This window comes from Lepeophtheirus salmonis, chromosome 5 (genome assembly GCF_016086655.4).
Source record: "Lepeophtheirus salmonis chromosome 5, UVic_Lsal_1.4, whole genome shotgun sequence".
Taxonomy (NCBI): Eukaryota; Metazoa; Arthropoda; class Copepoda; order Siphonostomatoida; family Caligidae; genus Lepeophtheirus; species Lepeophtheirus salmonis.
In genome coordinates, this window is record NC_052135.2 from 71,279,189 (window position 1) to 71,567,546 (window position 288,358).

Below are 288,358 nucleotides of genomic sequence, written 5' to 3' on the forward strand. Positions count from 1 at the left end.
ATCAAATTCTACTAAGTTGATCATATGTTGATCTAGTGTATAAAAAAAAGTGTGATAGTGTTGTCAAAGAAAATAGAATTGCTTCTTTCCACTTTCGGAAGCCGAAAAATGTGTATGCAAACTAAAGTAAATTAAAGAAATGGTTTTTTTAGTAATTATTCAATTTGTTTATAACAATTAATCGTGTATATAAGCTCAATAAAATTATTTCTTTTGTATCCATTTAATGTTTTCAAGTTCTTTTTAGGGCATTTGATAGCTGTCACAAGGGGGCGCTGAAATATTATAACGTAAATCTTCTGATATGGCTTTGTATTAACCTTGGTATATAAGAGTAGGTATGTTAAACGATTCCAAAAAATTTAGACTTGAGGGCAATAAAAAGCGTTATTTGATATATCCTTTTCTTTTGATTTCAATATTTCCTTTGTTTATACTACAGCAACAAAGTAATTTGAACTTTTCGACAGAAATTATTACTTCATTTTCTCTGCTTCTTTAATTCTATTTCAAGTTAACTCCCTTTAAAAAAAAAAAAAAAGAGTTTATCCACCCAAGTCTTAAGGTGGTAAATGATTACTTAAACTTATTAATTTACATCTCTCGTGATCTGAGATTTAAGAGGCATATACACTACATTACAGGGAAGGCCAATCAAAACTTGGGAATTATTAAAAGAAGCTTCAAAACTCGTGATCCTTTTTTTATGGTAAAACTTTATAAACTCTCTGTCCTCCCGATTTTAATGTAGGGATCTGAGATTTGGAATCCTTACAGAAACTACCTTATTAAGTCCTTAGAAAAAGTGAAAGCTAGGTTTGTTTTGTTTTTTCTTTCATTTGGAGATAACGACGGCTATCAATGCCGAATCAAAAGACTTGGATTCATCCCTTTGTATCATAGACGTGCTATTAAGGATGTTATTACGTTCCATCGAATTTTAAACAAAAAGATATACCTGCCTGTTTCCCACACCCTGGATAATACTAAATAAAGGCTACTTCTTCCACGAAACGAGACTCCATGCTCACAACACCACGTACCTCCCAAAACCAAATATTGACATTGTTAACCATAGTTTTTATTACAGATCGACTAGTCTTTGGAATTATATACCTGTATGCTTTGGCAAGGGAAGTGAGGCTGACCTCAAGCGGTTTTTAGATAATTATTTTTTTGTGTGACGCACGTTTGGGGTTTATTTTATTACGTTAATTTTTTCTTTGCACTGTCGCGTTATTTTAATATTCATATCTTAAATGCATTACTTTTGATCATTCTTATATTATATAAACACTAAATATGAGTCGACCTTTATAGGCCTTGATTATCGCCGCTGGTTGAAGTAAATATATATGTATATATTGTGTACAAATTACTACTTGCATTAGGGGATTCTACATTTTGCAACCTAAAAATAAGATGAATAATTTTAAATGGAGGATTTACAATACTTGGAAGGAGGATCATGCAATAATTGAATATTTCATGGATGATCGATGAATTAATGCTGTAATTTTTTACTATTTTAATATTAGTATTTTGCGGCAAATTATAAAGTTCAAATGCCCACAGTTTTTAATTCATTTTAATGCATGAAAATGAAATGATGGTATTAATTAATAGTTGGTAATTAAAGTTACAAATGTTGTAATTAAATAATGCATTTTTAAGACGGATAAATTGCAACTTGTACAATATGCTTATACAGGTTGCAACTCGTACAGACATTGCAACTTTTATACATAACACTCGTATGTGGCCCACAATGTGAAATGAGTTTGACCCCCCTGCTCTAGAGGAACTATCAATTGTAAAAAGTCTGTAATACGTCATTATTATTATTATTTAATCTATTTTTTAGCGGTTTTTGTTTAATCCCAGCTGACAACACTGCCGTCACCACTTCATTCAACATTAAGGAAGAATAAGATGGTCAATATATAGATTGGTATATGCGAGGAAGGATCAACAAGGGATTCTTGTGTCTTCCTAGCAGCAAGTCTATGACAAATGAATCCATTGCGTTACATCGTCAGTCAAAAAGCTGACTTCCATTGTTATCATCATAGATTCAAAAAATATGAACTGACGGTATGATAAAAAAAAACAATCGAAAATTTGTGTGATAGTACTGACAATTGAAAGAATGTTTTGGAGGAGAGCAGCTGAGCTTCCTAAGTTTTCGGCCTTAAGGTTGGTTCGCTGATATGCACAATTTGCGCCTCTCCCCTTTTTGTTGTGTACAGTTCTTCCTCGCCTGATTTTTGTGTATATTTAAGGGGATCTAAGAAAGCTTGCCATTTGCAAAATTTGTCGCGGTCTTACTCTCTCTGGGAAAATGCACCTTGACTAAAGCTCGTCCGGTGTAGGAATCGTCTTACTTAACTTAATATAAATAAAATAATCGGACTTATGTAATGACGAATGAGTTTAAAGATACAGCCCCTTATTAAATTGATCTTATAAGATCAATTTATTCAATAGTTAAAGAACCATACATATATAACTAGAAAAGAACAAAGAAGGATAAAGTAAAGATGGTAGAACTCAAAAAGTGTCAAGAGTAATTCTTTCTTGAGAGTGAAATCTGGAATCCAGGATGGGTGTTCATCAATGGACGAATCTGCGTATGAAAATTTGACCAATCTTGTACTATGAGAAATGGTATTCCCAAATCAAATTTTGTCTACAAGGATTGGATTGGAGAAGTGGAGGATCTGCTCCGGGGACTCCCACTAAATGTGATTCAGACATATGGACGTACATGTACAAAATGTGATCGTTGGAAACCATATACATTCATTCTTTCTAAAGCTTTAAACCAAGTAGAGAAAGGAGGGCAAAAACAATATACAGGAGAAAAAGGATTCGTCATAACTGATAGTTAAGTTTTTTTGTCCGCCATCTTCAACTCTAGCTACTAGCTATAAAATAGAATATATTCGTGAATTTATACAAAAAAATAGCTAAAGTTGAGTCACAACTCACAAGTGTAGAAATTAGAATATATTATGTTCTACTAATTTTAGTATTAATAAATAACTATTAAATATAGTTTATTTATTTTATAAAGATACGATGAATGTATGGGAGTCGAAGGATATCTACTGTAACATTCCCGTCGCCATGTTTTGGAGGAGTTCCATTCTAAAATTCACCAGAAGGTCCTTGAGGAGGAGGAATTGAGGTTTTTTTAAATCTGGCAAGGCTTCAAACTTCAAGGTCCCATCTTTAAATCCTTCACCCAATAATTTGTTGGTGGCTCTCCGAACGAGGAGAAATTTATGGAAACTCATGAGGTTAAATTGGAATTTGGGACAGCTAATACTGATCTGCTAAGGAAATTCTCATTTCTGTAGACGGATTAGAGAGCAAAGGGAGCCCAGACTATATGTGCCAGATATTGAAAGTACTTTCAATACGAAGCTACAGAAGAGGGCGTTATTGAATTTTGAATATATTAAAATTTTAGAGTATACCTCAACTGAAGGATATATAATACATAATAAATGAAAAGTTTATAAATTATGCTTGAGTTTGAAAAACGCCAAAAACTTAACCACCCTCTGTAAAACTTCCGTCCAGTATTCACATCCACTGTCAAATTGTTTCTTTACTTCAGTGTCAATGCATCCAGCATCAGCACAGCGTGTAACATGGGCTACCATGACCTTTTGTGGCTCTTCCATCCTTCATGCTCAGCGATGCGCGCGGTTGCGTTCTTCCAGTCACTATAGTCAGTCGTGAAAGCTGACTGAAAATTACTGTCACTCAATAATTTGCAAGCGAAACAAAATATAGATCCTTTTTAGGGGAATACAGCAACCATTCTCTTTCCACACTTTCGCTATTTGCTAATTTCCTTGTAAACAAAGTTTTAGATTAGTAACTTTTTTGGTGTTTTTGTTGTCTTTCAGATGCAGCCACATCTGCATCTTTATTCTGACATGTTTCAGGTCCCATTTTAATCCAGTATTTCTTCATATGTTCATCAATTGTCTACCAGCACACAAGATCCGAGCTCCAGTTAACGTTAGCGGGATTGAAGCTGTCTTGTGCACTCTCTGCAGCAACAGGTGAAACACTCACGGAGAGATCTGCGGGGTTAGCCCATCATGGACACCAGAAGCACAACCCACTGTGTCTGCCGGTTCTGTTCTCGATCCCTCGACACACTCCTCATTTGCAAGCAAAGACAAGGACGAGGCACGGTAGGGAGGTCAGTGTCATGCACCTCCACATCTTGACCCTGACAACTACCAGGCTTAAAATACCCTGTTAGCTTTGGAATCTTCATTAATAATTGCTTGTTTCTGTTTGCCGCTGCACGTTTCTACGTTTCTGAGTGCCAAGGATGACAAATATAAAATGGACTGTAATTGATTACTTACGAAATGATGTGAAAACACGTGGTGGTTGTTGATTACAACATTTTACCGTTGTAAAATTGAACATGCAGGTGTTAGTAGATTAAAGTCATTGTGATGGAAGAATGATAAATCAAATCCCAATAAGCATGTTTAGGAATCAGGTTTTTTCACAGGTCCATTTTTTTATTATATTTCTAAAAATAGTCTGACCAATTCAAGGGACCCGTCACACGTGGGGCCCCTAGGATGCAGCCTAGGAAAGCTTGTGCATTAATCCGCGCTTGAACACGGAACAATATTATAGTACAGTATCGAATAAAATACTATGTAGATTTTAATAATATGTAATTTATTTCAAAAATGGTGAAGAAATAATATAACAGTGATGGTCTGCGAGTATATAAGATATAAAAGCGGTTGGTATGATTGACTTGTTTGGCTAACAATAAGATGATTTCTGGCCTTTTTTCTGTTTCTTTTTCGAAGAAAGGTTGCGTGATCCAATACATATAACGACGTGATAATAATACAGTAACTTTATGTATGATGTACATATTAAAGGACTCTAGGCAAAGAGTGGACATTTAAGGTATGGAAGGTAGGATTTAGTAGTTCTCTCGGTTGAACATTATAGGGGTTATATGCCCTTAAGTCATATATTTGTATAAAATGGAATCCAAATTTTAAATTGTACATTGTCTAGCCGCATATTTTAAGGGCCAAACTTATAGAAGTTTGGGAACCACTGCATCATATTGGACGTTCACATTTTTTTAGTCTCTTCTTTTTTTTTTTTAAATAAACTAAATAGACATCAACTTAGTACAAATTACCTTGGGTGAATATTAAATGAGATTAGAAGAGCAATTCATCAATCAAAGAATTGTATCTCACAACATCAGAAGCCCTCCGGCAATCTCTGAATCGGAAACATCATACAAAGAGTCAGAAGAAGTTGCCCCACCAAATACTAAACCTGGCGAAACTGCAACATCAGTAATAACTATACCTTTAATAGAACCATCTCAACCGATGCTTCCATTTGCACTTCCCATAACACTTCCAAAATGTTTTATGGAGGTCACCCCACACTTCTGGCTACATACTTTAATCTATCAGACAAAATTATGGATATGGTTCAAAAAGAACTCCTATAAACGGAAACAAAGCTGAGCTCTTTTGATTTAAAAAAAATTACTAGCAAAAGGTTTTCTTTTAGTAAAAAAAAAACTACAAAAAACTAGCAATCCCGGAAGATTACCCGGATACAGTTAAATATGGAGCAGAAGCCAATTTAACGAACTGGGCGATCCTGCATAAGTCCTGGAGATCGTCCATAAGACCATTCACCTTATGATGGCTTGACAGAACTAAGAACTCAAATATCAGATTTAGTCCAAAAAATTACTTAGCGTCAGATTTAAAGGAAGCTAAGAATCTACTAACCTCATCCCACCCATAACTAGTGGGAAGGTTGAAGAAGGGGACAGAAAAAATGGATAAATTAGTACAATGTCTAAAAAATGCTGGATGGGACCATGGGATTGGATGTAATCTAAAAGGAGGATAGAATCCATGATCCTAAATAACAAGAGAGGGGTCTTGACAGCAAACTTAGATAAATAATGTAATAAAACCGTCGTCTTCTTCAAAAGAGACACTCTGGACAATACTGGGAAATTACTACGCAATCCGCAACACAGATATCGAAAGGAAATTGCGAGGAAAGTTTTAAACCTTGCCCTCAATAGAAACCTCTCTTACCATCAGCGTCGAACAATCCCAATTTTCATCAGAGGAATAAGAAATCTGCAAATTATTCCAGCGTCAATCATTATCACAAAAGAGTTGAGTCATTCTCAGTATTTATCCCCCCATAAAGAATCCAAAATCATTTTTCCTTTACTGAAAGACGATCTTTTCTTCCATCTTCTGCAACAAACTTAGCGTAGTAAACATAAAAGAAGGTATTAACTTATTTAAAAGCTTGGGGTTTTCATGGTGTAAAGAAATTTACTTTTCAAATAAAGCAAGCAAAACCAACAACTGCTTATTTAACTGGAAACTATTAGTAACTTAATGCTAAGATTAGTAAAACAATGCTCCAAAATTACAATTTATTAGTTAGGTACCCAAAAACAACATAGTAATGAGAAATTCATGCCTAGATGAGAATGTAAAACTATTAATTGATAATGAAGTATGTTCCCTCCTTGAAAATGGGGTAATTTCCCTCATTCACGATCTCTCGCCTTTACAGCTGAGAGTATGTTCAAAAAAATTTGTTCTAAACAGTAAAGACAAAAAGAGATGGAAAATAATTATTGCTTTATAGTTAGAACAAAGTTTAAATTCGAAACTCCTGAACAATTAAAACTGTGGGTCAAAGAAAATTTCTTCTTATGTTTAATAGACCTCAAAGATTCTTACCATTCTTTCTTAATTCACGAAGATCACAGGATATTCCTTATCTTTAAATGGGAAGAAATATTAGATTTTTTAAATTTTAACGTGCTATGTTTCGGCCCTAATAGTACACCAAGAATTTTTACTAAACTAATGAAAAGTGTTATTCAAAACTTAAGATCAAATTAAAACATATCCTATAAGATTTACCTAGATGACTTTATCATTTAGGGTGCCTCTAGGGAAATAATAGTCCTGAATGTTGTAGTGTCTTGAGACACTACAAAGGTTCTTCTTTCCTTCCATCTTCCCCTCCTCTTAGTCTTATTTAATATGTGTATATGTAAAGTACTGTTCTATCTTAATAGTAAAAATAGCTGTAACTCTCATGTATTTATCAGAGTAGTGTCGAGTAACAAATATGTCTATAATATACTTATTTATATATAACTCCTTATCGTCTCATTCCTCCAGGCATTCTACTTCTTTCTCTCGGTCGTCCTGGATTCCTGATATTGAATAGCTTGTGTCTTTCAACCTCGTCAAGACACAACAAATGTATGTAGGACAATAGTGCTACATACATTTGTTCCCCTTCATTTCTTCTTTTTTTACATTTATAGTATGGTTCGGTATTACGATTACGATATATTCGAATCTATGCTAATAAAAATCACATCATGATATGTAATTTACATTTGTCTACCTCCAAATTATTAACGGCATGTCTTTAATTAAAGCAATATTACCATAAGTCTCTTTCCACCTTCTCCTTGTGCTCTACAAAAGATTCATGAGTAGAGTTTTAAATCATATGATGTTCAACAAGGACTTACAAATATAACTCCTGAGAAACCCTTCATCGTTACTCTCCGTCGTTCAGGAGCACAGTGCGTTGTTACTTTAGAATTAAATGTTCCCTTCTCAACAACTATACAATAATAAAAGCTTCAGAATATAAAAAATCATGTTCCGGTTGTAACTAAAAATATCACTCCCGGTTTCTAAGATATATTTTCACACCTTAATCTTGTGATTGTAATCTCCCTGATTGTGTATTTATTATTATTGTCTAGTGTTGAGACTCAGTCCAGCACCGAATTATATTTTTCGGTTTGGTCTTAATTGATTTTTTCTAGACCGATTGGGACCGATTTTTCGGTCCAGACCGTTGATCGATTTTTTTGGTCTCACTTTGTAGACCGATTATGATTTGGTGTCAATTTATGGACCGATTTTTTCCGGTCTCATATATAATGAGATATCATTTTTTTTTTAAATGAACTGTCATTTATTTTTTTCAAAAAAATCTCAAAAGTACACGATAAGTTGTAGAACAAATACTGTAAACATATAAAAGACGGTGGGATTAAAATTAATCCGAGCTATTATTCTTTAAAGTACGTATAACGTCATTGTACTTGTAAAATATATGACGTCATGTAAAATCGGTCTAGACAGATTTGTTTGGGAAATTTACAGGGGCGTCTGGAGGATTTTTTTAAATTTATTTCCAAAAGTTTCAAATATTGAATTTGTGGAAAAAAGTTTCAAAATTTCACAGCTATTCACAAAAAAAATAAACTTTTTGGAAAAAAATTTCAAATTTTACAATTTTTGGAACTTTTTCCCTAAATCCACCAATGAGCACAAATTTTTTAATATTTTTTTAAAAAATATTTCAGAAATTAAATTTCAAATATTAATTTTTTTGGAGAAAAATTTCAAAAATCCCCGACTGTTTACAAACAATTACATTTTTAGGAGAAAAAAAAGTTCAAAAATCCTTATCTATTTTCAAAAAATTAATTTTTTCCAAAAAAAAATATCAAAAATTAAATTTCAAATATTAAATTATTTCAGAGAAGACTTGAAAAATCCATAGATATTCTCAAAAAATTAAATTTTGTACAAAAATATTAGAAAAATTTCAAAAATCCATGAATATTCTCAGAAAATTAAATTGTTTGGGAAAAATATTAGCGACACTAATTTAAATTTCAAATATTGAATTTTAAAAAAAAAAATAATTTTCTAGTAAAAAGTAAAGATTCCTTAATTTGGGGGTTGCTATAGGCCCCTCCAGCCCACCTGCTGCGGACACCCCTGCTATAATATCGCTCCATTCTTAGGAATACGGCAAGATTATTTTTTATGTTTATGACTTATCAATCTAAGGGACGAGAACTTTACTACTCTTCCTACAAATTAACTCTTGCTTGAATGGCCGGATACTTAATTTTACTATGGTAAGGGCTTTCCTAGGCTACGTTTTATCTTAAGGTCAAACATTTTTTTGGGGGAATAATTGTTATTACACTACACTTTTTTTAACCTTTTATCCTGAGTATTGGTGATGAAATTGTTGAAATGATTAGTGATGAATAATTTAGATAAATTCAATTTATTTATCTCATATAAAATAAAATATACAAAAAAAAAATGATACTAGGAAAACTTCCTTGGGGAAAATTGCCAGTGGGAGATTCCCCTGGAGGAAAATTGCCAGTTAGGAAAATTGCCCGTATTTTGTTCAAACTTGATGATGAATAATAACACATTATAAATTCGCATAATATAAATTATGACAAATGTCAAAACATATTTGTTTATTCCATCCCCCAGGGAGTATCTTCAAGTGTGAGTAATATTATTGCAATACAATTTCCTTGCAATTTTTTAAATTCAAACCCATCTTCTAAGAAATGGATCGAGAGGATTGGTAAGGAAGGGGGTGGGGGTAAATAGCTTAGGGCCTCTTAAAATACGGTTGAATACCCTTCGTCCTTGGATTGGCCCGGAGGTAGTGTGGGATTGCTAAAAACCATCGCCAATTGATCCAAGGAACACCTCTAATATAAACAAATATTTTCAAGCTCTCGTGTTGTACAGGGTACTTGGATCCTTAAAAACCACTGCCAATACATCCTTGGATGAATTGGCGGTGGTTTTTAACAATCCCACACTACCCCTAGGACACCGGCCAATCCGAGGACGGAGAGTATTCAACAGTGTTTTAAGAGGCCTTGAGCTATTTATCGTTCCCCCTCCCCTTCTATGTTTCAATAATATTACTGACACTTGAAGGTACCCCCTTGGGGGATAAACATTTAAAAATAAATAAAAATACATTCAGAACAGACTAATTTATGTAAAACATTGTTTTAGTGTTGATTCACCGCATAATTAATTTACTTCATTTTCATGTAGGAATCAGAGGGTAGAATATTTTTCTACTTTAAATGACAACACTATGCAACCAAATGAAGGTCTTGGAGCGCCCACAGGTTGAACCCCACATTTATTAATATTATTTAAGCCATAGAACACTAAAATGACCATTAAAAAATTTCAGGGGATATCAGTTTGGCCTTTAAAAAATTTTAAAAATGAATTATTCAATACTTTATCTTGATTACAATTAATAAAAAATGTATACAACCACAAAAAAAATCGAGTAAAATGAAGTATCTTACTTCGAAGCTAAAATTTATTTATTTAATATTCCTGCGCTGTATATCCGAAGTAAAGTTATAGAATAGACCTTACATTTAAATTTTAAAAAATTGCCTTTATAAAAGTCGATTTTGATTGATTTTTGGTCAATTTAGTTTTAATATTTATTAAGAAATATTTAAAAATAATAATGTGTTTCGGTTGCGTTAATATAGATTACAATAATATTCCAAAGAAAAAATTGAATTGTTTATAGGGATTTTTACTAAATTAATCAACAATAATTAGGGAATTAGTAAGGGGATTAAAACAAGTTAATTGATGCTTCATATTCAAAATAATGGATTAATTGAACTCATTTTTTTCCTGAGTATTATTGTAACCTATATTCACACAACCTAACAAGCTTATTATATATAAATTTCTAAATAAATTTAAAAACTAATTTGACCACAAAATCTATCAAAATCGACTTTTTTTAAAGGCATTTTTTTTAAATTGAAATATAAGGTATATTCTATAACTGCAACTCGGATATACAGCACAGGAAAAATAAATGAATAAAATATTAGCTTCTAAGTATGGTCCTTCATTTTACTCGATTTCTTGGTGGTTTCATAAATTTTTTTATAATTTTAATCAAGATAAAGTATTCAATAGTTCATTTTTTAAATGCTGAAATGTTTGTATCAATTTATAATTACTTTGATTTTCATCTATATAGTTCTTTCATCTCGAAATATGGCACTTAATCGTAGTTATACCCTAAAAACTTGAACTTTTTTAAAAGGCCAAACCGATATCCATTGAAAGTTTCAGCCTGCGGGCCTAAATACTGTTGCATGTTGTATTTTTTTGTCTCAAACAAATACTACTCTAGTAAGAGTAATGGATTTGATCATAATATCAACGAATAATACTCTAATAACCAACAAAATATGTATTTTTTCTAACCAAATAAATATTATTTAAAAATACTGTCAAAAGACTTTAATATATATAAATATATATGCAAGTGTATTACAGTTGAAAATTATAAATTAGCACGAAATATTCGATACATACAAACTTTGGCGAATCATACATAACTTAATACATATATATATATATAAAAGGGTGGTTGTTAATATAACTGACGTTCATGACAAATTTCTTTGGTCAATTACTATATTTAAAAGTAATTATATCAACTTTCTTTTTGAGATTAGAAAGAGAGTTTCCGAGTTTTTTATTTTTTAGCACAAAGTTGGTTTCTTCTCCTGGCATTCATCTTCTTCTAACTTATCCTCATCCCCTTCCTTACTACTTGATGCTTTTTGTTTATCCAATTCACTATTATTATCTTGAGCTTCCTCCTTGTCGGAGGTTTTGTCTTCCTTCCCTTTCAACTTTTTCTCGCTCATTTGAACAAGAAGTATCAATGTCCGAAAAAGAACACTTAATGCATCAATCAACTTACAATCCGCACTTTTACGAAGTTCTTCAGCAGAGGAAGTGGTGGTCTCAAGTTTCTTAGAAATGTCACTATCGTCTATGTCAGTACTAATAGAACAAGGATGATTATTTTTAGAGGATGTTGAGGGGGCAGATTCTTCCACATTTTCAGAATCCAAGAATGACTTGCCCTCAACAAATACTTCTGATTTATTCAGTTCGCAAATTTCTTCAGAAGAAGGTCTCCCTTTGCCTTCCAGTTTCTTTTCGACACTGGAGCGGAGTATCTTTAGAGCTTGCAATAATTCATCAGAAAGAAAGTTTGACCTTGAAGAGCTGACTAAAAATAGGGCGCGCAAATCACCGTTGAGATGCCTTACTGGTGTGACTCGATCTAAAACAAATGTTCCCGCCATGTCAATAAAATTACTCACCAACTGTGAAATAATACTTTGAACTTGTTCTGTTAAAACTTGATTAGAGACCTACACACAAAAATAATGAAAAAAATAATTTAATTTATTAAGTATTACACTTTTTTTTTTCTTATTGTATTAGAACTAAATATACCTTAGGAAAAAATAGTAATAGGAAGTTAAATATGTGAGGATTGTTTAAAGATGATCTTTCGTCTAAGAGAACTGCGTCAACGTACTCCAAGAAACCATGCGAAGAAATAAGCATCAGAATGAATTTTCGATCAATAAGCTAAAAAATAAATTACGGAGATTAGTGAATATAGCACAAATGAATAATAACGTTTTTACTTGGGTATTGTGAATATCTGTCCATAACTTAGGGAAAAGTTGCATATGAAGAGAAACTCCGTCAAGTCCAACCATGGCAGATAGGTCAACCAACATTTTTGTCAAGTTATTCTCATTGACAGAAACTCGAACCATCAAATCCACAGTGGCGTGATATTGAGCAAAATACTGTTGCAAGGATCTATCATATTCTGGATCTTGGCCATGATGTGCCAATAGTTGGGATGCTGGAACAGCCATTTGAAACATGGGTCTAGGAGGACGAATTGTTTTGAGAGCTGGAATATTAGGAGATCCTTTCCTAGGAAAGTATGGGCCCAGCCCGACAGAGTCCATATCAGAAGAATTTGTGTGAGCTCTGTGTAGCATTGGCACCAATATGTTAAGCATTTCAGTGGGCCACAGAAGGAGCATTTCTTTGATTCCCGATAAACAAACATTTCTTAAGTCTGGAGGGTTAAAAGAATTACAGAGAGTGAGCATGCGTCCCGTCATTTCCGACATGTCTTTCCATCTTGAAAGAATTTGCCGAATTTCACTATTATTTCGCTGACAACGAACAGCTTTGACTAGTTCAAGAAATATTGTCAATAGCTCTATTAATTCCCCAGTGACATGACAAGCTGTTGCTTCATGAAGCATCATATGCAGCATATTGAGGGCATCAAATATGAGAGCCAAACCATTATTATACACTACAAAGATTTTATCTTCATTAGTATCGATTAAAATCTTCAATGCATTAATTAATGTACTCCATGATGAACGCCCATCGAGTATGGATAAATACAACTGAAGAGTTTGATGACGAAAACTCCGAATTTCATCTTCTTCATCGTCATCGTTATGCACTTCATCCGAGGAACGTTCATGCTGCTCTTCTTCTGGAAACTTTTGGACAAAAAGTGCCATAAGTTTAAAGAGTTCATCACAAGCTACGGTGTACTGTGTGGTGTAAGGTGTTATGTTCTTGAAGGCCCAATGTATGTTTTGATGCTGTGCTAATTGCCTTGTAAAACTACGTGATTGAATACAACATAATCTTAAAAGTCCATAGTAGGTTGGTAGCATGATGCGGTTAAAATTAATAACTTCTGTGTCTTCATGATCAGCTAGAATGTAATTGAATGCAATATTTTTTGTCACGTTAGGATTTGATAAAATCATTCTCACATTTTCAGTACAATCCATACATAAATTGTACCAAAAATTAAGAAGTGCTTGCTTATTATGATGAATCGGAATTGACGGCTCTGACAGTTTTGGATGGAAGAGCTGCCAGAGATTAAGAAAATGAGGCTCAAACATCAGTTTTTCAGTTCTACTCAGTAAAAAATGTGACATGGTCTGAAAGTAAGCCACAAGTTTTGCTGATCCATGTTGTTGTAAATCAGCATAGTGTCTACAGTTAAGTAGGAGCCCAAAAAGGAATTCTATCACTTGATGAAGAATATCTCTTTCTTCTGAATCTAGGATAACTGTGCTTGACCTGGCTGTTCGGAATGCTTGACGAAAATGATTTGAAGGTACTAAACTGACAACGAGGAAAGACGCAGAGTTTCTTACTTTTTGATTCGGATGGGCAATAAGATATTGCTCTACCCAATTTTCAAGAGTGGAAACTAGCCACGTCTGAACATAACGGTTTCGTGTCACTTGAATTGAAAGCCAATCTAATGCAGCTTGTGGACACGTTTTGGCGAGTTCCCATACCTTATGCATGACCAAATTTGTAAAACATGGCATACCAGAAGGTCCTCCTGAAAATTCAGTTAGCAATGTCAAAAGTCTGAAAAAATGCATAGAAAAATCCGCCTGTTTAACACCAGCAAAGACCATTCCGGCTACTTGTTCAGCAAGTTCTGGGTTATTGCGAGTGAGAGAGAAGATCAAGTTACAGGTCTGGCATGTATTGATATTGTCCTTTGTTATATTAAAGAGGAATACTAGGGATTTGCCTCCAGTTAAAGCATTAGTATCTGATTCCGATAAATGTATCAAATTATCGTCACCTCTTGATTTTTCAACCAACAAGGCAATGAGACACACCATTTTATCTAAGGAGGCCATTTTGCTTGATTCAGCAATTGGTGTAAGAGCAATAATATCATCATCATCATCCTCGTCATCAGAAATGACATCAATAGTGATCATGTTATCATGGTTCTGTTTAATTGCTTTCAAATAAAAGTCAGCATAAATCGTAATTGTATTCACTGACAAAAGAAAGTTTGTTTCCTCTTCTCCAAGTTTTGAAAAATCATAAAGAAATCGAAATAGTTCAGTTAAGTGCTTCAAATGTGGTCGAGCAGAACCAGACTCTAACAATCGAAGCAACATACGAATAAATCTTGTGATGGGCGAAGATGCACCTATGAGAGATCGAACTTCCTCGGAAGGATAGCGTTCATCAGATTCTTTAGGCAACCAGGGCTGCATGTAGAGTTCTTTTTCCATGGGCCTTCAAAAGAACAAGAATTAGTGATAAATAAATCAGAACATAGACTTATTAAATACCTTAGTTTCTGAATGACATGAATACAGAGACGATGAAACATTTGCCGAATGGTTTGAACCTGGCATTTAAGGAAAATAGTAACCGGCCAGTGATTGTCTCTTGCCATATGGTTGAGAAACCAACTGCAGGCTGCTGTAGAACTATCAAACTAAACAAAATAATTAGTAGAACGTAAACATATTCATTAATTACCATATGATTATACACACCTGTTTGGTCAATAGTTCGACCCATTGAACGATATTTAACTTTTCCTTGGCATGAATAAAGCTTTCAAGGAAAAATGAGGTTGCTAACTTTCCTGAAAGAAGTGTAATATCTTCATTTGCCTTTTGTCCACTGATTGTCGTCGGTATAGAACCAACCATTTGCCACATAAAACTAAAGAAAGAAATGAAGCCATAAGTTAAAAGTTGGTAATGAGTATTTGAAGAAAATAAAGTAAAAAGTTCCTACTTGAAATAAGTATGATCAAAGATATTATTGTCCTGAATGAAATTCATATTGTCTTGCCAGATCCATTCCTCTAAGTTTTGTGAAAGATCAATATTTTTCACGAGAGGTGTTTCATTTGCTTCACTAGCCAACGAAGTAGAGGGACCAGCTTGAGAGGCTGATGAAGACGGCTCAACCCTTTCATAAAACAGCATGTATGCACTATTGGTTTTTTCTATACTTAAATCCATAAATTTATCAGTAACTTGATCGTATGTTCTACTATTCATCTCCCCACCAAAACATTCAGAGGCTATCTGATTCTGGTCGAAAGGTTTCACCTCAGCATCGTTGAAGGAATACCATTTGTCTTTCTGTGAACTTCTAATAAATGCATAGTAATGACCTCCATCCGCTGTTCCAGTGTGTACAGTCACTCCTATGATTTCGTATTCATAACCCTTAGTACTTTCATTATCTTGATCTTCCTTCTCACTTTTTCCCGGAATTAGATTCTTCTCCATGTAAGGTGACATATCCAAGCAAAATGGAAAAGAGAAATGAGTATTAACCTTTTCCTTTAGCATGGTTATCATATTGAAAGTATAACGCATTGTGTTAAATGCTAAAATTTTGGGTAATTTCTTAAAACATGCTCTTTTCTCAGCTCTGACTTTTTTACCACATTGAGAACAGGTATACATGTTATCTCCCTCTAATGTATCTTTAACTGTCACTTCTTCTAGAGATTGATGCAGATTCCTCAGCTCAGAAACTTGGCACCGAACCGTATAGAACTCCTCTATGGTTTTTGAAACATGATTACAATCAAGGGAAACAACGTTATTAGTTAATGTGCCACAAAAGATGTCCTTGATAACATGTTTTATATCAGGTGTCATTTCCTCTATTTTTGAAAGCAGATCGATAAAGAATTCAGCCATGTCTTTTTGCTCTCCCGTATTTAGAGGTTGGTGGTCCATTTGATAAGTTTTACAGAATGAAAGTGGATTATAAGCCTTTCGCTCAGAATCTCGAAGATATGCAAACATTCTTTGAAGTTCATATAAAGTATTGGAATGCTTGCCATTTGAATTTAAATCTGCCTTTAAAATTGCGGATCTTGCCTCTGGAATCATATAAAGTTGTTGTACACACGTAGCCATATAACATGTAGCACCTAAATTGGTTAGTCCTACATAACCACATTCAGCCCTACCATCATCTCTTGGCCAATACTCCCATTGATAGGGTTTATGAGCGTCAGCTTCATGTTGGGTCATCAGCTTTTCATGAATAATCAAATAATTTTGGAGAGATCCTTTACACATTTCAATTAGAAGATCATAGCAGGCGGTTCGAGAAGCGTTGGATTTGCATTTGGGAAGATTTTTTTCTCTGGGGGAAGGTAGGGCAAAGAGACACTCCCAAAGATGAAGAATAAATTCTTGCCCTTCCGAAGAAATTTTAAAGGATGGCTGATGTTTCATAACTGCGCAGAGTAAATTAAGAGTTCCCACAAGAGCGTCATCAGGGCTTGGATCGCCATGTCTTTTCTCATAAAATTTTCTGGACACAAGACCACAGGCTAATTGTCTGGAAAGTTGGTCTAAATCAACAAGACCAGAAGTATCATTGTCATTTCGTATAATATCTGTTAAACGACACAATATCCAGAAATAGTCACGGCATGCAGGACCATATGGCTCTTTACCTTCTTCAACAACATGGTTTTCTCGTTTGACAGGTTTCATGAGCAAGGCATCATCTAAAAACTCCAATAGAATACTAAGCATTGGACCTGTGACAGACACTCCAGTTTTTCCAGACGTCGTAGATCCCATACACAGTTTATAGAGACCCGTGCACATTTCTCTACGTACAGCTGGGTCATAATCTTCTAAAACAAGATGCCTCAGCCAAGCAGGTAGTCCATTAGAGGAGAGGAGGGCATCCTCAATATCATTCATAGAGTAAATCCAAGCCACGAGTAAGCTTAAACAAAAATGAACGACTTGTGCACGGCCAAACACACCAGTTCGATACTGATTTGGATCCTTCACTCGTGAAACTTCTAAAAGAACTGAAGTAATTTGAGGCATTACCACATCAACATTCATGAGATCTAACATCGTTTGAGATAGTCTTGGTACAAGAAGACGATCAGGACCACTAAATTTCCTTTTCCCTCTTAATTTTTTCTTTGGCGGGGAATCTTCAATGATTTGATCAGCTAGAGCATCATAATCTTCAGAATCAACACCAAATTGAACTAATAGTTTAATAAGAGCGCTTAAACAATCTTGCTTCCATTCACACCACATTCTTGTTTCTTCATTGTACTGCAATACTCCAGAAGTAAATATATCAAATAAATGTCTTAAACCTCCCGATAGGATGAATTTATTAATCCAAATATTTCCTGTAGTTGGACTGAACTCTTCAACTGTCATATTTTCCATAACACCAGACTGCCTTCGAAGTCGAGCAGGCCTGCCTAACCAATCTACTATATAAAATGTATACATCAACTTTTGAGGTGATGAAGGGCTCAATAGGTCCTTTATCTCCTCTTCAGCTCTGTCTTCAATGGTTAACAGTTTTTCTTTGATTTCAGGATTAGTAGGTAGGAGCATTAAAATATCCCAAACACGGCGTGATAATATTTGAGCTTTCGTGTGTGGAATTGCTTCACTCTTTTCATTTTTCAGACGAAGAGTACTCAAATTATTCATAAGCGAAAAAAGCTGTTCAAAATGCTCTGGATTAAGTAACAAATTCATGGGCATTTTATCTTTCCCAGGAAAAGGAGGCAAATCAATGTTACCACTTCTATTTCCCATCGTAGGGGTCCTACTAGAACCATTTGCACCCTGAGACACAAATACCATTTGCAAATCTTTGAAGCCCATTTCTACTAAAGATTTCTCATCCGTATCCGAGGTAATTTCTTGTCCTTGGGTGATAATTCTTAGTGGTCCTTCATTCAGCATAGATCCTAATAGAGGACTTGATGTTTTCTTTTCTCTCGATGTTTTACCCTCCCACCATGCAGAAATTTCAGCTCTCAGATCAGCTACAAGATCCATAGGTTGCATTTCAAAAGTAACTTTATCTTGAAATCCGGCTGCTTGGACTACAACTCGAATAGATCCAATGGAACGCAGTTCCACTAATTCAGCATGAGTTGAAACACCAAGGCCATCGATGGATAATCGTCGAAAGTTATAGGCATACTTTCTTCGAAAAGTTTCCAAGTATGTTTTTAATAATAGTAATGCTCTTTGAATACGAATTAATGTTTCATCTTTTCCGTTCTCAAGATCATTTGACGCATTTTTTAGACTTTTCATACATGTAATTAGAAACTCTTCTCCTTGGCCGAAATAAGCTGTATTTAAAATTTGTATGGCTTTCATAGATACATCCGTGTTTTGAGCACATAATGCAATCTTCCATAGCTGATCCATTTTAACACTATCATCATCTAAACTATTCTGCTTTGTAATACGTGAAAGCTGGCAAAGTTGAGAAAATAAATTTAAGCCTAACATGGAAATAGTTTCTGGCTTAACAAGAGGTATTTTTTCGTTATATATCAACTTAAATCCATCTAAGCCTATTGCATGTTGTTCTTTTGAATGCGCTTGGATGAGAAGCCATTGGAAAAGATCATCCGATGTGATTGGATCAGATGCTAAACATTCCCAGAGAATATGAATCTGATCATTTGAAAGCCTAAAATCAATGGGTGAAACTTGAATAGAAAACAAAACACCAAGAAACTGAAGGCGAACTTGAACTTGAGCTAAATGATTGAAAAATGGTTCTTCAACTTCATTACTCTTTCTAGACTTAAAGTAGTCATGAAGGTTATTGAAGAACAAATTAGTCATACCGAATTTCCTTTCAGCATACATTGAAACCTCGTGGGTATCCATACCACGGAAATGTTGAAACGACTGGAATAATTTTGGTAATAAGCGTAAAGATATGACAACAGATTTATTTTTAGCCACGTTGTTGAGGCACCCTTCCACGAACTTCATGCGAATAAACCGTTCCATATTAAAACACAAAAGGCTTGTCAATGCTTTCTCCGCCTCAGTTGCAAGTCCTTCCGCTAAGTTTTCAATATTGCCATCCTGTAATAGATCCCAAAGGAGTGTATTACCAGGCTCACATGCTGATTCAAGTTTGTAATGAGAAGTAACCCTTTCTGTTTCTTCTTTTTGCCGCCTTGCACTGGAGGATGTAGCGACTGCAGCAGATGCTAGTCTATGATGCTGATGATATAAAGACGCAAGTTGTTGCTGTTGGTGGTGATGAAGAACTGCATTTATATCCTGAGGCTGAGCAACTTGTAACATTTCCTCCTCAACTGAGGTTTCATCTTCAAAATCAGCAAGATTTTTGTCAGACTTGTTAGAGAGACGAGAAGAAACAGAATCATTATCCCCTGAAAATCCTTCCTCCAGAGTAAATACCTCACGCTGATTGGCCCCCATATTTCTTAAAAACGGTCTCATTTCATGCATTTCTGGAGAACGAATGCCAAAAGCGGGGGGACCGGCAGGGTGAGCATTCACGAGATTCGCTAATTCCGTCATTGCTGAGCCAGTAGGCCACCTAATTGGATTATTTGCAGATGCATTATGCCACCAAGGAGCTATTCCTGATTTGACTAAACTAAGAGAAGATTTTTGTTCATCTGACATGCGAAGCTTTTTCTTCACGTCTAATTGTGGAGATTCGCTTTTAGAGTCTTCTCCAACCTCTGAATCACTGGACGAGTGTTCATGCAATGCTCTTTTCACTCCCTTTGATATTGAAAGTACATCTTTGATAATTGGTCTAAGGAAGAAAAAAATAATAATAATATTAAAATGTAATAATAGCCTTTTTAGAGATGAATAATAAAACGATTTTAAAGCGTAAGTCAAAAAATAATATCTAAGTAAATTGCAACAAGTATGGTTCGGTATACCATTAATACAGTGGTACTAACGCACTTAAAGTGGTACTAATATTGAAACTAGTACTTGCAGTGCTATTACCTCATAAAAAATTGTCCCGCTGACAACCTAACCCCCAAATTTATAAGCTATAAATAATAGACATTAACTAAGTCTATTGTATTAATGTCATATTTTATCAAAAGCGTAGGTATACATTTGTAATTGATAAGACAAAGCAAGAATGAAAAATATATTTTATAACGTCATCAAATTTCTGAGCTAACTCCCTCCCCCCATCCCAAACCAGAATCCTGCGATCGTCCTTGCAAGTACAAGCGAGTTGCCCTGAGTAACATTTTTTAACTAAACTATGTTTTTTTTTTACTGGAGAGCATCAAGAAAACACTTTCTGCAAAATTTCAGATCCCGAATGCACATTTATGTTATTGTAATTGGCCACTTTTATATTTTATTCTCAATTCTATAGCTATTTGATAAAAATTGTTTTATAGGTCTTCAAACCATCAAAAAAATAATATATATATAGTGCATAATTAATTAGATATAAAATTTGTTTCCTTACTTTTCTGTTTCTATAAATGACGATGATACATTATTTGGATCTTCTTCTTCCTTCATCGGTACAAGCTTAGGAATATCTTTTACATCTTCTGGAGCAGGAGTACCAGCATTCTCTTCAAGTTTCCTATCAGTTTCCTCATTGGATTGATCGTTCGAATTTTTCTTTTTTGCTTCAATTTCGTCATCCTTGTCAGAAGTTAGTGTAGAAGGAGCTAGAGGCTTTTTCTTTGACACTTTTTGCTTCTTTTGAAAATCCTCATTTTCAGTATCGTCCTCTTCGTCTTCTTCCTCCTCTTCTTCTTCCTCCTCCTCTTCATCATCTTCTTCGTCAGAATACTCATTCAGATCATCCTCGTCAAGATCATCAATTCCAAAATCACACTCAGAACTATTTATGGACTTTTTATCAACGGATTCGGAAGAAATAACGGGTTTCACAACTACTTCCACCATGATAGGCTCGACTTCCTTTTCAATATTCTTACTTTTATCCGATTCATCTTCATCAGAGGAAGAAGAAACTCGAATATCCCTTTTTTGCGGCGTCAGGGGAGTTTTTTTCCCAATGGAAGTAGAGGCTGCCTCTTGAATCAAATGGTTAAAAGTTCCTCCTGAAGTCCAAATGAACTTTTGTAAAACCTGAGCCAAGTGAATGGTTTGTTCTGTATGATCCTTAATGGGCAAATTTTTCAAGAGTTCATATAAATGCAAAACGGGCCCAGCTTCTAAATTCTTAATTAAAGGTAGTAGGAGATCGTGAACTTGTTTAGAGCAGTGCTTTAATTGAGCAGCTTGCCAGACAACTCCAATATGTTGATTGGTTATTTTCCCTTCCACAGCCAGAAAATTTAACAATATATGAGACTGTTTTATAATTTCTACGTGAAGATTAGGACCAAAAATATGTTCAACTATGCCGTTTTGAAGTACCCAAGCCGCTAATTGTAGTCCCACATTTTCTACTTCAACCACACTTTCCGTATTACACATTTCGTTGAATAAATTGACGTGTGAATTAATTTGTGCAATACCAGCGAGGCGCATGGTTAATGTTGATGAAGTAAAATACTTTAAGGCTAGCTCTAACCCATCTTTATCGAAAGAAATGGGAGAGTCTAAATTTTCTTTAACACAGGACCATAGAAAGTCTGACATATGCCTAGCTGAGTTCTGTCTAAGATCAGAATCCTCAAGTTGACACATATAATGGAGTGCATTCGTTCTGACAGGAGTGAAAAGTTGAAGTAAGGCTCTGTAATTGAGCCAAAGTTTGACATTGCAAAGAATAGAGATGAGTGCATGCGCCAGAGGAAGTGTCAAGACTGACGGGGAAAGTTTAAAAGCGTTGGCCATACCTTGAAGACCCCCACTTTTGCAGAAGAGGGACACATTCCGCAATAAACTGAGAGGAAAATCCGAGGAAGCATCATGGTGATCACAGTAGACTGCTAATTGAGTTGCTTCAACTATATAAATAAGAAAGAGGCAATTTAATAAAATGAGAAAATTTTCAATATATATCCTCATTGTCATGACAAACGTGTTACAAAAGTAACAGAGATGAATATGACAAATAAACAAGGAGGAGGGAGGGAGGGGAGCAATACCCGGATTAGCCTGTCATTACTACGAATAAACACTTCATTATTTTCGGGTGTATTTAAATGCTGAAACCCCGTACTACATATAAAGAAATCCGGACTAAACAGAGTATTGCTGTCCCCTTAAAAAGGGGAAAAATTCTCTCATTTGATTAAATCTGTGATCTTTTCCTTGAGACACATCCGGAGGACGTAGACCGGAATGTTTAAACCCGGAATAGAGTGGAAATTGAAGCATAAAGACTTTGGAGAGAAACTGAAGGAGTCTTTCAATCTCTTGCGTGGCCCATGACAGAGATGAGGGAGGAGCTCCAAGATTCTTAATGAGATAGAGTGCAACTCCAATCAAGGACTCCAGAGAAGAAGCAAACTTGTGTGTTAATCCTCCCTCCTTGAAAAGGCAATGACATTGACGATTCGAGACCCAAGCATTCAAATAACGATACAGAGCACCGATTTCCGCTTTGGAAATGAGATCCGGCCCTTCTTTAAGCACAAATTGGACGGCATCCTCATCCTGAGATTCTTCCTCTTGGTTTCGCAGCAAGTGACGCAATTCTCCACAGACTTCACACCAGGAGTCGCCTCCTTCTTCCGCCGTCCCTTCTTCATCGCCTCCCACACCTCCCAACATCACGGAATTATACCAAAGAGAGTGTCCCAATCCACCAAAGATCTCTCCACACTACTCCCGATTACTTCCTTCCTCCCTGCTCTTGTGTATCCTCTCCCTTTAATTAAATCAATATCAGAAATACAGGGCATCCATCCATTCCATCGAGACATCAAATGAGATTCAGATTGGATTTTTTTTGTTTAAACTCTTTCTTTCTTTCTTTCTTTTCTTTCTTTCCTTCTCTCTCTCTCTCCCTCTCTTTCTGTCTTCTCTCTCTCTCTCCCTCTCTCCCCCCTGAGCCAGGGAACACTCAGTGAGTGATGAAATGTATGTAGAAGCCTTCTTTTTTGTGCTTGACGGGAGTGCAAAATAATTGTCTCATATTAACAGAGTAAATGCAGTCAATTGACACTTTAACATCTCATAACTTACGCAATTTGTATTATAATTATTTTTTTAATTAAATTTCAACCATTAAACAATCATCATTTCCATGATGTAGAATATGTATTATATATCTTTAATTTAACACAAGTGAAGCACATATATTATTTGCAATATACGCTATGTCATTACACAATATCTATTCCAGTGAATTTCTCCAAAGGAGTGAGAGCAAATTAATTTCTTATTCAATTAACATGCTTGCTGAAATCGTCAATTAGTAATTATTACCTAGTCATCACTTGTTTTCTTCAATGTCTAAGCTGATTTTTTTGTTTCTGAAGTGAACAACCAACTTCATGCAAATAAAAACAGGAAAAGTGCTTCAAAAATTTATTGAACTGCCATTTTTTTTTACAAAAGTTTGATTAGTTGTTAATTATTTATTATAATTTTTATCTGCAGTGTTAAAAATGCATAGTAATACATGTATTTCATTATGAAATTGGGTTGAATAACAAATTGAATTTATGCCATTGAAATGATAATTCTTTCATCCCTAAACTTTTTAAATAAAAAATAAAAAATTATAGTTAAAATAGTGAAGATATGAGGTTTTAATGCTTTAGTTTAAAGTATTTACTTTATTAATATGAGAAAAATATTTTGTACTTGAGTCAAAATAAGCGCACGCCAAAAGAAGCTCCATATTCATTTCATTTCACTGTTCCCTACTTGAGCACTCTCTCTCTCCCTTTTTCCTTCCTTCTTTCGTTCTCTGTCAAGTCATATACCGTAGTCTGTGTATGTATTTATTATTATTATTACTTACATAAAATATATTATATTAATGTATATATATATATACTGCATTTAAAATACATTATATATAATATTATATACCTACATTTTGTACTCTTTTCTTTCCCTTTCTCCGTTTTATTGTTCAGCTTACGCGATCAAGCAGCTCAACTAACTTGATATCGTTTTCGCTTGCATACACGACCCCTAGCCACAGTTTATTTACAATCTCGCTTAATAAATAATTTATTTTGACACTTGGGTTCGTACGAGCGCTCTCGTACTCCTTACTAACCATTATTTTGAGTGGAAATATTGTAAAAATGATATTAAATCAACGATTTATCATTACTCCACTATGACTACTGATTTGATCCTTTACGTAATGCTTGACATATTTAAATACATAATTTCATATAATCATATCAATTTGAATAAAACAGGGAACAGAAAAATATAGAAGAGACTGATCCATTCTGCATTCACTTCACCAGACTGAAGACCCAATGATGAAAATCCAGTGTAGAATGGGCATGTTAAATAAGAAGAACCCGAAAATCAACATGGTAACCCTGACAATTTGAAGAATATTTTGGAGGAGAGAAAGAATAATGCGGATGACGTTTCATTAGATCAGCTGTGACCAGAGAGGAAGGAGAAAAGGATATAAACAAGGGTATTTAATATAATTACTCCGATGGTCATCCCCAATTCTACTCTGTCTTACAATTATAACTTTAATACTTTTTATAACTTTTAGACATATGTACACATTCCACGTCGGGCAAACGAATTATTAATCATATTTTGACAAAATGTACGATAGGAACAGTGAGATGCTGTTAATTCCATGGACTCCTCCAATGTCTGATTAACGATTATTCCCTCTTTCCCGCATTATAACATCAGCAGAGGATCCCATGGAGTGTCTCCTAGTCCGACATACATGTAAATCCGGTGTGTTTTTTACCTGGCCCGTTAATTTGTAATTGGTAGTATAAAGAACGAATTTAATTTTTCTTAACAGCTATCATTATTATTTAATTCCTGAGTGGTGAACATCTTTTTCTAAATATATTAAAAGCCTGATTGAACGTTCGAGTGTGCTCATAAAAGACGGAGTGTAACGCTAAGGATTTGTTACGAAATTATTATTGTGTGTCTTTGTTGGACTTAGAGTAGAATTGGAGATTAAAATCGGAGTAATTCTAGCAAATGTCCTATTTTATATTCTTTTTTCCTTCCTCTCTCGTCACAGCTGATCTAATGCAACGTCATGAATATGATTCATACTCTCCTCCAAAACATTATTCAAATTGTTAGGATTACCATGTTGATTTTCGATTTCTTTTTTTTTTAACATGTCCATTCCACACCGGATTAACACCTTTGTCAATACATAATCCTAGGACGGATCGTCTGATCAATCTTTTTTCCACGTTACTTTCAGTGGTTTTGTTTTTTATAAGTCATATCTTTTTAACCATTCAGCGGCCCTAAAGACTGATGCATTAATCCTTCAGTTCTAGCTATATTTTTATTTTCGTAACCCATAGCTACGATTAAAGAATATAAGAACTAGGTAAATAATAAATGATAGCTAGAACGTATAATTTCACGTTCTAGTAACACATCTCCTACAGGTATATTGTCTCTTTAAAAGAGGTAATTAACTATTATCTAACTTCAGCGACTCAATTGACGTAGTAACTATAAAATTTTGGATTTTCCACAGAAGATCGATTCGGACTGCAGTCTTTTAAGTCTGACCTACGACTTATCTGCAATTGAAAAAAAAAAATGTAATAATAAGAGAAAGTACTTTCATACTAAGATTGAAGGTGCTAATGTCAGTTTAAAATTTGTATACTTCGCATCGACAAATTGGTTGGATACTATACATACACTAGATCAATAATGTTTTAAAATCCCTTATAACTTTTATTCGATCCATTGCACCAAATCTGTGATTATGAAGGCTATCTTTTTTTTCCGGCGAATGGTGCGAATTAACGAAGAAACTTATTGAAGAAAAAAATTAAAGTTGGTGAAAGATTAAAAATTTATCTACATTATATATAATAACATCAAATTGATTTTCGCCATTCAAACGATCAAAATCCAGCATTTTTATGGGGATCCCTAAACACTTCCGCAAGTTTTTACGTACCGTATATCGGCATTTTGTAACATACCTACAGTTTTCGTCTATCTTAACCTAAGGATAGAAAATATATATGTGGAAAAAAAATAATTTCAATTATTTTTTACCTGGGAAATTTTTAACATAAAAAGTCCCATATTATAAAGAAAAAACCCATCTTCCATCTCGCAAGATTTTTCATATTTGTTTTTCTTCAAAATGTTGCCAAATTCCTCCCCAACGTATTTCTATTTAAATTATCTACTGTACTATCTAGTATTTAAGACAATAAGTTAATGATAGCTGATCTTACAGCTAATAATATATTCTAGAGCTGGTTGTAAGTTCAACCAAGCTGACGTATGTTAACCAGTTACTCATCGAAAAAGTTTAATTTTATTATGTTAACTATATGTTTTAAATTCTCAAATTAATAATAACATTATAAAAAGTACAGAGATTTAGTGTTCAGATTTAAAAAGTTCTAATCTCATATTATCACGTAAGTACACAGTCATAATTAGATACCTGCAGGGTGGTTGTATTCCACTATGGTACTGACGCTTCAAAACGCTTTTTAAATAATTATCCCACCCACATATATGCAAATAAAGTTTGTTCCATAATTTTAATAGCTAAATATACATTTTCATACATCTACAAATAAGATACTTAAAAATAGTATGTCTGCAGTTTGAACCGCAAAAATGACCATATTAATATCCAATTTTGAAAGAGCATTGTGAGCTACGATACGACCCTGATGTGGCTGGGCGACATCAGCAAAAATCGTATCAACCATGAGTACCAACATAAGGTATTTGTGACGATACCTAGCATCTTCGATAAAGGGAACCACGTTTTTCTTTTTTTAGTCATATTTATGACCGATGAGAAAATTGCATTGCATAGACCATAGCTTCCTATCATGATAAATAATAACCAGAATTAGTTAATGTACGTTGTACTCAAGTGATAGCTAAATAAAATTCAAATTAAATTTGTAGGTTGCTATCAAGACCAATGATCATACACATGAAAACTGAGCTGGTTAGCATCCCTTTTAATCTAGCACCGCTGCAAAGCCGGGTAGGAATGAAGTCCGCCCGTCGATTAAACGCTGCACTTAGAATAAGAGACAGGGTTCATCATATATACTTACAAGTCCAACAACATCTGATACGTGAGAAATATATGTTTCAGATGCAGCTCCAAGATATAATACAGATCCAGGAGTTATGTCAATTTTGTCGACAACTCGATCTTTCCTGCATCACCTCTTAGATCTAAATACGATACATTTCGCCATAGACGGCTTCTCTAGGTACTAAATTGTGAGTACCAGTGCATCTTCCTACCCACGTGCAATGAAGACTCCTTCATGCTGATGGGCTTCAACCACTACGTGTTTTTACACCACAAGCATCTCCTCGGCCGCCAACTCCACGAGGAGCACCACGGCCTCTAGGTGAAAAACCTATAGAAATACAATTGGTTAGTGAACGAACGGAATCAGTCTAAATCCATGTCATCTCTCCACATATCCAATGACAACCGAGGGAGAACTATTGGTAAATGGTTCCAATAGTTTGTTTAGTTATTCAATATTACCTGCGACTCCTATCTTTCGATATACCATATGAAATGTACGACCCCTTTTCGGACAGAGGAGAAATATGGACTACTTCAGTTCTTGAACAAATTGTTTATATATCTCTTACCAAAAAACGTGTTTAGAAACAAGAAACCCACGCGCACGCTTATCACCTAGTTAAGCAGCTACAATTATCCTTTTAGCCATTTTTCTGGCTAGTAAGTAACTAGTTAGGCAGCTAGCTAGTAAAGAACATGGAAATTTTCTTGGAACGATATCTTTATTTGGCATACGCTTATATTGACTGAAGTGTAAAAGAATTTTCTCAAAGTTATTACGAAATTGTAACAGGTCATGCATAACTCATTTCAAAATTTTATTTAATTTATTATTTGGGGAAGTTTAACAAATCAACAGTTACCATTTCTAACACGTAGACATGAACTGAGTTTACTGTATCAATGTCATATTTTATTAAAAACGTAGTGATACATTTGTAATTCTGTCATATATATTTCAATTTAACCCAATTTTTATAATAAAACTCATATAGTATGTACAATATACACTTTTTGAATCCATATTGAACCCAAATCTTGTAAAATTAATGGAACTTTATACTGTTTGGGCTCCAATTACTGTAGTGAGAGACTAAATGTTTTCATTATCGATGGTGCAGCTTATTGTATAAAAGCAGTCAAAAATCTTAAGCAGCATTTTTTAATTATGATCTATGTCTCACACATGGTCTGAACAGAATAGCAAAGCTCTATCCTAATTTCTTTGAAAATACCAAGACTCATAACTCTGGTGTAAAATTTTTGTTTCTTAATTCTGATGATCGAAAACGATTGATTACTACGCAGAGCACTTCAATTTAGTCTCAATTGTATGGATGAAAACAGTAATGCAATCAATAAATCAGCAACGATAACGTTACCCATTCATAGCAAATAAAAACTCTGTTATAGGGAAATTTGTACGCTCAACTTAAATGAATGAGGTCGCTACAAATTTTCGTCCATAAATCATCAATAAAATCTACATAATAGAACCAATATAAGAAACAAATATTAAGATATAATATAGCATATACCAAGGTTGTGCTTTTATCGGTCTATTGGTTCTGGTTCTTGAACTGCAACCAAAAAAGTCGGTTCTTGTGCTTTTGTTCCTATATAGAATATATAAATAAATTAGCTTAAATCAATTAGTATTTAATCTGAGGGTTTTTTTTTGTGAAATTGCAGCGTTTTCGAAAAGCTAAGGGTTTCTTATGGCTCTGTAAAAGTGGTTTTAGGCAATAGACAGTGTAAATAAAAGAGCGAAGGGGTGGGGTAAAATATGGATCCAGGTCCACAACTCAGCTTGTATGAACCCTATCATATGATAACTATAATATTTCTTAAGCCAGGGTTTCTCTAACTTTACTATGCTAAAAACCCCTACACTAATTCATTTTTGGCTGAGGCCCCCTTTATACGGAACATGTGTACTATATATAAAGACTAAAAGCAATCATCGATTCTCTATCTCCGGCGTCCCCCTATGCTCCCCATTTTGAAGACCATTGTCTGGAGCATCCATAGTTTTCGGGGTCCCTGCTGGAACTTAGGGCGCTGCGCACTCTACGTATAAGGTAGCTCCATCCCTTTTTTTTATTTTAAATATCCTTTTTTGGACTCAAATTAGCTAGCGACGCAAATTGTTTTAATCCCCTGTTACCGAACTGAGCCCATATAAAAAAGAACAGAGACCGATAAAGCTGAACCGAAACCGTTGAAATGAAAGAATCGAGACAGATAGAACCGGGCACAACCTTGGTATCTACCTATATTCATTATTCTCAATAGTTATTTAGCATCTTCATTATAGATCCTCTTCATATTCCATAAATGATTATTAATTACTCATTCTCAATAGTAAATACTAAATATTTAAGAAAAGAGTATCGATCCATTAGATCAATGGATTCAGTGCTGTATTTGAGTCCACCTTTTCTCTGTTCAGGTAAAGTGGGAGTTTGTTATTATTTGGTTGTTGGAAGATGAACGTTCATTTTTTTGTAAACAAAACATTGTTTATTTTTAATTCAGCTTTCAAATAGAGAGCACGTGGATTGAAACTAAAACTATATTTATTTTACGTATTACTACTAGTAAATATTATAAGTAATAACTAATAAGGAAAAAGTTAAAATAAGTTTGAGTTGGTATAGAAGGATGGTTGTGGAAGAGGGTGGCTATGAATCTGAGGCAGAGTTGGATACACGGGATCTTGTCAAAAAGCACAACCGTAAACAGAAAAAGTCTGGTGGGTTTCAGTCCATGGGATTGAGCCGTGAAGTGTTTCGAGGTATACAAAAGAAGGGCTACAAAGTTCCAACCCCGATTCAAAGAAAAACGATTCCTTTGATACTTGAGGGTCGGGATGTGGTAGGAATGGCTCGTACTGGCTCTGGAAAGACGGGAGCTTTTTTGATTCCGTTGTTGGAAAAACTTTGCTCTGGTAATAGAGGGAAACCCAGAGCCATGATCCTTTCGCCTACCCGAGAACTCTCACTTCAAACTCTGCGATTCTTTAAGGAGTTGGCCAAATTCTCAGGACTAAAAGCCATGTCCATTCTTGGAGGAGAGTCCATGGAAAAGCAGTTTGCGGGGATGCACAACAACCCGGATGTTCTCATTGCCACTCCTGGAAGATTTGTTCATCTCTGTGTAGAAATGAATTTAAGACTAGATGCTATTCAATATGTGGTGTTCGATGAAGCGGATCGCTTGTTTGAACTTGGATTTGGAGAACAGTTAAAGGAAATCTTGGGACGTCTTTCTGATGATCGTCAAACCCTTCTTTTCTCAGCTACTTTGCCCAAGCTCTTAGTTGAGTTCGCTAAAGCCGGCCTTAACGATCCAACGTTGGTTCGTTTAGACGTAGATACTAAAATTCCTGAAACTCTAAGTCTCGCCTTCATATCCTGTCGAGATGAAGGAAAGCCTGCATTGCTAGTCCATATTTTGCAGAAATTAATTGCTAAGGAGGAGCAAACAATTGTATTTTTAGCGACTAGACATCACGTGGAATATATTCATCTTCTACTGGACTCTGCTGAAATTTCAAATACCTACATTTACTCCCAATTAGATCCCTCTGCTAGAAAAATTAACACTGCAAAGTTCACATCCAACCAGTGCTCAGTACTTCTCGTTACTGATCTTGCCGCCAGAGGTATTGATATACCTCTTCTTGATAATGTGATCAATTATCATTTTCCGGCAAAATCAAAGCTATTCATTCATCGAGTTGGTCGAGTTGCTAGAGCAGGAAGAAGTGGTTTAGCCATATCCTTCGTGGCTGGCGATGAATTAGCTTACATGATAGACTTGCAGCTCTTTTTCGGAAATTCGTTCAAACCTCTGGGCAAAGATGACACAGAGTGGCACAATGCCCTAGGCTCTTCACCTCAATCCATTCAAGATGATTATTCAGATCAAATTTGGCGATGGCATGACCTTTCACTTGATTTAACAAACGCTAAAAAAGTATCTGAAAATGGATACATGAAGTATCTCAAATCACGAACTGGAGCAAGTGTTGAAAGTGTGAAAAGAGTTAAGGAAATGAAGGGGAAAACATTTATAGCTCATCCACTTCTAAAAAACTCTTTGGAGTATACGGAGAGTGAACATGTCTCAGATTTTCTTGAAAAGGTGAAAAATTTTCGACCAAAGTCTACAATTTTTGAGATTGGTAATACTAACAAAAATGTGGAAGCTAAATCCGTCATTGCCATGAAGAGACTTAAAGATGAAGAAACAATCAACAAGTTTAAGTTAAAAAGGGAAAGCGATTATTCACTTGGATCTAGAAGAGAGGTTTCGAAAAATAAATTGGAGGAATGCTCTCAGGAGGATATTGCCTCGTCATTTGATAATATAATTGAGTCTAAGAAAGTCAAAGAAATCAAATTGCAGAATCTGAGAAAGAAGAAAAAATTCAGGATTCAAGAACATATTAAAAAAGATCAAGAAAATTACATCGGATATCAGCCTAAAGACCATCAAACAGAGGCTGGATATTCCTTAATGAGTGGATTTGAGGCTCAGGCCTCTAGTGCAGTATTGGATCTAACTGGCGATGATGATGGCACTCTTCGGAAAAAGAAAACACTTATGAAATGGGATAAGAAAGCCAAAAAATATGTCAAGGATCAAGATAATGGCAATATTAAAAAAATTAAGACAGAGAGTGGCGTATGGATTCCAGCATCGTACAAATCAGATCGCTACAAAAACTGGAAACAGCGGAGTAAGACCAATATTTTTAATGAAAATGAGGATGAAGAAGATGGGGATCAGAGTCAGTCTCTTAAGCGTAAGTTTAACACACTTCATCATTTTATGTTGGTTGAGAGTATAGTTTCTTTATATTTTTATCTCTAGGTAAAGGAGGAAGTGGATTGCCTCAATCTCATCCTGCTATGAAAAAGGCTCGTAATGCCGTACCGAAGCATCGTAAAGGTCCTAGAAATGAGATACAGCGCCCAGAACAAATTTTGAAACAACGCAAGGTTACTATGAAGAAGAAATTTAAGAATACAAAACGCAAAGATCGTAAAAAATAATCCAACTCCAGGCTTAGTTATAATATTCTATGTTAACATATTCAAACGCATTTTCGCATTCTACTTGGACTTAATAAATTTATTTTAAAAATATCATTTTATTAAGCTCATTGTTGGCCTTTTTGTATGGTCATTTTGGGAAGGGGGGTTGGAATCAAATAATAAGTTTTATAAATATGACTACACATATTCAGACAAAATTTTTTACTTATTATTTTTTTTTTTTTCAAAAAGAGACATGTAAACTCATTTGACCCCCTCGATTTTGATGCCACTGATTTTAGTAGGCTATGAATGAGTTAAAAGAATATATTTTATTCAAAGAACGAAAAAATTACTAAAGTTGTGATAATGAATCAATCATAATAGCTAATTTTATTAGTACGTAGGAATGACGTCTAATTAATTAAAATAATACAGTATATTATCAACAAATGCAAATAAATAAGATAATACTGAACTCTGGTCGATAAGCTTAAAGGCTAATATCAAACAGTGCTAGACATAAACTCATTCAAAGTTAGCAACAAATGAAATTACCATTCCTTCTTTTGGTCTTAATTTTATTGAGTCAAAGTTAACTTTAGTTACTCCAACATGATCTGTTGACGAGGTATTTGTCCCCAAGAGCACAGATCCCGAGTCTGGCATAAATTTAAACTTAGATATATCAGAGTCTGACTCGGCCTCTCCGAAGTTAACAATCACTAGTATTCCTGGATTTCCTTTTTTGACCACAGAATACGTGAAAACTTCTCCATCAATAACTTTAGAGTTAAACTCTCCTTGAAGTATCGCATCACTTAATCTCAACTTTGCCAATGCTTTATAAAATGAGTAATAAGAATCTGGGTCCTTCACTTGGCACTCAACATTCAAATCTTCATAGCCATCCATAATTCGCATCCAAGGCGTTACAGAAGAGTTATACGTAAATCCAGCTCCTTCTTCTTTTGACCAGATCATCGGAGACTTTCCTACGATATTTGAAGAACCAATCGTTTCAATATCTAACATTCCAAGTTCCTCCCCATAATATGTAATGGGAGTGGCTGGTAAAAGCATGAATATCATATTCAAAGAATTGATGAATTCGGATCCAAACCTAAAGTAGTTCAATTATATTAAAATGAAATTAAAAGTACAAAAGTTTAAGAACAAACCAAGTCCCAGAACGTGAGTGTTTATGATTGTCGAAGATAAAGTTGGGCCAAGCAGTGGGAACTCCTTTCACCTCTTTTAGATACTTATTTATTGTGTTATAAATATTGGTTGCATTAAGCGGATTATCCAATGAAATATAATTCAGTGGAATATGAGCAATTGAGCCATTCATACCATAATATTTTATGGCATTCTTTGATTCGATGTCCGTCATCATAATCCTATAAAAGATTACTTAGTAATATAATTTAATTATACATTATAGAAGCATAAACCTACATATTTTGATTTTCTATTAACAATAACTCTTAACTATAATTACAAAAATTGTGTTTCAATCAAATAATTTCTACTTCAAGCAATTATATTAGGGATGGTTTTAGGGAGGAATGGACCATTGCAGACATGTGCTTGGATCCCGTACTTAAAAGATAACATATCATAAATTGCAAGAATAATAAGGTCCATCATACCTTTACTTGACTGACATAGGTGTAGACGATTATAATTTTTAGGGGGTCAACTAATTTTGCCCAAATATTTGAGACTATGTTTTTTTCCCAATAATTTCTATATGATCTATTTTTACATATAAAAGGCCATATATTGCTAGGTTTGCCTGTGCCAACACCTATGTTGGCCGGTCTCCGGTGTCCACATCTTCTGAAACAGGCACTGATTCATATAACTTATTTTATTTTCTAGGCGAATCTTTTTATGCATATTAAGACTTATGAATAAACTAAATATCATCACACTAGGGGTTTTACTATATTAAAAAAATTATAGAGAGAACAAAACCGGAAGATTTTTAACCTATCCAACACATTGTCGTCAAATTGTGCATGGTAGACATATTTTCACGTGAAATTTTGATCAGTGGTATTGAAAAAATGTCTGACTTGAGAAAATTTTACTAGTTAAGTCGGATTATTAACAGATGGTGGAAAACTTGCATCAGAGGTATGGTAAAAGTATTCTTACATACATACAATTTAAGGAAAATATGATCGGTAATATTTGAATACATGCACATTAAATTTAAAAAAAAAACCCGCAAACCTTCTAATAATTTCTTCACCATTATGACGATTGCAGCTTATTTAGGAAAAAATATTATAAACATACATATCCTTGCTTATTTAAAATTAGTAGTTACCTTGGTTTGGATTCATCCTCTTCAGTTTTTTCATCCAATAGTTTTCTAATATCTAGCAAAAATTGAAGATTATCTTCCAATATATGGGTTTTTGTATGATTTAATGACGAATAATCCAATTCTGATGTAATTTCAGGTTCATCTTCTAGCGACACAGCTATATTTACATATAAAATTAAAAAAAAAAAAAAAACCTTTATTGAATAGTAATTAAGTATTATTTCTCAAAGTTAATATACTATTAATATTTGTCTTATCAAAATAAATAATATTTAAGTTTAATTTTAAAAGATCCTACTTACACTCAAACAAATAGTCGACATATTTAAAACGAAATCCGTCAACTCCTAAATCTAACCAAAACCTCAAAATATCTTTTATTTCCTTAACGACTCTGGGGTTACGGAGATTAAAATCGGGCTGTGTTGTTCCAATTTGGTGAAAATACCATTCTCCTCTCTCCTCATTATAGCTCCATGCAGGATCTCCATTAATCATCAACTAAATATATATATATAAAATACAAGCAATTCATTTGAAATATACATAATTAAGCTGTCATAAAAAGTACCCAATTATTCGGTGGTGCATCCCCATTTTTCCACACATAATAATCGGAGTAATGTCCTTGTTTTTGTATAGATTTTGTAAACCATGGATGTTTATCAGAAGAATGATTGGGTGTAAAATCCAAAATTAATTTCAAGCCATGGTCTTGAAGCCCTGTTACCATATCCTTAAAGTCTTGCATAGATCCATAAATTGAGTTGATTGATTCAAAGTTTTCAACATCATTACCATCGTTTTCAAAAGGAGATTCAAATATTGGACTTAAATTGATTGACTCAACCCCCCAAATCTTTCAAGTATTGTATTTTAGTCGTGATTCCTTAAAAAAAAGTATTATTTAGTATTATCCTTCATTTCAACAAAATTTACGTATTAAGTGTACTTTTTAACGTGTATTATAATTCATTAGGAGAAATATGATATAATTTTGATATAAACCTTTAAGATCGCCAATTCCGTCTCCATCCGAATCTTTGAAAGATTTAACATAAATTTGATAAATCGGAGCTCTTTGCCACCATTCCTTAGGTTTAGGTGTAGGACACTTTGGAGTTACAACGATAATAATTATAGAAATAACGAGTATTGCAACCCATGTAATCCAAAATAATGCAAATAAAATCCATCTGAGTCGAATCCAATAAGGATCCTTTGCAAATTTCATAACTTCATCCTTGCTCAGAGGTAGACAACATTTATTTGGTTCTCTCTGAGGACTGTCCTGAAGTTTATCCCCAAGAGAGTCCATGGAAGCAATCTCTGGTGCAGCAAGTGGGGCCATTTCTTCTTGCTTCAGTGGTATACTTTTTTCAAGTGATTTTGATTCTTCATCTTCTTTTGGGGAGGTCATTCTCGTTCTTGTTAAATATATTCTTTCCCTTTGGAACTATCTCTAAATGTATTAAGAATATATCACGAGTTATTGTAAAGTGTTATAGCCCGAACGATAAAGCTGCTTTCTCAAAATTTCCCCTTTTTGCTCCTATGATTCCAACGTCATTCCAGGGTTTCCTTAATATGCCCTGAATATTTAGCTTTCTTCAACATCATCATTCTATTATAGCACTTTTTCAAATAGATTTGCGTAGATTCAAAGGTCCACAAATTTGGCATAATATACGTAGCTGTTTAGATTCAATAACTAATAAATTTAATTTAACCTAAATTATAATTATGTACTAACTGGTAGGGATTAAACACTTTGAATTAAATATTGAACGAAAGGGATCTTTAAAATACCTTCTTTTAGCTATTGTTATTTTTTAAATCGATAATAATATGTGTATTTCAATTTTTTTCGTCCATACATCGTTGTTTGTGAAATAATATACACATTGTATATATGTTCTATCAATAAATATCTTCATATATAATGGAGTAGTAAACAAGTTATACCTAGGCTTGGCTTGTAATAAGTTAAAAAACTTGTGACTTGAAAATATAGACTGGATTTTGAAATTTAATTTGAATAAAAGTATTTAATAGTAGGGTGACCAGATATCCTCGTTTTTGGAGGTTTTGGAAATAATCCCACTTTCAAGGGCATAGCCAGCCTTATTATTGATCAGTGATCCAAAACAGATCATTGATCAGTTCTTTATGTTAATAATGACGTCATACATTAAACAATTCTTTTTAATAGTGTTTATTAATACTAAATAGCTATTTCCGCTCTAATTATCTTGGTTCCGATGTGACCAAAAGGAGGAAAATAGTAGTATCTGAGGACAGTGTTTCCCAAAGTGGGGGTCGCGATGATGATTTTCTAAAAGAAGAATGTTATTATAATTGCCATTACATTGAGTTGCATCAAAACTTAAATAGCCCCCCCCCCAATTAAGAATTTTCTTTTTTTTTACTAGAAAATTTAATATTTGAAAAAAAATAAAATAATAATAATTTATCTAATTTAATTTAATTTTCTGTTAATATCTAAGAATTTTTGAAATTTTTCTCCAAAAAATTTAATATTGGAAATTTTGTCCCAAAAAATTTAATATTGGAAATTTTGTTCCAAAAAATTTAATATTGGAAATTTTGTTCCAAAAAATTTAATATTGGAAATTTTGTTCCAAAAAACTTAATTTTATGTGTATAGCTATGGATTTTTAAATTTTTTTTCCTAAAAATTTACCTTTCTTTCAATATTTGAATTTTTTTTCTAAAAAATTTACTTTTTCAAATTTTTTTTTCTGAAAAATTTAATTTTTGATTTTTTTTCCAAAAAATGTAAATTTTTAGATTTTTTTTTCAACTCTTCTTGTTTACATCACTAGTATATTCATGATTAAGACGCAATTATCTATTTTTGGAGAATCTAAGATTAACTAGTGGCCACCATACAAAAATTCTCGATTTTTATCTTTGACAATGTAGGAACGATACATTATTATAGTTGGAGACTCCTTATGCGTAGAGGGAATTTTACTTTTTGTTCGTCTCCCCTACGCCACTGACTAGCCTCCATTTTAAATTGGAATCAAATATTGGCCTATGATAAGATATTAATAAATATTTTATTAATATAGAAAAAAATAATTTAAAAAATATTTTTTTAAAGAACCAATCCAAAACTAAAGGTCCAAAATACCTTTTTCAAACAACAAAATCCAAAATATATTTACTAAAAAAACAAGATATATTAAAAAAAAAAAATCGATAATAAAGGACCTAATACCTAATTGAATGCCAATTTCAATTTGAATCTGATTTTATTATGAAATAACAGAATATTAGGCTAAATGCATATAAAAATCACGTATTCTCAGTATTATATCGAGGAAAGAACTTTATTTAATAAAGGATAACGTCAAAAAATTTAAAAAATCAAATTTTGTTGGTATTACTTCTTTCTTTCAATATTTTTTAATGCTCTATATTTATAAAAAATTGTAATCAAAATTTGAAATTTAATTTGATTCAAACATTAGTATTGAAAATCATCGGAGTTAATAAAGCGCTCATTAATGCAGATTGGAGCAATACACGTTAAAATGAATTATATTTTCAATAGGGTATGAGGGAACTATAAAGAATATACTATCTCATATCTGCAAGTTAGTGTGATAGTCTGTAACTTGGGGACGTACCATAAATTTTCTACAGCGCTCTCTATGTGCGTAATATACCGATATTTTATATTAAAGAATATTATCATTCAGGGAGTTGTATTATTTTGCCGCAAGAGGCATTACTCTCTGCCACTTTGTTTACTAGGGTTGCGGAGTAGGTATATAAAATGCCCGACTCCGATTCCAGTATTTTGAATATCACCGACTCCGACTACAACACACATTCTTATTTTTAAATAATGTTTTATAGCCAATATAAGTACTATTTGAGTCTACATATTTCAAACATAGATTTAATTTGTAGCTATAGGTAGTTCGTTATATGTAGTAAATAATTGTGCTTTGTATAAAGAAAATATTTGTAATATAAGATATTTAACTAAATAGATGAACAAGAAATTGTAATGTTCTACGAACACCACCAACGAACGGAAGTAATGGACCGGAGTAAAGCCAATGAGAATACCTTTGGATTGGGGGTACAATCATACACTAAAACATATATACTATAAGGGATTAAACTTAAAAGGATGTACATACATATAACTATTAAAATATATCAACTCGTAAAACAAAAGGTACTTTACTATCTATTTAAAACAAATCCCTACGTCATGAGCTAAAAGTATATAAAAGACAATACATAACAGAAATGAAATGGATCAAAATCTATCTATTGCTAATAATAAATTTTGGAAGATAGTTTATGTATTCGTAACCGAGGAACGACAATACACAAAACATGCCATTGCAATGTTACACTTTCCTCTGATGAAATTGACTATTCACAAGTTTATTTACATAAATTATAAAATATTTTTGTAGCAGGTGTTGGAGTAGGTACAAATTTTCAGAGTCCTTACTCTGCAGCCCTATTGCTTACAAACTAATATTAGTAAATAAAGCTCATACTCCATTAGCAATAACCTACTTTCCTATCATTTTTTAAAGTTTCATTACATCTTATATTTTAAAACTAATGTAATATCTCTCTAATACAATTATTTATCTATCAAGCGAAGGTACAATTAATAATATTTATTTACTAAAACTACAACGACGTCATCTATGTTAAAAATTAATAGAGAGGTGAAAATAGTCGGCGATTCCTCTCTGAAAATTGACGATTTCTCCATTATTATCATACGGTTAGTCTATTTTATGATATTACTTGAAAACGTTCAGGAAAATATTTACAGACTTCTAATGGAATATTTTTTACTCTGAGTAATTTATGTAACTATAGCAATACCCTTGTATTTTGAAAGTGTTCACCAGGACCGTCTTTTGAATTTTTTTTATTATTTGTGTAGAAAACGCACTCATTTTATAATTAAAGATGATTTTTTATTTTCCAAAGCTGTTATCGTTATTCTTTTATTCTTGAAGAGAGAACAATACGTTTTGAGTAATTAGTAGTGTCTGAAATACGAAGAATAACCCTGAGATTTGTTGCGGATTCATAACTCATAAATTAACGTCCTTGTTGGACTCGGAGTAGAGTTGAGGTTTGACATTGGAGTACTTTCTGCAAATATATCATTATTCTTTGCTAGATATCCTCACCAACATTCTTCATCTTGTTAAGTTAACCCAAAGAATAAATATATAGGATTTTATGAAGATCTTTATATATATTTTTTTAGTTAACCAAGTTGATTTTCGGTTTCTTTTTATGCATATCTTCTTATTTTCATCACTATTGATCTCTGACCGTGGATATATCGTTTGTCAAAATTGCCAATATATATTTTTAATTGTGACTTGTGATGTGTGAGTATTTGAAATTAGTTATTAGTTTGAAATAAAAATCTTTAAGTAATACTGGGCAAAATATGGGCGTTCACAGGATTTTTTAACGTTTGATGAAAAACTTTTTGGGAATTTTTTTTTAGTTAGATTTATTTGGAAGATACTAAATACGAATAAACTTATTTTGGAAAGACAAATATATATTTATTTTTTTAATATTAATTTTTAAATTATTCAGACTAGGAAATTTTTATTTCAGTGTATTTTTCCATCTTTTTTTTTGGGGGGGGGCACCTATAGCCCCCCTCCTGCGAAGACCTGCTAAATACTTGAATTAAGAGGAAGGAATAGTTGGGGATAGTCGGATAGGTTGTTATTTATTATTTGTGTTGTTGTAACCAAGATACTTAAGTATTTTGGTTGTAACCTGCTTCGGTCTTGCCTACTACTCGGGAATCTTGTTTTTAAATAAAGTGAGGTAATAATAACAATATTTATATACATATATAAGAAGGGCTCTTTGAAGTCTGACGTCATCGAAGAGAGAAAAAAACTAGAAATATGAGGTCATGAGTTGTCGCGCCAAGATTAAGGTAGAGCTGCAGCAGTAACAGGGAGCAGACTGAATGATTGTCGATAATAACACGCCTTAAAACAGCTCTACGTCAGTTTTTTCCCTGCTATCTATCATTCACTGTAGCTATAACAGATGGCTATGTGTTGTCAATTAATTAGGGAATTAAATTGAGTTTATTAAAGCAACAACTATCCCTTGACTATTAGTATTTATTATGGAAGTGGAAGAAAGAGAAGGATCCTCCTCCAAGTCCATGGATCATCATTGTAATGAGACCATATCTCAGGAAGAACAATGGTCTAACAATGAGGATGATGACGATTTTGGGGATTTTGGTGACTTTGAAGAAGTGAAGGATAATTGGGATTGTGCACCGCCTCCTACGACTTCTGCTCCACTTCCCACATCCTCATCTAATACCACACTATCCGTCCAAGATATTATACATTCCGTACGTTGGGAAATATCAAATATGCAATGTCCTCATTTGTCCATACAAAAGCAAACTAAGAGGATTTCAATCATGAAATAGTAGTTTCAATTATATGTAATAGTGTGATTCAACTCATTATCTCCTAATTCTAATTATATTTATTCTGATCACAATTAAATATATTTGAATATAAAATTATAAATTGAATTGATTAAATTCTTTTTCGTGTCATAAATTAAGGGAAAATGATAGCTAAGATTCCTGCATATTTTAACCCATCCTGGAAATTCAAATATAAAACCCAAATTTAAGTTAAACATGATTGAAACAATGGGATGTTTATACATCATTATCAAGTAAAAAAATTAATTAAGAACTTTTCATTTATTGTTGACTTTTCTTCAAGATTAATTTTATATTGACGCATATCGTATTTAATATTCCTTTTTTATATATGATGTAGATTGAACCCAAAGTTATATCTGTGATAACCTCCATTTTCGAACAACTCCCTGACGATTTGGGAGTCAATAAAGAGTTAGAAAGTGTTTCAACGTGCTTTGACGACCCCATTTGGACGCATTTACAATCCACTAACGAGTCCCCTTCTCTCAATTTTACATGGAATAATTCCAAAGCAAATACAAGTCTGATGTCTTCGTTGCGCATCGATGCTAGAAATATTGTAAATTTGTTGATTAAAATTAGACGTTTTTTAAAATGTAATTTTTTTCAATAGTTGTATGATGGTAAATGGAAGTCAAGAACTTTGCCTAGCTTTATGGACACATCAACTCAGCTCTTAGAACCTACCAAAGTAGAAGCGAATGCTTCAACCAATAATAAAACTTCTTCAGAAGAGGTTCGACCAATTTATTTATTTTCATACAATAAATAATTATATTATCTCCTTGGTGCTACTATTTTTTAGGATCAAACTGTGCTCCCTGTCGAATTTGATTGGAAAGATAGTTGTTTGACTGATCCTCTGGAAAATAATCAAGGTATATATAAGTGTTCCTTTGTGTATATATCAATATATAATTTACCTATATGTTTAATTAATTGTCACAGTTTTATTGTTGCTACACAATCTAGATCTCTTAATTTAAGAGGATTACATAATAATATTCCTCTTGATATATATACAAATATGTGGTGCTAAAACATAAAACTGACCTGTGAAGGTATGCTTTTTAAAATTGAGATTTTCAATTAAAAATGATTAGTTTGACAGTAAGAAAAAACGACAAAATTTACCATTGATTTTTAAGGCTAAATCAAATTATATATACACAACAAAAATTTGTTGAGTTAACACGAAAAAGGAGAAATACTTAATGTATTTTTTACCTTATATACACATACAGTCCAATATTTTATAGACATTCAAATTTCTGCGGTAATTTGAGTTACCCAAGAATGTTAACTATAGTTTATAGCCTTAATTTGATTTATGAGGGTTAATTTGGGCCCGACATAGCCTATCAAATAAAATCTATCAATTTCAACTTTTTTATTGATGAATATTTAGTATATTAGGTATAATTTACATTTACAACAATAATTAGTTGAACAAAGCAAAGTAAACTAGACTTAACTTTGTAAAAAAAATCACTCTAGTTTGCTTTACTGTTGACGAATCACATAAATACAATAAATATGTTAAAATCAAATATGCGATTGATTGATATGAAAATGCTTTACCGAGGGGTAATTGAAATTATTTTTGATATTTTAGATCAAAATCTGTTAAAATTACTTTGTAGAATTAAAATTAATATAAATCAATTTTTCTCCTTTTTTACAGGTCAGTTTTATGTTGTTTTATACACATTATTTTAGAGTAAATTAATCAAAAATAATTTTGATTCTATTCATAATCATATTGCTTATGTTAAGCATATTAGCCAAATGGATAATTATTAGCGTTGGGTTTCCGTTTGAAAATCTTAGACCGGTCTGAGAAATTGTTTTATTTTTTAGTGGACCGAACTAATTCGGTCCTTCAAAAAAGATCGGTCTCATTTAAAATTCGATCTTGACCGATTCTGTAGATGAATTGTTAATGACATGAAGCGTGTTTCAAAATGTTAAACATTGATAGAATAACGTCAATATTTGTACAAGTCATAACTATGGATACGAGGAATAATCGGTACATACATTGTGACCGAAAAATGGTCAACAATTTGAAAGCAATTAAATTTTGGTTTGCAGAAATATTGGTTGAAATTAGTATATAAAAAATCAATTTAGGTCAAACCAAAAAAAAATTAAAAAATAAAGCCTTGGACCAAATCTCAACACTAATAATTATTCTTATTCAAATTTATAAGTAAATCAGATCTTTTGCACTCTTTATAATATTGTGATGTACACATATTGCACAGTTTGATTACAAATTAAATGAGAAATTCACATTAGATACTAATTAATAAATCACTAAGGTAGAAAATAAAGTTGTGATATGTTTAGGGAGGGGCGTCCGCAGGGTTATTTTTTTTGAGGGGCTTGGTTTTTCAAATTTTTTTGAAAAAAACAATCAAACTTTTTTAGGAAAAAATTAAATTTTAAGAAAAAAAAATTGACAAAGTAAATTTTTAGAAAAAAATTTCAAAAATCTACAGCTATTCACAAAAAACCAATTTTTTTATATAAATTTTAAAAATCAAGTTTTTTTATATAAATTTTAAAAAGCAAGTTTTTTTATTTCAAGTTTTTTTATATAAATTTTAAAAATCAAAATATTTCAAAAATTAATTTTTTTTTTTTGGAAAAACATTTCTAAAATTAAGTATCAAATATTTATCATTAATTAGAAAAAAAATTTCAAGTATTAAATTTCAATTTTTTTTATAAAATTTCAAATAATACATTTTTCGTAGAAAAATTTCTAAAATCTATAGATATTTACAAAAAATTAAATTTCTTTTTAAAAAAAATTGAAAAATATAATTAAATTTCAAATATCAAAATTTTGAAACTTTTTTAACATTACATTTTCTAGTAAGTAAAAAAATTCTTTAATTTGGAGGGGGTCTACAGACCCTCCAGCCCTCCCTCTGCATACGCCCCTGTTAGGGCAAGTTAATTGAATGGAATGTGAAAATATTATTTATTTAATTCTTTCGGCCTTAAACTATAAAGAAATTAAGTGGTATTGCTTGTAGGCATTCATTCAGCCTTAGATTTCTTGTTGGCCAAGTATACTATCGACTCTTCCATAAAGGAGCTTCAACTGTATTATAGTAAGTTTTTTCATTTGTGTCTTACTGCATGTTTCTTGTCCTTCTATTTAAAATAAATAAATATATATTTTTAGATGCACGATATTGTTTGTTTAAGTTGAGTTGAGTTTTTTTTTTTTTTTGATAACGATATATTAAATATAAAGCTTTTTACATATTATTTCTTCAATTTTCTATTTTTTTAGATGTTTATTTACCAAGAAAACATGAGTTAATTTCAAAAATGGTAATTGTTTTTACTTATTTGATTTCTATGTCGAAAAGAACCATTTACTACACATCAAGTTTGTATTATGTACAAGTTAGGATTTGTATATATTAAGCTTGTCAAATAGGTTGTACAATGATTACAACAACGGTCATGAGCTTCAATTGATGAATTGATGTAATATTCTGTTAAAAATTGTATTAGAATGTTGGAATTCTGAATAACGTTGTCACAGCATCGAAATTGGGATCAATATTCTGATATTTTTTCAACTAATGTTGAAAAAGTGTACAAGGGTGTTTGTAGGAATTTTAGTGGATCCAAAGTTTGGTGAAGTGTCTATATAAAAGACAATTTACACTCAACAATTTATCATTTATTTTAATTACTCAATCCGCTGCAAATACCGATTTCAATACCAATTTGGTATACTACCGTTTAAAATCAGTAACCCGGTACCCCCATAATACCGAAAAACAATAATAGTTAATCGTGCAACCTCTAACATTACTGATACAATTGTGGTTACATTGTATTTGTTTTAGAATTGATTCTAACCAATGAAGTATAAACACATTTCTTAAATCAGTATTAAAAATTGAAGATAATAAGTTAATTTTCATGATTTTTTTTCTTACTCAAAGGTTTGCTACAATCTATAGAGAGTCTAAAATCATATTTGATACGAAAAAAATTTATTAAAAATTATGGATCAGAACGTAAAGTACTCTTAAACTTAAAATTTTTTCGAAAAATATAACGTTTCTTGACTTGTGCCTTCAATTTTTATGTATTTTAATACACTTAAAAAAATTCAAAGGTCTCACATTTCAACATTTGTAAATACTATTTATTACATACTATGTAATAAATAAGTAATATTAAATAGTCAAAATGAAATGATACTCTTAGTTTTTTATTAATAGCTGCTAATTAAATTGACTTAAGAGAATTTGAGAGGAAAACTCCAAGGCTGGGGTTAAATACTTGTATATATTGCCTTTTAAATGATCAAATACAAATTTTAAAATATTTGCTAATATTTCTCCAATTTTTTTACTCAATTTAAATTCAATATCAGGGTTATTTGCATTTCAAGTACGTATTTGCCCTAGAGACAAATCAATATGAATGCCTCTGATTTCACCCATTCCTGGTCATGTAGTTACATTTTTTGTACATCTTCCAAAAAGAAACAGAAAAAAGTCCCAAAATCAGTTGGTAATTCTTCCCAATTATGGTGTTATTGTGGAGAATTGTTCACTGCACCTTAACTAGAGTTAATTCGAATTCAACCAATCAACGTTCAGAACACTGATAATGTAGGATCTGAGAAATAAGGCACTTGTCTATTTGGAGTTCATATTCAATCTGAATATATTTAGTAATCCTATATAACATTACAACTATATACATGCGTGTTAATTAAAAGACATAAACATCGTAGATGTTATGACCCCAATAAATATGCAATAACATGCTCTTGTTATTTAGATTCGAGTATTATTTTAGGAATATTCCAATTGAAATGAGATGTTGTTTTTAGACGATTTCCAATGCATACATTTTATGCATACGTCTAACTAAAGTACTTAAGTATTAAATATAGCATTTTAATCGTGTGTTACTTATTTCAAATGTAATATAATAATGTCGTAGTTTCGTCCGACAAATAATATGAGGAAAATAAGAAGAAAAATCGACAGCTAATAACAAAGACCAGTGTTAGTGAAGTAACGTCGTGAGGCTGGGCCAAAGAGTAGGACCATTGTTGGATTGGTCATAGGAATGCTTCCATAATCAGTCTTTTTTCTCCCCTTTCAGTCTTTTTTCTAATCGACCCCTTCTTTTTCACCATTCATCAGTCATAAGGACCGATAAGTCGGTCCTTCATATTTTAGTATTATACGTTCTAGCCACACATCATCTACTTAAAACTTCAAGTATTTCGTCTCTTAGAAAGGGTTTGGGATAAAATTTCAACAGCTGAAATGACGTAGTTAAGAACTACGTAGTTTAAACTGTTTGAGTTACCATAATAGATCCGATAAGGACTAATCTTAGGACCCTTAATATTAATCAGGATCGGACTTATAGAACTGCAGTCTTTGAGGGCGATCCAACACTAGGTATAACTAATCGCAACTTGTACATACAAAGTACCAACCTGTACATATACACAATTACATACATACGTTACGTAGATAGAACCGCTTTTTTAATTTGTGCATGAAAAAAGTGATTTAAGATGTGTTTAATTAATTATTATGTGTAATATATGTATCAATAATATATTCTATTTGTATAATGCCTTTAATTGATTGTACCTACTACCTATTTCAGCTTCTTGAATGTTAATTTTAACAATTTTATAGTAATTACTTCTAATGTAGTTTTTGCCTCCTTAAATAAACAAAATAAAGACATTGATTTGGACAGATAATGCATATTATAGAATATAGTGAAATAATTTTTTGTACATATGTATATTGTATTAATTCTCGTACATGTGGAATTTGTTTTCTAACTCATAATTTTTCTATGATTTTCTTTTCAGATCCATCTTCGAAGGTTAATAAAAACGAAAAAACAGTCAGCATAATCGACTCATTTCCCCTATTGAACTTTATGCAATCCTCGACGTTAATTTTTCCTATCAATGGATGTGATTCTAAATTATGATAGCCATTAATAACGTCTAATAATGGATAGACGATGATCTCAAAATCTTTCTGATTAAACGGACCTGTGGAGGTTGTGAGGATTGGAGGACTATATGTACATAGTACATGCATTTATTACATTATATAAAGAACACATTTTCCCGGGCTTATATTCGAATTGACTTCTTGACTAATAACTATTACAATAATATCAACGAGCAATCCTTGTCATATAATTTGAAAAATGACCACATTACTATCAAATATTTCTATTACATAGAAGCGAATAAACAATACTATTACAATTTTTGACCTCTTTAACATTTAGTTGCGATTTCATCTTCCCTACTTTTCCCTTTTAAAATTTTAAGAATTTAGCTTTTAGTAGATTACATAGTTTTTGTTTGTAGATGTATCGATTTTTTTCTCTTTTATTTCATCTTTAGAAAAGTTACGTGCATACGTGTTACCTACTATTAATTATAATTACATTATAGAATTCATTCTTATTACACATATTTATTATTACTAATTAGCAACCAACTGCTTTTATTTAAAAAAAAAACAACCAACAACATGTAGTTGATATTTATTGCGTACCTATTTCATATCACTTTGATAAAATTTTATTTCATAATATGAATAAAAGTATTAAAATATGTACAAAATAATGTTGATTAATTAATTATGTAGGTGTGTAATTATTATGATTTTGGTTCATTCGAATCTTATAATTATTTAATCATACTTTGATAAATCTGACTGCATCGGAAGGTTTAATTAACTAAGCATGAATATTATGTAGATATCTTAAACTGTCCCGTTTTTGGGGGAATATTTTTTACCACTTTGTGTAGTGGCCGGGGAGATTAACCTGAAAACGGGGAAGTCATAGCATAATATTATGTATAAAATTGTTTTATTTGTCATTACATGAATGTTACAAAGAACTGGAGCATGTCTGCAAGTACCTTTCGCAGTCAATCATCTGAAAAATTCCCTCTCCCTCCAATCCCTTTCCCAGCTGCTTTCAGAGAGTTAAAAGAAAAAAACATACTTTTATAGCATTGATTAAATAAATAAGGACTCTGATTCATACAGTCCACTTGTAGGGTATCAATTCTTTCGTTATAATCAACGAGTACATTATTTTCAACTACCTAATATACAATATACAAACTCGTATTTATTTAGAGAGCTAAAAATTGAGGGCTTACTAATTAAAGCAATGTAAGAACTCTGGCTCATTTTTATTAGCAATCTACAAACTATTGAAACTCGAAAGTCTTTAAATAAAAGCCCAGCAAGGCAGTCCCGTGACATAAGCATAATAGGGAGATGTTAAGAAGCTTTCGTCTACAATAATAATTTTCGAAGTGGAATTAGGGTGCTAAATTAGCTATTGGCGGCCAGGATGTGCGGCCATAAATACTCAACGTATGTATTCCATGATAAATAACGATTAGATAGTGTTACCACGCTGTAAAGTATACTACTAGCTCAATGTATTTTTGTTAATTATTTTCAATTACATACTGGACTCAATTGAATAAAGTAAACGCAACATTTGGTCAGTAAACTTCTAGTTATTTTACCCATGGAAATTATAATTGAAAAATATTTAAACCCTGAGCTGACCCAAGAGGACCTTCCGATACTAAAAAGTGGATCCGTTGGTGTAACTCATTTGCAAATTTTCTCTCGAAAGTCGTAGCTGAATAAAAATCTTCTTGAGATATATGATTAAGATGTATTTTTTAAAGAAATAAATATAACTATAATTAAACTAACTAAAACAGATACACTTACAAATATTAAAAAGTCCATAATGTCTAGAAGAAATAAAACTATTATCTATTCATAATTACAAATAAACCATGTTACCTAACGCAACGTTTCTAATTTACAGTCACGCAATCTGGGATATTTCTTCAGTTACTGAAGAATCTTATTCAAGAGACAAACTACTATTACTTAACCACTATGCAAGTCCAACTGACTATGAATATTTTTCGGACTGTACTACTTATGAAGAGGCAAGAAGAATTACCCACTTTGTAATGAATCCTGAACGAGTATTACTGAAACATCACTTAAGACTTAGTAAATATGATTATCTGGTGGACGAGGTAGAATTGATATCTGCAAATCCCAAGTATGTTCAATTCCGTCTACCGAGCAATGTTGAATCCAATGTTTCACTCCAAAGTCTATAAATGTTGGGGATTTTGAAAAGACAGCAGATAATTCTAATGGAGAAAGTTTAGTACCCCTGGAAAGCTAAATTGACTCACGCTTATGCCAGGAATCGAAAGCATGGAAATAAACAAGGACATTAGGAAGAATTATTTCGTTGTCGATTGTCAATTCTACTCTGAGTCCAACGACTTAAAATTATAACTCCGCAACAAATCATCAAGGTTACTCTCAGTCTTTCATGAGTACACACGAATGTTCAAATTTAGGAAAGGAAGTTGACTAATGAGGAATTAAATAATAACTACAACTCTTAAGAAAAAGAAAAAAAACCAGTGCAGCTAAAAAATACTCACGATTTACATCACTGCTTATACATAGAGAGGAACATCGTTAGAATTTCGTTCATATTAAGATAAAATAAACCAAAATAAACATGGTAACGCTAACAATTTGAAAAATGTTTTGAAGGAGAGGAGCTTAACTGTCATGACGATTCATTAGATCAGCTACAAACAGCTGTGACGAGGGGGAGAAGGGAATCAAGAAGGACATTAGCAAGAATTACTCTGATATCGATCCTCAATTTACTCTGAGTCCAACTGTTCTATACTATTAAATAATCAAGACTGAGAAAACATGTGAGTAAGACTCTCAAAGTATCACTGATTTATTTGAATAAATATCTCACTAAATACACAAACATTAGTGATGAAATGTTAATTGTGCACAAATACTACAACCCCCCCTTTGAAGTATTTAAGCCTTAAGATGAGGGAGACTTCTGAGCATTACACTGACTCTCCTCGGTTCATGAGCTTCACGATCCGACGCTTCATCTGATTTATTTTTTAGATTTTGAATACGTTTCTTTAAGAATCTTCGGTTGCTCAAGCTTGTTCCTCCATTCATTCCCTGGATGATGTAGGATCTATCATTTTCCCTCTAGGACTCGATGATGCCCAGTTGTATCCCATTCTCTTGTCAATTGGATTTTGAATTACAACGCATTCACTCGTTTCTAATTGAAGGAGTATTGATCTTTCATCTCTGTTGCCTTTATGTTTCTCATTGAATACTTGTCTTGGGTTTGCTGATGTCTTAAATTAAAATCTGTATACGATTGTGATTAATGAATTAATGTTATCATTTTCCTTCCGAACAACCACTCTCCTGATGAGAATCCATCACTCTGGATGTTGTCCATCTTCAACTTTCCCTTTTTGCGAAAAAATTCACCAGTCTTTCCATAGGTTTAACTGCAGCTTCTGCGTGTCCATTGCTCTGGGGATTATGCATCATGGATAATATTAACATTTTCACAAAATTCATTAAACACCACAGACTTATACTGTGGTCCACCGTCTGTCCTAATTCTATTAGGTATAACAAAAATCTTCTATATTGTGTAAGTGATGGCCAACAATTGCATTTATCAACATATACTGGGTGGTTCATTGAAATATGAACACTCACTAATTCAATAATTAATTCAGTTTGAATGATTGAATTTAATTCATATTTCAATATATTAAGCATAAAACATTAGTTACAAAAAAAACCCAGCTGTCTGGCTTACTTACAGGCGAAAATTATACTTGAACGTGATCGACGAATTTCTTTTTACGCACTCCAAGCCGTTGGGGGTCTCCACCGTCTATTTTGTCAGGAAGTCCGAAACGTTGGAGAAGAGGAAGGGCTCTGTCAAAAAGACTGAATTGGACACGAAGGAGAAAAAAAAAAAAAAAACAGTCCATGCCAATCCCTTCAAGTCCATGAGGCCCATGCAAGATACTTTGGGGTTTCACACCAGGCTGTCCAGAAAGCTATAAATAATGGGTGGAAAGTCCCTTGTGAGGATGGAGAGACCACTTTTAACACCAGCAATGAAGGAAACCCATCTTCTCCCTTGCAAGACTCTTTTGAACTTTTTTTTGCAACTATGAGCTCCCTACAGCTCTGAGCCCTGATGCCAACTCCCTCGTCTTCACCTTCGGGTGCATATCGAGAGGAAGACCTGCATCCAGTATCCTTCATCCAAACTCTGAGGCCCTCAAAGCCACTGTAAGCCAGCACTGAAACGCCATGACAGATGACTACATACGCAGAAGGTTTCAGACCTTCCTGAGCCGCCTGGAAGCCATCATTGCCGCTAAGGGCGGCTACATTAATGATTAAGAGAGCTCAGACACACATCCATTTAGGTATTAATTTTGTGGAAATTGTATTGTTAATTAATAAGTTGTATCTTGTTGAAGTATAAAATTTAAAGTGTTAATGGACCCCTCGGTACATCAAAGAAATTGCCAACATATTCAAGAGATATGCAGAAGTTATTCATATGGACAATGCCACTCATCTGTCTTCATTATTGGTTACTAGGGTTGACTTGCACAGTACTTTTGACATTGTTCACATGTTTAGACTACTTGCTTGATCTCATTTTAGAATCCTGGCCCATTGAAAAGAGATCAAATCCTCTCCACCGTTCTTGTCATTCCTTGATGACTGCTGTGGACACTTTGCATACTTTTGGATCTTGCGTTCTTCGGTATAACCAAACGACTTTTATTGAATAATAAATGATAAGAAAGCAAATTGGCACAACATCAAACTTTTGGACATGGAAAAGAATGAAAGGGGAGGGGGTCGCCGGAGTAAAAGATTATGAGCTCATCAAGGCTACAACAGGATTGAAAAAAATAACTTTTATAATTCCAAATGAAGCCGGGATCACGAACCTGGAGGAAGTAAAGTTGGTGATGGAGTTTTTTGTTGGAGAAGTCGAGGCATACTACCAAACACCGAGATCGAAGATTTTGAAGGAGAATTCGTAAAAAAAATAATAATATTACAATAGCCAGTTAGGTCTTTGAATATTGTCGTAAAAGTGAAGACTTCTATAGACATCCCAATTTCTTATTCAATTTCAAATGTCCCTTAATTCATTCCGATTGGAGAAATATTGTAGTTTTATTGAAAAACAATGTTCTCATTGCTCATAAATCGGTCATTAATTTATGGATATATAGTGAGGAAAAATTGATTTCCCAGGACTTCCCCAAGTAAATATCTGCAATTGATGTACAAAACCAAGGAAGAAAATTGGCACTCAAAACTAGAGGATGGTCAGTTATCAACATCAAACTTTTCTGAAGAAGTAGCTGAAGAAACCGAGGGAGATGTTCAGGAAAATGAAGTCAATCAAAATGACGAGCGGGATGAGACTAATTTAGTTGTAGATGCAGTTTTATTAGAGGAAGAAGTTGTTTCATCACTGAGTTTTGAAACTCAAACTAATTGGGAATCATTTGCTTCAAAGAAAATTTCTGAATCACCTCAAGAAATGGAGGGGAGTTTGCTAAATGATAATCTTGGGAGGTTAGAAGAAGACAACACCGTTAAGGCGTTAGAACAAGGAAGGGAATTGAGAGAAATCTGGAAAATAGTGATAAGAAACGAATCTAACGCTTTCAAAAAACCAAAGAAGATTGATGGTCTGCATACAAGACTTTTAAGGAGTCCTGAGTTTGAGGAAACGAAGAGAAAGAAGGAAAAAAGTAGGTAGTTATACAAAAAAACTTCCCTAACACACCAAACAAAGAAATTATAATTATCAACTGCTTATAGATCAACACTCAACATTGCAAAGCAGGAAACTTAGAACATATCATATAGCTTTAATAACTATAATCTAAGTGGATACATAATTCACAGTAAATTAAGATCAAAACCTAGGTCCTGCATTCAAACTGTTAATCAATTGCATGCATGGTTTGTTCCAGAATTATTTGTCCAGAATATGTCTACAAATGGATTAATCTATAAGATATATTTGTGCAGCCTATTTTGATCAATTTCAATCTGTTTAGAATGAGACTCTGATAAGTCTTACCAAACATTGAGAACCATGTGTAAAAGCCACTATTCTTGTCCATGAACTCTAATGTCCATAATCATCTTTGGTGTAGCACATACATTGATACAAGAGGATAAATTCTTTAGAGCATCATTGATGAACACAATCTTAAAGTAATAAATGAGGGAATGAGCCGTCATTCGTTACACAGCCAGCTAGTTCTACCATTGATATTACAATTATAAAAGTTTGAGATTACAGGATGGAAGGAATGTAAGTCTTCGACTATCAACGTTGGATTATCGATACATAGTTTTTAACTTTATAAAATACCATACAATAGCTGAAAAATCAAGAAATTTGAGGAAAACTCTTTAGGACTCTTTCAGATGCCATACAATAAACGAATCACTACCTGAAATACTTCCCAACGCAAATGTGATAGACCAATGTTCTGAATCACTATTCACTGAAGTCATCAGAAGGGCGATCGATATTGCCTGACTACTGAGAAAAACGACAAAAACAAAATCAGTGCCATGGTGGACAAAATATCTCGCCAGTTTGAGATACAAACTTAGCAAACTGGAACCAAAGCGTAGCCACAACTCACACAGAGAAGAGTACCTAACTACTAAGAAATGCGTATTGTACGGTACTCAGAAAAGAAAAAATAATTATAGAAACATTTCGACAGCGAAGCTGTAATTATTGAAGATTTTGTCAAAGTAATTAGAGTTCAGATTTCAATTGCTGACTCAATTGGTCTCTTCAAAACAGACAGGTAATACTTGCTATCACCTACTGAATCTTTACAAAAGGTTAATTGAAACTCACTTCCCAGACAGGAGAATCAATACTAATTCTGATAGACCGCCGCAAGAAACAAACTCCGATATTTACTTTGTGGATGTAAGTAGGGTAAGATAATCCTTGAACTGATTTGGACCACACAAGAGTTCCGTAACAGATGGACTGAAAACAGTCGTACAAATTGAGCTGGCGAGAGATGAAAGTGACATATTTGCCAAAACCGAGTAAAGGTGATTACAGCTAGGCAAAATCTTTTAGGCTAATCCCCGTCTCAAACTACATCCTAAAAGGTCTCGAAAGAATTGTACAGTGGAAAGTCAAAGATGTAGATACGACACTTCACTCGCAATACGCCCATACAAAGAGAATATCAACCGAGATTTGGCTGTCTATAAGTTGTCAACGCCTAATTACAACGAGCAATGATGGGTAATTCTGCTAGTAGTAGATATACATAATTGGAAATTGAGATAAGGCTGTCAAAAAATTTCAAGGATAAAACCCCTTTTTGAAAGGATTTGATTGTAAAATTCAAATGTTCTTATAATTACCACCCCATAAAAGTGCTTATTTAATTATTTGGAGCTACTTACTTAACGCTGATTGATTGCTATTAAACATGGTTAATATATTATTATTTGATAAGAATACCTTCACAATAATGTGATTGTGGAGAATATTGATTAATTAATTATTCTTTTACAGAAATTCACTGTTTATTTATTAAAAGAATCTTCAACCAATTGATTGACTTTTTTGATTCAGGATATTATGTTAAAAAATCTGATATTTTATAATGTGCTATGCGTTTATTATTCCAGGTCTCTAATACTTCTAATACCTTCTGTTATATCCCTTCAAATCCTAATCTAACTTGTTTGATTGTCTTTTTGATAAAGGAAGTTTTGTTGTCCCACCCTATGTAACAGGAGCGTCCGCACGGGGAGGGCTAAGGGGGCTGTAGCCACCCCAAATTAAGAAAGTTAGAAAGTTTAATATTTGATATTTAATTAAATTTATCAAAAAATTTCACAAAAAATTTACTTGTGTGTGAATAGCTACGAATTTTTCAAGAAAATGTAATAATTGAAATTTATTTCCAAAAAATTTTATATTTGAAATTTATTTCCAAAAAATTTTATATTTGAAATTTAATTTTAGAAATTTTTTTTCCAAAAATTTAATTTTATGAGAATAGATATGGGCTTTTGAAATTGTTTGTGAATAACTGGATTTTTGAAAGTCTTTTTCAAAAATTTAATTTTTTAAGAATAGCTATCTATGGCTTTTTGAATTTTTTTTCTGAAAAATCTAATAATTGAATTTTTTTTCCAAGAAATGTTATATTCGATATTATATTTTAGAAAAAAAATCCTTTTTTCTTTTGCACAACTCTAAATTTTTGAACTTAATTGTGTGTGAAGAGCTTTAAATTCTAGAATTTTTTTTCCAATAAATTAAATTTTTTGAGAATAGCTATGGATTTTTCAATTTAATTTTTGAATTTTTTTACCACGAAAATTCAAAAAGCCCCAAAAAAAAAAAAGAAGAAGATATATATATATATATAATCCTGCGGACGCCCCTGGAATGAATATTTTTTTTCTTTGAATCACTAGTGGGCCTGAGTTGTCCTGATCCGTTGCAAGGCTTTGTAAATATAGTTTACATAGTCTACACATTGACTTAGGGATGATAATATTGTCTAAACTGCGGTAAGCGTAAAACCACACCTGGGAGAATGTCATAAAATTATGGTAACTTTGAGGGACGCTATTTCTGCTGACAATGATCACCTGGCTTTCTGATACCAGTACGTTAGAATTTTCAAAGTAGGAAGGAATAATTAATAAGGCCATTCATGTTTTGCTCTAGCTAACATATACTTTAAAAAAAAAATTGGAGCAAAGTTTAGCCATCCCGAGAAATGCTTCCTCTTCACCTGCAAGAAGCTGTTGTTCTATAATTATTCAAAGATCCCCCTCCCTACAATTATTCTATTAAAAAATTTACTATATATTGCTTATAGCCCCAATTATGAAATGAGTAAAGTTGCAAAATATTTTATGAATATTGGTTAAATTAGGGTGTGGGTAAATTAAAAAAATAAGGACGTCGCTTTGGCAAACATATTGAAAAAAATATGGTAAATACAGAGTGTGATAGGGAAATTTTTCACAATCAAGAAGAAACACCAAAGCCTCAATAACATTTTATTTGAAAAGAATTATAGAAAATGTTAATGAAAAACTTTAGCAATCAATCTTGGCAAGAATTATTCAATATGGCCGCCTCCAGCCTCTATCACAGCCTCTGCACGAGCCCGGAACTTGGTGGAGGTTGCCACAATATAATCGGCAGACATATTGGCCCATTGCTTCTTGATGCTGGCTTTGAGTTCCTGCATATTTATGTGTGATGTCTTCCAGACCTTGCTTTTTAAGACAATCCACACACTGAAGTCGAGGGGATTGAGATTAGGGCTGGAAGAGGCTAGAAGGTCTTGTACCAGAAGTCAGCAAAGTGTTTCCTGCAGAATTTATGTGTCTTCAAAGCCGTGTTACTGGAGTAACTGTCTTGGTCCACACATAGTTCTTTTCAGGATAGTTAGCCTTCAGCTAGGCCAAGATTTTCCACATCAGGACCTTATAGTAGGCCTCAGATCCAATTTTCTCAACAGAGGGACACGAATCCAAAGCACATTGTTTGGGCCGGATGTTTTGTCCTGAAGGTGCCTTGGACTTCCTCAGGTGATGCTGCTATAAATATATCGTTTATGCGGCTCAAAACCTGGTTGACAGATGACTCTTCAAGTAATTAAGGACTTTTTTGCATCTCTCCTTAAGGCCTTCATCCTGTCGGTGAGGAGATGTCTTGGAGTCCTGACAAAGTTCTTAAGGCCGTGTTCATCATGAAATACTCTCCTGATAGTGATCTCATCCGTGTTGAAAATGTCAGCCATGTGGCACATTGATGCTGTTGGATCTTCCTTGATCTTCCCTCCAGGTACTTGAGAAATGTTTCATCTCGCTTCAAACCATTGCCTCTCCTTCCTGCCTTCCCTTTTATCCTTACCCATTCTCTTTGGCCACCCTGATGTTCCCAACTGTCCTCACGGTCACGCCGACAATGTCTGAAATTCTTTTTGAATCAACATCCGCGTTGAGAAGATCCAAAATCAGTCCTCACAAAAACGGATCTCAGATGAGACATACCAATTAATCAACTAAATATTTCTTCATTATTAAAGCTGTTGTGAAGATAGAAATTTCTGCCAGTAGATATATTTTTTCTTCAATATGGCACGAGTTGCATATCCACTGAGGGAATAAACAATATCAAATGCAGCTTGATGGTAGATTTAAAGCCAAAAAACATCTGGAACTTGAATACAAATGGGAGAGGCTTGTTCCAAGACAGAAAGTGAATTCAAAATATATTCAAGACTGTGTAGCCTCCATTTCATAAAATCGGATTATATTACCCATTCGTAGACCAAAGATAGGGTAGAGGTCATCAACTTAATCGGCAACTGGAACTAAGGTAGGGCTCTCATGGACACAAGCTCAAAAACAGGTTCTACCTTTGGGTGAAAGGCTAAGTTACTTTAAAATGAAAATATGGACCTAATCCAAGGATTGACATATGTACTTAATTGAATTACTTAACTTTTCAGGAGATCGAAAAGGATTCTGTGCCTTGAATGTGGTCAAACCTTCTGCTCTACCTCTCTTCTCCTCGACCTCTTTCTAGACCCATTTGAGCATCCACTAGTGGCCTGCGACTCCAGCTTGAAAACAAACTTCATGAAGTCTTGGAGCTCAAAATGTTTGGGGAAGAAGTTACCGAGCTTTATGATAAGTTGTTACTCAAAACATTACCGTGCGATCTATACTAATTAAATCACCCGAAGTGGTCTCTTGTTAAGCTAGAAGCGACTGAAGGTAGGGGCCTTGTTATTAAGGTTAGCCTCGAAATCCAAGAAGACCTTACCTTTCCAATTTTTGATAGGTATCATACGCTAAGCAATATCTCAGTCTCCCACTGTCTTACCACAAAGGCTAATGTCATCAAATCAGTAACTGAAGTAATCAACATTGCTACGTATTTAGGATCAAAATAGTTCTTGAATAATTAACAGACTTATAAAATCATCATGGGCTTATCTTCTTTCTGTTTGTCCTATGTGGCAAAATGTTAGTACGACCCTCTATGATCAAATCTTCAAGTCGAATTGCTTTACAGTTCCATTTCCCAAGTATCTTAGACCTCTGTCTACTGCGGTTACCTTAGAGACTGGACTACCGTTATCTATATTTAAATATCTTGGAACAAGGATCAAACACCTTAACAGCAGAGGGCGTAATGTCAATCTCATAATCGATGAGTTCTACTCCGCAGAAAGAGTCGAGTTTGTTAGAGGTAAGCTCTTGGGCTGCGAGAACAACCAAAAAACTAAAATCGTCCTTACAATTATGATCAAATCCGTTGGAGGAAACTAACTTATACCGATTGCCAAATTAAACGCTTAATTTATTTACAGCAAATATACTCTAATTATAAAAACTCTCTATCAAATTGGATTTATCTTTGTGGTCGTATTAGTTGATAACCACGAAGCCAACAGGAAGTTGTTCACTCATTTTCTTTGTGGTGCTACGCTCCAGACGTCAGTTACTCGCTTACACGACATCAATAGAAAAGTTCATCTCGTCTTTGACCCTGCTTACAATTTAAAAAATATTTATAACTACTTCCAAAGGACAAAACACTTTAGCATTCCTCTGAATCGTCTAGGAGTTAAATCATCATTACACCCTGTCTTTGCTCATATCAAAGAAATCCATTATAAAAAGTAAAGAAAGAGCTCAGAAACTTCAATCGAAGAAATAGTTGATACTGTTTGTGAACTAGGTCACAAATGGGCTAGTATTCTTGGCAAGATTTCACAAATACTCTTTAACGGGATGGGCTAAAATTTGGTTTCTCAACTCAATGACAACATCCGACAAGAAGACAGAAAAAGATCATCTTAAAGGAATCTCAAATCTAGAAAGGTTGGCAAACTTCAATCGGATAATGTTTAAGATATGAACATTAATTTTTCTGGTGTGTGTATATATTTTGAAATAATTAATGTATATTGTATTAGATATTGAGATATTACAGCTTATTTAATTGTATTAATTGTCATATTATAAACAAATATTTATAGATTTTTACTCAAAAAATCTGTATTGAAAAGCCGTATAACATATTTTAATATAAAAATAACATATTTGTTTTCTAAGCCAGCTCTTGGAGAGCGTGTTTTCTAATCTGTTGTCCAGGTGCTCGAGACGTCCATGAAAACATCATTTATATTAGTGAGGCCCCAATTTTGTTGTATCTAATTAGTTAAGTGAGTTTTGACCTCCGGTTCAGATCCACAGTCTGGATCTTATCAATATCAGTATACGGTTTAGATCAAAAAATAGATCTACGGTCTTCACCAAAAATCGATCTAAATCAATGTAAATACTTTAGACCTGACCGAAAAAAAAATCGGTCCAAACCCAAATCAACAATAATAAAAATATTGAATTCTCTTCCTCAGTAAGTTATATTTTCATTAATATGCCCTTTCATTCAACTACGTAGGTTAAAAAAACTATTAAATAGTGATGAATACTACAGTAAGTTATTAAATTGATTTATTATTATTTTTAATAATTCAAGTTTTTTTAAAGTTACGGAATTAAAAAATAAAAGGGCTGTCTGTGTTGTTGCTTTTTGTAATTCACTTCTGACGTTCATGTAAAAATAAAATAAAAGCCTGGTGGATCCAAACATATGACAAAACAACGTTCTGAAAATACCTTATATTTCTATATACCTTAATTAATTAATCAAAGTCCGTTAAAACAAATAAAAACCACGCTAGGAGAAATAAAATATTTGTAAATTTGTAGATTCGAGGTTTCGTCGATTCCGATAAATTAATTACTAAAGTAATTGTATAAATAAACAATATCACAACTTATATAAACACACGCCTCCATGACTCTCAATACTTTCGTTGGCTAGGGAATTCTTTAAAATTAAATTCAACTTTTGCGACTCGGGCCACTTTTCTTGAGATATATATTATCTAGTATTAAAAAATAACAACAATGCTTTTTCCTTGTTTTAAGATTTAATTTCTTAATAAATAAAATTAATAACATGAATGATTATTCATTATTTTGTGATCAACGCATCAAATAACACACAACTGGAATAAGATGTGTAAATTAAAACATTTCTGATTCATGGTGCAATATAATGCAATCATGATTTCCATTAATGTTACTACAATTTTAAAAGATAAAATGTTTAATTATTTGCCAAACTAATATAAGTGATTCATTTCATTATGAGTATGTTTCAATAGTTTGCTTGAACCCCTTTTAAAACCATTGTCACAAAAATCTTGACAACCGCCCAATAAATAAATAAATTAGAAATAGAAAAAATGCTTGAAGAATTTATGAATCATCCCCGGGCATAATAATTTTTTACTTATATTAGTTTGTCAACAAAGAAACAGAAAGTGATGTCGTTTTACGGCAAAATAATACAACTCCTTGAATAATTAAATAATAATATTTAATGTAGTTGTAGGTTAATCACATAGAGTCACTGTGAAAATTCTTCTCAGCCTGCCACATTTTTATTAAAGAACTAGTTTAAAGAAACTGTCACACCACCTTGCGGATCATGTATATATTAATTTAGCTCATCCCTTATTATTAATTAATATTTGTGTGTCACGAACAAAACTCGTAAATTGGTACTCAAGTTTTATGAACTAAATAAAAAACGACAAAAAAACTCGACTGGTAGACATAAAGAACCGAGTGTTGCTCAGAACTCGTCAAAAACTCGTAAGCCGTTAAAACCTCGGTACTTGGGATCCTTTGTTTTTCTTTTTCGAGGCCATTATAACATGTATAACGGCCTCGAATGACTTCCTTTATATGTTACATTTAGAATTTATGTTTTCCCAGAGGTCTATGCAGTTTTCCTATGTTGAATTTTGTGAAATGTGTATTCTTAATCCCAGTCGGCTTGAAATGTATTTTTTGTTTAAATTTTTTAACTAATTAATGAACGCTTAATTTAGGGATGTTACTAAAAATTTCAAATTCAATTTTTTTCCTTTTCCGCTATTTATATAAAGGGTTTATAAAGTTGGCTCACTCTACATTGTATATTAACATATTTAATGTTTGAGAAGGATATTGAAAAGTATTGTCTATAAAGTGTAGATTCAAAGGACTAGGAAGTAATTTCTGAATTCATCAACTCAAATTTTTTGTGTCTTGTCAAAATTACTTCCAGACTCTTCTATTTCCTTCCTTATTCTCAAGACAAAGGACCTTCCCAGGTTTAAGAAGTTTGCAAACTTAACATTGTCTCGTCCGACGTGGATCACAACAAGGACACTCTTCCTTTCCTCGATTGTGGAATAAACCCTTTGTTGATCGATGCCATTTTTTTTAACTGATGCAAAAAACTTGTGTCTAGCCACAGTGTTACCTCACTAACACAAAAATACCCTATGTATTTTGTTGTGAGCCGTCAATTCCCTCTTCTCCCTTGATACGTCATGGCTATTTCATAATTTATTAGTTTTAACAAATACGCAAAGTAATAAGTTATGCTATAATTATGCTCCGTTTCCAAAAGAACATGAATACAATTTCTTGTAAATCCCTCGTCGTTTACATGATATATATATTAGCCATTTTATAATTTCTATGAAGAAAGTTTAGCTATCATACACAATTATTAATGTATAACTTCAGTTTTAATAAAATATTACTAACCAATATTACGATACAGTATCGAATAAACTACTATGTAGATATTAATAATATGTAATTCTGTACTAGGAAAACTACCATGGAGGAAAATTGCCCGTATTTTCAAAAAGAATAATAAACATTATAAAAATATGGTTTAATATTGCAATATAGGATGTAGGGGGGGGTAGTATGGGATTGTTTAAAAACCATTGCCAATACATCCAAGGAACCCCTCTAACATCCAAACTAGTTCAAATACCTGGGATTGGTTGGGTTCCCGGTGGGTAGTGTGGGATTCAACCACCAAAGCATCACATCCAGCCAAGAAAGAGGGATTCCTTAGATGTATTGGATGAATTGGCAGTGGTTTTTAAGGATCCAGTGGTACCCCTAAGTACCATAATCAACTTAAGGGCTTGTAACATTTTTTTTTGGTATTAGAAGGGGTCCTTGGATTTATTGGAGGAATGGATGGTGGTTTTTAGTAATCCCACACTACCCCCAGACCAATCGGAGGGCAGAAGGTATTCAACCATATTTTTAGAGGCTCCAAGCTATTTATTCATCCCCCCTTGAAGGTAATTTATGATGTGTTTTTATTCGTCATGAAGTTGAATTTTCTCCCGGGCAATTGCTCTAACTGGCAATTTTCTTCAGGGCAATCCTCCACGGGCAATTTTCCCCAAGGTAGTTTTCTGTGCACAATGTAATTCATATTAAAATTGATGAAGAAATAAGGTGACAGTGATGGTGTTCGAGTATATAAGAGATAAATGACAGTTGGTATGATTGACTTATTTGGCTAACTACCAGATGATTTCGGGCCTTTTTTCTGTTTCTTTTTGGAAGAAAAGTTGTGTGATACAATAAAGGTAACGACATGTAGCTGGCAAAACAACAAAGAACCTCTTACCTGCGCATGCGCTCTAAATTATTGTATTCAACAGCTGGACGCTGTAGAATACAATAATTTTGTATCATATTGTATTGTTATGAAAACAGGGATATTTTTTGCAAGATATGTAGATTGTAAAATGTTCTTAAAATAACACATATGTCATCGTATTTGCTTTAATACACCAACGATATTTTAAAGAAAAATTCAAGGACCGTCTGTCCTAAGGTTGGACTGGAGCAAATAAAAAGTGACCGACATAACAGTACTCGGGACACCGCAGTGAATACCTTTGGAATGAAGAAAACAATGTATATTGTAGAGTTTGATTATTATATGAAGCAAAGGTATTTTGAATTGGACAACACATGCTTAAACTTGTGATACTGAATTATTATATGTCACACACATAATGGGATAAACTTATACTTACAGTACGATAGGAAATACGATTATATACAGAAATATACATAGAAATCAACGGAAATATTTGAACACTCATAATAAAAATATATAATACATTTCGTCAAATTGTCATATTATTATACATCAAATGCCATACATTGTTCAGTTAATTCATGGTGTGATTGAAGTACTTTTTATAAGAGAGAAAGAGAATACATGAATGTAGTTAACTTATCAATTCTTAATTCTGAAATTGAGGCTCTCCTTTGGGTTCCTTGAGTAGCCATGACCAGTAGAAACCATTGAAACTAATAAATAGTACAGCCATGATGAAACTACAGCTCCGCTCAAATTTGATAAAAGGAGTAATGTTCATGTCTACATTACTATTTATATTATTTGAGTTTGAGCTATTGGGGCTATCTGACATACGGCCTTTTAAGGATGAAACACGTCGTTTTTTGTGGCAAAGACCAGAGAATCCTCGTTTTTTCGTCACGGCCTGAAATATTCAATAAAGAAAATGAGTACATTTCTGTCCTTCTGACAACATATAAGCATAAAAGTACTCTGAAAAGTACATAAGTATTTTCTGAGTTAACACAAAAACAAAATGATTAATTTTTTACATCATATATAAGATATTCAACCACATAGAGCTTTTTCATGTACTCCCCAGAGCACTTTTCATTAAATGTTTAATTAGTGTGCCCTGCGAGATGATCTCTTCGTCTCATTTTGGCGAATACCCAAATACTATTGAGAACCAATGGTGGCATACTCATTCTCTAGCTGGAGTGCTCCCTGTATAGAACGTTTTTATGTGACGTCAGCATTGTTGATGGCGTCCATTTTAGGAGCCTAAACAGCCAAGTTGTAGAACAATAAAAACCCCTTTTTCATTAATATTAAGGATAATAATGAACTGTCGGATGTCAAAATGGGACCTACAAATAAAAAACTTAAGCCTTACTGTCTATCAAAAATATACCTCTCTATTACCTAGTTTTATTATATATCTGATCCAAAAATGTATCTAAAATAGGGATATTACATCGTCATACAATCTTATTTGTATATTATAGATAAAAATTAACTATTACAACGGGAATAGTAAGATATTTTTCTATAATCACCCTCATTTTCTTGTCCCTAATCGATCAAAGAAACAAAAAAGTAAATAACTGCAAAAATTTAGCCATTTCATAGATATTTTATGTACGAATTGCTTGCATTTTATTCCAATGGTACTAGGAAAATTGCTTGTGGAAGTTTGCCCCGGAGAAAATTGCCATGGAGGAAAATTGCCCGTATTTTGTTCAACCTTCATGATGAATAATAGTACATTATAAATTCCCTTAATATTATTTATGATAAATATCTAACCATATTTGTTTGTTCCATCTCCCAAGGGAGTACCTTCAAGTGTGAGCCATATTATTAAAATACTATTTCCTTGCACTTTTTTTTATATTCGATCCAATCTTCTAAGAAATGGATCGAGAGAATTGTTAAGGTGGATAAATAGCTTACGGCCTCTTAAAATATGGTTGAATACCGTCCACCATCGGATTGGCCCTGGGGTAGTGTGAGATTGCTAAAAACCACCGCCAATTCGTCCAATACATCCATGAATCACTTTAATACCAAAAAATAGTTTAAAGCCTCGGTTTGCAAATTGAAAACGGCATTTCTTTGTGTTTTTACGCCATTGAACTCTTTTTTCTTATGGATGTTACGTTACATGAAAATAACATTATTTGTATTTCAATAGTCATATCAACCAATTTTTTTTCTTTCATTTAGAAATGGGGACACTCAATTTTGAATTGCTTTTTTGTTTTTCTTTTTGTAAAGGTGGTTAGAGTATCGAACTGATTTATGTTGGAAATAATTTATCTAATCCTGTGAGTAAATTTTAAATAAAATAAAATTTTAATAATTATAATTTTGTTGAAACGAATATTTATATTTTATATATTCCTACATAAAACAAATCCGTAAAAAAAATAAAAAAATACAAAGTAAGGCAATTTTCCTCCATAGTTATTTCCTCCTGGACAATCTCCCATAGGCAATTTTCTCCGGGGCAGTTTTCCAAACACGAATTAAAATATCACTGTTTATCCTTGGCATCAAGTAGTATTCAATGTAAGAAATTCAATTATAAGAAATGAATCAAGAAGTTTATTAAGGAGGGGGAAGGAATAAGTAGCTTAAGACTTCTTAAAATATGGTTCAATACATTCCAACCTCGGATTGGCGCCAAGATAGTGTGGGATTGCTACAAACCATCGCACATACATCCAAGGAATCAAAGATTTTTTCAGCAAAGCTTGATGTAGCAAAGTTTTTTTATAGAAAAATATTTGGGCGAGCTTCTTTTTTGCTAGGATCATTTCAGTGAGGTTATAATAATTTATATTATAATGGCGAAAAAATTTGCTATGGACTTTTGAAATTTGATTCCATTAAATTAAATAATTTTTCCCAAATATTGTAATTTATGGATTTTTTTCTTCAAAAAAGTCTTAAAACCAAGTCCCCTCCCACCTCCCATCCCCCCAAAATACATATATAATCCCGCGAATGCCCCTGGTGAAGGAGCCTGATTCTGACAATATCTAATGAGAGAAAGGGTACATTTGGCACAAAGTTGACTTTTGAATAGAATTTTTTCACCTCACACCCCAATTTTGATGTCGTACATTTTGAGGGCCTAAACAATCTATTTGTATAACAATGAAAACCTTTTTTCATTAATATTAAGGAAAATAGGGAACTATTTGATGTCAAAATTGGACCAACAATTAGTAGGAATTCAATCTGAATGTCGATCAAAAATGTATCTCTCTTAAAAATATGAAATTATATCGTTATATAATCTTATTTTCGTGATGTAGTTAAAAATTAATGTAAAGAAAAGGATATTTTTCTCCAATTATTATTATTTTTTGTCCCTAATCGATAAAAAAAAAAGTACAAATTTATCAGTTTTCAGTACATATTACTGTGATTTAACTCAAATATCATTGTTTATCATTGACATCAAGTAGTATTCAATTTAAATCTTAAGTCTTTTTTCATTCATAAAGTCATTTGATGGAGTTTTAACAAAGGTTTATTGGAAATTTGTCTTTCTTATGTTGTAAAAATCTACACCCCCAAATGACGTCTCCTTCTATTAAATGCAATTGATGAGTTCAGTGCAAATGCTTTATAATCCCCCCTTGAAAGACAAATTAAATACTTTTGCACCAAATTTTCCATAGCTCTTTTGGCTCTTGTACAATCTTACTTGAATCCTGCAATAAGGATACATATAGTTTTTGTAATAAGTTATAGAGCTATAGTTAGCTTCTAATTTCAAGATGTCTAGATCTCTTCAAATTATTGGAATTACTGAACTGAATGAAGATTAATCAATATCTATCTTTTGTCAATCAATGATGATAAAGATAAAAAAGCATTATTTTTTTAAAAATGTGCTTAAAACACTTTAATTTTCATTGAATACAAACTATTCAAATTTGATATTTCCAGTGCTCATTTTTCAAAATTTGAGCGCTCTTTATTAGCTCATTTTGGCCAAAGAAATTGCTCAGAAATACAAGTCTACTTATAAATTATAGCTCTCCCACAGTCCATTAGAATCCCAATACATAGGTTAAGTTCAAAACAACAATATAAAATAAAATTCACGACAAAAAAATCAATTAAAAAAACCCTCGATGAAATGTATGACAGCCTCTTGCGTCCGATACGGACGCGTCCTTATAATTTAGGAGGAGACCATACCGGACGTCAAAGTTTTGAATCGTTACATCCCTAAAAATTTACAGGCAGTAATTTAAAAGGAGAATGCTTTCATGAATTAAATGATTTAATATCATCTTAAGACAAAAAAGACATTTATTCCCTCTAGTATATGCAGTATATATATTATGTTGAAAAGTTTTGCTTTTATTTAAGATACATCTTTTAATGAATAAGTCTCTTACTTACTTTAGGCTCCTGCTTATTCATTACCAAATGGCAAGGGGATTCCACGGAGTAAAAAACTTTATTTATTCCCTGTGTTGCAGAGGGAGCTTCACATGGGTGAGGTCTTCGTAGAAATGTACTAGATTGATCCTCTTCTTCTTCCTTCTCCTTGCTGGATCTTTTCTTCTTTAACTTTCCACATTTAGTCATGAGGCTAAAATCAAAACAAATTAGGTTTCACTGCTTTGGTAGGGAATAATACCAAAGCTATATTACAAAGTGAGCGTCTATTAGCTTGAAGACGCTACAAAACAACTTTAGGTGCATTGTATAAGTGAAAATAACTTCGTCAGGCAAGTAATATATTATTAGTGAGGGTATAGTAATTTCGATTTTTTCCAGATTTGTAGACAATTAACACTTTGGAGGATCTGTAATGTATATGCAAGGTTTCATTATACGGAGGAGGGGAGGTTGTGAGGTTGTCTCTATGGAGTATGTCGGGTGGGGAGTAGGGGTTCTCGGATTTCCTCTGTGGACTGAGGGATAAGGCCGAAGCAGATTATTATGTAAAGTACTTTTTGTCCTTGTCAAAATGTAAAAATAATTACATTATATTGAGAATTCACTCACTATGTGAGTTCATCGATGTTCATCAAGGGTAAAAATGCCAGAAGAAACTGAGAGATACGGGTTTGCACACTACAACCCCCGTAGAGGATATTCCTGAAAATAATGATACTCTAATGATTCATGTTAGATACAATAAAAAGTAGGTGTTGTCTAATATAATAATCTATCCTGACCTTATCCCTCAGTTTGAAGATCTTTTCCGAGCCAAATATCCCCTCTGACTTACTCCATAAGATAAAAACTCATAGCATTCTCCGTATAATCCGACCTTTCATTTACTTTCTTGATCCTCCAAAGTGCTAATTTGTCCTCCTATTCTAATAATATATTATTTACGTCGCATCGCTTCACGTCGTCTGGTTATTTTCAATCTATTAAAAGGTTGTGACAAATTGAATTTCCACTTTCCACTTACGCAGTCTTCAATTTTAAGATTGAAAGTATGACTTATACAATGTACCCAAACTTTTTCCAACTCAGGAATTCACCTTCTTAATTCAATTTAATTTGTGAATTCATGTAGGTTGCCTAGTTATTTGATTCCAACGAGCTCCTTAAATACAATTATAGTAGCAATAAAAAAAACTGTGCAACCTCATAGGCAGGATGATTAACATTTTAAGAAAAAAAATTTAAGATGCAGACTCTTAGTTGACATTATTGATTTATTTTCTTCCTCAAATCATAACGGTCTCTCCTTTATTTATAAGTCGTATAATGTATAAATCTTAACTAAATCCTGAAAGTTTTTTATACAAAAATCCCTTCTGATGTGTTTATTATAATATCTTGTACACAATATGGCATGCATAGACCCCAACAATAACTCTGGGTGTCTATTGTAATGGAAAAATATTCTTACTTTAGTCTAATATTTTTTAATGATTTGGTGGATAAATATAAATATTATAAATCTATGATTGATGAAGGTACAATAAAAATAAAGTTAATTAAACATATCGACTAAAAATCTGCCACTTTTTTTCTTAAAATATTATTTATTCCACCAATGAGGTTAAACAGCTATAGGCCTCATTGTTAATTCATTGCATCCACGCCCATGACCGACAGAAAAGTATTTTCGTACTCATTTAAATTTGACATTTCGTCACTTCGTCATATAGCTTTGGGTTATAGAGCAAGTGAGTGGTAGAGGGAATAAAAAATTCTTACGATAGCATGATGACGTATTCCAGTAGAGCAAAGAATACAAAGATGATGCAAGTACACATCCAAATGTCCAAGGCTGACACATAGCTCACTCTTGGTGTACTTTGTCTGAAAAAAAACCAAGAGAATATTGATGACTACATGATTGTAAATTATTAACTCGGAGTTATCTTTATTGCATCTCTCCAACATGGAGAAGTCCGAGTAATACTCATACTCGGAACATCAATTAAAAAACTCTTACTTATATTCCAAACAAGGACTCTCCGAGTTTGTTGTAAAATTTAATAAAAACTTGTTATTTGTGATTAAGGCTATATAACCACAAATTAATATTGGATTTGAAAGATAGCCGGGGCAAATACCAGGTTTTAACCAAGTTCGAAGCTCAAATACTCGTTTCTACTAACTCAAACTTCTTTTTTTTCCCTAGCACAATGACCACGACTATCTTTTTGAAGTAGACAAAGATACAATATACATTTCTTTCATGTTGTTTTCATGTGTTAACTCTTCTACTATTTAAAACAGTGTGGAGACTCTACGTGTTATGAACTCAAAAAGGGTATTGCATATGATTTTTTTAATATTAATTTATATAAATCGAGGACTTTTGTTTAGAATTTGTGTAATTTTATACTCAGAGATTGATTCTTAATTTGATAAAATCATACAATCATCAATAATTAATCTCTAAATAATGGATAAGAATTAGTAACAAGGAAAATTGCTACTAGTGCTGAAAGTCTGTGATATTTTACAGACGGAAATAGTTATAGAGTGACTAATTGAAGAAGAATAGAGAAAAAATATATTTTTTAGTCAACTGTTGCAGGGAGGATGTGTATGAGAAAAAGAATTAACACATTAAATATTAACTTGACTTTTAAATATTAAATTCCAACAAAAGTTTTAAAGAAAATAAAACAAAATTAGAAATTGTGTGTGATAACGGGAATATGTTTAGATAAAAAAAAAAGGTATTCCCTGAGCAAATTGTATATATTGTATTTAAAGGTGCCTATAGATTCTCCCTCAGGCAACATAATTGTAGAGATAAACCATCGTAAAATTAAGGAATGGCTGCAAGAACTGGAACGTCGATTGTGTGTACTGGTGGAACGTCTGTCTCCCCCCGGAACAAAATCGACGTAATCCCATATGAAAGGATATCCACTTATCAATGGAGGAATCCTTTCATTGTCTCCCTCAGAAAGTATCCCTCCTGAAAATCCGAGAAAACCCAAACTCAAGGACGAGATAAGGTGTGGCGAAGCCCACTAGTGGGAGATGTATGGAAAAATTGAAGGAAGGAGCTGTTGCCACTCTCAACAATCCCTTAAACTTTGATGTTGGTGTTGTTCCGCGAATGATAGAGACCTGAAGAGAAGGATGAGGATTCGGAATGGTTCGTAACATAAAAAAAGTCAAGAGCAAAGAGATTACCTGACAGATTTAAAGACTTTGTTATTGATATGAATATCATGGGGGAATGTGACTCCGAGAGTAGGCGCTCCCATAGGAATGGAGCTAGAAAAGGAGTGAAGAAAGGGGCGGTGCGTGCATGCAGAGGATATTTTAATAATGTATACATGTGGTCTGTTGAATATAAAGAGTCTGGTAGATAAGTTGTGTCTAGGTTATTTATTGTTTGACAAGAGGAAAGAAAATAAATTAACCAAAGTGTAGAATATAAATTTTTAGTGCTGTTACCTTGGTCAAGTCAGCCAGATAGAACCTCATCTTCCAGATCGAGTTAAAAATAACTGGTTCTATCGCTTGAAACTTTTTTGCGAGAGAGACAGCCCGAGACAGTTTGCCGCCAGCCTGCTAGCATCTGTTACAGATTGATTAGTAATGCCCAAGAAAATCAGTAAATTATCTATAAGCGGACTAACAAAAATTAAACAGTTTTCCACCTTTGCCTTTCTGTGATGGTATTTAGCCACTCGAGAGGAGACCAAATATAATCAATTATTTTGGATACTGGAACCCATTATATTACTAAATCCTAGTCATATTTGAAATCCCAGTGGATGCTTTTCGACCATTATTTTCCCAATCAATTAACTCTTACTGAAGCTACAGCACGTCACTGTGAGATCACTCTCTGCAGCTCCTAACTGAGTTATATATGCTTGCCCGAGAAATTGAAATATGTATAAACCAGTGCTCGACTCCCTACTTGTGTCTGTTTTTAATCGACCCAGGACGGATACTGATGACTCGAACTTGACTCAGAAAATATGGACCCGACTTAAGCTTTATTGCAATCAATATTATTCAACAAACATACAAAAAAAAGAAGAAATATTTAGTGAAAAAGTTACTTAAGGGTGTCTGAGTTAACAACTCAACCCAACTCCTATGTAGATATTTCTAAATTGTTACTTTTAAGTAAATTTTCTGTAGAAACCTCTTTCTATGGACTTTACCCTTACCCTTCATATCTTTTTTTAAATTTTTCTGAACGATTTTGTCTAGTTTAGCTATTTTATTGATTTGTAAACGTAATTTTGTGTCCAAAAATGATCTCAAATAAGTCATATTTTCCATATAAATAATTATATATGTTAGTTATATATGATAAATTCTATCTATAAGTCTTTAGTTCCATCAAATTTGAAGAATTATTAGAGCCGTTTTTTCATAATTTATATTTTTTTAAATACGAATAAATATATGAATTGATATTTAAAGATATTGAATGAATAATATTTAACCTCTGATTTTATATTTTTGTGGAAGTACAAAGCTTTTTTATGATTTAGTATAGACAAATGTATATATTAGATATCCAATCAGGTCTTCTTCAAGAAAGTAAGGAAAAAATTGCAGGATTTTTTCTGCTTTAATTGTATACATAATTTCTTTAAATGACTGGGATTGATATTTCTGTTTTTATGATCATTTAAAGAGGAAAATATAAAGTTATTTTAATGGATATTATTTATAAGATCAAATAACCAACTTGCCAAGTTTCTTTATATTTGCTCAAAATCATTTTCTTTAAATTTATTATGCATTGTATCTACATAAATTAATTTCCTCTTCCTACGAATATCAATGATATCGATACAAAATTCAACAAAAATGTAAATCTTTAACGATTTAGTAGGTCATTAAAATCTAATAGCTAAATCTATGTTTTTCATTCATAATAAAAGTGTTAAGGTGCGTTAACACATCTATCCTGAGTGTATACACAGTTTATTTATAAGAACTTTGCATATTACATATAATCTTCAAACCTCAACAATTCAATAGTGTAAAAAATATATGAAAAAAGTTCAAAAATTAAATATAAATAAGTGGATTAGAGGAGGAAATCTGCCATAAATACTAATAAAATACATTGGATATGAGGCACATATAAATTGAGATTAATCTCCTTGCCTCTAAAGCACTAATTACTTATTACAATTAGTCAAATAATTTTAAGTATTTAATACTTTTTTTCATGCTAAGTCTTTTAGATTCATTTTAAAGCCATTTAATAGAGTTTAATCAAGATTTATTTGAAACATGTCAATTTTATTAATTAAAAATATCAACATTGAGCCCTCAATATGGCATCTTCTTCAATTATTATGCAATTTATAACATCAGTGAAAACAATCTATAGAAATTGATATCACATATCAGGGGTTCCTTCTCCCATGGTGCTTATACAACTCCATATTTATCTTGTGATGAGAACTTTGTGGCAATTTCAGCTGCATATCTCCATACATCTACACCGATCCAAGAAGAAACTTAGAAAATAGATTTATCATTTTACATAGACTCTAAAATTCACTGGTTTGAGTAATACAGCGAATTCATCGTTATTTCAACCTCCTTAGACACAAGATGACTCGTTGCAGACCCGTAGTGAGTGAAGGATTCCAATAGACAGGAAGTCAAGAGAGTCCTTGGAGAAAATCCTCACAAAATACAATCCTCTTGACCAGGGGTAGTTCAGCGAGGATTTCGTTTCCAGGGATTCCTTCTCACACATGCATACCTCTCCATTGATGAACACCGAACTCGAGTTCGGGATCCTACTCTCATGATGGATTTCATTTTACACTTTTTATGTGCTACCACCTCCACTTTTTTTCCTTTTCCTTCACATATCCTCTCTTCCTTGCTATGAAAATATATTGACATTTTTTAATAATAAGATTAATTTAAAAATGAGTTATGTCCTTTAAATATTGTCATGGTCTTATATCAAAATTGACAACGATACACAGTGTTTTTGAAAGGATCTTTTTCAAATTAAAGTTCAGACTTTCAGCTATCAAATGAGATACTGTTAAACTTTCTAAATATATTCTTTTTGGATCATCGAACCTTTGAATAAAAAGCTACTATTCTTAACTTTAAACAAAGATAACTCGAGTAAATATGATACATACATTAATTTAACTGTATCCTTTGAAATATAATTAACATAATTTATTCCTATCTTTAACAACAAGCGCTTATTACCTTTTTCTGAAGGGCATGACCCTAATAGAGACGAAATAAGGGCATATTGGAATCCTGGGATCAAACTCTTTCAAGTTAATCATATCCCATGTTCAGAAATATCGTAATAAATTACTATTTCTTGAATAGATATATATATATATATAGAAAATAAACTTTCTAAGTACTGACAAGCGGCATGAAAAAACTAATCGTCACACCAGGCAAAGTTAGGCACCTTAGGCAATTTTCTAAATACCAGTTACAACTTGTATGAATTAAGGCTGAAATGTAATTTTCACACCCCGAATGTAATTATCAAAATACATGGTGAATTTTGAACTTAAAAAATAATGCCTTTGTTAACATAAGTTCCCTGTTATATAATTTTGGAGAGAGAATAATCAGATTCACTCAAGCCAAGGGCTGTATTTCATATGTGTCTCTAAAATATCAGAGGGGCTTACGTTTTTTGTAATCCATTATAAGTCGCTTTTATCAAAGGATGGCGACTGGACTCATTTAATTACTAATATTTTGCCTGTCTGACAACCTAATAACGCTAAAGCATAAACACTAGATTAATGTTCTTGCAATTGCTATTTAAAAGAATAATGACTTACCTTACGGCCCCAAACATAGCTGCAAGTGTCAAAAGGGTGGTCATTGCCATTGTGATTCTTCCGGGAATGGATTGTGGCGGTAGAAATAGGGATAACCAAGCTACAACGACGAATATTCCACTTGGCAAATATGTCTGTAGTAAATGATAGTTTATATTGCGTTTCAGAATAATTTTCATAATGACTCCTGGATACACTCCTATAAAATTCATAAAAGGGATAAATGTCAAATTATTAGACTGATATTTTTACCTGATGCAATTTCCTCAAAATAATTTTCTTCAAATAAAACTTCGTATTCGAATTGAGCTAAGCTTATAGAGTTATTATCAGTCACTTTGGATTTATCCAATCCCTGTTTCCACACGACTTTCATCTTCTCTATTGTGTGTCCATCTATTTAGGAATGAGAACATGAAACGCTGTTGAATTGATATTGACTATAAATAAGCATACTTACAGCTTTCATATTTAACTTCGCATACTTGTGTGTCATAGGGATATTTAAAAAAGGTCATTGGACAAGCAACGTCGTAATTGACTCTGAAACAAATATATAATACATATTTACTACAACTTTGTAGGGGCGTCCGTAGGATTACATATATATATTTTTTTTTTTTTTTTTTTGGGGGGCTTAGTTTTTGGAATTTTTCCGAAAAAAACTCAGAAAATCAAAATTTTTGAAAAAAAATTCCAAAATCCATATCTATTCACTAAAAATTTCAAAAAGTAAACTATTTGAAAAAAATAAATATAAAATTTTTTGGAATAAAATTTCGAAAATCCATAGCTATTTACAAAAAAGTGTAGTTTTTGGAGAAAAAAAAAAAAAAACATCCACAGATGTTTACAAGAAATTAAATTTTGTGGGATTTTTTTTTTTTCAAATATTTAAATTTTTGGATTTTTTTTTCTTCAAAAATCTCCAACCATTCACAATAAACTAAATTATAAATATGAACTTTCTTTATAAAAGAAATTGAAAAATCAAATTTTTCGGAATTATTTTTTTTTGAAATTATTTTTTTTGAAATTTTGATATGGGGGGCACATCCCCTCGACCCCACCCCCTGCAGACGCCCCTGATATGTACTTATCTTTAATCAGGTCCAAAGGAATTGTTTTTCATATTCTGGGCTTAGATCTATATCAAATCATTACCTTTATACTATTGCATAAACTTTCTTCCGAAAATAAACGAAAAAAGCTCTAAAATCAGTTGGTAATTATTAGTGTTAAGTTTCGGTCAGATATTCTTAAACCAGCCTGAAACTGTTATGATTTTTGTGCGATTGATCTAGTTCGTTTCTTTAAAGTAGTTCGGTCTAAATCGGTCCAAAGAAAAATTTGGTCTTAACTGATTTTATAAATTAATTGTTGATGACGTTAGGTCTGTTTCAAAATTGTGAGTATCGACCTACAATAACGTCACATGAAGCTGCATAAATCGTAGTTGTACAATTCATAAATAAGAATAGGGAGAAAATCCGTCCATAAGTTGAAACCAAAAAAAAGTTGTGTATATATTTTGACAAAAATAATAACAATTCATAAATTGTGACCAAAAATCCGTCCACGTTTTTAAAAAGATTAAATGTCGCTCTACAGTATGATATTGCAGTCTGGATCGAAATATATATGCAAATTGCTCTAGAAAAAATAACATACATAAGATCAGACAAAGAATAAAATTCAGTTTTAGACTGAGTCTCAACTCAAGTAGTTAACCAATTCTTCACGCTTTGTGAAGTTAGTATTGATGATAATTGTTATCAGCTTAACAATAACTAATTGCAATTCCACCAATCAAAGTTACGCTTATTATTAGAAAAAAATTAATGATCGCCAAGTATTTATCATAACTTTTTATGTGCAGCTCAAACAAATTTCATCCGTACTTCACCATCATTTGAGAGCATGTTTTCAAAGCCAGCTATGATTGCCTACAATCAAAAAGAAAATCTCAAGGATCTACTTTGTCGTACTAAAGTCTTTCCAGAGACTCAAAGTAGGTCATCACTTAGTCTCGATGAAGTGGGTTTGAAAAATAAATTAGAAAACGGATGTAGAACCTGTTCATATGTTCAACATGGTTCGGTTATCAAATCATCAGCATCGGATGTTACACATCAATTTGTTATTCTACACTCTAAGGTGAGATATTGCTTACAAAATGCTCGAAGCAATATGTCGGTCAAACCAAAAGAAGATTAAAAGATCGGATAATTGATCACATGAAATATGTTGATAAATGTTTGGAAGCCACAAGAGAACACTTCAATTCGAGAGGATATAAGAAATCCAATATGAAAGTATAGGTGCTAGAACAAGCCAAGCCTATAGCTTGACAAAATAAATTTGCTTTTGGTTCGAGACAAATGGTGGATCAACCAATTTCAGTAAAAAAATGCCCACTGGAATGAATAGACATTGAATTGGATGTTGATTCAATTTACTATAAAACAGTTTTGTATTTTAAAAAAAATAACTGTTTCTAAAATATAAGCATGAATTGATGTAAACACAATTCAAAGCCTTAGGCGATAATCCTTTTCTAACAATTTTCTTAAAATATACTGGCTTTTTGAACTACAAGTTGCATTTTATGTGGATTAAATGACCATAAATCAACATGTAACCACTTATTTGTAAACAACATGAAAAAATTATGTGAACTATTGATTATTTTTATACTCAAAAGTTGATTCATACCTATTAAAAGGGTAAAAATACTCATTAAATTTCAAATCGAAAATTGACAAAAACCAGATTGTACACACAAAAAAAAGCTTATTTCTATGAGGATTATTGATTTTTTCACACTCAAAGTACACTCAAAGATGTTACCCAATTCTTCACACTTTGTGGAGTTAGTATTCAATAATTGATGATAATTGTTATCAGCTTAACAATAACGCAATCAAAACCTTATTAATAGAAAAAATTAATGATCGCGAAGTATTTATCATAACTTTTTATGTGCAAATTTTATCAAGTAAATTTCTATTGATTATTTTTATACTCAAAAGTTGATTCATACCTATTAAAACGGTAAAAATACTCATTAAATTTCAAATCGAAATTGACAAAAACCAGATTGTACACACAAAAAAAAGGTAATTTCTATGAGGATTATTGATTTTTTCACACTCAAAGTAAACACAAACCTACAAAAAACAAAAAAGAATGAACCCTCGGTATCGCGCAAAACCTTCGCCTAAAATATAATTGAGTTATATATATCAATTTGTTCCAAAGTTATGGTATTTATGCATTTTTCACATTATTATTATCTTGTCTTTGACCTCTCAAAATTTAATGGCCTTTTGATGTGACCATATATAATCTTCGTACCAAGTTTGATCAAAATCGATCTGTAACTTTTTTGACTTGAGTTAGCATTATACTCGTAAATAAAAATTAATCATGAGTTATGTTTAAAAAGAAGATTATCATTGTTTATTTCGCGGGATTTAAAGATGCTTATGGCTCTGCACTCTGAAGGGCCCCTATGTCCCAGTGGTTCTTACGGCACTGTTAAAATACAATTATTGATTTACTCACTGTGTTGCATATCTGATGGTAGAGTTACGATAAATTCGAAGTGAAGCAGGGGGAGTCATATAGGTTGGAATTCGCAGATCCTTTGCAAAGTCAATGTAGATATCAGGGAACCAAATGAGTTTTGCAACTTTGGGATGGAGAAGAATGTAGTCCATGGATGAATTTTCTAGCAAATGCTTTACACTGAGTCTTTCATCTACCCAATATAGTCTTAAAGTTGTTTCTATGGTTAACAATTGCTTATGTTCGTCGATTTCCAAGATATTTCTGAGAGAAACGGAAACTTCAACAGTCAGTGGGTCACCTAAAGTGAATGTAGAATCAATAAATATCATTATACATTAATATTATGAGTAATAAAGCATTGTTGAATATGTCAACTTATTATTCGTCAAATTGGAGCAGTAGTCTTAAAGTAGTCATAAGAAAACTACCCTGGGAAAAATTGCCTGAACTTTTTCAAACTTAATGATGAATAATAACACAGTATAATTTTGCTTAATATTAATTATGACAAATATCTCAACATATTTGTTTGTTCCATCGCCCAAGAGAGTCCCTTCAAGTTTGAGCAGCATTATTGTAATACAATTTCATTGTAATTTTTTAAATGCAATCCAATCTTCTAAGAAATGGATTGAGAGAATTATTAAGGAGGATGGGTAGGGGGGGGGGTGCGATAAATAGCTTAGGTCCTCTTAAAATATGGTTGAATACCCTCCACCCTCAGATTGGCCCGAGATTGCTGAAAACCAGAGCCAATTCGTCCAAGGAACGCCTGTAGTACCAAAACATATTTCCAAGCCCTCCGGTTCCTCGGGATACTTGGTGATGCTTTAGAGGTGGTTTTTAACTATCTCACACTATCCCTGGGATCCCGGTCATCCCAAGGTCTTTGAACTACATAGTTTGAGGTGTTAGAAGGGTTCCTTGAATGTATTGGATGAATATATTGCAATAATATTGCTCACACTTGAAGTATATCCCTTGGGGAATGGATTAAAACAAATATGTTTTAGATATTTGTCATAAATAATACTAAACAAAGGTATAATATGTTATTATTCATTATGAAGTACATGTACATATGTATTAAAAGTCCTTAGGGATTTAAAGGTTTCTTGTTTGTAAGAGAGAAAGCTACAAAATCATGTCGTTACCCTTATTGTATCTCACAACCTTTCTTGCAAAAAGAAACAGAAAAGATGGGCCAAAATCAGCTGCTAGTTAGCCAATTCTTCCCACCTAAGAAATAATTATAATTCAACCAATCAACATTTAGAACACTGATTAGAAGAAACGTGGACAGATGTCAACAAAATACAGTGGAAATTTGTATATAAATAAGGTAACTCTGTAAAAGATAGATTTGTAAACATACTGGTAACTGTATTGCTTCCAAAATTTAATTCATCCAGCCATATACAAACAAGAAAAGTTTGTAATAACAAAATCTCTTCCAGGAGAATTATCGAGGTGTGAACATTATTTTATGCACAATTCATAGTAAATAATTTGCCAATGGATCGTTTCAAAATTATACATTTTGTTTTTAGGAATACAATCCATTCAATTTTTTTTTTTTTTTTGGCAAGGCAAATGAGTTAAGTTATAGAATGAATTCTAATTGTTCAAAAAAACATTTGAGAAGAGTTTAAACAGTCTTGGAAAATGTTTAGAGGTATCTCGACGCCCCTAAAGTTATTAAAATTTATATTTTTAAAGAAAAAACTAAGTATTTGTTTGAATACTGTCTATATACTTAAAATGAAAGCTTTTTTGTAAGTATAATAAATAGATTTTAATAAATTTAGAATAAAATATACTTTATAATTAACTCTAAAAAAATTATATTTATTTGTCCAAAATAACGTCAATAGAAATTGATTAAAATTTAGCTCGTGAACCGTCTTTCATTTCCTTAAGATATCGCAACTCGACTATTTGACAGGTAAATATCAAGTTTTTGAACTACGTTTAATTCATATTAAATTCAGAAAAAAAAATATAAATTTTTAATAAGCATGACCTGAGTGACCTTTTTATGACATCCATAGAGCTATTATCATAATAGAGTGACTATTGGCGTTGTTGTAGCAGTATATTGCGGTGAATATTGTCCCTAGCTCAGTGAGAGCAACCTTCTATATTTAACAATAAAAGCTTGTAGTAAATTAGTCATTTATAAAGAAGACTCGCCAATTAAGAATCTATTGAATATCAATTTGGAAGAATGTATTGAAGTTGTAACTCAATTAGTATTACTAGGTAAATTAAGAGCAAACTATAAGAGCTGAATTAGAACATATCCTACGAGTTCCTGAGCATAAGACAAAGGTCAAAATGTTTTGATCTTACTAATTTATGCACAAAATACAATCTAAATCCCCAATTGGAAATGTTATTGCTTTGACTAATATATCTTGTACATTTGTTTGTGAATGTATCAATTGAAAGCAATTCTTTTTTATATTATACCAATTTCAGAATATATGTTTTAAAATTTCAGGCTGTCATTTTCAAGCGAATATGACACATATTTTGATAAACAACTTTATAATATATTCATATTTAGAAAATATTATTTAATAAATTTAAATAGATAATTTTACTATATCTTAACATGAAAAAATACCTAAATGATAATCAAGGGCTGATTATTTATACATTGGAGAATATTCTTAAACAGTGAATATTGTTCCTGGAACGTTTTGAAATGCTTCCAAACTCTTGTAGGAAGCTCTATGACTCAATAGATTATTAAAGTGCGTAGTTTTAAAATAGTTTCTCTTGCCCCAACAAGTCGAGGCAGGTCAACAATTTTTCATATATTGTTCTTTGATAGGGCGGTCAACAGGAGAGTAGTTCCTCTACTTATGTATATTCTCTATGACCCCGTCTAAGGATCCGTACAATTTTTTTCCCATCTGTAGAAAAATCATACGAGTAGATAGCAGCTGTTGAAACTGCCATTGTAAAATGGATTGTGAAATGAGGAAATCTATGGTTCTTGAAGCAACAGTGTTAGTTTATATAATCTTCCTCGTGGATCCAAGTTTATAATACAAAACCTATTGACTTAAAGCTTAGGCGATTATTTAGGGAATTTCTTTTAAAGTTGCGGCGATGGTTTTTAATCTTTCTTGAGGTTCCACACTTATCCTACAAAAATTCTATGTACCTGAGGGGGAAGGGGTTGTATCCTTCCTAGCATTTACAATTAAATTTTGATAGTCCTTCACTCAAACTAAATTTGTTCATAAGGACCAAAAAACTGTAATGTGCGGATGATATTAAAACAAAATCACGTTTTTTAAATTCCACAACTTTAGGGCGCCACTCAATATATATAAAAATGATTAAAACTTTGCTCATCATATTTTTTTTTCTCAAAAGGAACACTTTTAAACCTCAGTACTTTTTCATTCAACCAATTATGTTGCTTTGCATGTATTAATTTGTATAAAAAAACTAGTAAGAACCTGTCCGTTCCACGGACACATCGGCGAGGGGAACGTATTTGGACACAAAAGGCTGATGGTGTATAGTCCATATTTTTGTCTGTCAAATAATTTAAAAAATCAAATAGATAATGTTATTTATAATTTATATTTGTCTATTTAAATTGAATGTAAAACCACCTAATTTATTCTAGAAGAATAATTAAAAACCCAAATATATTCTTGAATAAAATCCAAGTTAAAAATTTTACGTGGTGGCCTCCTGAGTTTGATAAAAAAAAGTTTAAGTTCTTCAAAATTTTCCCTGAACGGGTATTGTGTATGGGGGTATTCCCACAGATACGCCTGCTTTGAGAGAGACCTAGCAAATTTGTACTCACACGTGAACCACTTTCAAAGCCAAAATGGCAAGATACAAATTGCTAATGTTTTGTAAATCAAATAATCAGTAACAGTAAACAATTAACAGATTTCTACGTAACAATCCTCTCAGTATGTAGCTAAGTCAAGTTTATGATTAAGAATTTTTTTGATTTTTTGTTGATGTTTTTCTTAATCACAAATAAAAAGCATATCCTATGTTCCTTTGTAAATGAAACCCTGTTCACCCCCATGTCAATAAACTAACAAAATCTTGACTTGCCTAAAGTGAAGATCGCTTAATATATGCACCAACTACAAAACAACTTTAGTTAACTTCCAAATAATTTAGTAATTTGTGCAAATATCCAATGCTTCAATAGAATGCTTATGGGCCATAGGTACTTCAAAATATTACTAAAGTAATATGTCAAATTATTTATACAATATACAATGCCAATATTGGGTTTTATTGAACAGATTAAATTCTCACAAGTATTCATTTGAATTGCAGCAATCCAAGACGAATTAAGTGGCTCATGCAACCTTTCTTTCCCTTCTTATTTTTAATAGTAGATAGAGCTAGAAGAAAAAAAAACTGTTGCTAGGGAGCAAAAACGGAGGAGGAAGATAGATATGTTTCTTTTTGTAAGTATGAGATTTGCATTGATTCATAATCTTTTTTTAAAGATTTGTTATTGTCTATAACCTTTTTTGATTATATCCTCCTGTAAGGACAATATGGTGCCCTAAATTGGAAAACAGCCCTAGGTATCAACCATTTACAAAAAAAAAAAAAATAAAAAAATAAGTGATATGTAGAAAATATATATTGTCAAGTGGGAAAGGATTTTTTTTTACGATTATATTACATTATTTTGTTTGGCAAAACGCTCTGATTGCAATACACACACAAATATAAATTGCAAGACTGTTATCTGCCAGAGAGAACATTTAAATTGATTGAAAATAGAACACTAATCACATGGACTACCACATATAGTTTTAGTATGTAACCTTTGAGAATTGTGGACTATCTTGTAATTGGTTGACCTTGTCAATTGACAATTTTTGAGGGGGAAGTCAATACGTACAGTTAATCTTAGTGTCATTGTGTTCAAATAAACAACTTTATTTAAATATTTTGCAATAACTATGATTATTAAATAATACAAAACCATATGTTATATTTTGCCAATATGGTTCGTGGACATAGTAAGCCAGCTTTAGGTATCAATGATGATAAAAACTTCCCCAACAATCATCTATGCTAAATGCCATAGGATGTATTCGGAATTTAAATTCGTTTTTATCTCAATATCTCAGCTTTGATAAAATATCAGATAGGCCAGTTTTTCAAGTTAGGGCAATATAATAATAGATAAAATCCTACTAAAACAATGGACCGATTATGTAAATCGATTAAATTATGTGTAAGAGCTATACACTTTAATTTTATCTCTGTTCAATTACTTAAATTGAAAAATAATACCTTTTATTTTTCCTTCTTCATACTATGGGACTTAAGAAAACTAAACTTTAACATCTTCATGATTATTTTATTGAGGGTATTTGTCTTCAAAATATAATTCAATTTAATCATTATATATATATATTGCATAATATAAAGGCGGGTTCCCACATCTATCGAAATTTTGTAAATATACGTGTATAAGTTTGGAACGGACAAATAGACTACTTATTTCTAATGACTTTAAGGCCGTTTGGAAGCCATCATTTGCTGCCAAGGGGGGTACATCGATGATTAAGGAAAAGCCAAGACATCATGCTAGTTATTTTTATTTTATTTACATACTCTATTACAACTAGTTGCTGAAATACATCATGATAAAGTTCTAAATTGAAAGTTTAAAGATTTTTTTGGCGCACCCGGTACATAAAGGAGAATAACATCTTAACTCTTATGTGTTTTTATTCAATTAACTGCATTTATCAATGAGGGGAAGGAAATAAACAGACATCACACCCGAATTTTGTAAGGATTGAAGGCATGAATAACTATGATTGTCAATCCTCAATTCTACTCCGAGTCCAACAAGTACTTAGCCTTTTAGCTGCTCCTACATCAATCCTTTATACAACTTTCCACTATTCATGATATCACTCCCAATATATCACTTCCCTACTGAAGAATAAAAGAATAATTAATGATATCATTTATGCAAAATAAAATACCCTTTTCAGATTGGAACTATCAAATGTTTTGCATTCGTCTAATGTGATACTTTTTACAACTAACTCTAGATATAAGCCTCTATTTTTTTATTTTTGTGTGTGTGTGGTGATATATATTAATAATGGTTTATCCATCAAAATCTCTTTTTTTTCTCATTTATTTCTCTTCGATAATATATCGTAGACCATAAAAAAGGTTTAGAATTAACTTGAAAAACAATACAGACTCCCTCTCCTTTCCATTCATATTAGTTTAATTTTATTATTTTACAGATTTTTTGTTTTTTGATTGACAATATAAATTAGGCAATGTTTTCTACAGAAATACAGGATTCAGAAGCTATCAGTGCCGCAAAAAGGATATTTTTTTCATACTTAACTTTCTCTCCAACCAGTTATCAAATTAAAAAAAAATAAAACCAGATTCTGAAGGCTTGATAGATTCTAATTTATTTTATTGAATAAAATGACCTCCAGCCTCAATTATAGCTTCTATACGAGGCCAAAAGCGTGAGCAGACCTTCGCTTCTTGGTCCCTTGGAAATCCTGGAATTCCTCTTGATGCGACTGATAAGTTCGTCTTTGGTGTTGCAGGGGTTTGGTTGGTTTGTCGTTCGATCAAGCCCCACACAAAAAAACAAAAACAAAAAACAATCGGATTCCGATCCTGCGAGTTTGGAGGCAAAAGTCTGTCGAGATGAAGTCGTCAAAATTGTCTTGGAGGCAAGTTCTGCTGCCACATGTAAGACCTTATTGGTAATTATATCGATGCAGGGCTTCACTTTGGTCTCTAGCACGTCCGAGTAGGCAGAAGTATTGTCTCTGACGCCTTGCCGGAACACATGAGGTAACATTCGGAGCTTTGGACATAAGGCTAACCACCTGTTGTTCTGGTTGTTTACCTTGTGGTCCTCGTCCGAGTATCACCAGAGCATGTCTCGATGAAGTGGGTGGTTGAGGCGGTTGAGGACATTTGGGAGTGCTTTAAGCGCTTTTCCTTGGGCTTTTTTGTCAAGATCTTGTATAAGAGGCAACGAAAGTTTTCGTGATTGAAAAGTCAGATCAGAAACTCTCAGCAGCCTACTTTTCTTGCAATTACCTGATTGACTTCCCTGGGTCCTCATTGACGATTTTCTGGATTCTAGTGACAAATAACGGCGCCTGGACACTGACATTTAGACATTTGACCTCAGACTACATTGTTGTTGACTCAAAGTCACCTTTATATGCCTCAAATTCCCTCCCAGCCTTGCAAACGAAGGTCTCACTGAGTCTCAGAGTTTGGCCAATAGTTATGTTCTCACTCCCGGTGCAGATTCTAAGGAGGGCTCCGTGCCTTTTCAAATATTTAGGACAACGAATTCGTCAATTGATTCCATTTTTGGAGCAGGTTTGAACAATTTATCTAATAAAAAAATATCAACTGCGTATATGCCTACGAAAGCCCAAGAGCGCTTTAAAGTGGCAGCATAGATAGCTTGCGTATCTTGCATATATTTTGTTATTTTTTGGGGTTTCGATGATATGTTTGAGATTCTCAGTGATTCAAACTAGCACGTAAAAGGTAGATATAATCAAAAAAGGTTTTAAATGAATAGATGTCCTTTAGTGAAATTCAAACTAAATAGAGTATTGATGTACAGGCAGTATTTTAGATCTATTTTTACCCATTAATGCAGGACTGCCAATAAAATACCCTCTTTTTTTAATCTCTATGGCTCAAACAATCATAACGTTAAATCCAATTTCCAGTCAAATCCCATCATTAGTGAATGAAAGGTTTAATCATTCATTTTTCGTCCAAAGTCATGATTAATCATATTCACAAAAGGCTTATGACAAAAAGGTAATTAATCACTAAATAAGATTAATCATCAAAAAGATAATTTGTCACTGTCAATTAAACTTAAAATGATCCAAAAAAAATTCTTTTGATAAAAAATATTTTTTCAAAATGTTTATATTATAAAGTTAGTTATGAGCCTAATTAATATATGCTTGCTATTCGGATCATACAAAAAATTTCCTAATAGAAGGCTAACTTCTATTCTTTTTTAATAATATGATTCTAGGAAATAATGACACTCGAAAGGCCGTATAAAAAAGTTTTTGATTATTTATGGGTACAAGTTTTTTAGAGCTAAGTAAAGAAAAGAAGTTCCATTAAAAAAAATCTGGGTTTTACTACTTATTATCAAAACAAGGAGGTTTAATAATACGAAGAACTGAGTGGTGTGACTGATCTTTGCATGACAATAAGTAATTCCTGTTAGTTCTTAGACATATGTTACTGTCCCTTCAAATCTTGATATACCTAAAAACTTTCCTGAGGTTTTTAAAAACCTCATCACAAAAAATCATAATATGACAATCTTTTTTTTAAATATCTAATAAAATGCATTTTTGGACCCTTTGTTACTTTTCTGGGATTTTTCACACCCCACACTAAAAGTTTTATAATAATCATTTTTGAAAGGACATCTTACTATAATATATTCCAAATCAATCGATGTGTATTGATGAATAAAATGAGAGTTTTTCAACTCTGTTTCTCATTTAATTTTAATACCCAAAAATATGAATATCATATTTAAGTTCAATGACCATTTAAAAAAATATATATTTTTCATGAAATAAAAATTAATGAGCCCATGTCAATATTATTTCTACGAATGAAATAGCCCCTTCACTATATATTTAGTGTTGTTAACATCATAATTTGCAAGGCAGAATCTAGAACAAGGGTGAGTAACCTCGGGCTCGTGGGCCAAATCCAGCCTGCACAGGTCTATTTATACGCCAACGATGCAACATATGAATAAAATTTAAATTTGGCCCGCAAGTATCAAACTGCATTTAGTTTTTGAACACTCACTCTTGAATTTGGTCAGCCAGCTAACATACTCTACAACATCAGCAATATCCTACACTTATATTATTCTGACCAGCCAGCCAGCCATTAATGGAAAAATTTATTTACTAAATAGCGAAATAAGTATGAAAGCTAAGATGTGTCGACTCTTGGAACCTGTCAGATATTAATGTTTTGAAGCTGATATTGATTGTTTGAGTAAAAAAATGTTATATCTGATTAATCGATCGAATTGTTAAAATTATCCTTCCATGAAGCAAATGATGTATAAGTCTATAATATGTCAAAACATACAGTAATCCCTGTGTTTTTGTCATTTAAAAAATATATATATCTCTCAAATGCATTGTATGAATTACTCAATTTAGTCTTATATTTTTGAAGCATGTTTTGACACACTTTATAAGTTTATGTGATATTTTATTTGTATCAATGTTTCTGTTCAGTCACAGGCATTAGCATTCTTTTTGCAAGAATTAAGTATTAATCATTTACTTGAAGAGCTGTAAGGTCAAAAAGTCAAAGGGAGGATACATTGTAGTTTTGAAAGGATATACTATTTTCATTTTAGTTTCTTAAAAAAACATACTATCATTATTAATGGTTTTAAATACCGAAACTTTTTTTGACAGAGTGTACAACTCCCCAAACAAATCCTCCATGTACCTCTCATCCATTCATGTGGCAATGCACTTTATACTGCGAGGTTAAATCCTCAAGAATAATGATAACATGTCTACATAATATAAAACATCGTTTATGTCGCCAACAACAAATATATTTGGCCACTTAAATATGTGTAGGATTGACAACCCTTCTATATAAAGAAAATTTTAACTGACAATCCTGATTTACCCTTTGTCAAACACTCTTTTTTTTTTTTCCTTTGAATTGATCTCCTCTTCAAAGTCGTTAAAATAATCTTAAAACAGATCAATAAGTCTCTTAAAGATAAAGAAAATCTTAGCAATTTAACAAATTTCTAAATAACTTTGATCCTGTTTTTATAATTTTTGCACTGATTTCCACAACAAAATTAATTTAAATTCTCACCATTCTCTGTTGGAGGGATTTCGTGGATATTATATCCTCCATTGAATGGTTTATCCTTGAGGTCCATGTTTTGGATTTTCAATTGTCCAAAATCTCTTAGTATAGGATCCCATGCCATAGAATTGGAAGAAGATTGTGAACGTCGTGCATCAGCCATCATGAGATCCTCAATCCCAATTTGACACCAAGAAATGCGAAAACTATATAGGTATAAAAAAAAGTGAGAGTAAACAATTAGTTAAATCATAAATTTGTTAATTGTTCATGTAGCCATATGTTAGAGTTCCAAAAATAAAAAAATCATTTAAATGTTTGTTAAGTTAATGGAGTAATTTTTATATTGTTTTCAGAAATATTGATTTATTGAAATACTTTATAAAATTCAAAGGTCCACTATTATATTTAAGTGAAACGTGGAGGATCTATGCTTGGTATGCCCAAGACTATGCCCATTATCTTGATATGATATAAGGTGTATGTTTAGGGTTGTAAATTATTAGCACTTTTGGTATGTAAAAAAAGAAATTAAATTAGGTACCAGTAGCTGTAAGAGAAAGGTAATAAACTAAACACAAATCCCACCCATATCAAGCAAGGGTATAAAAAAGAATATCTCCGATGTTAATTCTCAATCCTAATCAAAGTCCAACAAGGACTTGCACATATAGGTAAGGCTGTAAATCCTAAGTGTTTTTTAACGTGTGAGGTTTTGTTTTGGCTGATTGAATAATGTTTTTATTTTTTAAAAGCTCTTATCATTATTCAGGAGAGAACCAATAAGTATAAAGTGTAGCCGCGAGTGTGTTTGCTCATGAATGATGGATGCTTTATGCTAAGGATTTATTGGAGGAGTTTTATGGAGAAGTCTTTGTTGGACTCAGAGTAAATTGAGGATCGATATTGGAGTAATTCCACCTTATGTCCATCCTTGATATGGAGTGAACTTGAGGTTATTTTTTTCATTTCAAAACTACTCCCAGCTAATTTAATGAAACATCATGATAACTAAGCTACCATCCTCCTAAAAATTAATCAGATTACCATGTTAATTTTCGTTTTTTTTGTTTTTTTTTACATTCCAAAGATGCTTACGATTTATGACATTTCTCCCCAACAGCTTTTAGTGATAATCTCCGTTTTTTATGAGCACACGTACTTTATTTTTATATGTACTCCCTTCAATAATTAAAGACCAAGGATGGGTTTGGAAATCTTTATTTTTAAGTTTGTCAATTTTAAAATACCTAACACACTAGAAAATGCTTACAATTAGGATTCACAACCATACTAGTTATGTTAAGTTAGGAATTTCCTACGAAAATTGAGAGAGAAAAAATGCAGTGAATAATAAAAAACCACGTGTTTTTTTTTAGAAACTGGGATTTCTCAAGACCCTCAAAAGCAATTTCAGGCCTAAGTGATGATGATAAGGGATGCGACGTTTATAGAATGTGAGGATAAGGCGAGAATGTGGTACTATTGGTTTAAATACCTTTTGTTCATATCAGCTTCCAGTTAAATTATTGTACTTTAATTACTTAAATATATTTATTACAATTTCCTTATGTATTTAAAACAAAAATTTAGCAAAGGTAGACGGGAGTTCTTTCATTCAACTTTCAAAGTGCAATGTTTCTAAACTCGACAATCTAATAAACAATGACCATAATTTGAATAAAAAACAATAGTACCAACCGTCACTCCTTATTTAATAATGAAACTGCATTATTATTCCTCTACAAAACTTGCATCCCTAGTTAGGATATTAGATGTGAAAAGAGTTATTCCGAGTGAGTGTTAGAACCATGCTCGGAAGAACATCATGACATCATGTGAGTTGATATTTAGTCGAGTCTTTCTTAAGGGAGGACATCTATTATTTTGCTGTTTCCTCCAAAAAGTTGCTTTTATTTAATTCCTTTTTCTATAATACCTGTATTTTGACATGAATATATGTGCCCTTGATGATAATTTAAAAAAAAATGTTAGACTCTTTAACAACATTAAATAAATATTACAGTATTACCAACAAACACGACTTTAAGGTATGTGACTCTCACCAGCAAGACCCCCCCCCCTATCTTGCAATAAATATCTTGCGGACTCAAAGTTTTTTATTTGATTAAAATTATCTATTTATATTCTACAATACAAACAGTGTAAATATTTAATAAGCATAAATAGAAAAGTAGATCACATAAAATAAAAATCAACAGGACCACTACCTTTAAAAAGAACCATTATTAATGAGCATTATAGTTCACATTTAATGCCTTGAAGCAAAATAACCTGATATAATATTTAAAAAAGTAGTATAAACATCAACTCAAGTTAATAAAAACGACAATGTCTTGTTATGATTGACTTGATGAGATTACAATATTGCACGGCCCATAAAGGCACAATTTGATGATATTTCCAGCCAATGCCCACGACAAAATAGATGACAGAGGGATTTTGATAGAAAGTGCTGAATATTGAGCATCTTTTAGCTCTTAATTCTTCTTCATATAATTGAGAATCAATAGTTAATTTTTTAGGAGTCAATGATTTAATAAAGCAAACTCCACGCCTTTGTCACCGGGAGAAGTATTTTTATTTATCTTATAAGCTCCAAATAATATATTTGCTTTTATTAAGAAATTGACCATACATTTTTGTGATACAGACTTCATTTCCACCGACAAATTTCGGCAAAAGCTCATTTTTAAAAACTATGGTTTCGAAGGAGTAAAATATTTAAGAGGCCTCTTAAGAGGAAGACGAAATCTCCCTCCGCAAAAGATAGATTCAGAATTGAAGTCATGATAGCTTAAAATTTTATGAAGGAGCCAAGTCTTCTCTAATAAAAACGGATGCCCAAACTGGTTAACAAAAGGCATTTTAGTTCTATTTTCGTGGATTGCATCAATTTATATCTTCCTTTGCATAAAATTATCTAAATAGACGATAGAAGATAGAGAAAAAGCTTCCAAATCCCGATTAGTTAAGGGTGTTCCCATTTGGATCAATTCATAATATTTAGAAGACATGAAATTCACCCTCCAGTCTCTCAACAGGTTATACAAGATAAAAGGGAGAAGCCACCTAATTTATGAGTTGGAAGCTTTAAAGCAGGAATGGAGGTAGCTTTGCATAATACAAGAGGAAAAATTCGTATATTATATAAATCCATACGTTTTTGCAGAGATAAACTACGCTATTTTTAGATCTATTTGTAGACCCTCATATTTAATCAGACCCAATTACCTTTATGCCAATGATAAACATTGATATTTGAATTTAGTCAAAGTAATATGTTCTGAAAATCACTATAAAATGTCTAAATTTGTACATTTTTTTTATGTACAAAAATGTAGGAGATGTAGAGAAAAATATAAAATTCATTCGATTGTAATAATTAATTAATATCTACAATATGGAAATATGTATAACAATATAATACCCCTATTTTAATACAATTTAGGGTCTGATATATAATAAAACTACGCACATTTTGACATCCAATCGTTTACTATTTTCCTTAATATGAATGAAAAAAGGTTTTTATTTTGATAAACTTATGGTTTTTTAAGCTCAACATAATGGTTGACGGGTCTTATACCAAGGGGTTAAACTGAAGTTATTCAAAAAAGACTTATTTTAGGGCTAAAACTTCTGAGAATACTCATCGCCACATTCCTACCCCCAATCATAGTAAATACAAATTAATATTTGGTAATTATGAACAAGCTCAATCAAATCAAATCAACATATATCTATAATTTTTGGGTGAGGGAATTTAACAGTATTTAATTATTAGCACCAGTATTTAGAACTTTAAATCATTACTTCTGGTTTGAATGTGTTAATTTAATTAGGCCAATTCCAACACATACATAAATCCCACTCCCAGCTGTTGTAGGCGAGCAGCAGAGAGAACAATGTTCAGCCATATTGGAGGATATATTAATTATATATGTGACTACTGACTATCCTGCAAACTAGTCGTCGGACAAACTGCCTCATTTTTACATCCATCTTCTCTCACACATCGCTACTTTTATTGTACCACGCAACCTTTCTTCCAAAAAGAAACAGAAAAATGGCCCAAAATCATCTGATTATTAGCCAAATAAGTCAATCACACCAACTGCTATTTATCTTTAATATACTCCCAGACCCTCACTGTCATATTACTTCTTCATCATCTTTCAAATGAATTACATATTATTAAAATCTACATAGTATTTTATTCGATACTGTATTCTAATATTGGTTAGTAATATTTGATTAAAAGATAATTTATGCATTAGTAATTGTGTGTATGATAGCCAAACTTTCTTCATGTAAATAATAAAATGAATGACCAATATATATATTGTATAAGCAACAAGGGATTTACAAGAAATCGTATTTCTGTCCTGTTCGAAACGGAGCATATGTATAGAATAACTTATTACTTTATGCATTTATCAAAAGGAATAAATACATAGGTATTTTTGTGTTAGAGAGGTAACAGCGTGCTCGGCACACGCAACGAAGAATCGTCGCCATTTTGACTGAGAAGAAAGAGGAGAGGGATATCCATGTTAATGGCTATACGTACCATTATGATACTACGATATCCAACAGGGACTTCTACTTATAACTCCCTAACAAGTCGTTAACTTGTTATTTTCCCCTATTCATGAACATACGTTCTTGTGGATACACTTAATACTTCATTATTCTATCTTCCAGAATGAAGTAATAAGGATGGGAACTTAAGATAATTAAAATATATATATACGTACACAATGTTACCAACAACAAAGAACCTAGAAGTTAAAAAGTGCTTGGGATGTAACGGGCCGGACAAAAGTCCCGCTACCATTTTGATTGCCTATAACTTTGTTCAAAGAAAAGATTAGTTAGTTTGGTTTTCATAAAAAGTTTATTCTCTCTTGACATTTTTTTCCCGTTATGATTGGAAAATTATATCGGCTAAATGATGACCGCAATTCGAAAATGGACGAGAAATCTTCAATTTCACCAGGCCGCCTTAGGATTGGATTACAATACTCAACTCGTTCATCATGATTTCTCGGTAGCAATTTATGGACACATTGAATGTTATACGAGAACATTTTCAAATATGCTTTCAAAATTTGTCTTAAACTGCATGCAGAAATGCGTCACTGGGAAGCGGATCTCCAAATTGAGGTTTCTGGAGACTTTGTAATACTATCGGACACCTGGTCCACATTTTGAGCGTTACAAGATGTCCTTTGTCTTACAGAATGAGGTCTGTCTGCTGTCGTAACGTACTGTCGAAAATTCGCTTGTAAACGAGTCATTGTGGTTTTGTGAGGCACTGGACGATTAGGATATCAAAATGGTAGTGGGGCTTTTGCCCCACCCGTTACAACCCTTGTTATCATTATTATTTCATTCTTAAGGAGAGAACATATAAGCATAAAGTGTGTGTGTTCATGAAAGCAGGAGAGTCATACTGATGATTTTCTTTATAGGGATCCTTCATATTAATATATATATACAAAAGAGAATATAAATATAATATTAATAACACATTAAACCCACCCTAATTATATTAGGATGGTTTAAAAAAAAAATGATTATGCTTAGTTCGGAAGAGTTGTCTATTGGTAAGATGCTAAATTACAATTTTCTACGATGTCATCTTTTGGTAGCACATCTAGTTTAAAGTTTGAAGGGAGACAAAAGTTATTTATTTCGTCAATAAAGATTAAAATAATGCATTAATTATTATTTTGCATTAGTTAATTATGATAGGCAGTATTCTAACCTATTAAAAGTTTTTATAAAGTTATTTTCTAAAGCTACCCTCTGGAGCAAAAAGAGATTATAATACTAAAAAAGTTTGATCTTTCTTTTCTGAAAAGTAAAAAAAAAAATTATACACAAAATGACTTATTACTATTTATATTCATTTAATGAAGAGTGTTTACATTTTTTCATAATTTGTTGAAGATGTGCGACCTAAAATGACCTCGTGAAAGTCCGAAAAGCACAATTGCTTTCCAATACTTTTCTTTCGATGTAGTTCTTTTTTTTCTTCGTGCTTTCCAATACTTTTCATCGCCACCCATCAATCCTTTTACATTGTATATTACAAATTGCTTTAGAATGATTAAAAATGGAAAATCTACAAATGCATGAATTGTTTGGAAGTAACAAGTTTTAGTTCTGGTTGGACTCTGAGTGGAATGGGAGTAATTCTGGCCCATGTCTTTACAGATGCGGAGAAGGATTCAAATTTTGCCTCAATATTTGTGACAAACATTTTCTATACAGTTCAAAAAACTCACCGCAACTTTATCACAAAATAATATTAATTAATTAATATAACAACAGTGGCACTCATTTGCTATGCATTGCTTAAACAAACAGCAAAAAATAAGTATGGGTAAATGAAAAAAGATAATAATATCTTAAGAAAAATCTACTAAATAATTACATAGTAATCTATAAGACTATTCCATTTTCATTCATATTGAACCTCTCCAGCACTTTGGGGGATCTTAAGACGAGTCTGGCCAGACTCTTAGGTATGCAAGAGTTCTTACTTCTTGCTGGCATAGAGAATAAATAGCACTTTAGTGATTTAGTATTCTATTTTGAAGTGAAATCTATGTTTAGGGAGAGACATTACAAGCCAATCGCCAAACTTTATTTCTAAATAATACCGGGCCGTGCAGAATTATTTACCGATTTTTGTTCAGAACACATTTCGAATGACCTGAGAAACAACACGGTCATTTTGCCTGTTGAAAACAGGATCGACCGTAAAAGTTTTCTCATCTGAAAAAATGATGATGCCTCCAGATGAGCTCTTGATATCATTCAAGATTTTCTTGGCACGTTCAAGTCTGACTTCTCACTGATGTTCAGTTAGCAGAGGGCGTTCAGTACACCTCAGGGACTTTCCTCCAGCCCTTTTCAATGCCCTTGAAACAGTTGATGTCGACGTTCCCATCTTTCTGACCATGTCGGCAATGGGCCTGTTGGGAGTCCTCTTGAACACTGCCTTTACTTGCCTTGTTGAGACAGTGGGCTTCCTGCCAGCCCCAGGGGAATTCTTGAGATCACCACCAGCCTCCAAGCGCTTGGAAACGTTGTAAATTGTCTTCAACGAGGCCCCAACCTGTTCCTTAATGTTGTTATGAGGCACTCCCGCTCGGAGGAGGGCTGCAATTTCGATCCTCTTTTTTCCTGATTGGACATGGTCTCACGTGTGGAAGTTGTTACGCTCTCACAGGAAGGATTTTTGTTTATTTTAACAGTAAAAATACGAAACAATCAGATTGGTTGCGACAAAACCTCTTAAAAAGTATATTTACATCATCGGTAAATAATTTTGCACGGCCCGGCAGTATTTACTCAAAAACTCAGTGGTCATGCCCACAATGTTAACTACTTTTGGACAATCCCAAAAAAAGTGTCTTGAAGTCTCTAAACTGGACTTCTCTCCCTGTATCTTCGACTCTTGATTTATTTTTAAAAAGGGTTGAAGTAGCCATCCTGTAGCAGAACCACTTTTCTTATTGAGTCCATGAAAGGGTTGCAAAATATTTTTTTTGTAGTTTTTCAGTACACCTTCAGACAGTTTCCAACCTCTAATAGAAGGAAGCGTTTACGTACCAAATCAGACGGGGAACCCACAGTTTGGCTTTCGATGGCTTTCTTTCAGACACTTGAAATAGATATGGATTCAACGCCATGTAAGACGGGGCTGGGGGGATGGGGAGTAATAAAACTTTGTATAATACGGCTTAATCCTGTTTTTAAATTCTTTTAATATGCAAGAAGGTTGTTACTGTGGCATTTGTGGACTCGCACCACAATTGTCCAATTTCTGTAAGTCTGATGCCTTGAAGAATTCATCTCTAGTGTTCAACCTATGGTTGAAGTTCAATGGTTCATCATCAAATATAGCACTTTGCGGACGCATAAAGGCGTTGGAGCAAAGAATAATCGCAATTTGAAGCTTTTTTCATGAAATTCAAGTCAAAAATGGCTTAAAATGACCATATATTCTGAAAAAACTGCCAATTTTTTCAAAAAAGTGACTTCTTTCTCCCTTATCAATCATATTTGCTTTTCTGGCGTTTACGACGCTCCTACAACGCTCTGACGTCACTTTTCTTTACTATGGTTAACTGGAATGTATTCAGGAGGAACAGAGTCCAGCATTGACTTCCAAGAATTGGTCATTTGATTCCAGTAATCACTAAACATACTTGAAGACTTGAACAGCTCATCAGGACCCATCAAAATCCTTTCCTTGATTGGAAACCCCGTATTCATTTTAAAATTATCATTCAAGCATTTTGCCCAGAAATTCGAATAGCTTCTAAGTCTAAACAGTCTCGTGAAGTTTAAATATTTCTACAGGGTTTCTATATTTTTTAGAACTCTGCCTCACGATTAAGTTGAAGGATACTGGCGGATCTTTGAAGAATAAGCTCGCTTTGATCCCCATATAAATCTTTCCTGGATGATCTGTATTTTGACTTTAATTTTGTTTGAATATGGAGTATACCTAAGTTAGTGGACTACTTTGGGTATTGCGACCGCATTCCATATTTACCTTATCCATTATATTTATATGAAGCCTGTCGTGTGACAAAGATTTCTTAATCATTTTCTTTACGACAGTTTTTGATTTTCTCTAGAAAAAGAATTTTTAATTGACTTTTTTCGCAATATTTATCGAATGGCTAGTGAAATGAAGTTTGAAAAATGTTTGGGAGAAAGCAGCTTAAATTTAACAACAGTTTAATAAATCACCTGCAAACAGCCGTGCTAGGAAACAGATAAATACAAATCTCACTTGAAGGGTGTCCGAAGGATTATATATGTATATTTTGTTTAAGGGGCCTTGGTTTTTGGAATTTGTTAAAAAAAAACCCAAAAAATTCCAAAATCCATAGCTATTCACAAAAAAATTTAAAAATTAAATTTTTTGGAAACTATAGCAAGAATCTATAGTTATTCTCAAAAAAATTGAAATATTAAAATTTTGGAAAAAGATTTAAAATCCTGAAAAATTAAATTTCAAATGTAATTTTTTTTGGAAAATACTTCAAAACGCCATAGCTATTCACAAAAAATTAATTTTTTTGGAAAAAAAATCAAAAATTAAATTCCACATATTGAATTTTTCGGAAAAAAATTTCAAAATTTTGTATTTAAAATAGTTATTTTTTTTGGAGAAAAAAAAAAGATCAAAAATCTATAGGTAATAAATAAATTTTTTCATCCTGAACAATAAAAAAAAATATATATATTAAAAAGCAAAAGTTCCTAATTTGGTAGGGCGGGGGAACGCTACAGCCCTCAAGCCAACACACTGTGTACATCCCTATATGTAGGTTAGAATTACTCCGATGGCAACCCTCAATTCTACTCCATGTCTAACAAGGGTTCTCATTTATAGAACAGTACGCAAAATTTACTCGTGTTCAGGGGAACACACGTTTTAGAAAAGAAACCCTATTTTTTCAAACAATGAACGCTAAAAATAGAATTTTAGCGTTCTGTTCCACTAATTTTTTTGATAAGTTGAAATGATTCTTTCAAAAATATTGAATTTAAATATAATTACACGTGGTTTTTTTCATTTAGTTCATGGTGTGAAAAACCCAAACATGAGATAATATGGGCTCTATATACCTGTAAACCCGTTATATCATGATTATTTAAATTGTTGCAAATATAATTCAGTTGAATTCTAATTACGAGAAATGAACATGAAATGTTTACCCAAAAAAAGGTATCTGAGAGACTTTTATTAGAAAAGTTATTATAGATGTTAAAAAAATAAAATACTTTTGAAATATTGTACCCGACCGACAACTATTCCGAAAATGGTGAACCCAATCCAACCTACGGAATACAAGTCAAGGCAGCATATTGATGCTTAAAACAGATGAGTATTTTGTAGTCCTTAATTAATTAATTTTCTCTCGTTTACTTCATAAATTTTGAGCCATACGAAAATAAGCTGGATACATTTTATCTGCCGGAAAATTCGATTCATTCAAAATTCGGGCTCCCCCCCCACAAATATTTTGCTTTAAAAATATGTATTGAATTCTGGGTTTTTCGTATATAATAAGCCAATAAAGAAAAATTGTTATCAAACATTTATTTATTGGATTCAAGCGTATATATTGGATCTGTGGTCTTATGCTTTATATTGCATACTCGTTTGTAGCCTTCTTTTCAAACATGTATGGTTTAAAACCTTTTGAACACATTTTAACATTCAATGAAACATTTTCAAACTAAAATGACATTGTGTTGTCATACGTTTAAGACATTTAGTGTTTGAACTACTATTAATATAAGACCTTTGTGTATGTTGCAAAATCGATTCATATAATTTATTATAGACATCATAGATACTTCATAAATATATCGAAAAATTGACACAATTGAAGTATTCATTGCTTTAAATTTCTTTTTACATGCCTTTTTGTTTTGTGGTGCAATCGGGAAAAACAACGAATTTGAGTGAACTTATGTCCAAAATCATTTTATTCTAATTCCAAAAATTTGTTTGGAGCATACTTATAATTAAAAAATGGGATTTTTGTAAAGCGTGAGGAGAAGGTGGGAACATATGGCAGGGGTGTTCACAGGATTATATTTTGGGAGGAGGGGGGTTGGTTTTGGAAAGCTGTTAACAAAAAAATAAATTTTGAGGAAAAAAATTTCAAAATTTATATTTTTTTGAAATTTTGTTTTGAAAAATAACATTTGTTGGAAAATAATTTTAAAAGAAATTCTCAAATATTAATCATAGCAAGTCATCATAAATTTCAAAAATTCACCACTTTTTACAAAAAATATCATAAAATTAAATAAATAAAAAAATTACACCTATATTGCAGACCCCCCTTTATAGTTTTTATGTGCACTCTTAAATATCATTGCTTTAATAGCTTAACAATAATGATAACAGTATTTGAAAATAAACAATCCTGCAAAGGTTGTAACTTCAAAAGTATATCGCTCGTCTAAAGTCATATTTTTTACAGCTATATGTATGATTCCCCCTATTGAGCAAATATTCCCATTTCTAATGATGAATGTCCACGTAATTCCTTAATTATTGATAAATTTGACAATTTCTAATCTTTAAAGACAATATTTTAAATAAAAGTGATATGAATAAAAATATTCCAAATAATATTAATTCCCCAAAATTATACAAAATTAAACTAAAAGTTAGTCAAACAATTTTAAACGATGATGAATTATATGTAATTGTAGCTGTTAATCAAATCTATGAGCATGGACCTATTTTTATAGGTTTATCAACATAAATAGCTTTATTAATATCAATGATTTCTTTAAATAACTTTCCCTTGGTCATGATGTGTCTCTTCTTTTATTAAATACAATATGGATTTTTGTATATAAAACATTATGTTTTTCTCTCTTTTTCTCTATCTAAACTTATAAATGGAGAAATAGCTTACTAACATTCAATACAATCCTTTGTTATTATTTATGTAGTTGCTTATAAATATGGTATATACCGGGTGTAGCAAAAGTAATGAGACCTCCCTCTAAGCGGTCATTCAAATACTCATAATTGATCAGGATGATGTTGTACATATAAAATTTTATTTTATAATCTTTTATACTATAACAGTGTACATTAATTATGAATCTAGCCACCATCAGCCTCAATGAGGGCCTCCAACAACCTCCAGAGCCCCTTGCACGCATTGGCAACGTAATCATTTTTTATGATCCTCCACTGCTGGTTAATGGAGGTCTTCAATGCATCAATATTCGGATAGTGGGCTTTGCAGGCCTTCTTCTCAATTTGCGACCAAATGGAGTAATACAGTGGATTCAGATCTGGGCTCTGAGAGGGCCAAAGGTTCTTGGACTAGAAGTAGATGTTGCTACCCATACGCTTTTGTACAATATTTGCAGTATGGGCCGGAGTCCCGTCCTGCTGAAATACATACTTGGCCTTGTTAGACTTCCAAATGGGCTTGGTGATCTATGGGACCACCATCAAGTAGTTGGCCGCAAGTAACTAGTATCCTACACGAAACCAAATTGGATGTTGTATTGACGGTTATTAAATCTATTAGATATGAAGATATATGACAGGCCGATTTATTGATGATTATTGAAATGCATTGTTTATATTTCAAAATAATGTGGTATTTGACAACAACTATTTTCTGTCTATCGTCTGAGATCACGGTTTGGACCGAGTTATCGGTTCTAATAGGTCTAGAAAAAATTACATCAAACAAAAGCCAAGAAAAATTGGTTGAGGCCGAATCTCAACACTAATATATATATATGCTCTGTACACATTGCAATTTCTGTACAAGTTGTAACCTGTATAAGCAAATTGCACTAATTACAATTTTTCCGTCTCATTACGCTTTAATTAACCCTTTTTCTCATAACATTGCACAAAAGCAAATTGGTTTCTATTATCAAAAAATATCATAAAAAATAATTATTTGCAAGAATGATCGTGTTAATATGTGTTAATGGATACATATTATTGCAAATTCAGCGACGAAAATACCGGAGTTTACTTGTGTCACGATTGTTTCAATCCTTTCAGTTTGAATAACCTTTATATATTTCTGTCTAGAAAATTGTAAGTAAACTATTTATTACTAGAATAATAATAAAAACTGTCCTTTCTGAAATTAAATTTCATATTAAATAAATAGAATAATGATTTTATAGAATGTCAAAATAAAATAATTTAGAGTTCATTTTTCCTCTTTAATAGGCTATATTTGTTAAAACAAATTTAAAAAAAGTTTAGTAACTACACTCAAGCCTTTTTTGTATTAAATAATTAAAATGGAGCCAGTCTTACTGGTTACTTCTAGAAGATATAACCAATTATTCATACTTTAAATGAACACGCTTGTTGTATTATCGTAGACAGAGAAGTTTCTGTGACAATTTATAAAGTTAATGCCCCGTTTCGTCATAAATTTATTCAAAATGTTTTCATACAAAATTGTATTTATACAAAATGTCCTTATACGAAAAATTTTTATACAAATTTTCCTTATACAATACCTGTAAATACTAAGCGTATTTTTGCGTGCCAGTTGTTGTTGGCAATCTAAACAGCGTTCTTTATTTTCTAAAGCTGCTATCATTATTAAGGAGAGAACATCAATGGATAAAGCTTAATCACGAGTATGCATGCTGACAGAAGAGTAATATTGAGGAATTATAAGTGCAAGTCATTGTTCAGCTCAGAGTAGAATTGAAGATAGAAAACGGAGTAATTTCTCCGTATGTCCTTGTTTGATACGGAGAAGGACTTTTTTTTTATTTTTTTCATCTCATAGCTTATCTTATGACAGCTTCTTTTAAACTTCTTCGAAAAGCCACGGCTAAAAAATTAATTTTTCGTTTTTTTTTTCTACATTCAAACAATGCTATTTATAACCTTGGTGATATCTGTTAGCAGATATGTTCTTTGACTGTATGAAAAAGTGGGCTGGACCAAAATATCGATAAAAATGGCTCAAGAAACAATCATTTAATACCGAACCGAAAAAAAAAAAATTAAATCTTGAACCAAATCTCAACACTTACATATATATTCATCTACTTTAATTTTTTTCTAATATTGTTTTTTCTTGATACAGAACAAATATATGTTCAACCAATCTTTGACGAAAAAAAGAAGATGTTTTGGAGATCAATTTCATTATATAATATGTGGTATTAGCCCCTTAAGGAATAAGAAAATGAAATACCCACACCTTCATTTTTTAACTCATTTCTTGTAAATAATTAATTCGATAAATATGCAATATGCAAATCTATTATTATTCATGTTTTATAAGTTATAAATAGTGAGGAATGTCTTTGTAGTTAGTGGTATGTAGTCAAGGGTTCTTGTGTGCACTGTGAATTTTTAATTAAACAATTAGTCGAAATAAGTATAACTGAAGTGTTTATTTACGTATTATTATTCGCTAGCTGTAGTACACTGTACTGTTTGTAGTTATTAGGTTTTAATAATGTTGAAGATATTTCCCTTGTGTCAATCTCCGTTTTTCAAGAGCATAGCAGACTTAATTACTCAATACGAAACGTTTTCTTGTCAAGAATAAAGGAATAGTAATGACTGCTTTAGAAAATATAAAACATTGTACAGGTCGCCAAAAAAACAAACAAAAAAAACTACCAATCTAAAAAATGCTAAGGATTTACCTTCCTAAAAAATGTGTTTTCTTTTTATAATATGACGCGCTGAGCTCTTGATAAGAATGGTTCAATATGGCCGCCTTAGCCTTTATCACAGCCTCCACGCGAAGTCAGAACTTGGCGTAGATTGCCACAATATAATCGGCAGACATGTTGACCCATTGTTTCTTGATGCTGGCCTTCAGCTCCTGCACATTTCTGTGTGATGTCTTCCCAACCTTGCTCTCCAAGGCATTCCACAAACTCTGGTCGAGGGGATTCAGATCACGACTAGAAGAGGGCGAGAAGGTCTTGTTCAAGAAGTAAGCAATTTCTCCTTGCATAAGTTATGTGTCTTCAAGGTCGTAAAGGCGGGGGCACCGTCTTTGGTGTACGCATAGTTGTTCTCAAGATAGTTAGCCTTCAGCCAGGGTAAGATATTACACCTCAGGACCTTATTGTAGGCCTCAGCCCCGATTTTCTTTTTGGGTTTGAAGAAAAAGGGATCCATTTCTTCCCATCAGAGTCCACGACTTCCAAGTACATTGTTTGGCCCAAATGTTTTGTCCTGAAGGTAAGCTGGACGTCTTTAGGTGCTGCTACTATAAATCTTTCGTTTCTGAGGAGCCTTAAGGCTTCATCCTGTCGGCGAGGAGATGTCTTGGAGTCCTGACAAAGCTCTTAAGGGCGAGGTCATCATTGTGTGATGATAAGCATGTCCACGTTGAACTCGTCAACCAAGGGGTGCATTGATGCTGTTGGATCTTCCTTGATTTTGGCCACCGGGGACTGGTTTCATTTCCATTCAAACTATTTTCTCCACTTCCTGCCTTCCTTTTGACTCTTTTCCTATTCTCCTTGGCCACCCTGATGTTCCAAACTATCGTCATGGTCATACCAACAATGTTTGACATTCTTTTTGGATAAACAAGTCAAGAATATCCGAAACCCTTTGCCTTTTTGATTCCTGTTCACTCATTTTTTGTCCGATTTTAATGAAATTAAAATAATGCGCAAGAAAAGCAACAAATGTATCGGAACATTTCTTTAGATGTCACCTGAAACCTTAATTAGCACACAAAAAAATCAAAAAAAATCCCTGTCGCACTCTGTACATATATAACGTTATGTATATATAATATAAAGTATATTAATAATAAATGAACAAAATGCCATTCTTTTATACAAATAAATGTAAGCTCACATGTAAAAAATTTAATAATCAAGCGTTACATTAGAAATTTGTATAAATACATTCTTATATATACTTAAAATTCTCTCAATGAAAATAATAATAATTTTTTTGAACATAAGATGTAATATACCTAAGAACGTATTATCCGCTGTTAGGAAAATACGTTCCTAGTATCTCATTTCCTGTAATTTCATTCTTAGCAAACCCATTCCTAAATAATTCAATTTCTGGCAAAATGTATTCCCATTTTTAAAAGGGATATTTAGTTTGGTTAAATTCTTTATGTTTATATACAAATTAGTAGTTATTATTTCTCAAACCTAATGTGGGAAAAGATGCATTACAATTGGTATTACAAGGTTGAACCTTTAAGCAGTTCCGGTTCTTGAATCGCTTGAACCGGTACTGGTCTCGGTTCTTGTGCTTTTGTTCCTATATGGAATATATAAATAAAATAAATTATATATTATAAAAAAAGAAATTAGCTTTAATCAATAAGTCAACTTTCTGACTTGTTTTTGCGCAACTGCAGCGTTTTCCAATGAATTTTTTACGTCGCCAGGATGAACCAGTTGTATCTGAGTTCCAAATATCTAAAGCCCTCTTATGGATCTGGAAAAGTGGTTTTACGTACCAGAGAGTGTAAATAAAAGAGGGAAGGGGGTGTGGTAGATTATGGATCCAGGTCTGCAACTAAGCTTGTAGGGGCCTTATAATATGATAACTATAATATTTCTTTAGCTCGGGGTTCCCAAAACTTACTACGCCAAGGCTCTTCTATACTATGTATGTGTAGACTGAAAGCAATCCTCAATTTTCCATCATGTTCCTACGCCATTCCCCCTAGCCTTGGCTTTTTCTTTTTGAGATGAAAAGGATTTTCGAGGGGTACAAGGTTTTTTTTTTAAATAATTATTTTTTTAATAATGAAATAATTTTTTGTCCTGTAATGGATTTGACTTTAATTGAATTATTGATTGTTTTGCAATCAGTTGATATAATTTTATAGAAATTAAAAAAAAATCACTAAATGAGGAGAAATGTGATTTATTGTAACCCTCAGTACAAACGGGATAGTTGTGCGAAATGTTGTAATTTACATATATATATATATATAGTTACACTTTTAATTTACACATCAAGGATACTTTTTATTCAGAGAAATCACTTTTTATTTATTTATAACATGAACCAAATTATACGTTAGTCTACTATAATATATTGAAGTTTAATAATTCATAAAAGTTTAGTTATTAGTTTGTCTTTTTTTTTTTTAATTTCGATCTCAAATTCGATATTAATGAACAAAAAAAATGGTATGCAGTGGAAGAAAAAAGTAGATTACAACCCCAAGAACACAGTCTCAACCGTTATGTATGAGAGTGGAAATTTTATCTTTTGAGTGTGTTTCTCTACTAAGGGGGAAAGGAGGATCCTTTGATGGAGGATGGACCATCTTCAGAGAAACCTTGAGTGACAACCTCCTTCCTTTAGGACAGAACATTGAAAAGGAGTAGTGTAATAGGTCTCCTGCACAACAATGACCCAAAACAAAGGCCCATAGCAACAAAGGAGTAGCTCAAGAAGAATAACATTAAGCCCATGGAGTGGCATAGCTAGTTTCTGTACTTTCATCCCATATATAATCTTTATCAGTGGAAAAGTTCCCGAAATTGGGAAGGATTAAATATTTTTTTTCTCCACTGTATGTATATAAATATGCTTTGATAACATTTGGCGACTCTATGTAGAACCAGCTTTGAGTAATAAACCCATAAACGAAACGTGTTCTAACTGTCCCTATGTGCGGGGCTTATCTAATATGAATCGATTTATTAATGTATCCTGAATGTGAAGTTCTACCCATGAGCTGTCACTGGTCCTGAGGATACCTACCATTTTTAATTATCAATCTATTACACATATAATTTATCGTGCGTAGAGAATATCCCGCCGGTTAATTGCTCTCCAGAAAATTGCCTGCAATTTTACAACATTTATATTTATTCATCTATGGATCTGTAAAAGCTATCGTCGATGGGTTGACCCAACTAAGGATCAGCTGATAGTTTTCCCCTTAGCAGATGATTCGTCACAATAAAATAACCTTCTTAATTTATAAATTGTATCCCAGGCACACGGGGTTTGCATAGGATAACTCTTGGACTTCAAGACTGGTTAAAAACTACATCCACCTCTTAAAAATACAAAAATATATAATCCCCTATGCTTCAGGTCAACATGTTATACAGTATAAATTTGGGGCCTCCTGGCAGATTAAAAACCATCACTGCAGATAAAGAAACGCAGATGATCCCTTCTAATTTTCAAAAAAAAATTAAATGGCAGCTGTTACCGCAGCTATATATTTTCAACGGTTCATGAGTGTTTTATTTTTGACCATCAGCATATATATGAAAACTATCCACGGATATTTAAATGGGTCAGTCTCATCTGTAGATGAACCACTGTATATTATATATAGTATAAGTGAAGGCGATTTTCCATGGCGATGGTAAATTCTACTGATTGTAATTTTCCTTTGGAAAATTTTCCGATGACAATATTACTGATGGCAATTTTCCTAGAACTGTAAACTATATGTATACTCCAGCCTTATATGAGTTAATTAATTATTCATTCTACAACCATCCTCATTTCTACAACTCTAGCAATTTCTCGTCACAGTCCATGAAATTCCGCTTACATACATATTATGTGTATACATACGTGGGAAGTAGTTTAATTTGTTCATTAATAAAACTACAAAAGTATATTTACAAACAAGGATGAGGCTGTCTAATTAATTACATTTACATACATGTAACAAAAAAAAAGCAACAACATCAAAGGTATATATTAAAACTACAAATCTGTAGGTATAGTCTGGGCAAGAAAATCCTTCAACTCAAGCATTTGTTACTTACAAATAATACTTGTACTTTTTTACCTGTGAAACTTCTTACAGATTCTATACATTAGAGAAGTAAAGAAAATATAGTGTCTCTTTTCTTCACTGCTAGTCAAATTCTTATGATTAAAATAATAGATATGAAATGTCCGGAGTTGTCAGTGAAGTAGTGTTTCTCATTCCAACCCCTTATTAATAAAAATCAACTATTGACAAAAAACCAGAATATTAATAAAAATCAACTATTGACAAAAAACCAGAATGAACAGTCTATAGTTACTCAATTATGAGTTATGTATTCTGATTTATTCCAAAGCTATGGTTAATTTTGCAGTTTAACTTAACTTTTTGTGTCACCATGACCCAGAACTTTAAACTATAAAAATGGAACAGCTTCTTACTGTTTAGATATATAATCTTCATACACATTTGTATAGAGTCATAAATTAATAATAACTTCTCTATTTTTCAAAGGGCCTCTCCACTTTTTCGGTTCATTGCATCACAAATGAAAAAAATATTCCGTTTTGATCAATTTTAATAATATAACCCCCCTAAACTCCACTTGGAACCAGCCCTGGTTAGAAATGTATACCTTCACCGAATCCATGATCAATATAACTTATCCAGACGTGCTCAAAGAAATAACGATTCATTTTTGTCTGAAGTACTAGATTCCCATCCTCCTGAATGTAGATTGAGATATTAGAAAAGGGGATATTCAACCAGAAACGCTCTTTGATATCAAAGAATTCTGCAATTATAGTTATTAATATACGATATACTCTACCACAAAAATTGCCCGAATGAATATTGTAGGTAAGAAGCCTTACTTTTAGTTAGCTTTGTTCATATAAAGTTACCTATAACTAAACATTTGATAATATTGAAATTGACTAGAATCAAGGATGTTTTGTGTTAGAAACAATTTAGTTGATTGAAAATGTATTTGCTTTACTTATTTCTTTGAAAAAAGACTTACTTTACAATATCAAGCTTCTAATTGTAATACTTTTATGACCTTTGAATAGCGTTTGATTCAAAATAAAGGAGTATGGTTGAAATTCATATTAATCTTCAAATGAAGCATTTCGTTTTTAATGAAAAATCTTTTTTGAACAGATAATTAATCTATTTCCTTCATACATTATTATAGTTTTTCAATATCAAACCATTAACTATTCACTTATCATGATTAAATATTTTTTACCATTCCCTTTAAAAGATAAATAATAGTAATGTTCAGCATCTATGTTCGTATCTATGTAGAGATTGAAAAATGGTTTGAGCATACAGCCTTGGGAAGGTAAAAAAAAAAAAGGAAGTAGGGTTGGTTAAAAGACAGTAATTGAAGTTAAAAATTAAATAAATTTGTCAAAAATTGAAATTATGTTGTCAAAATGTTTAGCATTTATGATCAGTAAACTAGAGAACTCAAGCAATTAAATCGGAATTGTGTTGACAAATTTATGTTCGGACAAAATAATAATATTCAAAACTTGCCAATAATAAAAAAAAACAAACATCCTCCAATTTTTTAAGTCCAAAACTGTGGTTCAAACTTTACAAATTTTGTCAAAAAAAAAAGAAGCCATTAAAAGTTTATACTAAAAAAGTAAAAACATCACTTTGTTAAAAATAATATCCTAGTCACATACCTGTGTTTTTATATAATTTCCATGTTTATATTTGATTAATCAGCAAGTTCCTTAATGATGAGGGATATGTGTATATATAAATCATTTTCAAAGCCTTTAGCAATGTTTATATGGCCTATGTATGTGTAAGAACATGTACAACATATACGTCTACTACCATTGGAATGAGAAGGGACATATAAGAGAAAAGCTCACAAGTCCCAGAGTGATAATTAAGACACTCCCTGATTCCTAGTAGGCCTGAAATGGTCAATGAAGACATCTCCTGAAACTCCAATTAAGGTTCTAAGGTTCAAAAGACATATCCTTATGAACAAAATGAAGGCCAACCAGGCTGCCCATGGGAAAAAATTGCTGAACAATTGGAAGCACCATGGTAACTGAATAATCTTTTATTCGAATGAGAAAAATGTACAGTCGACAGATCTCAAAACCTCCAGAATGACAGATGGTTGGCCATAGAGAGAGATAATGTCCCACACATCTTTAAAACCATGTTTCCGTCCAGCCCTTGGGGTCATTGGGAGCAACGTTAGTGTCATGTCCCCCGCTTTATTTGAGCCAAAAGAGAGGGAGGGTGCCAACAGGTACTGTGAACTCCTGTCTAACCAAGTGATACCCTGGATGAAAGCATAGGCCAATGGGGTCGAATTTCTGTTGTCACAAGACTCGATCCCCTCTCACAAGGCCCACAAGAACCAAACATTATTGAAAAAGAGTAGGTGTCATTTTGGGACACATATACCTGGCTTTCTAACTCGCCCCATATGAATCCCATGGATTACTTCTTCTAAGGGGAGTTGGAGAGGAAGGTATTGCCTATTCACACAACAGTATCGACTCCTTAAAGGCCCCCATCATTAAGTAATGGGACAAAGTCTACCTCACAGACGTTGTCAAGGCCTGCAAATCCTTTAGGCCTCGTGTCGAGCGAATGATTGGCGAAGATGGCCGAACACATTAAATGATTTTTTTCTTTTGTATTATTGGAACTTGTAAATAAAATTTCAAACCTCTAGGTGCTTCCCTTGTTGAATCTAAATAAAAGAAAGTCACATATGTATTGTTAAAAGTACATATTTTTTCGATTCATAACGTTTGTTTATGAAGTATTCATGTAAGAAATTACATCTCGACATTACTTACTCCAATTAACTAATCATATTAATGTTTCTAATATACGTTATAAGTAAATACTCTAAGTCAAATTTTTGATACGTTCATCAATTGTGATACATCAAGCAAGGAACATCTGAAAGGAGAGAAGTGTAGTTTTTTCTTTATATTTCTACAAAAGTTACCATTATTAATAATTATGTATTGCAAAAATGGGAGGAAAATCCACTCTAGAAAATCAAAGAAAAATTAGAATCCATTAACTTTTACCAATTTCTAAGGATCAAAAATTGGGATTCTACAAGAAGCCTTTTTGCATGAATCAACATATTCCATTTTTCTTTCAAATGACCTTTGATCACTTTCTTTAGAGCTGTTATTCAAAAAAAGACTTACACTTTTTAAATTTTACTCATTAGTCATTGCTCAGCGCGGGTTGAGACATTTCTTCATGGAGAGCATAGCATAATAGTCCCAATTATAATATATGTATTAGTTATAACAGTTAAATATGTAATTTTCTGCCAGTTCCACTTGTCGGTCCTTAAAGGAGGTAAAACCGATCCTTCAAGACGCCAATGAGGTCGTTTTTCCTATTTTTAATTATTCCGTTATATAATAAAATAAGTCATATAATATAATGAGTTGGTATTGTATTGTAATATCGTGAAAAATATAACATTTTTTGCAAGATGTATGAAATGATCTTATTAAATTTTTCTTATATCTTATTTGCCTTAATAAATCATCGATATTTGTATGTAAAATTCCAAGGGAATTTAAGGACCGGCCCCAAGGATTGACGGTCCTAAGGACAAATAGAACCGGTCTTAAGACTGGACTGGAGCGAATGAATATGGACCGATACAACACTAGTATCAGCAACTTCTAAACCTAACAAATAACCCTCCACAAATACATATATGTACATGTTGCAGTTAAAGAAAGAACTCCTTTAATATGCAAAATAAATAGTTAATGTGGGTAATAACTACTAAGCTAGACCGTTAATGTTCATAATAACTAGGTATTGTTCATAGTAGCTGAAGAAAATCGTTAATGTGTATAATAACTGAATAAGATAGTTAATATACAAAATCATTAAAATCATAAATTTCCCATTATCTTCCGAGACCCTTTCCAGAGACACAAATTGATGCTCAGCACATGGGATATGCATCATTTCCACAAGGCTTGATTAAGAGTAAGCACCCTTTGTCAATTCAGGTATTGTAATCAGGGATCCCATCCACTGTAATCCTCAGTTATTATGCATATTAACTAGTTATTGTGCATATTAACGGACTTCTTACTTTACTGCAACGAAATATATGCAACTTTAATTCATTAATTTGACAAAGTACCGTTAGCTATGGGACAAATGTATAATTCAATTGATATTTTACCTCCAATGCTCTTTTTTAATTAGTTGTACTTCCCTATTAAGCTGATCAGAGAATGTAGCACCAACAAAATCACTAATTATAACTAAATATTTTATTAAACAAATAGTTCTAATTAGTGATTTTCTTGGTTTCACTTACTCTGACAAGACCACTAATCCTCGTTTGGAGAGAAAATAATTGATAACCAATTAATCAGCTGATTTTTTTCGTTAAAAACTTCAGGGATGATCATAATATAGTTCGTTTTCAAGAAATAGATAGTTAGTTTTAAGTTTGAGATTATACAAATAAAAGCATAGAATCCTTAGTGGGATACTCAGCACGGCTCATTGAACCAAAATTCAAGGGTTTTAGTTATACCAACTCTCTGTTAACAGCTTCTATTCCATAGATTAGCAGAAAAATAGACTCTTTACAAAAATGGCAGCCCGGAGCACGTCTGTGTCTTCAAAATCTCAGTAACTTTGAAACATTTAAAATGTTTTTTTTTTTGCGTAAAACATATAAGTAATAATAATTAGCAACTTTGACGGATTACCACACATTTTCAAACTGTCTATTATTATCATACTTAGTGAGTTTACTAAAATATCGACCGGACTTAACGTAATATATACTGGGTGTAGAAAAAGTAATGAGACATTTTAAAAATACAGCATTGAATAGGTGTTGTTGCTTAAATCTAAAGTTCTGATTCCTTTTGAATAGCTTAGGTTCTAAGCCTTTGATTGATGTACAATTTGTAAACAAAAATTATGTATATGTCGCGATGGAGACAGGATGAGCCATCATAAGCATTTGAATCCACGCTGGGAGGACTACCTTGGACATCATGAAGTCCTTAAACGTCAGTAAGGCCACAGTTTGTGGGTTCAAAATTCGTTTGGCTGATTGGGCCAACCTTTAAGACAAACCCAAGAGTAGAAAACCCACTAATGTGAAGCATAAAGGCATCATGGTTTTTAAGGTCAACCCAACGATGAAGATGTCAGAGTACGCCAAGAAGAAGAAGGTGCATCGGTTTACTATGGGCAAGGCTATTCGAAAGGCTGGAGGAAGGTTGTGTAGAAGAATTGAGAGGCCACTCCTGTCCCAATGTCAAAAAGATCTCCGTTTTTAGCTATGTATACAACTCTTGAATGATCTGAAGCACAAGAGTAACCGGGTAATTTTTTTCTCTGATGTAGCTCTTGTATCAAGAAGAGCTTTCATGGTAAAAGGTTTGCCTGGACTTGGATGAGCTTCAGCCTCGAGATATGGAGTGACGTGATCGATGGATAAAGTTTTCACTCGAATTGTCGACGTTTTGATTGGCTTGGCCTTTCTCTGCACGGAGATTTTGCATCATGTAAGCATATTTTCTCTAAATGGACCTTCTTTTTGCATTTCTTACGGGTCTCATTTTTAAGACAAAAAAAGACTTGCTCGGAACGGCAAGTCTTTTTTTTTCTCCGTCATTTCCTAACACCAATGAACAAAAAAAGGAGTTCATTTTTGTTAAAGAAAAGGGTCCCCCAGCAGAATACCCAACTTCACCTAACATTTTTGCTACCTTTTACAAAAGTATTCGCGTTTAAGTTCCGTTGGATAATGAATCTTCTTGTTTGTAATCTGATTTTGTTATTGTCGTTGTAGATCTTTGTAAGTAGACAGAGATCAACATTTGCTTGCTTTTCATCTTTTATTTCTTCTTTCATAGATGAAGCCGACTCCCAGGGCATGGTTATCTGGATAAGCTTTTCATGTTTTGGCTCACTATGACGTAGAAACTCTTTGCCTTGACGTCTATTATTTGTACCTATTTGTATCTATTATTTTCTAGCTTTTTTATTTTTGCAGTTTTTACTTCTTGTACGGGAGATGGGTTACTTTCTTCTGGTAATTTTTTGACAGTTTTAGGGTCGATAGCCTTAATTTCTCAACTGTTTTAGTGACCTCTTCTAGAACAATTCCTCAGTCTTTTTCTCCTCTTTTTCCCATTCCAACTCAGAGTTGAATCTCGTCTACATTTCTTGTTAGGCATCCTCGAATTTGGACATGATGAATAGAACTTTCTTCATCATATCCTCGGTTCGTTCCTCCAATGTCAAGGACTCCACAACTCCCATAAACTTCCTAAGTGATGTAATTTGAGCAGTTACTTTCCCCTTAATTCGTGGATGAGGAACTTTAATACTAACTGCGTCATGTTAAGTTACCAACTTACGACGTTTTTATTGATAGACAATTCTATTGATACTAATACAAACATACATATGTTATACAAAGGTACATTCTAATATTATATACATACAAGTTTAATCTTTCTATGTGATGGCATCACAATCTTGAACCTTAAATGATCAAAGACTAGGTGTACAATATTTTTAACTTATAAACCGAATACTAAGAAAAATAGAAAAAGAACATTTTTTATTCATAGCATCATTTTTTGAGAAGATACAAAAGTCTTTAAAATGACCGATTTCGACTCAAAAACCCCAATTTTATCAAAATAAAACGACTTGTAACATACCAATATGGTCTTAGAGACCTCAAACTTTGCAAAAGTCAGTTTTTATTGTCTGCAGCAGAAAAGGTATTGTGTATTATACAGAAAACGTACATGCAGCACGTAAATTCATAAATATTTCTTCTAAAATGGGAAGAATTTTGTAAATAGTGGCAATAATCATAAATTGATCTACAAATGAGAATGGTCTTTTATATGTGACAAATATATTTATTTATCCAATTTTTGAAATTGCATGAAAACATTTATATATCAATTTCAAAAAGAATCGATAAAAATACTTTTTAATCGAATGAAATCCATATCAAAATTAGATCCTTAGACGTAAATTACGTCTATAAAATATATACGAATGGAACACTAAAATAAGCATTATATCCCCCCCCCCCAACAAAATTGTCCTCCTAAGGGGTATTTCATAGTCCACGTTGTTCTTTTTCACATAATTATTCCCATTCCTCATCCCTCTTGTGGACTTACATGGTACTTTTCTTTACTCCCAAAGAATCAAGTGTTTTTTTTTTGCAATTGTTTTAGAAAATATAATGCAGGGACCATTTTGACCTTTATTGAGTCCTTTTTGACCTTTATTGAGTCCTTTTTGGAAGAATTTCATATAATAAAAAAATATTTCTTTCTTTTTCTGTAATGCCTTTTTTTATATGAAAAGTTTTTTTTCATTTGTTTGCCCCTGATAATTTGAAGAATCTTATGTTTGGGATGAGAGGAGCCCAGCCATCCTAACTAGGACGTTAATCAAATACTGCCCCTTCACAATTGTACTCTATTAGAGAATTTTAATAGTTATAATAATTTATTTCAAACAAACTCTTTTTGACAAAAACATAATAAATGTTTATTTATGTATAAAGATAATTTTATGTGCAATAAGAATTAAAAAAAAACCATTAAAATGTATTTTATAAAAAAATGAAGATTCAAAATTATTCGAAAATTGCTTGAAAAAACTTATGGAACGACATGGCTTAATGTACAACGTACTCAGGAGAAATAATTCTTTTGAACTCTATGTGCATAGGTTAGATATTCGTGCAAGAGAAGGAGATATACTTTGTGGATATGGACTTGAAATACAATTCCTAGGTCAAAAGGTATAATTGTATTAATATAATGTTTACTTATACTTAATCAGTACAACTCCATCTGACCAACTAAAAGAACATTAAGAAAAAAAAAAAAAAAACTTGAAAAATTGACAATATTCGAATTTTTCATTTATCTTCGAATAAGTTAATATTATGATGTTTAGCTAGATTCGCATCATTTAGCTGTAAAAGAAAAGATATATTTACAACTCACAAACCGTATCTAAGTAGAGTATAGGTTAGGACATCAATCCAATATCAATAATGAATCCCAACGAGCTCTTTCACTAATAACTCTTCAACAAACTATACTCTTCATGATTTATGACAAAATGGACTCCTGGATACTTTATAATGACATTTTCTCTCGTCAAAAATTAAAAAGCAATAATAACAGCTTTGGAAATGTCGACAAAAACACTGTTCAAACTGCCAACTACAAAAATGGACACGTTTGTAAATTTTTAAAAGACACTTGGTCCGATTTGTGTTGATTTTAGGGATAGGGACACTGGTTATTATTTTTAAGTTTAACCTGTTACTGACCACTGATTGCAAACAACATATGGTAGTTTATGGGCAAACTACTCGGATATACGAATAATCAATTTACTCACCGGCAGTCCACGGTTTCAATGAAGCCAAATATAATCAAACTCAGAAATCAAAGAAATAATTATTAATCATTTATGACTTATACGAATGGTTATGACAAAAACAACTGCTTCTCCAAGAAAAATTAGTTTTTTTGAGTCACAACTTCTTAATTGGACTAATAAAGGGCTGATTCCTGCTTTCTTTGTGTTTATGAAAATATATTTTGAATGTGTATAAAACTAACAAAGCCAGACATTTGATGAATATATAAAATGTACCCGGATAAGGTATAAAAAGTGGACATCTCTCGGGAAATATAACGGTAGGTCACTCGACTCTAATCTAGTATTATAAAGTATGAAGTAAAAAAGACAAAATTATAAAATCAATGTCTTTTTATTTCTTTATTTTAGTTCCTCCCTCATTCAGAATGAACCATTAAATTTAAAAGTAAAGTTCACATATATTTATTTAAAATACTTTTTTGGACATATATTTTTATAACTATAGGACATTGGGTTGCGAAGGCTTCACTTTAATTTTAGGCAGATATGTATATAGGAAATAAGGAAAATATTTTGAAGGATTTATTTTTTAATATAAATTTATTGGGTTAAAAACATATTTATGTATGTATATTAGACTGTCTCGTTTTTGGGCTAATATTTTTCTACACTTGGACAAAGACCTTTTCTACTGCAGACAATCAAAAACTGAGTTATGATAAGTAACAGGCCTCTCAAACCATTTTAGTTTTGAAAAAAATGGTATATTTTTAGGCCTCATGTAACGTCCTAAATTTAATATTTGAAATTTAATTTAATTTTTAATTTTTTTTCCCAAAAATTTAATTTTCTGTAAATACCTATGCTTGTTTGAAATTTTTTTTCAAAAATTTAATATTTGTTATGTTTTTCGGAAAATTTTATATTTGAAATTTAATTTTTAAACAAAAAAATTATTTTTTTGGGAATAGATATTGATTTTTCCAATTTTTTCCCAAAAAATGTGAAATTTTTTTCTAACTCGTTTAATTTTTTGGTAAGACTTATGGATTTTATTTAAATTTTTCAATTTTTTTCGCAATTTTTTTTCAAACCAAGGCCTCCCCCTCTCAAATATAATCCTGAGGACATTCATTTTAACTGTCTGTCCTCAGAATCCATCCTAAAAATGTTGATGGTTTCTTAAGCCAAAAAATTGAAATAGGTATGTATCAAAGCATTGTTCATATCTTTGATAAATATCAAGTTCCATTATAATATAATAAAAAACGAACATCTTGCCTTAGTTATATAGTTTGTTTTATTATTTAACGGAATAATTATATTAAGGAAAAACATCCTCAATGACGTCACAAAGGATCGATGTTACCTTCTTGATGGACCGAGAAGTAGCACTGGATTTGACCGCACTCCTTGGTCCTAAATAAGTTGGTACAAGGTACCTACAAATAAAGTACCATTTAAAAAAAAATTAAAATAGCATGTAAAACATTTTAAACGATATGAATAGTCTCAAACATATTCAAAGTCAGTTTTTTGATTGTCTCGAGTAAGAAAGATCCAGGTACTGTTGGAGAAAAATATTAACTTAAAAAAGGGACAGTCTAATATATATCCATCCTTGATATGATTAGTTTGTTCCATATCTTATTTGGGATACTCATATTCTTTAAATCCTAGTAGTTACAATAATAATGTTTCTTGTGTTTTTTCATATTTACATCATATCTTTTTCTACATAGAATTCAATTACAGATTGATCCTTCTTTTGCAGTAAACAATCTATTATAAACTATCTATTCCAATATTTTCTACATAAATTGTTATTTCGATTATTTTTAAGTCATATTTAGGGGTGTATATAACCACTACGGTAGACTGCTTATCCAAATTGAATAATTGGCCTTTCTTGATCTTCTCCTCTTATGATTTGTTTAGTGAATAGTAATTAAATAAGAATATGTAGGTTCTCTTTCTTGATCCCAATTCCCTGCTATTTTATACCAAAGGGAACCCCTCTTATTTAACATATCATAATAGAAGTTTCATTTAATTATATATGGCCCAACAAAAATTAGATTCTTCATCATTTTCAAAATTAACGACTCAAATCGAGTTGAATTGAGTTTATAATTTATTGTATTAACACAATACTAGTAAGAATCCATTCATTGTATGATAAATGTACTCAAATAGTTGCTTGATAAGTAACTAATAATGAAAATTTTATTAAGTAGTGTAGGATTTCTGCCTGAAAATCCTAGACCGGTCTGAGATAATTATTATATTGATAGTTATTAAAGAAGACTGGACTGATCTCAAAGAAATTTTTTGTCTATATCGATCTCATTTAAAATTTGGTGTAGCACGGCGTTACCTCGCTAACACAAAAATACCCTATGTATTTGTTGTCAACTGTCGATTCCCTCCTCTGACTTGATACGTCATGACTGTTTCATAATTTAATCTTTTTAATAAATAGTCAGAGTAATAAATTATCCAATACTTCTGCTCCATTTCCAAACAGAGATTAACAGAATTTATTGTTGATCTTATTATTTCTATAACGACGTGCTGGAACGATTAACAAGATGAATTCTTTATGACGTCATGGAGGTTTCAAAATTATGGACTTCGATCTAGAATAACGTCATATGAATTTAAATGTGTTGTATAGACCATATTTTTACAACTCATAAATAAGGATCTCAATTAAAATCGGTCTACATAGTGGGATCGGAAAATTAGTCAACGATTTTAAAACAAATACATTTTTTTATACTGTCTTATATAGCGGTTTGCAACGAAATATCGGTCCACATCGGTCTAGAAAAAATCTCTTAAGACCAATGAAAAAAAAAAAATCGTTCATGGACCGATTCTCAACACTTTTACCTATTTAAGTATATTAATTAACTATCCAAAAAATTATCTTGTATAGAAAGACATAATTAATATTCATATAGCTAGGTACATGATTATACAGAAATTTTCCTATAAGTACATACACTGTACATTCATGCTCACATTTACTTATAACAATATCTGCAAACTAACATCCTTGAAGACAATGCCTCAGAGAAAATAATGTTTGATTTTTTTATATAGACACATATTTTTTCGCAAATATGTTTGTAAGTGTACTTAATTAAATCTTTAGGATGATAATGTTGCTTATACTAAAATTGTTGAAGCTATGTAGATACCATTTTCCAGGGAATTTCTCGGATTTTATACATACGGGAAATCCCTGTATTTTATTATTTCATAATACAAGTTTCATTTAATTACAGGGTGGACCCTATATACGGTACAATTTATAATTGTATGTAACTTTTTATTTATACTATTAGATATGTAAAACTATAAATAAGTGACATAAAAATTGTTCAAAAAATCTCTCCATTTGTCAAAATTACAGCTTTGAGTCTGTTAGGAAAGGCATCGCAACAGACACTGGATATCTCCATAGAAATATTGTCACATTTTCGAATTAAGGAGGCTTTGAGTGGATCCAACTTTGGATGAGGTTTATTGTTGGCCTGTCGTCCAAAGTGGACAAGATTCCAAAATCCATTGGGTTCAAATTCAGACTGGATAGAGGCCAAAAGTCACGGGCCTTAAAGCTAGAGAGAGGAGTATTTCACAATATTGGACGTATGAGAAGTATCAGTATCTTGTTGAAAAGTGGATATTTGTCATTGGAAGAAGACCTTTCTCAAAGATGGAGTTAACTTACTCTAAGCTATTAATTTTGACTCTTGAGGGTACAAAGCCTTGGGGTACCTCATCGGTTCTACTGACGGCTCCACAGTCCAAGATACTCTACAGGGTGTATCAGACTCCTTATAGCCAAAACCGATTCTTTTGATGGTTCCATTTAGCCTCAACAGAAAAACTGTATCATCACTAAAGATAATGTTGGGAGCCAAGTCCGACTTCAACAGACTGAGTATTTAGTCACTTCGGTTCATTTTGTTTTCTTCAGTCCTTACGAAAAGGATGACCGTAAGTAACATCTTCAGGTCTTTGTTCACAAGTTTGTCGTTGTTGTGCCTAGCTCCGTAGCCATCTTCCAGATGCTCCTCTTTGGATTTTGCCCAATCCTCTCTCATATGATTTTGATGCTCTTCGTAGTCCGTGCTTTTTGGGGTCAACCACTTAGAGGACGCGATCTTTGACATTTACTGTATAATACAACTTGTTATGTACATATATATCTATTAAATTATAATTATTCAAGAGAGACCGAATTTTGAAATGATGCCTCCAAGTACTTGTCCTGTCGCCTTTGTGATTCTAAAACCAAAACAGTTTAAAAATTCAACCATCAAAGGCATATTAAAAGTACTATTCACAAAAGGAACTTGGAGATGGATTCAAGGAATCTAATTGAAGCAAATCCTGAACCCAATAATTTCATTAATGATATATGATCAAGATGCTTGTTTCTTTTAATGCCACACTCAGTATATTTAGTCATCCAAATTTTGTAGAATTCATAGAACTATATAGTGAAAAAGCTGCTCCGCCTTGTTGCGACATCATCAACTCACGTAGTGTTGTCCAAGATAAATAAAGAACTTAGGAGATAGGTTATCTTGCTTGCTACAGAACCCCGTAGCGATCCATAAAATTTATAATTTCATATGTTGCAATCAAAAGTATTAAAAACGTTTTGGGCTCGTATTTCAAAGGCGAAAGACTGAATGTTTTCATTACAGATAGTGCTCCATATTTTTTAAAATCAGACGAAAACCTTATGAAAAAATGTCCCTTAATGAAACATTTAACAATTGGTCTTTCTCATGGTCAAAATATCAATATCAAAAATAATAACGAAAATATACATATGTATACCAAGCAATAAATACATATTTAGAATAAGTGAGATATAATTTAATTATCTAAACTTCATTGTACACGTACAGTCAATATTTATGTAGCTATGAATATAATCCATGCATGATAAATTTGTAAATTAAATTTCTTTGTATGCGGGTGTTTTTTCTTCTCTCAAATAACCAAGGATAAATAAATTACAGATACGATTTGTCTAATGCATTTACGGATACATTTTCAAGCCTACAGCCATTCATGTGGACTCCATCTTAGTCATTTGAAAGTTTTTTTTACTGCGAAATGAGAAACCCTTATATCTACATATCACCATTTTTTTATATTACATATTTATGTATTAATGATAAAAGATAGTGTTGTGTTGGTCCTATTTAGGACTGAAAACTGCAGTCCTGTCCAGTTTAGTTTCTGTCCAATCCAGTTCAGTCCTACATATCAGTCCTAAAACTCATACAGTTTGCTCCTTGATGACGTCACTCATTGGTGACTCAGTGCTAGTATTGGACGGTGGATTAGTCAAGAAACTCCAGGAACGATCGCTACCTCACCTACGTGGTCGATGTGGTTCTGCTGGTCAACCAGACTGAGTAACCAGCCTCAGCTTTGATGCTGGGAATCGGGGGATGAGACGGAAGAGGATGCTCCCTTATTGGTTCCCGTAATGCCTGAAAATCGTGACTAAGGAGTACCAGGAAGTCCTCTAAGGGATGATCTTGCCCTGTGCGAAGTCCAACTACGCCGAAAGGACCTATGTGTTCCAGCAGGAAAGTAATGCGACCCTCACAACACACGAAAGAAGAATTTATTATTTTTATTGGCCTATTTGGCTAAATGATGAATCCAAGATTTGGAATTATTCAACTGGTCAAGTACATTTTTTTAAGTTAAGGTAGAGTACTAGAAACTTTCCTGTTAGATACGAGCTTTAAGAAGTGCCCACTCAGCCCCCCCCCCCTCTGTGCCACTGCCACAAAATAGGTATCCCAAGCGTTCGTCTTTGCCTAATCATCCCTTTAAATCATATTTAAGAAGCTAAAAAATAGATAAACTTTGCTTTCTTCAATTTTTTGTAAGTACTATTGGAACGGACGCTCAAATCTGATTTTTAACGTTAAACGTTCAAATTTTTTTTTTTTCTGTTCATTGAACGTACGTTCAATGGAAAGCCGTTCAATTTTACGTTACGTTCACAAGCCCAGAATTATTTTTTATATTTATAAAGGACAGGCAGAGTGCCCGGCATTACTTGGAGTTATTAAACGTCGACAACACACATAAGTTCATGCACGTTTTGCTTTATTAGTATAAATATGCACTCCACCTGTTTTTTTCCTGTCTTTTTTAATATGACGTACTGAGCTTTAGCCACACAATCTTGTTGCTACATTGTTATAGCATAGACAAAGTAGTTCTAAGATATTTAGCACACCTTATGAATGAGTCATCTCAAACAAAGAGACAAACATTGCTTTAATAATATAGATTTAAATATATATATATTTTTAAAAGACTCCTCTGAGACAAATATATAGACTTTGCTTTAATGATGCAGATAAACCTATATATATAAAATTATATCAAAAAATATATTTGTATAAAATAATGGAATTTTGTTCATTTATTATTAATATACTTTATATTATATATACATAACGTTTTATATATTCACAGAGTGCGACAGGGAAAATATTTTTTTTTGTGCTAATTAAGGTTTCAGGTGACATCTAAAGAAATGTTCCGATACATTTGTTGCTTTTCTTGCGCATTATTTTAATTTCATTAAAATCGGACAAAAAATGAGTGAACAAGAATCAAAAAGGCAAAGAGTTTCGGATATTCTTGACTTGTTTATCCAAAAAGAATGTCAAACATTGTTGGTATGACCATGACGATAGTTCGGAACATCAGGGTGGCCAAGGAGAATAGGAAAAGAGTCAAAAGGAAGGCAGGAAGTGGAGAAAATAGTTTGAATGGAAATGAAACCAGTCCCCGGTGGACAAGATCAAGGAAGATCCAACAGCATCAATGCACCCCTTGGTTGACGAGTTCAACGTGGACGAGACCACCATCAGGAGGGTATTTCATGATACCTTGGCCATAAGAGTTTTTTCATGACTGCAAGACTTCTCTTCACCGACAGGACGAAGGCCTTCAGGCTTGAGGGATGCAAAAAAAGTCTTTAATTACTTGAAGAGACTGAAGACAAGAAGATCTTACCAGTCGACCAGGTTTTGAACCGCAGAAACGATAGATTTATAGCAGCATATATGAAGTCCAAGGTACCTTCAGGACAAAACATTCGGCCGAAACAATGTGCTTGGAAGTCCTGGCCACTGATGGGAAGAAAGTGGATCCCTTTTTCTTCAGCCCAATGATAAAATCGGAGCTGAGACCTACTATAAGGTGCTGAGGTGAAAAATCTTGCACTGGCTGATAGATAACTATACTGAGAAAAACTATGTGTAGACCCAAGATGGTGCTCCCAGCCATATGGCCTTGAAGACACAGAACTTATGCAAGGAACACATTGCTTACTTCCACGACACGACCTTCTGGTCCTCTTCCAGTTCTGATCTCAATCCCTTCGACTTCAGAGAGTGGAGTGTCTTAGAGAAGAAGGTTTGGAAGACATCGCACAGAAATGTGCATGAGATCCAGGCCAACATCAAGAAGCAATGGACCAACATGTCTGCCGATTATATTCTGGCAACCTGCACCATGTTCCGACCTCGTGTGGAGGCTGTGATAGATGCTGGAGGTGGCCATATTGAGTAATTTTGTACCAAGATTAATTGCTAAAAAGTTTTTTCAATAATATTTTTCATTATAGTATTCAAATAAAAAATTATTAGATTTTTTTTTCTTTTGATCAGAGAAAATTTCCCCTTCCACTCTGTAGGTCTTATTGAAGTAAACAATTCGAAGAATAATCGAATCTAATAATTGTTCTATGCTCAAAATATATTTGTAAAAAAATAGTGAGAAATAGTTTCGCCAATTTCAATTTTTTTGCTATTAATTTTTTTTCTAAATTATTCAATTTAAGGCTGAAAATAATTTAATTATTTTTAAGATATATTTTTTATGTTTTTTTTTTTTTGTAAAGTTTATTCATTTGTCATGAAAGGTATGTTTGTAAAGAAATCAGAATAAATTTTAGGAGAGATGAATGTGAAATGAATGAATGAAGAAATGTAATAATATATTCTATTTTGTGATTAAAAATAGCTATGTTGGTGACCTAGGGATATTTTAGGTAAATGTTAGGTGTAAATGATTGAATCTTCCTTTATTGTGAACATAATATAATTAACTCATTTATTTAATTAATTCAAGTTTTTTATCTTTTTTTTTGATTGAAAAGAAAGAAGTTGTGCCGTGACACTAAGGGTCATTAAGGACTCCTTGATGCGAAATATTCCTTTGTGAATACTTGCTGCAAGTTAGCAGGGGTCTCTGTAGGGACGTTTTTATATAATAAAAATCCACAGCTATTCAAAAATCTTAAGTTATTTACAAAAAAATTAAACTTTTTAGAAAATAAATTTGAAGAATTAAATTTTTTGCAAATTGGACAATTCGGGGAGCGGGGGAGGGGGCTACAACCCCTCACCCTGTGGACACCCTTGGTCATTCTCCATCAAGCTGTTCAGAACAAGCATAATCAATGATATATTGGTCTAGGGTAAGGTCAATTTTAACCCTATTAAAAAAGTTTTAAGACATATTCGAATAATGTGAATATTTTTTATGGGCCTCTAATTCAGGACTGGCTTGTACAGTTAAGGTTGAATGATATAATATATTATATAAACAAGTAATTTACAAGAGACTCCATCAAATTAAGATTTATTATCTACATTGATAGTTGTCAAGAGTGATTTAACTACGTTTTTTTTTTTGCTTTTTCTTTGTAATCTGAGAAGTACAATAACTACATATTTTTGGTATGATTCTAGGTTTCTCTCATAGAAATACCACATGAGTTATTGAGTTTCCTCATTTGTGAAAATCCTAATATATGTTACATGTAAGAGCTCAAATTACTTAATTGTATTTGGAATATAAAATACATTTAAGAATAATTGGAGAGCAGAATGGAAGAAATTTTTTAATTGAGGAAGAAGGAGCAAGGAAATCTCTGTTAATAATCAATTACCCTTTACGACATTTTTGAATATTATTTTATTCGAAACGTGCCAAATACCTAGATTTGCATAAAAATATGACCTGCTGGTAACTGTCAAAAAATGACAGTAAAAAATGACATGAAACGCTTAAAATTCTTTTTAAAAAAAAATAAGAACAGCCTTGAGATAATGAAATATACATTAATATCTATAATACATGACAAGTACTTAGGCAAGAAATACTCCTAAGTCAATCCTGAATTCTACTCAGATTTCAACAAGCACTTACAATTATGACTAGGGCTGTGTCGATCTAGTCAAGTCCATTCTTAGAACCGGTCTTTCGAACTGTCAATGATAGAACTAATTAAAAAAATAAATAATTCCAAAACATTGGAACACATTAGTGAGGGATCCCACAATGACACAAATCCTCCCATTTCCACCAATGGTTATTGCATGTAAACAACCAGGAAATCTCAAAGCTATGATCTGAAAGGTCAAAGTTCTGGAACTTTCAAGTGATTGACCTCCTAGGTTAAATGTGGTTAAATTCCCATTTCTGTATATTAATAAAGAAGTCTGTGCTACTCAATCAAAAACTGTTTACATATTAGTCATTTAGTTGACTGTGAGACCACTTGAGTAATATATTGCATTACTTGCTCAAAGCCCAACTATGGTGCCCGATGTATAGGCCAAACAGGAACAAGATTAAAAGACAGAGTGAGAGAACATATAGACACCATCAATAAAAGAGAATATGCCACTGGATTATATTTCACCTGTTCTTACAAGATACATTATATGAAAGTACAGATTATTGAAAAAGGTACTCCAAATTCGGAAGTGATGAGATTGACCAAGGAGGGAGAGTGAATTCGGAAATTCAGCATCAAGAGAGCAGGATTCCATAGGAAACCGTGAGGAAACTACAACTTCTACTAAATCATATATATATTTTTTAATTAAAATATTTTGTCAGATTATTTCTTTCTTTTATCTATAATTATTATAATCAGTTACAATTGAAATGGCTCCCAACACTACTTATAACACCACAAGATCTGCATCAGTTTTACTGTCTTTTTTAAGAGCAGACTCACACGTAGTTTCTCAATACTAAGATTGTATCTTATCAATAATTATAAAAATAGTTTGAAAGGATAAAAGATATTAAGGAGATAGCAAATTTGAATAAAATATGCCTAGCGTTTAAGACTTATTTTATACAACTCTATGGAAACTTATTTATGAACGAGTACAAATATATGAACAAAAATTTTGGTATTGTGACAATACTACTGCTTTCTTTCTTCGGTTCTAGGATAATTCGCCTCAGACATGTTCGCCTTGCAATCTTTTGCCTTGAACATACTCGCCGTCAAGCTTTTTTGCCGTCCAGCTTCTTTGCCGTCATACATGTTTGCCGTGCTAAATACTTGCTCCCAGCACTTAATATTATAGTATTAGCAGTTATAATCGATATTAGCCGGAGTTATTATTCCTCAACGAAGATAAAACTTTTGCTTTCAAAGAAAAAATTAAATAACCATGGCCTGAATTACATCTTAATGACTTTTTTTAGGAACCATTTTTTAACCTAAGCCTAATTCGATTCTCATTGGATACTCAAAGTAACTTATTAAATCATGTTTCGACAAATCTAAACAACAGGTCCATGATTATTTCGTTTTTTGAAGATAAAAAAATTGTTTATTATTCAAAGTTTAGCATTTTGTAAAAAAATATATGTAATACAGATAATGATGACGGTCTTTCCAAAGTTTTTAAATTTTTTTCCACTGGATTGATTTATACAATCGAGCAAAACACTAAAAAATGTCATCTTTTTATTTGTCAAAATAAACTAATGATTGACTATTCTCAATATACATTATGGGTATGAACATATACTACAAAATAATTTGAGAATTGTATGAGCAGTCAAAATTAGAGAATAATTTTATTATAAATACATAAAAGAAAGTAATTACTTTAATATCTAGACAGAAAGTTCTAAAGTAATCAAAATGCATTTGCACACAAAAGCTGAGGTGAAAGGTATTTTTGTGAAAGCCTTAGAAATGTTTATTTATATTTTATAAAAAAAACCATCATTTGCATTATAAAAAAAAGATCTGCTTTAAGAATGAATGATGTTTTTCTATTAGAAGATATATCTATAGCTAAAAGCTTAAAAAATCCGAAAATGGGAAGATCGTTTTCTTTTTGTAATTGCAATTTCAAAAGGATATTTTTATTTTTCAATCTGTTACCCTTTTCCATTTATTTTTCAAGGTGTTATCGTTTTCCATTTATTTTTCAAGCTATTATCTTTTCCATTTATTTTTCAAGCTGTTATCTTTTTTCATTTATTTTTCAAGCTGTTATCATTTTTCATTTATTTTCCAAGCTGTTATCATTTTTCATTTATTTTTCAAGCTGTTATATTTTTCATGTATTTTTCAAGCTGTTATCATTTTTTTTAATTTCGAAGGTATATAATTAATATGAGGTATTCAATAGGGAGTGTATGAAAGACAAAGTGTAACACGGAGTATTTTTAAGGAGCTATAAGTGTTACAAGCTGTTGTTGGACTAGGAGTAGAATTAAGGATCCACATCAGAGTATTTCATTCCTACATATATCATTGTTAGATACGGAGCGTATAGATATAAAGTATAGAGCTCTTACTCTCTTGAATGACGAGGACAATTTATTGAAGCGTTCAGCTGACGAACAATAAAGAAACATAAGGATCAAATCATTCAGTTATTATGTCAACATTAGCCTTTGAGTTATCAATAATATTTCTTAAAATTTAAATAAATTAATAATTAGTGATAAAATAACCTTCTAATTTTTACAAATGGAGTTTGGTATAGGGTAAGTTTATCATAGTGGATATCATTGAACCTTGATACATTCTTATTTTTTTATTCGTAAATTTCAATGCCTGCTTGCTGTGCATTCAATTGTACTTCAAGAACACATAGAGCACGACCATCTTGCTAGTTATTTTGTGAAAGAAATGTGAATTTAACGACAATTATGTGAAAATAAGCTTTTTTCCATAAATATTTTCATAACTTTATAAAACAATCATATGTTTTGGTATCCTTGTTAGTTGTTACTTACTTTAATAAGCAATTTATATTTTATAACCATCTATTTTCAGATGTCCTAAAAATCCAGCACTTCTAAAGCAATGGATAGTAAACTGCCGTCGCCAAGATTGGAAACAAACCAAATGATCAAGGATATATTTTAAGCACTTCAAGGACTCTGACATCATCAAGCACAAAGTGAAGTGCACTCTTTTTAATTATTGATGGACCAGTGCCCCCCATTTTCGACTTTTCAATACACTTAAAAAAAGTGGAGTCCCATCGTCGAATCTTGAAAAGAAGAACTTATGAAGATGAGAGTACTAAAAAAAAGGAATTCTGATGAGACCAAATCAAAATATTTGATAGTTACAATAATCAATAATTTGAAAAATATCAATAATATGTTGAAAAATTTAATTTTATTAGTATTTAATATTTTGTAGAATAAATGATACTTGATTGATTACATGTTTATTTGTTTTAGATATTCCATAACATAAGTATTTACTAGAACAAACGAGAATATTACAATTTTTTTTTGAAAAAATCAATTATGAAAATGTTCTTCATCATGTTCTTATATGCTTCATGCGATTCAAGGCTAATTTTAACACTAATCGTGGAGATTCCTTTAAGAGATCATTCTCCTTCCCAAGAGGGAAAATTGAGATTGATGAATTAATATAACAAATATAATGAACTATTTCGCCTTTTACAGATTTCATATCGATGATTGGTATTTTGATAAGAAAAAAAGAGGAAAATTTGAACTAAGTTGAGTATCCACATTATCCATTAGGCCCCTAAAACCACATTATTTTTAAGTAAGACGAAACGGTGATTTACTATATAATATTTGAATATTTTGATCCTTTTGTTGTTTGTATTGATCAGCTGTCCCTCCCTTCAATTTTTTCTTCAGGTACGACCTCTATATTTTTATACCTATGATACGGGGTGGAAATTGTGTTTATTTCCCTTATCTCGCAGCTGCTAGGGATATCTATTGATGTAAATCGTATGTATTTTTTTAGTTGGTACGATTTTTTATATTTGTGGAATTGGTAATAAGAAGAATGAATTTTTTTCCCATCAGTTGTTTTCCTTATTATTTGACTACTGAGTGGTGAACTTCCTTGGCTATTACATTCAAAGCCTGAATAAACATTCGTGTGTGCTCATACAAGACGGAGAGTTACCTTTAGGATCTGTTGCAGAGTTGGAATTGTATGTCCTTGTTGAACTCTGAGTAGAATTAAGGATCGAACTCAAAGTAATTCTTACCAATGACCTTGTTTATTTCCTTCTCATCTTCTCCCTTGTCTCAGATGATTGGTCTAATGAAACGTCATGACAGCTAAGGGGCTCTCCTCCAACATATTCTTCAAATTGTCAGGGTTACCACGTTCATTTACGATTTATTTTCTTTTAACATACCGGCAGTTTATTTGATTCTATATCTTGAGCCAGAGGGGTATACAATAATTTCCAGAAAGCGAGAGTGTCTTTTTTAAAGCTGGTTTTTTAATTATAATTATTATTTCATTCTTGATCTCAGAACATCTAAGTATAAAGTAATAACTAAGGCGTGCGCTCATGAAAGATGAAGGGTAATAATGAAGACTTTAAGTAGAACTGATGATCGATATCGGAGTAATTAAAGTTAGTGATGACTTTCGGTCTGGAATTCCTAGACTGATCAATCAAAAAACGGTCATTTTTTTTGTTAGACGGAACTAATTCGGTCTAGATCGGTCCAAAGGAAGAGTTCGTTCCCAAAAAATCGGTCCCGTCTGATTTTATAGATAAATTGTTTATGACATGACGTTATATGTATTTTCAAGACCAATGATGACATACGAAGTTTAAACAGAGATAGCCCGGAAGAATTTTAATCCTGTAGCCTCTTGTCGAATACAGAATTATGAATTCAAGCATCTCTTTAGATAGATGATCAAGTTAGAAGTATCTTCCTTTGATTCATCTACCTTCCTTTGTTCCTAGCTCTTAGAGAGCATACAAGTCCACTTAACAATAAAACAAATTATGTGCAAGGACACAGATTCTTATTAATTAAGACCGAACCGAAAAAAATAAAAATAAAATTGTGCTCTACCGAGTCTCAACACGGATTCAAGCCTATATGCCCTTGCTTTATACGGAGTGGGATTTTCGTTTATTTCTTTCTTAGTACGACTGCTTCTAGCTGATAAAAAACAAACGTCATTACAATAAAGCTACTAATTATCAAAATTACCAAGTTAATTTTTGTTTTCCATTATTTTTACATACCGGGGGGATATCTCTTACCAAAGGAATATTCTATACATTGAGCATGTATTCCTTCTTTCCCCCCCCAAAATTTTGACCGACTACAAAGGAGTTTTTTTTTTCTTTTAGTACAAAAATAGAAATTAAACGAAATTCACGAAGGTAATTGCAAAAAATTAATTAAAAATATTATTAGAATTTAATGGCAATGTAATAAAGAACACAAACCTATCAAGGTTTTTTTTTGTCCTTGCAAAAAAAAAAAGTTATGGAGAAAAAAGTAGTTGAAGAAATAACTCTCGATAACTGCTTTATTTTTCAAATATTGCATAAGGTTCCAAAATTAGAAATGACTACACTGTAATGTTTGTTCTTATAATATTTTGTCCAAAATACATCATTTTGTGGCATTTCTTCCTACAAATTGAGAATTGACATTTGATAAAAAAAGCTTTAAAAAAAAAAAATGAAAAAAATGGAAAAAGTCCATTATGAAATTATGATGTAAAAGGACAAATATTTCAGTTCAACATCAATTTGAATGTCTTCAATTGATATTCAAACGAATTTTTAGACAAATTTCCACAAACTTATTTTACCTACGATTTCTTTTTTTTTTTTGGAAATTCATTTCTTTGCCCCTTAAAAAAAAAAAAAAAACAACAAACAAATAACGATAGTGCAATTTTTTCGTTGTTCTAATTTTTGTGCATAACTTTATTGGTTTTAAATAAATTTAGTAAACTTTTTTTTTTTGAGACGTCTGTCACTTTTTGATCTATAACTCAACAACCTATCTAGTCTCCTTAAGCTCCAAGAAACAATTATTGTATTTTGGCTATTCGCAAAAACTCAGACAACAAATTTTGATAGGCATCTAACGAGGGGATTATGTATCCCAAGAGCGTTGACCATAGACAAGAATAGGTGGTAGACACTTGGTGACAGGTACGGACTTACAGGTGGATACATAAGAAATTCCCATCCGAGCTCCCAGAGCTTCTGGCGCGTCATCAAAGATGTTTGCGGCCACGCGTTGTCTTCATAATGTCAACAATGTTAGTTGCTTCTCTTCCATCATAGGCTTCAAACAGTCGAGTAGCTCAGAGTAAAGGCAGAATCGAGCGTAAAAAAATCGCCAAACCACTGTGTTGCTACACAAACCAAAAGAAGATCGATCCCGTATAGTTGGTCGCCTCCGACGCGTTTATCTTTTCATGTAGTAAAAATGTAAATTTTAGCTAATTACTTCCTTTGAGACCCCATACTCGATGCACAATAATTCAACCTGCCTAGTGCAATACTGTCCAAAAAGCGTCTTTAGTGTACACCTTTAGAACACCTTATCGTATGATCCGACGTGACCAATAATGAACAAGATATGCTTCGTTGAAAAAAGAGGGCGGGAAATACGAAATTCCTTTTTTCTTCAACCTAAATATACAGATTATAGTTGTAAATTATGAGCATTTTTGTAATGTAAAAAACAAAAAAAAAACACAAAAAAACCCTGAAAGTTAACATGGTAAGCCTAACAATTTCAAGAATGTTTGAGAAGAGAGAAGCCTAGCTGTCATTACGCTTGATTAAATAAACTGCATTGTGATATATAGTAATTAAATACATGTCCCACTCCATATCAAGCAAAGTATAGCCAGGAACTACTCTGTTTTTATCTTCAATTTTACTCTTAGTCCAACAAGGACTTACACTTTGAACTCCTTGGCCTTAATCTCTGTCATTCATGTGTACACACACTCCTCATTACACTTTATACTAAAATGTTCTCTGAGAATAAATAACCAAGTTCAGATTGCTATCAATTTAGGGTTTTTATCGCTAGTAATATCAGTGAAAATATTGCCGTGTTGAGGGGTGCTTTAAAATTAGGAACGTTTATCAAGGACAAATAACAAAGATACGACCGATTTTATGTTCATATGATGATCTATTGATGAGGTTCCTTAGTTATAGATAATCGTACTAGGTATATTGAAATAGGTACAGAGAGGATCCACGACCTAAGACTTAATCATTGGGAATTATTTAGGAAGGAAAGAAAGGGTAAATAGCAATTATGAGCACTGCTGAGAACTGAATACCACAATATAAATCATAAAATAATAATGACTATTTTAGAATACTATATAAAATGTATGTATGAATCTATTTAGTCGGTCTGAGTTTTTGTCCTTGTTGAAATCGATATTCTTCTTGAATAGCACGTTGGCTAACATGTAAAGGTATTTAGTTATCCTTCTACTAAATCATGACACAAGTATTATATTTGATAAATCGGGTGCGGTGAAAAAATCTTTGCACTTTCAATCTAGGACTTTTTCAGCCCCCTTGGCAATAGTGAAGGGTTCCAGGCGGCCACATAAGGCCTTGCACCAATTGCAGATGTAGTCCTCAGACATGGCATTCCAGGGCTGGTTGACGGTGTCCTTGAAGTTGTTGATATTTGGGTGACGGACGGTACAGGCCTTAGACTCAAAATGCCCCCAAATAGTGAAGTCCAATGGGTTGGCATCTGGTGAGTAAAGGCCACATTTTGATTGGTCAGAAAGGCAAGTCGTCTTCCAACCACTTCTGGGCCTTTTTGGACGTGTGTGCAGGTGCACCATCCAGTTGGAAGAACATGTTCATTTCCTGGTTGGCCTGTAGATCCTCAACTACTTTTCAACCTCCTTTGAATTCTTGCCAGTGTCCAAAAGTGCGCGGACTTAAATTCGTTCTTCACAGTTATTAGTATAATTATTATATTTAGTATATTACGAGTATTCATCGACTACTTCCAATCAATCAATGACGTCTTAAAAAATTCCGAATACATTAATACAAATCAAATTTAAACCTACAAAATCCCGAACTGTGACCCATGTTATGACCTACATAAATAGATATAATGTGTTAAAAGGTCATTGAGCTACCTTAGTATGTAACCACTATCTATTCATTTTTAATTATAGTTTCTTAAATTGACAAATAACTCATTTGCTCAATTAATATTATTATGGAAGTTACTTAATAAAATAATGTTATAAGTTTTTCGATATAAGGAGCATATATGTTCTATACATAATAACTAACTATTTGGTATAGCTTGATAGAAGATCAATATTTTTTCCCCACTCTTTCACAATTTATGATATAGTTAATTTATTTGTGGGAAAAGAGGGTCCATAAATCAAATAATAACTCATACATAATTATTAAAAATTAATTTTCTAAAAATATAATTATAAGTTTATGGAATAGTTTATAAGTTAGTAAAAATTAAAAAAAAAAAACACCTTTTTTCTTCCTAGTCGAACATCTTGTAAACTTTTCCTCTTAATTATGAATGATAATGACAGTTTCATTATATATATCTCATAGTTTAAATAAAGTTGAATATATACTATTGAAAAATAATGTACTTTCAAAAATTAAATATTAAAATAATTATATATCTACATAGATTCATAATGTCACGTAAATTTTTAAATTCAAAGTACTTTTCTTTTATAAAAAAATAAAAAAACCAAAAATGGACATTCTGGTTTGTGGGGAAAAAATCTTTACACTTTCAATCTAGAATATATCAAGATTTATTTCAGCAAACAGATTTAATAGGGAATGCCAATAAACTAGAAATAACTAATATGATGTCTTGTCTACCCTAATAATCGATTTAGGTCCCCTTGGCTCAATGATAGCTTCCCAGTGGCCACGGAAGGCCTTGTATTCATTGTGGATGTAGTCCTCAGACATGGCATCCCAGTTCAGGTTCATGGTTTCCTTGAGGTTGTTGATATTTAGGTGACGGATGGTGCAGGCCTTGGACTCAACATTCATCCAAAAAGTATAAGTGAAAGTATAGTTTTTTTTTGTTTATTTCATTTATTTTTTATTTTCTAGTATTTGACCAGAACAATTTTACAATTTTAGGTCTCAATTAATGGACTTAGTTCGACTTAACGTTCTTGTCAAGGAATCTCAACTCTTTGTGCCTCACTTGGTGGATCTCATCTCCTTTAATGAATGGATCGTTGATTCTGGAGATACTTTTCACATCTAGATCTGGGATAGTAACTTTTGAACACGTCAATCATTCTCTCCATACATAAATTCTACCAGATCTTATACAGAATCGTCTTGTACTTCTATACATATTGAGAACTAAGTAGTTCAAAAAGGACCCAGTTAGAAAGAGTTCTCATCCTTGATTATTCAAGCAAAGTTCACACGTAATATCTATGAACAATGCCGGTTACTCTAGTTAGTAAGAACACACAATATAAGATAAATTGCATTACGTATTAGAATTGTCCTCTTTGTACTGGATGTTACAATATTTCAAATTTCACATTTATAAAATGGTTTAAGATTTTAATAAATGATTTCATCATATAGCAAGATAATACTCTTTTAAAAAAAAAAAAGGTTATAACACTCAAAACATGACATATAAACAGTAATATAATATATTGACTGAACTTAAAACAAAGTAGAAATATGACGTGTTAAATAAAAGAATATAAAAATATTACAAAATAAAATTGTAGGTAAAATCATAAATAAAAAGATAAATGTGTTAGATTTGTAAGAATTTTCCCATTACCATAATGTCCTTCTAAATAAGGGTAATAATACTATTGGGAAGGGAGACTTTGTGGGATCTCACCGAATATATTACTCGCTGGACCTTTGATATGATTATTTCTATTTCCATTCTTTTGGGATAGTTGGCTCCCGTTGAGACGAACCAATCTAATTTGGAAAATAAATCTCCATATTTTCTATCTCTAATAATTGCTAGCTTTAACATAAGCATATGTTTACTCATCTACACAATAAGTGGGGAAAAATTATATCCCTTTTTTTTTCTTTTAAAAGACAAAAGAGTACATGTGTTACTTTTTTTAGATAGAATTAATTATAATTAATTTAATCTTTTTATCATGATGCATAGAGGAACTCAAAAAATACATTTAATATTTAAATATATTTATGTGAATACATTACATATAATGTTATTTAATAGATGTACATCCAAACAAGATGAGTTTGTTTTAGTTACCTATAGCTAAAGTGGATTTGATTTATAATTTGCAATGTAAATTATTTGTGTTGGGATCTGGTCTGAAACTTCTAGACCGGTCTGAGACCGTTATAATGTTTATTGGAGTAAACTAATTCTGTTCTTTGAATAAGTCCCCATGGGTAACATAAATAATTGGTCTGGACCGAACTTACAAAAAAATCCATCTGATAAGGTCTTATTTAAAATTTTCTTGATCTATTCACTACAGGGTCAGGACTCAAAAATTTGAATCCTTTTCGAGCCCGTCTAGCCTCAGTCCTAAAAGCCTGACAATTTTGTAATTACCACCATTCGGAAGAACTGACAAAAAACTACAATTTGATGTTTGTTTTGTTTTTGTGCGATCAAAAATGTCTGAGAAACAAGGAAAACGGCGGAGGTGTCTGACATCTCCTTGGCACACAAGTCGATCTCCGACAAGACGATCTTCCCAATGGACGCTGTTCTAAATACAAAACATGATCGCATCTGGTCTTAATCAAGCAGTAAGGTCGAGGGAACCTTCCCGACCAAACGGCCAGCTCAGGTCATTGTCCTCGGCGTCGTAGGGTCCGACGGCATCAAGATGGCTCCCTACTTCATCAAATCCAAGGAGAAAGTGCAATTTCTTTCCATGGCTGAAGAGCACGTTCTGCAGGGACAAATATGTGTTTACCCAAACACAGCTCTCCGGCACAAACAACCAACAAGGTTGCAGCATTTCTATAGGGAGATTATGGCTGCCTTCTGGTAGACAGACTTCTGGTATTTGTCCTTATCTGACGTACACTTCTTAGACTTCAGTGTTTGGAGCGTCAAGGACGAACAAGGCTTCTCATCCACATTTCCATGCTGTGAAGACCGTGATCACGGAGGAGGGAAACAACTTGTTATCTTTGACCGAGTCTAAATATAAAATATCAATGTATATGGCTTAATGTTTTTGTTAAAGACTTTTTGGACGTAACATAATATAATAATTTGCACAAAGTATGCACATAGTAATGATATTATGTTTGTTTTATTTTTTAGTTGGCAGTGGTCTAGCCATCAATTCTTTAATTTTGTCGGGGTCCAGCTAAAATGAGGTTGTGAATGTCATATCTTCGATTAATTATGTACACTAGTCGACACAACTTCAACTTTCTTTTGTCTTTGATTTAAACTATGTGTTCCTGATTATGTAAAGCCCAAGAACCATAAAAATAACCTTTATTGAAAAAAAAAAAAGCAAAAATCTGGTTTTTTGGCTTAAATAGTGACTTTATTATAATATCTCGATGATCTGGTGTTGTTTTTAACCTTAAATGATTATTAAAAAAAAAAAAAAAAAAGCATAGGAAATAGTTTGTAGTTACATGTTTCCAGATTCAAAAATATTTTCATTATTTCTGTCTCATAATCTGCGAAAATACAAAAGTATAAAAAATGACCCTTTGCTTGGAAGTCTAATAAAATTTTTATTTTGGATCACAATGATAAAAAGTATAGTTTATCATACAGTAAAGATATATAATTTCATGATACAAAAAAGGGCACATTAAAAAAGCTAATACTTTAAAAGTTATTTAAGATTTATTGTTTAAAAATATTTTGAATATTTATTGGGCTATAAATATCCGTATCTTTATTAATAGTATACAAAATGTTGCTCTCTCTAAACCACAAAAATATATATTTTAGAATTTAAATGTTATTTGTCATATTTCTGGCAGTAACCCCAATCAGGAACACAGTATTTCAATCCAATCCATTTGTTGACTAGTGATATTTATTATTTACATAAACAATATCGGAGATACGTTACATTTTGTACTAAATATTAAAATCTTGAATGACCAATTTAATATTACGCCAAACCGTATTTTTTCTTCAAGGAATTCATTCAAATAAATACAGGGCTTTTCAGAAAATTGGGAATTTTTCAAATTTCTATATCTCAGCTTTCACTTTGAATTTTGCGCTAAAAATTACTTTTCTGTAATTGGGTGAATTCTCTCTTTTATATAAGACTTTATATATAGGGAAGGCTAAGATTATCGGTGTCCAAAACTTGTAAAATATTTGAAACTTCAAAAGTCATTGTGCACGTCGAAGATAAACAAATTGTGGTGGAAGAAGAAATTAATCGTTAAAATTGCAAGAGTCATCGCTTGTGATCCGACTAAAGTCCAAGTAGCTTTGAAGTACAAGAATCTGGCCGGCATTATGTTTTTCAGAACTGTGGTCAACGATGGTTTCATCATGCCACTATTTTTAATCAAACTGAACGTAAGATCAATACAGTCGAGTACCTAAAGGACGTCTTGCTAGCCTGGATGAAGGAGAAGTTTGGCTTGATCAATGTGAGACCCCCTGACATGCCTCCAAGGAAACTCAGTAACTTTATATGACATATTAATAATCGAGATTTGAACATTTTCGTTTACTATCCGTGGTGGATAATTCAAGAACAGGTCCACAAACGTTCCTACGACAGCGTTAGCACCTTAAAGGCTAACCTAACCTGGAACAGCAGAATAATCCTAGATGATCATGCACTCAAGGGAACTGCACGATTTAGGTAAGGATAACAAAGGTTATTGAAGCTGGAGGAGGTCACATCGAATGAATCAGAACACAAAGTCAGTTGCAACAACTATACTAATTTCATTACATTTGTTTAATAAATGAACATTCTATGAATATTTGGATTTGCTGAAAATAAATTCCCAATTTAACAGCAAAGGCCCTGTATACATTTGTTAATAATAATGAAAAATACGATTTTGGAACATTATTGAATCTTACAATATATATTTAAAAGTATTTTGGTTCGATTTAGTGGGTTTTTTTCCCACTCTCATATCCAACGTTTCATTAATTATAATCCACGTTCCATATCTAATCTTTTAACGGATAAAACGTAACAAAATTACCACAATTATTGAGTTTCCAAGTCTTAAAAAATTGGCATTAGAATATGTAAATCAAAATGAAAAAATAGTGAAATATATTTATGCATATAAATACCTAAGGGAAAACAGGAGATTGTTTCATTTTTGTTTTTTTTACTATTAGTATATTTGACTTACACAGACCAAATTTTAATGCACCATACTCAATCTTACATATGTATCCTATTGTTTAAATTTACTTCAAGATTATACCAGTCTATAATTTGTCCATAAATTGCATTTAAATGTAATCTGTCAAATGTTACAACAGTTTTCTTAGACATGGGCAGTTGAAACTGTTAAAAATCGGGGTTGAGTTTAAAATTAAGAAATTAAGACTCAATAATATTTTTGGAGGAATAAATAATTATATCTTTCAATTATGAGCTTCTAAAGCATTATAGTCCTACATTAAAATTTTAATAAATCCCAGAAATTCGCTCTTATAAACTCCTTTAGACCATGAAATGATTATCTTTTTTACCATTTAACGGTCCTCAAGACCAATTAGTCGGTCCTTCAGCCCTATTGTCTTAGATATAATTCATTATTTTCTTTATAATTATATTCTTCAATCCTAGCTAGGAGTGAAGAAAATAAAAAAAAATAGGTAGGGCACTAAGACTGAAGGGCCGACAAATTGGTCTTTAAGATCGTTGAATGATTAAAAAAAGATAAAAGGGGGGACTGATACGGAAATCAGTTCTAGGACCGATCGAATAATCCAAATAAGACCATTAACAAAAAACAAACTACACAATGTGCCCGTTCCTTGGCATTTGAAAATGAATTTTTCTAATTCAAAAGAGGTCTCTGTGTCGTCAAGGTGTGATGGATGGGAACTAAATCTATCTCGTAATTGGATGCATTAGATTATGTGTTCGAATTCATCGAATTGCTGATGGAAGAAAATTCACAGCTCAATTTTAGATAGCCACAGGAATTTTGTTTTTCAACACGCCATGTAAATATTGTGGTAAACTATTCAATGGACTTAATAATGAACAAAAATTAGTATACTTTGGTTTCTTATAATTTGGTCATGGACGTTTACAACATGATCGTGTAAAACGAATTCAATTTTATTTGTACAAATAACCAAAAAATTACATATATGTAATTACTTTAATAACATACTGAAATCATATATGATTAAGATATTGATATGAAGAAAAACCAATAAATAATTAAAAGCCTTTCGTAGATTTTTTTAATCTTTCTTATGGAAAATATGTAGGTAATTTACCCCATATTTATCAATAAATTTACGTTCCTTTTTAATGCACAGTGGATGCTGACAAGTGAGCCTTTTACTTATTTTTATAAATTGATATCATCAAAGTGTTCTATTTCTTTTTGGAACAAAAGAAAAAAAGCTTGAAGCTATTCACTTTGATTTAAAAAAAAAAAATGTAACTTTATAGGTCTACATTATTTTATGGTAAAGTGTTTTATTTTTATTTTTAAATATAGACATAAAAGCTTTGATACTTTATCTAGATATATTTTGTCGGTATATAATTTAAGAATATACATATATGTTCTGGGGTAACACTGAAACAATCTTCGACAAAAATCAATAAATCATTTTTCTTAAATTTCATATTGTTTATCGGATATTTCATAAACATATTTTACACAATTATAGGCTTTGTATTCTAATTTCTGGGATAAGTTGAGATATCCAAGGACGTTAAATACAGTTTAAAGCCAGTTGTCTTTGATTTAGGGAGCCTATTTTTGTCCATATATGGCCCCTTTTCAATACAATATATTTAATTGCTATTTTTGCACTCTGACGATTAACTTTTGCTACTTTAAAGTGTAATTTGTAGAGCTTGCAAATGATTAATCAGAATAATTTATTATAGAAAACGTCTATGATCTGCGTTTAAAAAATTAAGTTTTTATTTAATTATCTGCAAGGAAGCAAGAAAAATATAAGTCACATAAATTAAAACCCTTTACTGCGTTTGAATCTCCTTTAGCTGATATAGGGTTGTATACTAGTTCTGAAAGGCGTCCATCTTCCATCCTTAAATAAAAGCTTAAACTAATAGGCATAGCCTATTAATTGTTATAGTGTGTCTGATCACTTTCCCTCTCAAATTACATAAATAAAAAGCAGTTGATGTTATCAAGGATATTTTTTTACAGCAATAGAACCCACAGCTTTAGATTACTAACATACAAATTTAAAGTTTATTTTTATAGTCAACTGTCGTCTTTTATACTTCTTTTCCTTAATATCATTGTTTTAAACATTGATTGGTTAAATTGGAGAAATATCTTTTTAAGCTGTCAAATACTATTACCAACAATTAGTAAAAAATAATTTCATATTTAGGTAAAATTGCCCAACACCCACACATTTTTGCGCGCTCTTTTTTTGTTCTTCTTTTTGGGGAAATGGTTGTAAGATTCAATAATGTGGATGATCGTTTATAGCTTAAATTAAAAAAAAAAAAAGTATATTTTGGCGACTTTGTGAAAAAACATTACGGCTGACAGTGGTCCCTTGTGGCGAACATCGGATTTATTTTGGGCGTGTAAAAAGAAACCGAAAATCAACATGGTAACTCTAATAATCTGGATAATATTTTCGAGGAGAGCCGCTTAGCTGTAATGACATTTAATTAGATCAGCTACAATCCTCTGTGGCAAAGGAAGTAGAAAATAAACGAGGACATTGGTAAGAATTACATTGATGTCGATCCTTAATTCTACCCAGAGTTCAACAAGGACATACCATTACAACTCCGCAATATATCCTGAAGATTAGTTTCCGTCTTGTATGAGCACAAACGTGGCTTTTAGGCTTTGAATATAATAGGCAAGGAAGTTTACTACTCAGCATTTAAATAATAAGGACAACAACTGAGGGAAAGAAAATTACTTTTTTTAGATCAAGGGTAATAGAAATACAAGATTAGACCCTCACGTAATCGGGCTAACTTACAAATTTCAATTTGATATATAGTATCGACTACTGAGCAAGATATACATAGCTTGACAAAATATGCAGGCAATCATAGTCTATGACGTCACTATGACTAAAATTTGATGTATTGTACCGACTTTTAGGCAAAAAATACAGATTTTGACAAAAGACGCAACCATTCATACACTATGAGGTCAATATTAAAAAGCGTGATGGAAGTCAAACATCAGTAGTTGTACATGTGTTATGGTATAACTTTGCTTCCGATTACCAATTTAAACAAAAAATGTAGCCACTAAAAAATACACACGATTTACATAACTAGAGAAACTATAGTGCTCCTTACTTCCAAATATGTTTGAATTTTCAAAATAGGTTGAATCATTAATCAAAACTCATATATTTGCAGGCTATCAACAATTACTTTTATTACGCTCACATGATTTTGACCATTTTCACATCTTAAATTATTACTCACAGACCACAACACTCATTTAAAATGAATGCATAAAAGATTTATGTATTTTTTCATGTTGATTTTCAGTAGTAGTTTATATTTATATATTTTAATACGTTGATTTTAATCACTAGAAATAAATTCATTTCTCCTTTGCAAATTGCTCCTTCATTTTATTTACTCTTAAAGGTAGTTATCTTGTCGATCAAACATATATGCAGTTAGTTTTTTTAGAACTAACTTTTTTGATTCAAAGAAATTAAGATATATATTTCTATATATGCAATTATCTTTTTTTCTATTAAAAGATCTTACTTCTTGAGATATTGGATGAAATAATCTAATGTCGATAAAGTTATATAATCCCTTTTTATCCATAATTAATAAATTTAATGTATTTATAATAGGGTTAATCTTTTTCCGACCTATTTGTCATGTGTACACAATTTCTCAAAAGTCATACGCAAATATCTAAATAATTTTGGAAACCCCCAAAATTTTTTTTGACCAATCTCCAAATAGTTCCTCATAATGAGTATCTCTAAACATAAAGCCATATTATTGACAAAAAATAATACGTTCTAGCTAATCTTCTTCTATTTTCTTAGTTCTTATATTCTTAAATCCTAACTATGAGTAAAGAAAACAAAAAGATAGCTTGGACCATAGGACTGAAAGGTCGATGTATCAGTCTTTAAGACCGTTGAATGGTAAAAAAGATCGGACTGATAATAAAAAAAAAGAAGACTGATAAGGTAATTAGTCCTAGGACTGATATAACACTAATTCTCCTAAATATTCTTGAAATGATCAGGATGACCATGTTCAATTTCGTTTTTTTCTTAATTTTTACATAGATTTTTTATACAGCACTGATTATAGAGATGGACTTCAAAGACAGTTCTTAGGCCTGACGGAGTAATTATATATCTAGAATCTTTACTTATATCGAATAAATGAAACTCCAATTGATATGTTATCTTTTAAATGTTTGATCACAAAGATTTTGAACCTTTTTACATCTCTAGCTATGGATTAATTGTTGTAATTGTATTGTTCCATAGATACATATTGCTTCAAACGGTACCCAGACTTTATGGGAACAATCAATCAAATGACTTTCTCCATAGTTTCTCCTGAGGGAATTTTATGGGGACAGTGGACTCTATGGGGACAATCTATCACTTTTTCCATAAAATCACTAAGCGGACTTTTGGGGAATATATGGATGCAGTTTTAGCGACAAGTGTTGGCTAAGTGCAGAACAACCTAAATATCCGAACAGGCTATAACTTTGACGATAATTTGACTTAAAATGCTTTTAAGTAAGGCTTTTCCAGCCATATTTGAACAAAATATATAGAAATAGGAGTGAAAGCTTCAATAAATAAAAGATTCTTTACTAATTTGAGATCATTTTTATCCTGATTCTAAAAATATTGATAAAATTGTTAGTTCGAGCCGAAACATTTTCTAAAAAGGAAGAATTGGGTTAATCTGTAGATAGAAAGAAGGAAGAAAACTGCTCTATGGGAAGAAAGAAAAAATAATTAAAGCTATATCCTTATAGGGGACTGTATCATGTTAATATTACTAAGAGTTCGAACTAGTTGAGGTATTTCTATAATCTGTTGTCTCTATTTAGTCCATTTTTGGACTATATAGAGGCAGCAAATATATAGATACAAAATTGTTCCATAAAGTTCGGGAACCGCTTCAAACGATGTTAAATATGAATCAAAATAGTGATTATTTTACTTGAACCAAGAAAAGATAGTTGCATTATATTTTTTTTTAAAGTTAAAAATTCAAGGTAATGATCAGATCAATATACTTGGTTCAAAGCTTCAAATTGTGGATGTCGACTCAAAATGACCACCTTTGATCCCGCAAATTATTTTAATTATTGTTCTGACATTATTTTACAGATAGAGATATTGTTTAACAACAAGCCTTGTAATTAAAAATAACGGGAGTAAAATCTTAATTCAATGCTATTGCATGTTTTGGATCACATCTGACCGATAACATAGAAATATGGCTATAAATTATACTTGTAATTTTAAAAGAATACATAATTATGAATTTGAAATATTATTCAAAATATGTTTGATTATAAATTTGCAATGATCTAGTCAAAAATAACTTTTCCAATGTATTTCTATAATTAAAAGTGAACTGTCCATGCTGAAGGCTTTTTGATAAATGACACAAAGATTCACAGGAATATATGAGCCCATTAAGGACCAAATTATCTTCTGAAAATATTCAAAAATTTTAATATGTTTTTAGCATTCATATGTGTCCTTTATTTTATAACTGAGGAAATTTATAAAAAAACAAACAAATATAATCATTATTCTATTTTGGATTGAATATATGTGTATCTATTTGTAAATAGATGATAACAATATTTCCTTCAAATGGCACATATGTGTACCAATTAGTAGCGCAGGCTAAATAAGTTAAATGCTTTACATACTATTATAATTTTTTATTGTACATAGCTTACGTAGAAGTGGTGTAAATTGACGGATTAGTGGGGTAAGATGGACATGAGCTCGCCTGCCATTCCTTGCAATGTAAACAATGATGCAAGGTGCTATCTAGGCCCTTAATAGTACGCTACTTCTCAGTTGTACAACTTTCGTTCAACCAGTTATATCCATTTAAATCCACATTGGTTTGATATGGAACATATATTTTCCAATGATCTTTCAAGGGTTAAGTATTCCGACACTTTAAAAACATGCAGAATATGTACTATGTAGAAATTAGGCTTAATCTAAGGCAATGTCAAATATGTGACACGTTGTCGTTAAAGAATCGAGATATATTTATTAGAAAATAATTTACTTTTTCGAAATAAACCTTTATTATATTACATATCCTAGAGCCTCTATATTTTTTTAATACTAAAAGTCAATTTATTTTTTAGCAGGATCAACCCTTAAATTTACTTCAAATCCCTTAAGCTAGATATATTCCTACAACACATTGGTTGGTTGGCAGTAATAAAAATACTTTGCACCTATTTGATCTTCAATCTCGTTTGATGTATACAACATTTTTATTTATTTCTTGATAAATTGTCCGTTACAAAAAGTAGTATTGGAATTTTGATACTTTTTTGGAGACGACTGTAGTGCTTCATTAATAGAAAAATCTTGAACAAAACAGAAGAGAAGAGGCAAATTCCAATTTATTTATTTTCTACGTATAAAAATACGGTCCAATATTTCATAAACATATTTGAATCAATTGAAGGCTTTCTATTCAAATTTGCGGTATGAGTTAAGTTACCCAAAAAATTCAACTATGTATAGTTTAAAACCTATTTTTGATGTAAGAAATTGTCCCCAATATGGCTTTTCAAATCAAATATGCCACTTTTTTATTGTGACAATTCATTTTGACTACTTTAAGTGCCATTTTTGGCACCTCTAAAGAATAATTTGTTTATATAAAATTCATAATAATTCGTCGAAAAATACTAATGTAATCCACACACACAATTTAAAGAAAAATCCTTCTAGCGTGTTTTTATGTTGACAAGCCACAAATATAATGTGAAAAAGGCAGTTCACATGCACTTACAAGGGATCAGTAGGATTTTCGTTTGAGTGAGTGGTCTAGTTCCGATTTACGGGGATACACCATCTGTGGTTTAATATTTTGTAACGTAATGTCAACGAATGTACTGATTTCAATACTAATTTAGTATAGTTTCGTTTTTAACGTATCTCACTATGACTATAGTATCGGTGTGCATAACAAAAACTTTTTAAGGGGATTGGTAATATGGTGAATAAATCAACCATAAAAGTATTCTAAAATATCACTGTTTTTTAGAAAAGAAAAAAGAAAAATATTTGTTAAAATCCTTGGAACAAAAATACTCTCTTTTAGCATATTCAACCAGTCTTATGAATTGTTTATAAAAATCAAAACAATTTTGAAATTATTTACGTACTTACATAAAAGAAATAAAGTAAAGTATATAACAATTCTATATGAAAAAGTTATATAAACAACTTTTTCCATGTATTGTTTACATTATATCTTCAATTTGATACAAATTGTCATTTTAAATATTTGCACAGGCTTCCTTATAAAATCATATATTGATTATAAGTTAATCTGTACAAATAAGTTATTTTCTATCAAGATGACATTTAGGTAAATAACATATAAAGATACTAAAAATTAATAAAAAAATGTGGAACATGTCTTGAGTAATGTTTTGATGGTTTAAGAAAGTATATTTTGAAACCAGAATATTACAGATTTCTAATATATATTTGACATTTTCTTTTGTAGTTTTTCCACATTTCTCTAAAGTCAACTGGAACAATTATCGCCTCGGCTTGAATTGATTTGAGGAGATGCTTTTTTGACTTAACTCAAATATTTTCAAATTTAAAGTAACCCAAGTAGATTTCTTAATGTTTTATTGGATCACTTGACTTTTATCGCTAAATGGCATCAAATGTTTTGAGGTTCATAGTGCTGTTCGGAAGTGTCTTTCTAATATTTTAATTAAATTACTTTTTATATACTTTTCCCTAAGAGTTTGAGGTATTTTTTTCATATGTCTTGTATAATTATGTTATAGTGTACATAATAGAGGTTCGATCCAACTGTTGATGTATCCTCATAACGAAAATGACTCTATTAATTAATGAACATTTAATCAGTCCGATTCGTAGCAAAACATAAAAAATTATATATTTAAAAAATGAAGTAAAATATATGATAATCATGATTAAGTAAGAGAAAAATAACAGTTTTAAGATCAAAAAAAGAAAAACGTTGTCGTGGTGATAACATCTCACTCTGAATGAATAATTCCCCCCTTACTTGTCTTGTAATTTTTAAAGCTATATAATGAAATTATTACATTATAGATGCTTAAATATAATTTTGCAATACGTTCCCTGCACTAATGCTAATTCAGAATTCAGATATACTTAGAATATTTTCTTCTCTTTCGGAACAGTACATTATCTACCTCTAAAACTATATATCAAAGAGTTGATGTGAAGAATGATTTTAATTTTGTGGTATTATAAGTAGTGATAAAAATCATTTGTATAATGGTCAAGTTAAAAAAAAGAAAATCGAAAATCAACTTGGTAACCCAGATAACTTGAAGCATGTTTTCAAGGAGAGCAGCTACAGTCATCTGTGACAAGAGAAATAAAGGGGCTTTCATTAACAGCGCTCACATTAAAAAAAAAAATAATACAAAAACAGTTTGAGATATCGACAATTCCTTTATTTGCCGTTAAAATAAATTCAAGTTAATTTATGAATGAAATTCGATGTCGTTTGAATGACCATCACGTCCACGTTTTACGAAGTCCAATCGTTGAACCCAATTTTCGACTACTTTTCCACATAAATTGGCTAAAACTGCAGCAATTTCGCGTTGAATATTTGTTCTGAGCTCTTCTAACGTCGACGGATTATTGGTGTTGACCAGGGCTTTCACGTGATCCCAAAGAAAATAGTCTAGAGGCGTTAAATCGCACGAGCAAGGCGGCCAATTGACTGGTCCATTTATGAAGATAAGCCACTCACCAAACTTACTCTTCAATAAATCGATTGTAACATTTGCTGTGTGTGAAGTGGTACCACCTTTGAAACCACATATCGTCCAAGTCCACATCTTCCAATTCAGAGGGAAAAAAAATCGGTTATCATGGCGTGGTAACGATTTCCATTCACAGTAACGTGGCGATTGTCATCGTCGACGAAAAAGTACGGCCCAATGACACCGCCAGTATGCAATCCACACCAAACAGTTTCGTTTTCGAAACCTATCAACGTAAAATGTGAGCGTCCCTATTGAAAAACACTTTAAAAGGAAATTAGCGAGGATATTGGCAATAATTACTACCATGTCGATCTGTAATTCGACTCAGAGTTCAACAAGGATTTACAATTATAACTGTGCAACAAATTAGCAGGGTTACACTCAATCTTTTATGAGTACACACGCATGGTCAATCAGGTTTTGAATGTAATTGAATCGATTAAAGAAAGGATGTTCACTAATCAGGAATAAAATAATAATGACAACTGCAAAGGAAAAGAAAATTAATTTTTGAAATTACCAATTCTAAAAAAACGGGCCAGCTAAAAAACCCAGATGATTTACATCTTTAACCATAAGTCTCGCTCTTCACTCCAACCCTAATATATGTAGTTATGTAGGATTTTTCATTAGAGTAGAGTCCTTTCAAACACTTGGGATATGAGAGACATAATCATACAATGACACATATTATTGATATTAGGTTTATTATCAAAGAATAAAAATGTACATTTATGTACATATAAGAATTATTAATAAATTATCTTTCACAGACTGCTCAGCATTTATCATCAACACTTCAACAAATCCGTTATCCTTTAACATATTTATCCACTCTCCCCTTGAGATGCTTTCTCGAGGATATCATTATTCAATGATAAGATGTTTATTTGATCGAAAATTAGTCAACCATGTGACATTTTTATTAATTATTAATATCTTAAAAGGATCTTGAATCATAAATAATACGATATGTGTTGTGTTAACAATAAATAATAAAAATATTGACAAAAATCAAAAAAAGTATAAAAATCTTATCAAAAATATAGTTTTTTTTCAATTTTGAAAGATATATAAAAGTCTAACAAAATATATAAAAAGGTCATATTTCTAATTTATAAACTGGTAATTTGATTTTTTTTTCCCCGAATAAATATGTAAGGATTGGAAAAACATTTAACTCGTCTATTTACGCTTTGGTGGATTTTTCCACTGTTCGAATTTGAAAACAAATTATTGCCATAAACGTAAAATGTCGGGATGACTCGGAATCAAAAGTAACAAAATCCCTTGTTTTGTTTGGACTTTCAAAACAAAAGGGATCCCCAGGGAAGACAAAGGTGTTGGAATTAGAGTTGTTGAACTCCATAGCTCTTATTGCGAGCAAAATTACCATTTATGAAACCTTAGGTGCTGAGAACATAGGAGCTGCTATCATTTCAGCTATGATAGGATATGCTGTGTTTTATTTAATGATTCCGGACACCTCTTATGTTATTAATTATTATCCTTCGATGTCAGCAAAATATTTGGGCTTTTTAAAAGTGGATTGTACGGTCTTACGGGACTAATGCAGAGCATTAGTCCGCTCAAGAAATCCTGAGTGCACTCCCGCTCGTTTTTTAAAGCAATGAGTGTGCTTCCACCCAATTAAAAATGAGTGGCGCTCATTTTTAATTTATGTATATTATTTATTCCAAAAAAATGAACAGAAATAAATTACAAGAACGAATAATTCTTAACTATCGAAAATGATAATTAACAAAATGAAAAAATAATGATTAATTCAATGTTCTACCTACTAAATATTTAATTCATTGACAAAAGTAATATTTTTTTTCCTTAAAGTGTTCATCTTTTCAACTCTGACATCTTTTCTTGAATAATAATTGATCACATTTAGAAAATACTCTCTCTATGGTAGCTGAGGACAGCAGTGTATAAATTAGAAAGTAACATTCGTGCTTTAATAGATCTAACGGCAATTCTGCCAAATTTTCAGATTACTTGTAATAAAAAGTATTAAATGGATATAACTCACATTACCACATGCAAATAAGATGATATTAAGTGCTAATAAGTAGTGGTTCTTAAACAGGGTGTCTTGAGGGAAGTTCAAGTGTACCGCACGATTTGTGACAGTCATACGTTATTTGCAATAACTTATAATAATCCAAATAATTTGTTTTATTACAATAGGTGGGTTCAATAAATTTGTATTTGTATTTTAGTAAGCCTTGGGCACAAAAAGTTTGGGAACCACTGTCATCAGGGAAATATGTAATTACAAGGCTTCGTGCACTACTATCCAGTTTAGCCTATTAATTAGCTTGAGATTTAAGAGAGGGCTCTCAAATTTTTGAACTCATGCTTGCGTGAGATTTTGAGATCTTATGTCAATTTACTACATAAAAATATAAGAAAATCCTATTTCAGTTGGGAATTTTTTTTTACAAAAAAGAAAGATTTATCTTCCAATGTCATGAAACAGCTGGCATTTTTAGCTGAAGAAATCGATGTCTGAGTCTTCTTAGAGTGGTCAGCTGCATGAAAGGGACACTCGCCAACCAATGACAGCTGAGAGCCACAGATACAGAATACAAGAAAAAAAAAGATTTTAGCTTTTATGAGGCATAACTTCATCCGTCTTTTCTTGCAATCTTTAAAATTATAATTTAACAGTCAATGATGTGATTTCATAAGAGGCAAGGTTAATAGAAATACAAGGTTAGACCATTATGTAATCGGGCTTACTAGAACTTTCAATTTGATATATCGTACCGACTGCTGGGCAAGAAAAACAGATTTTGAGAAAACACACAACCCCTCATACACGATGACGTACATAGTAAAAAGCGTGATGGAAGTCAAACATAAGTCGTATGCGCGTTATGGTATAACCATTTATTTTCATTCACCTTGATAAGAGGTAGAAACGGAAAATGTATCATAAATTTATATAAATCAGTGAAAATTCGAGCGATTTTATCGCTCTTCTATAATAGCAAGCGCGCTCGCTGCTCACATTCGTTATTCCAAGCAATGAACGCGCTCTCACTAAAAAAAAATACTTTCGAATTTGGTATAATGACGGATTTTATTTAGTTATTCTTGTTTCATGGTATGTGTTTAATTATTATACCGGTATTGAGGATAGGGATAAATATAAACTAAAATCTTTATTTAGGTTATCTTTTTACGTGATCCTTTATGTTACTTGTACATATATAATGATAGCCTTTAAAAAAAAAAGTAATTTAGTTAAGTATATAATCGTTCAAAAATACTTAAACTTTTTTTTTTACAAAAAAAACATTGATAGATGGGGGTATACATTTTTATTACTTTTCTCCACGCATCTGGCTTTTTCACTTTACTTTTCTAGCACTGGACAGTTTTAGTAGTTCCATAAATAAAATAGAAATAGTACTGAGACCTGCCTCTAAGTAGTCATTAAAATACTCATAATTGATCAGTATGATGTACACAAAAAAAAATTATTTCATAATATTTTAATATAATAATGCATATTAATTATGAATCTGGCCACCATCAGCCTCAATGACAGCCTCTTTACACCTCCAAAACCCCTTCCACACATAGGCAACTTTTTTTGATCCTCCACTGCTAGTTAACAGAGGTCTTCAGGGCATCAATATTTGGGTGGTGGACATTGTAGGCCTTCTTCTCAATTTTCTGACATCGCTGAAAACGGAGTTCTTTTTAATGTTGGGAAAGGATTGACCTCTTAATTCTTCTAAGCGACCTTCCTCCAGCCTTTCGGATGACCTTACCCATAATAGACAAATGCACCTTCTTCTTGTTGACGTACTCTGACATCTTCCTGGTTGGGGTGACCTTAAAGGCTTTCATGATTTCTTCAGGCTTCACTTTGGTGGGGCTTTCACTCTTGGAGCTGTCCTTAAGGTTGTCCCCATGAGCCAAACGATTTCGGATCCAACTGACTGTGGCGTTGCTGACGTTTAAGGCCTTCATGATGTCTGAAGTGGTCGTTCCACTGCAGATTAAATTGTCTATGATGCCTCTTCTTGTTTTCATTGCGACATATTCTGAATTTTTTGTTTACAATATATACATCAATCAAAGGCTTAGAATCTAAGCTATTCAAAAATAATCGGAACTTTAAGATTTAATCAACAACAACTATTCAAAACTGGGTACCTTCAGAGATTATTTTTCAGTTTCTTATACCTTAATGTTGGAGAATAAATGCGGAAACCTATATATAAACAGTTTGCAGGTAAGATCTGAGGGCATAAAATTATATCTACAATTGCGTAATATGCTGCTTTTTCTCTCAAAATTCCTAAATTGGTAAGTAGCTCCTGGGAATCTAATACGATATCGAATATCCTATTCTCTTTGTTACCATTCAACGTTGAGGAGGATCGTCCGGCAATATGCACTTTTCAAAAAGAAAGTGAAGTCCTAGATTGGAGTTGTATGTTTATTTTACGGATAAAATAACGTGTTGAATTTTATTTAGTCACTTGTATTTTCATATTTTAGTTGTTGTTAGGTCTTTGGTTTGGTGGTCTAATTTTAAACTATAATGTTTATTTAGGTTTTTAGCAACTCAATTCTTCCTAACTTTTGTATTGTATTTATTTTGTAAATATATCAACAATATAAATAAAGACCTTTAAACAAAAAAGAAGTATATTTTGGAATAGGTCGAACGCTACACACAACCCAATATTTACTTGAAAACAGCCTAGGATTGGGGTCTTATAAGGGAGTTAGGAGGGACCCTTACTGGTCCCTCATTTTTTTCTCTTTCGTTTCGGTTTGGCAACCAAATCGAAGAACATATCTATTTGAGACTGCCTTTTGCCATCACGACTTTTTAAATGTATATCAGAATTTTTTTCCAGAGTCTTTCACACCTGCTGCTTGATTTAGAAGGTCTTATACTGGCTCATCTGACATTCTGTGGTCCTCAGTAGCAGTTTCTCTGACACTGCCAGTTTCTGAGGTGTTTGGAGTATCTTGACAGTAATTTTCATCAGTGGCAGCATCAAGACAGACATTTACAATTTCCTCCGTGGAACCACTTGTAATATCATAAACAATGGTAGTTGTTTTGTAATGATTAGACTTATCAACACATATCATTATAATTTTCATTTTGATCGATCACCTATTCCACAGTTTCCTCAGTTTCTTGAGTCTGAATAGGATATATCGCAAGACTATTTGGAGGATCCCCTTCTTTTTTATTCTACGATCGACGTTTTGTCTGGTCGACATTTGGCTATTTGACAATTTGTCCTTCGACGTTATGTCCAGACATAGACATTCATTCATTTCATAAACATATTTGTGTTAATTATAAGCACTCTATTTAAATTTGTGAGATGAGTTACGACACCCAAAGAATTTCCGCATTAGTATACAACCTTAATTTGATGTTAAGATTGGGCATTCAGATAAAATCTATTAATTTCTCATTCCTTCATTGTGACAATCAATTTTGACTACTTTAAGTGCAATTTGTGGTGCTTTCTAAAGGTTAATAATATTAATTTGGGGATAGGAATTGATGATAACTTGTCGATTATGTTCAATATATTTTAACATATCGTTCAAGACAAAACTAAGTAAAACTCGATATTTCAGCAAAATTCAACTCTATTCAACAACATAGTCTCTTTCAAGTATGATACATTTTTTTAGTAAAATATTTCGTCCATCGTGACATACCGACGCGAGAACTCCGGGTTATTGAGGCAAAACAGCTCCAAACAACGCTCCAAGTCCTCGATAATTTGTAGTTTTTTGTCGACTGTGAGATAACGCGGCACCGACTTTAAGAATACCATTAAAAGTGTACAAATTTTCATTCAAACTAGTAAACACAGCGCCATTGGATATCTTTAGGATGTCAGCTATCTCATGCACCCTCATTTTACTATCGGACAAATCCATTTTGTGGACTTTTTGTATGTTTTGGGAAACAACTGCAGAATTGGGGCGACGAGAACGTTCAGTATCATCCATGTCTGTACAGCCACATGTAAACTCAGCAAACCAGCGTTCCATAGTTGCTTTCCACGGAGCTGAGTTCGAATGGCACTTATCAAGCCAAACTTTTACCTTTACAGTATTTTTTTTTATTAATAAATGGTGATATTTCAACATACGAAATAGGTTTGAGTCCATTTTTTTTACAACCCCCAGAAGTAGCGTTACTTCAAGCACTGAAACGTCTAAACAAATAGTCTGATTGTTATAAAAATTCGATATGTTTCGTCTGAGGGTTTGTTCTACTTAAATAAAATAAAATTTGGCAGAGGTGGCGCCATCTGTGAGAAAGCTTCGGGACTTATTGAATGATGTAATATGTACATGAAAATTAATACTATAATTTAAAAATTTTTTTTTTTTTAAATTTCAACTTTTCAATTCACTAATGAAATATGAGTACTCACGAATTAATATTGAAATATATACTTGTATATCTTTTAAAGTACTTTCATACCTAGATGTATCCACAGATATGTAAGCCATGATTTCAAGTATACATATACTTAAATACCTAGCTAGATAAGTACATGTACCTTACAAATAATATAAAAGATCAATCTTTGTGTTAAACGGATTGATGATCCCATATTTACAAATGTCAAACATTTATAAAATTGAATTAAATGAAGAAAAAAAAAAAGTCAATGAAATGCAAAAATGATTTCTTTATTATAAATTCGTTACCTTGATGTAGAGGAAGATTTGGGACCCTTGCAATACTTTTTGTTTTTGGCTCAATTAATTTGAGTTCGTTTAATTTAGACTCGAAATTTTTTAACACATTATATTTACATATAATGTGTTATTGTTTGGATCCATTTTAAGGCTATATTAGTCACTAACTTTTCCATAAGGTGCATTGGAATGTCTCCGTCAAAAGTTGCAACTGACACTGTTATAACTTAGTAAATTAAAAAAGTTGAACTAAGTAGTATTTTTTGATGAATAAATAACTACAATTTCAATGTAATAAAATAAGATTTATATTACAGATGTATTCTCTCACAAAATTTAAGATTTATTTTACATCAATTCAAGAGAACATGAGTTTATTTGTATACTCAGTGTTTTATAAGAGTATTTTTTTAAATTGCACCAATGCCTCAGGAAAAAATGATGGATTTGCTTTTGTGATAAATTTTAAATCGCAAAAATAGAGGAAAAAAATGAATTTAAAATATAATAAATATTCCTTACTTGATATTTTTGAGATTCCAAAATAAAATATTAAATAGGAAATCATTTGGGAAAGAAAAGTATTATTTTTAATAATATGTACATATTTTCATTGATCGATAGATCCCTCCGTTTTACCTATTATACCTTTGAAAATATTTACACTGCCCAACAGCAAAAATGGTACAAACACATTATATGATCTATTTAATAGCATTTGATCTCCTGGTTCCAAATATGGCCTTATATTTTCTCTCATAGCGTCGTGGCCTTCAGAAAAAGCCCATACATTTTTGTTATTTAAAAAAAAAATATTTCAAGCTTCATGGACACAAGAGGACTCGTTGCATACCCCTAGTGAGTAAGGGATTCCAAAAAACAGACATTCAAGGGAGTCCTCGGAGAAAATACTTTTTCTTTTCTTCTTCTCTGTCTTTGTTTCTATCTCTTCTAGCTGGGGCATACGAATACTTATTGACTTTTATAATGAAATCAGTTCAAAAATGTGTTTTTTCCTTGAAATATTGCCGTGCCCGTATCTTAAATTGACAACTATATAGAGAGTTTTTTGGAAGGTTCTTTTTTTTAAAATTAAAGTTCATACTTTCAGCTATCAAATGCAGTACTTTTAAGCTTTTTGAATCTATTCGTCTTGAAGCTATGCCCCTCTGAACAAAAATCACCTATTTTACACTTTAAACAACGATAACTCGAGTTAAAAGTATGATGCAGCCATTTTCAAAATGGCTTCTGAATTTTTTAACAGTCAGTTTTAAAATATATTAATATAATTTATCCCTATCTTCAACACCAAGGGCTTAAAACAGCTTTGAACTTTAAAAAGAGCAAAAAAAAAAAAAAAATGTATGGCCTTTTCCTGAAGGCCACGAGGCTATGAGAGAAAAAATATGACTATATTTGGAATTAAGGGATCCAATTGTACTAAGTTGAGCATATGTTGTTCTTGTGCATAACAAAACTGTGACTTTGTTGGATAGTATTGTTATATTAGAAAATTTATTTTCTAAAATAGGGAAAAAAAGGTTCAATATATAATTGTCCATCATGAAAACCATAAGTTTCTATGTTAGTTTATAAATGAATAAATACATATGTATATGAGGGATAATTAATTCAGCATAAAGCCTTTGGAAATTTTCGATAGACTTTTCTTTCTCTTCCTATTTTAATATTACAACTTTCTAAAAAATCCATTTTTTTGTAAAAATATTTGAATAAAACAGAGCCTTAATGATTCCACCAATATTTTAAGTATAAGTTAAATTTATGTATATAAATATGGATAATTCCATAAAATAATAGGGGCCATACCTCGCCTACAGGGTGGTGGCAGATTTTAAAATTATTTTTTTGTAAGTGTAATTTTACACGTTTTAGACGTGAGTTCGATAACCCGTTGCTTCTAGAGAAAAAATATACATATATTCAGGGATGTGATTTTTGTAGAGTGCAAGGGGAGGATGGGAACGCCACTTATTGTATCCCTGAATTATGAGCCAGGAGCTGCCTCTTATATGATTTTTTTTGGGAAGGGGGAGAAATTTAATTACTACTATAAAGAAAAGAACCATATAAATTTAAATTAGCTTTAGTGTTGGATGAGTTATATTTAGAAATGAGGCAATTCATCGCAAATTTAAACTCCATCATATTTGAGTTTATAAAAATATTAATAAAATTTGCTATTTTTAAGTTATCTTTTATTTGGACACACAAAAATGAAATTTCAGATGTGTAACTCAATCCAGTGTTGAGTTTTAAGCTCTTTTTTATCATGATTTAGATCAAAAATCCTCTTGAAGATCCTCTTGCATTTGTGATTGTAGTTTGACAACTACAAAGAACAGTTTTTAAAATTCTGTATTGAAAGTATGATTGAGCTTGACCATATCTTTTTTACCCAAAATATGTCAAACGTTATTTCCTTTTATTTTGATAAAAAAATTACAAAACAAGATCAAACTAATCGAGTTGCCGAAGAAAAAGAAAAAAGATTAAAGGCTGAAGGGGTCGAACACAACTAATACAATATAATCAATTATAAAAGACAAAACTAGGGATCGAAGCAGAATAAATAAAATCCGAATTTATTTATTTGTAAAAGTAAATATATGATTTAGTATTATTCAAAAAACATTCATGTTCAAAATCAAAATGATTAAAATGGTTTACCTTGAGCGGGTGTGTATTCAAGTATATTCGGTAATAGAGTTTAAACAATATTTTGTACCAGTGCTTCACCATTAGAGTCTGAGAGCCGGTGTGTATTTTGGGATATCAGGAGGTTTCCTTAATGCTCAGGAAGCAACTATGAAACTGCGAGCTCGGGATCTGACACAGAAATACCAACTACTTCTTCATTGCGTGGAAGAAAATTGCCTATACATTAGTATACTCATACTCATAAAACCAGAAAGAGAATGATTCTTACCATTTTAGAGTATTTGTTTTTTCTTTTATATTAAGCAGAAGAGTTCTTAATTCTAATTTTTTAATGTCACAGGCAACTGTGGGCAAATTTACTATAGTCTATACCAGGGGTTCCCAACACGTCGATCGCAAGTTACCGGTAGCTTGCGGGCAGTTTTTCAGTAGCTCGCCAGATAGGTTGACCGAAAAAAAAAATCGACTATAGTATAACATTATGGTTATCCGTCACGCGGATTATATAAAAGGGGTTCTATAATATGTAGATGTATGTATTTTATGTGAATTAAATTAGAAAGAGGATTAGCAAATTTGACTATATATTAACGTGGAAGAAGGATCACGTTTCTCATGGCTAAAGGGGATGGATGAACTTTAAAACTTGCTAATCATCTTCTTCCCCTTTTTAATTCGTTTTTTGAATCATTATTACTTAGTATGGGCATAATAAAATATAAAATACGGGTACTTCCTAGTAATAATTATAAAAAAATAAAAAGATTCTGACGACAGTAAATACACTTATAGGTATAGTGAGGAGTTTGGTGGTATTAGGATAACTTTACACAAACAACAAAGATGTAAAACCGAGTTGGCCAAGTCAAGAAATTACATTTCCAAGTGGGAATGCAAGTTCTTCTTTAATAGCGTGAAGGACAAGTGTGTGTCCCTCATATGCGGGAGCAGTTTTTCGGTCAGTAAAAGAGGTAACTTGGAGCGACACCACACTCAAGTCCACGGTAACTTTGCACGGTATTTTCCAGCAGGCAGCAATCTACGGACTGAGAAAGGGAACCAACTCAAAGCAAACCAAAAACAGTAGAGTTTATTCATCGGACCGACGTGGCCACGGAGCCATTATTTAAAGTGGTGCACATTTTGACAAAGCACAAGAATCCATACGCCGATGGCGGGATGGTGAAGGAAGCAATGACAGCGGTGGCTGACACATTGTTCAGGGAGCATAAAAGTAAGACTGAAATTATATCTGCTATCGCTGATGTACAGCTTGGTGCATACACAGTGGCACTGCGAGTATCTGCGCTCTCTGCCGATTTAGTGGGTCAGTGGAGCAGGACATGATTCAATGCAAATGGTTTTCAATTCAATGTGACGAGTCAGTAGATGCGGCTGATACCACTCAGATGGCTGTGTTTGTCCTGATGGTTTTCAAAGACGCATCCACTAAAGAGGAGTTTTTGACGTTGCTTCCACTAAAACCACAACCAGAAGAGTCGATATTTACAACGTTGTGAAAAAGTACTTTGTTGAAAATAATGTGCCTATTGAAAAGCTGGTGTCTATTACAACAGACGCCACACCAGCTATGACAGGACACCACTCATGATTTATTGCACTGTTCAAGGCCGACCCGTACTTTCCTAAAATTGTGAAATATCACTGTACCATTCACCGCCAGGCTGTATGCGCCAAAGTCATGAGATTTGATCATGTGATGGCACCTGTCATTAAGATCATCAACTCCATTCATGCAAAGGCCAATCAGCACAGAAGCTTCAAACTGCTCCTCCAGGATCTATCACCTGGACACAGTGATCTCCTTCTCCACACTGAGGTCAAGTGGCTGAGCCGCAGAAAAATACTGCATCGCTTCTGCTTATTACTGAACGAAATCGAGGCTTTCATGGAGTCAAGAGAGGAGGACACTACACTTTACTCTGATGCTGAGGGGCTGCTTGATCTTGCGTTCCTGACAGACATGACAGATATACTCAATCAGCTCAACGCTCAGTTACCAGGTAAAGACAGAATAATTTCTGGCATGATCAGCGCTGTAAAGGCTTAAAGCAAAACTGTCCTTCTACCTCCAGCAACTGAAAAACAAAAGTCTATAACACTTCCCAGCAGTAGTTAAGATGTTAGATAGCCATCGAGGGGCTGACTTTGTTTTGGGTGTCAATAAATAATTTGACCTCGTATCAAAGCTTGGTTTGAGGATAGGTTCAAAGATTTTGATAAGCTGGATCCATGCGTGGCATTCATCGATAACCCATTCATGGAACTAGACATCACAGAGATATCAGAAAAGATGGCTGAAACTTTTCACTGTCAATCCTGTGAAAATGGAGATAGAGGCTATAAATCTTCAGAATCATGTTCAGCTTAAGTCTCAGCAACACTCACATCATTTCTGGAGCCTTGTAGACCCAGAAAACTACAAGAACATTCACCAAGCAGCACTTAAAATTTCTGCTTTATTTGATTCGACATACCTTTGTGAAGCTGCTTTTTTTTTTTTGACATGAATGAGCACATCTAAATGACTGTATTTGAGTGAACCCGAGTGCATACATTCCTGCATACACCTCTTTGGTGGACTCGATGTAGTGCCAGTCATCTCACTAAGTTTTAAAAAGAGTGAGTGTACTAATGTTTTCTTGGACCTTTGATGTTGAGTTATTAAGTTATTGTATTAGGGTTGAGTTATTTTTGATAAGCATTGTGTATGGCAATTTCACAAGTTTTCAAACAAAAGCTTATGTGAGTTGATTAATAAATATGTGCGAAGTGATGCAAATAGATCTTGTCCACTTAATTTTTTCTATGTAGCTCTCAGTTGAAAAAAGGTTGGGTGTCTGTGGTTGTGTGTTCCCAGGAATCACAGTTTAACCAATAAAAGGATTTGGTTGAAATTTTACATGTAGGTTTTTAAGGGTAAAGAGATGGTTCCGGTAATAATTTTGTTGCCCTTAAAATAACATTATTCTGAATCGAATTTTTTGACAAACAAACAACTAAAATTCTGAGAATAATTTTCGCTGTATGTTGGTAGGTATAGAATGGAGAATAAGACAATGATCTTTCGACAATAATGAAAAATTTGAGCGAACATGTGATGTAAATCCTTGGGAATTTTTTAGCTCGGATTTTTTTTTTTTTTGACATACAAACTTTATTCGTATGGAGAAGTTACATATATAAAATCATATATAAAGAAACATTTTAGTTTATAATTAATTCTCTAACCAAAAGTCAAAACAACAATTAATTTGTACGATGAGTCAAAATATAATAAAAATACTTTGAAGTAGTTTATCACATTTCATTAAAATTAGTAAAATGATCTGGTAGAAAACAAATGAATAAAAATTAGGATGGAGACAAAAATCACCCCATTTAAACATTGGATGCACAAAACTTTTTAAACCGTCTGTGGGTGCGTATTAGACGGCGAAGAAACATCATATTATCTTTTGAACCATATGGATAGTATCGTATCAAATCCTCGGTGTACTTCCAAGTTACATTAAAAGAATCCGGAATTTTGATAGCAAAAACAGAGTATCTCGCAGCTGTCGAAATAAGAATACCTTTAAATTATTCATTTCAGATAGGGTCGCCTTTTGCTATCCTATTTCTACTTTTGGAATTGGTAATCTGAAGAATGATTTTTCCACTAGGTGTTGTCATTGTTATTACACTCATGAGAAGCAAACATCCTTTTCTGAATACACTCAATATATATTCAAAGCTGATTGAATATTCGTCTATGCTCATAAAAGACGGAGCATAACCCTGAGAAATTGTTGCAGAGGTATAACTTTAAGTTCTTGTTGGAATCAGAGTATAGGTTCTTTCCTCTGTCTTGGCTTGTTTCTTTCTTCCCCTCCTCCCTTGTGTGAGCTGATCTCCTCTAAAGCTTTAATCTCTTCCAAAACATTCTTCAAATTGTCAGGGTTACATTGTTGATTTTTGGTTTCTTCTTTTATTTAACATGCCCAGCATGCACCCAAAAAAATTAAATTGAGAGCAAGGCAAAGTAAACAGTACCATTGATAAATTTATTAATACTTGATTTATGATAGAGTCTAGGAAGTAGTACAAAACCATTTCTTTCAAAAGTGGAGCGTTTGAATTAGAATCCGAAGAGTTGAACTGTATGTAACGGGGTATTTGTAAATAATAAATATTTAGAGGATTGATTTATATATTTTTTGCGCATATTATGTTTATTTATATGGATTTGAACTTTTCGAAAGTCGTAAATCAATTCCTTTCTATGAAATACAAATAAGGTGTGGATTTGCTAGTTTATTTCTAAATAAAGTGATAAACTATCTGTGAACATTAATCTAAAAAAAAACGTAGTGCAAAAACATTATTTGTCTATTAATATTTGCAAACTGATCTGCTGTCAAACTTTGAAATAATATTTAAGGTAATGTTTTCAATTGAATTGGTATAAACATCAAAATAGAGTCAATTTTAATACAGAAGTGATTTTTTTTGTATGTTTAAATATGTAGTCAGTATTGTGACATTTGGATAATTTTTCTACCAATTACGTCTCTATCCTTACAAATCATCGTGTAAAAATAGTGTAAACGGAAATACTTATATAAATAGTACAATTCCCATTTTCAACCGACTCGGACTTAGCAGATTTCTTCTTGAGTGTAGACAAAAAACTTTTTAAATTTGAATAAAAAAATCAAGAATCTTTTTAAAAATTTAGTGGTGTAGATTATTATTCTTCAAATTATTGGCATTAGTGAACCAATTTTCGACTTTTTTCCCCCAAGAAATGAATATAAATGAATTATTCCAAAAGGATTCGTTGTTTCAGTAATACAACATATCTTGGTCCTTTGAAAATACTTTAAGCAAAAGAAGAAAAAAAATGACAAAAAAGTATTATTATAATTGCGTATTAACAAAATTTAATTGTTCTTTTATCCACTTATCACAAAAAATTTTATAATGATTATTATTTTTTAATCTCTATTAGTATTATACTACCTAGTACAGTAATCAGATGTGTTCCAATGCAAACAATAAATGGGATTAGATTGTGTTTTAATAATGAAAAATAGGTTATTCATATTGAAAATTACCTACAAGAAATGAATATAAATGAATTATTCCAAAAGGATTCGTTGTTTCAGTAATACAACATATCTTGGTCCTTTTATCCTCCGATTTTGATTTTTGGGAAAAATGTCAAGAGAAAAATAGGAAAAGTGTGTATGTGGAAAAATGGCAAGATTCTTTTTCATTGATATAATAACTATCACCAATATATATTTTAATATACTATGATAAAACAACAACGCGACAGCGATTCCAATGGAAGAGGTGCTTAATTCTCCGTTATCAATTATAATATCATTAGACATGATGGATTGTTTATATTGGAAAATACTTCATTATGATCCAGAATGTGTCTGAAGAAGAGGTGGTTGGCGACACGACAAACTACTGAGAGGATTTGACCAGGTTGTCAAAGGTCGAGTCGATAGAGAGTGCTAGGAAAACTGTAAAGCTTAGAACAGTTGGAGCAATCTGAAATTGCAATGAAATCTTTGTCTCTTCATAAACCTTCTTTCTTGTCCAAAGAGAACGAAACAGGTTCCATTACGAGGTTACCTAAAGGATTCGAATTTACGAAGTTTTTTTTTATCTAAGACTGTGCCCTTATACGTCTAATGTATCAAGCCAAGTTATGAGAACCATAAGAAGTGACTTATAGGCTCTTTCAACGAATTTTTATATGTATTTTTCTAGTCTGATACAATGACATTTGAATATGTAACTACGTTTGTAGTAAATAATAATGGTCTTTAGTGATGTTTAATTCCATCAATTAATTTATTTATTGAATAAATGTATATACATATTTTATGATGACAGAAACGGGTCTAAAAGTTTATTAGACACACATGTTATTATCAAATTTGGTTAATTTAGGTACGTATGCTTAAGAGGCAACTCTATGGGAAGGTTTCAGGTGCCTTATATTTCTCTTAACTGTATTGGATTTTAAAGTTGGGCATTTATGAAACTGTTTTGTCTATTAAACTCTAGGTTTACCTTTCAATTACAGAGAAATCCAATCTTGTTTTAATTCTTTTGATCATGGTAGGTATTAGTATATTTTTCATGATCTTAAATACACTATTAATTTTTCAAAGGCCGTTAAAATGTTTGTTTTATTATTAAAAAATATATAATTAAATTATTGATTTTGATCGTTATTATCGGCTTATGAATGTTTAAAAAATGCATAATATTCAAATAATTTAGATCAAATATATTAGATCCATGGGGAAAAAATCAAAAAAGTCGCTCATGAGGATTTAGATAATCATATAAGTTACATCTATCAAATTGTGATAGAATATATATTTTTACATAGGATTACCGTAGCATGAATATGATACATTAGTTATTATTTTAATGTTAAAACATATCAAATATAATAGACACAAATAATTGGATAAATGGAGGGACACATTTTAAATTTAGATGTGCTTTTTATATGCTTAGATGCTTAAATACTTCCATGTTCTCTAAGAATTAGAACAAAAGAAGGGATCTTATATACTTTATCCTCTACAAGAAATACTTGAATTCTAATATCTACGGGAAGAAACAGGAAAATACAGGAAATCCCGTATTTCAATATTGGGGTTTTCCACGAGGAAACGGATTTTACTAAAATTTGGTATGTGGTTTTATTTATACTAGTCCTTCTTAAAAATGAAATAATTCAATCGTAACTCAATTTAACTTTGTGTTCCGAGTGCTTAAAGATGAAGAAGTATAATACAGGTTTAAAAACCTATCAGATAGTTCAACAAAACTTATATGATTTTTTATTATATTATCATTTATCTACAGATTGGACACTAATAAACCTTTTTTTTTTTAAAGTTTAGAGTGGTATAGTCATGGAATCAGGAGTACTGCTGTGATTGATAAAAATCATAACCTCACTTATTGTATTATTTTTTTGTACATTTAGTCTATTAAACTATAAAAGGATATATTCAATAAACATTATTTTCTTTTATTTTAACTAAATATATGAGGCTATAATTTGTATACTTCCGGTTCCTTATGAAAATGTATTGTAAAATTGGGAATTGAAAGTGTTCTATATCCTTCTGAAATTTCCATGTGTTTTTGAAGCAGTATGATATGTGATATTTCAGAAGTTTCATATTTTTGCTAGTGATGAGCAAGTTGACTTTTCGTCTGCCGGTCGGGTTGTGTAATTTAAACTAAAATAATACAAACTCTTGTTTACCTAATATTATCTCGTTCATCACTTACTACTTTTTGTTTTTTTAAATGTTCCTTTAATTGGCTTGATGGAGTGCACTGATTAATTATAAGTAAACATTATAGTATTATAATTACTCCATCTAACCCAGGAATCTTTTGGTGAAATCCATATACATAAAGTATATTTCTTTCTCTAGAAATCACCGGAGCGCGACCGTACAATCATCAAGTTCAAGAGAATAACTCCCGAGTGTGCTGTCCATGAGCTATGGCGATGCCATTGCTGTTTAAGTTTTTTTATTGGGGGTTGGCACGGGTTAAGCTATATAAATAACCTTCGCACTACTCGTAATAATAATGAGGAAAAAATGGTGTTTATAATATATTGGTAATACTAAAGAAACTCAAAAGGAAAGAGGCGTTTAAATAAAAATGAATCGAAAAAAGATGTACCTCAAACATGTTCACTAAGCTTCGATCAAAAAATGAGTACAAAGTGGGGACCCGACACTTTTAGTAGCATTTAATTACCATTCAATCCCCGTTATTTTTAATTACTGTTTCATTGTGCAACCAAAGGACAGTTAAAACCAAAATAAACAATTTAAATTTTATCTCATGTCTCTAAGTGTAAAAATATCAGATACACAACAAAAAAGGTAACTTGGTGCGATATCCTCTACACCAAGTCAGTGGCGGGAAGGTAGTGGAGACCGTAAGCTTCTCCATCTGAGCTAGGAGCAAAAAAGTGGCTTACTTCGAGCCTGCTTCCATAGTTTAATTCCCCAAAAAAAAAAAAAAAAAACCTTATTTTTTTCAAAATACATGTGAATTTTTTAAGAATGTCTATGGATTTTTGAAATTTTTTATTCAAAAAAATTAAATATTTTGAATTTTAATAATATATAATAAATAATAATATAATCTTTCAGACATCCTTGTCACTGAAGCTAAAAATGGTTTGTGCTGGTAAATAATGGATTAATTAAATATTATATTTGGTACATCAATAAAATAAAAGAAATAGGATAAAATTTTTTGTAATAGAGTAATGAAATTTTGTATTTGAATATTCCTTCTAGGTTTTTTACACTAAAAAAAGAGGTCCTCAATTTTGTACATGGTAGGGTCACATTGGCTTTCCAAATAAATATGAGCAACTTATGTTTCGAATAATGAATGATGACTTATAATTTATTAAAAGTACACAATTTTCCATTCATATTGTTGCTCTAAGGGGAGCATTAAACATATTTAATGACCAAGGTGTCATATTTTATACTATCATATTTTAAAGTCCATATTTTCTTAGTTCTTTTCGTATCGAAACTCACTAATTTTAAGAAAATTAAATTTTTTCTATACATTTTTTAATTCTAATTTAATTTTTTTAAATAGAGCTATAATTGTGTAAGTTATTATGAATCTAAATGATGTTTTTTTTCAATTAATATATTAGAAAATAAATCACATTTCATTAATCAATCTCAAATTCTAATTGCTTTCTTTCATTTTTGACACTTTTAACTACGGCCATTCTAGTGTTAAGGGTTGCAAATTGACGAAAATCCGCTTTGAACGGATTTTCAATCAATGTTTTTCAATTTTTATATCATATATTTTTTGATTAATATAATCTTTATTCCAATAATTAGGGTTATTTATTCAACATGAAAATATCCAAAGCAAATGGAACATTTTTCCAAGTCGTTTTTAGTGTAGAAGTTGACCGTTTTGGAGACATTAAGCTTAATACGAATATAACAAAACTTTGTCGCATCTTTGATTAAGAAAAATGTTGAATCATTGCCTTGTATTGGAATTTAAAAGGATCTGGACAGCCATAAGCTCTTAAAGCATTACTTATCATCAAAAATGTATCTCTAATAAATGGGAATACCCTGTTATGTAAAGAATATTTTGTATAATTCATTCCTATATACCCCCACCCAATAAATTAATTATTACTTTTATAAAGGTCTAAAATTTTCCCTATTTTTCTGGTCCCTAATCCCTCAAAAACAGAATTATTTCTATAAAATATACATAAAAACTTTCACAATATATTAATTTAATTTGTATTCAAATTCTATAAAAATAAAGTTGTATAATGTATATGACTGTTTTTATTTATTTACATTTTTACTCTCATGGGATGACGTTTTATTCAGTTTCATGGAGAAATTAGTTCTAATGAAAAATTATGCATATTCAAATCAGTTCAAATAAATTTTATTAATGAACTAAAATCAAATAAAGTGTAAAATCTGAAAAAGGTCAAATAACGACCTTTCTATGGAGTTCAATGTCTTCAATATTGATACCAATATGATAATGGTGGGGCGTATTCAAATAAATTATGAAGAAATGGACTACTTGCACTCCAGTTTATCGTCGACCCATGCAACACAATCTCAAGTATAGTTTATGTGGCCTCATACAACTTAATAGGCATGTTTTTAAGATACATAAAACCCTAAGCTCCATCTGCCCCCTCTTTGAAGAAGATGAAGAAACACCGTTTCATCTTATCTATGACTGTGGATTACAATGTAAGACATGACTGAACTTGCTATGGAGTCTATGGAAAGGAAAAGATCAATGGAGGAACAACTTTTGAGGATTTTTAAAATATGCTGTGTAATTATGATTTATTTTATACTAATAAAGTTAGAAACTCATAGATGAACCCCTACCGGCTGATACCGGATTGAGTTCCGTTCTGGCGGTGTGTATCAAGGAGCTAAACAAACAAACTACCAGGCTTGACCGTACATAATATACATCCAACATGGTGTTACTTGAAGTTTATTATTTAACTTAGGGTGTCAGTGAAAACGTTCTATGCAAATGTACCTAGAATTAAGTTACTTCTCAATTCAATAGACCAAATTAGTAGGTAAGGGATTCAAATAAAGTAAGCACTCCTATGTATTTTTTACATACTTATTCCATTTGCTTCCTTTTTAGTAAAAAAAATAAAAAATTAATGTCATGTATTTTGTATTTCAATCTTCACAGAGTTTTATTTTGTTTTTCAAAGTAAGCACCTACCAAATATAAGATGTCATGTTTCTACTTTTCTTCATTTTCAGTTACCATTTCATTTATCTTTGCTCCTCACATACATATATTTTTTTTGATAGTTATATAAAGCCTCTTCATGAGACGTCAGCATTCTTGATGACGGCCATTTTGAATGCCTAAACGACCAAGCTTTAACAAAATAAATATCACTTTTCATTAATATTAAAGGAAATAGTGAAATATTACGATATATTTGGATGTCAAAATGGGACCACCCAATCAATTAACTTAAACTTTACTCTCTATCAAAAAAAAAATATATATATACATATATATTCCTCTAATGCCTAGTTTTATTATATATCTGACCCTAAAGTGTATTAAGACTATTTGCCTACATCTTTATACAATCTTATTTTGATAGTATGGACAATAAATTAACTATTACAATAGAATTAAAAGTATCATATATTAATTACCTTACTTTCATCTTCCTAATCCTTCCAAAAAAAAGTACCTTAATCTAATTAGAGTTTTTATTATTGGTATCAAAGAGTAGTATTCAGTGCAAGGCGTTAGGTCTTTTTCTATTCTTATAGCGATTTTATGATGTTTCATCTAGGTAATTTATTACTTTACAAATATGAGCCCTCAGGATGGTGTACCCCTCAAATATGATGCAATCTACGACGCCAATCCAAACACTTTATCATATGGGATTCTTTATTAAGATACAAACTGAAGCATTGAACTACAAATTACTAAAGAGCACGCATTTTCTCTTTGTCATATTATAATTAGTGATTTTTTGTTTGTGTACTTTTTTACAAAGTTCTTCAAAATTACTTCTTGAGTGTTTGTGAAAAAAAAAAGTGCTTATACACATAAAAGAAGTAAGGTGCTTACCATAAAATATTCATTAAGCCTAATAAGATCTTCTTATTGTGGTTATACATTCTGTCCCTATAATCCAAAGACCTTCCTCTTGGTTCTTGCTTTATTTATGTGGCTTAATATTCTTCAATGTACAATCCACATTTTTGAATAATATTCTGCTATCTTTAGAGAGAAAAATATTAATAAAATATATAGGACCTATTGAGCTTTCTTCGTAAACAATCCACTTACCTTCTTCGTATGAATACTACCAAGCCAATGCCTATTTATTAGATTACGCAGTCACTGGGATACTGATTTGGTATATCTCTTGTAATAGGAGTAATATTTTTCTTACCCATAATACATATATGTGCATAAACATTTTTCCTAGAGTCTTTTTTTTGATATCCACGCTTCTTTGCGCAACGCTCTTTTTAGTATGAGTGAGTTTTTGTACTTCTCCGTGTTTCCCCTTGTCTATTTTTCACTTTTTTGGGGTTCTTTCTAACAGAAAACTTATTCATACATAACGTTGTTATCTATCCTTCATATTTATTAATAGGTGCATATATTAAAAATTTAAAGAAAATAATGATTGTCCCTCAATTCACTCTCCAAAAAAACTTCCTTTCCTTTCGAAAATATTGCTAAATCCTTTTCCCAAATTCATCACTAAAATTGTAATAGAAAGAATTAAGCAAGGAGGTAGATTTGTGTGTACTCAAGTAGTAAAATTGGTTTCATAATAATAGACAGCTCATAAAGTATTAAATATTGCAATTTAGTTTGTTCATATTCGTGGATACAGGATTGATTTAAGTTGTCAGAGAAACAATATTTTCGACCCGTTTCTCTTATCAAAATTGTACTTCCACTAAATAATATCTTAATATAAAAAAAGTTACTACGAGGCAATTTGCATGCACTTACACGAGAGTCTGTTAGTTTGATTTTTAAAAATATTCATTTCTTTGGTTAGATGGAGTTGCACTTATACATAAGTATAAGTAAGCGTTGTAGTATTACGTTTACTCCATCTAACCTAGGAATCATTTGGTGAAACCCATATACGTATATTTCTATTTTCTATATATTCTATAACCTATGGTGGTGGGGGTTTCCTATGGTTGCAAGATGGAGCCCCTACCCATACATCAAATGCCGTTCCGCAGTATCTTTCCAAGAAGCTGGGCTCGGAGGGGTTTTGGTAGAAAGAGGGTTGTCCTTTGTCTTCGCCAAACATGAACCCCCTTGATTTCAACATTTGTGTTTGATTTCAACAATTGAAAATGCCTTCAAATAGTTACTATGAATAATCTGTTTATAGAAATTGAGTATAATTGGTCGAAGAATACAAATGTAATCAACACTCAATTTTGAGGCCAAATCATTCTATCTTGCTTTGTTGTTGAGGGGCTACAATTACAAAACAATACCTTATTAATTAAGAGAAAACCCCATGAAATTTCCTTATTTTGAAAAAGGCTTTTTTTAGAAGGAAGGAAGGCGGATGGGCAAGTATTTAAATGCCATGAAAAGAAGGCTTAAGTAAAAAGGACTGAGAAGCATTATGTTAAGGGTCTCATTCGGAATTTCCAAACTACGTAGTGTCTCAATTGATCTATTTTAGAAATATATCCTATAACTTATCAAGTTCAGTCCTTGATGACGTCACTCAAGTTATTTTTTTCAACGACTGGTAGGATCAAATGAATAAGGAACATGAACGGATCACCGAATGGAACATATTTTTTTTGAACGTTGATCGCTAAATGTCCGATTTTAGAATTTTCAAAAAATTCAAGAAATCAAAGCTTATAAAGCAAAGAGGAACACTTGCTATACCTATGGAAGAGGGGGGGTGTAATTGTACACTTTTTGAATGATTTTATCGTACATGAAAGTTTCTAATACTTCTTATAATTTAAACATCTTTATTTTAACTGAGTAAGAAGGATCTTTCCTTTATACGAAAATAAAAGGAACATACAAGAAAAATAATACTATGATGAATAATTAATATCATCTAACCAAGTCGAATTCTTACACTACTCCCCCTTGTTTTTCTTGAAACTTCAGTTAAACTAATTTCAGGTAAGACATCTGAGCGGATATATTTTTTTTTTTTTTGAAAAATCTTCAGATCAAAGATGCCCAAAGAAAAGGACAAAATAAAACATATTGAAACATTTCTTCACGCGGGACGTACTCCTTCAGAGATTGTGAGGCCTACAGGAACAGCCATGGTTACAGTATACAATGTCAAAATTAGGATGATAAATGAGTATGGCTATGTGAGGCCATCGTTTTTTTTTTTTAAATTTTGCTACTTGATAGACAAAATCCAAAGGTTACATAATCATATTCGTATTTTATCGGAAACTTCTAAAAGTTTACCAAAATATTTTTTTTTAAAGGCGAATTATAAAAAGTCGATTTTAAATGTATTATAGCAAAAGAAAAAGAAAAAATACGCAGAATTGTAAATCTGTTTATACAGAATAGGTAGCTGAAAAAAGAAGGAAAATATTAAAATTCGCGGAGTCATTAGAGATAGAAAAAGTGTATTAGAAACAAAAAAAACAAGAAACACCTCTAAAAGTAGGTATGACAATCTTATTTTGGAGCCCCCTTGCATGTAAACTTCCTAATTTAGGAAAGGATGTTCACTCCTCAGGATTTAAATAATAATAACAACTATTAAGGAACACCAGATTTACATCATTACCCATAAGTTTCATTTGAATTACAGCAATCCAAGACAAATTAACTGGTTAATGCAATAATCCCTTCACTTCTTATTTTTAATAGTAGAGGCCTGTACAAAAATGTTAATACCTAAAAATACTGCACAACAGCAGCCTGAGGTTCCATTTCGCATCGTTACGTATATGCTTGACATAACCTTTGATACAAAAACAAATAGAAACAAGGCCCAAAATCAATTGGTAGTTGGCCAATTATTCCTAGCAATGGAATCCTTACATATTCAATAATTTCTTGAAGTGTTCACAGCTTAACCAGAGCAATTAATAATTCAACCAATCAACGTTCAGAACACTCATAAGAGGGAGATGAAGAAGAAATTACAAAGTATATTTGTCTGTTAGTGAGGTAAGGCAAATATTCAAAGCACAAAGAAACCCGCGTGAGTTTTTATATTCATTTTATTATATGTTTTACGTATATTGAACTATTCTAATTACAAATATATTCTGAAGGAATGACAATCCATTTCTAGTTACCTAAAACTCCTACCAACAGCTCCTGTCTTCATAAAAATTATATAAATTGTCTTTGACTACTCCAACATGTGAGCAACCCTCTTAATATCTGCATTGCTGTTTAGAATACAGATAACACTGGTCAACAATTTTTTTTCCTTATATTAAGATGGTATATTTCTGATTACTAACACCTCGAAAAACATGAAAATGATCCAAAATTTCAGCTTTTGTGGCCAAGAGAGAGCAACATTTTTAAACATTAAAATTAAAGATTTTTGTATTTCGTGCAAGCATGAAAGCACTGCCTTATAACATTAAAAGAAATATTTGATCAATCACTTTAGGAATAATTGATTTGAGTAGTTTGACGACTTTTTCGCAAAAAAATTGTAATTGCAAATATATAAGCAATAGATCCTTAAAAAGAAAAAAAATCTTTCTAATGACTGTTAAGTCTTGTAAACGTATTGCCTCATCAAAAAAGTATAAAAGCCATGGTTTTTATAAAAATCACAAATATAGTTTTAGAGGTTTTATTAAAAAAAGTCATTCAGTTTTTATATTAATCAGCAAAAACAATCAGTCAGTTTCAGTCTAACCAAAATTTCAAAATTTTGATTAAAAAATAACAAGATCCTCGATTTTTGCCCATTTAAAAAAAAAAACAAACAATTTTTTTCATCTTAGAAATGGACAAAGATTCTAATTTCAAATAATCATAACATTCTAACATTAATCTAGTGGCGTTAATAAGTTGAAAAATAGCGATAATTTATTAAAAAAAAATATTTTCCAAAATACTATAAATTTCAATTATAATACAAGTTGATCAGGAATCTGTAACCGTAAAATCTAATTTCTGCCTAAATATAGGTCTGATCAAACGTCAAATTTTCTAAAAATTAGTTTTATTTTTGACAAATTTTATGCTAATTTGAAAAAATTGCTTATATTTTATATACGTGATCACCTAATTTTGAAAAAAATGCAATACAAAATGTTAAAACCACTATATTCTAAGAATTGTGTATGAAAACGACGAGCGTCTTAGTGACTCAATTGTTTTTACGCATAATAAATTATTCGAGTCATAAACAAAATTTACTACAGATTATTTTGTTCCAAAAGTGTGTTTCAGCTGCAATATTGATTTTAATTTTTTTTAATGCATAGATTTATCGAAGTTATTAATTGATTTTTTTTAATGTTCCTTTAATGGGGTGCAAGGAAACTATGTAATCCCAAATAGGGTCTTAGTTTTTCTCAATCATCCTTAGAGCCTTCAAAAAAAGGCTCAAAAGTTTTATTTTTGGCTATTTTTAAGATTCAAAGCTTTTTTTAACTGTTTTTTTTTTTTTGTTGAAAATATGGATAAATGATATTATTATATTTAAAAAAATAATACTAAATAATGCGGAAACAATTTAAAAAAAAAGTATTTATTATGTTTAGAACTTGAGTTATCTTTGTTTAAAGTTGAAAACAGATTTTTTTTTCTTGGGTTCATAGCTCCAAAAAGAATGAATCCAGAAAGTGTAAAAATATCTCATTTGATATTTGAAAGTCTGAACTATAATTTAACAAAACCTCCATTCAGAAAACCCTATATATCTTTGTAATATTTCAAGGATACAGCTCATTTTTTAATTGATCTTATAAGATCAATTTATTTAATTATCAAATGGCCATATAGGAAGAAAAGAAGAGATGAAAAGGCTCGGAAAAAGAAGGGAGAACTCAAATATTGTGTAATATAAGTTGAAATAATTAATTAATAATAATATATCACATAATGCTATCTTGTCGGAATATATCAAATTATAGATAACTTCTGCTAAATTTCTGAAAGTTATACTTATTTAAGTAATTACTATTCACTTCTTCTTTAGGCTGAATAGTAGATTTACTCATTTATGGCCTCGTTGTTCAAAACAGTTAAAAATTAATATTGGCTAAATAAGAAAACTTTATGTGGTGTTCCTAAAATACTACAGATACTGCCGGAGAGTAAGAGACAGGTGAAAGTGTATACAATAATGACTACTTCATTCGGGGTACAATCATACACCATCTAAATCTATTATCCTCATATAATAATAAAAGATCAATACAAATAAGAATTATAGGTGAAAGGTACATTAATGATTCAAAAGATTACCTTCGTTTATGCGTAAATAAGAACGACAGTGATACAAATCACTTCCTACGTGATTATTGACAAGACATATGGCAAATTTTAGTTAAATTTAATTATTAAAAGGTTCAATTATTCTGAACAAACTATTAATTTTACTTTAAATTGTCATTTGCATCGAAATAAACAAAGATGCATTGCATTTTGTCCTAAAGGATATCAATTATATATCCATTTTCTGTATCATAAAATTATTCAAACTATGTTTCTTAACTAAAAATTTAGTTTTAGATACTTTCGATACATCTAATTTATAGACAAGATATTCAAAATCAGTATTTGAATTCTTCCGCTTAAAAATATTATTATTATTAATAAGAATATCAATATGAATGTTCATGCTTCTGGAACTATACAAATATTTTTTTAATGGTACTGAAACGTTGCAATGCATTGTTTTTTATGCCTAGGAATAAATTTTAAAAAGGAACAGCTATTAACAAATTAAATATATAATAAAACTTATTACAATTATATATCAACAATTAACTAAATAGTATTTACACTTTCTTGATGAATACATATGTATATTATATTTTTGATATATTTATTCAGTTTTGTAGGGCCAGAGTATGACGTATCCTCTCTTGGATTATATTGAATCACGTTGTTTACATATCATACCCAATTGGTAAGAGGGATTTGAACTTTTAATTTTCTGTTAAAACTTATGAATTATTAAAAAAAAAAATCCTGAATGTCTAATATCTGAATAGTTTTGGAAACAAATTTAATATTTGAATTTTTTTTTTGTAAATGGCTATGGATTTTTAAATTTATTTTCCAAAAAATTCAATATTTTTATTTTTTTCCAAATCCTTTAATATTTGAATTTTTTTACACAACAAATTTCTTTTTATTCAATCTTATTCTCAAAAACTTTAACTTTCTGTGAATAGTTATGGATTTTTGTAATTGTTTTTCAAAAAAATCATTCTTTGTGAACAACTAGGGATTTATGATTTATTTTCAAGAAATTTAATTTTTTTGTAAATAGTTATAGTTTTTGAAAAAAATCCCCAAAAATTATCTTCTTGTGAAAACACTTAAAAAAAAAAAAAAAAAAATAGTCATATTGAAAAAAGTACGGGCATTAGAAAGATCCTGTCACTAAATACGAGAGGAGGCAAGAATTGCTGATCACGCCATGTTTTAATGAAAAGATTACTATCATTTTATAAAGATGTTATATGTCTTCAGGACATCAAAGCTAAAGTATCATCGTCATGTAAGGATGATTGCACCTTCTATCTTCCAAGACAGTTTAACTATTTTTTTTACCAGCTTGGGTTCAAATAAAGGAGTTTTGTCCCTGGTTTCTAAATCTCTTGGTGATCCCACATATATCAAATCCTACTCAAGTGCGAGTGACTGGCATAAAATTTGAATATCCACTGAACAGGCTAAATTTGAATTAATTAATGCTTATGGTCCTAATGTAAAGAGTCAATCATTCTTTCAGGACATTATTAACAATTACAAAGGTAATAATTTACCAATCTTAACCGTAGGAGACCGTAACGTTGACTTACATTGTGTAAGCAACTCATGTCAAAATAAAAAGTATCTGGAGAAACTTAAATGTGAATTAAATTTAATTTATTCAACAGCCAATTTTAACCCCAGTGATAGTGTGTCATGGAGTAGAGACCGATTAACGTCACGAATTGATTTAGCACTTGCATCAAAATTCATCTATGAAAATACTTAGCATGTATTGTATCGTTTTGAACCAGTTTTCGATCATAAGATGATAGTGATTAGTTTTGTATAATTATATTTTATAGGAAATCGTTATTGTTTAGAATTTTAAGATAAATAAGCTATATATAAAATAAATCTTTAAGATAGTGTGTTCGTGCTAGTATTATATTATAATTATTTCAATACACGCCCATATAATTCAATAAAATCTGCCTAAAAAGTTAGTGCAAAATCAATGTAATTGTAACGTACGACTATTTTCAAGGATATAATTTACGACGCAAAAATATCATTAGTAACTTTTCTGTAGATATAATAAGCATCTTACGGAGGGGAAAAAAGTAAAAATCAATTCAGTATACATTAAAAAAAACTTATAATGAACAAATATCAGATTAAGAAAATCATCAGTGGCGTCACCTTAGCGCTAATCCCATGATATTCCAACCCTTTTCTATATCAACTCTTTAGCATCCAACATATAACTCAGAATTAAATTCCATTAAAACAAATAAAAACCACACTAGGAATAATAAAATATAAAAAATAAAATTCATAGATTCGAGGTTTTGTCGATTTCTAGAAATTTTCCGATAAATTAATTAGTAAAAATAATTGTATAAATAAACAAATATCAAACTAAGAACTTAAACACACGCTGGATATATTTAATTCTTTTCCGCGATAAGGACTTCTTCAATATTAAATTCATCGCGGCCTGGGCCCTTTTCTTGAGATATAGCATATCAGGGATACCTTTTCTCCACCATTGTCTGAAACTTTGCCACTGCTTTGGACGCTATCCTCAAAGCCACATTTTGACTGTCCGGCAAGAATCCGTATAGTAATTCGTGCTGCGTTGGTGGTCTCTCAATATTTTGGAGAATACCCTCCACCTAGACTCCCACCCCTTTCTCTATTCTTTTGCACTCCCAGAAGTCGTGCTCTAATGTCCGCGTCTCATTATAGTGACAACAGAGGCTTTGCTAATCGTGAAATACTATCGGCGTGAAGTAGAGACCTGATGATATTCTGTACTTCGTGTACCTTTGTTTCGCTGTTAGGATAGGGTCCCATATTTTTTACATATTATTTTGTCTTTTCCTCTCCCATTGCAGCTTTCATAAAAAAACTATTATTTATTAGAAAAAGTAGCCACGCAGTTACAAAATATTTAGGGCACACTTAAAAATGAGGCGTCCACAGACAAACTTTGCCCAACAAGTCCTCAGAATGACTCTCAATTTTCATGAGTACACAATGCTACTCAATACTCATATGTTCTGTCCTGAAGAATGACAAAATAATTGTAATATCTTGAGATCAAAAACATGTTCAGTTTGTTTCTTTATCTTTATTTTTTTCCTTTAATGTTCAGATCAGATGGAGTTGCACTGATTAAGTATGAGTAAACATTATAGTAGTACATTAACTCCATCTGACTTAGGAATCTTATTTGTAGTCCATATACATGTTTTATGTTTCCCTTGCTAGAAATGATCGTGGCGCGAGCCTACACAAATTGATTTCAAGAGAATAATTTCTACCGAACGTGCTGCCCATTGAGCTACGTTGTTCCATATGTCAACAACAAAAACTTTCACATACTAAGAAATTCTTAATATTTACAATCCTAAATATATGCACTCACCCATTCCTTTTTTTTTTTTTTGCAATATGAGGCTCTGAGCTTTAAGTACACCTGCTCGTTATTGAAAATGAATCCTCGTCAGACACATAAGCAGATAAGCTTTTTTTTAATTTTATAAATACATAAGATTAACAATATTAGTGTACATTTCTGTGTGATGTCTTTCCAATCTTGCTCTCTCAGACTATCAAAACACTGAGGTCGAGGGGATTGTATAGGGACTGGAAGAGGGCAAGAAGGTCTTGTTCCAGCACTTAAAAAGTGATCCTTGAAGAATTTATATGTTTTCTATGCCGTATGGCTGGGGGCACCGTCTTGGGTACGCACAAAGTTGTTCTCAGGATAGTTAGCCTTCAGCTAGGGCAAGATCCTCCCCAAGTACTTTATAATAGGCTGCTCACCAATTTTCTCATTGGACTTGAAGGTGAAGTGCTCCATTTTCTTCCCATCAGAGGCCATGACTCTCAAGCACATTGTTTTGGACGGATGTTTTGTACTGAAGGTGTCCTGGACCTCCTCAGGTGATGCTGCTATAAATTTGTCGTTTCTGCATTTCAAAACCTGGTCAACTGTGAAGATCTTATTGTCTGAGAAGATCTTCACAGTCGACGGATGACTATTCTAGTAATCCTGTACCTTTTTTTTAACATCTCTCAAGCCTTAGGACCTTTATCTTGCTCATGAGGAGATATCTTAAGGCCGAGATCATCATGAACTGCCCTCCTGATGGTTATCTATTCCATGTTAAACTTGTCAGCCAAGCAGCATATTGATGTTGTTGAATCTTCCTCGATCTTGGGCTTCAGGGACTTGATAAATGTTTCATCTCGCTTCAAACAATTTCCTCCACTTCCTTTTGACTCCTTCTCCATTCTCTTTGGCCACCCTGATGCTCCAGACTGTCTTCACGGTCACACTGATAATGTCTGAAATTCTTTTTGGATCAATATCTCTGTCGAGAAGATCCGCGCCCTTTGCCTTTCTGATTCTGGTTCACTCATTTTTGGTCCGATTTTGATCAAATTAAAATAATACACAAGAAAAACAACACATGTATCGGAAGATTTCTTAAAATGTCACCTAAAACCTTAATTAGTGCAAAAAAAAATAATGACCCAAAAATTTCCTTGTCTCACTCTGTATTTTTTTTAAGGGCACGTAAATATTATGTTTCCTAAAATAAGGTAAATTCGAAAAAAATTTTTTTTCTAAATTTTTCTTAAAATTATAAGACCACAGGATACCGGAAATGTATTTTTGTCATGGAACCCATTCACGACAAAACCAGGTCTGCGTGTACCACCATTTGTTGAGTAATCAGATTCAAACTCTTACAGCTCCTAATTGAACATAACGTTTTAATACTAGTTGATTTGACAATAGCTAAATTGGCCACAGAATTTGGCTTTTCATTCAATCTGTAGGTTCCAAATGTAATCTTATTGACCAGTTAATTACAAATTATTTGTTACATACATGTTTTTGAGCATTTTTAATTATTTATTACACTTTTACGTAAGATGAACAATCTTTTTTCCGAACAAGACCAGAAATATTTCAATACTTTTCTACCTTTTATACAAATTAAATTTTGTGCACCCATAAAATGAATAAAATACTTGATTAGAAACTACATTTTCTGATTGATGGAATGTGCTGAACAATTCTTTTCCTGAACGATCCTTTCGTTTCTGGTTACTGATTGTGTTATGATTAGATACGATATGTGGGAAGAGAACATTACTTCAGGACCCTTTGATGTTTTCGTTACAAGTTGAAGAGAAGTAAATATCATTTATATGGGTTCATTTTAAATTTGATAAAATTATCCTACATGATTAAAATAATTTATGTGTTTGTGTGATGTATGTCTCACTTAGTAGCAGGAAAATGAAGACCGTATATTAAATACCAATTGAAAAAAGGAATTAGGAATAAGATGAACGAGTTAATTCTAGTATGTATCTTCAATCTTTATTATATTTATGGTTGAAGAAGGAACATGGCGTGTTAGCAATGGCATTGCCAATACATAAATCACTAGGTCAAACATTCATAAAATTCCTTTGTATTTACCAAAATCAGTATCTTCACAGGGCCAATTATATGTTGCATTTTCAAAAATGTCAAAAAATATGCTGGTTTGATTGTATTTAGATCTAATGGACAGAAATAACAAAAAATGTTGTATACAAGGAGGTTTTACCACAGAAATTTACCTATTATATAATTATAGTTTATAGTAAATCGTTTTAGTTGAAAATGTTAATATAAAAAAGCTATTTTTCATTGGCTATCTCTAAGATAATGTGTTCGTTCTAGTCATTATATAAAAAGATTTTATCAATAACTAATAAACCAATTCATCTGTTAGAGTATTCGAAATCTGCATACGAACATCCAGTGTTAAGCCAAACTTTAGGAGATTAATGGAAAATGATTCTGTGTGAAATAGGATTTTTCAAGAAAAATGGAACAACAGTTTAGGTCATAGGATTGAAGAGATGAAAGGAAACCCCAGATTATTGACATTTTGAGGGAAATAAGTCCCTCTTGGGAGACAAATTCTGAGATCAACTGGGATTTGGCAATGACAACGCTTACAATAATGGAATGGCAAGAACTTGTAGAAGATAATGATGGAAGGCTCACGTGCCTCGCTAAAAAGTTGATTGAGAACAAAATAGATTTGGTGGTGACATTTCAAATTGTAATTTTAGTCAAAGACTCGAGAGGGAGAGAGTTTTGGCGGAAGATAATATAAAAAAAGAGATTATGTACGTCCAAACTGTTACTTTTGTTTTAAAGGAGGAATTGATAAATAGATGCTTGAGACGGGTTTTGAGTGGAAAAGTCTAGTAAGACTTGGACCTAATTGATTCAACGATTGCAAGAGAGGACATGAAGAAACATAGCTACACAGTTATTACGGGAATGGTAGGGTAGATTTCTCCTATGCGCGTACAAAAAATATAACTTTTAAGTTACTAGTTTTGTCAAAAAAGGAGTTGATTCTTGGGTAACGCCAATAAATCCAAATTAACCAGAGTTGTGAGTTTTGTTTAGGTGAGCCAAAACGCCCTCAGTTGCAATGGGGTTCCTATAACTCATTCTATAAGCTATGTAGTTAGTTATTGACTAAAAATAATAAACAATACTAATGGATTTGGTACTTATGCTCGTAACAACGGTCCTTTTTTTACTTTTCTAGAACTCAACTGTATCTCAGCATTTCTTGTAACCCTTTTCACAACCTGCATATTTATCTTTTTTGTCTATGGGTTCCTAAATTTAAGATTAACATAGAGACAAATATTGTCTTTAACACCACAAGGAATAAATGTTCCTTAGATGACTGGAACTCCTCTTTTTCGAAATTTACAAATAATGACACAAGGCGAAGCAAAACTGTAAATTATTGCAAAACTCACAGCTCCTACAATGTTATGTATTTCGATAATAAATAAATAATCAACACATGCTGATGCTATGCCATTTTGTCTTAAGTTCATATTACAGTAATGACATAATTTACTTTGCTGATAGGTTCTCATTGTATAAACACTTTTATGTTAAACAACACATTTTTTTAGTGTAGATTCTGCAATCAATCTGTCTGGGTTTCACTATAGTAAAGTAGATCACCTCAAAACCCTTTTAATGATATGTAAAATTCAACATTTAACTATATTAAAAAATAATAAAGCATTTAGTCCCTAGTATTAACAGTCCGGAATATCCGTGTAACCAACTACCCGGACTCTACGAGATACTTGTATGCATTTATAAAGTTTTATTTTTTAAATTGAAGCTCTGGGTCATAGAGATGGAAAAAAAAAAACCATGTGGAATTAAAATTAGTCTCAAGATGGAACCTTCAGATCATAAGTTTTTATTTATAGGAAACATATTTTGATGATTTTATTTTAGAAAATATATGTATATTTTTTTTTATAAATTACATAATTATAATTTGTAGAAAAAGTTCAACTTTCAAGTTAACAAGTATAAACATTATACCAAGATACTGCAACTAGACTCCACATTTCTAGCTAGGCCGTGTAAATTATTTTCTATTTTGTAATAAATAGCAGAAAGGGAGTTTCAAATATCACAAAATTCCCCAATTGATGCATTACTTTCTCTACGAATAGAAAATAAAGAATATATAAATGATATTAAATTATTCTCATTGAACTCTTCAGAGTTGAAATATTCATGAAAATAAGGAAAACGGACATATAGGGAATTGCTAATGTAATAATATTTGTGGTATAAATTCAATTTATTCGGGAAAAAGTTTTTTCTTTTATATAAGCGTAGGTTTATTTGAGTGTTTGATCAATATATTTTATCGTGTGAAAGAAACAATAAAATGCTAAGCTGCTCTTTGAAATGTAATATTTGACAAATGATGCTTGAAAAATATATGTGATATTAAGTATTCAGTGGCTTTTTACCCTTTCTACATGATGCTATGTAACTAATAGTGTTGGATATCGTATATAAGTAATTTCTCTTTCTATCTCGAAATTGGAGACAGCGACAGAGGATAGTTGATATTAAATTCTCGCAACCTTTTAATAATAAGTAAAACACTTTAAATTGTGCTATTGTCTTACTCAGATGTTAGTTTTAAAGGAAGTTTGGATTTTTTTTCTTCAAAGGTTGTGTTGCTTAAATTGTAGGAGATGGGCTACATCAATAAATAAATAAAAGTGCTCATTTCACTGTCTAAAAGAACCAACATTTGAATTTTGAGAGGGAAAAAAGCTTGAGTTTGAAGATTTATATTTTTAGATTTGTTCCTTATTTGTAGCAATTACAATTATATCATCTTAGCATACAAAAAAATAAATAAAGATAGTAACAACACATGTAATATTTATGTAAGCAGCAGTTGTCTGTTCCATGGTTTGAACGCCTAATATCCACTCATTTCTTAGGAATAAAAAAACGATATATTATTGTCTTTACATACTGTGTACGTTATGTATGTATCAACATCTAATAATAAAGAAATACATTAGGATACAGTGATTCTATTAAACAAGGATTTATAGTTATGGTTGAAATGGAGGAGATTATTTCATCATTAATCATCCGGACAGTGTGTATCAAACATTATCCCCGTTGTATACTAAGTAATTAATTATTTACTTCTTCCACAAAAAAATAAATTATCATATTATATAATACCACAAAGGGTCATTATAAAAACCACATCCATAAGATGTACTACAATATAGTGCCGTTTTTGTAGCTCAATTACTCTAACACACCAAAATTGAACACAGCATCCCAGATCTGTAAAGACTGTAGCAAAATGTTCAACATTGATATACATGCGTTAGCTAATTGCCCGGTACTCCAAATTTGAGAGATTTTATCACATTGAGCATTGTTGGAATTACAGAAAAAATTATAACGCTTTTAATTTAATTTGGCCTCCCCTTAAAAATTCAAAAGTTCTCCTACAAAAAAAAGCTATGGTGTTTGACTTATCAATCTATTAAAGCATGATTGCAAATAAGTTGGCATTAGTGGAGAATATCAGAGTCGAAGAAATTAGAGCTATTCTGATCGCAGCCCTAGCGCAATATTCTGGCTTCTCCATTAGGATTTCAAGAGCGCATCAGTCTTCATGGAACTATGCTGAGGACATAGCGGATGCAGAAAAAGTAATAAAACCTTCTAAAATACAGTTTTGAATATGTGTTGTTGATTAAATCCTAAAGTTCCGATTATTTTTAAATAGCTTAGGTTCTAAGCATTTGATTGCTGTACATATCGGACACAAAAATTATGTATATGTCGCAATGGAGGCAGGAAGAACCATCATATGGAATTTAATCTGCGCTGGGAGGACCCCTTCGGATATCATGAAGGCCTCAAACGTCAGCCAGGCCTCAGTCTGTTGGGTCAGAAATCGTTTGGCTGATGAGGCAACCTTAAGGATAAGCCCAAGAGTGGAAGACCCATCAAAGTGAAGCCTGAAGACATTATGGAGGCCTTTAAGGTCAACCAAATGATGAAGATGTCAGAGTATGCCAAGAAAAAGAAGGTGCATCGGTCTACTCTGGGAAGGGTCATACGAAAAGGTTGGAGGAAGGTCGCTTAGATAAATTGAGAGGTAAATCCTATCCCAACGTCAAAAAGAACTCTGTCTGAACAGCAATGTCAACAACTCTTGGGGGATCTGAAGTACAACAGCAACAGGGTAATTTTTTCTCTGATGAAAACCCCCCTTTACCGTTGAACCCGTCTACTACAAGCAAAATGATCGGATAGTATGCATTGGCAAGGCTGACAACAAAATAAGGACAGTCACCAAGACCAAGCATCTGACCTCTGTGAGGATGTTGGGGGTTGTGTTATCAACTGGAGAAAAAATTTCGTTTCCTGTTCAATACCGGTTACTAGCAGCCGATTACTTGATAGTGTGGAATGCAAATTGGGTCCCATAGATCCACAAGACCATTAGGAAGTCCAACAAGGCCACATATGTATTTGAGCAGGACTGAGAAGAAGGCCTTTAAAGTCCGCCACCCGAATATTGATGCCCTGAAGACCTTTGTTAATCAGCAGTGGATAATAATGAAAAAGGATTACGTTGCCAAGGTGTGTAAGCGGTTGGAGGCTATCATTGAGGCTGATGGTAGGCAAATTCATAATTAATGTGCATTTTCTATGTACAACATCATCCTGGTCAATTATCAGTATTTTAATGACTATTTATAGGCCGGTCTCAGTACTTTTTCTACACCCGGTATATGTTAATTGAAGTCAATACAAACGTACACAAATATCGACAGATTTTCATTTAGGAATGTATGTAATATGTGTGTGTAATTCCTTCTTAATGTTGCACCTACATATTCATAAGCTGTCGATCAATACTTCACCTCCTCATTATAAATTTATGAGCTTAACTGTTAATGTGGTTTCGAACAACAAGAACTCCCTTGTTATTTGTCTCTTGTGAGATATAACTTTAATATAGTATTTTTAGTTCAACAGGAGCGTAATTGTTAGGCTATAAAATAGATTAAAGCATATAGTCTTGCATAATTATTTAAAAGTTAATCAATAGATAGCATTACTAGCTTTATATACAGCGCAATACTCGACCACAGTTAGTACTATCTACAAGGTGTTATGTTTAGAACGATCGAATATTGATGACGACTGATTATTATCCTCATGAATTAGATTTATATTATAATATATCATTAACTAATAATCAATACATTAGTCGTATATGTATACGCAACGTTATGGTCAACCCCATATTAATGATAACATTTTTGTTAAGTGCCTTGTGCTAAAGAGAGCCGCGTATTAAACTACTAAAATCCTAATATATTCCTTTTTAGTTCCAATTCTTTTAAACTCTCAATGATCTTCATAATTCATATTCATTTAGGAATATTGATCATCTTCTTAGATTTACTAACTCCATAGTGCACTCTCGAGAACCTCCGGGTTCTCTACAATATTTTAACGGACTCTAATCGGATGCAATAGCTTCTATTTAATCCCTTTTCTAAGACTTTACCTACATATGACCATCTCTGATTCCTATAATTTCGGACAATTACAGTAGTTCCCACATCTAATTCAGGTAAGTTTATAGATAGTAAGGATCTCTTTCCTTGTCTCTGCATCTCTCTTCCTCCAATGATTGGATCCGGACCGTTGTGTCATAACTTATCCAATGTTGTGTTATGCTTGATCGGAATGGATGATCAAATTACATTTCATTTGGTAGTTTTCATTAATTTTCAGGGTATTAATAAACTCTAGTAATCTGAGACAAAACTCTTCCGGCTCATAATTTCTGTTTACGATTTCTAATAGGGCCTTAATTGTTTTACTATTTTTTTTTCGACCAGCGGCGATAATCAAAGCCTTCGACTTATATTTATTGTTTATAAAATATAAAAAATTATAAATCTTTGTAAAAGTAATACGTTTAAGATATAAACATTTTAAAAATAGCACATTCCATGTGTAAACATCATTTCTTGATATTAAAGCAATATTCAATCGAATATCCGATCGAAAATCAGTGATCCAACACTTAAATGTTGGAAAATCATTTAACGTCATACCAAGTTAAGTGCTTCAAACACATTCTAGTTGATCACTGGTTTATCAAAATATCAATAGGCCGAAACATGGAGACAAATGATTGCCAGGACTCATCCAGAAATAATAAAATCAGTTAAAGAAAAGATCCCTATAATCTGAGGTGACGTCAAACCAACTTAGCAAAATTCTAGGCAAGAATGTTCTTAATATGAATACCGACAGTCTACGTTGACAACAATTGCTTACTGAGCTTGAAAAAACAAAACAAATATAGTTTTTCCCAGAAAATTCCGCATTGAATTATTTCAAAATGAATGTTTAATTTAATTCAATGTAATCCATCAAAAATTAGCTCGTTCATAACAATTTTTTTGTTGGGGGTCGGACTGGATAACGGAGTACAAACAAAAGTGACCTGCAGGCTCTAAGATACTATAAGTGATAAAGATAAAAATAAGAACATGGAAAGTGGGAATAGGACTCGATTAAAAACGTATTACTTTAAAAAAAAAAAAAAAAAAAAAAAACAATACTCAAATATGACAGTAATCGTGATTTACTGTCGGGGTCCCGTTCAATGACATTTTTTTGGTAGATGAGAAGTAGAGTTTTATCTTTTTAGTCATACTTTACATTTCCAAAGAATATTCTAAAAGTATCTCAATATTCTAACGTCGAAAATGGAGTCAATTTATTTCATTTATCTACTGTTTAATTTTAAGATATTTTTATAAGAATTATTGCACAAATTTTACTGTCAAATTACTTCATTATGCAATTTTTCTACATTAACTTAAAATAATGTGTAAGAATTTGCAAAAATATTTATTTGATTGCGAATTGATTTACTTATATAATTACGAATTATTGCAGTAGGTACGTATGTAAAATGTTTGATTAGAAGAATATTTGCAAATTATATTAGAGTGTATATATTTACACCAAGATTGGATGAAGATATTATATATCTCCTAATCAGTGTTCTGAACGTTGATTGGGTGACTTAAAATGAGTTCTTGTTAAGCTATAAACCCTTTCCAACAATTTCATAGATGGGAAGAGTAGACTAACTACGAACTGATTTTGGTCCTTTTTTTTGTTTGTTTTTTTAGAAGGAAATATTGCCTTATAAAATAAAAGTAACAGTGGTTAAAATCATTTACCAAGTGGTAAAGTAAAGACAAAATGATCTATGGGTGTACAAAGTAAATTCACTTTTTTTCCGCTAAGGGCGTGGAATATAGTTGAATATTACTCTTTAACTAACAACACAGCCCCTTTGAATTAACCCTTCTAACAACATTTAGAAGGTGAATTCTACAAAGAGGAGTAATGCATGGAAACATCACGGGAAGAAATGATAAAATGAAGTCATTTGTAGTATGTATAATAAAAAGTGACATCATACATGGGGAAAAAAATATTTAATTACGACCAAGAATTTGAACACGCTAAGACTTGATTTAAAGTTTTAATTCGTACTCAGAGAAATATGTAGAAAAAGTGGGGTCGTATGACCCTTCTTGATAAGGAGTCTTAAAGTACATCTGATCCATATTATGAGTGCTTGGAAAAGTGCCAAATTTTAACGACCCCTCTACAGGACATCATTGTAGGCGTGTCTACAAGACGTGAGCTGCAGGGGCTGTAGGTCCCACCAAAAAAAAAAAAAACTTCCTTGCAGTGTTACTCATGAAGTTAAAATGTTAAATTACTTCTGTAGTACTTTAATTATAATTTTTTAATGCAAATAATTGTTTGCCATTATTTAAGGTTAATTAAAGAGTAGAGGAAATAGAGGTTATTTGGTACGCGTAGCAGGTGAGGCTGATTCCACGGCTTGTCATCTTTTTTTTGGACTTAATGAGAACATCTCTGTACAATTTCACATTGAATTAGTTTAATATGTACCTCCAACACAACCTCGATTAACTTTTGGAAAATACTATATAAATTACATTTGGTTTTTTTTTCAATGAATCTAATTTTGGATCCCCATTTCTATATAATTATTATTATTATATCATCCGAATCAAAATATTAATCAGAAAAAATACATTAATAATTGCTAAGCTATAGAATAAAATTGCAAATACTTCAATGATGAATGCATAACCCTATTAAATTTTTTGAACAATTTGAATTTTAAACAAATGAATTGAAGATAATAATCGAATTTATCACAGTATCCAAAGTTGATCTCCATTTTTCTCTCAGTTCTCTAAATTCTGAAATATCTGGGATGATAGTAATTCGAGATTTTTTTTTTTTTTTACAATTTAAACAAAAATCCTTGGAGGGACATATTTTTTTAAATAAATCTTTTATTTTTAAATTATAGATATGAATGACTTAAATGATGGTTTATATCCCTTTTCTGTTGACGATACTATTTACCAAAAAGTATGACTAATTTATAACAATGAACAGGTATACCGAACAATATAACGAACTTTGATGACACAGAAGGGAAAAAATCTCAACTACCATACTTGAGTCTAATAATATACATTATTAAACGCAACTAAATTGTTTAGTTTTTCTTCAGGTCATTAAAGACAATTTTGGGGGAAAAAAATGATGAAAAAAATACACGAAAACTATTCGAAACTTTGGTAAAATTCTAAAAACACTCAACCCTGATCAACCCGTATTCTGTTTCTTGTAAATGGAAAAAAATTACTGTAACGAGCTCTTTTTCCAAGACAAAGACTTTTATCTACACACATAGAGAAAGAAAACCATAGGGGCAACGTGATGTGAACAACAGTAAACTATTGATTTCAACGGATAAAACGGGTCACCTGATAGACTGTGAGTTTTTATTGAATTTTAGCTAAAACCACAGTTATAATTACTTTTGACTTGAATAAAATTTGTGCAATGCTTTTCCTATTCATTTGCGTGTATTTAGAACCATGTATGGAGTATTTGTAGACAATACTAAATTGTAGGCAAGGGATTCGTCGAGAAAAAACACATAAACCATTATGTAAGGTGCCGTGGCATCCCAAATTCAGATGAATAGAACATGAAATGATTGAAATGGAAGGTTTTACATTCATTTTTCCACATGGACAAATAATATATAAAGTCCTTTCATCTTTAAAAAATTGATAAAATGTATAAAGTTTATTTTATGACAAATATTTTATTGCAATTTTTTTATAGGAAAACACTTCTTTTCGTTGTCACAACAATATATGTTGAGAAAATGGGAATGGTCGTTTGTTGAAATTTATATGAATTTATGAATACACCCCTTGGGGTTATCAATTTTTTTTAGTGGAAAATGTGCATTTATAAAAATAAACATAAGTAAATAAAAGGTATCGTGTGTTTGTATTGATTCTCAAAAAAGCAATAAAAGAAACCAAAAATTTCAAAGGAGTTGAATGTTTCCTAACAAAATTCCAATTGATGGTTGTATGTGGAGTGTAGAACGGTATTTACACTTTATGTAGGTTCACACATCTTAGACTTGTGTACATATTTCTTAAAACTTAGCATATTATAATCTTCAAACCTCATCAATTATCTACCTTATAAATGTTCACCTAATTTTTACATTACCTTACGTGTATACTTTGACGTTTACATATGTTTAATATAAAAAGATCCAATTTTAAGATGAGTTAAAATCTTCCTATTTGAAAGGATTTGTTTAGGGATAAACTACGCTACTTTTTTTGTACTTTGTTTGTAAATAAAATTAAGTCATTTGAAAAGTGAGTTGTTGATCCTCTATTTTCAATAAAAGTATACCGGTAGTTGCATAAATACGCGGACTATTTGTGGCAAATAATTAAATATGTAACAAAATTCGTATGACGTATTTTGAAAATTATATAATAGAGAATTTATTTGGTATAGAATTTAATATAATTACTGAATATAACCGCCATCAGCTGGTATGACACCCTCCAAGCGCCCGCAGAAGGCCTTGCACACATTGATGATGTAATGGTCTTCCATGACTGCCCATTGCTCATTGACGCTGGCCTTCAATGAGTCCAAATTCGGATGGCGGGTAGCACAGACCTTCTTCTCAATTTGCCGCGTCATACTGTAGTCAAGGGGATTCAAATCAGGTGGTTGAGGTGGCCAAATGTTTTTGTTCCAAAATGGCATGTTGGCAGCGAGCCAATCCTGAGTCATTCCAGAGGTATGGGCAAGTTTTTCAGATCTTTTCCCACCTTGACAAGCTTCTGGACCTTGAATACAGTTGTCCTGGATAGTCCAGTGTCCTTGATTATCTCCTTGACAGACCTACCGGCACGGAGGAGAGTGGTAACCATATGACGTTTGACCTTGTCATTCATCGTAAACAATTTTGTTTGATGTGAGTAAGCAAAACAAAAACAAAGCCAAAAGATTTACCGAGTTACTTGTGTTGGAATTTTTTATTTCCGGTCACGGAACCTTGAGATATAAGCGTTTAAAAATTAGTCTGCGTATTTATACAACTACCGGTATGCGTTTAAAAAACTTTGGTGTGAATATATGATTTGGTGTTGTTTGAGACCAAATAATACTAGGCTTATTACCTAGAAATTTGAACGAATTATTTAATAAATTTAAATTTATAGACAAGAGGGATTCTTGATAGCTGTCGATAACTCCAAGGTCTTGTCAATCTTGTAACATTTGCAATATTTTTGTACTTCTTGAAAATAAAGCCACGATTGTTATTACACTATTTTTGACATATTTTAAAAGACAATTCATTTACATACTCGGAATATCTCTTTTTTTCAGAAACTTTAGTAATAACTAGAGGCGTGAAAAGTGCTGAAACAGAGGTGAGCGTAAAACCCCACCATAAAAGTATAATAACTCTGCGACACAATATATCTACTGATTAATAGTCTACAAATAGACACTATGGTGTTCCTTTTGTGCGGATAGCATTAAAAGGATTTAAAAAAGTAAAAATATATTTTAAGCCATGAATTTAACTCTTTTAATATACGCGATTTAAAAAATAAGTATATTGAAGCCCAAGGGTATTATATTGAATAATATTTTATTTTCAGCTTTAGTTTGGCATTGGATTTTATTAGAATTGCATTATTAGCCTAGGATAAATCCTTTAAAAAAAATAAAAAAAAGTATTGGCTGTTATATAAAGGTTGAGCCCTGTAATGACGAAATCTAAAAATAAAACTTTTCTCGTTTTACTCCCCCACACCATTTTACTAACATAATGATATTTTTTAAGTAAATTACAAGCCCCAAAAATCAACTAGAAAGGATGCAAAAAGAAAATAAATAACTTTGTGTGTACTAAATAAATATATTTTGCCAAAAAAATATAAAACTTTCTACAAATTTAGTTCTTTACAATTAGTTAGTCTATAAAATTATTTAAACACAGCTTTTCTTTGCAAAATCCACTGTGATGCTTTGTTTTCTTCGGAGAGATTCTTCGTTTATATACCAACTTATAAAAGCTTTTTTTTTTAATATACACAACGCCTGGTTCGTAAAACTTGACTATGATTAAACCCTCCGGATTGTATCATCCCTTTAACTCCCAGGAGGATCACACAGTCATCTTTTAAATAATGTGCATTTAGGGGTTTATGAAATGTGAATCAAGAATAAACAGATGGTAGGAAGTGATAAAGTGTCTATTCCATCTTTCTACAGTCTGTAGATAATGCAGATATTAATTTTTGATGAATTGTAAATTAAATATAACAAATATGGATTCAGCAAATTATTAGCGACAAATGTAAATTGTATATATTCAAAATATAATGGTGCATTTTTACTCAGAAATAAATAGACATATAATTAATAATAGAAATAAAACCCGTCTTCATCCTCTCATACTTCAAATACACGTAAAATACTTATAATTATCTTAAATTATTTCCACATCTACATTTTCGAATCCATGGAGCAAATCCAAGTGTTTATCGAAGAAACGGATGTTAGACATATACCTTGCACACCATTTGAAGCTAAGTTCCCCTTTGAGACCAACAGTTGTTCTTTGTTGTTCATAAATCCAGACATAACTTAACAAACAATTGCGAAAATCTGGGCTAATATTTTTTAATGCAACGAACATAGGGAAACTCTTCAGGTATGAAATCGAAGAAAGATCCTTCGAACTTCATCATCCATTTCAAGAGTGCCGATTCGACTCCTTTCATGCGAAATTTCAATTCCAAATTAAAAAAACAAAGGATACGATATAGAAGTTACTAATATAAAATAAAATATTTAGATTGAACTAATTATTAGTGACATTATACATATACAAAATGAAATCCTACATTTTTATACATAAATAAATATACTAATTAACAGAATAGAAAATGCATTGGCAATGCAGACTCAACTATCGAAAAAAGAGAAGTATATACACTTTAGCTGTAGATAATTAACTTCCACTCGTTTTCCAATGACAAAAGAGACACACAAGTGATGAAGAAATCCAGGATCCCGGTTATATAATTATGGATATAGACTATTCATCACAAACTCCCCCTTATAAATGGAATTGTGATTGAGATCAGTTACTTGTGCGTTATATACATCAAGGAAACTGAAGGACTCTTATAAATGAAATATTTTTTTTAGGGTAAGAGGCAAAGAGAAGGTTGACTTAAGAACAAAAGAACTTCAGAATTTCGATGAAGGAGCAGTGGATGAAGGATGAGAACTCCTTCTGTTCCTCTCTTGGGGGTTTCAGTGGATTATTTTTGTGGATCATTTTATGGTTCTTATAGCAGTATACGATTATTTTGTAGAAGATTTGGAGGGATATCTTTATTTTTAATATAGAGGCAATGCTTCACGATGTCAGAGTCACCATCACAGACCTTCATGGGAAGGAGCATCTACACAATGGACAATCCTTTCATAGAAGAAGATGAGATCCATCGAGAGAGGCATAATGAGACGAAACCTCTTGAACAGAACATAAAGAGAGGATCAAAAGGCGTGCTGATAGGATATACAAATGGAAAAATATGAGCTCCGAGAGAAAATGGAAAGATGGAGATACAATTAAATGCAATCCAGGGGATAGGGGAACTTTTTAAGGTACTTGACTGTCTAACTATAGCCTTTATTAGAGATATATGTTATACAATAATTATTAATAAATATTGAATAAAAAAAGAACACACCTTTTCTAATCTTAAAAAAAGTAATTTATTTGACCAAACTTGCCCAGCCTTACATATAAGTACACTACATATTGGAATGGGTATTACATGGCGCAGGCATTTCCTGTCAAAAGTAAACATTTATATAATTCAAACATAATCCTTTATTCTAAATATCATTTCTTTTTATAACACGGTAAAGAAAAAATTGTATTATAAAGAGGATAAGTCAATTTTCTCAGTCAAACGAGTATTATTGATGATAAAGGTAAATTAATTTGCTGTTAGGATGCACATTTATACAATTGATTGCATAGTCATAAGAAGCAGCATACAGGATTTAAAAATTGGGTACTACAGTATATAATTGTATAGTTTTTTTTAGAAATAGAGGTTTTTTAAGAAATGAAAATAAATTAATTATTTAACATTATATAATATCCTTTTTTTAAATAGCTAATCAAGCCATATGTAGACCTACAAATACAAATAAACAAAGTAAATATGACCTTGGAGCTAATAAAATCACAAAAATAATTGAACCAATCATGCTCAATTTTAAAACAATAAAAGTTGAGTTCAATGATTATTATTCAAAAGTTTTTCCATGATACATGAAATTTTTGACCCTTATTATCCATATTTTTGATCAAAAATGTTTACCAAAAGTTTTATCAGTCCTAAAAAAAATCGCCGAAATATATTTTATATCCGATATGAGCCCTCTGTAAACTAATTCTGTCTTTAGCTAATTAGTCATTTAGATTTAATGGTTCTTAGATTCGATTTCTTTCTTATTAAATTCATACAAGTTTATCTTTTGATTTTTTGTTTCCTCTGATATCGTAGAATGCTGGGACATCATCTTGATAACAGTCAATGCAAGGGTATATGTATTTAGATAAATATGAAAAAAAAATAAAGAATAGATAAATACACTTCATAAAAATATAAACGAGACCAGTTACTGCAATAATTGTCTGAATAAATTAATACCCCATAATCTACTTATGTATATAAATTAAAAAGGTTTTATCAAAATGACTTATTTACAAGATAAATATCAATGAGTTTGCTATAAGTTTCACTACTTTTAAACCTTAATATCTCGACAGCAACATCATGATAAATTGTTTTGGAAAGTCACGTACTCACCATATTTTGAGACTAGCAAATACTATACTGGAATTAAATAAGAAGGCCCCAGTTATTTTGAATTTTTTATAAATGCCTGAATAATATAAGCTCATTTTTTTTTCTTGTCTCGATTTTTTTTGAGATTTTCCTGCGATCTTTCTGAAGGATATTTTTCCGGCAAATTAGACATCCTAGTAGATACGTTCAAAAGCGAATGAGCAAATGACGAACAAACTCTTACTTAAGGTAATTTACATATATTTTAAGTCAAACTAATGATAGCTACAGTAAGAAAGGATTGCCAAGGATCTTTAATATCTATTATTTTAATATTTTTCTAACTAAATCTATTAGAAAATATTATGTTATTGCAGTGAAAATACAATGCCAAATTTTCTTCTTTCTACATTTTTTTCGACAAGTGAGTTTTTTTATGATATCACATATATGCGTATATATATGCTATATCGTGCACGAAAAACTGCCCGGGAGAAAATTGCTCATGGATGAGTGTCTTTGAGAATATTGCCCGTATTTTGTTCATACATCAAAATATTTACAAGCCTTCGGTTTGCGTGTGGTACTTGAGGGTACCCCTGGATCCTTATAAATCACCGCCAATTCATCCAAAGAACAATTGTTTTTTGCTTGTACCAATTTTTTTTTATTCGAGGGGTTCCTTGAATGTTTTGACAGTGGTCTTTATCATTCCCACAATTTCTCTGGGCTAATCCGAGGGCACAAGGTACTCAACCATATTTTAAGATCCTAATCTGTTTATTCCTCCCCTTCCTTACTAATCAGCTCGATTGGATTGAATTTAAAATACTGCAAGGAAATGGTATTGTAATAATATTACTCAAACTTGAAGGAACTTCCTTCGGCGAATGGAACAAAAAAATAAATGTGTAGATATTTGTCATAAATAATATTAAGGGAATTTATAATGTATTATTTTATTATTGATCTGAAGTTTGAACAAAATACGGGCAATTTTTATCCAGGGCAATCTTCCACGGGCAATTTTCCCCAGGGCAGTTTTCCTAGTACCTATATATGTATATACGAGTATATGTACACATATTATTTACGAAACAAAAATTATACTAAGTGATATTGTAAATCTATTTATGAGGGCAAAAAACAATAAAGAATCAGATTGTGATTTTTTCCCCTTATAATGCTCCAATATTATTTAATGATGGAATTGCTATCATCTAAAATGTAGCATTCGTTTATTTGCTTCCGATTAATATGTGAAACCCCATTCGCTAAACGCAGAAATTGAGATCTCGTAAATTTTAATATCCAATACATCACTTCAAAGAAGGAAATAATGGAAACCCCCGTGCAGAGTCCCAATGTTCCACCAATCGAAGAAATCTGATCAAATACAGTGAGTCGCATTTCTGTTGTAATTTGTGTTATAACCGGAGTATCAAAAAAGAAGTGCACAATGGCCACATCCTTTTTAAATCTCTCAATCACAAACTCCTCGTCGGACTCTACTCCGTGAGAGAGTCGTGTTAAACGTCGATAAATATCCGTTGAATGGAGATTTCTTTCATCTAGAATGTAGTGTCGAAGTCTCCCATTTTGAGGGTTGATCCATTCATAGGAGTGAAAGTCATCTACGCTATCATATTTCTCAATGCCCATCCCAGAGAAGAAATGAACCATTTCGCAATCAGAGGGACATGGGCAGATTCCATCCATGAAGTACTCATTGGTTTTGATGTAGCAATCACGCTGTTTTTTGAATAGTCGCAAATGGGGCGATCGTTTTGACGTAGGAACCAAGAAGAACATCCACATTGTTCGGATATATTTAACAGTTTACACTCCAAGAGACAATTGGCTTGACTATAGGACTCAAATTGGGTCAGATTTCCTTCCCATGGGAAATTACAACGCCGGATGACTAAAATGAAACATGGTACAAATATGTTCAATATTATTGTGTTCAAGAGTTATAAAAAAAATACTACTCTGATTGAAAAAAACAGTTTTTCTTTCATTCCAAATTCAATTTTCATTCGATTCTTAATTTTTTTAATTATTAAAATGTTACTATAAATGCCCACAACTGTCGTGTAAAGAAATTAAAAAGTATTCTGACCTGTCGCCTTTTGGGTAGCACTGTGGAGTTGTAAAATAGAGTGATACATAAGATAAATCGTATACTATATCAAGGGCGTCCGAAAAAGTATATTTTGAAGGGGCTTGGTTTTTGAAATTTTTTTATGAAAAAAAATCTAAATGTTTTTAATGTGTTGAAAAAAAATTCATATATTCACACAAAATTAAATTCTTAGGGAAAAAAAATTCAAAGAAAGTAATTCACAGAAAATGAAAATTAGGTGAAAATTTTTTTGAATATTCATAGTTATACACGTAAAATTAATTTTTTAGGAAAACAATTTGCAAAAACTTAATTTCAAATTTTGGAAAACATTTAAAAAATTAAGTTAAAATGAAACTATTGAAATATATAATTTCAAATATTAAATTAAAAAAAAAATTAAATGTTTGTACATGTTTGGAAAAAAATTTCAAAAAATTAATTGTTATTTTCAAAACATTGGCAAAAATAATTCAAATATAATTTTTTTTGTTCTCCTGCATAATTTGCTCAAATGGCGAAAAAAAATTGTAGAAAAATTTCAGCTCCCTCCAGCCCACCCCCTATAGAAGCCCCAATATATTAAGGGAGCTTCTCAGGCACTATTTACTAATAAAAGGTATTCAGACAAAATAGACACACGTAGATCCACTCTAGATATAATAGACGTAAGTCATACTAGATTACAACCATTGTGTATCCGCAAAATGAGCCAATTTCAAGGTTTAGTATATTTTACAGATAAAAAGCATATACGTCTGTTGGTGTGCAGTGCAATTTTCAACTATTGAAAAAAAAATGGAAAGAAAAAACCTATTATAGGAAAAATTCTTTAAAAACTTTTGAAAGATTGTTTATTCTTCAAAATTTAGCAATTTCTAAAAATAATTATTGTTCTTTTGTATTTTAAATAACAAACAACTTTTAAAAGTTTTCTCAGAATTTTCTAAATAGTTTTTTTCTTTCATTTTTTCAATAGTATAAAATCAAGGAACCCACAAAAAGACTTTATTCCTTTTACCTGTCAAAAACAAACTATGCATGGAAAAGGGATGATATTGGCAACATACTTTGTAGACTTGTCTATCAACATGATTAAAAAATAATTTAAGAATTGAATTCGGAAATCAAAAGCTACTTTGTGATCAGACTTTGGCTACATAAAAATTACGATTTACATTACCCTGTCTGCATTGGCAAAATCTTTGGATGATTTTATGTAGTGTATTCCATGAATGTAAAATGAATGCTCTCCATACAATTGAGCGTCAATTGTAAACGGTACCTTTGATGTTACAGCCCCTGGTTCGGTAATAAATATCTTGAAAAGCCTAATCAAAAAATAATCATAATCAACTTTCATAATTGTAGATTCAGTGAACAACAGCCAAGTGTAGTATAATACTTTATAAGGAAATTGATTCTCAAATTTTTTTATTAGGATGCAAAACTGAGATAACAATGTTTATGGGATGTACCACTTAAGAAAATTGTGATCTTATGTGTTTTTAATAAACAAGCATATTTTTATGGCACTAGGAAAATTGCCTGCAGGAAAAAAGCCTTTTGGAAAGAAGCCCTTGGAAAATTGCCCGCAACGGAAATTTGCCGCAGGAAAATTGCCCGTTTCAAATTTCTCGTCTCTGGAAATTTGCTCGTAGGAAATTGCCCCCAGAGAAAAGTTGTCCACTATAAACTTACCCTCAGTGAAAATTTGCCTGTAGGAAAATTCCCTTTTTAGGAAAATTGGCTGCCGGAAATATGCCCGCAAATATATAATAAAACAGACATAAAAGAAAGCCTTCAATGCAAATTATGCTCGGAGCGTAGTAAAAACTACGTCTGCCGCCTTTGAGACAATTGGCAATATTTGGGTTTAAAAAACCCCTCATGCAGGCAATTGTCTTAAAAAGGCAATTTTCCTACAGGCAATTTTCCACTAAGGGTAATTTTCCGTTAGGCAACTTTCCTCTGAGAGTAATTTTCCTGCGGGCAAATTTCCAGGAGGAAAAGTTACCTTCCGGCAGTTTTCCTGCCGGCAAATTTCTGCTACGGGTAAACTTTCTGAGGGCATCTTTCCGGAGGGCTTTTTCCTGCACGCAATTTTACGTGCACAATTTTATTGGGTAAGCCTAAACAAAGCTCTTGGGCCAATAGTTAGAGAAGCACTGTTTTAAAGTATTTAATTCGAATGTAATATTTACATTGTTAGGGATGTGAAAGTTGTCGAAATCCTCATGAGCATACATTTAAAAAAAAAAAAATAAAAGTTGGCAACCTACAAGATTTTAGTGTTCTTATGAATTATTTATCCTTATTTTTGAAAATTCAAACGTATTAGCGTGAAGAAATATTACAGATTTTTAGTGATTTATGTCACAGATATATATCTTGTCTATCAAAGTTGCAAACATTTACTTTTATTATTGACTTATACAAAAAAGTCCTGAGTGTTTCCACAATATATTTTTAAGAAAATTGCACACTATTAATTACAAACTGCAACAGTTTACTCTTTCAAAAATGAATAGGTTCTCTGATTTTAAATGCTTCTCATTGGGACGGAGAGAAAATGCCACGTTATACATTTTTTAGCATTTTCACTTCGACAAACATGACACATCTTTAATCACAGAACCTCTTTAATTTGAAAGGGAGAAGGGTTGAGTTTTGAAGGTTATGATATGCAAAGTTCTTAATAATACGTAATTTTCATATACGTGTACTGTGCACACATGAAATATGTACTAGCTCACCTTAAGGTGGAAGATAGAAATCCCAGCCCTGAGCAATGCAAGTGTTATATTCGCCTACATATATTTAAGCCAAAAATGGTTGAATTTTAGATCCGTAAGTATACTTTTTTGACCAATCTGAGTTGAAAAATAATGAAATACATCAATTATTATTTTTAAACAGATGATACACTCCTACCTGAATAGAACTCATTTGTGAAAAGTATATGAATTTAGTTTTTACCCTATTTATATATAACTTTACTCATCCATTTAAAAAATATATGTATACAGAGTAGAGCAGCAAAATGTGGACTGTTAATTAATATTTATTTTCTCATTACTATGAAAAGGTTTAGTGATTATTTTTGGATATTCTGTTTCCGCCGTCCCTTTTACATAAATAAACTACACCAATCATTTAGTGATTTCATTATTATGAGCGAGCAACAAGCAAAAAGGCAGCACATCTCAGATCTTCTAGATGCTAGAGTTGATGTGATGAACATTACGGACATTGTTGAGGGTTCTAGGAGCTAGGTTTTGAAGATGGCCATGATGAAAAACAAAAATGGAGAAGACCTCTCCAGGATATCAGGAAGTGGAGGGCATAACTTAAAGAAAGATAAGATGTTCTTGTTAAGTTTGGAGAAGAATGTAAAATAATATCTTACTAAGTCGATGTATCGCCTCACCAACGACTTCTCTATAGCTTCTAGGACCCTCACGAGGGCTATAAAGAACAAATTGAGGTTATTTTATTTGACAACGATCCCACATCCCCTTAGGACAGAGGGCATGAACGCCAGGAGGCTCAAAAGGTGCAAGAAAATCCTCACATAGATCAAATTCAATTATAAAACCCCCGGAACGACTCCTGGCTGACAGAAACAAAAAAAAGAAGTCCAAAGGGTTTAATACTCCAAATAAAGGGCCAAAACAATAGTCCTCGACGTTGTAGCCTCTGATGGAAAGAAGATACCTCCATTCCTTTTCAAGGATGGATAAAAATCGGTCAGGCGGCCAACTATAAGGTGCTTAGGTACACCATCTTACCATGGCTCAAGACCAACTCCCTAGAGGATAACCAACTGTGGACTCAGGACGGCCCCCCTCTCACATATGCACACATCACAAAAGTTCTGCGCAGATAAAATGGCTCGATTCCGGTCCTAAGAGATATGGACCCCTTCCTCACCAGATTTGAACCCACTGTACTTTTCTATATTTGGAGAGGGGAAACCAATAGGCCTCACACCCAAATGTGCACTCACTGAAGTCCTCCATAGTGGTTGTATGGGGCGGCTTGTCAGATGAGTTTGTCATTAACTTCTGCATGGCCTTCAGGTGAAGTGACAAGGCTGTGGTTGATAATGAAGGTGGCCATATTTAGTGACAAAAGTTATGCTTAAACCTTGTCTACATGTTTTGTTAACTTTATTTTTTGCCTATTTTTGAAGATATAAAATTTTATATGGATTTATAAATCCATGTCTCGAGTCCAAGTTCTGATGCCCTTCCCTGTATAAAATATTTCTACTATAAATTTTCATACCTTCCTTGTTTCCTCATTTTATCCTTCCAATATTTCCCTTGAAAGAAAAATTAAAGCAAAATTAGTCATGATATGATGTAAGTTGCATAAATAATATTCAGTGATTAGAGTTTAAAATATGAACCTTGTAATATGCAAAGAAAAATGGAATTATATTTCATCTTAACATTAAATTATATATTCACCCATGGTGTTAGCATCCAAAACAATTGTAAGTCCTTTTAACTTTCCACATCCTTTCACTTTGAAATCCGGCTTATAATCTTGCTCTTTATTTCGCTCCTCCAATTGGAGTTTGAGACCTTTCCAAATGGCTCTGTTGTTAAAGGTATAGCAGAGATTGCCATCTTCACTTATTGATGACTAAAGATGAATCAATAAATGTTGAGCATTCTTGATTTGTGGAAAAATATTTATTTGCAATTAAAATAAAAAACAACACTTGTGGTACTTTAAAATATCGGTCCTTAAGATAGGATTTAAAATCCGTTCCATCTATTGACGGAGTGATAGGGTCTTTATAGGGGAAACTAATGTGTAGACCTTTACACTAATAGCTTTTTTTAAACGCCAGATAAATAAAAGTTAGATATTTTTATATTAAAATATATATATTCTTGTTCTTTGTTTAATTTGGCGCCCTTTAAATATTATTATGCCTTTTTTTATGTCAATACCATAAACATATATATTGATATTGGCATCATTAGCTAATAAATATTATCGTTTAAAAGAGATTGTTCGATCTGACACCATTTGCGCCCGATTTTAAAGGGTTCTCACGATTTGGAACGGGACCCATAAATACAACCTGCTTATTCTAGAATCACTAGCATAAATTACCCCTGTATTTTAAGGTCAGCGTTCATTTCTCTTGATATGTCATGTCTATTTCATATTCTACCATACTCATGCTTGATTTTACGCTCCAGGCAGTTTATCCCTAAGAAGTTCTGCCCTGAGACGTTTCGTCCTGGTAAATTTCGCCTTCATACATATATTATAGCATAAATATATATTCCACAAATAATTTGAGGTTTAAAATGGGTCTCCCCCCCACTTGAAGTCATTTGTAATGCATTTTTGAATTCATTGGTGTAGAATAAGGGCATTTAATTCAATTCTAATATATTTTTAAATAGAAAATATCAAACATGAATGCTGTAATAATTGAATCAAAGGTATTTCATTTGCTCACTTCCCTCTTATTGATTCTTGCCATTTTTATAGTAACCTTGAGTTTGCTGGCCTTAACCCCAAGCCTAGGTAAGATTAAAAAAGCATCAAAATAATTAAGAGAAATTATACTTTTAAATTTACGATTGAAGGTCTTTCTTAAACTACTCAATCAGTGTAAGTCTCAAAACGTATAAGGACCTTAATAATATGAAAACAACTCTCTGAACTAATCTCACTCCTAACTCTAATGTAATTGTCAAAACTATTAAACCCTTAAGAGAGTATTAATTATTGTCACTCTCCTCAATAAAATCAATCTATGAATTAATCGATTCAAATAGAATTAAAATCCCATAATTTCATAATTAATTACAAAGGACTTCAAGTAAAAGAAAGGCTGTAATTGTATGTGGAAGATTCATTTATGCTATAATTTATGTATGAGGACGGTATTTTCGCAAGGTGAAACTTTCCAGGGCAGAACTTCCTAGGGTTAAACTGCACAAGGCGTAACTTTTGGTCATCATAAAATATATACATATGTGTATATGCAATTTATTAAAAAAATTGTGGATACATAATATGACAAAGATAGTCCAGGAGCACTTAAGAGATCAGTATCAGTAGGTATAATTGAGTGGCTAGCTACCATGGGTCTTTGTTCTTTTTGGAAAAAAGCTTATGCGATACAATAAAGGTAACAACTTTCTAGATGAATGTTCATCTTTTCAATTTTTTTATTTTCTCTTTCTGTGACTCACATTGGGATTGCTTAACGCCCGGCACGACTTGACTTCAGATTTTGCACAGAAACTCAGTAGAATTTTAAACAATAACTACGACTGAAAACATTATGAAATTGTGAAAAATCTAAGATCCAAGTGTAGTTTATATCTAAAGAAAATAATAACATGAAGTAATTTAAATTTTTTGACAGAAATTCGACTTCCTTTTAGGTTTTAAAATTTGAGATTCTGTAAGGTTCAGACCGGATATAAGGCACCCATAGTAGTATTTTTGCAAATTGAAATTTATGGTTTATTTGGTATTTTTTAAGTGCAATTCTTATAATACTACATACATATAGGAGTGTAGCGAACATGCAACATCACCAATTATTGTCTTCCTCCGTTAGTTTTTCTTTAATAATTAAACTTTTTTATTATTAAGACGGATTTGAAGGTACTGTGTATATAAAAGAATTACTATAAAAGGTCAAACATGAACAGAAATAAATATCAATATTAAACTTATTACATTTAGATATATTAGTTCATTTAACTTGTCCTCACACGTACCACAAATTGATGACTACTACTACAAATTGGCAACCCCAACTACAAATTGGTGACCCTGACTAGACAGAGAGAGAGAGAGAGTGGTTTTAAGACTTCATAACTTTTATTGTATCTCCCAATCTCTTTTCCGAAAATAAAATTAAAAAAAAAAAAAAGCCCAAGATAGATGTTTCTAATCCAATTCTTCTGAATAAAATGTCATTATTTTCAGTAAATGCTAGGAATAGTTCAGAGCTAAACATAAAAGATAATTCTAATTTAACCAATCAACACTCAGCAGGAATCTCCGCAGGAGATGGACTAAAGGGTTGAACCCCCACCCCCAAAAAAAAAAAAAAGGAATTTTTTCTTTTTGCTAGAAATTTTGTTGGTCGGGATGAAAAAATTTTACGTGAGAATAACAGTGAAAAAATTTGTTTTAGAGTTTTATTTCTAGCATTTGAAATTTAACAAAAAAGCTTTTTTATGAACAAAAATTTTAAATTTTTTGCTGGGGTCTTCTGAATATTTTTCATTTCAAAAAATTTTGTACATGAAATTTTTTCCAAAAAAATTATTTTTGTCCGCAACTGTGAATTTTTGAAAAAAAAATTCAAAATATTTAATTCTTAAAATTTTTTGTGAACAGCTTTGGATTTTTGAAATTTTTTTCATAAAGGAAATAATTTTCGGTGTATAGCTTTGGATTTTTGAAGCCTATTTCGAAAAAAAATAACTTTCTCTGAATAGCTTAAGAGCCCCCTCAAAAAAAATATATATATAATCCTACGATCACCCCTGATGAGATCACTGATTAGAGTAAAAGAAACAGAAACGTGGACAACTGACAAAAAAAGAGAGCAAGTTAACGTCATGCGAAGTGTTTTTTTAGATAACATGGTGTACCTTTAGAGCTTTTCAAATCCAGCTTTTCATAACTCTATATTACGTTTTGTAGGCTTACTCTATTTATCAAATAGAAACATTAGAATGGAATATAATTCTAAGCAAATAAAAAGTATCTAAGTCATACTAATTAATTTTGCACAGAGTCCACTAAAGAAGTTGTTGATAATTTTGCAATGTATGAAAATATAACATGAATGCAAAGGCATTTATTGATTCCTTTAGGGTGCGACAATATGCGGTATTATTTTTCGTTAATTCTCTGTGCTCATACTCTCCATACCAACAGAAAGGAATCATCAGAAATGGAATTTCAGAGAACTTTGGATTTTGTGAATTTAACATTATCTTGGATAATTCCTCAGAGTAGCCACTATTGTCAGGTAAGCAATTCTGCGTGTTTCTTGCTGATTCATCACCAGATAGGACAGCGATGAAAGAAGGAATGGAAATAGTACAATTGATATCATTATCAATAAATCTTTTGGCGTAAAATCGATCTTCCTTTGGAGTGTATTTCATATAGAACTCTTCTCGATCCTCTTGAGTAAGAGCATGATCATAAAGCCATTTGAGAACAGTTCCAAATCTGGAGTTACCTTATAAATAAATATAGATTTGAAGATTGAATAGTTACCGAAACTCTTGAATTGTAGAATTGTAGAATTTTTGGGCCATGAGATGAAAGAATAAAAAGCTTCTAATTGAATTTCCGTCACAGAGGCTGTTTAGATCTAAAAATGCTATAAAAATGGTTGAATTCAACTATTTTATCAAAATTGAAATTTACTACCTTTACTCGAGGAGTTGTTATCAAATATTGAGAACGTATCTTTATTTTCCAAAACTGTTGCGGAAAAGTGATTTACTAGATGATTATTAAAGCTTTCCATATCATAGAAATTTGAGTATAGATTGAGATATGAATTAAATAGACCATATAAATTATCTTTGCTCTTATTTGCATCAATATTGAGTGGAATCTATGAAGAAGAAAGGAACATAAAAACCTTGGAAAGTAAACATTTGTATTGTATTGTTCCTTATTTAGGATGTAATGTAGTCCAGTCCAGTTCTTTCTGACATAGTCCATTCTGACTCTATAGTCCTTAAAATGAAGGAAAACTCAATCCCTCGTTACGTAATAGAGGTGTTTCTTCCTCATGATTTAATATGACTTCGTTGATTATAAGGACCTTCCCATGGGACCGATGTTAGACTGGACTGGACCCTACACAACACATGTAAACAATATTCATTAAATTAAAAAAATCCTACATCAAAATGTGATTTGTTACAGAATTCCCTTTCCAAATCTTCATTATTTAATTTGATTTTATTATGATCAAGCTTTGATTGACTTTTTTGAAGGAGTTTGATTATATCGCTCAAAAGCATTTTCTTAATCTCATTTGTTGTAAATTCCCCAATGTTGTTTAATTCTTGTTCAATATAACCGAACCTAAAAGATATATAAAGAATAAGGGTGCTTTAGAAATATGGCTTGACTTGATAATTATTATTATTTTTTTGTGAATATAAGTACGTCACATTTTAAATAAACTTGATAAAAATGATTTAAAGCTTAAGATACACTATAAAGAAAAAGTTTGGAAAAAAGTGGAATTTCACTTATTTTTCTAATTACCTATGACTTTATCATCAGGTAATACAGTTATTAGGCTATGAAAATGAAGAAAAATTAAGGGTCAATTGGGTTATAAACATTTATTTCGAAAAAATCATAGTATTTTTTTTGCTACAACTGCTTGACAGACTCTTGGCATTCTTGCTGATATTCCTTCAAGATAGGCAGGTTTGGTATTATTCCAAGCATTCCTCAAAATGTTCCACAACTCATTCTTACTTGGGGGCACTTTTCCCGAATTTTTCTATCAATATATTCCCACAATAGCTCTATTGGGTTCAAATCAGGAGATTGAGCAGGCCACTGAATAATAGAAAAGATATGAAATGATTCTTTCTTTTCGAATATATTCTGTATTCTACTTTCGAAACTTGTGACTCAAATCTAGCTATTTTTATTAATCTACGAATACATTCTAGTTTATAGCTAGAGTTGTTATTATTGAAATAATAGCAAAATAATCCCCCTGGCAGAGAAAAAATTAAATTCAACCAAACATTTTTTATGTGTTTATTGTTTTCGTGCTCGTTTCCGCTACTTGGTTTGAAGCTTTACCTCACACCATCTAAAAGAGGTTTTGCGTATCGAGTAGTGAAAGGAACACTAGAGTTATCAGGATACATATGAAATAACTGTAAGGGTTATCTCTGCAGTTCAGAAAGAGAGACAGTTTCATATCTTCTGTGGGAGTGTCCAGTTTCAAAACCTGTTTACTCCGCTCTTGAAGAGCTGGTAGAGAAACGCTTTGGACACTCAAACAGCAGAAATAACTTTTTCATACTAGCTTCCAATGACAAAATATACCATCACGTAGTGATCATAAAAATTCAATTCTGCATCTACGCTATAAAGAAACTATATTGGTATTTTAAATACAATTGAGCTTAGGTCTTTTAGTAATATTTGTGTGTTTTATATGTTTATATTACACTATTGTAGCATTCTGTAACATGTTTCCAGTTTTTCAAAATCTTTGAAGTGAATCCTGGCTATAAAAAAATAACAAAAAAAACAAACAAAAATCAACTTTATTAATTTAATATTATACTGATTAGGGGACATTCAGAAACCAATTGGCCACCTAGAGAGGAGGAGGTGAAGGCCTACACCCCTTTTTGTCCTCGCTGGAGAGGTGAGTCAGCTTAAAACCATCTAAAATTGATTAATGAAACAAGAAAGCAGGAATAACGTTATGCTTTCTTTAAAAAAGCTGAAAAATTTAACAAAACATTTTCTTTTAAAAACATTGAAGGGGGGGCAAAAACAAACAAAAAACACGGTGTACTAAGGGAGGTAACAAAAAAGAATGTGGAGCTAGGACGTGTGGACTTAGGTTAAGCATAGGTGCTTTATGAATTACTCACAACATAAAATAAATAGATCAACTCAAAAAATAATTCACTCCTTAAGACATTCATTGTCGGATTATTATGATTTAATCCACGCCTTCATTTCATTAATATTATATTCTACAAAAATAGCCCTTAGTTAGATTATTCTATAGAGTATTTTTTTCTTTATCCCATTGAAAATTTAGCTTTAGTATACCGGCTGTAGAAAATGAACTGAGACAAAGTAATCATTAAAATACAAATAATTCATCAGGATGATGTTGTCAGTAGAAAATGCTATTTTATAATATTTTTTATTATAACAGTGAATTATTAATTATGAATCTGGCCACCATTAGTCTCGATGCCAGCCTCCAACCGCCTCCAGAGCGCCTTGCACACAGTGGCAACGTAGTACTTTTTCATGATCCTCCACTATTGGTTAACGGAGGTCTTCAGGGCATCAATATTCGAGTGGCGGACTTTGCAGGCCTTTTTCTCAATTTTTCACCAAATGGAGTAATCCAGTGGATTTAGATCTGTGCTCTGAGGGGGACAAAGTTTCTTGGATCAGAAGTTCATGTTGCTGCCCATCCACTCTTGTAAAATATTATTAGTATTGGCCGGAGCTCGTTCTGCTGAAATACGTACGTGGCCTTGTTGGACTTCCTCATGGTCTTGGTGATTTATGGGACCACCATTAAGTAATCGGCCACAAGTAACCGGTATCCAACAGGAAACCAAATTCGAGGAAGTTTTTCTCCAGTTCATGCCACAATCCCCAACATCATCACAGAGGCCGGATGTTTGGTCCATTTGACTGTCCTGATGCTATTATCGGCCTTGCCAAAGCATACCTATCCTTTTGATTGTTGTAGACGGGGTCAACACTAGACCGATGAACCTTCTTCTTCTTGGCGCACTCTGATATATTCATCGTTGGATTGACCTTAAAGGCCTCCATGATGTCTTCAGGCTTCACTTTGGTGGGTCTTCCACTCATAGGTTTGTCCTTAAGGTTGTCCCCATCAGCCAAACGATTTCTGACCATACAAACTGTGTCCTTGCTGACGTTTTAGGTCATCTTGATGTCCAATGTGGTTCTCCCGGTGCGGATTATTTACCTTTAATGGCTCTTCTCGCCTCCATCGCGAGATATACATAAATTTTGTTTACAACATATACATCAATCAAAGGCTTAGAATCTAAGCTATTCAAAAATAGTCAGAACTTGAAGATTTAATGAATAACACATAGTCAAAACTGTATTTTTAGAAGGCTCATTACTTTTTCCACACTCGGTATATTAAAGCAACCTTCTCATAGCCGCAGCAATACAAGAAAAAACCACATAAATAATTCAAGCTTACATATATTGGTAAATAGTCAAAACAAAAAATAAGAAGGTTCAGCAATCCTACTGATTATTAATGTAAATATTGTATTTATATAATCCTTTATAGATGAAAATTGTTTCAACAGTTCAGTGATTTTTACAATTGATAGATGTATTGGACAGAGCGTTATTAATTATTTCATTATACATAATGATCTTCATTGTATATTCTTTTATAACAAAGTAAGCCAATTACTTATATAACTACGTGACTTTATATAAAAATATACTTAACATTCGTAGAAGTCGAAATAAATTTGGTTAAGCTGTGAACTTAATTCCATAATTGACTAAATAATTGGCCAAAAAATAAAATAACTGGCTGAATACGGTCAATCAATTTTGTTCCTTTTTATCTGTCTTTTTTGAGGAAGGATTGAAATAGGAAGATCAATAATATATGAAGAGTAGTGGACTTCAAATACAATATTTAGTAGGAATGTATCCGTCCGAAGAGTTTAACTAATACACGATCCCGTCCAAAATTTTAAGGACACGTCCAAATCGTGTACCAAAGCCAAACAATCTTTGATAAAGGACGTCATCCTAAACCACGTTTTTAGAAGACCAATAACAGGGAAAAGGTGGGCTGGGATTGACAGGACGTCGAATAAGACCGATTTTAAGTCTCATATTTACAAGTTATTCGACTCTTATGTGGGTACCTGAGTTGTATATAAAATGCCACAAAATGGCGCAAAACGAGAGATTTTTTGTAACGTTCATTTAATATATCAAACATCTTAACGCAATTCAATAATTGCATCATTCTTACAACAAGAAAGTCCTGCATTTTTTTTGTTATAAAATTATTAATCTGGTTATTCAATTACAGTTTGAATAACCTCCGATTTTAAATTTTGAATTGTTAGTTTATAGGGAAATTGAATATCGGTATTGATCAGCAACTTCAAACAATGACGTCAATTTATCAAGAGCTAAGGTTTGACAAATTCTAAGGACATGATTGAAATTCAAGAATAACTTTTCCATCAATTTAATATATTAAAATGTTTCCTGGAGGCATACCCTATTGATACCACTGACTTAACAAATTGAAATGTCCTTTTCTCCCCCCCCCCAAAAAAAAAAAAAATCGTTTGGGGAGAGTGGGGCTTGGTTTTTTGACTTATTTTTCAAAAAAAATCAAAAATCCAATTGACAAAAAGTTAATTTTTTTTGAAAATTTTTTCAAATCTATTGTCATTCACAGAAAATTAAATTTTTCTCCACAAAATTTAAAAAATTCATAGCTATTCACAGAAAATTAAATTTTTTTGAAAAAAACTTTTCATATAAATTTAATTTTTCGAAAAAAAATTATTTTTTTTTTTTAAATAAGTTAGAAATTTATTTTTATGGATATAAACATGAAAAATTTATTTTTTAGGAAATAAATTTGAAAAATTAAGTTTCAAATATTAATGAATTTAGAAATTTCATAGGTATTCAGATAAATTAAATTATTTAAAAAACTAAATTAAATTTCAAGTATTAAAACTATGGAAAAAAATGGCAAATATTAAACTTTTTAGTCAAAAGCAAATATTCCTTAATTTTTTTGGGTGGGGGCTCTACACCCTTCCACCTGGGGACGCCCCTGAGAGTACATATAATAAAGTAATATACATAAGTGATCGCATTTTGGTCTTTGGGTCTATCCCCCCCAAGTAATGAAGATTAGCAACGCTCCTGACCACGTTAGTTTTCGGTTTCTTTTTAACATACCGGCGGTTTATATTAATTTTATCTATACTTAGTTGTTTAAAATGGGATAACTATACTATGTCATTGTTAAGAATCTTATTTTTTTAGACAAACATTACAGTTTTATTCTTCTCACACCCTACAAAAGCCAATCCCTAGTCACTTTTTGATTGAGGTTTTGCGAATGTATGAACATAATTTACATACATGTTTTTTTGTTTTTTATTACTATAATATTCTTGTCTTCTCGTTCCTCAGAATTTATATATAATTAGGTTTAAAAAAGATGGTTTGGTGCTCAACGAAATGACAATCCCTACCTTTATGGCATGTTGCATCCTTCAGTTTGTCGATGCCTTGTAATTATGAGCAACTGTGTCTACTCTCGAAAGTGTATTCTAAGGAAGCAAAACTTGTTAGTTGGTATGTCTGTCGATGCCTCATTTTTGAGTGTGCACTTTATATATTAGAACTGCCTGACTACTTGATCTGTTTTAGGTCAGCATGCCAAATTAGAAAAAAATATGGGAGTATAAAATAAATAATGGGATGATTTTATATGATCTCCGAGCTATTCGGGTACTCTCGCTAGTGGATTTGCATATTAGCAATGTTTTCAGTTATTATGCACATAGATATTTTGCATATTAACGGATTTCTTACCTTAACATATATACAAATACTTATAATAAACACATTATATACATGTATACCTTTCAAGTCCACAATATATGATCTAGTCTTTGACTTTTACCTATGATATATGTCTATATCTTATTCCTTTCAATTTTAGATTTAAATGTTTTTTGACATCCCATAATAAGTTTAAATATTCTTGAATATATTTGAATTAGAGTATTCTTTTTTTTTGAAATGGACTATTTTATTTTGAACTGAACTGCTTCCATTTTGAATTTGACTATTCTCATTATGAATTGAAAATGCTATATACTTATTTATTGATAATTTAAATGGTTCCAAACAATTTAGATTTGTAGGCAATGTCAAATATTATTTGATGTAGCCTTTTCATTTCATTTCCGTAATATTAATATTTCCTATATTTAATCCGAGGGATTTTATTTATTTGGCAGAAATTACTACTTCATTTACTCCCCTTCTTTAATTGTATATTTTGACATACAATATCACATGCATGGTACATATTAGCTTCATAGAATTTTGACAAATGATAGTTGAAGCATATGAGAAAATTTAAAAAAAAAGATAGAATTGTATGTTTAATATTGTTTCAATCTTGAAATTCATACAAAAAAAATTCCTTCTTCTTCAACAAGACCTATTTTAATATTCAGAGCACCCTCAATGTTGTTAACATACTTCAATTCTATGGTACTCACTTATTTCAAAAGAATATATATATAATTCTTTTATCCAAAAAACAATAACGAATAATTGATTGTTAGTTTACATTTCCATTCGAGAACGCAATATTCAAAATATATAAACCACAAAACCTTTCAACTTTTTGTTTTGTATTTACCATCTTAGAGGTTCTCTAAGGTTTTAAGGTTACTAGAACGACTAATTTCAGTTATTTAATATTCCATGATCATCTATATTAGAACAGTTGTAAGCGTAGTTGAAAAATCAACAGCATACAAAAAAATAAAGAGATTTTTTTATATTGATACGTCAAGCTGTTTTTATCTACTCGCAACCTCGATTGACAGAAGGGAAAGGAAAAATTTGAAAAAAAAAATATATGGTGGCTATCCTTCTAAATTGCTTCTGTAGGCAATCCTTTATTATTTTGAGATGATTTATCACTAAGATGTTATTAAACAGAAATAAATATTTCTTTTTTCATTTTCTATTTCAAAAGTTGTTATCAATATTCTTTTATTCTTGAAGAGAGAACATGTGAGTATAAAGTACTCCTTTTGACCTGAAAGACAGAAATTAACACGAAGGATTTGTTGTGGAGTTATGAGTGTAATTCCTTTTTGCACACTGGTAATTCTAGCTATATCTCTTTTCTAAATACGGAGTGGGATTTATGAGTGGAATTCCTTTTTGCACTCTGGTAATTCTAGCCATATCTCTTTGCTAAATACGGAGTGGGATTTATGAGTGTAATTCCTTCTTGCACTCTGATAATTCTAGAAAATTATCTTTACTAAATACGGAGTGGGGTCTCTGTTTAGTACCTTTCTCTAACAACTGCTTGTAGCTGATCGAAGGAACGTCATGACATCTAAGCATCGAGGTAATATACATAGAGTGATGATGTGAAGAAGTAGTTGAAATTATCAAAAAAGACCAAAATATTGAAATATCGCTATTTTAAAATATAGAAAGTGCTTCAAATACCTTTATTTTTTGAAATGTTTATTCTAATAGTTATTAAATTTTGAGATCTCAATTGGTTAATAAAGTATTTCTGGACACATTATTTTTTTAAATTATATTAATAATTTATTGCAATTTTTAATCTATATATAATTTTATTTAGCCTTTTATAATGTTGTTAATGGATTTGGGAGATTAATTCCATTCATTAAATTGAATAAGATTCATGAGTATGCTCCGAACTTTGGCCCATTGAATCAACTCACTTTCACGTTTTCCCAAATGATATATAAGGTATACGTTTTTAGTAACATATTAGTTTAATATAGTGGACTTAGTCAATGTCTACTATTTTTATATGACTACCTACAACCCAAATCAATTATTAAAGATTAAAAAAGTATTAAAGATCCTCTCGATCTATGATACAATTATTCAGATTCCTGATGGACCTAAATAATGTATTTGTACTAATGTTAAAATACTGAAGCGAAAAAGCATATTTTTTCCTCGTTTGGGCATTTTTCACTCTCTCCAATTTGCTTTTATCTGTTGTTGCAGTGTCAAAGAAATTTCCTAGCTATCCCTCAGTATCGTCACGCAATGGAATATCTAAAATTATTAAGCTGGTTTCTATTTTTATTTTGGGCATACTGGCCGGTCATATTTTCTACAACTCTAGTGATAACCATGATAAATCTCTAAAATATTTATATGTCAGCTGATGTATCTACATACTACTCTGCCACTCAATCATTGTTCTGATCTTTGATTGTTCGATCTCCAACTATATTTTGTTAAGTGATAAACAGTTTACTACAAATCAATGAATTGTTAAACAACCAATTGGACATTTTTTCTTTTATGGCAAGAGTTAGATTTGAAAATGTAACAACATCTTTTTGTTTTTTGGGGTAATTCAAAAGTAAAGAATTTGTAGCATTATTGACAGGATGTTAAAACAGCATAAGAGGTTGAACAAACAATCACGAAACCTTGATTATATTAAATATTTAACATAGGATTTTTTAACTCCTCTTTTTAAATATAAATGATCCCTAGTTTGGGATAAAAAAAAATACACTTTGCTCACATCAGTGAACTCTAAACCAAGGACGCTCTTAATTCATTATATTTTGGCTGAACCAATGAGTTCTAATACTATCCGGAGAAGCATAATTTCCTATTACGCAATCTGTTGCGATAAAAACATGATTTTTGATCATAAATTCCACTTGGTAGACTCAAATGAACTTTGAACAATCATAAGTCTATAATATTTGCCGTAGTTGTATTTTTATGTTTACATCACGTGGTAGTTCATGCAACTCTTCTCGATTGGAGTCGCATAATTGGAATGGTTGGGTTCAGAACTGAGATCCCAAAATATAATTCCAAACCAAGTTGAAAAGATGTATTTCTATTAACCTTGATTCCAAACTTTAAGAATAATTTATTTTTAGATGTGTGTAGTTTTAAAGAAATTGTTTATGTTTATTTATTATTTTAGAGACTGGGAATTTAAATTTAATTTATAGAGAACGATTCGAATGTTTTCCTTAGGTTGGATTTATAATATTTAGAGATCCCACTCCGAATCTTCAGCTATTTTAAAATTTACGACTCCAAATCATAGGTAAATATGCATATTCTCTTTGTTCCTAATCAACTCCATGAGAAAAAACATGTGCCCCTATTCACTCTCGTACTTAGTTACTAATAATTATAATATTTTGATCCTTTTAAGCTCAAGAATATGAAAATAAAAAATCAATAAAGTTAGACTTATGTTTCCAATTGGTTCCATTTCAGTACCAAATATCAGAATATTGTTCATCCCAATGAATTAATAACATTATTAATGAAACACTGATGGAAAAATATTTCATATTATTCGTATAAAACTTATTCTAATTCCAAATCAATTCAACTCGGTACGTAAATACATTCGATTGACGAACTCCCAGCTCAATTAAATTTAATTACTTAAAATTACATTATTTTGATCCTGCTGAACTCATAAATTCAGGATATGAATAATGAATACAGTCTGTATGAAGTTTTCTATCCCTCTCACTTAGGCAACTAACTTAAAAATAAATAATCATCATTATGAATTAATGAAATTATTATTCAAAGATCAATATGGCATAAAATACTTGATGTTATTTGGATGAAACGTACTCCCGCTCATCATAGAGATTATTAGCTTACTACATAATCTTGTACAAAGAGGATCTGAGCAAACTCATAAGTTTAAATGAATAGTGAAGAGTATTTTTTTAATTTACTTTAGAAAATCCTTTAAAATATATATATTTTGATTTTGAGTTGTACAAATTAAATCAATCCCAAAATGGAAGAATAGCTTAAAATACCACGTGATTACAACGACGACGATTATTTAAACTTTATAATTGTACAAAGTTTATATGTGTTTATGCTTACATCAAAAATAATGTTTTTCTTCACAATAGGTTGCGTGATTGAAGCTTGTGCTTCTCCCGATGGTATGAAAACTCATTGGCTAAATTGATGATATGTAAAGCATTAAATGGCAACTGCGAAAGGACTTGTTATGATGTAATAAAGTAATGAATTCCTAAACAAGTACAGTTAACAATTTTCGTATTTACCTTTTCGGATTTAAGGAAATTTTAAATTGTAAACATTTTTGTAGTATAATTGTTAGGATACTATGACAGTGACAGAGCTTGAAATATCACGTGATCAATTTAAACACGCCCTCACATAGTGAGTTACATATTATACGCAACAAAAAGGAAAACTCAATCTATAAAACCTTTCCTTGATAAGAGTATAAATTGCAAAATAAATAGACACATGATTTTTAAGTATTTGTTTCCCTATAATTTAGTAAATATGTAAATATATTTATAGTTTTTTCAAGAAGTAAACAATTGTTCAGAAGTGCATCTCATGTAAAATGGATTATATAAATGTATATATTAACATAAATATTCCGATCTACGAAATTATCTCAAACGGAAATTCCGTTACACGGAAGTCACTCACTTTTATTAAATTATTTGACTTCTTTTTTATATAAATTTCATTAAGAAAAACGGAAATTCTTTTATCCGTAATCCAGAAGACTTTTGAGGTACAAAAAGGTCAAAACACTTTCGATGTATCAAAATTAAGGCTTGCCACAAGAGTAATTTTAACCTATGTATGTATAGAACCGCCACATGAGATGTATAAACAAGACATAGTTATGTATTTAGTTTGGCATCAACTAGTTAGTTCAAATAACGTGATTCGGTAGCCTTATTGTTTTGTTTTATACATATTTATATGAAAGGTACACATAAAGTTTAGTTAGAGAGGCAATGATCCATGCAATATCCCTGTGGATCAAAGGGTTGACTTCCTTGAGATAGCTCTTATTTTTCTTCTGGTCTTAAAAAATGATTAAAAGGTGACCATGGTGTATATACTATAATTTATAGGCATTTATGCATTTCTCTAGTAAATAAAATGAAATGTAAAAAAATCGGTATAGGCAAAATTAATTAGGTTACGCAACCTCAAATGCCAACTACTGGAAATTCACTATTGCAGAAAGTTCTTGAATGCAAATATAGATTCCGTTATAGAGAATACTTACTATACTATAATATTATATATATGTTCTGTACAAGTTGTAACTTGCATTATCTAATTGTACAAGTTGCACTGATTACGTCCGATGATTAATTTATTTAATTACAACATCCGTTATTTAAATTTAAAAATAATATTAGATACTCTCATTTTGTTTTGCTCTATTACAATTACTTCTTTATTTTGTAGATATTTATAGAAATAATATAACTGTGGGCATTTCAGATTTATATTTTGCCCATGAACAATGCTTATCATATCCTTGATCTATAGTAGCCCTAAAAATTTAACCAATAATCAATACTGTCCTTAAATAATACGTTTTAAGACGAATATATGGCAACTTGTTTAATTTGCTAATACTTGTACACAACATATCACGCAACCTTTCTTCTGAAAAGAAACAGAAAAAGGTCCTAAAATCATATGGTAGTTAATCAAATAAGTCAATCATACCAACTGCTATATATCTCTTATTACTCCCAGACTATCACCGTCACATTAGTTCTTCAAAATTTTTAAAATGTATTATGTATATACAGGGTGTCCACGATAAATTGGAACTACTTTAAACTTCATCCGGATCCATAATGTGGATATTCGGGGTTAAATCATACTAATATAAAAGGTTGCATGAACAATACACTATAACTTCCACCACAATTGTTTTGACAACAAACAATAGTCATCATGGAACAAGCCAGGAGAGACGCCATCCTCGAATTGGCTCGCGTGGGCACAAGTCCTCTGCTATCTACAAGCTTCTTAACTACCCCAAGACCACGGTGTACCGGGTCTTCAATGCCTGGGAGGTTGAGGGGAAGGTCTGCCGCAAGGCCCACAACATGAGAAGTGACCGAATCCGCAGTCCCCCCTTCCTTGAAGGCCTCCGGAAGTCTATCAAGGCTTCGCCGGGGACTTCCTTGTCCAGGTTGGCCAAGAACCGTGGAGTGAGCAAGAAGCTGGTCTCCAAGGCTGTGAATAAGGACCTCGGGTACAGGTCATACCGAATGGGCAAACAACACATCCTCACGGCCTCCATGAAGGCCACCAGGCTCACCAACGGTAAGCGTCTCCTCAATGACCTGAAGAGCCATGGAGGAAGAATCATCTTCTTCTCCGACGAGAAGAACTGGACTGACGACAGAAGCTACAACGTCCAGAATGACTGGTGGCTTGCTCAGGAGAGAGAAGAGGTCCCTGTGGTCTTCACCACAAAGTTCCCGGCCTCCGTGATGACCCTGGGTGTCATCTGCAGCACCGGTGAGGTGATGCCTCCTTACTTCTTCAATCCCAAGGAAAGGGTTAACGCGATAAGGTACTGCAAAGTCATGGAGGAGTTCGTCATCCCGTGCATGAAGGATACAGCCGCTGGGAGGGAGCTCATATTCCAACAAGACTCAGCGCCAGCACACATCGCCATGAGGACCATTAACCTCTTCAACTCCCACGACATCACTTTTTGGGATCGCAACACCTGGCCCTCCAACTCAACCGACCTCAATCTGTGTGATTACTACTGGTAGGGGAAGTTGGAGAGGGAGGTTAGCAAGGTCAGCCACAAGAGCATCGCGGACTGAAGGGCTCCATTACGAGGGAGGGGAATGCTGTCGATTCTGCGGAAGTCATTAGGGCATGCAAATCATTTAAAGGCAGGATGGAGAAGATGGTGGCTGCTGAGGGAGGACATTTTGAATAAATTTATTGTTTAATATCATGTCTAACTTTTTCATATTTAAAAATATTCCATTTTTATCAAGCAGGTTGAATTTTAAGATAGTTCTAATTTATTGTGGACACCCTACCCTGTATTTCGTAATATTAAAATATACATAGTATATTATTTTATACTGTATTATAATATTGCTTAGTATTATTCTATTTAAAGCGTAGCTAGAAATTTGTATTTCTATATGAAAATTTCTCACATAAATAATAAAATGGCCAAGGGCCACGACGAGGGATCAACAAGAAATTGTATTGGAGTCTTTTGCTTGATCGTGCAAATTCCGACCCAATGTGCATGGAACGCATTATAACTGGTGATGAGACGTGGGTTTACAGGTATGACATCCAAACAAACCAACACCAATCAGAATGGAGGGATAAAAACGATTTAAAAAATATTCATGGATCTCTTGTGAGGTACTTATCCAACTGTTGTAAGAAAACTGGTCCATAGATCGCGCTCAAACTGGGCATCATAATGAAAGACAGTGCTGCCGACTGTTGGCAGGCAATTTAAATTAACAATTCCCGGTACTTTTTTGACGGAATGTAATTCCTTTTAAGCACTGTAGAGAAATAATGTAACAGTTATAGTCTAGGAGTGATTATGAGAGAAATAACAGTTGGCATGATTGACTTATTTGGCTAATTACCAACTTTTTGGGTCTCTTTTCTGTTTCTTTTCGAATGAAAGGTTGCGTAATATAATAAGAGACACGATATGGGAAACTCTCTATGAATATAACAGTGATGAAATGAAAGGGGGTTTCAATTAAAGCAATTGCATAGTGAATGTCCTTAGGAATTAAAAGTGTTTGGTTTTAATCTATTTATTTGGTATGATCAAAATCCATCTCTAACTTTTGACGTTGCCCTGGTGGCTAACACACAAACTAACAAATAGGGGAAAAACATAGTCTCCTTTCAACTTTGTTGGCAGAGGCAATTAATGAATTCCTTAGTAGGTAAAAAGGTTGGAATATATATCGAAGGGGGGGGGGGGCATTCCTTTCACTGTGGTATTAAGAATTTGTAAAGAAAAATGATTGCATACAAGATTTAGACTCATTTTCAACGTGAAGTTAGTAAATAAATGAAAAATATCCGTTAGTAATAAGAGTATAAAACCAAAATCTTATGACCTGAACCAATATTATAACCAATTATTATTTTTGAGTTTATGTGACTAGAAATCGGAATGTAAAAAATATTGAATGTCAACTCTAACCTGTTATGAATATGATACAAAATAAGTCATTTCCCGCTGAACCCCTTATTATAACAATAAAACAGTATAACCACAGGACTTTAATTTTGTGTATTTTATTATTGACTTAAAATTGTTAGCTGTTGTATAGTTTTTAAATAGTGCAGTATTTATTTAAAAAATGCAAAAGTCACCTAGATTTTTATTAAAATATATTCAAAGAGATCAAATAATTAATTAGAAAAAGCAATGGAAAAAATTGTTTTTTTACGTAACATGTTTTGATTTTTGATTAGGTACATCAGTTTGATTCCATGTAAATCTGTATATTATTTCATTTTTGATCGAAGTAAATGATGTAAGATGTTTTCACAGATTTCATATTTTGAAAAACAATTTAAAATATTATTTTTTTTGGAAAAAAAAATTCAAAAATCAAGTGCTGTTCACAAAAAACTGAAATGTTTTGGAAAAAAATTTCTAAAATTAAATTCCAAATTTTACGTTTTGTAGTAAGAATAAAAAAATTCCTTAATTGTGTGGGGGGGGGACTACAGCCCCTCCAGCCCTCCCCCTGCATAAGCCCCCTGTACGTAGTTGTAAAAAATTGATTATAGTTGAAAAAGAACTCATTATAATTCAACCAACCAACGTTCACAATACTGAGTGGCATGAAAAGAAGGAGAAATAAAGAATCAGCTAACAAAAAAATACAATGATTTTTTGTGTAAGCAAGGCTACGCCGTATCATAGCGAAGAAAATGTACCTACATTATGTATATGGACTTCACATAATAATTCCTAGTACAGGCAGAGTAATTGTAATACTATAATGTTCACTTATGTGTCATTTATTAACTGCAACTAACTCCATCTGATCATTAAAATAAACTTTAAAAAAAATATACAGATTCGTGATGAACGCGTCAATCACTAGTACAATTGAATATTGTATTTAAAAGTTGTTGTTGACTTGCGTTTTCTTTAATAAAAAAACCCAAAATAGTTCAGACTAAAAGCTCAAAATTCGCCAAAACTGGTTAAAGCTTGGGATTCTTTGTTCTTCTTTTTCGAGCATAACATGTAAATCTTTCTAGACTGACTTTCTTTTTCTCTGTGAAATTTAGAAGTTATATTTTGCCACAGGTGGGTATATGTTGATTACGGATACATCAAATTGAAAATTCTAGCAATATGGATGTCATAGTGTATTAGTGGTTGCGTGTTTTGTCATAATCTACCTGTCTTGCCCAGAAGTCGGTACGATACATCAAATTGAAAATTCTAGTAAGCTAGATTACATGATGGTCTAACCTTGTATTTCTATTAACCTTGGTTATAAAAGTAATATTTGTTAGATTATTTAACGTCCTGCGGGAGTACTCGACATTGCTTGGAAATTGGAATCACTTAGCATTCTAAAAACTTTTATTTTTATACTAAATAAGTATTCATATTAATAAAAAAATCCGTGGCACTAAAAATGGAACATTTATAAGTTACAACCAGACCATAATAAAATATTGATGTGATGATTATATAAACTTTTGAATTATGCTTATGACCACAATTATAATAAATTAAACTAAGTCTAAGATTAATTTGTGCTACATAAACTAAAAAAACATTTTTAAATGACAAGTTTCAATAATTCTTTAAAAATATAATTTTTCTTTTTACCGACGAGTTATATAGCGAGAAAAAAATAATAGACAGTGAGTAACGAGTCTTCAAGCTAATAAGGAATATTCAATATAGTAATGAGTATTCAGGCGAGTAACGAGTAAGGCTCGTAATTCCTCGAGTGTTTTTTTATAAGCTCGGAAATACTCTTGTAGCAAAATTCATCTCGCGGCACATCACTAATAAAAAAGACTCTAATAATTCAATTTACTCTCCACACAAATGAGATAATAAGATAAACCCAAAGTTGTAAAAAACCCAGTACAAAAAATAATAATCGTTTTCAAATATTACGTTTTGTATAGACCCTCTAATAAGTACCACAAAATAACATTTTCAATATAATTACGTTATTATTTGAAGTCGGTATATTTAGTAATGGCCACGCAAATTCTCCAAAAATAGGGTTTATTTTTTACAAATTAGTTCAAGCATGAAATATTTGTGACTAAGGAAATGAATACATGTATTTGTACGTCTATATCTTGAAATTAAATCCTATTTCCTTTGATAAGATGATCATATAAATAGATACGTAGGACATATCCTCAAATTACGTATCTTCTATATTATTATATATAGAACACCATATATAAATTAAATATTTGTTTTGATAACAAATTTTGAAAGTTTCTCTAAATGTATTCGATACAATCGAAAGTATCGCTCAATTTATATACAAGTGTTGAGACTCAGTTCAGCAAAGTGATTTTTTTCTACAACTATTTTTCGGTCCGGACCGTGGACCGATTTGTTTTTGGTCTCATATATTATGAGATACCTTTTTTTCTAGATTAACTGTCGTTCATTTTTTCACAAAAAAAAAAATCATCAAATTAATACTATAAGTTTGAGTACGAATACTGTATACACATAAGAGACTGTGGGATCAAAATCTAAATATTCGTTGCTGTTGTATAAAAAAAGCAAAAAAACATACGTAATAGTTGTAGGATCTACAACTCTTATTATTGGGACCACAATTAGGCGTATGTTTTATTTCAATTTGTAATATGAATGGTGTTCTTTTATGGAACAATTTCCAGATGTATGAACAGTACAAATGTTTTTGTTTTTTTTAGATCCGAACTCCTCCCTTTAGTAATTCTATCTCTGTTGATATAAAAATGATTATATTTTTTGTTAGAACACCCATTCAGGTTCCTAATTGAATATCTTTAAAGGATTGCCCTACCTGTAATGTTTATCTGATTACATGAGATATTAAAATAATACTTTAATATTTACAATAGTCAACAAGTTTTTTGCACTTGAATTGAGATGGTGTAAAACTTGTTGTTGTTTTTAACACAAGAAATAGAAAATGAAAAAAAAATCAAATGTTAAATTTTTACCTCTGCTGCAAAATTTGCCAAAGTGGCATTTTTTAAGCAGCTCTTTTATATCCACACAGATCAAAAACATATACTATACTATTTTTAGAAGATTGTATCTAATAGTATCTAAAATCACAATTTCAGCTTAATTGATAGAGATTATTATTCATTATCTAATATACCTTGAGTTAATAATTTTGACTTACATAACATACTTCACAAAAACAAAGCCATGCTAGAAAACTGCTTGTAAATACTTATCATAGCCACTTGTATCCATTGAAAGGGAAATACTATTCAGTAATGTGATCAATATATTTGAGCCAACCAAGAATAAATTGACTCCTGAGCACGTAAAAGAATGAACTTTTTTACTTTAATTTTAAAATTATTTACGATTAATTCTAATTGATATATATTTATGTATTTTTTGGTTGAGTCCAAATCAATAAAAAGTGTAATATTGATAAATCTTTTGGTTATTTATTTATGTGATTTTTTTGTTCAAAATAAGAAATTGGAATTATCTGGATATATAATATCGGATGGGCTGAGATTTTGTTGTCAATATATTCCTACTTTATGCTTACATGGTCTCTCTTCAAGACTTAAATAATAGTGAACCAGCTTTGTAAAAAAAAAAAACAATGTTCAGGTTACAACGACAAAAAGAGTGCGATCTTCCATTCTCATATTTTTTTATCTATAACTAGGGATGTAAGCATTTTTTAGCGTACAAGTTTTTGTTGTTGACAATCTGAATAGTATTTTTTTTTGTTTTTTTGTTCTAAAGCTATTATCATTATGCTTTTATTCTTGAGGAGGTAATATTTAGTTCTAAAGTTTTAACAACTACGTGTACTCATGTAGAGTATCCCTGAGGATTTGTTCAAAAACGTTCGACAACTGAGTATTTACTGCCTAAGTCCCTGCTTGATATGGAGTTGGACTTGTGTTTATTTCCTTCCATTCAAACCGTATACAGAATAAGTGTTGCACCATCTCTAGGGCTAAAGAGTTTCACTCATAAAGTTGTGCACTTAATGAAAAACTGTTGTTATCTTTCAAGTAAGATATTGAAAACTATTAAATCTCACTACTAAATAAATATAGAAAGAAAAATGTTGGAGATTGCAACTTTGATCCGTGCAGGAAATGACACATCGGGCATCGTCATATCAGGCTGCTACAAAGAAAATAATTACAATTAAAATTTAATTACTATTAAGTTAAAATTTTAATTGAGTTCTCTTTTTAAATCCAGGAAGAAAATAAATTGGTCACCTTGACGCTTAATTTCATTAAAAAGACTTCTACAACGCTCCATACGGAATTGTTGATGCTTTTGAGTCAAGAAAGGTATCTCTTCAAACCTCTTTGATTTTTCCCTAGCAAGCAGCTTTGACCAACTTTGACGCGTTGGACAGGTCTTGGAACTTCTTTTTTTGCGAATTAGGGCATGAAAAAGGCCGGCATGACCTCAAAAGAGTGTTTGGCAGCTTTGGGGTTTAGTTTACCTGACCTACTTCTTTAAAGAATACACATGGGAACACCCATTTTTTACAAATGAATTCAAGCCATAAATTGAATTTATTTTTTAGAGCAGAGTCCAAAACTGATCACAGTTTTTTTCTCAGTCATATGAATTCTGAAATATCTAAAATTATAGTAATTCTGTACTATTATCATTCAGAGTCATTTTCTATCCGTAAAACAATCCCCAAATTCAAAGTAGGAAAAATATAACTTGTGTACAAATGTTTTTATTGATTCTGTATCTTGTTTTAAATTCGATTTATTTCAATTTTTAGGTTGAAAAATGATGGAAAAGTACACCTCATTTTTAGACCCTTATCACTGATTCATAATACATAGTGATGAGGAATATCATAGCTTATATTATTGAAAAATATTCAATGTATAATTTAAAAAAAGATTTAATTGAAAAATACGTATATACAAGTATTTTTGTTGATTGTTTTTTAATTGGCCTTGTATTAAAATATATAATTCAACATTATCAAGATTAAAATAATAATAAAATACATCAAGAGGGATTACGTTAAAATTAGTCAAAAAAACAACGTTATAGCTTAAAATTAATCCCGTGGCTCAAATCTCAACCATTCAATATTAACAACTTATTTTTTTTACAGACTTATATAAAAATATACTAATGTCTACAATACAAAATATGAATACGTAAAATATGAAAATGATAAAATTAAAACAGACAAACAAACAACAACTATGTTTTCAATTTTCTTGTCCTTATCATCAGGTATCTTCTTACTTAACATGTAAGGGTTGAGTAGAACTGATATGACCAATATGGGGAAAAACGAACAATATCAGCAGCGTATTTTCATTCTCTATTATCGAAACGGAGGATCTTTAAGGAAAAGGCTGCGTATCTTGCTACAATTGCAATGAAAATTTTCCTCAGTCGAAATTCGGAACTGAGTCGTAAATTTCCTGTACTCCTTGACAAAAGTGAGGGCCTCCATTATTTGCTTTTCCCATTTTTTTGTGACAGGTCAAAAAGATCAATATATGTTTGACAAATTTCTTTGCCTTATGTTGTAAGGGAGTCTGAAGTAACATCTTCAAATGCCAAGGTATAGGGGATTTATGAAAATTAGCTGCTTTTAGCAGAGGGTAATAACAGTTTCCAGACTTAAGCCTTTACTTTTGTATTGTAAACATATCATGAATAGTTAAAATTTCTTTGGAAAGAACCTCAATCTCGAGACTAATTGGGCTATCAAAAGGTCCAAAGAAACCTTCTTTTTTGACAACTGACGAATGATGTCCAAAGTAGAAGCTCAACATTCTTTGGGCGGAAAGAGATATATGAAACGGAAGAGAATTAAATACATCTGTTCCCATCCATAATGTATTCAAAAATTTTACAATTAGAAATGACGGAACGCCATTCTTTTTCTGGATTACAGGATAAATCAATTATAATCTTCCTGTATATTTTAGGTAGAACATGACCTAACTGAAATAGCCCTCCCCCAAGTTGTCTCCTTGGCCTTTTAAGAGCCTCAATATAACTGCAGTGAAATAATAACTTGTATTCCCAAACTTCTTTAGCATCGATCGCTCAATTGGCCAATCTTGGCAACATGGTAGCTAAATAAAATACTGAAGGAATCAACTTTACGTGGTACATGTCGACACACGTCCGCAAGTTCTATCTCCTCAATTCAGCTATCCTAAGGTTTATAAACCTTTCTAAATGGTTTTTATTTGAAACAGACTCTCCATGTCTTTCCCAATCAATTCCAAGAACCTTAATTTAATCTTTAACCAAGCATCCAAGGATTTAAAAATCCTTCTCAGGAGTCCACTCTCCCAATGCGAAGATTGCTGTTTTCTTTTTATTTAATTCCAAACCTGAGAATTTTGTGTACTTTGCAAAGAACGAAAGTAAATTTCAATCCTCTTCTTCAACTGTGATTCCGAATTCCCTTCACATATTTGAATATATTATGAACATAAAATCAGCAATATATGTAATACTCGGAATATACTATCAATTCTCTATTTTTTCAGTTAATCAAGTCAAAATAAAGCCTCTCAAAGAAATAAAATTACAGACTGTGGATGTGTAAATACCTTTATAAACGAATTAAGGTCTTAATTTGACGGATGTATACTATGTATTGGTCAATGCTTGTCTTTCTAGGTATCATTTTGGAAATATCAACTCGAAGATCATCCTCCACGTTAAGTTGCGATCTTATTTCTGGTATATGTTAATACGGAAAATGTCTTTTCACATAAATAAGTTGAGCCAAATTGTCTAAGTAAACCCAAAGCTTCTTTAGCAAGCAGTGTGTAATTATTCATAATATAAATCCTGAATTCGTCAAGTGTTCCAGAAGGAAACTCTGTTTTTAGCATCTGGTCACTTGATAGTTCAATAATTGGAATTTCAATATCAGATGACAGCTGATTAACAGAGGAAGTAAAGAGTGCATAAGCATTTATGTTATTGTGGAGTACTATCTTCTGGGAAATACTTTTTTAAAATGATCCAGAAGAGACTTATAAAAATTATGTACATTCATTATTATTATTTAAGTTTTGATGCCACTCAACGTAATTTAAATTAAAATTATATTCTTCATTTTTTACCCTTTTGAATATGAGATAAATCTGAGTAAATCTGATATAAATGACTACATGTTCATACTTGTAACAGAATTGATAATTAGGTCCACAATAAATTTTAAATTGCTCTAAATTTCATAAGCTGTACCTTATTTAGATGTTTCTTCTAATAATGTTGTAGAGCTCAAATATATTATGTCATCAATTTGTTCTGGGATGTGAATATTACTATCTTATTACTATTAACAGTTATACCAGAGCTTAACGTAATTAATTTGAGGATGTCTAAAGTTTTGTTTATAGTAGAAAAAACCTCCTCTAAGAAGTATCAGAAGAGTTAATTCGTCCGCGTATACCAAAGCTATATGTGGACCAGGAATTTTTTTTTTCAAATTGTCAGGATTTCAATCTATATTAATTTTAGGTGTTTTTTAAAGACAAAAATGCTTACTATTTACAGGCAAATCTATAACTTCTTAAGTATAATATGTGTTCATTGGCGTTCAAAGGATTATATATTTTATAAATATATATTTTTAGAAGAGTTAGTTGTTGTTTTTTTAATCCAAAAAATTATATTAAAAAAAAAAAAATAGAAAATTTAAATTTTTTGGAATAAATTTCAAAAATTTTATTTCAAATATTAATTTTCGTGAAAAAAAAAAAGTTCCAATGAACAGTCATTCACAAAAAATATTTTTTTGGAAAACTGTTTCAAAAATGGATATTTTAATTCTCAAAAAATTACAAAAATCCACAGCTATTCTGAATGAAAAATAATTTTTTGGAAGAAAAATGTCATAGTTCATAGCTATTCCCAGAAAAGTAAATTTTTTGGCGAAAAAAATAAGGAAAATTAAATTAAATTTCAAATGTTAAATTTTCTAGTAAAAGACCAATTTTCCTTATTTTATTTTTTTTTCCAGCCACCACCTCTGGACGCTTCTATTGTTACATATCGTTTATAAAGAGTACACGATCACTTTATATTTAAATGTTCTCTCTTCAAGAATTAAACCATAATATGATAACAGCTTTTGTAAAACCAATAAAAAAACCACTGTTCAGATGGCTAATTACAAAAAATCTCCCTTGTGTGTAAGATATATTTTTTCTACAACTTTCTTTTGAATTCTTGGTTTAAGAAGTTTCATTAATTTTTGACTCAAAAACTTAATGGATGTAATTGGAATAATATAAATAATGGAGCCTTTAATAGAAAAAAGTGAAAATTTCTTATTCATGAAGGTCTATTGTTCCAAACCTATGGTTTCAACGCAAACCCCACGGGTGGTTTTTTTTATATTAGAAAAATGACAAATTGAGCTATTTTATGGAATTTTTTTTCATAATTTTTTAAACATCAGCAAGAACAGTTGAATAAAAGAAAATACCATTAGATGATGCATACTATTTAATATTCTCTTAATATATTTAAGATAAATATGTACAAAACCATGTCTGGATTTGCTTTGTTATCAACAACTATCTCAAAAGTATATCTATTAACGTTAAAAAATATATATATTATTATGAGGAAGTATTTTTGTGTTGATAGACCTTGTAAATTTCTTATGAGAAGGGATTTATATGGATTACATAAATCATATAATAATGGTAGGATTATAGGGATTCCGTAAAAAGAGACAAATAATTTTACAAAAAAAGTAAATAAATAGATTAAGCATCTTCCACCTATTACTATGTCACGCAAATAGTACTATCGAGTTCGAATTTTTGAGCGTTGAGTCAAATTGAGATTGAAGTTCATTGGATTAGAAAGTCTACGCTTGTTAGTTGGACTACCTTAATAAGGCTGTCAATTATTTATAAAGTATTCCAGATACTTAATTTAAAAAAATATTTATTTACATAATAGGAAATTATTTCAAAAAGTTGGATCACTATATCATAAATTAAATTTTCTGCGTAAAGTTCATTTTATAATCTCTTAGATGTGAAAAAAACTAGATGCCAATTAGACTAATGAAAAAATCTCCCACCCAAAATATGACACCAAACCCTCAAGGAATTTCTCAACAAAAATGTAAATACAACTAGACATGAGATTAGTCTATACTCGAATATTTTGAGTTTTAATCATTGAATCCTTTACGCCCTGAAATAAGTTTTAAATGGAATATAAAAAAATAAAGATTTAGTATTAGGGGGGGGGGGATAGTTAATAATTGTATTTAAAAAAAAAATAATATGAATAACTTTTTGTGAATTTTTAATTTAATTTACTTTTATTTTTTTTATCCAAAAGTTATGATGTGACGAGTTATAGATTTTTGTTTAATTGAGCCTGTCAAATAATATTTCGGGCGAGATTGCGTCATTTTCCAAAAAATTGTCGACTTTAGTAGAGTCATGTTGTTTTTTTTTGTTCGATTTCGAGAGGAACTCGAATTCTACAATAACAAATAATAGAGTTGAATTCAAAAGCCTACCTATTTGACTCCATGTGGCATATTGTGATGGATGGAAAGTCCAGTTCTTCGATACTGATTTGCATGACAGAAGTAACAATGGGATTACTTTTCCAGGATTGAAAACTTTTTTGAATGATCCAAGATGACATTCCAATCCCAATAAGTATAATGCAACTCCATATGAGCTTTCCAAATGAAGTTTTGGACTCTTTGATAAAAAATGTTCCATGAATAGTGGAGGAGGAGCAAAAGCTTGAGAATAAATCTCGGAAGCTGGTAGTATTGGGGTTCGTATTGTTATTAGAGAGATTATTTTCCAAACGGGATGAGGTCGAGGGATAGATGCTCATGGTCTGCTGTCGAGTCTACTTTGAATAATAAAATAATAAATTTTTTTCCATGGAGTTGAAGAAGAAGATCTCCTCTCTTTTATTTCATTCTATTCTCCTCGTCTTCCTTTTTCCTCCTCCATGTACTCTCTTCAAAAGACCTATTGCATTGAATAGTTTCCAAAGGAATAGCTTTCTGTGTATTCAATAATACTTCTTTATTCATTTCCTTGAAAAGGCGGATTTATGTAGCTCATAACCGAAGGTTTCGGGCTCCTTTTATGACAAGTGTACCTCGAGTTAAAAAGGTTTTCATTCACCCTTATGGTTCATTAATTGTACAATTAAGCATTATCCTGCTAAAATTCATTGCATCTTTTTAATTTTTCCTCCAAAAAGAGAAAGAAATAAGGCCCAAAATCATCTGGCTATAAGGTTATTAAACCCTACATATATTCCCTAACTGTGGCACGGTTCACTATTACGAACATATCAAATTTAACCCAAATTAAAGATATACTTTTTGAACAAAGCGAGAAATATTAGTTTGTGTTATAAAACAGGGACGCTGCAAGTCATTGAGCAGATTTATGACCTGTTAAATGGTTAACACAAGGTCCATAATATTTTTAGCTGATAGACCGAATACTATATAATATAAAAAGAGCAACTTGTATTTGGTCGTAGCATCATATTTGGAGAGAACAAGAGTTCTAAAAATGGCAATTTTGACCCAAAAATAATTTTTTCCCGAAATTAAAAGGGCATTAGAAGTTTCAAACTTTGCCAAAGTTAGTTTTTTTTATGGTCCCCAGTAGAAAATATCTTTGTGAAGGGAGAAACATATATGAACTCGGCAAGAGTTTAAAAACTAACAAATTGGATATTGGATTCAACAATTTTAGAGTTATGCGGAAACATGGGGGAAAAAGTTGTTATACTACATGTCCATTAACTTAAACGACAAAAATCTAGTTTGCATCTTTCTTAAGGACTTAATAAGGTAGTTTCTGGAAGGATTCCAGATCTCAGATCCGTACATTAAAAACGGCAGGATAGAAAGCTTATAAATTTTTACCATAAACAAAGTGTCAGGAGTTTTGAAGCTTCTTTTAATAATTAACAAGTTTCGATTGACCTTCCTTATAATGTAGTTTATATGTCTCTATAATTTCAGATCACGAGAGATGTAAATTCCTAAGTCTAAGAAATTATCTACCATTTTCTGTGGATGAACCATTTAAAAAAAAAAGGAAACTGGATACATTTATTAACATTTATAAACATTCTCCAAGTACCACCCCAATTAATTAATTTGCTATAAATATCTATATCACTAACAGAGTTTAAATCAGAACAGATTATTTTTGAATCTTCCGTGTTTAAAAATGTATCTTATGAAAAAATATCCATACTTATCTGAAATAAATTGCTCACCATAATTTTATAATCCAAGGAACATACCCAAGACTTGATACGAAGTAACTTATGTTAGACAAACTACTTGCACGCTATTTGAAGCTAAGACCCTCTTTCAGACCAATCAGGTGGCTTTTCTTTCCTATTCTTCTTTAGTTTTCTAACACATTATCTGAGGGATTATGAAAATTTAGTCGAAATGCTAATCCTAAATTTGAAAGTAGTTTTTTAATTATTTTTATGAATATTTGAATACATCAATAGCATACCAAACCTTAGAAAAATGCTATGGAGGGAGATGGGATGCCCATATGCTGACAAACTATTGCTGGAGTATAAAAACAGATTACATTGAAGTTGAACATAAAAAAGAAAATGTAATAACTATTAAATTAGAATATGTATATTAAAATATCTGTACTATTTTCGAAATTAAATTTTGTGTTGCTATTAGTGAATGTGAGATATCTTTGTCTTCATTTAATGGATTTTTCTTACCCACTAACTCAAAATATAGTTTGTAAAAAAATTATAAAGTTAAATCTTTTAATTTGTAATGAAATAAGTATGTTGATTTGGTCAAAAACGATAGTCATACCTCACATTTTCAGACACAAATATTATAATTGAATAAAATAAGGTAGGATGTCATATGTAAATATGATATTGACTAAGATTTGGTATTATCAGAGCATGAATATTGTACATGAGCTATAGTCATAAAATATAAATGAATTATAAATAACATATATAAGGCAAAATATCCTTGAGACAAAAAGGCTTTAAGACGATATGGTTTAAGTTAAAATGTCCTTAGGTAAAACTGTTTAAGGAAAAAGTTCCGGACACCAATAAAGATATATGAACTACGTACTACAATAATATTAAGTTAAAACTGTGGTGTTACTAGAGAACCACAAAATAAGGAAACCAACAGAGCGGGCAAAGAGCTTGAAATACAATGATAAATATATTTATAAGGGATTTATAAGTAAAAGGTATATGAAGGTGCTACTAAAATAATAAAATGCATCTATAAATTATTGTTAAAAGGTATATGAAGGTGCTACTAAAATAATAAAATGCATCTATAAATTATTGTTAAGAGGTACATTAATTATTATTAAAACTATTCCTACGTCATATAATTAAAAGTGAAAATATTTTTTTTTTCAAAAAAAGGAAAAAAATCAAGTCCAACTCAGTCCTAAAAGCTTGAATCCCAAAATTTGATCCTTGATGACGTCAATAAAGTTCTAGTACTGACAGTCCGAAGGACTAATTATCTTAAGGACTGATATGACCGGTCATAAGACAGGACTGGACCGAATAAATGTGGACTAACATAATACATAAAGAGTACATATAATTCGATTCTTCTATAATTCATAATCATTATAAATTAATTCAAAAATGGAAAACGTAAGCCTACTAATAATTAATTACATAATCAATGTAAAAAAATGATTATCATGAATGCCATATGAATAAATGAAAATAATTACTCAGACAATTAGCATTGCCCGAGTTCAAACATTGATGTCCTTGCAACTTTTATAAATATATTAACAGGGGTAGTACCCGGGATATCCCAGAATTATTAAACATCGCAAAACAGATAAACTTTGCTTCAATAACATAGAAAAGTTTTCCCAAACTTTTTCAAGCTGGTTCCCCCTTGCCTTCAATATAAAGAGTTTCTCCATGTCAGGCTTAAACTTATTAAAAATAAGACATAGATCTGCATTTTGATAACTCTATACCTGTTCATTTGATTGAAAAAAAACCAAAAAAAACCAAGGCAATTACACTGAATGTTGAAAAAACAATTATGTAAGTATATTTTCATCTTATTTCACAATACTGGATAGAGCTAAGATACTTTTTTTTCCTTTTTAGAGCCAAAAATCTTGGTATGGTATCTTGTACTTAGAACTTAACTCAATGCACTTATTTGATACATTGCATAAGTTTGACAAGACGTCAAACTATGACTTTCTTTATCAAAATTGGAGACAGTACATAGTCTAAAATCAATTATTGCCACCAATTAATAATAATGGAATAACTTGCAATGAATAATATATTACTTGAGTAGAAGGTTAGGAATATCGACTCAATCCATCATAATTGCTCAAATTATTTTCCACGTAAGAGTAGAAAATCATTAGAGCTCTTTTTATGTATGTTTATTCTAATTTCCTGTTACAAGAATGATTGGATTTGATGACATATTTGACACATTTGGATTCCTCTCCATGATACCGATGACATTCATCCTGGTATTATACTGCAATGGTTTATGGTATATACAAGAAAAAGTTGTATTGCTTTACTTTATTAAATTTGATCTCTTTCGGCCTCATCCCTCAGTCCACGGATAACCTCCTCCACATATTAAGACTACCCATTGTCGTTGTCTCCCATTTCAAGGTAGAAAGAAAAAGTATGACGTCTGGGTAAACTTATACAACGTACCCGTCATTCTTAATTAAAAATAACAATTGATCTTCTTCTCTTATTTCCTCAAGAGCTGACTTCGATAAAAGGATTGATAACCCATACTATTAGCTATAAAAGTTCCTGATATTTTACAGACATGTATCTTTGCTACTCTCCCAGGAAAGCAAAGTACACTTGAAGGTGATAATCTGATATATTATTTTCTTTTTCCAATTCACAGCCGCTTGGAAGCTAGTAAAGTTCATAGTGGACTAAATTTCATTTGAATTTACACTCAGACAGGATGATAAAGATAACAGATTTAACTTCGAAATGATTGCTATAATTTCCTTAATTTCATTGAATATTGTGACTATATCTGAGTATAAGTAATGATGTTTTTTTTTTATCATCTCAAGGCCGAGTTCTAGAGTCGTACAAAGAACAAAAAAAGTTTCAGGAAATTTCCCTTTGATAGTCATGTGGTGATAGTTGCCCCAGTCTTATTTATTTAGCAGTACAGAACATCTATTATAATGAAAAAGTATCTTTTTGAGCTGATGATACTTTTGACTTGAACTGGAGTTTGAGTCAGATTCATCTTTTTTCTCATTTTTACACCGCAAACTATTAACCTCTTTTTTTCAAATTTGAAGTCTCCACTTTTAACAATTTTAGCTCTTCCGGGTGTGTTCAATTTTTTCTTTCAGGGATAGTGTTTCTTCTTTCTCGAAGAACATGTCACATTCGACAATAACACAAAACACTTGAATTTGAGGAATTTCTACAACTTGAGGTATCGTTTCACTCGAATCTAGATGCTTCATTGCCAATAGAGAGAGAGAGAGAATAGTTTGTTGGATCTCCCTTTTCTTAGGCATTCTGTTCGCTCAGAAAGTACATTAAACCTATAATTGCTGGAGGTGTATAAATTTGAAGAAAGAACAATTCTTTCCTTAACATCTTTCGTCACGCTAGTCCATATTACTTTTTACGAAGATATCTTTCATAGCAGTCTTGCCTGAAATGGTTGCTACAGATGCGAAATTTTTTTGGATTTACCTTGTCTTTTATTTTGCAGGCCTTCACCCAATTTCGGAGCAATACATGAACCTTTGAAAAATTGTGAATGAATGTAGCCGTTGGCAATGGATGAGAAGCCACGGCACACGTAGTGATACTATGACGTCGTTTATTTGAATGTAGTGGTTCTGGTGGTTGATGAAATGGGTTCACGCGGGAAGAATAATACAAATAATTTATAGTGGAAAGTAATATATGAAGTCTTAGGAATGCATCTAAATCCTTGTTCTCCTATTTGTCCCATCAATAATATTTGAAAGATAATTTTGGGCATTAATTAACTTACAGAATTAGCCCATTGTTTGCTTGCCGAAACTTGAAGTTTCACACGAGAAGGAAATTGTAGGAGCAGATGGCGGTACGGATGAGGACCTTGATGCAGGCAAGACTGTAGAACCAGCAGAGAGAGTAAAGGAGGTCACAAAAGTGGATACAGAAGCTACTGCAATTCAGGTGCTGATGAAATGACTGATGACTTTCCCATGTTCGAGGCCAATTTTGGGTTTTTATTTTACTGAGTGAAAGGGATCTATAAAGTCTCATCTCATGTTGTTATATTATTATTTGCATTTTTCAGGCACTAGTATATTTGTGACGTCAGAATGCAGAATCTAAGCAACACATTTTCCCCTTCCTCCACACATAGTGTACTGAGTATAGGATAAAATATAAAGGTCCCAATAATTAAGTACATTCATGGCGTACTTTATCGTATTAACCGGACAATATTTAACATATTCAATGCTGCTACCTTGTAGTGATATTTTTTAAAATTTTGTAAACAAATTTAATTTTTTTAATGTAATAATATGTAATCACCGCTATTTGGGTCCCTCGCCCCTCCCGCAATCACCCCTTTTCACATTACTCACCACCCACGACATCAAAGCACCTCCCCCAGAGAGCAGTATTGCCTACTTTGGGAAACTCTGATATACAGGGTGCCATCCATGTAGCCTTCTTCGGGAGCAATGATGGATCCCAGGAGGCCACAGAAAGCTTTGCATCCTTTGCCGATGTCGTCCTCAGACATGACATCCCAGTTTTGGATGACAGTGCCTATGATATTCTTCTTATTTGAGTGACGGGCACTGTAGGCCTTCCTCTCGATATATACCCATAAGGTGTAGTTGAGGGGTTGGCAATAGGACTATAGCTGGGCTAGAATGGTAAAAAAAGAGTTCAAAACACAATCAAAAGAGACTTGCAACTGAGGAGATGGTTTCTTTCATTGTTGGTGTCCAAAGTGGTCTCTCCACCTTCACAAGGCTCTTGACCCTAGTCTTTTTGATGATCCTATGGACGGTTCAGTCCGAAATGCCAAAGTACTTGGCGTGCTCCTGTATCGACTTCAATGTGTGCCTGGGTAGCCTCCTATACTTCTTTCAGATTCAATTTCATTTTCCTACCTGACCCCAGCTTCCTGTCCATCGTCTCCGACATCATAACGGCATAGACGGGTTGCCTGGAGATCCCAACTACTTTGCAATCTCCATTGGTTTCTTGCTAGCATCTAAAAGTGTGCAGATCGAAATTCGTAGCTCACGCGCAGATGGTATTTTCTATAACACTAACAAAGATTAAGTTTTTTTTGTTTATTTCATTCATATATTTATTTTTAGTATTTGACCGTAACAATTTTACCGCATTCAAAAAAACCTTGATTTATGTAGCAAAAAGGAAGTGTAATATTTTTTCGCTGCACCATGTAGAAGATTACTCCCCAAAAAATAATTACTGATAATCTTTGTTTTTTTAGGACCCCACTCACACAAAGCTAGTCAATACTTAGATGTTCTCTACTCAATGCTATTCTCTACTAATATGTGACTAGCTGTTTCGGCCATTTTCGGCAACAAATAATTAATGATATCTCGATACTTGATGTTGTCCATTTCCACAGAAATACTCGCATCAAATCACTCAAACAAATGTTATATCTGTCATCAAATGCTAGATAGATGTAACTAAGTTTATTCACAAGTACTGCACTCTTCATGTTGAGTTTGAAAACTTTTCAAACCACCCTTGTATAAATATATTTGAATACAAAAATACATTCTTCTTACATATAAAATTATACAATTTTTAGAATCTGTCTAAAGTACCCATTATCAATAAAGTGTCATGTCAATCGCCCACAGAGTTCACTTTGATTGCAGTGCGTGGTATATTGTTTTATCATTTAAACGCGAAAATACATTTGATGTCACTAAGATCAAGAAAGAGGCAACATCTCATCATGGATCGTTTTCTAAAAAGTTAAGCCCCACAAGAAGGCATGATTGACGGTGAAATAGAGTCTCAACCTACTTCATGCGAGCTGTCCACCAACTCTGAGTTTGCATCAAAAGTTGCAAAAGTATATACTAGTAATGCTAAAAAGAGGACACGCTACAATAAATACTTCAAATTTGGCTTCATCAGTAATGGGGATGAAGCATGCCCTCTTCTTTTGTAGGAGAAAAATGCTGCATAAATTGTATTTTTTGGCTATTTGATAACATGCAATGATAATTTCATAAAATAAATATTCTCTCAATGGCTATTTCCTTTTTAAATTGTTAAATTTATGTCATTGCAGTTCTTATTCAAAGTTTATTTCTTTATAGAGTTGAGTGGTATTCAATATAAACCAATAATTAATTAATATATGTGCGTTGTACATGCTACAAACTTAGAAAGAAAAAAATACTAGAATAATTATAATATATTTTTGAATGGTTGAGACATCGGTTATAACGTCAGTTCATTTATTCACAGGTGTTTTTCATCAAAAATATCCATCCTCAAAGAGAAGAAAAAAAATCATAAACTGATGTTATGACATTTGCATTTCTTAATAAATAAACATCCTTTTGAATAACGAATATATTGCAAGATGATTACATACTAAAAAAGATTTATAATTAAATATTATTTGTCATTAATTAAATAAATAATCAACTTACTTACCAATAATAAGATATATAATTATGTAAACAAAGTACCCTCAAGGAGCCTCTTCTAAAAAAAAAAATTCAACTCCCATAAGGATCCTTCTTCCTACAGGGCTCCCCTATCAATTCATATAATTAATTCTTCAATCATAAATTCAGATCATAATTATATACATCTATCCAGGGATTGGGAGAGCAAGGCCATTAAACTAAAGTGGCGAATCGACGATCACAATATCAATTACTTTCCAAATTTAGTTACGTATCTGATGATAGTTTTTTTCCACAAATAATACTTATATCAATTCTAATTGCTTGCTTTCTCCTCAAGAATAGAAGCATAATAATTATTTTGATGGAAAATCATGACTGATGTGTGCTTGATTATTTAGAGCGTTCACTAATAAAAACAAACACAATTCATTTTACATACCAGGGTTTATATTTAACATAAAATTACCTCTTCCTTCGACAGAATTGAATCATACTTTATCATTGCGTTTGGAGGACTCTTTCAAGTTTAACTTGCAGAAAATGAAATTTTCTGACAAAATTGTTATGTATTAAGGTGGAACGTAAAATAAATCGTCGGTAAATTATGAATAAATATGGAGACGTGGAGGAGTACGTTGGAAAAGGGTACATTCTCGAGATAAAAGTAATTCGGTACTTAAAGGTAAAAAGATTAAGTACGTATATAAAAGGATCAAACTAAGTACATTTTTAACAAGAAAATCTAAAATCGGAATTATCATCCCACCCATCTAATCCGGGTAACAAATGAAATACATGACAAAAATCTTTTACCAGACGATCCACAATTTCATGATTGATTACGTAGATTACAAATGAGGGTTTTCTGTAGAGAATCAGATAAGTCCATCTATGATGTTTCCTCACTTTCTAATAATAATTCATTCTTTTCTTCTACAATTGTTATTCAATTAAAGAAAATTATTTATTACTTATTTTTAAGGTATGAGTTACGAGGTTGCGTGGCGTGTGTCTATCCAAATATTAAGTAATCTATGTTTAAAGTCACATACATTTTTATAATTTTCATAAAAACTACTTTTTTCCTTTTCAATATAAGTTGAACTAAACGCCTGAGAAATTTCATCCATTTTTACATACGAGCGTTTCATATTTTATACAACTCTTAATATATGCTGTAAATGTATATAAATTATGATATTATACATCAGAGATAAATACTATAGAGTGCTCCCTTTTTCTATAAACTTTTTAGGTTGTTTGTACAGGGTGCTTTGTTTTCTCTAATTCATATAACAAACCTATTCAGCATATATTAGAAGGGAGTATGATGTAAAATCAAATAAACTATGCTGAGAGCACGGCACGACTATGGAGATAAATATAATAGATGGAAGTGCCGTTCAAAGGCGTGCTTTTGAAGGATTTGCCTTGTCGTGGTGCAAGTGTGTATGGGCATAGGGTGCCATGGTATATTTTTAAATAAATGGTTTTGTCCACGCCTGGTTATGGGTGGAGCGGATCAACAGGTTTCAATTCATGGAGCAGAACCTGGTGAAGCACCGATATGGATTTGGAGCTGGGGGGGTGTTTATGTATTCGTAATTATTTTCCTATCTTCTCATCTTTTTGATTATTGTTATTATTTAATATATGTATAAAGTACTATCCTCATTATTATTCTTAACAATAGCCGTGCATTGTGTATGCTTGTGAGAGATAGTAATGATTATGTATTAATAAGATGATATACGTGTTCCTATTAGATTACATCGTTGCCTTATTCCTTCCTCCAAAGCTCTACTCTCCTCATTTCACTCGGTTGTCCTGGATTCCGTTATTTAATAGTTTGTATCTCTTCAACTTCGTCAAGACACAACACACCACATAGTTATTTCTTCGGTCAAAAATAAGAATATGATATATGAGCATTATTAACAATGTACCTTGTATACACTTTCAATGCTACTTGCAAAATGCCTGCGAGATATCATTAATATGACTACTTGTGTTGGATTTCGGTCTGGAAATCCTAGACCAGTCTGATACCTTTATACTGTTTACTAGACTAAATTAGTTCAGTCCAACAAAAATATTGGTCTGGACCGGTCTCATAGAAAAGTTCGGTCTAGATCGGCCTAATCGAAAAATTACGTCTAGTTCGGTCCCAAAAATTTGACAATTGCTACGGCCTAAGATCATTCTTAATTTATTAAGATCGGAAGAAGTGGACTTCAATGTTCTCCAAGAGTTAGGACTAAGGAAAGATAAAGAGAATTGAGGGAAGCTACTTATAAATTCATCATACATTTCATGGTATGTTCGAATTTGGAATTCCGTATTCAATTCATTCGTATAAATTTTATGTTTCCAGTCCCTTTAGCTCACGTCAGAAACACACCTGCTGTTTCTATTTGTTTTTGTTATTGGTCTCTTATTGTATATCATAATTAGTGAGAGTTTAAGTCCTGCTTTTTTTAGCTGGCCCGTTTTTTTTTTGAAATTGTCAATATGAAAAATGAATTTTCTTTTCCTTAGCAGTTGTCCGTACAGTTTAATTCCTGACTAGTGAACGTCATTGCCATTATAGATTCAATTATATTCAAAAACCTGATTGAACATTCGTGTAATCCAGGGAATTTGTTGAGGAGGTATATTTGGAGGTCCTTGTTGGACTCAGAGTAGAATTGGGTATCGTAGAAATTATTGCCAATGACTTTGTTTATTTTGTTCTCCCTCACAGCTGATTATAGCTGATCTCCTCCAAAACATTCCTCAAATTGTCATGGTTACCACGTTGATTATCGGTTTCGTTTTTTTAAGCGTGATTCGTATGATTTTCATCACGGATCATAATTATTGTGCATTTTCAGATTATGTTAAGATTTGAAAAAAAAGGATTTCCTATTATTACTTTCAGATCTACCGTTTAATTGCAGATTGCCTTTATTTTTGAGTATGGTGTAAGGACCTCTTATTAAACTGCATCGAAGGCAGACATTTTTTGAGGGAATATCCATTACATACAGGGAGCGGGGATCAAATTGTCGCCTACTTTAAACCTTGATAACTTGAAGACGACATTATCAAAAAAAAAACCAGTTATCAAATAACAAAGCTATTCTCGTCAGCTGGCGATACGTAGTTCAGTTAGCATCATGCCGTCATCATATGAGGAGATAAAGAGCTATAAGTGGAACGAGGAGCTTTCGAGGTCCGCCGTAGTCATGGCATTGGTTAATAATGGAGGTGAAATCTCCAATTCAACGATTGCTTCAACCTTAAGAGTGAATTTACGGACTGTTCAACGTATCTGTAAGAAGGTAGAGGACACCTGGGATGTTGATACCACCATAAAGAGGGCACCCAAGGAGGAGGGCGCCGACAGGAAGGTCAAGGACACCGACTTTGTCGACTAGGTGAAAAAGATGGTTGAGGTCCATGAAGGCCATGGCGAGGGATCTGGGCTGCCATGAGAAAACAATAAGGGATTGTGTATCTGAGGATTTAAGGTGCAGGAGCTACAAGATGCAAGTGGGCCAGAGTATGACCTAGAAGGCAAAGGACAACGGGCTGATGAAGTCAACAAAATTGCTCAACAAGCTCAAGCACCCAAAGCAGCCCGAGATGCTGTGGTTTTTCTCTGATGAAAAGAATTTCTGTCAAGATCAGAAGGTCAACAAGTAGAACAACAGGTGGATAGCCACCTGCACCAGACATGTGAGGAAGGTAATGAAGACCAAGTTCCCTGCAATGGTCATGGTGTTCGGGGTGGTCAGCAGTGAAGGTCATGTTATGCCTCCCCACATGTTTGAAACGGATCTAAAGGTCAATACAGATGTCTACCTGGATGTTATGGAGAAGGTGGTTCTGCCCTGGATCCAAGGGGTGGCCGGAGACAGGCCCTGGGTGTGGCAACAGGACTCAGCACCCTGCCATGTGTCCAAAATCTCCATGCAGTGGTTAAACGAGAACTGTTATGACGTCGTAACCAAAGATTTGTGGCTTCCTAACTCTCCCGACCTTAATCCTTTGGACTATTTTGTCTGGAGCTATGTCAAGAGACATACCAACAGACATCCCCATAGCACCAAGGCCAGCCTGATGGACTCCATCAAGGAGGTATTCGGCAACATGGACAATGAGATGGTCAGAAGAGCCTGCGCCGGTTCAGAGGCCGTATTGAGGCCGTTATTGATGCCAACGGTGATTTTATCAAATGAATGGCTACTCTATACCTATATGCTCGTCATAGTTTTGGTTTTCAATAAAAAAGTTAAAAAATGTATATTTTGTGTTGTTTTTTTGTAGAAAAATATTTTAGCGACAATTTGATCTCCGCTCACTGTAGTTGAGATATTGTCAGTTCCTTTGTTGTTCGTCATATTTCTCTTGTAATGGAGAAAAACGTCCCATGAGGAACCTGTTTTTATCTATAGATAACTTAACATTAAGTAATTCATGACTTGCCTCTTGTATTTGGATTTGATCTTCCTTTTCTAATTAATTTACAAGTTGAAAATAGTGTTTCTTATTTGGTTTCCAAGAAGATGAGTATATGTTTGTGGTTTATTTTTGAAGAATTTAATATCAGGGATGCCTCATCCTGCCTTATATATAACTATATATAGAGAGAGGATATCTGATTGAATATATACCTTTAACCTCATGAATTTCAAACTTATATTATAGATAAAAACCTAAATGTGAATTATTCAACATATTAACGATGAATGATTCCATATTTTGCCTATTTCAATTCAACAAATCGTTACTATTGCCATAGCTCAAACAGAAGATACGGCACACAATGATATTTACTTAATTTCAAATTGATTTTGGTAACTAAAACGTGGCAGCCAATTAAACTTTTACTTCCAGATATTTATTTATTATATAATATTTAGATATGAATACTATGAATCTTTCATTGTTATGCGCGTGCCAACAACGATGAATCCAGGAAGCTGAAATTGTGCATGTGTGTCTCTTTCAAACCTGGTCAGACTAAAACCGGGGTGCTGTTTTTTTGGAGGGGTGCTTATGCAATACCCATAACACAAAAACCGTTTTTTAAAGCTCAAATAGAGTAGTAGATAAGGGGGGTTGAGTTATAATTGAAAAAGTAATTGACGTCTCAAAAAAAAATGAACCATACGAATAACTACATTTTCTAAATTTATTCAAAATATAAAAAGTTAAAGGAAAAAAAAGAAATTGGTGTAAATGGAAATTTCGTTTATTTCAGGTGCAAAAAAAAAAAATCACTTCCAACGAAATATTGGATCCATAATAATTTAATACATTATTACATTTTAAACTTCAAAGACTCCTACGTGAAATATAAAAGAAAATAAATAGAAAAGAAACAATAGGTAAAGCGACACAAAACTAATGCTTGTATGTAATACATATTAATAACATAAGATGAGTATCATAAATGTATTTTAATCTATATATCTACGCAATTGAGAACATATATAATAGTAATCATAAAAATCTTTATTTATTTATTTTTTTAAGTTAAGTTTAAGTTAATGTTAATTGTGATGTTATAAAATAACATCACAATTAACATTATCAAGATATTTATCAAGTTTACCTAATAAAAATTATTCTGATGGTTTGTCTGGATGGGATTGTCTCCCCTTTTAATAGAACGATCAAAAAAAAAATAAAGATTCAAACTCCTAACATCTTCTGTTTTGAAGAAAAAAACAATGCAAGGGAAGGTTGCTTCGCATAATTACTACCAGAGGAGTCTAATGTTGAATGAAACACGTTACACCACGTGTCTGCAGATTTTTACTTAAACTTTAACTTTCTCAAGATAAGATAAGATAATGCCGTTTAAAAACTTACTTAGTTCAGTTAAAAGTTAACTTTTATAAATATGAAATTAACTAGTTAAAATAATACTTTTTAAACAATCAAATGGATAAGTTAAAAGTTAATTAACTTAACTAATTAATTTATATAAGTTAAGTTAAATTACATTAACAAGGTCTATTTATTATATTTTTTTTCTCACCTCCTCCCCCTCCTCGATAGCATTTGTGACTCTAGTTGGACAGTTTAGTGAGTGCACCAATAGCTAGAAAACTATATAATGTTAAAAAAAAAAAAAAAAAACAGAAATATAGAACAATATCGATCCCCACATTTTCGGCAAATTAAATGAATTAAAAGTCCGGCTATATTCCTGTTAATTTAAACTCGTCAAGACCGCTATTCTTGGTGAAGGGCAGGCAGCCCTGAAGCGCGCTGCAGAGGTAAAAGTCTGGAGCCAAACGGAGTCCCTCGTTGGTTATCTATTTTCTCTCTTAGATCCTTCCCAACGTTCTCTATGATGCCACACAGAGTCCCATAGTCCTGGAAAATGTGAGAGATTGTCTTTACTTGATTACATTCCACACATACCACCAGAGCGTCATTAAAATGTCTTTGAGAAAGGAAGACCCCCGACGATATCCTATATTTAGTATACATTTCTTTTGGATCGATGACTGGAACCCAAATTGTCCTAATATATTTTATCTATGTTCAATGTTGCCCTAGAAAACTTATCCCTTAAATCGTGCTTAGCCAAGTTGATTCTCATCTTTCTATTAGGGATGTTATATGGACTCCCTTGCATTGTAATTGGTTTGAGTGTGTGAACTCTTCATGTTGATTTTAGACCATAGTTATCAGGGACTAAGTAGTCTGAGTTTTCAATACATCGTCTATCGTTTTCAATCCCAGATATATTTTCACATTTGCAGGTATATTTATCCTAGGAGAAAGCTCACTCTCATGGAGCAGGGCCACCCTTCCTACCTCAATCCAATAAATCTTCCTCGTCTCTTTGGGTATGCATTGAATCTCTCTATATGGTGAAGATTTAATTTCTTTTTTACCAAAGTGCATTATTCTTTGACACTGAAATATAAGCGAGGTACCCCTCTTTTGCCATGATAGCTATAGGATTGTAGCTACATTGTATCCCAATATCGATCCTACTGTTTTTTGTAAACGAATAAGTTACCTCCCTTTGTGCCTCAATATTTGAATCTGTGTGCCTTTATAGGACGTTCATCTTATGATATGGTTCACTCTTGGAATGACTACCATGTTCCAACATTTCATTCGCTCATAAAAGGTGAGCCTATGGTTTGTTATTTCTGGAATTGAGCAATCTACATTTTCATTGACTCTTTCAATATTTTCAGCACCCGTATCTCTAAATGAGATTGGATTTCATACCCCGATGACTGTTTCCACTATTTTAAACGATTTTAGGGTATGAGGTATTGTGGACATATTTGTAGTCAATTGTGACTTAAATATATTCATTTTCCAGCCTTATTTCTTTTGAAAGTTGTGTAGTTTGAAGTACTTTGAAGCTTTGGAGCATTGTCAGTGATACTTTTTTTCACACTGGATGACAGTACAACCTTGTGCAAAGAATAAATTGGTCACCTTCTTTTCTCCTATTTATATCCCTTCAAGACACATATCCATTGTATTCTGGAGCCGTGCAACAGAAGTAAGGAACAAGAGAGGAATTAGTGGATATCCATGTTTCCTCCACGTTCTAACTTTTTTTTGGGTGTTTTTTCGATACTAATAATTCAATCAGCATATTTGAATAGATTGTTTACAGCGGAGCAGAACAATATTTGAAAAAATGAACCAGTCATCGCGAGTTATTTTTTCGAGAATATTATTTTCCAAAACTTTTTTTGTTTTGTAAGTACGGAAAAATATATTTGGGGGGGGGGTCCTATTATGAGACTTTGTGGATTACCTTACTTAACCGAATCAATAGTGGGATTACTATATGTAATATATAGATGTACCGATCCCTCCTTGACGAGCGAGCAACATCGTTTAACCCTTTTTTAGGTCACCATGAATTAACATGTAAAAATAAACATAAAATTTCTTGCTCAGTTCTTGAACTATTATTTCTATTTGAAAATCCTATCATTTGTAATAATTTCCAGCAATTAAATTGATCATGAAACATAAAATAGTCCTTGTTGTAATCCTAAATTCTGCAATTCATATACTCTATTCTTTGAGCAGAGTAGACATCATCTGTTCTTTATAATAAAACATAAATCTATACGTCAAATCGTCTAATATAATTGAAACTATTTTATCCGTCTCAATTACTTTTTCATATCTTGCTTTTAAATAATTGAACGATCCTTTCGATATCTCGCTTGATACCTGCATAATAGAAAACAGTTGCTTTAAATATGATATAGTTGGCATACAAAACATTTTTAAAAGTTATTCATATAGATAAGATGAAACTTTTTCCCAGATAAAAACTATTGCCCAAGTTTCTGGGGAATCACTTCTCTGGTTAGAAGGTTGAGTTGATAGCTTTAACTACTTGGAAATAAATGATACTTTTTCGACTGTAATTATTTGAGATGGTGACTGAAGCTGTTTATTCTAATGATTGCATCTTTTTTGGTAACGTTCTCATACTTAGTCTTCAAAAAATCCAGTAAATTTAAAACGTCTCTAAATTTATTTATTCGCGTTGCAACCACCAAATGAATTATTTAATAAATTAAAATCTTTTTGGTAGTATTCCACATTTGAAATTTCAAGTCTCTTCGACATATTAAACTAAATTCAATAACTTGACAGCCTAAAATGAAATATCACTAGTTATCAATGATTAATTTAAAAAAATATATGTATTAAATCATAGTAATAATTAATTATCTTCTCAAAAAGAGAATTATTAGTGAATTGATAACAAAATCTTTAATCTGATTTTGTTATGTTCATAAATTAAACTTCATCTTCCATTTAACTTACTTTTAATTTTGTTAGTTCCACAATTAATATTTAATTTTTGTTTGAGATCCAACAAATTTAAAATATAATATTCTCTCAATAACTTTTGCCCCCTTAACTCTATTTCATCATTTTTTCGTTTACTCCTCACCTCAGTCATTGACAATATACTATCTTTATACGATGTTCGTTTAATTGTCTATTCGGTATTTAAGCCTAAAGATGTTATAGGCTTTTTTCTTAAGATACGTCTTTCTTCTTCTCCATTGGACCATTTATTTTATCTTTCAGAATTTTCATGTTTAAAATGAGAGAGCAAACAATTCTTTCAGAGCTATTAACAGATTTACCATCTATTTCAACAATAATTTTGTATATAAACATTCATAGGTAGCTAATTTATTGGTATAGCTGATTTCCATTAATTAAGAATTTCCATCTTTGATGTTGAAAATTTATGCAAAAAGTTCTTTATTTTATTATCACTGATATTTCCATAGATGTTTTACCCGTTTGACAACCAGGAATCACAGAATTTGAAGACATATTTCACGTCCAGAATAATTACTTTCTATGTAAAATTATATATATTTATAACTAATTGATGATAACACAATATATTTATATAACTAATTGAATCAAAACAATAATAGTTATATAATAGAGAGGTTATGTGATTTTAAAAGTGAGTAGTTTATCCAGATGTTAAGTAACCCCATCTTTAGATGAGGTTCAGCAACAAGCTACAGTACTCCCAGACTCATCAATACATGTTTAAAAAAATAATCAAGCGGTTATTATTATTGAAGAGAGATTGTCTAAGTATTGAGTAGCTACGTGTGAGTTTGCTCATAAAAAATGGAGAGTAACCCCGAAGATGTATTTGGTATCTTTTGTTCGACGCCTAATAACTCTGGCAATCTCAGGTATAACCGCTAGTACCTTATATTTCCGATAGATGGACCTGTAAATCTTAAACATTTACTCGTGTGTGAAATGATCGTAAGTTGATAAAGGGATTTTTACATTTCAAAGTTATTATCATAGTTATTTAATTTTTGATGAAATAATTTATTTTGAAAAAATATCCTAAATCATAGCTATTCTCAAAAGTTTTAAAGTTCCGTATTTTTCCAAAAATATTTTAAAAACTATTAAAATTCACATAAAATTGATTTTCCTTTGAAAAAAATTCAAAATCCACAATTACTAAGAAAAAAAATTAAAATTTCTCTAAAAAAATTTAAAAATTAAATTTTTTTGAATAAAATTCAAAAATCCACACATATTAAAAAAAAAAAAAAATTTCATAATAAAGTATATTTTTTCGGGTTCAATTGAAAAATATACACAGTACAGTATACATTCTTACGCTAACGCGCTCGTTAAATGAAGTTGTACAGTTAATGAGGCATAAAAAAGTTGGATACTCCATATGAGATTGATAAATTAGATTGACGGTAAAAAAACGAAAAGCTTTCTGGGGGCCAAAAACTTTTTTTTGTCTATGGGAATCAGAAAATAAATTCTTCAAACTGAAGTTAAAAAACACTATAAGCCAGCTAAAAATAACAATATTAATTTTTCTCATAGTGTAATATTTAGTATATTCGTGATAGTTATTTTATCAGTTATACGGATCTTGCCATTTTTTCCACTTACACACTTTTTCTTTTTTTGTCCTGCCATTTTTTGCTTGACATCTTTTCCGTTGCCATTTTTTACCTTGCCGTTATTTCCTAAAATCACTCAAAACTCAACCAATTTTTAAATATAAAACCTCTCTTACATATTATATTATTCTTCGAATATCTATCCATAAAATCATTTGCCTGTAAATTGAGGTTAAATGATATAACACTTCTATCTTACATGCTTTTGAAATATGATTATGAATGGAATTACTTCTAATTGAATATGTGTTTTTGACAAATAATGCCTTTTTAATATTCTTTATATATAAAGGGGCTCCTATCATGGGGGTAATGACGAAAAAATTAATCAGTAATTTTAATTTATGTATTTAGATGAAGGGTTTGATACATAGTTTTCAACCCTATTGTTGGATACGGATAGGGGAGAGTGATGGTACATGCTACAAAAAATGAATCTTTTTCTTTTTTTAAACTGTGATATGTTTCACGATTTAATAGATAATTCAACGCCCAGGCAACATTACATAAGTAGTTACCTACGACAAATAATTCCAAAGTATTTTCTATGTCGTGCTATAATCAATTGCCATTTATAGGTTTTCTTGGCACTAACAAAAAGTAGGATACTTGATACACCAGATACAGGATAAGGAGACATGTTATAACAGGAGGAAACATGTAAAAACTACCATTTGTTATATTCAAGCATTTATTTTACTTTTTAATGCAGTTTGTCAGCAAAATGTAAATACTTATAATTACAGACATAAAATAAACTAATAAATAATTACTGACATAAGATATAAAAAAATATTTAATGTGATTGATAATTAAAGTATAATATGAAATTATACAAAAAGAGCAAAAAATAATTCAATATAATGTATTTATATATATACCCGTTGTAGAAAAAGTAACGAGATCTTCTAAAAATACAGTTTTGAATAGGTTTGTTGATTAAATGTTAAAGTTCCGATTATTTTTGAATAGCTTAGCTTCTATGCCTTTGATTAATGTACCTGTTGTAAATAAAAATTATGTATATGTTGCGTTGGAGGCAATAAGAGCCATCATCTGCAATTGATTCCACGCCGGGAGGACCATCTTGGACATCATGAAGGCCTTAAACGTCAGCAAGGCCACATTCTGTTGGATCAGAAATCGTTTGGCTGATGGGGAAAACCTTAAGGACAAACCTAAGAGTGGAAAAACCACAAAAGTGAAGCCTGAAGATATCATGGAGGCCTTTAAGATCAAACCAACGATGAAGATGTCAAAGTACGCTAAGAAAAAGAAGGTACATTGGTCTACTGTAGGCAAGGCCATCTGAAAGGCAGGAGGAAAGCCCCTGAGAATAATTGAGAGGCCACTGCTGTCCCAATGTCAAAAAGAACTCTTTCTGAACAGTGATGTTAACAACTCTTGAATGATCTGAAGTACAACAGCAACCGGATATTATTTTTCTCGGATGAAAATACCTTTACCGTTTACTCCGTCTACAACAAGCAAAATAATCGAGTGGTATGCCTTGGCAAGGCTGAAAAGAGTATCAGGATGGTCACCAAGACCAAACATCCGGCCTCTGCGATGATGTTGGGGGTTGTTGCATGAACTGGAGAAAAACTGCCTCCAATTTGGTTTCCTGTTGGATACCTGTTACTCGTGGCCGACTACTTGATGGTGGTCCCATAGATTACAAAGACTATAAGGAAGTCCAACAAGGCCACGTATGTATTTCAGTAGGACGGTGCTCCGATCCATACTGCTAATATTGTACAAGAGTGGATAGGTAGCAACATTAACTTCTGGTCCAAGAACCTTTGACTCTCTTAGAGCGTAGATCTTAATCCACTAGATTATTACTCCGTTTGGTGGCAAATGAAGAAGAATGCCTGCAATGTCCACCACCCAAATATTATTGCCCTGATAACCTCCGTTAACCATGATCATGAAAAATGACTACGTTGCCAATGTGCGCAAAGGGTTCCGGAGGTGGTTGGAGCCTGTCATTGAGACTGATGGTGGATAAATACATAATTAATGTGCATTGTTATATTTCAAAATATTATAAATTAAAAATTTATATTTAAAACATCATCCTGATCAATTATGAGTATTTTAATGACTACTTAGAGGTAGGTCTGAGAACTTTTTTCTACAACCAGTATTCTAGAATGTAATCGTATATTTTATTACCAATTATTTTATTATGCACATACTAAGACAAACTTGTTAATCCTTTTCTTTCCCTGTATTACAAATTATATTCTTATGCACATATAAATAATTTGAAACTTACTAATCTTCAGACAAACATACAGACACTTCATATAATATTATATTATTTATAGTAGATACTAAAAAATTGAAACTTTCTAATCCGCGGACAAACATATAAACACATACTATAATATTATATTAAAATAGATTGTAGGCGTATATATAATAAAAATGGTGTGTGACAAGTATTTTCCATCGTGTTGGAATCAAAATAAATGATGTGAACTGAATTTTGAAATTAAGAATATATTACAAGCATGTTAATTAATTGAATAACAAACTAAACTATGAAATGTAATAAAATAAAATAAAAATATAATGTTGTATTATAAAAATATATCTCAACAAACACTTATTTTGGGCGTATAACATGGTTCAAATTGGACAATTGTTGTTGGTAGCGATCACCATTAACCATCTTCATCGACCAACGCTTGCAATTCGGCGTCTTCATACTATTTTTGTGGTGGCCGGCCGCGTTCTTCATTTCTCACGTCAAAATCACCACTTTTGAATTTTTCAATCTACCTCAAGCACTGTGCTCTGTTTAAAGCATGTCCACTGTAAGCTTCCATAAGCATTTAATGAGCTTGATAAGCGTTTTTCTTCAATTGGTAATAGAAAATCAATGATGTCCGCACATCGTAGCTTTTAGATACACAATTACACATTTCTACAAGTGACAAAAGTGTATTGTTAAATAAAACTATACAAATAATGAATTAAATATCAAAATAAGCATTTTGATTTTTGGACTGGTTTATAACTGGTCTAACTGGTGACACCTAGGAACCAATACCTGAAAGTCTCATTTCATAGATGCATACCTAGTATAAGTGGGTATATAGTTCAGATCTATTAGATTACACCTAATTATCTCTCCAAATAATAATTAAACAGTACCTCTATAGGACAAAAAAAGCTTCCGTGAACCAACCCATTCTTCAGCTATTTATCACCTGTGTCTTCATTTTCCTACTTTGTTTTAAAAAGCTTTAGCCATGACATATCAAGCGAGACGAGGTAGTCGACAGGTCGCAATAAAATATATAGGTAAAAATTATTTGTGGGGTAGCGAGGTAACGCTGTGACAAATATCTATTTTAAAAGTACTTCATTTCCATAGAAGAATAAAATAAAATATTATCTAGTTTAGTTCATGTAGGTCGTTTGTAAAACCATTCACCATTTCCATAAATTATAAAATCAGTTAATTACACATTGATTATTGTCATAACAACTATTGTATAGATTATAACTCCCTCTAAAACACTATTTAAATCAAACTTTTCAAACTGTAGAAGACGTCAAAAAAAGTAATGTCAATGATATGGGTAATTCCATGAAAATTTTAGACGAGGAAACGGATTTGACACCAATTTACTGTTTGGTATCATTGATAGTAGCCATAGCCGGATATAAAATATTGAATGGAACGACGTAGCTGAATGGACAACGCGCTCAGAAGACATTATTCTCTTAAACTTAATAGGCGTAGGTTCGTGCCCCGTTCGTTCCTAAAGAAGGAAATATACTTTAAGTCTCTACAACGTACCCTGACTGAGCATTAGATACACTCGCTCGATATCAAATGCTAATCAACTCCGTGATTTTATGAATATGATCCCATTGTTATTTCTGAAATCAAACATATGTGTATGATATACATCAGGAACCACTATATACACGTTCGATGCTTTATACAAACGCCTACAAATTTTTAATGATACAATTACGCTACTTATATTATATTAGTATTATTTTTTTTTTCAATTAAAAATTCGCTGTATACAGTTTTTATTATTTATGTTTGCTTCAAATTTGTGAATAAACATAATTCTAATATTTTATAATTTCATAAAAGTACAATTTTGAATTATTAATTATGGTCAATAAAAGATATATTTTAGAAATACTCATTTACACATATTTTTACAAAATAAAAGATATAAAAGAGAAGATGGAAATACATTTGCATCTCCGATTTACACCAATGGCACAAGAACTCCTCGACACAAACCTTTAATTTATATGTATGCATATAGAGAGGATGCGGCAAACCTATATTAAAACATTTTTGGTGTGAGGGAGTGAACAGGTTCCTCATAGTTATTAATGGTTCTAGGTGTGCCAACTACATATTGAGTCCATGTCTCCTCAGTCCTCTCTCTATTATTTGAACCCTTGTGATCTTGACATTTCATCAACTCTGCACGGATTGTCTAATTTCGAAATCTCACTAAAGCTATGAACATAGGAACAAGGGGACACTGTTTTTTCATGTCACATTTTGTTGCAAAATTATATCCTACTGGATCTCAACCGTAAGATATGATTTTTAGTTTTGACTTCCCTCTAGACCTGAAAACGACCAACAGAGGTAATAATATATTCGTTCCTGCTATTGACCCTGGCATTAAAGTTGACAAATTCATTTACGTTGCTATTTCATAATCTCAATGACCAACGTATAACACTACTCAACTAAGTTTCAACTTTTGCCCATGGATTGAGATGGTGTGTGGTGTGTTCCTGGTTGTAGCATAACAACGACATTTATAGTCCTAAGTTTCTGCTTTTGTGCCCTACAGATTGTTTTTTTTTTAAATATTTTTTCCTCAACATGTACTCGTACATGATTTTGTGAGTTTTTTTTTTGGCTGTGAAAATTCTGATTAACAATAAAAGCAATAAATGTATTTTCTAGGGCCATGTTTTCAGATAAAAAAATTATTCTAATTATTTGTTAAATAATATTTTTCTCAATTGGAGAAAATGTTTTGGAGTACATAAAATTACCCTTTCGTTAAATGTCTAATAAGTTCCTCATTTTTGATCACAATGCACATCAAAGTTTATTGTAAAGTAAAGTAAAGGTGTACAACTTTATAATAATAAAAAAAGAGCACGCTAAAAAATAAATATTTTAAATATATTACCAAAATTTGTTTCTTGAAATAATATTGATTCATGGCTTATTTATAGTATATTAAATGTTAGTCTCTGTAGACCATAAAAACAGAAACTTTCAGATTTAAATGCTATTTTTATGTATCTCGACGTAACAGCAATTAGGAACACGCCATTCTAAATCTAAAAGCAAATATATATATATATTTTTGTTATTACTGTTATAATTTATTTACTTTTTAAGTTTAAAGGACATTACTTATACTTAATGTATAGTTTTTACTTCGATAAAAAATAACTAATCAGACAATTTTCTCTGTACTCACGTATATTGTAAACTTTTTATTGCAGCTCAATTTCGAGATTAAGTTCTTAGAACCGGCCTTACTTACAAGTTTTGTTAATATATTACTCATGAGTAATCAAATGTTACGTAATGCAAATTACTTATCTACTCATGTAAAAATAACAAACATGAATTGGAGATATATACCGGTTGGAAACTTGAAACATACACACTTGTATCATATTGATTTGAGAGGTTCTGTGACAGAAAATTAGAACTTTTTCTAAGTTTCTAAGACAGTGAGATTCAAGGCTTAAGCAATCCGCTCTTCTTCCTGCGGTTGACACTCCACCAGAGGTGCCAGGCTGACGGGAATGGCTAGTAAGACCATTTACAATGTCAAGAAGACGCTAAACACAACTATTCCATATATAGGAAGGAGGACTAAGGAAAAAGTCCATCATTAATGCAGATACCCTTAGGGATGTCATTGAAAAGGAGACAACTAATTCACTGCGCGCCCACGCCTATAATCTCAAATGCTGTGCTCAAAAATGTCAACAAGTTGGATGGCAAGTCCCCGGTAAGATGGGATATCTTCAACGTTGCCAGGGACTCCTCATTGACATGAGGAAGGGAGCACCAGGCAGAGTCATCCTCTTCTCAGACGAGAAGACTTTTGTTGATTCCGTCTACAATCTCTGTAATGACCATTATGTGAGCTTCAGGGAAATCAATAAGGACCACTCGTTGGATCAAACGTTGCCCACTACTAAACACCCAGCATCAGTCATGGCACTACGTATTAATGCCTTCAACAGCATTGTAGTGTCCCTGATTTGGGTTCAAGAGGGTTACAGGGTCACGGAAGCAATGTATATCAACATTTTCAAAACCAACCGGCTTCCCCGGGTCCAGGCAAATTTCTTCAACAGTGAGTTTGTCTTTCAGCAAGATGTTGCCCCCTCCTCCTCCCTCACGGCTGCAAAAATTAATAAGACTATCTTAGCTAACATAATCGCTTTCGGGACAAGATAATGTACCCACCATACAGTCCAGAGGTCCCTCGACTTTTCTTCCTAACTGCACATTGAGAACCTGAAGCATCTGTCAACCGAATGTTAAAGCCATGGTGGCCTCTGTTGATGAGGAGTGGCTGCCATGGGCTCGAACTTCATTCGCAATACTTGCAACTCTTTTCGGAAGAGGTTTGTCGCAATCTGTGAGGCCAACGACGGCCGCATATAATAAATCAATTCGACATGGGTAAATTGTATCAGAAAATACAATGAAGTTTTTTGTTCAATGTGGAATTAAAGAATGACAGGCTACTTTCTTTTTTCTTTCCAAATGGTTAATTATGATATGATAAGTATTAATATAAAAAGTGAAAGTTAATTTAAGCAGAGTGCTGTAACATTTCAAATAAATATATGCAGTCATGCATAGATCACATGGTTCAGGTCGCCCATACTTTTCCCTTACACTATTTTGGCTAAATTCATCAATAAATTATATATATACGTAGTTAATGTTTTTTTATTGAAACTGATATTTTCTTTCAATTTTTAAATCAAAATACTTTAAAAACAGTAAACGGTTGTTTTCTGTTGAAATAATCATATAATCATGGTGATATGTTCCAAAATTTCTAACTATACGTTCAAAATCTCACTATGTAATGAGTTTGAACCCAAGATATGTATTATAATCAGAAAAATAAATAGAAACAAACACGACAGCGATTCGAACGGAAGAAGTGTTAATCAGTTCTCCAGTCTCAGTTATCTACTATCATTTGACATGATGGATTACACAAGTCAACAAAATTAAACTTTTTTTTTCATCACGAATTTCAGAGCATTTTTGTATTAATTTCAATCAGATTTTTTTTTTGTAGTACGTACAGTTTTTAAAATACTGTGATTTGAAATTCTCTTCTTTCTTTGGAGATTGCTATATGACAAAGTTCAAACTTTATTCAAATATGCTAATTTTGGGAAAACAAAACAACAATATACATATATACAAAATTTAAATATATATTTAAATATTATTATATATATATATGCGATGTCTGAACAAGTTGCAACTTGTATAAGCAAATTGTACCAGTGGCAATTTGTTCGTCTTAAAACGCAAGATTAAATTGCAACATTGAGCATTCTAATTACAACTGTAAATTGGGTTTATCATATTATTTTGCTCTATTGAAATTACATGGTTATTATATATTTATGAGTAATATAACTGTGGGCATGTGAACTTTATCAAGGGCCCCAGAATACTTATATTTTCGTAATTTTTATTAAAATGGTCAAAAATGAAACCATTAATATATGGATCCTCCATGGAATATTCAAATATTGCATGCTCCTCATATCAAAAGTACCTTAAATCATTCATCTACAATTATTTATCTCATTTTTTGACTGCTGTCACTATCTCCAATTAGAAATAGAATGAGGAAGTATGGCATGTGGTAGACTTAGATAGTGTACCTTTATTAATCATAGGATATTATTATTTTTCCCAATGATGTAATACAATTGATTAATTAATATCAATGTATGTATACCGGTAGTTGTAGAAATACGCGGGCCAATTTTTAAACGCTGATATCTCGAGGTTCCGTTACCGAAAAAAAAAAATTCCAGCACAAGTAACTCGGTAAAGCTTTTGGCTTTATTTTTGTTTTTCATGCGCGCATCAAACAAAGTCGTTTACGATGAATGACGAGGACAAACGTCATATGGTTGCCACTCTCCTCCGGGCCAGTAGGTCTGTCAAGGAGATAATCAAAGACACTGGACTATCCAGGACTACTGTGTTCAAGGTCCAGAAGCTTGTCAAGGAGGGAAAAGATGTGAAAGACCTGTCCATACCTCTGGAATGACTCAGGATTGGTGTCTGCCAACATGCCATTTTGGAACAAAAACATTTGGTCACCTCAATCACCTGATTTGAATCCCTTTGACTACAGTATGTGGTGGCAAATTGAGAAGAAGGCCTATGCTATCCTCCACCCGAATTTGGACTCATTGAAGGCCAGCGTCAATGAGTAATGTGCAGGCATGGAAGACCATTACATCATCAATGTGTGCAAGGCCTTCCGCGGGCGCTTGGAGGCTGTCATAGCAGCTGATGGCGTTTATATTCAGTAATTATATTAAATTTTGTACTAGAATAAATTCTTTATTATATAATTCTCAAAAAAAAATACGTCATACGAATTTTATTACACATTTAATTATTTGCCACAAATAGTCCGCGTATTTTTGCAACTACTGGTATATATTAAAAAAATACTCCTACCCAGTATTCCAAGCATTGACAATTAAGAAAGTAAAAATGAACATTGATTAAATAAGTCGGCATTCATATCAGAACATTCTTGATTAATTAAATATTTTTGATGTAAGAGTTCTCAATACTTTTGTAAATGTTTCTCCATTTTGAGTAGCGTAAGATGCTGTATAACAAATTTATTTTAACGTTTGAGATTTTTCCGTAGAAATTGAATGAACTTTCAAATTTTTCATATTTTCATGTTAGATTTACATGTCTTAGCTATCAGTTGTATCCAGGCAACGTTAATTTATAATCGACAAAAATAATATAGAAAATTTTAATTAAAGAAAAAGGTCATGTAAACCAATTTGACTGCACGTGAATTATAACTGGTGTATCAGAATTATTCGATCATAACTAAAAATATTAATAACCTTAGGGAAAAATTATAGCTTATCTATATTCAAAGACTCTTATCTACATACATTTTGATATTAATATTAATTATGTTAAATCTTACCATTTTATGTAAAAGTCCATTTAAAAAAAAAAAAAAAATATTCTCAATTTTATAATATGAAGAATTTCTTGTGTTTTATTTTATGTCAAAGAAAAAAGTAATGTCGTAATCCGAATAAACAAGTAATTCCAAGGAGATTTAGAGGGTGTGGATGTAGTTTGAAGAATAGAAAGAGAGAAGATTATTAAAGGGGATGAAAGTCCTGTGTTTAATGTGCATGTTAAAAAAGAAACCAATAATCAATATGGAAACCCTTACAATTTGAGGAACGTTTCGGAGGAGATCAGCTATAATCAGCTGTAACAAGGGAGGATGGAGAGAAGGAAATAAACAAGAATATTGGCTAGAATTACCCCAATGATGATCCCCAATTCTGCACTGAGTCCCATAAGGACTTAAAATTATATCTCTGTAATAAATCCTTAGGGTAACACTCCGTTTTTATGAGCACAAACGAATGTTCAATCAGGTTGGGAATATAATTGAATATATTTTGGAAAGTACACTACTCATAAATTAAATAATAATGACAACTTCTAAGGAAAAGTAAACCCATAGAAGCTTTCCTTTACCAAAATATAGCTGTAACTTGTAACTGTTCAATCAAAATAATATTATCAAAAAAATGTCTTAATGTTACTAATAATTTAGTCTATGCACCCATTAGTTTTAATTGTCATAATATAAAAAATAGGTTACGAATATCAATATACAAGGTAGATATAACAAATCGTAAATAGCATGTGAGTAAATTCAATGCAAACTATAATAATTTTTACGTGAGGCTGTAGATGTTCATTCCTTACATGGGAACGTGAAACCATTTAGATAAAAAAAAATCTGTCACAACAATCTAAGTCTAGGGGAGAAATAGTCTTAAATTTGGTCAAAATACTTATAGTTCGCGGGGAAGAAGTTGATTATTATATTATTTAATGACTTAATGATTGTTTATGAACTCCTATTTGAAAGAACATTCAATGATGACGTCTAAGAAAGAGACCAATATATATCGAAGAAGAAAAAGTTATAGCTGTTGAAGATGGTGGAACCAAATTCAAGAAATATTTTGTGGACAGTGGGGTTGCCAATTTCCTCATAAAAATGGATAAGTTTGCCCTGCAAAAATTGTCAAATGTACAAGATGTGGTAAGAGAGGTCACTATTCAAGAGTATGCAGGAGTCTAAAAGAAAACTCTATTTCAAACTCAACTCTATTCAAAATTTGAACCAAATAAATTACTCATTGATGCATTAAATGTCTACGGAAATTACTTCATAAATATAATGTCAACATATGACAATTAAAAAAGTATCGTTTAGAAAATAACTTTTACTTAAATTATCTATTTATTTACACATGAAGGAAACCGGATTGTTATATGTTATTAATATTTAAGTTCCGTATAAGTAATTACATATAAATGTATATTATAATTTGTAATATTTTGCAAGACAAAATATATTGGTATTTAATCAGACTCATCATTTCAATAAGTGTACTCATTCTTTCTTAGTAACCATAAAGGATGAAAAGATAACTTTGGCACGAAATCTAAAGAATAGAAATGAGGCAATAAAGTCAAAAATTATTTAAAAAAATATTGTTAAGATATTGTGTTGACAATTAAATGTTTACATAACATTCATTCCATTTGGTGATCGATATTTCAATTTCTTAATATTTAGTTTGGACCTCCTTTTCGTATTCTTCATACTAACAACTCTCTCAACATCAAAACTGACAATTTGAAGCATTTTTGTATTCAAGGTTATCACTTGTGGAGAGTTCCTGTAGTTTTCAGTAGCCAGGGTTCTTTTGAAGCACTTCTTTTAATTTGGTCTTCAACGGCTCTTCCTTCAAATCTTGAGTCAGATTTTATACAATGGCCAGGCCGGCAAAAAGAGGCAATTTTTCCTCAAACACAGCCAAAGGTATTAGACGAAAATTTTCCTGTCTGATTTCATTATTAATTACTTTTTGTGCTCTTCTGGTTGATGACAAATCTTCATCAAGGCTGTTTAAATATTCTCTGAAGACGTCAAAATGATGGTAATAGTACTCCACTGCTAAAATTGAGCTCTTTATCTTGTTATAGTTGGTGAGTGAGGCAGATGAATTTCGTATGAAGCAGTAAATACTCGCTTTCTTCTTTAAGAATTCAAAAACATCTTCTTAATATTGGAAATAAGATTATTATTTAGAGGAAACTTTTGTTGAACCATTTTTGCAACCCTATGAAATTTGTTCGAAGATCTTCTCCTGCTTTGAGACAATACGAAGTAGCATCAGTGATGAAAACTTAAAGTATACATGGAACAAAATCTTCTCCCAATAATTTTTAAACTAAGTTTATGACCATGTTCTTTACAGTGTTTGAGTTTATAATCTCAATATCAATCAAGTCATTAAGGTAAGGTCTCCCTCAGAAATGTCTGTCCAAATGGTCATTGACCATTTGATGATCCTTGATGATTTCTTGTCTCATCTAATGCAATAAAAATATCATTTTCTTCCACCTCTTATTTTATTCTATTCAAAACTCATCGACATACTTCCTGGACCAAGTAGTGAACAACCCATCTACCGGGAGTAGTTTTTCCAGTATATTTTTCAATGAACTTGGAGAAATTGGGAAGATCCCGGAGAGTTAAAGGGATGTTACTCGACAAAAATAACTTTGCTACGTCCAAATTGAATTATGTGACGTTTAATTCTCCTTATCTCCTTGAATTTTGTGTTTTTTTAAAGACTTCTAAGTTGTTGATGTGATCGGAGGTTTTGGAGTGGGGGATTATTTGCCATAAATAACAATGGGGGCAGAATAAACCGCTAAGACAGGAGAACATCCTTTTATTCTCCAAATCATAATTCCACACATCAGTACCTTCGTTGTTAGATACCCATGAAAAAAAGGCACGTTTTCTTCGGTATGATGTACATAAGAGAGGAGTAAGAGGCGGTTACTTTGGTGAAGATTAGTATAATACTGAGGAGGAGTTGATAAAAAGATGTAGCGGTACTAACGTTTAATGTTCCTTTTTTTATATAATCTCTTTCAACCAATCAAAATCGCTCTTTTACAACGATTCCAACAACCCTAATATGTGTTATTTTCAAAGCTATATTGATTGGCGCTCAAAACTCTTGAGTAAAAGCAAGAGCACACTTGCCATTTTAGAAGAGCAATAAAATTGGTCCAATTTTAGCTTATTTATAAGCTATACTCTTTTTTCTATGCTGTATCTGCGGCTCTCCACTGTTTTTGGTTGACGAGTTTGCCTCACATACAGCTGGTCCCTCTAACAAGACTCAAATATCCGTTCCCCCAAAGACACCATCACCTAATCTTTCTTTTTTCTAAACGAATTTTCGCAACTGAAATAGGATGTTCTTATTTTTTTTTGTGGCAAATTGACATAACGTCTCAAAATCTTGCGCAGGCATATGTTCAAAATCTTGATAACCCTTTGTTCGAGCTCAAACTAATTAATAAGGTTCATATTAAGGATGATAGTGTACCAAACATTGTAATTACATCTCCTTTAAGACAGTGGTCCCCAAATTTTGTGCCCAAGACAAACCAAAAGAAAAAAATAAAAGTTTATTGACACACCTATTGTATTTAAATCAATTATTTGGACTTTAAGTTAATTCAAATAATGTATGGTTGTCACAAATCGTACAGCATACTTAAAAATTGCCTAAAGACACACCTTTCGGGAACGCCTACTAAATTAGCATTTAATATTAATTATCTGATTTGCATGTGCTATGTGAATTCTAACAATTTAATAATTGTTTTTTCTATTCTTACCCTGGATCATATGCGACGACAAAGCCGCCCAAGGTCACAAACACTCCAATTTAATGCAGCAATTCGTGCGTATTGCATATACCCCAGACGTTGAGGTATTATTCATATCAAAATGTATTCATCACATAGTTACAAATAAAATCAAATCCCAAAGGGAACACTTTTAAAAAAGACTTAAAACAAACACCACTTTCAAGCCAAAACATTTACCAAAAATAAATTAAACATAATCATAAACACACCACAATAAAAATAAGATACTCTGTTAAAGTAAAAATAATTGTTGTTAATTTGAATATGTGCAAAATAGCCGTTAGATCTAATCAAACACAATTATTATCATCTGATTCATACACTACTGTCCTCAGATACCGTTAAGAGAGTATTTAAGGATATACGTCAGTGTTTACACGATGAAAACTTTGGAAGAAAATTACTTTTGTTCATGAATCAAATATTAAAAAACGTGCTCAGAATTTCTTGAGCGGATTAATGACCTGGTTCTGTTAGTTAATGAAAGGTTGAGTGAACATAAAAATAGTTTTTAATCTTTTTGAACAAAGATTTAAAGCAGCAGACGGTGTAGATTAAAAAGGGGAAGGGGTGGGATGGGTCTAGGTCCGCTACGAAGTTTGTCGTGCCCTATATTATGATAACTATAATGTTTCTAAAGCCTGGATCTCACAATTTTTTTTGCTATTCAAATGACTCCTACACTAATAAATTTCTAGCTGAGATCCCTATATACGAAACGCGTGTTCTACGTACGTGTCAACTGTAAACAATTCTCAATTCTCCATCTTCCTGGACCCCTCTCCCAGCCTCCCGTCATGGCCCCCTGAATGTGGACCAATAAAACTGCTGAACTTGAACCGGGAACAACCTTGGTTATGAACAGTAAACTAAAATACACCCATTTGACCCCACACCCAATTTGCATCACCTTTCTTCCTATTTTATTATTTTTTTAATAAGCAAGGGATATTATATTCTTTTACTTGAAGTATTAAGAGAACAGTGCATCAATTATTCTCTGGCAAAGGATTGAGTAACCTTAGTTTATAAACTATTGTTTTCTTGAAAGCACTATACATCAATATTATTACAATATAGGATGTTATATAAGTAGATAAGATCAAGTATAAAAATAATTGAAGATTCTTCGTGGAAAAAAGACTGATATCCAAGGAGTAGAATTACTCTCTTAAAATAAACCCTTTTACATATTATGCAATCCATGTGTGCGCATCTAAAACTGAACACTCTGAAATTTTTAAAAATAGTTAAATAATTCTGTAATTTTTAAAGTGGTCGACGAATTAATTTATTTAACATGAAAGATGAGAGTCTAAGACAAATGTCTATTCAATATGGCCACCCATGTTCTCCACTACCAACTCCAGCCTGGACCGGAACTTGTTGCATGACTTGGCAATAAGGCTCTTGTCGAGGTTGGCTCAGGCATTCTTGAGGGCAGACTTCAGATGGTCCTTGGACTTGTATTGGACTCCCGACAGCATCCCCTTTAAACGCCCAAATACTGCGAAGTCAAGCGGCGAACAATAAGAGCAGTGAGGCGGCTTTTTTAAGCTTGTTGAGAAGAATCTTCGACCTTGCGAGGCGTTTTTCCTTGTCTATAGGCTTGAGGGCTTGACGAGGGGTTCTCTTGTAGACCTTAAGGCCAAGATCTTCCTTAACTAGCCTGTCCATGGTCCTTCTGCTGACGTTGAACTCCCTGGAGAGGCCGCTGACGGTGACCTTGCCTCTCTGGTCCTCGACATACTTTTTCACGGCAGCAGTCATTTCGTCCGACCTTCGAGGCCTTAACTTAGATCTTGTGGACGCCTCAGGAGTCCCTTTGGCTACCATGCCGTAAACGGTGGCGCGGCAGTAGTTCAGAACCTTGGCAGTTTCAGTGGGAGTTTTTCCTCGCGCGGAAAGTTCCAAAATTGCGACTCGACGAGCTGTTGTTTCGCTGTTGCTATTTAGATTTTGCTGGAGTTTTGTTTATAACTAGTCAAGACCCTGGCCTCGAAGTATAAACCAGTTTCAACTCAATTAAATCACAAATATGTACATGGCGTAAAATTTAAAGGAGTTTTCTGTTTTGGACGGGCACACCTGTATAATTAGATACTACATATTATTTAATATATATCTTTTTACTATTTGATATAGGACATTTTATTGATTTGATTTTTGAATAAAATCGAAACAAGACAAACTGGGATTAGATTATTTTTTTCAAGTAATTGTAAAAGGCATGGGAAACCCTCAGATTGATCACTAACAATTTTTGATAAAATATAAAATTACAATTAATACCTTGTGTCTAGAGGTAGTGTATATTAAAATTCTACTGAAGAACGATCTTGTTTCTTTTGTAAGCTATCATAGGAAATGCTGAGGCATTTTATATTTAAATGTGAGTATATAGCAAATGTCCAGGCTCATTTAAGGTCTGTTTTTAGTTTGATTTTAAAATATTATTTAACCCTAAAGACTTCACAAATATTTATATTACCCCTAATCAAAAAGAAATTAATTTTATTAACACAAAAATTAAGAGCATCTTATACAAATTCAGATCCATTAGAACGCCATTGCCTGACAATTATATCCAAAGTATTGTAATTTCTGTATAAAGGTTTTTATAGGAATGCGTTTTGTCCAATCCACATTCTGTCGGTCGACGTTTTTACCTACTACCAAGCTAATATCTATAAATACACGTCTAAACTGATAACGTATTGATTTGTGTTTAAGTTTTTATCTACAGTCGGCAATAAGGGATATCCATTCCGAATTCAATGTCGTATGAATTAGTCTCATCCAAATGAATGCGAGCCTATAATGATTATTCAAATATCTAAATATGTCAATATGCGGATGCAAATAACAATGCAAGTATTTGATACATCACTATTTTTTGTAATTATAAATGTATCTACATAAAAAGGAATCACAAACTTATTTTTGATAACTTGTATAATATAGTTTTTTTGTTGGAAAAAGATAATTATATTTTTTACCTCATTACCTATTTTGATACATATTTATGTAATATTTTTTATATTGACAATTTCGTAACTATAAATTACATAAGCATTGTCGTTTTCAATTTATAAGTCTGATTTCCCACTATGTGTTCTTTAAATACCCAAGGATCAGAACTGTGTTATTCGTGCCTTTATGATACTTAGTATACATATATGTATAGTTACATTGTAGGTAATTTACTTTTAATATTATCATAATGTTCATCTCCCCTCCTGTCGAGGTCAATTAATCGAAGTCACCAATTAGTTCCTCAGACAATCCCGATATAACATGGAAGAATTTGTCTTTTGATTTTCCACACCTTTGAGATAAAATTTTGCTTCTAGTTGTATGAACAATTGTTTAGAGGTGTTTTGTTAAAAAAGGAACCAACTTAATAGAAACAGTGTTATTTTCCATATAATGAGATTGTATTTCTTAATTTTTAATAGAACAGTTGTCCTTTAACTTATATTTCCTTTACTCCACGTTGTAAGAACTAAAGGCCTCTCGGCAAAGAGTGGACACTCAAGGGAAGGAAGGTAGGATTTAGTAGTTCTCAATTCTGATTGGCTTAAAATTAGAAGCTACTACATGTTCCTCCAGTGACACAATCAGTTTGAACAGGCCGTCTACCCCGTACTGAAAAGAGAAGAATAAGGGTGGCTACGTTATAACAATTAACAAGATATTATAGTTCGGTGTTGGGAACATAGTCTTCCTTGTCTTTTGATTGAATAGCTTATTTTTCCTTTAACCGCTCTTTCACTAGATTCCTTTAGTGATAACTAATATTTTTGTGTATATTTCATCTAAATAGGCGTGGGTTCACTACGTCATAGGGCATGACTCATAGACAGACGTGAAAGTATAAATTATCATCAGTGATTTTTTTAAAACTTTAATTTTTATTTGCCATTGTAGTCTTTGACGAATTTGTTTATAAAATAAACTTACCACTTCTCTTTATATATTATATTTTGGGGTCAGCATTATGGTAGTGGGGCCTTGACAATTTAATTTTTATGAAATTTAGCTAAACCCACTTAGTTATTATAGAGTTTCCTTTTCCCTCGTCCGATCAGGGGTGCCAGTAACCATGTCTAAACATGGTTACTTAATAACTCTTAATTGTATATGTCCTTGAAATTCCTTACATCAATATGTAAGGAAGTCCATGAGGATTTTGCTTCATACTTTGACTCAGCTAGATTATTGGGTATTCTAGTATTTGTCCATAATTAAAAGAAAGCGTACACAAAAACGGGGAAAATATTATGTATAATTATCAAAACGGACGAGATGTGAGTTTCATTTAGGACACACAAACTTGACAAAATTTTGATAAAAAAAAAAAATGTTATAATCTTTTTACAAACTTTTTTTTCTTTATTTTCCTTTCTGCCCCCATTTTGAAAGTGAGACTGACGCCACTTTAAGACCAACCCCAAGGACGTTACTTGAGGCCCTTGACGTCCCTTCTGTTTCGTCTATGGTCTGACATAAGGGCCAGGACCAAAATACGGTTCAAATTGTCTAGAAAAATCCCTTAAGACCGAGCTGAAAAAATGTTGTTCCTGTACCGAGTCGGTACAATATCAAAAACACGTTTGGGGTTATTGACATACGTATATATTCCTTCCTTTTGTTTGGTTTTTTTGAAAGAGAAGGCAAAAAAAAAAAAAAATTACTTACTATAACTTATAACTTGAATCAATTTATAAGATATTGGAAATTTAGTTTATACTGATCAATAATTTTAAAAGTATTTTGGATGTAAATCTAAAATAAGATTAATTTTTTTCTGGGAAGTGAATACTTTCCTTGTCAAATTCTTCATAATCAGATTTGACAAAAACAAAGGCTCAGCTACAATAATTGCAGTGCAAGTAGAATTATTAATATTTGCTAGTTCAAAAACAATTTGCTTTTCTCTATATGAATTAACTAATCCCCCTGCAACAACAATATCAATCTTATCTCATTTATGTTCGAGAGTTTTTGCGGGGGCAGTTCAAATTATGGATAGGTTTGCTCCTGAATCCAGCAAAACTCTAACTCTAACTAATTTTTCATTTACATGAGCGATTACCCAACAACATAAAATAAAAATAAATGCTTGATATTTGGGAGGATTTACGGTACTTTTCGCAAAAATAAACTAACTTAACCTTTCCAGAAGTTTTCTCGAAAGGGCTTCTTAGACTCTGGCTCAGCCGAGTTTGGTGAAGAAAATAAAAGTGGAATCAATGTTGTGAGATGTTCCTCCATCTTTTTGAGAAGAGCTCATTGAAGCCACTCTGCAATCAGCAGAGGCTTTATCGTACTCGGAGTAGTAAAAAGTTATTTTAGGGGAACTTGTCTTCCAATAGGGCTTTGCAATACTCCTCATAAATATCTTGATATTCTTTAAATATGAGTGCTCCCAATGTGAGACGAAGAGAGTTGTCCTCATGAGTAGGGAGATTGAGCTGAGGTCTGGTCTCTTAGCCATATTCTTTCTTTTTAAATTAAAAAAAAGAAAAAAAGAAGGAATTATAAATTTGTTATATAAAATTCAGGTAAGATCAACTTTAAAAAGTCTAGATCATGCTTTTAGAAATAGACAAAAGCTAGAGAAAAGATCAACAGAAGTTAACCTTAAAAGAGTTTAGATGAAGAGTGTAGAAATAGACAAAAGCCAAAGAAAAGATCAACCAGAGATAAAATTAAAAGAGTCTAGATCATGCATGTAGAAACAGACAAAGACCAAAGAAAAGATCAACCGTTGTTAAATTTCAAGGAGTCTAGATCATGCGTGTAGACATAGACAATAACTCTATAAAGGGTATGCCAATTACTAAGTATATTTTAATTACTGATAGTTTATATAAAATATATCAAGTTCAGAAGATTTTTCTGGGGGTTTGACATGGCGTTTTTGTGATCATTGCATCAAAGTTTTGAATAAGTTTAAAGTAGGAAAACAGATTAAAAAACAAATTCACGAGAGGAATTTGTAACTGTATAAAAATTTGTATAAATAATTTCAATTCCGACATTTCCAATGTTAATACTTATATAACCAAGATGCTTATCTCTTGCAATATTCCACTTCATTTTGAAAATTAATCAACTTTTCTTATGTTCATAGAACTGTCTACTGGAAACGTGATGTACTTTCGCTTCTCCATTATCAAGTAAATTGAGTCTCGAAGTAAATAAGTGTTATCCGAGATCTATTAAACATTTGAGGATAAGGATATATTTAATGAATTAGAAGAAACTACATACTCGACAGCGATCCATGACTGCAGTAGTGGTTGGTTAATTTGATTATTTTTAGTGTCGTCCTTATTTCATTAATTTGGAAGGTACTGTCTGTAGAAAAAGTACTAAGACCTACCTCTAAGTAGTCATTAAAATACTCATAACTGATCAGGATGATAGTTTATATTGAAAGTATAACTTATAATAATTTTTAGTATAACAATGGACGTTAATTATGAATCTGGGTACCATCAGCCTCAATGACAGCCTCCATCCGCCTCCGGAACCTGTTGTACACATTGGGAAAATATCATTTGTTACGCTTAAAGTCCGAACATAATACCAACGCTCTGTCCTGATTACTTTTGAAATACAAACACTATCATCTCTGGAGTGAATAATTTTGTCACTAATTCGGGTGATATAAAACAGTTCACTATTACGCTAAGCACATCAATTCAGTCAGAGTATATTAATTTTTTCTGAAATAATGAATTCAACACAATTTGAATCAAATCCATGTAATCATTGAAAGAGAGAATGCATTAATTACCATAGCAAGTTTTTTAATACAAAATACTCCTATTGCTAACTTTGATTCCGAAAGGGTCTTCTGTGGCATATCGGACATAAATGTACCAAAGAAAGTTCCGTCTGACGGAAGTTCACGTCAAGAATATGATAATCAAATCAAACATAGAGATTTACCTTGAAGATAGCTGATTGACCCCATAAGTTCTAAATATAGAAATATTAATAAATAATTAGAAATCATAACTTTAATTTTAAATATTAGATACCTAGTACAGCTATCAAAGTATATAATGACCAAACTTATATCCATCTTCGTAGGTAACGGTTCTAATAGCCAAATTTAAGAACCTAAAAATGTAATAACAATAGTTGTATGATATATTAAGCCATTTAAAATCACAGTTAATTATACGATTTTATATTTTAAAAATTTTCTATCGTGATTGACAATTTCAGGAGCCAATTCTCAAAATTTAATGTATTGATATTAATACTACTAATATTATTACTTTCTCTATTATGTTCAGATCAGGAGCTATACATGTGACATTGGAAAATGCTGTTTAAAGTTTCCGACTGATTTAATTAAATAGGATGCTCCATCAGTAATTAAAACTTTCAGTATTGGGCTTCTGAAATCGGAGCCATAATCGTGGCTACAGGAACACTTGTCATCGTTTTATTGTCATCTTTCGCAACATCTATCAAATTAATGAGATAAGGACGACCCAAAAAATAAACAACTAAAAGATCAACCAACACTATAGTCATTGATCACTATGTATGTAGTTTTCGTCAAATGCAAGAAATATATCCTTCTCTTCAAGTTATTTGAATCTTTCTGTATCTTAGATAATACTTCTTTACGTAGAGACTGAATTTATTTGGTGATGGAAAAACGAGAGGGAATTACTTTTCTGAAGTAAATTTCCATGAACTTAACAAAATTTGGATGATTCCCAAAATGGAGGGAAATATTGAAGAAGATAAGGATCTTGGATATATCAGTATTAAAATTGGAATGTTCAGAATCAAAATTAATTACATACGATATATAATTCCTCTCGTAAATTCAATTTGTTGCTCTAGATTGAACGTCTTCAGGACTATAGTTACATAAATACACAGACGTTATGTAAAAAAACTCGAATCCTCTGCGTAACTTCATACATTTTTTCCCCTATTATCAGTGATCCAGGATTCAATATCTACAGGCAATAATGTATCTCAAACTTCATCTCGATACAGCGTTACAAATTTCTAAAACTTATTAAAATAATTAATCTGTATTTAGTAGTCAATTATTTTCATATGATAAAAAATTTAGTAAAACTTGTCGATGGACAACATTTTCAGTTCTTACATACCTTTGTTTATTATAATTAGAATGCTTAAAAATTTGTTTCTCCTTCAACCATACTGAAGATACATACTAAGTCTAACTCACTAATCCTCTTCCCAATTTACTTCTTTATTTCGTATTCAATTTACGTTATCCCTTTTTCCGTTGGTACAATATTTCGTTATTTTGGATTTTTAATTTTTTTGTTACATTTTCGAATTGACAACTCATACTTTAAAAAGCTTTGAGGCATGTGGAATCGATCTGGTTAAATGGAAAAAATTAGCTTATTTGGTTCAAAATGAACTGAATACCTAGAGCCCATGAAGCTGGTATAATCACAGATAATTTTTTTCCCCCCTTTTCCCAAACAACTTTTATTTGATGTCCAAAGTCTGTATGTGTCTCCGTTTTTGAAATAAATACCAGATGCGTCTTTATAAGGTGACATACATACCGGGCTTAGAAACATTAATAAGACCTGCTTCTATGTAGTCATTAAAATACACCATAATTTATCAGGCTGATCTATGGCATCTGTTTAGCCAATACTTTCTTCTCTCTTACAGGGGAAAGATCCGTATCCGGTTTACTTCTTTTTCCCACAGAGGAAACACGAGTACAATTTTCCAAAATTGTATGGACGTCCAAATGAGGCTTGGATTGTATTTTTTTTGGGTGTCTACCTTCTCCATCATTCCTCTTATCATTTTTTAAAAGAGAACATTCGTTTTCCTTATACAAATAATCGGTTTGCACTTGTTCTACATCATCATTTCCCGAATACTTGTCTATTCCGGAAGCCTTCTCCTCATCTTCTTCTTCTACAGTTTGGGTCTCACTAACCTCTACAATTTGTTTTTCAGATAGAAGGTCCTTATCAATTCTGGAAGACATATCTTTATCTTTTTCTTCTACAGTTTGGCTCTTACTAACCTCTTCAATTTGGTTTTCGGATGAAATATATATATCAATTCTGGAAGACTTATCTTCATTTTTGTCTTCTACCCATTGAAAATCCTTATTCTCTACAATTTGTACTTCTGATGGAAGACGTTCTTGCATGGCTTTTTTGAGAGCCCTTTCATATTCAAAAGTTTTCTGTTTTGTTTTTCCAAGGAATAATGCTTCATATGTCCAAAATTAAAGCACCTTTGACATTGAAGTTTCACTCAAGAAAAACTTCAGCTTAATTAAATTTCCTTGCACTGGTAAAATTTGAGGTATAAACGAAGGATCAGCTACAATTTCCACGATGTAGTCACTGTCTCGCTAAATATTCCTATAACTTTTATATTTCCCCTCCGCCTTGTCATCAACTGCGTTTGTTTGGGGGATAGTGATTTACAATTTCCCCAAATTGCTTCATCCATTCAACCAAATTTGCCTCATTTACTCTTTTGAAAGTAAATGAATAGCATCACAAACAATTCCTTCTTTTTATTAATATTATCCAGATTCACACGAACCGCTGAATCTCTATGAATGCTTTTATTTTCCTTCAAGACATTTGAATAACCTCTTCAATCAATCCTCGATGATTTCCTGATATTTTGTCGGTAGGTTTAGTTATCATATTTAATTAAAAGTTCCGATTATTTTTTTATAAGTAAATTAAGAAAGTTACATATATGAAAAAAATGTTTAAACACCCTCCTAAAGAGAAGAAGATCAATCACAAATAATTATTTGGTTTATCTCAGGAGACAATCTCCGACTCTGAGAAACTGATCTCCAATACACTGTATTCCAAAAATAACAACGGAAAAGGGACTTTTAGCTCTTACAACACTTTTACACATATAAAAAGGCCAAAATATGCCTTGAACTCACTAAATCTGAATTTAATTTCCACAACACAAAAAAGACGTCTGCACAAAATACATAAAACTCGCCTTTTCGACAAAGTTTATATTTCGATGGTTTTTTGATCCTTTGGTCTTCAATGGCATCATAATCTTTTTCACCTCTGCTGTGAAGTTACAAATTTTAGTTACGATATATTTTATTCCAGTTTAAAATATTTTCAAAAGCTTTTTAAAATACCCAATTTTTAATTGCATATAGCTTTATAATATTTGCTATTCTGACTGCTCATATATGGAAATACTTTAATTCATAATTGTCTAAAATATCCATATTTTCCCAAGTACCACTTATATTTTCGGTATGTTTAAAATATATTATAAAGGGTTCTCACCAAAGTCTGAATTCAAGTGTCAGCACAAAAGTTGTGATATTATTTAACTTGGTTAATTGTTCGTTTAACAAAATAATTACAATTTAATTATTTGAATTTAATTGCTTTTTCTACTCTTCGTTAATGCACATTTCTTTCTAGTATACATTTGAAACGTTTAGCCAGAAAATATGTAATTCCTATACATGGAATTATGTCTTTTTTACTATTAATATATTTTTCAATTTCACATCAAGGTTTAGTGAATTTAATTAATTTGTTCCCTTTTAATTTTAGAACACCGATGGTATAGCACCTACCTTTTTATATTGCTGGTATAAAAAAAAAATCCTACTTATTGTTTAGCAAATGTTCCGGCTAATTAATTGGAAATTGCATAAAATATTTAATGAACGACTAGGACCTCCCTTAACGCGATCCCAAAAGTATTCTTGGCTTTAGATTCGTATATTATGGAGTTCCGTCAATCGAAAATACTCATTGGATTTTAGTATTTGAAATTTCTCGTTTGTATACAGGGTTTTAACCGATTTTTCTTGGGACCCATTAGTCGCACAGCTTTAAAAACCAGTTAATCAGATTCAAGAGACAATTTTGTTCAAGTTCTGTTTACAAAGTGTTGAAAATGTCCTCCAAGTACGACCCTTGTGTAACATTCATTGTCGCCCTACGTGCAGGCCGTGGACCCAAAGAGATCAACGACTTTCTCAAGTTATCCTCTGCTACCGTGTACAAAGCCGCAAAGGAGTTCAAGGAGTCTGAAGGAATGGAACACTAGCAACTAAGAATGGAGATCATCTGCGCACAAAATTGTCTTTTGGACAATTTGGAGATGTTCTGGTCTACGGAAATGTAGCCTCCTAGTTCCTTGGACTGCCATCCTTTGGAATAATAGTCGGTGTGGCGTCTTTTAGAGGGAGTCCAACAAGCGTGCTTACAACAGTTTGGCCTCTCTGAGAGCTTCTATTATTGAGGCTGTGAACGATATGAATAAAGATCACCTGATCAAGGCGTGCAGTAGGTCCCGTACCAGGTTGGAGACCATGGTTGAGGCTGATGGTGGTTGGATTAAATGATTAGGTTCATGGAGGGTCCCTACGTGTGTAAATAAATAGATTTGTAAATATCTCTACTAATTTAAGAAATAAAAAGGTTTATGTCCTGGTCTCGAAAATTCTTAATTGTAAAAGTGCACCCTGTAGTATATAATCTATTTTGTTTAGATGCTTGGGGTTTGAAGTTTCTAAAGAAATTCAAGCTTCGAATATTTATGTGTAGGAGTATAAATTGGCGTAGTTAAGCGTCTCTTCTTTTACAAATTTTGAAGCATCTAAGTAGGAAGTTTGCTGCTTTTGGATTTACTTTTTCAAAAACATGCCCCAATGAATTTCCTGATTGTCCATAGGAGGGGTGTCTGAAAAGTTTCCCACCTCAACATGAAGATTAACACATTAACATGTTTTGATATTTACTCACCAAAGTTTCAGCCATTTTGGATGTACAGTTGTTATTTAACAGTCATTTGAGTGAGTTGAGGTAAGTAATTTTGTGAAAATGGACAACATCGAGTACAAACACTTCCTCAAATGACTGACATTTAATCTTTGTTGTCCAAAAGGGCTGTAACAGCTTGTCACATCTATATAGTATATGTTATTCACCAAATTTTCAGCCATTTTCAACATCAAATATTTAATGACAGCTCGATACTCCATTTTGTCTATTTTCACAAAAACATTCATATCCACTTTCTGAAATGACTGTTACATAACTTTCTGCGACTCCAAAAATAGCTGACAATTTGGTAAGTAACTTTAAACAGATGTTAGATAGATATGAATTGATTTATTTAAGACTGCTGCCATCTTCATATTGAGGTCAGACACTTTTTAGTTACATTATATACATTTGAACCATTCTAACAATTAACTATTTCATCCATTTTGCATTCGTAAATATTAACTACCAGGCAAAAAATACTTGTATGAATATACGAAATTACAAAAAATAAACCTTTTTAAAAAAAAAATTAATATCAAAATAAGTTTGTAGTTTTAACAAAATATAATTTCTTATTCTTACAGTAAAAACATTATTGTTTTACTTGGGAAAAAATTTATTTGAAATATTAATTACATTATGGGAATCAAATAAGTTGCGTGTATTATACAAAATAATAGCTAATATATTATAATATTGTAGCTACCGATGTATGAAAAACAAAAACAATCCAAGAAATCAAACGGAAAAACAAAGACTGACATTTAAGTAAAACTATTAATTAAATACACTGAACCTTGATAAAATTAGCTTATTATATGTAGATATATCCAAAACAATGCATTATTTTGTTTTATAAAAAAACTGCACATAATCTAGTTTAATGTTTCAGGAGCCTACTGAAAAGATTTGGAGATAAATTGTAGATTCAAAATAAAATGAAACATTTTTATAAATCTTGGGGTCTATGATATCCCAGTTCATTAACTAAGATTTAATTAATGTTTTAGATCCAAAAATATCGAGGGATACTTTTATATTTTTTGGGTGAATTGGATTTTTCCTCAGAGTGTTACTCCTTTGCATTCATGACTATCCTTACCCTGAACCGCCTTTGAAAAATACATTTTATATTATTTACTAAATAGTTGTTAATTCAACTCGTTTATTATTCTACGATAAAATATTATTGTCTTTAGGTCTCATATTTAAATAAAATTTGAATTAATTATGATGTCCATGAAAAAATTCGGCCTTAATCAATATTTTAATAGCAAAGTTTTTCTAAAACCACTGTTTTTTGTCTGTATGAATAACACATCGTTCAATAAGTCCCAAGGAAAACTTACTAAATCTCATTATTTTAGCGAAATTCAACTTTATTCATTAGCATAGTCTCTTTCAAGGATGATGCAATTATTCCAACGATCCTCCAACTTATCGAAACTTTTTTTTATTGAAAAATGATTCGTTTGTCTCAAAATATGTTTCAGTTTCGGTGATAACTGCTTCACCGTAGTGAAATCTCTTTCTGCACAGCTTTCTTTTAAGGTGGGCAAATCACCTGTAATCGATAGGGCAATATATAAATTATATAGTGGGTGGAGAAGTAATTCAAGGCGTGATTCGTACAATTTTGCCACTGCCCTCATCGACTTGTGGCAGAAAAAACTTGTATCCAAAGCAATACCTGGCCACAAACGATTAGAAGATTTATGAGCTTACCAGTTTTATATCAATAATTATTACAAAACAATAACAGACTTGTTTATGCCGTAGAAATGTCGTAAGTTCTTAACTTACATATAAGTTGTGTTAAATTTTAATTAATAAATATTATTTTACTACATGTTGTACACATCCAAAAGATTAGAAAATAACTCGGAAACTGTCACTCTGTTAAATCCTGTAGATCTGACCATTGAAGTAGCTTCCATTTTGCGACATGAAAGCCCATGTTGCTCCCGAAACCAATCTTTCCCCGCAAAATTTCAATTAATAACCCATTAAATTTGAAAACTAAAGCAATTTAAATGACAGTTTAGCTTCATTCATCGTATTGGGTTTGTACGAGGGAATGTAGTAAGCAAAGTCAATTGGAAGAATAACAATTGAAAATGTGTGTTCATTGTAGGAACAATGCGATTTTCTTTACCAGCTGTTGAATTGGTGGTCCAAGAGTCTGGCTTACTAATATCATTGCCCTTTCCAAACTCATAGGCTAACTACATGCATTTACCAGGAGTTAGTCGATGGTATCGATTGTTCAAATCTTTGATGTGGTCAGCCAACAGTTTCTCAATGAAGGGAGGAATGGTAAGATTTATATAGCTGCACTAGTTCATAGCCACTGGCCAGAAGTTCTTCAGGGATCATGCTTATGTAACGTTGCAACGTAGTCCTTGACAAACCAAAGTTCATCGATGCTCCTCTAAAATTTTCCATCTTTCACCTATTCTACTGCCTTTGCTGAACCTTCTTTGTCAACAGTCCTAGTAGTCTTTCTTTTGTACACTCGACTCATGTTCAACTATAAAAATAACTGTTCGTATTCTCATTTTGTGTTATTTCCCTTCCCGTCTTAATATTCTATTTTATATTATGTATGCCTATTGTAAATTGCTCAACTCTTACTATTTCCTAATTGAAAATATAACATGAAATCCAGATCACTCAAAACAATGCATGACTTGGATTCTAATCTTAAGACATCCAGTTTTATTTCAACCACCTACAGCTAATAAAATTACCAGCATACCAACTCCACTTTATGCCAAATTTTGCTGCTTTGTTACACCTACAGAATTTACTCTTCATCAATGATTTTAGAATTTTGTAGATTCCACAGTTTACCTTTGTCTCTCATGCTTGGCTAACAAGAAGGAAAGGAAGTGACATCATACCTTACATAATTGACTGTAAACAAAAGCCATGCGATGTACCAATTACTGTAAACAGCCCATGGCCCAACCCTCACCGGTTTCCCCTATTATCGCTTTTAAATTAATAAAATTAAGTTATTGCAAAAGAAAAACAAAAGATTTAATGAGCTTTCTAAATTTTTTTTTAACAAATAATAGTGAATAATTAATTACACACTAGGATGATGGTGGTATACAATCCTGTTGATGGACTGCCAGTATCAAAAACTATTCCAACAAAGGTTCAAAACTTTACTTGTCAAAAAAAAAAATTTTTTTTGTCTCACCTGATTAGTATAATTTATCTAAAAATATTAAGTTACTGCTAAACATCAAAAGAGTGAATTTTGATCATTTTTAGTAAATATTTGAACAAGTAAAAGTCTATGAACACTTAATTATTCCACCATACACTGAGATAGAATAAATTGTTTAAGGCATATATATATTATATGTATATAATTTTTTTGAAGGCTAGGGTTTGAAAATAAGATATTATAGTCAAAATACTATCAAAAATGGTACCATCGTTCTAGTGTTAAATCATTTTTCTTCCTTTTTTGACATTACCCACTATCTTGTCGTCACAAAGGGGAAAATATGCTCTCATAATCCAGATGAAAATGCATATACATATTTTATTTTCACTTAACTCAAAGGTTACGTTCAATTTATAAAAATAATAAAATATAGCAATAAAAATTGCTCTCACCTCCTGAGAATCTAACACATTATTACTTGTTATTCTGTTTGCTGTAAATGCTTTAAAGTTTAGTAGAGCAAAATCTAAAGCCCTGGTTTCCGATGAGACTTTTATGTTCCTTTTGGAAATCTCAAACTACCTTTGGCAACGTTAGTATTAGCATGCATAAATAATTAAAACATTTTTAGAATTAAATAGCAACATTCTATATTTTAAACTACACTGGGTGCATACGGATATTTTTTATCCTTCAATATCTAAGTTGAATTATTCAGTATATATTGTTTTATTTTTATTACTCATACGTCCTACATCTACATTGTTATTAATTTGAGATAAGACCACGATAATATTTCAGGGATGAAACTCATTTTTGAAATGCTCTTAAAAGAAAAGTCCATATAAAACTTTATTCAAATGTCTAACAAAATTTTCTGGCTCACAAAGAAAGAACAAAACCAAAAAAAAAGAAAAAAAGAATCCCTTTTATCCTTAGTTTAAGTACAGTAAATTCACTAAATATATAATGTTGTTATGGCTGCAACTTGTACACTATATTCCTACAAGTAACAACTGATGCACAATACACATTACTTATATTATTTGCTGCTGTGATAAAATCTATGGTAATATTGACATTTTTGGTTGTTGTTTTGCAAAAAGTTTAATTTTTACATAATGATTATTTTCATTCGTTTGTTGAATCGTATTTTTTGCAAGAATAATTTTAGAAATTTTTATGTTTAAAATTCAAAGGGGAAAAGTGTTTTTTTCATTTTCCTCGACCATTGACATAACTCTGGTTTTATTTTAAAATAAAGAAAATAAAGTAGAAATTTTGGGAGGACATCTTTTTTGGAATATTTTAAATTTAGAAAAAAAATAACTCTGGATAAAGAAAAAAATATTCCTGGAAAAAATATTCCTGGGTCCGGGGAAGTTATTTTCTACAATCAAAAAGGATAATAAATTCTGGGAAAATATTACTTTTTTATGGAATTCTGTAATGAAAAAGATGCTTCCACTTCTCAGTCAAGATGAAACTCCAAACTTGAACACAAGGATCAACAGTAGAAGATAATTCTTTTATCATACAGGAATGACCTCCAGAGGTCAACTCTTGCAATCAAAAACATGTATGGTCGATGTCAACAGAAGGGACGTTGACCTTTTCGAGGGCTGTAAAATATTAATTTTAAATGTTTATAAAGACATACACGAACCATAATAATAAGCACAGGTTGCGTGAGCTACATTTATAAAATTGTTCCGAGGGGACGATTTTTTTAATAGATTGTGTTTTGTCTACCCTAGTTACAATTCTTTATGACTTCTTTTATTCTAAGTTTTATTTTACAAAATTTTGTGAACATATTTTAATTTGTTTTTACAGTTATTTAAAAAAAAGTTATCATTACAATAACGTTTATGCTTACAAAATAGAATACAATTGAATAATCTAAATTTTTTTAATAACTTTATCGTATCCCTTACATATGTAGTTTCTAAGATATCCTTATTTTGTAAATAATTTTTTTTTGACAAGTATGGACTTCAAAGGTTTGATGATGAAAACAATTATTTGTTCCGTAAAATAAAGATTTCTCATCATTATCTTATGTTCCAAAATGTAATTTTCATATAATAAATTACAATCATTTTCATATATATCACGTAATAATTCCTGAAAACATTGGATAGTATGAAAATTTCATTACTGTTATAAATTTTTTCAACCCTATATAAAGTTTTTTTTAAAGAGTTTTACAACCTTTTTTTATAAATATTTGTTATGAAATATACAACTATAAATTATCCAATTCTCCATAAAGTCAAAAATGATTTATCTTCAAAAATTCAATTGAACAATTAATATTTTCTTTTCATGTTTGTATTTGATCATGTATTTTGCTAATCTGATTAAAATAAATATTTGAATTATATATAAAAGTTATGTTTGACAATAGATAATTAATTAACTTTTTTTTGGTACCCAGGTACAACTTTATTATGCTTTGATTTTTCATAGTTATACTCTATAAAAATTCTTTCTTACATTGCTAATTGTTCAAAAATCATGTAATTGTAAATCAAATACATACCATAAATTATATTTACAAAATCTAAAATATTAGTTGGTTAAGTAATTTTTGTCCTATTGAATTTATGAAGAATGTTTACTAATTTTATTACGGTAAAATTAATATTTTCATGATGGGGGTCAATAAAAACCAAAAAAACTAAGTTTATGTATTTTTTTAATAAAATCTCTGACATTACATTTTAAAAGACATGTTCACGAGTCTTTTTTCAATTTTCCGAAACAACATAGTCTCTTTCCTTTGAACTTTTCTACTATATGTTAAAAATTATTATTTAAGACATAATGAAATTATTAGATTTAGGATTTTTAAGCGAAAATGAGCATGAAAAAAATATGAAAATTAAATTTGCTAGTAAAAAACAAAAATTCCTTAATTTGGGAGGCTACAACCTCTACAGCCCACCCCCTGCGGACGCGCCTGAATTATGTGCCACTTGTACATTTTCTTTCAAAATCTCAAGTACCCTTGGGAGGGCCTCCAAGTACTGCCAAGGAGTACATGTGCCCCCATTTGAGAACCAGTCACCTACATCATACGCTTAAGTGGCAAGTCCAGTCCGCTTGGAGGGTCGGTGCGGCCCGGAAGATAAATCTACACTATTAAAATAAAAGAATAAATTCATTTTAATTTTTTTTAGATTGTGTGATTCTTATATTGTCGGCTAGGGATGCACTCTGACAGAACTAACACCAGTAGGTGGTTGCATTTGAGTCTGTTTAGCATCTTTGTGGGACAATTGCAATATTAACTTGCACCCACATCAGTGAAATATTTTTGTCAAAAAGGAGATAAGTGGACACAAAGTGTAGGATTTTTCATAAAAAATTTACATTTTCTTGTATGTTCACATAGATGAATTGGGAACATGTGTGCTTGGTATATCAGCAGAAAGTTTTGATTTTTATAGAATAAAATATTCAACACCAATAAGAAACTCAGCATATTGAAAAATATTGATAACGGCTTACAGGGAGAACTGAGTAAAAGATTATTATGAAAATATTTCAATTGTTCAATGTGCTTTCTAGATATTGGAAAACAGTGTTTTCAAATTCCATCAATGATGCTTAAGAGACTTTTTGTTTTTGGGTCAATTAAACCGAGTTGGATTGAGTTATCTGTAAGTTTATAAATATTTCACTTCTTAGGGCCAGTATATTAGCTCAGTTAGGAGTTGGGCAAAGTTCAAGTCCATTTTATCTCATGTCAAAATAATAGAAAATAGTGCATTGTCAATGTCGCAAGTATTCTTTTTTATTTTTATCAGTGAGGCAGTTGAAATGAGATCAGAGACCCAGGGGCGAGGAGGTTGACTTTAAATATTATATAAGAAAGAAAAGTCATCAAATTCCCTAATAAGACCTAACGGAAATTATTTAACATCTGATCACGGACAGTAATTAACTGTTTAAAATTTAAATTTATAAACAACTAGTTATGATTAATAAATTGATGTATTTTTTCCCCTATCCGTAATTATTAAAAAGTTAAACATAAAAAAAGTAAAGAATTTTGTTAGATTTTATGAAATTACATTATACCTACATAATAAGAATTTTTGAATGAAGCTCGGGCGCACTGTGTGGTTGGCAATCAAGTGAAAACAATTGCTCACATATTCCAGGACTCTGTGGGGACATCATACAGAAAGTTGGGAAGGGTGTAGGAGAGAAAATATGAAGAACCCCTGATCCAGATGAGCTTCTGTACGGACGAAAAGAAACTAACGAGGGATTCCGCTTGGCGTCAGAGGTGATATGCAAGGCTAAGACTCTTATCTCTGTGGGGGTGTTTTAGCGGTGTTTGCCCTTAACCAAGAATGGAGAAGGTGGCTCTCAACGAGTTTAAATTAACGCAAATAGCGCGGACTTTTAATTCTTTTAGTGCAACGAGAATGTGGTGGTAGGGATTGTTTGATTTTTTGATTGTGTATTTTTTAAATACGTCATTAGTACGTCATAAATAGTCCGAAAAATAAGAAATTGTTATCGAAATCGGCTGAAAATTTGGTATTGGTATATTCCTACTCTTAAGTCGTTTATCTGCTTTGACTATTTTCTTTTTTTATTTATTTAAGGTATATGAGTTGTTAAAATGTAATGCCATTCGATATTGTGTGTATTACACTAAACCTCATCAAAACTGATAAGTACATGTTAAGTACCAAAAATTAGTTTAAAGTAACTAATACTACCAAGAAGTTACTATAAAAAAATAAAATGACAGTATTTTTAATATAATAGTCGCAGATTATATTGTGTTGCTGCCAAAATCTAATTATGTAAAGATTAATATACAATATATGACACTCTTATTCTGTAACTGTGACAAATTTTGATTAATATTTTATAATTAACAACCTACATCAATGATGTAAAAATTAAATTAAATACCATGATATTAAATTTTGAATAATCCAATATATTTGTACTTCTGTGACCAATTTAATTAATATGCAATTGAATTTATGGCATATATGGGTATTAGACTGTTCTGTTTTTCGGCTTAATATTGTATTCCCCTTGCAACAATATTTTTTCGCTGGGAACAATCAAAAAACTCATTTTGGCAAAGGTTGTAATTGTCTTGGTCATTTTTGCCGAAGTACACACCATTTTTGAGGATTATGTTGACTACTTATAATAAATAGAGCTTGCGTGTGTGTATCTTTTAGGGTGCCCACACCGTTGAACATAGGAGTATGACACTCTGCATAGGTGCTTCTTGTGCACCTGGTCAAGCTAAGATGGCGGTGCCGATTTTTGGAGGAGAAAGGGCGTATAAGGAGGCTTATTCTATACCCAAAATACAATTTTTTTTTGAGCTCAAGTAGACTAGATAAGGGGTTGGGTTATAAGTTAAAAAGTGACAGGCGTATCAAAAACAAATGTACGAATAAGAACGTTTTCTCAATGTATCATTTTTAATTCTATTATTTTTTTTCCCTTTATTTTATCAAAACGTCAATTTTTAAATTTTAAGAAGAAATGCTACAAAACGAGTATTTTGAAAGCAAAGTTTTAAACCTCTATACAACATAGTATTTTTATTTTCCAGAACATTTATTAAACGAACCAGTTATAGGTGGAGGGTTATTTTGTCAAGACATTATTCTCCAACATTGTTTTGATTTTGCATGTACGATTTTTATTGGGGGAAGTTTGTGTTCCTTTTCACAATTCAAATAAATGCTATTAACTATTTTTTTTTCAAAATTAGTGTCAATTTTGATTTGGCAATTTTTCGATAAAAATAAAAGAAATATAGACAAATTTTTTAATCATATACTATGTTGATATGTTATTTCAAGTCTACACCAAAAAAAAAAAAAACTCCTCATTATACAATTCATATAATATACAGGTACTTAATTATAATTTATTTTATAATACCCTATAATTTGCCCGTACCAACGAGACCTTAACATCAAGGAAATTAAAATGGCCATTGTCAACGTGATTTCTAGCTCCCTCCTTGGCCCAAACAACACGGGATAACCTATTGCTAGTACTTGATAAAACAGGGAAACTACAAATCATTGGGCACATTTTTCCCTCTAAAATTAAATTTATCTTAAATAAAAGGTTAAATTTCACGTCAAAAATGGCCTGAAATGCTTAAACTTTACCAAAGTGAGTTTTTTTTTATCCTCAATAGAAAATATATTTATGGAGGGAGGGAAAGATATCCAACCAAAAATGGGACAGTCTAATGTGTATATATTAAGGAATAGGTCGTTACACTACATTGATTTGTACCTCTTTTAAAAATATACTATAATTTGATTAAAAGCTATAATTGGTAACTCGATGTACTAGGTTTAATTTAAAATATGTGATAGTATTTATATAGGTGTTATATAACAAACTTTTAATATAATAGTATTTTAAGAGACTCTTAATTAATAGGTTGTTTTTTGCTTTGATACTATCATTTAAAAAAGTACATACATTCATTGTCTATTTTTGTATTTAATCAGCTCAAAAACTGTAAAATAGTTATAATTAATATTTATATTCTGAGAAATATAATGTTTTGAATATATATAATGCTTTTTACAATACACAGTTATGAGTACTTTAGTGGGCGGAATGGAAATGGTAATATAGTGAATTTTAGGATAAAAAAACATGCAATTACATCATAATTATGTTAATACAGTGTATTCCAGATGGTTTTGAATGAAATTTTAAAAATGTTTTTGTGATATACTAAAAAAATTACCGATTTTTTCTGAAATATCAACTGGGAGTGCTATAAAAAAACAGTTCTTAAAGAACTAATTTCTATATCAGACTAATGACAACTGAGATAGAGGGCATAAAAAAATGGCATATTTTAATTTCGGAATGAGTTATGGTTGGCAGGGTCGACGCAATATTTTCGACACTTTTCACAAGATTTACAAAACAATGCTAAAAATCTTTCATAATTTGTTAAATAAAACATCTCAAAAATTATTTAAAAGGTGTTGCTTCTGGCTTGAAATCTACTCAAAGTAGGCAACCTCAGTGGTGATGGCCTTCTCCAGCCTGGAACTGAACCTGTTTCAAGCATACTGAAGTTGGTCCCTGGGGAACTTGTGAAAATCACGATGATGTACTTCTTTAATGCAGCCTCTGTTTTGTACGAGGTTTGGTTAGTGTCCAATTCAACCGCACCCAACAGGTTGAAGTAATAGGGAGTGCAGTTGAGGATGTTGAAAGGCCAGATGTTGGGGCTGGTGTAGTCCTAAAAGTTCTTGGACATCCACATCTGGGACTTGTGAGCTAAAAAAACAAACAAATGGCCCTGATGGTCTTCACTGTTATTTACTATGTAAAACCAGTGTGAATCATCATAACTGCTGTTAGTCTTTTTCACTGGTTGGAAGGGTTACAGTTGTTGGATTCCATTGTCAGCATCACGTGTTCTCAACTACTGACCAAATATTTGGGAAATGATACAGTAATTTACTACTAACTAACGGGCATTATGTGTTATATCAAGTGTCAAGAATATCGTATCGACCCTGTTGATATTTTCCCCTGCTCCACGGTCTCTTATTATCAAAATAGAAAGCTGAAGTACGACAATAAGAGGCTTGAGAGGCTAAAAAACAAAACAAACCAGGAAAGTGTTACCTGAAGACAACTTGACGAATTTCTCGCCCAACTTAATGTGGTCTACAAATACTGCAAACCTCTTAACTATTTGATCTGGGAAACAGCCGCGAAGAAGCCTGTACCAACTCCCATGTGAATGTGGATGTCTGTAATGTTGCCGCGGAGAAGGAATGGGCTGACACGTGGGAGGAATACGTGAAGAAGATCTGCATGCAGGGCTACTGAGCTGGTACATACAATACCCGACTCTGACTTCAGTATTTTGAATGTTACAAACACTGATTCCACGACTCCAACAAACAATTTTATAATAATATATTTTAGAGTATACAAACAATAAATAGACATGGATTTAAGCAATTGAATGTAGTTTTTATTTCGATGTACTAAATAATTTTGTACAGTATAAAGAAAATATTTGGAATATAATATATTTAACAAGATGAACAAAATCTATATTTTGTTAATACAATAATAGGTTTCTGAACAATACTTCTGCACTCGTAACCAATGAGCAACAATACAAACAAACTCTCCCGGAAAGTTTCATAAATTAATAATACTTAATGCCTATAATTTATAATCATTTTTGAAAAAAAACACTTTACGAACACTCAATGTAAGCCTTAGATTTTAAATAAGTTTTATTTACATACATTATAACTATTATTATAAATTTACTTACTAGTCATTGATACAACAAATCCTGGGAACGGAACTTTGTTCTCTGATTGTGTTGAGCAACAGGTTGGATAATCAGTCATCAATGCCAGAATTTTTTTTTTTTTTTTTATTACAGGGAAAAAATGTTTGCATAAATTATTTATATTGAAGTAAGTAGAAGAATTAGCAGTCTTTGATATGGAGACTTCGAATAATTTAAATATATCAAGAAACTGCGACCGGTAAAATTTAAAGAGGGCAATGATGTTAAGTCATTAGATGTAAAAACAATTCTGCTACCTTGTGCAAAATATAAAAAAGTTACTTTTGGTAAGTGTTCAGTAGGAGGAAAAAATACATATTATGTTGTTTGTAAACAATGTCAATGAATATGCCCTTATATAAATAACTACAATTATATATTGTTATTTTTATTGTTTTTTATAGATATTTAGAGATTATATTATAAGATAAATCAAAAAACATCATTTTTATTCACATGTATGTATAAACTAAGTATAATTTTTGATACCTTGGCCATTTATGGTATAAAATAGTGGAGTAGGAGACCACCATTAAAAACTTTAGGTGATAGTTTTTAATGGTGTGGTTAGAGGCTGAAAGCTAATCCTCTACGACAGTATAATTCCTAAGGCATCTGTGTAGACATTGATCAAAAATAATTCTTATTTTGTGATTGGTTCTTAATCAAGTCTTAGATGGGAGCCCCGAATCCTGTGAATGTATCTACAAAATAAATGACTGAATGAGGGATACATTTGATATAATGAAGATTCTTGCCTATAATCCTACCGTATGAAGATAAGAGGGACCTCCTTCTTGAATGGAATCCAATACCCATGAAATGAGTTGTGTTTCATGCCTGGGACTTGGGAGATGAATTTTACTTATTGAATCCCTTCTCTGAATGAGGACTCCAAAGAAGAATTCCATCCTCATTTCGAAGGGAAATTAAGATAAAGGAATTGGCTAAGCTTTCTAGCCTTTGTATGTGTAATCTTTTGTAGTATTTTAAGCTAAGAACAACAATATACGAGTGGTTCAAAAAACATACATAATTCCATCAGTGATATATAACTTCACAATAATAAAATATAAAAATGGGACTACACCGGTTCCCTGTTTTTTTTCTGTCTCTAGTCATTTTCTTCTAGTAGTCCTTTCATAAATTTATAAAGTCTCATTGTCTTACAACTTGTATTTTTAAGAATTTTCAAGTTGACTTTCGGAAAAAATATGCCCATAATTCGGAAGGAAAACGCTATATGTCACCCTTCAACAAAGAAAAAAAATATTTATAAAGCATGCGTGTTGATTACATTTGGGTTACACGACGATTATCGTATATTTCTATCAACAAATTAATTTTACTAACTATTTGAAAACACTGCAAGTTGAACTTGAAGTACCCAAAATTAGTCGTCTGAGTAAAATAATGTATCTTTTTTTTATTAGCCCAAAAGCATATTTATATTATTATATTTTCTAAATCAACTTAAAAAACTAACTTAACTAAACACAATTATTATTTTTGATGAGAGGGGCATCAAATAAGATAAACAGGCAGATCCAGATATCTGATCAGTAAATGGAAGAGAGGATCACTAGCCAGTTCGGACAAATAATCGTTGATAAGCATTCTATATTTTGTATAAGTATATAAGTATTTGCTAGTATTTTGTGAATTATTAATTATTCCATCAAGTAGAGTATTACGATCGGTCTTATCAGTCCTTGGGAACAGTCATTGAGACTGTCAGTTCTTCGGACTGACAGTACTAAAACTGATTAAAAAAAGAAGATGTAAAATTGAGTGACATCATAAAGTTTTAAGACGGATATGTAGGACTGATATGTTGACCGGATCGATACTGAACTGGACAGGACGGTAAACTTCAGTCCATAATAAGGACTGCTCATCATTAGTATTTTCGATCGATAGAGAAGGTGTTTCAGGATTATAATTGGTTGAGAGAAGTAATCATGGATCCACGAAGGGAGTTCTTGTGCTTCAGTGAGTATATTTTACTTTTGATATAAGCCACTTAATCTTGCACCTATCCTCATAACATGAGGGAGTTAAAATGAGCCAATCCAAGGGACTCAGTCTTACATCAAATTTTATCTCGATCGCTTCCTCCAACATGCTAAGAACCTTTGTAATTTTTACCCATTCTTAGAATTGATGAAACAAGGTTTCCAACTCATCATGGCAAAAATAACAATTCCTCTCTTTAGGATGTGCTTGGGACTTGTTTGTAAAATTACAAAATGTTCCTATTCAACAGTCCTAATGATCGATACATCAGTTCTTCAATCCTGTGGTCCTAGCTATCTTATTATTTTCGTAACTCCTACCAATGATTGAAAAATATAAAACTGAAAAATAATGATCGTTAGCTAAAACCTTAAATAATAAGTTCTTGCCAGACATTTCTTACTTTTAACTTCAGCTATCTTGTCTCTTTGAAAGAGGCTACGTTGAACAGCTGAATGGGCTTAGTAATGACATCATTTCAGCTGTTGTAGTTACCATACATGATTGGCCCTAGGACTGACAAATTTTATTTGCACTGAACAGATAGGACTGCAGTCTTTTTTGGTTTTTTGACCGATCCAACACTAATCATTACTCATCTTATAAAGTTGAATACAACGGCTATAGTCGACATAAATCTGTCAATGGAAGCTTTGGCTGTATGAAGTATAAAAATAAATTGGGATTATCTCCTTTTCTTGATTTTTTTCAAGATTTTTTTAATCTTGACGCAATACATATGGATACAAAATTTAATGGTATTCTATACACCAGCTTTGATCGACTATTTTTCATAAACAATATTATCTATCTACATACATTTATATACGGATCATAATGAAGATGAATTTTAATGAATAGTAGGTCTTTATATATATCATATCTTATCTGATAATCTTAAGTGTTTAGTTTATATTAAACTTCTTATGTTAGTCAAGTACATGAAACTTCTTTCAAGATATGGTATAAACCATGTTTTACATATATATTCAATTGCACGTACAGTAGACTTTTCCAAGGCATATAAAGTAATTTTTATCAATAAACCAGATTCCAACATTTATCAGATAATTAACTGACTGATACAGCCTCAATGTCTTTCAAAATTACTTTTCCCGCTCTTTTCTGTTTTGTATTCGAATAGTTTTTAAAAATGAAAAATTGTTGAAATACCGAGATCTCCTGCATGTACCCTCATAAACTTGGTCAGGATGTTTTCTCTAACTCCTCCAGGTCCAATTTAACCTTTTTGCAGAGCCCTTCTTCTTTTCCAATGTTTCGTACTTGCTGACGGCGTAAAGAGTGGTTCAGGAGACGCCCAACTGCTTGGAGTACGCAAATGGAAATTCGTCGATCACCTTCAAGTGCCTGTTCTCGATTTGTACATAAACTAGAGAGCTCTGATTTGTTTTGCTTTGGAAATAAATGTTTTCTATTAACCTTGGTAATCTTCATCCTTCCCAAATTTAATTTTCATAATATTTATACTCCTGCAATCAAGACAAATTTTAAATTAATATGCGTTTTCGCAGTATAAAAATAGTTCCCATCTATAAGAAAAGTTCTGAAGGATAATTTGGTTATTGGGTGGGTATAAAACTGATTGAATAAGGACATTTTTTTATTTTACCAGCAAGTAGAACTTTTCCTCATGGTCCTATGAAGCCTTCTTAATTGCCGGTATCGTTTGTCGTTGAGTCTTTAAGGACAATTTGCCTAATGTATTTATGCAAAAAATTATATACATACAGGGTCCATGGTTATTTGGATATTTGGGAAGATGAAATATGCTCGTTATATGAGGTATACTTTATATAGATACTTTTTTATTACTAAAACTCGTAATACGGAGAAATTATTTTTCAAAGTACATTTTTTAATATTTCCCATAGTTTTTTTAGTAGTGTTGAAATGTATAAAAACATTTTATACATCATTAATCATTTAGAATAATGTATACCAGACTTGTAAAATAATAGTAAAATTTAATCATAGTCGGGTATTTACTAGATTTGTTATTTGTTCATTTTAATAGCACAAAAGTTAAATAATTGGAACTTAACCAATTCAGCAACTTTTATAATTACAAGTTTGTATGTTAAGTAATTTCCCAAAAATTTTAAGTCTAGGCATTAAATCAAATACTTCTGCAAAATTTTACATTTCTATAATATGAATAAAAAGGCATGAATATGAAAGAACTCATCAACATCTAAAAAAAATCTTGTTTGCTTCAATATATGTATAGTCTTATAAAATTTATTATCATAATATAAAAAAACGATATGAGGTGAATATACAGCACTATCCGGAAATTGAAAATAATTCGAAACATAGAATTATGCAATATGTCATGTTTGAAACCACTTTATACAGAGACCTTCTGTATATTGATATATGCGATTGTATATTTTAATTGAATTTAAAAAAGATTATAATAAATACGTATGGTTCATATGCTATATAAGGTAAATTAATGATTTTTTTGCAGAAAAATATTTTATTTATTAATTATATTCTTTAATGATCATTTATAATCATAAAACAGTTATATGTGGTTCGAATATAATTCGTATCTTTACCATTTTATTATTTAGATAAATTAAATATTAAACAAACACCACAGTAAAACAAAGTGAAAAAGTGCTAATCTTTTCTTTGTTATATAATTCTACATGATCGATTATTCATATTTATCATTTTAAATTCAATTAATATATACAATCGTGTATTTCAATATAAGTTAATTCCTGGTGAAATCAATAAAAGAAAGGACTTTTTTCACAGCAAATCTTCCATTTTTTTCAAATTCAACACACCACATTAATTAAAAACTCAAAATTCGATAATTTAAGCCTCTTATGCCTTCCGGGCCAGGATTTAGAGGCTTCTAAAGTTATTGCCTCGACCCCACCTATCCTATTTTTAAATTGCTGTATTTTGAATTTTTTGGAAGATCTCGATCTATTTTAAAAACTATTTAATAGATAATAGGTAGTTTTATCCTTTTGTTGAGTGCCATTCTGTAAGTTTTTACCCATACTGTCTCAAGACTAATATTTTGACCTAAAAAAATGAAAGAAGTCCTGTATTAATTTCACTCGAATTTTGATATGTTATTTTTGATATATCTTAAGCGTTTAGGTACAATTTTTTTAGAGAGGCTTTCGAATCCATTTGAATACTACAGATGAAAATATGTGCGTAGGTAGAGTAAATTTCTGAATATATATATAACATCTTTTTTTTTTGTGAATTGTCCTAAATTGCCCTCTGGGCGAAATGTCTGTTCACCAAATTGTTCTTTGGCCAATAGTACACTAAAGTTAAATCTAAAATCCATAAAAGTCATTAAGTCTAATGTTAGACATTTTTATTCTTTTTTTTAGGGGGAAGGCAAAAATTAATTTATCACGTTTTTAACCTTGGATAAATTATACGTTTATGGTTTGTTTCATTGATTGATCAAGGCTGTTTTTGACAAAGTAAATAGATACATATACTCAAATTTAAATGCACCTACAAACGATTCACAAATAGCATTGTCTATAAAGGGAGTTTTCAATTTGTAATTTTGGGTATTGTATCCTATTATTTATTTTTGAGGAATGTCAAATTGATTGTTTTTTATTAATTTATTGAGCTTTGAACAAAAAAGTTAAATCCTACAACGCCCAATCCACTAATTAGATGTCAAAAATTTCATATTGTTTTCAAACTTCCGTTAGTGAATATCCTTTTAATAAGTCTCAGAAAGATCCTACGCAGATAATTTGTTATTTTTGCATAAAAAGAATTGGGAGACTTCTTTTCATTTATTCTACCAATGTATAAAAATTACTCCAACCCTTAGGATGGTGGTGGAATAAGTCTGGAGAATCTTTCATATAAGATTGAGTCCCTCATATTGCCTCATTGTAACGTCCTCACGGCTTAAGTATAGGTGGAAAATTGAGTGGCTATTCTCCAAAGTGCAAGTGAAGCAAAAGAATCTGGAATTCCCCTTTTGAGCTTTGTGATTACGTCTATGAAACGATATTAAATCTTGGCTTTTTCTCCATCGGAAGGAAATACAAAGAACTAATAAGATCGATATACTTATTACGGGGTTTCTTTTTAATGTTACAGAAATAAATACCCGGGAGTCCAGTTAAACAGTTCAATAATACCGTCATGGATTGAGGAAGGAAAGTGTGAACCTCCTCTGCTACGTTAATCCTACCTCACTATAAAGCTTTAATCCAAGTAGCGAAACAAGCATGAAAATAATAAACAGGTGAAAAATGTCTTGGTCGGAATTTACTTTTTTTATCCGCCAGGGAAATTATTTCTATGATAACAACTCTATCTATAAACAAGAATGTATTAATAAAAATGGCTAGATTTGAGTCATAAGTGTAGAAAATAGAATATGGAACATAATCTAATTCTAGTATTAATAAATAACTATTAACTATAGTTTAGTGATTATAGTTATAAATTATGGGAGGTAATAAGATGAATGTATGGGATTCTTTTCGAGAATGGTCGTCTTTGGCAGCTCTACAACTTGTTCTTTAAGAAAGCGGATGAGCTTTTACACCATATCAAGAGTAATTTTAGAGAATAACTCTGCTAGTCAATTGGATCCTAGAAATACTTTATGGCTTTGGTTCCCACTGTCGGATGATACCTACTATAACATTAGTTTACATGGTCTCCATGTTTTGGAGTAGTCCAAAATTCACCAGGATGTGAATTATTTACATTATCAAGAGGATGAATTGAGTTCTTTTTTTCTCAGAAAAGGCTTCAAAATTCAAGGCTCCATCTTTAAATCTTTCATGCAATAGTTTGTTGGGGTCTCTTCTGAAGTGGATAAATTGATGGAAATTCATTCGGAATTAAATCGGAAGTTGGTACAGATCAATACTGGTCTGCTAAGAGAATACTCGTTTCTTTAGATGGAAAAGAGGCAAATGGACCCAGGGACTACATGTGATAGATAATGATGGTACATTCAAGACGAAGCTACAGAAGAGGCCGTTATTGAATTCTGAATATATTAAAGTTTTAGAGTTTATCTCAGATATACTCCATTATAAATAAAAAGTTTATATATTATGCTTGAATTTGAGTTCCTC

The 288,358-nt window shown here is 31.9% G+C and overlaps 7 protein-coding genes and 6 long non-coding RNA genes across 17 annotated transcripts; 3 read left to right on the top strand and 10 right to left on the bottom strand.

The window, feature by feature from the left end:
• Positions 1-11,210: 11,210 nt before the first annotated feature.
• puf (ubiquitinyl hydrolase 1 puf) lies at positions 11,211-22,485 on the bottom strand. Its single transcript, XM_040712804.2, has 7 exons — positions 20,931-22,485; positions 15,411-20,243; positions 15,164-15,335; positions 14,954-15,102; positions 12,437-14,897; positions 12,240-12,377; positions 11,211-12,154 (listed from the first exon to the last, which is right to left on the bottom strand). Exons 1-7 carry the CDS (start codon positions 22,460-22,462, stop codon positions 11,471-11,473), a joined length of 9,969 nt encoding a protein of 3,322 aa, XP_040568738.2. The 5' UTR covers positions 22,463-22,485; the 3' UTR covers positions 11,211-11,470.
• Positions 22,486-23,959: 1,474 nt separating this feature from the next.
• Positions 23,960-24,541, bottom strand: LOC139905532 (uncharacterized). Its single transcript, XR_011780390.1, has 3 exons — positions 24,438-24,541; positions 24,174-24,330; positions 23,960-24,094 (listed from the first exon to the last, which is right to left on the bottom strand). It is a non-coding gene; the product is annotated as an uncharacterized lncRNA (long non-coding RNA).
• A 24-nt stretch (positions 24,542-24,565) lies between these two features.
• On the top strand, positions 24,566-28,662 carry LOC139905531 (uncharacterized). Its single transcript, XR_011780389.1, has 3 exons — positions 24,566-24,713; positions 24,775-26,374; positions 27,482-28,662. It is a non-coding gene; the product is annotated as an uncharacterized lncRNA (long non-coding RNA).
• On the bottom strand, positions 27,089-28,222 carry LOC121118453 (uncharacterized). Its single transcript, XR_011780388.1, has 3 exons — positions 28,086-28,222; positions 27,637-27,951; positions 27,089-27,397 (listed from the first exon to the last, which is right to left on the bottom strand). It is a non-coding gene; the product is annotated as an uncharacterized lncRNA (long non-coding RNA).
• Positions 28,663-30,102: 1,440 nt separating the features above from the next.
• Positions 30,103-32,782, top strand: LOC121118246 (ATP-dependent RNA helicase DDX54). The gene is made up of 2 exons (XM_040712806.2): positions 30,103-32,439; positions 32,508-32,782. Exons 1-2 carry the CDS (start codon positions 30,291-30,293, stop codon positions 32,687-32,689), a joined length of 2,331 nt encoding a protein of 776 aa, XP_040568740.1. The 5' UTR covers positions 30,103-30,290; the 3' UTR covers positions 32,690-32,782.
• Positions 32,783-33,032: 250 nt separating this feature from the next.
• Positions 33,033-36,581, bottom strand: LOC121118247 (alpha-glucosidase-like). The gene is given in 8 exon segments (XM_040712807.2): positions 33,033-33,794; positions 33,853-34,074; positions 34,916-34,951; positions 35,013-35,169; positions 35,315-35,513; positions 35,584-35,865; positions 35,867-35,901; positions 36,021-36,581. Coding segments are annotated over 8 exon segments (1,938 nt in total). The 5' UTR covers positions 36,433-36,581; the 3' UTR covers positions 33,033-33,199.
• A 641-nt stretch (positions 36,582-37,222) lies between these two features.
• Positions 37,223-39,148, bottom strand: LOC139905533 (uncharacterized). Its single transcript, XR_011780393.1, has 3 exons — positions 39,034-39,148; positions 37,717-38,073; positions 37,223-37,347 (listed from the first exon to the last, which is right to left on the bottom strand). It is a non-coding gene; the product is annotated as an uncharacterized lncRNA (long non-coding RNA).
• On the top strand, positions 39,133-48,205 carry Afti (aftiphilin). Of its 2 annotated transcripts, XM_040712808.2 has the most exons (6): positions 39,133-41,433; positions 41,879-42,100; positions 42,155-42,277; positions 42,347-42,419; positions 44,589-44,666; positions 47,432-48,205. In XM_040712808.2, exons 1-6 carry the CDS (start codon positions 41,197-41,199, stop codon positions 47,554-47,556), a joined length of 858 nt encoding a protein of 285 aa, XP_040568742.1. In that variant the 5' UTR covers positions 39,133-41,196; the 3' UTR covers positions 47,557-48,205. The 2 variants fall into 2 exon arrangements, with proteins under 2 accessions (XP_040568742.1, XP_040568743.1); XM_040712809.2 differs by lacking the exon at positions 44,589-44,666.
• LOC121118250 (uncharacterized) lies at positions 41,785-46,247 on the bottom strand. Of its 4 annotated transcripts, none has more exons than XR_005864375.2 (4): positions 45,977-46,247; positions 42,465-42,594; positions 42,229-42,403; positions 41,785-42,089 (listed from the first exon to the last, which is right to left on the bottom strand). It is a non-coding gene; the product is annotated as an uncharacterized lncRNA (long non-coding RNA). The 4 variants fall into 4 exon arrangements; XR_005864374.2 differs by having other exon boundaries at positions 45,935-46,247; XR_011780392.1 differs by having other exon boundaries at positions 42,465-42,607; positions 45,935-46,247.
• Positions 48,206-63,441: 15,236 nt separating the features above from the next.
• Positions 63,442-167,053, bottom strand: LOC121118715 (glutamate-gated chloride channel alpha). The gene is made up of 10 exons (XM_040713304.2): positions 166,858-167,053; positions 166,636-166,788; positions 87,909-88,108; positions 77,967-78,270; positions 74,860-74,942; positions 74,652-74,795; positions 74,400-74,598; positions 69,325-69,429; positions 67,540-67,732; positions 63,442-64,036 (listed from the first exon to the last, which is right to left on the bottom strand). Exons 2-10 carry the CDS (start codon positions 166,683-166,685, stop codon positions 63,776-63,778), a joined length of 1,539 nt encoding a protein of 512 aa, XP_040569238.1. The 5' UTR covers positions 166,686-166,788; positions 166,858-167,053; the 3' UTR covers positions 63,442-63,775.
• A 25,094-nt stretch (positions 167,054-192,147) lies between these two features.
• LOC139904740 (uncharacterized) lies at positions 192,148-199,064 on the bottom strand. Its single transcript, XM_071888123.1, has 5 exons — positions 199,056-199,064; positions 198,337-198,514; positions 198,152-198,188; positions 195,045-195,192; positions 192,148-193,660 (listed from the first exon to the last, which is right to left on the bottom strand). Exons 1-5 carry the CDS (start codon positions 199,062-199,064, stop codon positions 193,622-193,624), a joined length of 411 nt encoding a protein of 136 aa, XP_071744224.1. The 3' UTR covers positions 192,148-193,621.
• A 998-nt stretch (positions 199,065-200,062) lies between these two features.
• On the bottom strand, positions 200,063-226,517 carry LOC121118733 (uncharacterized). Its single transcript, XM_040713321.2, has 5 exons — positions 226,066-226,517; positions 202,792-202,975; positions 202,307-202,496; positions 202,151-202,256; positions 200,063-202,102 (listed from the first exon to the last, which is right to left on the bottom strand). The coding sequence occupies exons 1-5, from the start codon at positions 226,395-226,397 to the stop codon at positions 201,664-201,666; spliced, it is 1,251 nt and encodes a 416-aa protein (XP_040569255.2). The 5' UTR covers positions 226,398-226,517; the 3' UTR covers positions 200,063-201,663.
• A 37,754-nt stretch (positions 226,518-264,271) lies between these two features.
• On the bottom strand, positions 264,272-265,065 carry LOC121118872 (uncharacterized). The gene is made up of 2 exons (XR_005864595.2): positions 264,904-265,065; positions 264,272-264,841 (listed from the first exon to the last, which is right to left on the bottom strand). It is a non-coding gene; the product is annotated as an uncharacterized lncRNA (long non-coding RNA).
• Between the last annotated feature and the right edge of the window lie 23,293 nt (positions 265,066-288,358).

Coding starts and splice junctions, on each gene's coding strand:
- puf (XM_040712804.2), bottom strand. CDS start 22,462: ATGACAATGAGGATATATATTGAAAATTTTCTCATTTTATTAAATTGC. Junction 15,336..15,410: donor TTTGATCATACTTATTTCAA/GTAGGAACTTTT, acceptor TTCTTTCTTTAG/TTTTATGTGGCAAATGGTTG. Junction 14,898..14,953: donor CATGTCATTCAGAAACTAAG/GTATTTAATAAG, acceptor GTTCTTTTGAAG/GCCCATGGAAAAAGAACTCT.
- LOC121118246 (XM_040712806.2), top strand. CDS start 30,291: ATGGTTGTGGAAGAGGGTGGCTATGAATCTGAGGCAGAGTTGGATACA. Junction 32,440..32,507: donor TCAGAGTCAGTCTCTTAAGC/GTAAGTTTAACA, acceptor TTTTATCTCTAG/GTAAAGGAGGAAGTGGATTG.
- Afti (XM_040712808.2), top strand. CDS start 41,197: ATGGAAGTGGAAGAAAGAGAAGGATCCTCCTCCAAGTCCATGGATCAT. Junction 42,278..42,346: donor ATAAAACTTCTTCAGAAGAG/GTTCGACCAATT, acceptor ACTATTTTTTAG/GATCAAACTGTGCTCCCTGT. Junction 42,420..44,588: donor TCCTCTGGAAAATAATCAAG/GTATATATAAGT, acceptor TATTGCTTGTAG/GCATTCATTCAGCCTTAGAT.
- LOC121118715 (XM_040713304.2), bottom strand. CDS start 166,685: ATGTATAACCACAATAAGAAGATCTTATTAGGCTTAATGAATATTTTA. Junction 74,796..74,859: donor CGAAGTTAAATATGAAAGCT/GTAAGTATGCTT, acceptor ATTCCTAAATAG/ATGGACACACAATAGAGAAG. Junction 74,599..74,651: donor TTTTGAGGAAATTGCATCAG/GTAAAAATATCA, acceptor TGAATTTTATAG/GAGTGTATCCAGGAGTCATT.
- LOC139904740 (XM_071888123.1), bottom strand. Junction 198,189..198,336: donor TTTGGATGCTAACACCATGG/GTGAATATATAA, acceptor TTTTCTTTCAAG/GGAAATATTGGAAGGATAAA. Junction 193,661..195,044: donor ATTTTGCCAATGCAGACAGG/GTAATGTAAATC, acceptor GTTTCATTTTAG/TCATCCGGCGTTGTAATTTC.
- LOC121118733 (XM_040713321.2), bottom strand. CDS start 226,397: ATGAGCATCTATCCCTCGACCTCATCCCGTTTGGAAAATAATCTCTCT. Junction 202,497..202,791: donor GTAACAAATCACATTTTGAT/GTAGGATTTTTT, acceptor TCTTCTTCATAG/ATTCCACTCAATATTGATGC. Junction 202,103..202,150: donor TCTACAATTCAAGAGTTTCG/GTAACTATTCAA, acceptor AGGTAACTCCAG/ATTTGGAACTGTTCTCAAAT.